The sequence below is a fragment of the Suricata suricatta genome, chromosome 6 (genome assembly GCF_006229205.1).
Source record: "Suricata suricatta isolate VVHF042 chromosome 6, meerkat_22Aug2017_6uvM2_HiC, whole genome shotgun sequence".
Taxonomy (NCBI): Eukaryota; Metazoa; Chordata; class Mammalia; order Carnivora; family Herpestidae; genus Suricata; species Suricata suricatta.
The window spans coordinates 63,676,065-63,921,158 of NC_043705.1; the positions used below are offsets into that span (position 1 = coordinate 63,676,065).

The 245,094-nt window shown below is 38.0% G+C and overlaps 1 protein-coding gene and 1 long non-coding RNA gene across 16 annotated transcripts; both read right to left on the reverse strand.

Moving 5' to 3' along the window:
* Window positions 1–33,537: 33,537 nt before the first annotated feature.
* On the reverse strand, window positions 33,538–54,357 carry LOC115294611. Its single transcript, XR_003909992.1, has 4 exons — window positions 54,092–54,357; window positions 42,106–42,243; window positions 40,198–40,246; window positions 33,538–36,681 (listed from the first exon to the last, which is right to left on the reverse strand). It is a non-coding gene; the product is annotated as an uncharacterized LOC115294611 (long non-coding RNA).
* Window positions 54,358–89,663: 35,306 nt separating this feature from the next.
* Window positions 89,664–238,719, reverse strand: MEF2C (myocyte enhancer factor 2C). 15 transcript variants are annotated; one of them, XM_029942578.1, is made up of 12 exons: window positions 187,897–188,058; window positions 186,585–186,659; window positions 184,579–184,771; window positions 165,457–165,660; window positions 130,845–130,988; window positions 121,531–121,717; window positions 119,409–119,456; window positions 103,165–103,337; window positions 101,614–101,637; window positions 100,589–100,718; window positions 99,846–99,981; window positions 89,664–94,381 (listed from the first exon to the last, which is right to left on the reverse strand). In XM_029942578.1, the coding sequence occupies exons 3-12, from the start codon at window positions 184,630–184,632 to the stop codon at window positions 94,060–94,062; spliced, it is 1,422 nt and encodes a 473-aa protein (XP_029798438.1). In that variant the 5' UTR covers window positions 184,633–184,771; window positions 186,585–186,659; window positions 187,897–188,058; the 3' UTR covers window positions 89,664–94,059. The 15 variants fall into 15 exon arrangements, with proteins under 15 accessions (XP_029798438.1, XP_029798440.1, XP_029798449.1 ...); XM_029942580.1 differs by having other exon boundaries at window positions 184,579–184,774; XM_029942589.1 differs by lacking the exons at window positions 101,614–101,637; window positions 186,585–186,659; window positions 187,897–188,058 and adding exons at window positions 130,648–130,785; window positions 238,498–238,719 and having other exon boundaries at window positions 130,929–130,988.
* Between the last annotated feature and the right edge of the window lie 6,375 nt (window positions 238,720–245,094).

Here is a 245,094-nt window from a genome sequence, read left to right on the forward strand (position 1 = left end):
GTGATGCTGAACATCGTTTCATGTGTCTGTAGGCCATCTGGATATCCTCTTTGGAGAAGTGTCTGTTCATGTCCTCTGCCCATTTCTTCACTGGATTATTCATTTTTTGGGTGTGGAGTTTGGTGAGTTTCTTGCAGATTTTGGATACTAGCCCTTTATCTGGTATGTCATTTGCAACTATCTTTTCCCATTCCTTCAGTTGCCTATTAGTTTTCTTGATTGTTTCCTTTGCAGTGCCGAAGCTTTTTATCTTGATGAGGTCCCAATCGCTCATTTTGGTTCTTGATTCCCTTGCCTTTGGGGATATGTCGAGTAGGAAATTGCTGCAGTTGAGGTTCAAAGCATTATACATTATCTGAAATTACCTTGTTCATTTTATCTGTTCCTTTTCATACTCTTTCACCTTCTCCCTGATTAGCTATAAATTCTATAAAAGCAAGAGACTTTCCTTTACAGCTCACTCTTGAATTCTCACTCATAGAAGGCATTCAAAATTACAAAATTTTGAAATCAAAAATTCAAAATTGAGGATGAATTATAGTAAATATGAAAGAGAAAACACATGTCTGCATTGAGCCCTTCCTAGTTTCCTTGTATTATTGCTATTACAGTTGACGCTTGAGGTTTCCAAAGATTACACCTCAGTTCTTCTGGAATCATTATGAATTTACAATCATATCAGAGCATACAATTTTATCAGTTTCCTTATCTATAAGAATGACATTAATATGCACTGACTTCAGAAGGTTATATTAAAATTAAATAAGAACCACAAATCCATACTGATACATGGATTCAGGAGGCTTAGTTTTCTCACTCACTAGCAAACTACATGATTTAAATGCATACCAAAAAAAAGGTATCAACTATTATTTCAAACTACATATATTTGGGGGTGGCTAGTAGAATCAAAACTGTGCTGGGCACCAAGAAGCATAAGGTTAAATAAAGTAAGCTTTCTTTAATTCATGATCTCTTGAATACACATCTGGCTTAGTGAGCAGCACAGGTTTTTTTTTTTTTAATAGTTTATTGTCAAATTGGTTCCCATATAACACCTAGTGCTCTTCCCCACAAGTGCCCTCCTCCATTACCACCACCTCCCTTCCCCCTCCCCCTTCAACCCTCAGTTCGTTTTCAGTATTCAATAGTCTCTCAGGTTTTGCATCCCTCTCTCTGCCCAACTCTCTTTCCCCCTTCCCCTCCCCATGGTCCTCTGTTAGGTTTCTCCTATTAGACCTATGAGTGAAAACATCGTATCTGTCCTTCTCCACCTGACTTATTTCACTTAGCATCACACCCTCGAGGTCCATCCTCTTTGCTACAAATGGCCAGATTTCATTCTTTTTCATTGCCATGTAGTACTCTGTTGTATGTATATGTGTGTGTGTGTGTGTGTGTGTGTGTATACATACACAACATCTTCTTGATCCATTCATCAGGTGATGGACATTTAGGCTCTTTCCATGATTTGGCTATTATTGACAGGGCCGCTATGAACAATGGGGTACATGTGCTCCTATGCATCAGCACTTCTATACCCCTTGGGTAAATCCCTAGCAGTGCTATTGCTGGGTCATAGGGGAGTTCTAGTGATAGTTTTTTGAGGAACCTCCACACTGTTTTCCAAAGTGGCTGTACCAGTTTACATTCCTACCAACAGTGTAGGAGGGTGTCCAGCATAGCTTTTAAGAAGAGCTGGAGATCTCCTCAGTCAGGAAAATAGAAGTGGCTCATAAAGGACAAGACTGAAGGCGCACCAAAATTACTTCAGTAATTCTACTTGCAACTATGAAAGCCCATTACCTATGTCAGAGACTAAGTTTCTACCAACAGAAGAAACAGTGAATATTGTCCCAATTCAAGATGATTCACCTTCTAAAAAACTACTTTTCTAGATAATTCAAATAAAAGGATAATAAGACAAGATATTATTTTATTTACATTATGTAGGCAAGTCTGTAACTTTATAGTTTAAAGAATATAAATCAGAAAAATATTTTGATCTTGTCAATGTCAAATGTGCCATCAAATCCAAGTGGCAATTGGGAATGATATGTAGAGGAAAATGGCAGACCAAGTTTAAGAGATGGTATCATATGCTCTGGACAAGATGAATGTCAAAATAGTATATCCTGGTAGTGTCCAACAGAAAAAAATTAATGCCCATGCTCTGAAGACGCCACAGCCAAAATGGAATAGTCCATTTTAATTTTCAGAGGAATTTGGTGAACAAATGACTAGATATCCACCAAACCTTGGTACTAATGAAAAATACAGTGCATTCTGAGAAAATCAATATATAGTTTGCCTGAAGGTATCCCAAAGGAAACATTCAGTTATTGAGGTTTAAACTACGTTAGCCCCGGAATAATAAAATTCTTGAATTGCAGGCGTTTGCAAGAACAGCAAAGGGGTTAAAGACATTTTATATTTTATCAAAGCTCTAAAACTGCTGTGCAGAGTTTTTATGCATTTCATATTTTTTCCTTGCTGCTTCTTCATGCAAAAGCCTTCACCAATTCCTCAGAGCACTGCTTCACTGTTTAGACCTACTTAATTTGCTCTTCAAATAACATATCCTCAGTCCCACTCGTACCTGGCCTCCTCAGGTTCACACAGCCACTGAAGATTGGGTTGGGAGGACTGGGAGCATATCTTGAGGAACCGGTATTTGTCACGATGTCTCAGCACTGTAGTTAGTTACCAAACTGTTGGGGTCATTTGTTCATTTCGGTTTCTTTTTGGAAACATAAGCACTTTTTTTTAGCCACACCAAATTTGTCTTTAATTTTAATTATGAATTTCATTTTGTTAATGACATACAGAAAATGGAGAATTCTTTATTTTAAAAAAAGCAATGAAAATGTTAAGATACAAGAATAAAGGGCTATGACAATCTCTGTAGGAAAAGAAAACAACTATGGGTTTGAACATCAGTAATTCAATTTGGAATTAATCATGAGGTTAATTCAGATAATAATCTATTTGGACCCTAGAAGTCCACATTTCTTAGATAATTCCTCAGTATTTGTTTAATAATTATGAACTGAAGTCCTTCCTAGGGGAAAAAAACAAACAATTTGGAAATAAATCTGACAAGGTAGTTCAGTACATGCCATATTTGCCTTCTTTTACCAAGTTGTAAAATTACCCAGGGTCAAATGGATGAGTGAAGACAAGTATTCATCAAAAAACTAATTTTTTAGAAGCAATGCTAAATATAGCACTGAAATATTTAAAAACAATATCAGTTTAGCAAAATAATTTTTCTTTTAATTAAAAAAGGTATTTGAGCATACGAACATTTTTGTCTTCTCCCACAAGTACAACTATACTTGCTCTCGTACTCGCCAAGAGAAAAACCATTTAAAAAGCATCTACAAACTTAGCTTATAACCATCTTTTAGTAATCATTTACACAATTTTAGGATCTATTGAGTCACAAACAGAAACAGAATTGTCACATTCAGAACCTATCACTAGGAAACAATTCATTATAATTTTTGTTGTCAGCATGACTCTAAGCTACTTATTCCAGTCTCTTATTTTTGAATTCCTTAAAATGTTCCAGTTAGATTGTATTATAAAAATTTCTTAGTTTCCAAACAAAATTTTAGTTCATATTAAGAAAAAACAGTCATGAACTGTGACCACAGAGATAGAATGTTTTAACTCTAAATAGAAAGAATAAAACTATTCCAAGTATTGTTTGCACTATTTCCAACTAGACAGATTGCGAATTCTGAATGTCAATCCTTTGTGTTGGTCATTTAGCTTTGACCCAAAGAATTGAAAACACATCTAATGACCTGTTCATCAAACTTCATGGAAAAAGAAATTCCTCTCTACCATGGTCCCATAATTAAGACACAGTTAAAGTAAACTATTCTATCCTCCCAGATGTCCATTACTACAAACATCCTCAGAGATTACAAAAAACTTTTTTTATATGCCACACATTCTTAGTGGAATGTCCTACAGCTGGGTAGAAATAGTCAGTCTCAGCAAGTGTTCTAAACCCAAAGGAATGGGAAACATTTTCTATCCCCTGGTGCTTTTGATCAGTAAATCACATTTAGATAATATAAAGAGTAAACTACTAAGACATATAGCCCTGATGTGAACTTTGTACTGCTCTATAGAAATTATTACAGTAAAAAATAACATAAGGTTCTCAATTTTACAAGTCACTATAATTCATTTGAAAATCATATTTCATATTGAATCCATCCACTGTCTTAGTTTATTAGTGAACAGAATGTAAAATTCTTTGGCATTTTCAAAAAAACTTCACTAATACTAAAGAGAATAAAAAGTTAATAAGAGACTAGAACTACCATCATCAGAATATGCAAGTTTTAACAGACTACCCACTTTCTGAATGATTTTTTTATTGCATAAGGACTTGTAATTTTACTTAGTCATTTGGGCTATATGAATCTATTTTATTCCAGAAAAAATATATGACAAGTTGAAGTTCATAAATCTTATAAAATATCAGCACTGAAAATTATAAATATGAAACCCAAAATAAACTTTACAACAGAGATTTGAACTTAAAAATATATACTACTACTATATTAAAAAACATAGCATGAAATCTACATGTTTTTATAGAGCATATAAAAGTTAGTACTAAAGAAAGATAACTTTTCATGAGTACTTAATACATTCCATAGTATTAGATGAGATGCCATTTGGTTATAAAGTTGTTGCTTCCCATCAAATTAATGAATGAATATTACCTGGTGTATATTTAAAGAGGAACTATGTGTAGTGGTGAGAAAGCAGGCTTTTAGAGTAAACCCCTCAGTTTTAGATGTGACATTTTCTGGCTGTATAATAACAGGTAAATTCTTTTATTCCTATAAGGTTGTGAGGATTAAATGAGATAATAAGTGCAAAAACCCTTGGTTCCGAGTTGGCTTTTAGTAATCAATAATGCCTCTCCTTCAATAGGTATTTGTTCCATTTTTTTAGAAATTCACAACCAACATAATTGGTGATGTTGATAGCCACCTAGTTTTTAGAACACTATCCTGAATTCCTCAATGAATATAACAATCTATGCATATATCTGGCTATATTATAAACATTTTTCTTCAGAGCACATATGTTTGTTCACCAGACAAATACAAAGATATGAAGACATACATGATAGTAGTTTTTTGAATCAATGCTTTGATTTCTGTCCTGTTCATTTTTTCCAAACTGTTAACTCATTTTTAAACTGCTATAACCAAAATTCAATGAATAACAATAAAATATTATGATTTTAATAATTTCTAGAAAATATCTTCATATAATTTAATTTTTTGGACTGTTATGAAAGAGTAAGTAAAATATATTGAAAAAACTCAGTCTAAATTAAAATCACTTTAGAATTCAATGTTTGACTTAAAATTCAAATATAAACAATACTATTATAGAAATGTAGGTAAAGTTTTGAGTAAATCAATCTAAAAGAAAATAACACTCAGATCCAAAAAACGGTGAACTCTAGGTCAGTCTTATTTATTTACTACAAAAGTCCCTGTCTAGAACACTGAATTCAGAATAACTCTGTAGATGAAGTTCTCAGTGTCTGCTTATTTTTTTTTTAAATGATAGATTTCTTCTGATCTTTCAGAGCCCCAATCATTTTTGCCCCAGCTATATTTTTCTAGTCTTTAAAATACTCTGTGGAATATAAAATAAGGTTAAAGGCAGCATTCTGTCTTTGAGGGCTTCCTTGGGCAAAAGAAGAAATATAAAAATGTTAGTTTTATATATTATGGCCTGAAGAAAGCCTAACAGCCAAAATATCACCTTTAACATGGTTGCTTTTTCTGAGTAGTTTATCAACCAACCCCTCCTTTATTCTTTGGTCTAAAAATTGGTATGGGATTCTCCTTCAATATTTTAAAAGTATTCTGGCTCTTTAGGCCTCTTTAGAAAGTCACTGAATACTACTAACACTTTTTCCTACTCATTGTACAACAGCAAACGAATGCTTAGTCAAGTTGCAAAAGAAACAGCACAATAGGCTACTTTATATATGTTTAAAATTTAAGGATTACTTTTAGGATATGTGTATTTTCAAACCATTAGCTTAGAGGTAGTCTTTCTCATCAAATAATAGGCTTGGTCATACTATATAGATACTCATTAATTCACAATATGCCCGATTGTTGTAGAAGAGAATGCACAGGATGCAGGTGGATTCAAAGTACAAACTTTATGCTTTATGATCTCCACATTCTGCTCCCTACCAAGATCTAAAATAAAATCTGGGTCAAGATTCTAATGATAAGGAACTTCACACCCTCATAGAATTCCAAATTGTTAACTCTTCACATTTATCATTATCTTATCTACATAATGACCTAAAAATAGTTGAAAAGAAAAAACAAAATGAGTAATTAAGTCACCATGAAAGTACAAAACATTTCATTTTGGACATGGCTTGCTTTACTGATTCTACTGTTTTGATTTTGGATTTATTTGTTAGTTGGTTGGTTAATTTCATCCAACCCAAATTACCCATCCATTGAGTCCAAATACCCAGAGATATTTCTCTTTTTTTTTTTAATCTTTTATTTATTTTTGAGAGAAACAGATGGCGTGAGCAGGGGCGGGTCAGAGACACAGAATCTGAAGACAGGCTCCAGGCTCTGAGCAAGCTGTCAGCACAGAGCCTCACCCAGGGCTCAAACCCAGGAACTGCAAGAGTCCAAGTAGGACGCTTAGCGACTCAGCTACCCAGGCGCCCGTGGATATTTCTTTTAAAATGTCTTAACGTTTATTTATTATTGAGAGACAGAGAGAGACATAGCATGAGCATGGGAGGGGCAGAGAGAGGGAAACACAGAATCTGAAGCTCCAGGCTCTGAACCATCAGCACAGAGCCAAACACGGGGCTCGAATTCACAAACCACGAGATCATGACCACGAAGTCAGACGCTTAACTGACTGAGTCCCCAAGGCCCCCCACCAGAGATATTTCTTATAGCTGTATTTTTATAAATATTTATTTATTTTTGAAGGAGGGAGAGAGTGAGAGAGAGACAGAGAGAGAGTGAGCATGGGCACAGGGAAGGGGCAGAAAGAGAGGGAGACAGAGAATCTGATGCATTCATAAGCACAGAGCCTAATGCAGGCTCAAACTCGCCAACCATGAGATCATGACCTGAGCCGAAGTTGGGCTTAATCAACTGAGCCACCTGGGCATCCCTAGCTATATTTTTTTAAGTGTATTTATTTATTTTGAAAGGGAGGGAGGGAGAGGGAGAGAGAGAGAGACAGAGAGAGAGAATGAGCCAGAGGAGGGCAGAGAGAAAGAAAGGAAGAGAAATCTCAAGCAGGCTCTATGCTGTTAGCACAGAACAGGGCTCAATCTCAGGAACATGGGATCAAGACCTGACCTAAAATTAATAGTCGGACACTTAACCAACTGAGCCACCCAGGTGCCCCTACCCATAGATATTTCTAAGAATAACAAATTGGTAGTCATTTTTAAGTATTGTATTAACAGTTAACACCCACCCCAATCCAAACTCTTGGATGTACTCAGACCCTAATGTTTAACTGTGGGAGTATTAACTGAGAAAATATTCATTTTCTTCTAAAATATTTTATCACTAGGTATTGGTAACCAGAACTTTTTAAACTTATTTACAACAAAAGGAATATTATTACCTACATGTTTATCTTGAGGATTCCATTTTAACACTATCTATGCATCAGACTGCAACAACCTAGATTAAAATGTTAGGTAAAGTTCTTTAGAAATCCAGATGACAATTCAAGAGATGGCCAGGTTGTGTCAGAGTCCAGTCAGGAAACAGAAACAGCAGTTATATGAAAAAGAGAAAATCTCATATGAAGAACTGTTAACTCTCAACACAAGGTCCTGATACAACTAGGTATCCATATGCAAAAAACAAAACAAAACAAAACAAAAAAACCAAAAACCATATATATTAAAAGAATATAGATCACGGACCTAAATATAAAACTAAAAATTCTAGAAAATAACATAGGAAAAAAATGTTTGTGACATTGGTTAAGCAAAGATTTCTCAGAAACCGAAACATGATCCATACATGCAAAATCTGATACATTGGACTTCCTTAAAGTTAGACTTTTACTCTCCGAAACACACACTGAGAGAATGCAAATAAAAGCTACAAAGTAGGAGAAATATTTGTAAATTATGTATCTGATAAAGGACTTGTATCCAGAGTATACAAGTCAAAAATCAAAACTCATTAATAATAAAAACCCAACGATCTAATAAAACAAATGGGCAAAAGATATGAAAAATCACCTTTACTGAAGAAGACGGACAAATGGTGAACAAGCACATGCTTAGGCGATGGCTGCATTCATTGTGTTGACTGTAATGATGGTTTCACCAATTGTTAGGAAAATGCAAATGAAGACCACAATGATACTATTACACACCTATTACAATGTCTAAAATTTAAAAGATTGGCCATATGAAGTGTTGTTGAGAATGTGGACCTAGAACTCTCATGTACCTGTGGTGGAAATAAATAATGGTACAACTATTTTTTTAAACGTTGGCAAGTTCCTTTAGAAGTTAAACACACAACTACCATCAATCCAGACATTCCACCCTTACACATTTACCTAAAAGAAATGAAAGCATATGTCCATTCCAAGAATTTTTTTTTCATTCCAAGAATTGATACAAATGTTCATAGTGGCTTTCTTTTCATTATCAAAAGTGGAAATAATCCAAATATCCATCAATAAGTGAATGAACAAATTGTGATATATCCACATACTGTAATACTACTTAGGAATAAAAAGGACTGATGCATTGATACACTCAACATGGATAAATCCCAAGATGATCATGCTGGGTGAAAGAAGCCAGCCCCTACTCACTAAAGAATATATACTGTGTGATCAAATTTATATATTATTCAAAGTAATCTTTGTTATGTGAGGGTGCAGAGAGACAGGAAGGCAGAAGAGGGAGAAATGAGGATGGAATATAAAGATATGGATATGTTCATTTTCTTGATTGTAATTACACTGACACCACCCAATAGGATTAGGAGACCATGTCTGAATTCAGGAGATTCTCTAAGCACTTCTTAGGACTTCCATGTTCAAAGACAAGAGTTAATTAAAAACTACAACAACTAAAACAAACAAACAAAGAGGATTCAGACCCATCACAGATGAAACTTTGGGGTCACCTTGACAGGTAATGAATGGACTTTTGACTAGCTAAGGTCCTGGGTGAGGGAAAGCAAAAGAAACAGGGGTTGGGTACTGGAAGAAGAAATTTATAAATATAAAAGACTAGTTATAGAAATTAAGACACTATCAGTTCCACAAATTTCTTTCCTTTCTTTGTGCACATGTGCATACACACCTGTCTCCAAAGGGTAATTTTACCTGTTGGTAATTTGAAATTAATCACTCTGCCCTTCTGGTTCAGTGGAATGAGAAGCCCAAAATATCCAGGTGAAATTCTAATTCAACAAACCATGTGGGTCTGTAGGTGGAAATAGTCCTTCCTTGGAGAGCAAGAATGACTGGTGTCCTTACAAGAAGAGATGAGGACACAGATAATGTTCAAAGGAAAGACCATGTGAAGACATAGTGAGAAGACAGGTAAGAAAAAGACCTCAGAAGAAACCAAACCTGCCAATGCCTTGATCTTCAACTCCAGGTTACATAACCGTAAGGAAATAAATTGCTGTCATTTTAGCCACCCAATCTGTGGTATGTGATGGCAGCCCTAGTAAACTAGTACAGTGTACTCCTACCTGTATCTCAAATCAAGTAAATTGGCAAACTGAAAATCTGCCCACTGGGAGGACTACCCTTTGTTAATATCCCTTTTGATCAAAACATACTAATTACCACTATGTCTCTGGTACACATTACAGTAAATGTGCTCAACTTGTTTTTGGAAATTAAGTGCTATTTGGCCTACAAAGAACAGTCACCACTGAGCTACTTACGAACACCAATACTCCTCTCCCTCATGTATTTCTCCAAGACTGTGTAAAGTGATTATCCTCTGGGATGTCTCAAGAGATGTAGTTAGATGTAGTCTATCATGACATCCATGATAAATTCACTCCAACTTTCCTATTTCCATTAGCCTTTGGCTTTTACTATTCCAAGGAATTTCTGGCATCTCTTCCTCATTATATATAGGCCATCATTGAGTCTAACTTTTAGTAAATCAGAAAATAAATTGTTAGAGTCACTTCCAGCTACACAAGCTAATGCACTGAATTCAAAATCTTTAGTAAGTGCACCCATATCCATAAATGTTATCCAACCCAATATTCTCTTGCACCCTTTTTGCTCCAAACCCCAGAATTCATTCCCTCAAATACTCATGCAAATTAGCAAAACATGGCAATGTTTTTGGCATATAAGCTATTTCTTCTTGAGTGAGACTTTGTGTTTTAGAACACACTAAGATATGACCCAATTAATGGGTTCAGGTAAGTCTCTAGGAGAATAGGCATCCCCTTTAAGGTAGTTGCCTTGGGTAAAGTTACTACAGGTGAGCACGTGGAGGCTAGCCTTATTGCAGAGGAGCTGCTTCCATTAGCAACGCATTCATTCCAGGTTTCAGAGTCCCACATCTTCCAACTGCTCTTTCACAATTTTGTGAGCCTGTGATGTTACCTTATGTTATAATTTTATAATCCTTACAATTAATTTTTTAGTCTTCAGCAATATCGATATTGTTGCTCTAAGAGATGAGAAATTATTTGAAGCTCTCAGGTTCTTCGACCATGCCTTAAACTAAGAATTAAAGTCTGTGCTTCTCAATTATTTTTTAAGTAAATGTTCCAGTTCATTCAGAAGAACCCATCACATACTGATGTTCTCCTGGATTACAGCCATCATGGTAAAATGTGGGATGATAACCAGTTAGGTACTTCCCAAGGTACTTTTTTTCCCAAAGGTATTTTATATCACAATCAACTACTAGTTGATAATTTGCTTATCGGTGATGCCACCAGATACCATGAATTACTAGCATTTCATTTTCTAGTGGCACAGAGCTCACTCAGCATTTCATTCGAGTCCAAGGACATGCTGCAAATCCCATATTGGTAAAGTATCTAAGCAGTTATTCCACTTTATTCAAACCTTATTTAGTATGTATCCAAGTTATTTTCTAATTCATAAAATGTAACTGGTACCAATAATTGTGTAGGAAAAGATGACCAATCATAAACTACACAAATATTTTGAAATATGATAAACTCATGTAACTCACTCAAAAAGTATCTTCCTTACAGTGTAGTAAATCTATTATAGTGGTTGAGAACATTTAGGTAATAAATCTAATAATTATTCAGACCAATAATTGAATGATGCATCTCAAGGAATTTGTATGTAGTGAAGCTACATACTGGCTCAGGTCTGATTTTAGATGTGTTAAGGCATATTATAGACACTGAACTAAATTCCCTAGCAAAAATGCAATGTTTTCATTTCAACTATGATTTTGCATGAATTTTTTTGAATGCCCTAAATTTACAGGTGTTTATGAAAAAAATAAAAGGACCTGTAATCTTTCCCTAGTTTTCACGTTACAGCAACTAGCTTTTATTTTTATTTTCCTTCACCATAATTCCTCACGGTAGGTGGGGAGATGAAATGGAATTATCTAGAACTCAATTATTATTAAATAATAAGTTTTCAAGCATCAATATAGCAAAAACTAGTTCTAGAACTATATCTCCTAAAGACAAAGTGAGGTTCCAAAACAGATAATTGCCTTTTTTTTTTTAATTTAAACAATGTCCACAAGGAAGGCTCAACTCTAAACAATGTGTACAGCTTATCATGTGACCTCTATATCACCTCTGTATCATGCGGAGGTTCGGTGGCCTAAGGGTTATGACTGTCACAGTACCAACAAAAGTTTTCATGGAGAATGACTTAACCATTTAAATGAGTAATGATAAGTTGAGATGCATTTTTTGGTCTGACTTAATTCTACCATTAATACAGTATAGGTTGAGAATTACTGTTATAGGCCTGTCTGTATTGACTTTACTCAAAATGTTGTCCTATTTCTTCAAAGACTTTTTTGAGAAACTATCAGTTGAGAAATTAAATGACAACTGGAATTACATAAATTATAAGTTTCAGAGTGGACAAATTTGCTATCAGTCAATTTATCATGTAAGATTTGAGAAACTTAAACAACAGTGGCAATTAAAATTGAAATTTGATACTTCTCAATTAAAATAAATTACTGTTGGGGTGCCTGGGGGGCTCACTCTGTTAACCATCTGATTTTTGGTTTCAGCTCAGGTCATGATCTCACAGTTCATGGGTTCAAGCCCCACCTTGGGGTCTGCACTGACAGTACAGAGACTGCTTGGGATTCTCTCGCTCTCGCTCTCTCTCTCTCTGTACCTCCCCTACTCATTTGCTCTCTCTCTCTCAAAATAAATAAATGTTTTTAAAAACTAAAAACATAAAATAAATATACCGTTGTCAGTACTTTTTCCACTTTGTTGTTTTCACTGTTTACATAATATTTCTTAGTGATTCTTCCATATACTCTAAAAAGGCAGAAATCCAAGTAAAATGAATACTGTGTGAATTATAATCCTTTAATTTTTTCCTAAATTTCAAAGGGGCTTTTAGAAATTCCTGATAGAGTACTATTATTCAGTAGTTAAAACAACAATGTATTTCACATTTAAATATTTTCACACATTAAACAGGGTTAAATAAGTAAAATGACAATTTATGATGTCCTTAAAACGTGTGTATACCTCTATATAGCACTGTTACAAAAAAAAGAATACAATTCATTCTTATTCTTAGAAAGAAGAGCTTCTCTAAGAAGATGTGTGTTTTTAAAAACTGAAAGCAACTATCGTTTATGGATAATTCGATACTCCAAAAGACAAAAATAAACTTCTTAACATTTTTAAACATCTGATATAAAAGGTCTGTGACATTACATATAACAAAAAAATTTACTTCTCAAATATTACAACAGAAAAATTTCAATTAGTAAATCTCTGTACAACTTCTTAAACTGAGATGTGACCATTTCTACTCGCAGTATGAGTCAACAAAACCCTTGTCATGAAGGTTCAACTGAATGCCATCATTGGCTCTATCATCACTGCCCCACAGAGAACAAGGCCAACCTTAAGATTTGTGCTTGATCTGCCTTACTTCATGATTACTATCATGGGAGTAACAAATGAGGCTAGCCACACAAACCGAATTTCATTTCGTGAAATGATTTCAAAGATAAAAGGATCAACGGCTTCCCCGGCTTTCCCTGACTGCTCACCTGACATGCCACAATTAAAAACCTGCCTAAGAGGTTACTGTGAAAATTAAACAAGTTCACATTTATAAAGCATACAGAACAGTGAATGAATGTTTGTTAAATAAAACAATTTTCATTCCTTTGATCTACACTGCGTTTTAAGAAACAAGATATTAAACCATATCAGCCATTTTCATCTCAGGAATTAGTTTCTTCCAGTCCGTCTCCAGAGCAAAAATTAATAGGATAAAGTTGGAGAAAACATGAAAGAATTGGCCATCTTTCTTTAAGAAAGAATAAGGGTATGGAAAGAGAAAACAACTGTGAAGAGAAGAGGCTCTGAACAAAGAAGATCTGTTACTAAAATACAAGGTACAAACGTCGCTTTACAATTTTTTTTTGTCCGGTATCAACTTGCCTTCCATGCAGTTTGGCAACGTTAAACCACTGCAATGCAGCCTGCCCAATTCTTCTGCAGAGCGTTCCGAACCCTGAATTTGTCTGTTGTTTAAATTCAGAAGCTTAGAGGGGAAAGAGCGTTAGTAGAGATTTGATTCAAGCAATGCCTGAGTGACAAATGTGGGTGATGTTCATTTTAACTTTCTTTTGATCATCAAAGACACCTCTCCTCACACACTTAGACATAAAGCAAAGCAAAACTGACACTTATTTAACATTACAGTTATTATGCTTGTACAGTCATAATATCATATATGATAAATATAATTCCAATGCATATTTTCTGTCCATGAAATTAAAGATGAAATCTCACACATACTCAGGCAACAAAAGGAAAAATAAACAAGAGGAACAACACCAAACTAAAAAGCATCTGTGTTGGTAATAACCAATAAAATGAAAGGTAATCTACACGATGGGAGAAAAATATTTGCAAACCATATATCTGATAAGGGGCTAATATCCAAACTATATAAGGAACGCATACAACTCAATAGCAGAAAACTAATAACACAATTTTTAAAAAGGCATAGGTCCTAAATAGACATTTTCCCCCAGAACACATATAAGCGACCAACAGGTACATGGAAAGGTACTCAACATCGCCAATCATCAGGGAAATGCAAATCAAAAGCACAAAAGCTATCATTTCACACCTGATAGGATGGCTATTATCAACAAGACAAGGGATACGTTTGGGCACAGATTTGGAGAAAAGGGAATGCTTGTGCACGTTCATGGGGATGTAAATTGGTACAGTCGCTATGGAAAACACTATGGAGGTTCCTCAAAACACTAAAAAGAGAACTACAGGGCACCTGGGTGGCTCAGTTAAGCATTGAACTTTGAGTCAGGTCATGATTTCACAGGTCGTGATGTGAGCCCTGCATGGGGCAGTCTGCTCTCAGCACAGAGCCTGCTTTGGTCCTCTGTCCTCTCTCTCTACCCCTCTCCCCTCGCACTTTCTTTCTCTCTCTCTCTCTCTCTCTCTCTCTTTCAAAAATAAATAAAACATTAAAAAATAAAAATAGAACTATGATATGGTCCCAGAATTCTACTTCTGTATGATCCAAAGGAAATAAAATCAGGATCTCAGAAAGATACCTGCCCTCCCAAGTCCACACAGCATCATTTACAACCAAGGGATGAAACAACCCAAGTGTCCGTTGACAGATAAATGGATAAAGAAAATATGATATATATATATATATATATATATATATATACATTCAATGGTGTATTATTCAGCATAAAAAAAGAAGAAAAGCCTACCAATTGTGACAATATGGATAAACCTCGAGGGCATTATGCTAAATGAAATAAGCCAGTTACAGGAAGACAAATACTGTATGACCTCACTTTTATGTGAAATCTAAAAAAGTTGAACTTCTTGAGCCAAAGGGTAGAACAGTGGTTGCCAGCGACTTGGGGTCAAGAAAATCAGGATATTGGTCAAAGGATAGAAATTATTGGGTTTAGATGAAAAAGTTCTTGGAATCTAGTGTATACCATGGTTAGTACAGATAATAATAGCAGACTATATACTTGGAAGTTTGCTAAGAGAGTAGATCTTAACTTCTTACCACACAGATATAAAAAAAAGGTTATGGATGTGTTAATTAACCTGATTGTTATAATTACTTCACAGTGTATATGTACATTAAACCATCATATAGTAGACATTAAATGTATACAATTTTTATTTGTCTATTATATCTCAATAAAGTTGGAAAAAACTTCACACAAAAATAGGTAATTTTTGTTAATAAATACAAGTGCTAAAATAATCACATAGATTTAATTACTAAATATGTAAAATTTGTATAATTTATAAATTTTACCTACATGATACCATAGCAACTGAACATAAAGTGAAATATTTGATTCCTTTGGTAGATACTAGGTTTTTCCCATCAAATGGGCTGTTTTTTCCCTTAAATTACCTGATAATTTATGAAATCAAAATGCTAAGGTTTCACTAACATGAGGCTTTTCTTAACTATTAAGATAGATAAATAAATGATAAAATTCCCTAACAAGTTTTTGTTTGTGTAAATATAAATATACCCAAACCCTCATTCTGTGTCTATTCATTCTTCCTTTTGTCCCTTCTTTCTTTACTTGCTTTAAGTAACCTCCCAATCCTCAGTTTCTGGCTCTGAAAAATGAGGCTAATATAAACTACAAAGTTTTCAGGAAGATTAAATAAGACAATGTATGTAAAGCACTCAGCACAGCGTCTAATACAATAAGGTTTCTTTTCTTCCCACCACTCTTTCCTTGTCAGTTCTAGAAGAGTCAGAATAATTGTAATGGATGAGAAAGAAATGTTTGCTTACATCCTTGGTTTCTTCCCCAATTTAGCCACTGGTTAACAATATGTTTGATGTTCAAAGTTTTCTTTATAATATACTATTGAGAAAACCAAGGACATTTATTTATTCACCTAACTACATAACTCTGCACCTCCTTTCTACCAGGAATGCTTCATGCTAGCACTGCTGTAACATTTCCTGTTGGCAGCCACAGTTGCTCCAAGATGAATCATCTCAACTGAAGGGCCAGCTTTAGGGACTACAGAGAAGAAGTTGACAGCTTCACAGAATACCTGAATATAACTTAAACTCTAATGAAGTTATTAAGGACATAGAGAATTCAGGAGATTTTGGCAGAACAGACACATCAACTACTAATCTGCTAATGGAAGGAGAGACTGACAAGACCTGAGGCCACTGCCCTTGCTGTTCTTGTGGTTGCAGGAGTCCACTGGGTGGAGGTTATAGGGATCAAGCAGCATGTTCCTCTGATTCCGTCCTGAAATGTTTAATGGATTCATAGGGTTTGGAAGGTGACAACAAACCTTGGCATTTTGAAAGTTGGTCAAGTATATGAGGTTGTGAGGCAAAGAGTTTATAAATTAAACCATAATTTGTGAACTCCCTGTATTCACAACAATGTTCATGAGATCTCTTAAGGCATAAATAAATACCTTTTGGAGCGAGGCTGCCCATAACTTTCCTTTAAGTCTCTGAAATATAAATTTCAAAAAGAATAAACAATATGAACTCACTGAAGCCTAGCTTTCACCAAAGATAACCTCAACAAGTGAGACCATTAATGATATATGTTTAAATCCAATCTTGAGACGCTTGGATGTCTCAGTCAGTTAAGCAACTGACTTCAGCTCAAGTCATGATCTCACAGTTAGTGGGTTCGAGCCCCGCATCAGGCTTCATAGCCTGAAGCCTGCTTCAGATTCTGTGTCACCCTCTGTCTGCGCCTCCCTTACTGATTCTCAGTCTCTCTCTGTCTCTCAAAAATAAATAAACATTAAAAAAAATTTTTTAATAAATAAATCCAATCTTTGCATACACGTGAGAGTATATTTGAGAGACAGTTGTGAAACAGTAGAAAAATGTTGCCAAGTCCAATATAACTTGAAGAACTTCCACATAAGCAAAGTAATGTCAATTTTAATTTTACAACGGTTTCAAACCTCAAGAAACTCCTCATTCCCTCTGGGTAGTGAAACTCAGGGGATTGGGAGCCTAGTTTTTAGCATTTTTCTCTATGCAACTTTTAACTTTTTATTTATTTTTTAATATATATTTTTGAGGTATAATTAACATACAGTGTTAGTTTCAGGTGTACCAATTAGTGATTCAACAATTCTCTCCATTACTCAGTGCTTCCTACAAGTATAGTCGCCATCTGTCTCCAAACCACATTATTATAATACTGACTATATTCCCTATGCTCTACTTTTCATCTCTGTGACTTAACTTTATAACTGAAAGTTTGTATCTCTTAATCCCCTTTTTCATCCATTTCCCCATCTTCCTCCTTTCTGACAACCACCAGTTTATTCTTTGCATTTAAGAGTCTGGTTTTTTCATTGTGTATTCATTTGTTTTGTTTCTGTAGACTCACATACAAGTGAAATCATATGGTATTTACATTTCTCTGGCTTATTTCACTTAGCATAATACCATCTAAGTCCATCCATATTGTGGCAAATGACAAGCTCTTGACATTTTATGGCTGAGTAATATTCCACTGTATATATACCATATCATCTTTATTCATTCATTTATTGATGGACTTTTGGGTTGTTTTCATATCTTAGCTATTATAAACAATGCTGCAATAAACAAAAGGGTGTGTTTCTCATTTCAAATTATAGTTTTTGTTTTCTTTAGGTATATACTCAGTAGTGGAATTGCTGGATCATAGGATATTTCTATTTTTAATCTTTTGAGGCAGAGGGCCTGAATAGACCTTTCCCAAAGACACACAGATGGCCAGCAGACATATAAAAACATGCTCAATGCCACTAATCATCAAGGAAATGCAAATCAAAAGCACAATGAGATGTCACCTTACACCTGTCAGAATGCCTGAAACTTTCATCTTTTTAAAAGCATTTATATATGTACCTGTTTTAAAAAATTGATTAAAATTAGTAAATAATAAACTCAAATCTAAACATGATTTCCAAAAAATACATTAAGCACATAAAATTAGAAAACAATATGTCTCACAATATGATGTAGGCAATTAAGAAATGTCTTGAAAAGAAAAATTGTACTTAATAACTTCAACAACTTAAAGACTTCATAGTACATTGAAATAGGAAAAGATTTTAATCTTTTTCTGGATCCCAAAAGAGATTATATCAAAGTCTTTGTTGCTATTAAACCCAAAGAGGTTCATTAACCTTATGTACATAGAGACAAGTATATGCACCTCTTCACAGACTTCAGTAGAGTATCATGCTTTCATGTACCATTTTGAACACCACTTGATGCTCTAGTAAGCCTCCGCTGACTATCACAGCACTTATAGCTATCTCATATTTTCTTTTATTTACTTGTTTATTGACTATCTCATCTCTTTAAAAATGTAGATTCCAGGGGCATCTTGCTGGCTCAATTGGTAGAGCATGCAACCCTGGACCTCAAGAGTTGTGAGTTCAAGTCCCTTGTTGGGCATAGAGGTTACTTTAAAAACGAAACGAAACGAAACTAATCTATAAAATGTAGCTTCCATAATCAGAAGTAAAATCAGTAGGAGCAGGAACAGTACCAAGCATGTAAGCTCTCAGTAAATATTTACTGAATAAAAGAATAAGCTAACATTTTTCTAAAACAAACGTCTACAAACTTGAGCATATACTGGATTACTTGGTAATCTTTTTAATTAAATGTTTATGAAGCATTAATTAAATGCCAATTACTTCTAAAATTATATGAATACTTTCCAACTAGTCTCTACTCCCTTTCTCTATTTCAAAGCAACATATTTTTATTTGTATTTTTTAAATTAGTTTAAGTTTATTCATTTATTTTTGAAGAGAGACAGGGAGAGCAAGCAGAGGAGGAGCAGAGAGGAAGAGAGAAAATCCCAAGCAGAATCTGCACCATCAGCACAGAGCCTGCTGCAGGGCTGGAATTCATGAACCACAAGAGGGTGACCTGAGCTGAAACCAACAGTAGGATGCTCAACTGACCAAGCCACCCAGGCACCCCTAAGGTAGCATATTTTTACATGTGGCAAATTGCAGGCATTTGGGGGAGGATTCTACTTATTTCAATAATGTAACACCCATTAAATAGTAAAATCTAAGTTGCCTTCAAAAGGGAATTACTGAGCATGACTGTGTTTCCAGACACAAGCTATCCCATGGGTGATACATGTTTATTTCTTCCACCAATGTTAGAATCGGTGCCTTGGTTTGCTACTCTCTACTCTCTACTCTGTCTTTGGCAAATTCGATATTCTTTATGACTTTAATCCAAACACAAATCTCTACTGATGCCTTCCCAAATAGAAGCATACTCCAAATCTGCCTATATAGCTATCTAATACCACAAACTCAATACTCTCCTCCCTGTCTTACTTCCTTCTTTTAGCTACCAAGGCCATTAAAATCACTAAGACTTAAAATTTTTGAGTTGAAAAATTTATATGTTGCTCTACAAGAATGTCTCTAAATATATCCTCTCTTCTTCATTCTCAGTTTAGGTTTCATTACCTTCTCAGATTATTGCAACAGTCTCCAAGTGGCTTCTCTATATCCATACTAGGTCCACTCTGGCCCATTGATGACGGTGAACCATTTTTTAAATACCACTTTCCTCACTGTGTGTGTCTGGCCAATTTTGACTCATAAACACCTCTTTAATCTATTTGCCTCCCTCTATTTTCACTACAACCACCATAGTCTAAACCATTATCATCTTTTAACTCAACTATTACTTCAGCTTCATAACTAGTTTCCCTCACCTACCCTTGCCTTCCTCCAATCCATATTGTAGTCAGAATCATCTTTTAAAAATAGAAATCCAAACATGCCATTCTCTTGCTTAAAATCCACACTTAGTTCAAAAAGCAGAACCCTACAAAGTCAGCATGATCTGGTCCTCCTACCTCTCTAACCTCATCTTAGATCATTCTGTCTTGTTCTCTGTGTATTTCTGTAGTCTAGTCACACTGATCTTGAAGGTCTTCAAACATGGCAGTCTTCCTCCTATCTATCAACCTTGACATGTATTGTCTCTTCTGACTATCAAGCTCTGCCTATCTTTCTTCCCCTTTGCTCAGTCATCTCTACTCCCTAATTCAGCTGAAACATTACTTCTTAAGGCAAGCTTCCAAAAACTGCCCAGTTTTAGACTAGTTACACTGTCATGATACTCTATTGTAGAACTAATTATAGCCATAATTAAATAGTCAACTGTATCATTCATTATTTAAAATCTAGCATTCCTGCTAGAATACAAGTTCATGAGGTTGGGCAAAAACTGAATTTGGTTCACCACTGTTCTCCCAGTGTTGGCTAGTATTTTTAACATAGTAGATGTTCAATAAATATTTGTTGAATATATCAAAGAAGAAATCCAGAATAACTCCACAATTTTCATCATCGTGTCTCTAATGGCTAAGTTTCAAGAATATAAATAATTTGGCCTTATCATACCTATCCATAAATGTTAATCACCATTACTGAGTATAAAGCTCTTCTCCTTTCTCACTCTCAAAAACATGCTTTGTTCTTTGATGCATTCAGGTCATAATAAATCATTTTGTTTTTCTGGGCCAGAATGTTTTCCCTTCTATCTGTCTTAATTCTACAACTCTTTCAAATCTCAAATACAAAGCTGCAAATATTACTTTCTTTACTAATCTCCTCTTAGCAATTCACAATGATTTATCTTTATGGTATATTCCTACAATATTATTAATGGGTATCCCAGAATCCAATAGTCTTACATTATTCACTAATTTTTCATATTTATTAATCTAATCTCTTCAACCAGATGTTAGGTTTCTTAAATTAACATCATTTCTTATACTTTTCCTAAGTCCTCATCCAAAGCTTTCCATCTCTACATCTCCCAACTCTATACTCCCAAAAATATAATTAGCCCTTAGCATTATATACTCTGATAAAGTATTCAATAAATACTTTCTGGTTAATAGACTTTATTTTGGCCAGAAATTCTTAATTGATTTCCTTATATTTAACTCTACCTTTAGTGTAATAAACAGTATGGCCACTTACACAGTGGAGACTTATTTTCTAATTAAAAGTCAGAAGCATGAAAATGATCCAGACAAAATATATAATTTGAATTTTCTGCTCTGCTTTCTGATAACGTCTCTTAACAACATCAGTTTGGATGCAGTTGTTACCAGATTCCAGAGTCAATAACAATATAAAAGGCAAAAGATTTGAGAAGTCTATTATATCTCCCAGGGAATGATTTGGTGCTTTTTGCACCAACATGACATCTACTGTTGCTTCCAAAAACGCATTCATAGACTAAAATAATACCTCAATAATGTGAAAAAGTTAATGGAGTCAATCAAATGCCTAACCCAGCTCCCAAACCAAGAACGTTTTTTCTTGGCAGTGCCCCTGCGGATCATTCTCTGGCTTCAACAGTGTTTGGAAAGAACAGACCCAGGAGCACCCTTTATTCCAGCCTCTAGTCACCCTCCAACCTCTTATCCAGCTCCAACTTTGGGATCCATCGTCTCAGCCATCCCCTGCCCCGGGAACAACCAACACAATTTTTTAAGGTATGCTCCTTATTGCCAGTCAACCATAAGCAGCTTCCAGACCTGACAGAATTATTCCAAGGCAGTGGAGACTGCCATCAAATGCCTGCTCAACATGCATCTACAGGTCTCCTATACCTACCTTTCTCTAGGCTTCTATTTCCACCACTACGATGTGGTTCCGTTGTTGGCTGAGGCGAAGCGGGAGGGCCTGAGTCTCTTAAAGATGTAAAACCAGCAAGCTCGCCTCTGCTGGGGCACCCTCTTCCAGGTCGCGCAGAAGTCGTCCCAAGATGAACGCGGTAAAATCCTGTACACCACAGAAGCCACAGTAGCTCTGCAGAGGAACCTGAACCGGGTCCTTGGGATGTGCGTGCCGTAGGTTCTGCCTGCGCAGATATCCTTCTCTGTGACTTCCTAGAGAACCACTTCCCAGGTCAGGAGGTAAGCCTCATCAAGAACTCGGAGACCACCTGGCTAGCCCCCCAGGCAGGCAGGCCGGCAGGCTGGGCTGGGCCAAAATGCCTTTGAAAGGCTCACTATCAGCTCTCAAGCTTGATTCGTAGACTGGGGAGCCCAACAGCCTTTGAGGGGCCCCCTGACGCCAGGGCTTCTGCCTAAGCCTGAGCCTCTCTCCCAGCAGCCACTGGGCCTCTTTTTAACCACCCTGGAGCCATTGCCCAAACTACGGAACGGAAACAATAAAACTTTTTGCAGAGATGCGGGGAAAGAGCATTCTTTCTCAATGGTACATAAATAGAAAAGGGCTGTGCTTTTTAGATGACTCACTTTTCTAACTACCAGGTCTTATGAATACATGTTTGTTGCTTATGAACTCGAGGATTCACTATTGGTTATTTTCTAAAAATGGTAGAATCTTATTGTGGGAATCTAAGAGTCCAATAAACATTTCATTGATTTCATTACATTTGTTATTTTGAACCCATGTTGTGTGAAAATGTGAAAAGACAAATTTTCACTGATTATATCACATGATAAATTCTAATATCTGCTCGAAATTATAGTCAATGATTTAAATTTGCTGTGTAACTATTGGATTGCAGTTTTGACACTCAAGAGAGGTTAGTTTTTAAGTCATAGGAACACTGTTTAGTAACAAACTATATCTTTATTCATAATTCCCTAGTATTCTAAGGAAATGAATGGAGCTTTCAAAAACGGTCCTAACTCTGTCAAGAAGAAGGTCAGGCCCCAGGAAGACACTGAATCACATCTATTTCTTCTATCATTAAAATTATAATCATTTCAGGCTATTTATAAAAGCATGCTTTTATGAATTCGGTATTTTAATCAAAGGAAAAATAAAAATATTAAAATTCCTGTAAAATATTACTGATTGTAATATGTTTTCAGTAATTCTCTGTCCTAGGTTTCAGTTCCCATGTGTCCAGTTAACTGGTCCTGTTCTTTAAAACATTTGATATTTTCCATATCAAAGATAAGATCTCAAATATATATGCAATTCTCCTACAAATGGACTTTGAAATCCAGCTTAGAAGTTGCTTCCAGTTATCACTTACCCCAAAACCAAACAATGGTCTCACTCTATCTGGGAAGGATAATCTCTTCATAGCTGGGCAGCTTCAAGAGGGCTTGCATGCTGGGCCACCAGTCTATCCAAGTCAATTCCTTAGATCCATAGGGCAACAGCTATCTCAGAAAGATCAATGTTATAATTAAATTTACTCGTTCTTTTATCAGCAAACAATCATTGAGCATCTACTATGGGTCCAACACTGTTCTAGGTGCTAGATATTCAGTAGTGAACAAGTAAGTTTTCTGCTTACAAACTTTAAGTTCTGAGTGTCTAAGCAGGAGGGAAGTAGGGTGAGTATAATTAATAAAGAAGAATACTGGTTACGAGGAGGATAAAATAAACTGAAATAAAAAAAATTTTAATTAAAGAAACATGCCATACAAAAGGCACATCAGGAATACACTTTTCGTACACAGTGGACTACGTCCATATACTACATTATGTGAATAGATAGGCTACACAGGTATAGAGTCATAGCTACATATTTAATCCACACAGTCTTTCTAAGACCAAACATCTCATGGTATTCACTGGTCCACAGTGAACAAAGGAAATAGTATCACATTTTCAAAATAATAGATTAGTCATAAATTAAATTTTTATATGCCTAATAAATAGGCAATTTTTATTATAGATGCTTTATAAGCCAATTACTGAAGATAATTAATAAATAGAATCAGTAAAATGTTGTGAATGAATTCTTAAAATATTTGTTCAATTTCACATATATATATATATATACACATACACACACACTACTCATCTGCCCTGAATTTTATGGAAATTTCAACTTAATTTCCTGTATAAATACATATGAAGCAAAATACTACAATGAGTATAATTACTTACGATAAACAGCAAATTTTACATAAGTGATCCATTCTTATTTTCTATATAGTTTATGCACTCTCCTAAATCTATTTAGAATCACCTATTTTTTGGCCAATTGTCTACTCACACAAATGTGGTAGATAATATAAACTTCTAAAAAATAATTTTTACTGTTAAATGAAATATCAATTCACAATACAAAAAAGAATGTTACATTTCAAAATGTACTACTCAGTCCACTTTTACTGTTAATTCATCCATATACATTTTGTATACATGACTTGATAAATACACCACTGTACTCAAAAAAATACCCTCTCAAAGACATTTAAATTGGCAGAAATGCTTTTTAAGAAGCATACAATTAATTTGTGATCATGACAGATATGTGTAGACTAGAGAATTAATGAAAAGCAAAGCATCTTAAACTAACAGGTTTTTAATATTATCAATTTGATTTTTCAAGAAATACATGTCATTTACTTTCAAAATGAAATGATAGCAATACTTTCTACAGCCTATCAATTGTATTTAGAATAAGATACTCATAACTTTCAAACACTGCTTTTACTAGCCATCACTTGTCATTAAATGTAACTGTATATTTGAGAGCTTTCTAATAATAGCCTTTAATTAAACCAAGGACTGTTAGAGGGTTTCCGTTGCCCTTTGAAGTTCTTAATTATTACTTGTATCCAGCCTTTTTTGGTACACTTAAGGTTAAATTAAATAATTTAAATATACCTTGAAGAGAAATATGAAGACTTTTGCCTGTTTTAATTAAATCTCTGAATTTCAGGATTTGAAAATAATAACATATGTTTTGATTTTTTTCATGGCCGATGGTAAAATGCTCGCTATATTAAACAACAAAAAAAAATGGTAGCTTTTTATGGGACTAATCGCTAAGCAGATGCATGTAAATGAGCTATTTTCTATGCATGGTTTCCAAAAGTGCTAATTAAATAGTTGGTATTCAAGGCTATGCTCGCTCATTGTTTAGTGACACACAAATCCAGCGATGTGTGCCAGCAGACATTTTAAGTTGAATGTTTTCTCCTCTACGGCCTTTGTCATGAAATGGTGGCACCATGATGAGAACACTAGTGTAAGCAAAACATTGAAATATGCTTTAATAATGTTTTAACCATGTAGTGACACTAGTCTAGTTTCCTAATGAATTTTTAATTTCTTTTTTCTTATAAGGGTGGTATGAGTTATCGCTGATGCATATTAAATCATATACATGAGTCATTTTCTCTAAATTTGCATAAAATGGCTAAATGCTAATGCACCAAATGGAGCTTACTATATGTGGTACAGCAAATATTCCCTTGAAGCTTTTCTGCAATCAATCTCCTGTATTTCATTAGCAACCAGATAAGGTGTGGTCTGCAGAATAAAAAAGAAAAGTGTGTAGCTCATGAACTTATGAGGCTTCAGATGATTTCTACATGGTGATTAGAGTGGATTCTGCAATTAGAATTTATGTAAGTAAAACACACACACACACACACTCACACATGCATCTTTTAAAGGCACAGTACAAGAATTCTGAATACAGCCTTGCAATGTTAAATAATGAAAAGGCATCATTTGATTATTGTGATTTTCTATAGCTATAATTAAATGAAGGAAAGCCATACTTTAAATTTAGTGTCATTTGATTGTATAACCCTTACTCAAATTTTGTAACTCAAGATTACAATTTCCCTACTATGATTATAAAAGAATCTTACAAAACACCCATCGGTGAAATTCTTTTTTTGCTAACTTTTCTCTTTTTCCTTGTCAAGTAATAGTAAAAAATTTTATACACTGATGTTTAACATTTAAACATGATTTCCTCTGTCACCAACTGACATTAAGATCACATGCCATAAAAATTACATCAGGGTGATAGAATTATTGGCCAAACCAGAGATGTTTCCTTGAGGAATAAACTTGTTGTTTACTCTACCCACCAACCTTTTTCTCATCTGTCCATATTTTCACCATCTGGAATATTTTTTAACCTGATGCATAAAAAATTGGGGAAGAGGATGGCTATTTAAAAATAAATGTATGCTTTACCCTACAGTTATTTTGAATTAGTCTTGATAAATAATTAAGGAATGCATAATATATTATTTAGATGCCATGGTCTTAAGAATTTGAGTGGTATTTCAAGTACAATTATAGTCATTTATTTATCAGTAGAAAATTTACATAATCACACTTCAAAATCCAGTGGACTGGAGAGATATCAGAAAGACACCCATGAATGTGGTAATGACTCTGAGCATTAGATTAAGTTAATAATATATTGATGCACATGATATTCTAATATCTAGCACTGCAGTATTTGATCACTTAAAGTGATAAAAGCATAAATATTTTTCTCTTTTTAAACATTTTATACAGAAGGGCTCCTTATAGTATAAAAAGCAACTTGAAAAATCAAAATTAGACAATCTCTAATAAAATGGAGCTAGTTAAGCTGAACTTAAATAAAGCCAAATTTCTATGTCTTTTGGCCAAGAAAATAATTATGTCTTAATACTATTTGTTAACACAAATTGCTGTTCATTTTATTTTGAATTGACAATATAGACCTTAAGGCTGAAGTCCAGAAAAATGACAGAAATTCAAGTCCTCTCTCTTGTCAGTGAGCACAGCTTGCCAATGGAGGGATTACCTATCGGAGAGGTAGCACACTTTCTGTTAGCTCAGTCATGCTATGGATTCTTCCTTAGTGGCTAGTCCATCTGAGACAAATTTGGCAGAAATATATGCAGTATTTGTACGATGCTGTTTGAATCACTAGACTCCCATGTCATATCTGCAAACTTAGATTTTAGACCATAACTGAGCATGAGTCATGAGTGTGAAAGTCTAAGCTACTCAGCAATTTTTAACTTTATTTGGGGACAACTAAACTTGCTATTATTTGTATTAATCTAGGTACCTACAAATTGTCATAGAGTTACTTTATTAAACAATGCAAATATAAACTCATCAATGAATCCCCATTTCCTTGCCATCTAGATATTTTCACTACAAAATAACTCAAGAGGCATGTACTACAGACCCTAAAGATAAAGACCTATCAAATTGTTTTTCTTCCTTTCTTTTCAAAGCCATTTGTCATGGTGATAACTTCATATTTAAAGCTACTAAACAGTTTTCAAACTACACCAAACTGTTCAACACTCTCAACTTCAGATTACTGTCAGCCAATGCTAACTTAACTTTATATATAGATCATAGATTTCAAGGTTAATTCAATACATTGCAATGATATCTATTGAGCAGCTACTAATACAAACTATGTGCTTTTTAAAAATAAGGCCTGAGGGGTGCCTGATGTCTCAGTCAGTTGACTGACTTCGGCTCAGGTCATGATCTCACAGCCTGTGGGTTCGAGCCCTGCATCAGGCTCTGCGCTGACACCTCAGAGCCTGGAGCCTGCTTTGGATTCTGTGTCCCTCTCTCACTGTGCCCCTCTCTTGCGCATGCTTTCTCTCTCTCTCTCTCTCTCTCTCTCTTAAGAATAAATGAAAAAAAATTAAAAAATAATAAGGCCTGAAATCCATTATTTGCACTTCTCTCAGAGACTGTTAAATTCCTACAATAATTTTCAGGTAACTTTGTAATTCTCACTGAATTAAAAATAAGCACACTTTTATTATTATTATACAAGAGATCTAGTCCTGACAGAAAGTAAATGCATAGATCCTGAATTTCAATGGGATTAAATCTATTATTGTCATCCAGAGGCATTACCTCCAAATAAATTATAGTAAAGTTGTTTTTTCAATAGACCAGGGTTGATAAATGCATAAATTAATTGTAATTGGGATATTTATCAGGGAAAATATTTCTTAATCATACTTATTAGAAATTCTTCAACTCCAGTAAATTTCACGTTTATTTATACATGCATGTGAATGATTATATATTTAGATTATATTTTTCTTCTAAAAGCACAAAGACAAAGATTTGAAATACATCCTGGATAATATCCTGTAAATCATTTTTGTGGACCTATTCAAAATGTTGTTGTTGATGATGATGATGATGATGATGATGATGATTTTACACATTCCTTTTCCCAAGTGGTTCATTTACAAGTTTTCACCACTTATTACAGTGATTAGCATCTACAGTTACTTCCAGTCTCCCACTAGCAGTTACATAAAACATAAACATTTTAACCTTGTTAAGTTTGAATTCAAAACTAAAATAAATAATAAATAAATAAATAATTTTTTAAAAATCAACTTTAAGGGCCAGGTTACAGTTAAAATTCTCCTGATAGCTTGTTTTCCCAGGCAGGGACTATTAAAAGAAACTCTGAGAACACAAGATATCCCTCCCACAGCTACTTAGTGACAGAACCAAATGAATATTGTTAGGTGAGTGTTTTAATAACGCAGCATTTTCGAAGCATTTTCCCAAGATTATTTCTAATTGGCCCTGTCATAAAGTAGTCGAAAACTGCCTTAAAACAGTAATCAGTTTGAAACCAGTTGAGCAAGGCTATGACAGGAAGTTTTTAATATGCTTCGAAATTTACCTGTGAAATACTGAGCCTGACTACTTTTGCAAGAGAACTGAAAGTAAACGGCCTTTGTAATGCAAATCGATCAGTAGCAAAAAGCCACCGCCTTTGGAATCTTACATTCTCACCTGAGCTTGCTAGAGACCTTGGTGCAACCCTTTGGTGAATGGAAATCAAACCTGCTTAACATGTAGGTAAGTGTCCTTTAGTGTCACTATAGCACACACCGTGGGCTGTAGCACGTACTTGTACACCAGGGAGCCTCTGCTCTCGTCTGCCTGCTCCTGCCTACCTAGCAGATGGACCGCCCGCAACCTCACTGAGTGACCATCACCTGAAGCGAGGACCAGAGTGGCTCCTCCTGCTTCTGCTCTCCTTGTTTTCTTCTAAGACTCTCCTCTTTCCCATCTTCACCGGAGGCCACAGAGCTGGACCTGCGGCGGGCGAGGTGGATTTAGCCCGGTTAGAGTTAAGATGGTATCATTAGCTGCGCACAGCGTGACTTCCCACTAATCCTCTCTGCAACTTACAACAAGTTTAAATGTCCATGCATGATGTTATTAACTGGCTTTAGTAAGTGCTTAAGACCCAGATCTCTTTTTAAAGTAATCTCTGAACAAGTTCTACAGTATCCACCCAACAGGGAGATTAATATTTCCCGCAAATCTGATAGGGGGAAGATGCGAGCTGAGTCCCGAAAAGGCAATGGGGCAAAACTGGAAGTTGATCCAGCAAAGGGCCCAGAGCGGAGGAAGCTCACCAAGCATGGTTCCCAATTCAGAAAACTTCCTTCTCCAAGTATGTGGGGGGGAAGGCGGGTGCTTTTTCCGTTAGCTTTTCACTAAGATAAAAAATGAGTGGAGGAGCACATAATATATTTATCAATGATATTGATCATATCCAGGGAAGACGCCTGGGCACAACTGAGAAACTTTCAGCAGGAGAAAACTCCTTAATCACAATTTGCCTGTTAGCTTGAGGAAGGGACCCCAGGTATGGGGTGGCTGCAGCGAGATGCCTGCTTTCAAACGAAGTCCTGGAGTGACTAAACTCCGACGCCACTCCCATCCACAAGCCCTAAGAAATTCCTAAGAAACCGCATTCCGGAGCTGGCGCTGAAGCAGGACCGAGGTCGCTGGTGAGGGGCCGGAGGACGGGCAAATAAAAAAGCATAATAGCCCTAGCGGATGCAACTCAGCATGCCAGGCAGAGGAAGGCTGCCGGCCCCCCTCTAAGGTTCTCAAACCTTGGAGGGCGGGCGCTAGAACTTGAGCTCGAGTGAACTTGGGAGGCCTCCCAGCCGGCTACCTGGGCCGCAGCGCGCTCCCTGTCGTCCTGCCGCGCACGAGCCGGGAGCGCGCGCCGGCGCCGGGAGCGCGCGCGCCGGCGCACCAGCTCCTGGAGCTCCGGCTGCTCAGGCAGCCCGTCTCCCGGGAAACACCAATCAGACGCCTGCTTCTGGAAAAGGCCGCAAGCAGCCGCAGCTGCAGGAGGACTCTGGCTGTTGGCGGTCACCGGGAGGCGTCGTGCTGCCCGGCGGCAACCCGGCCGCTTTCGCCGCTGCCACTGCCTAGCCCAGCCAGTTCCGCAGCCAGTCACAGAGTCGGCTCTCTCCTCTGTGCACCGCCCACGCCAAGCACCTTGCAATGGGGCTGCTAAGCCTGGCTATTTTTAGATCTCAAGAAAGCTTTAAGCCCGAGCTCAGCTAAACCCCAATCAAACCACCAAACACAGGGATGTGCTTCCCTTTGAACAAATCTGGCTCTGAACTCCATATTTCCCTGAATAAAGTCGATTATGTTCACTTTTTTAAAGTCCTACCCCCTGTGGGCTGGCAGTTGGCTGCAAAGAGGAAAGCCACATGCTCCCATCTCAAAGATGGTCATCACCTCTCTAAGGAAGTATACTAACCCTCGCGGCCCTGATTGAGGACAAACATTCTTTAGCAGCAAATATAACTATATACTTTTCATTTCCATTCACTATCTTTAGAATTAATTCCACAATAAAGTCAAACGATTCGCAAAAGGGGTGAAATGGGTTCTCCAAGCAGATGAGAATGGAGGTTCCTGCTGATTTCTGGGCTAGGTTTAACTTGTGCTAAGAAACCGATGAACACAAAAACAGGGTAACAAAGCCATCCTTAAAATCTGGAGACTCTGAAGAACTACCTTACATGCCCCATCACTGTAGGACCTGTTTAGTAGTCTCGAAGTACTGATGTTAAAACAATCTGCCCAATATTATAGATGTCTTTTTACTCACTAACTCCTAAAGGACACCTTGTCTCTGTTCCCCATCTCACCACCTCTCTACCGCAGCATCCATCCAAATGCAGCATCATATATACATATAGTATGTTTTACTTATCCTAACTTAAAAGCTAAAGCTAAGCTAAATTAAAGAAAAGCTAAATCATAGCAAGACAGAGGAAAAGGGTCAATATTCTTAAGTCACAGGAGTATTTCCAGAGGTACAAATCCATAGAGAAAGCTAGGTATACATACAGTTATATATGGTTTTCATGCATTTTTAACCACATAATAAAACCTTTGGCTTTACCTCTCCATTTCTAAAAACTGAAAATTCTTAAAATGTGAAACCACCTTGAACGGTTTATACATAGTCTATAAATAGGAAGAACTTTTATCAACCTGAAATGTACTTATCCTTATCTCTTATTCAAGTGGCTTCTTAATTTTCATTAAAGACCACACAACAAGAAAATCATTTTAATTTAAAAATTAAACAGAACACTAGTACGAATGCATTAAGACTTAAAGAAAAGCCACTTTGAAAAAATTCATTTTGAATGTAAATAATGCTTTTATCTCAGTACTATGCAGATTAATAGTAACTTCACTAGGGGGCTGACACTGGTGGATGTACCCACTCACATCTTGCAAGAATATTGCAGTTTTCCTAAATACCTTTTTTACCTCCATCCAATTTCCACTTGTGTTGTTGTTTGGATTTTTCTGTATGACTGTGTTTTTATGTTATATCCTTTATAATTCTATTATTGAGTGACTTTTCATTGTTAATTTTCTAGTATAAACTAGGGCAAGGAAAATCAGTTGGTTATATCCTTATATTTTCTTTTACAGGTGTCATTCTATTGGCCAATTTTTAAGTATTTCATGAAAAGATTCTAGATGTCAAAACCTGCAGTTAACGCTACTGTTTAGAAATACACAAAATAATACCTTTGACGTTGGCAACTCAGATGTATTATTCAGCAAAACAGCAATTACTCATTGTTTTGCACTTACATGTTAAGAACTATGAGACACTTGGTGACACAATAACAAAATTGCAAAGTCAATTATATTTAAAATAGACATCCTAATAAAACATACACAACCAACTCCTTTTACTCTTTTTGAACTGTTTTGCTTCTTTTTCTGACTGTTTACAGTTAAATAGATTGTGTGAATGTTAAATCTAAGTATAATAACTGATTCAGACACATCATGAGAAAAGAAAAGTTAAAAAATGGGGAGGCGTTATAATACAAAGGGAGGTGTATTCCTGAGGGTACCAGAATCCACCTAGGGAGGTGCCAGAGTGTTATGTATTTTTGGAAATTTACATCTATGATGTTCTTTTGCAATGTCAATCATAGTGGCAAACTCTGAAAGAGCAGTGTCTGCCAAAACTTAAAGCAAAATTTAGGCTAGATTCACAGTAATAATTCTAAGCAGAACTAAAGCCAATAAAACCCTAGTAGAGTCTCCTTATAGCTAGGAAGGGAGGGTTTCAGGTGGGAGTAGTTTTTTGTTTTATTCTACTTTAATTGCACAAGAAACATTTTTGTAACTTGAACTTCCCAGTAATGAATTCCGCTTCTCAACCCAGCCTGCAGCCTGAATTGAAGTTCCCATCAGAAAATTAAAATGTTTGTCTGGATAAAATAACTTCTAAATGAACTCTATTTCTTTTCGTTTCTTTTTGTATTTTCTGCAATGTAGCCCCTCGCAATGATATTAGTTCTAGTGTGGGAAAATATTATAATTGAGATCTGGTAAGTTATTTGCAGACTTCAAGTTTTTCTTTACACTGTGCTGACATTTAGTACAGCCCTGGTGAGGAAAACAATACTACCATTCATAGCTCTAGACGTAGATTTCAATCGACTTAAGCGGACACAATGAAACTTGGTCATTCACTGGTTACCCATATTGTGTTCTCAAATTTTCTCTCAGCAAAAGTATAATGACTCAGTATTGTATGGTTGCATAGACAAGGGCTCGGAACAAGAGACACTAGTTTTGTCTGACGGTGTGAGAAAGTCGTGAAGGGATCTTTTCTTCCAGATGGTGTTAAATTCAGCTGCCTTTTTAACATTGGCCTTGCACAGCAATCTGCTGCTCCCCTTTCACAAAGACTGCGCTTGGTTCCCACTAGTTAACATGCATACTCACGCAACCTGCAACTTCACTCCAACTGTTTTACAATGCAGTGGTATGCTAAATAAACTTGATCTGGTTTCTGCCAATGTTAAAACTAGCTTTCAAAGAACTACTTAACTGATATTTACACTTCTTTTGACTTATATGTACATGCCTTTGGAATATTTCAGATTTCAAAGAAATATCACCTGATTATAAGGTCATTGTAGAGATTACCTTGGACATCCTTCAGACCCATGCTCAGATATAGTACCTCTCTTAAACACACACAAATAAAACAAAATGTCAGAGTGATGTGCAATAGAAAAAAGAAAAATTGGGACATGTTGCATCAAGAATAGTGGAACAGCAAAAAATAAAATGAAAATAATAACATTGAAATGTATTTTTATTGATCGATAAGTCATGTAACATTAGTATGGTACAAAGCAAGTTTGATATGACAATGGCAAACATGTAATTATAATATTGTTTATTTTCCTTAGATGTTATATTTAACACATTTACATAAAAGACCAAGATGTAAGCAAAAGCTTCAGTAATTTGACTCCATTGAGTGCTTTCAGTAAACAATAGGTTTCCCTAGCAAACATCTTATTGCCTTAATTGAACCTCCTTGAGAAAGAAAACCACACACTTTGTAATGTAAATGTTAATTGTAGTAGACAATGGTTCTAGGTAAATAGCACCCCTGGACATGAAGTAAATGAAAGGAATACAGGCACTTAACAAGGAAAGGTTGTTTGCACAAACAGTGCTTCAAATGTAAATAAACAAGGGTCTTCTCAACGGTCACTACTGTAGTAAAACTTTGGCACGTGCTCAGCAGCCATAATGAGAATTTACGTAACTAAAGTCTTCCAGAGTTTCTAACTGAAACTAACAGTGGTTTTACAGGCTTCTCCAGTCTGAAGTCTTATAAGGTGCTGAAGCCATAAAGGAAAATGAATGCTTTTCAAGAAAACATGTGTATTTGGGATTTGGGATTATCAGTCATCTAGGCCACATGGAAGATAACAGGCCATTTTAGGCATTTTCTTACTGCAATGTTTGTATTTACGTTTCATGCCTATACAAATGTTTGCTTGTTGACACGTGGAAAAATATAAGAACTTTTATGAAAAGATTACAGCGGGGACCTCCATAGCCCCAAGGTTTCTGCTAAATATAGTCATTTTTAGAGTAAATAAAATTGGCTGTTTAGAATGCATCTCACTGGGACTATATCAAAAACAATCTTTTATCATACTATTATTGTAATTAACTTTCTATAGGCTGATGATTTTATAGTTTTACTTCCACTGTGTCTACTAGCATAATTAGGCCAAGTTCCTAGATAGATCATGTCAAGGGGTAACAGCCTGACGAAGCAATCATAATGTTTGTTACATAAAGTTGTATTTTTAAATATAATCCACCCCAAACAAAAGTCAAAAGGTGTTCACAAGGCCAAAAGTACAGACTGAGACTTAGACATGAAGGGCAGGCAGAAACTTTCTTGGAACTACTTTCTACTAGCTTTTCTTAAATATTGAAAATCTTAAAGACGAAAGTTGAACTAATTATGGCCAAATTAACCAGCAGTTACAGAATTAAGAGAGAGAGACAGCATGTATGCAGCAACTACAGACCAGTTGGTGCTACCCTTTGGGAGGCTGCAGATGGCTGTGGGTGGGAAATGCCTCTACTTTCTTAAGCGCTGGAGATGAGTATGGTGTGTGCACTTGATGTTTTTTTCATACCCCCACCCCCCAACAGGGCTGTCTGTCATAGGCTGCCGGCCCGCTTTACCACTTGCCCCCGAGCGTGGGAATCGGAGCGTCCTGCCGTTCACATCTCCTGCGTTCCGTTTATCGGAATCAATTAGGCAAGACAGACCCTCAGATTCCCCACCCCCTTTCCATTTTTGTCAGGTCTATATACGTCCTAATTATTTCAGTTTGGGATGCCAGAGCTGTTTCCTGGATAGACCTGATCATCCTTAAACAAAAAGAGAGGAGGCGCACACGTGGGTTGTGGCGTAAATGTCACTTTCATTTCCAATGCTAGGCGCAGAGTAAGACAGAACATTTTTTTAACACTTTGACAAGAGGGGAGGCGATCTCGTCTCCATCATGTCTTTCTGCTTCAGTAGCTTCCTCAAGGAAACCCTCTTGGAACAGAGAAGCATCTGTCCTTGTATTTTGAATAGAAGAATAAAAATCAGCCTTTGCTGGGTTTTTTTTTTTTTTTTTTGCATTTTCTCTGCTAGCTGTATGTCCTCAGCAGTTAAAAATTATTAACCTTCCATTATAAACTTTTCTGGAAGTCTAATTTAATATAATTTGACATACAACCCCAGTACATGTAGTTTTCAAGCACAATCTTCAAATTTTTCAGGGGAGGGAAACCTCAGAAAGAAATAGCCCAGTCTATGTATTATGAAATCATTCTTAAACTAGATACCAGACATCTCTACAACAGCTTTCTAAGTGGGGGGGGAGGGAACACCGACCCTTGTATAAACTTTTACCTTAAAAACTATACATGCATCTTTTCTTATTAGCACTATACAATTCTTTGCAGCTGTACCAACCCCTCTCAAAGTTTCTGGCACCTTTATATTTTGGCACCTGTGTGTCACTTAATTTTATCTAACCCCACCTTTAATCATAAGGAAAAAGAACAAAAGCAAAAGCAAAAGCAAAGTTAGATTCAATAAGTATTCCTGACCTTTCTGGTTTTTACTGTCTCTTGGTGGTAGTCTTTCATTCTCACACGCTCCCCGGCGATCTTGAAGGAGTTTTTACTTTCGGTTATCTAGCTTTATGAAGACCAATACACTCATACAGCTAGATAACCAAAGATAACAACTCGCTTCCCTCACACGCCTCTGTCTTCCTCTGGCCAGATTCCAGGTCCCGCTCTCTCTGGCAGCACCGAAGAGGAGTCCTCCAGGACACTTGCCGTGCACAAGATTCCTTCTGGTATGTAAATATGACCTGGTTTCTGTTTGTGTGTGCGGCTAAAACATCCAAACGAGATCTGTTGCTTTCAAAGTTTATTCCGAACTTTTTTTTTTCCTTTCAGCAAGTAATCTCCGGCAGCGTTAACCAACAATTCAGCTATTAATATCAGAAAATAAAACCAGCTATTAAGGTGCAGCGGGCGGTTACGAGCGTGCAGCAGCATCCATCCCTCCACAGGCCTCTATTTGCATTGTAAATTGCTTCATTCTCACGCAAGACTCTTTAGCCTCCCTCTATAGAGATGTATAAAGCCAACGGCAATTTCCAGCGCAGGTTAAGGAGGAAGGAAAAAAAAACATCCCATTCTATAGAAGAGGTGACAGCTGATTCAAGGATCTGCTCCTGATCCTTTTGGGTTAGGCACTGTGAGCTTTTTACCAAGCGGTGGCAGCTTGATTGCACATATCTTGTGTGTGTGTGTTTTAGGGGGAAGATCCTCGATTTCACAGGGCTTCTAGGCTGGGGAAGAGAAGATGCCGTCTTGCTGGTGTGCTGCTGCCCCCGGTCTGAAAGAAGGAGAAAAGGGCCATCATTGGAGGGGCTTTCACTGCCAAAATGTGGACCAGCCTGGCAAGGTCAAAGGTTCGAGACCGCTGGAGACCAAGGTAATGATGATGTCATGAGAAATCTCAAGTACATGGTTATTGATATGCATCAGTGATCAGCCAACTGCCCCACGCCTCCTGCCCGGGCAGCGGCAGCGGCAGCGGCAGCAGCAGCGGCAGCATCGCTACAAGCCCTATTTTCTCAATCAACATCTCTTCCGCTAGCACTACCAACTGCTCCAGGAAAAGCAACCCGCGGCCTTTTACCTCCTCGGTGCTACTGTAGATCGCTCTAATATCCAAAGACTGGAAGAAATCTCTCTCTAAGGACAGATAAAAGCATTTCAGATCTGGGGAACGTCTTTGCCTGCATTTCTCTTCTGGCAGATTGCATGGGCAGACAGATGGAAGGCACTTTGCTGTTGCTTAAAGCAGGGCCTTGCTTTCTGGGGCTGGGAATCAGATCTGTATTACGCAGTGAGTCGATGTGTGATTACATTGACAATTTGCTCTGGTGGTATGTTTTTAATGGCTTCACAGCTCAGTCATGTTTTGTATCTATGTACCATGGCGACAGGGCAGCATATTTTGCTCTATAAGTTCAAACGTAATACTCTACGCAGGCCAGGCTGACTTCACCCTGGTTTTTTTTTTTTTTTTTAATGACTATAGGGTGTGTGTCTTAGAATGTAGCACAGGTAAACACTGCAGCATTAGTTTCTACTGTTGTACACAACTCTGCTGTAATAAAAATGCTGAGCCTTTGTTTATAGCTTCAAACATCAATGGTCATATAGAAGGACAAAATGTACTAATCTTTCTTATGAAATTATGGAAAAAGTATTGTTACCTCATGAAAAAGACAAAACACCTGGGTGGTAAGAGCCTAACTCCACCCTTCCTTCCCTTTCCCCACCCCCACCTTTCTTCTATCTAGAGGTGACTATTGTTTTATTAATTAATTGGCCTCATTCCTTTCTTAGGACTTTTCAAAGTATAAATGCGGTCACTTTAAAAAAGCTCTTTTCTTCTCCTTCATAATGGGTTATCTATGTTTAATGCATCTATAATATGAACAGTTCTCACAGTCAGATGCCCCACAACAGAATATCTAAGGTGCAGTCCACATAAGGTGCATATCCACCATGGGTGAACTTCATTGATTGCTTTCCAAAATTAGGAGTCCTGTTTGGTGCTGTTACTGTTCTCTAAAATATATGCTACAAGCGAATGTTATAAATCTTCATATTCATTTCACACATCACTAGTTTATCACAATACTCATTTCTTTAGGTTGACTATTTCCCCCAATGACTAAAACACTTTCGGAATTAATACATACTCTTTCATTAATTCTGCAATTTATTCATGTAAGACATGAGTATGAATATGCTTACCAAATTACATACAGAGCACATATATGTAAATCCAGAGAAAAGACTGACAAGTAAAAAAAAAAAAACAAAATTGCTAAGAAAAGCCCCAATCTAGAATTCAAACAATAATATTACCCTAATTAAAGATACAATTTAGAAACATGGATGCCAACTTTCCCTTAGACTTTTATTTACCTTTTTTGTTGAGCATTCGTGTTCTGATTATCTAGAAAAGCCCAAGTTGTGGAAATAGTACATGAATCTTTCTTATCGAATCTTGGTACAAGATGTATGATCAGAAATGGCTGCATTGGGTTACATGTAAAATGTGCATGGAAACTACAAACTAATTCAGAGAAACACACTCCCATAGAGTTATTGTTCCTTCTTGAACTATGAGGTCACAACATAAACTAATGGATAGAATTGAACATATCACTGAAGCACATGTCACTTTGACATTATGTAAAACTATAATGAGCTTTGCTGCCTTGGAAGACAGAGTATTTTGGCCTTGCTTTCTGAGACCTAGAAGCAGAATCATTAGTGATTTAGCATGTACTACATAAAGCAAGCATATGATCAGATGAATTCAATTCTTTAAGTCAAAACCCTAAGGAATGCCAGATATTTTTAGAATATCTTTTTACTTTACATATGTCTCGGTGGGGGTTGGTGAAAGTTGAGATGTGATACATGTATGTCTCTGTGTGTCAGCCCATATTTGTGTGAATTCACAAATTAAGGTGGCTGCATTTCCACATTTAACAATTAAATGCATTTTTAGAATGAAGTAACTATCATGAAAGCCAAGACACTGAACATTTAAAGTGCCTCTACTCTTAGAAGCTATAGAAAATACTGTCTTAAAATAGCTTATTCAAAAGTAATGCCACATAGTCATATCAGCTGACTCCAGGACTGGCCCCCATTCATGCCACATATGCCATAGATTCATTGTGAGAGCTCCAAAAACTGAAAATGGCCAACATAAGGATTATAGGCAGTCTGTTCCTTAACCATATAGCCAATTAAATATTTTACCTCTCTATCTTCTTTCAAGGTATGGAGAAATAAAAGATACATAGCCAAGCTTACCACTGAACACCTGATTGTTTTGAATATTGCCAATGTTCATATCATGGTTTATCACATACATTTCCAGGACTTTATTATTACTTAGGACTTGAAATAGTTGAAACAATTGTGTTGATTCCCAGCAATGCCTGCCATACATTGTTATGAGCAATCATCAACACCTGCATGTTTGTAGTCCAGATATTTCTGTTTTTCATAAAGCTATTTATCTGAGCTACAGAATACCCTTTTTAAAATCTGCATATTGAAGGGTATACTGAATTCAAATGGCTTGCTTGCTCTTTCTCTAATAAATTCCCATTAATGGCCAGTAGATTAGGACATGATTGTCATGCTTGTTTTCTCATCTTTTTATAGGGCTCCAGATGGCTGAAACATGAATTGAAACATCCTGGTTTTCTTGGGAATAAACAATCTCTGCTTAAGTTAGAAGTGAAAAGTTACCATTTTCCAGGTATTTGGATCAGAATTATGCTATTCCATCACTGCAAATAATCAGGTTTACCACTAATATTTAGAACATCTCTCTGAATCCTATTCAGACTACTGAAGAGTATATAAAGAACAGGCCTATTACTGAAATCCCTTTTTAATATTGAGTTCGTAGATTATTATGTATGTAAACCACAGTCCACGAATACAGTCAAGTCTACCATTTTCTACATAAAAGCCATTTAATTTACAGCGATTTGTATAGTTCAGGCAAGGTACTTGCCTGGCTTACTTTCTAATAAAAGTATCCTATTATGCCTTCTGTATCCTGAATTTCATTTTTTATAGGTAGTTACAGGTTATGTTTGCATTATCCTTGATATATAGTATACAAAGACTACATACAGGGGAAAAAAACTGCACATATGGAAACTTAGATTTTTCTGGAACTGTAGCTATGGCATGAATTGGGACATATACAATATACTACAGGCCTACCACCCAGAAAATGATTTTCTATTTGGACTTTATACATCATTTTCATTTTATCAAAAGTAAAAATTTAAATTACCTTGGTTGGTTGTATAGTCTATTCATTTTATGCTTCTTTGTAGTCTCTTCTGAAAAATAGTCAAGAAAACAAATAGTCACAGTTTTAATATACACATATATATATAATCATGTTTAGATTTGGCTTCATTTTAAAGTATTGCAATTACCATGATCCCTTAAAATGCCAAGAGATTCCAAAAAACCCCAGTACAATGTATGCAGGGTTTCAGCACCCACAGGGTTAAATATGCTAATTTGCATTTAAATGGAGACATGCATGATAATGGAAATGCAAAATATGCAGAATCTGGAGGGGTTTAGGAAATTAATTTTTTCTTTCTTTCTTTTATTTTTAGCTTGGAAGAAGAGGGACTCTTAAAAAAAAACATTAGGGATTTGAACACTATAACCTGCCATACAAAAGACGAGAGAGAGAGAGTTCTTCCTTGTAAGAATTTCGAGACTGGAACAAAGTCGTATTTTCTAAATGTTTAAGGGACTAGATTCCCAGGCCTTTCAAACAATGGGAATCCCTAGATAAATATCTAACCCATTAGAAAGATGCAAATAGTTTACTGTAAGGCTACTGCACGGTGAGATGTGCATTCATATCTATGGCTCCTGATTGGCTATTCCCTTCAGTAAATCAATGAATAATGTAAAACCTGATTGCTGTAAAGTGGTGGATTTTTATATTCCCTTCCCCCATTCCTTCATGACTCAATATATTAAAGAAGTCTTACTCTCTCAAAAATAGGTTGCTTTTCTTTTATGATTTTTTTTTTTAATGCTTATTGTTATTTTGGAGTACTGGGGTGGGGCTACTGGTTTTGCAAAATGAAAGTACTCCACTGGTTCAATTATGCTGACTATGGGAGCTCCTTTCCGGAGACCCAGCCCTAATTACTGGTGGCAAGGTGGGGAAGGAGGGTGCTGGGAAGAGTTGGGCATAGGAGAGGGAGGAAACCGGATCCGACCCTGCCATTCTGGGCCCAAGGCAGCTACCTCTCCAAAAGAGCCTCCGGCCATGGCCGTGACTTGACAGGGCCTCCGGTCTAACTTCTGATCAATACCACAGCTGCCCTGACCCCCTAAGACAGTCCCCTATTCAAGCTTTGCCGGTACATTTGCAAGAGAAAACGCCACAGACACAAATGCAAATACAGTGCCTGGGTTCCCACCTCTCCGTGTTCCCTCAGACAATTCCGGGCCACCGAAGGAAGGTCTTGCCTCCCTGTGCGGGGTCTGGGCTCTAAGCAAACTGCAGAGACCGGGGTCCGCTCAGATACCAGAAGCATCTGAAGCTAAAATGCTCCAAGTCCCAATACTAACCGTGGTGGCTGTTATCTTGATGAATCTGAACTAAGGAGGACCCTGAAAAGCGGCTTCTCGGCTCCCAGAATCCAAAAGGCAGGAGAAAAAGAAAGTGGAAATCACCAGGTCTAGTTAGCTAGTGCACATAAGTTTCCACCAGAATCCGGTCAGAGCCTCACTTCGTTGCCAGGTGATTGCAACTTTGAGGTGGTTTAAAGACTTATTCAAAACGCAAATCCTGAATCCAGGAACGCAAAATACAATTGTACTGAGCTCTAGGTTTATAAGAAAAAATGTCCCCCCACCACCAACACAAAATTCCTCTTTCCCATGTGAAATTTTCCCGGCACCTCTCCGCAATCGGGGGTCACACCGCTGGATAATTAACAGTTCTGGCTCAGACAACTCAAGATATCAACAGGTTTAGCATCCGAGACTCACAATCAATTAGCTGAAGCAAAGCCCCGGACTGGCCCGCGGAGCGGCCCGCGGCGGGGCTCTGCGGTCACCGGCTCGAGGCCCGGGTGAGGCGCGCGGGCGCGGGGCTGCGTCGGTCAGTGCTGGCCCGGTGCCGCCGACCGAGTTGCCGCCTGCGGGCCGCCACGGTACTCACTTGCTCTCCTCCCTGCGCGAGGCAGCGTTGCCCCCCAAATCCGGCTGAGCAGGAATCGAGGAGCTGGCCAGAAGACAAGATCCAGAGTCAGTCACACACCGGGGCGGCCGCAGTGCACAAACAGGCTCCTTTCGGCGTCTCAAAAAAAGAAAAAAAAAATTCAGATCATTCCTCTCCTTAGCACATTTAAAACTGCCGCTCAGTTCCATACGGTCATTCTTGCTTGATTGCGTCTAAAATAGTTTAAACGGACCTTCCCTTCTGGGGAGAGAGAGAAGGACGCAAAAGACGAAGGAGGAAAAAAGGCAACTTTTCCCCCCCACGCCAGGCACTTGCTCCCTGAGCCTCGGAGTGGAGAGTGAAGTGGTGTGTGCGAGGCTCGGCAAGTTTTTGGGGGGGCTGTCCAAGGTCTAGTCCAGCCCCCTCTGCCGAGGAGGACGTGCTCTGAAACTCAACCAATTTCCCCACTGCTTTTGTTACTGATGAACTGAAGCCCTATTGTTCATCCATTGCCACGGTCTTTTTCAGTCCCCACACTACGTTCTGCGTTGCCAGAGATAATGAATTTGCACCCAAACCTCTCATAGTCCCCTCCTGACAGACGGAACAAATTAGAAATGTCTCGTCTGAAGGAGGGCAATGGCTACATTTTCCTATTGTAGGATGCAAAGCACACATTTCTTTGGAAACTTCTTTTGCCTTTTCTACCTTTTATTTTCTCCTCTTTCTTTCTTTTTTTCCCCCCCAGTTTTTTTCCTCTTGATTTCTTTAGACTTTCTCTCCCTCTCTCTCTTTTTAAAGAATAGGCCTGTCTTGTTTTTCCAATGCACCATTTTATGTAACTTGTGGATCTTTTCTACCTTCCTTCTTTCCTCTTTCTTTTTTTTTTTAAGGACTCCCTTTGCAATTTTATTTACAAACTTGGAGAATGACCTTTTGACTTGCAGACTTTTATTTATTTTTTTTTTTAAAAAAAAAGGTCTTTTGGTTCAAGTCCCCTTTCCTCACTCCTCCTCTTTTTGTTGTGGTCGTCAAATGTGTTTGGCTAAAGACAAGCAATACATTATAAGAATTTTTATTCTTTAAACTCCAAAGCTATTCAAAAGGTACCAGGGACGCGCCATAGGGGTTATCTATTTGAGGGGGAAGAAAAAGCGTGTGTCTGTGTGTGTGTGTCTGTGTGTGTGTGTGTGTGTTCCAGGGAAAGCAGCAGAGGGATGTGGGAGGGTGTGGGTGGGAGTGTGTGCAGGGAGAGAAGGGTGGGGGCCTTGAGGGAAAAGTGGGCTTCCTTGAACACGAGCCGGGAGGCTGTCAAGGGTGTAGGCACGAGAGGGAGGGCGCAGGAATCCGTCAGGCTGAGGGCGGCTTGCACCCCTGGGCCTGCTCGCGCTCCCAGCCGGCCGCAGCCTAGGCGCGGGTGTCTGCGCGCGCGGGCACTTGGTCCGAGCCTGCGCGCGTGCGACCGGGGGCGGAACGGGGGCTATAAAAATTCTGGCGAGTGGCCCGTATGTAAATGTGGCCCGAGGGGAGAAGGGAGGTGGTAATGAGAGCCGCCGGCGTAAAGACCCGCCGGCTGCCCCCAGCTTTCCCGCCAAGTGCAGCCGGAGGACAGACAGCCATGCGTGTCCTTGGCGGGAGGGCCCCCGCCCGCCGCGCGCGCCCGCCCCCCGCGCACACGCACACACTCCCCTGGCCGGCGTGGGGCCCGGTAGCCACGAGCGTGTCGGGAAAACAAAGCTAGGACTACGAGGTAAAACGAAGACACGGCAGCCTTGGCGGCCAAGGACAGGACAGGGAAGCCAACCCCGCGGCCTCCGGCGCCCCTTCCTTGCCAGCCAGCGGCTCTGTCCTCGGCCGGCGGCGCCACACAGCCCCGGCCCTGAAGAGGCCGAAGACCGTTTCTCAGCTGCCTAGGAGTGGGGAGCGAGCCGAAGCGGGGGCGGACGTGCGCGGGGAGGTGCCAGCGGCTCCCGCCCGGTGCGCAGGCACGCACACGCCGGCGCGCGGGGCTGGGTGAGGGCGGGGGGTGGGGAGTAGACCGAAGGCCTCCCTGCCGCGGGGCCGGGAGGCGCTACCTCGTCGCCGAGGCTGCCGAGCTCCAAGATAAAAACACACCAGGCTAAGTCCGGCGGGGCAGCGCCCCGGGCTGCGACCACGGAATGGCTTACACCTCAAAAGCCCTCCTCCCACACAATGTAATAGGAAAGGCCTGGGCTGTTCAGAGAGAGAGCCTTCTCTGACCAACACACCCCGCCTCCCCAAATGGGTGAAACTCGAACTCCACCCCAAGAGCTCTGGCCGAGATGGCCCCGCAGATAAGTCCCAGAGGTGGCCTCGGAGAAACACCGATCTCTCTCTCATCTCGCTCGCAGCGCCTGCCTTGGTTCTCACCAGCCCAAGCACCTCCTTCACACACACACACACACACACACACACACACACACACACACACACACACACACTTCCATCACATTACAACGCCGGCTAACAGCATGCCTGTTAACGAAGCAGACGCGCTTAATGAGGGCACAGGTAAATAGGTACCAAAAAGAAAAGCTCCCACCAGTCGGCTGGGCGATTTACCTCTCCCTACTGGAAACACGTGTAGCTTATCGTGTTTTAGGAATGATTTGCTGTTGTCTGAGGTCGCCCACTCTTCTTGTTGTGGAGAGAAGCCAAAAAAAAAAAAAAAAAAAAGAAAGAAAGAAACAAAAAATTATGTTCCACTGTTGCACTGTCAGAGTCTTCCTTCTGAGAAGCTACCCGAGCAGTGGTCTTATAACATTTGGGGATCTGATCTGGTTTGTTAGCTGTTGATTTTGGTTTGTTGTTTTTGAGTGTGCTGTTTTTCTGAGGGAAGCAAAAGAAGGTGTATTTGGTGGGGTTGGAGGCGCAAGACAAGAGCTCGTGTGTGCTGCCAGAAGGCTGGAGAGGCTGGAAGCCAGGCAGTGGCGAAAGAAGACGGCGGCTCGTTCTCCCCGGGTCGGTACGGGGCCCCTCGGCCTCCTCCGGCCTGGGCTTGGCCACTGCCGCTGCCGCCGCCCGCACTGGCGGGCTCCGCCGGCTGCCGCTCCGTGTTTTCCCCCATCCCGGCTTCACGTTCAAGGTTTAGCTGCGAGGTCACGTCCATTGACGTCAGCTCCCTGTCTCCCTCTACGTCCGGCTACATTTACATACATCAAGGAAATTAGGGCATTAAAAAAATATGCAAATCCTGCGCGGAGAGGAGCCGGTGCATTCCTGGCGCGATCGCCTTTTATTGAAGCTTTTAATTAAAGGGGCCAGTTGGCGAGCCCCTGAAACAACCGCCAAAACCCCCAAAAGAGAAAAATAAACGCTGTAGCCTTCGGGAACGGTTGTTTCGGCTCCTGTTCTGTGGGCGGCTGAGGACCGCCGGCTGCCGGGCTCGGAGAAGAACAGGTTAGAGGAGGCAGCTCCAGCCCATGCATAATCAGGGCTCCGCGGCGCCTCCATTCTTTCCTCCTCCTCCTCCTCCTCCTCCTCCTCCTCCTCCTCCTCCTCCTCCTCCTCCTCCTCGTCCTCCTCCTCCTCCTCTTCTCCTCCTCCTCGTCCTCCTCCTCCTCCTCTTCTCCTCCTCCACCTCTCCTCCTCCTCCTCCTGCTCCCGCTCCTGTTGGTTCCAGCGTGTATTATTTTTAATACTGATGCATATGTAAAGATATATTTGCATTTTTTAATTCGCGAAAAGTTCAGGTTGTATCGTTTTATTGATTCTCCCCCGCCTTCCTTTTTTTGCTATCTTACTATGTCTATCTGTCTCTCTTGTTCCTTTCTGTCTGTATTTTTTGGCGAGTGTCTGCTGCTGTCTCTTGCTAGATAATATGCACAGTTGTCTCCCTGCTTCTGTGTACTTAAGGCTCCAAATATGCACATCTGTCATGTATGTAATGCCAGCTGTATAACCTCCTGCTTTGGTCATAAAAGAAAAGACACATTTTTTGCTTTCCTGACATACCCCCTTGGTCGGCTGTAATGTCCATCGCTGAAGGCTCTAAGTTTGATTATCTAATTAACTTCATATTAGCAAAAACACAGTTGGGCCAGTGTATTTGTGATAATGTATGTAAAAAGGGAAGTGACTCCAAAGATTCTAAGGAATTTTTGTGCTGATTACCTGAGAGTTGCGGTATCCGCTACCCTATTGCCTTATAGCATTTCTTACTGTAAAAAAATTATTTTAAAATGTGTAGACACAGCAACGGACAGCCTTCTGCAAGGAAGACATTTTCAACCATGTTGTATGTTGTACCTTATCTGCTACACTCAAAATTTACTGAGTTTCATTTTTATCTCATATGACTGGAAACAGGCACGTTATCTCGATTGAAAAGCATCCTTAATTCCTGACTTTGACATGAAAACAAATAAACAAAACAATTATATTAAGTCAGTTGATTTACCCTAAAATATATAGGCCTTGAGTTAGATTTCAAGCAATGGAAATCTCGTTTATAGGGTCGGATTCTCCTTCCTGGCAACATATCTATTCAGCACAATAGATTTTGGAAAATATATATGTATGAAGTCCACTTTTAAGATTCCCCCAAAGCTATCACTTTTAAATGACTGAATCCATAATTGCATAGCCACAAAGAACAGCAAGTATGCACACATGCAGCTTATTCAATTAAACAAGTCCAAGTACATGCACAGGTAATTAGTTTTCTTATGAATAACTTACCTGCACAGATATTCAGGGCAAGACTCAGTCCTCCCCAATGGCTTTCATGTATAAATATTCAGATGTATTTTCTCCCATTTTAAACCTACAGCTGCATGCCATCTTTCATGCTAGACTATCCAGCATCCATTTTTAGCACCCTTAATTCTTGAGGCATTTCCAGCCTTACCTCTGGCTGTAGTTTTTCCAAGCCTACACCAAAGTGCTCTTATGATATGTCACCCAATAAAAAGTGGTCAGATGGCTACACGTAAAACACTAAAAAACGGAAACACGCTCATCCTTTAGGTTTGCCCTTACCTTGATATACATAGCAAGATAACCTTTCCTAAAGTATGTTTTTCAGCATATTTTATGAATAGTTGCAGGATATCACAACTGGTTGCAGAATTGCCGGTTTCTGGGGGGCACCTGGCTGAGCGAAACAATTCGGCAGGTTAAATGTCTCTTCCAGTTTGGCTACAATTCAGTCGTGCGTGGCGGTTTGTTCCTGCCTACACTCTCTAACATACCTGCCTGCCTTTATCCAGGGATCAGGACAAACACACCGCCACGTTCCAGGGGGTAGAGTGGCGCTGCATATATTTAGATGGTACTAGCAAGAATGTGTGCATGCACGGATGTCTGTGCATGCATGTGTGTACGGACCCGTGTGTGCGTGCGCGCGCGCGCTGTGTGACAAGGGACACAGAGAGGTACACCTCTTATCTCTGATCTCTCAGTAATCTCCTTTTCTGTTTCTAATCTCCCTTATTGGCTCATGGTAGTAACCTGAAGCATCTGAACCGTCACCGTCACCGCCGTGTGCGCGCTGTGGCTTACCCCGGGGGCCGCTGGCTCGCTGGCTCGCTGGCTCAGTGGGTGTTGTGGCGGAGGGTGGGTAGCGCCGCTGCCGCCGCCGCCGCGGGTCCGGGTGCTCTGTCCCAGCCCGACAGCGGAGCGCGCGGTGCCGGAGCCCCCTCCCACCCCGCCCTCACCCCCATCCTCCCCTCCTCTACCCTCTGCGCCTCCCCCCACTCCGCCCCGCATTACCATATGGAGGCCGAGTCCCTGCGAATCACAGCAGCAGCGGGCGGCATTTGAATAAGCCCCGCAACCTCGGGCAGACCCCAACTCCTCTACGAGCTGCGTGCCCTGCATCAAGGGCCACCGCTTCGTCCGGTAACCTGGCAGCGGCCGACACCTCCCCAAAGTGTCCAGGACGCTAGGGAGAGAGGTTCTGGGCTTCCCACTTTTATATTAACTTGACTGATAGGATCAGACAATAAATGGGGTGGGGGGGGGAATCGAGAGAGAGAAAGAGAGAGAGAGATACAGAGGAAAGGGAACGGAATGGTGGGGGCGGGGCGGGGGGGGAGAAAAGAAGGGAAGGGAGAGGAAAGAGGAAAGGAGCTATGGTAGGGGGGGACGACAAGGACAGAAATTAAGACAGAGGCAGAGGTAAGTGGGAGAAAACCGGAAAGGGAGCCCAAAGGGTTCGGTGAAGAAGACTAAAATGGGGAGGCAGTGGGGAAAAGATGGGAGGGGGAGAGATATCCAAATATCTGATTTTGGACTTTCCAAGCTAAAAATATCACCTCACTGAACTTCACAACCTCCAATTAGACACGTGTTACTCCCCCCTCCCACATCACCGAATGATTAATTTGCCCTCTCAGTATCAGAAATAATTATTTAGAATTGTATAACAGATACAGATTTAATGTAAAGGAGCCAATTTTGTGAAACATAGCAAAAGGCATGACATTTCAAGATGACGTTGGCCACCTCATGTTAAAAAACTAAGGCTTTCCTTGAATTCCTAGGTATCTGCCCAGCCTTGTCCTCCAAGATAGGGAGACAGACCAAGGCCCAGAGTCAGGAACAAGGTGTGTTCAAAAATATTTTGGACTTTAAGAAATTTTTCTGTCATCCTCTTTGATATTTGATTGATACATTTTTTCTTCTTCACCAACTGATCGTGTTTACCAAAAAATATAGATCAAGTGTGGGATTTTAAAAAATTTCTACTGCAAAATGTTCCCACCTTTTAAATGAAGATATGGCTTTTAAACGTTAAACACATAGCCAGTTTCATTTTGTATACTAACTCGATAACTCGAAGTTTTGAATTTGGCGTTTTCAGTGCGGCTCCTCCTTACTACCTATAAATCAGAACAGTGATTTTCCTGTATAAAACAATCAGAATCATAATAAAAACTCCAGTTACCTATAGGATGTACCCACTGTAAATATCCCTCTCAGTATTCATAAGCCAAACCTCCTTCTTTTGAGACACACACAAAAACAACGCTTCTGATTAATAATCTCTGACGGCACACCGAGACCAAGGCCGATGGCAGGGAACCGCAGGACGCCAGAGAAGGGCGCAGAATTCTCAATACCTAGAATTTCAATACAGAGTCCGAAGACGTGGTAACTGCTAGGTTTCCGAAGGGGAATATTTGGCAAGCGATGCTTTGGAAGAAGACAGCCACACACAAATACTGACTCCTTCCTGGGAGGGGAGGAGGGGCGGTCGCGATTACCCGGCATTTCTGCGTGCAGATGTGTGTACAAGACGGTATGTAGATCGCGCATGTGGCCAGGCCCAGGTTTCTTTTTCTTCTTTTTTTTGAGGCAAGAAGTTGAAACCAATCCACACTTTGTGTGACTAGCTCCCACGAGGCTGAGATTTCAACCTCTTATTTTTAAAACCACTGTAGAGCCCCGGCTGAATCCCCGGCTGGGGATTTTAGCAAGATGCTCCCTATGCCCGGTCGCTGCCCACAGCACGTGAGAAGAAAAAGGAGAGCTGTTGCTTCTAGCCGCTTCCGTCGGGGCCTCGCGTTGCACCCCAACAACCTCCCCCGCCCCCTCCTCTTTCTCTCCCCGAAGGCGCTCCCTTAGGCCAGCCAGTGTCGCCGCGGTCGTGGCCAGGTGAGCTAGGGGACGGTCCCAGGTGGGTAGCGGCCCTCTCCCGGGAGCTCTGGTGGGTCTGTGAACCTGCCGGGCGCCGAAGGCTGAGTGGCGCGGGGGGCCAGCGCGGGGCTCCTGGCTCAGGCCAGCAGGGGAACAGCGACACCTACTGGCTACGCGGGCACCGCGTCGTGGCCGTCGGGGCGACCCTGGGTTGGGGGTGCTCGGCTGCTTGGACTTGGGAGGCCACAGGAATCAGCGCCCAGGGCTCGTCTTGCCCCTCTCGGCCTCGCCTGCCCCCAGAAAGACAAAGCCTCAGCTTCTAGAAACTCCTCGGGGATTGTAGGATGAGACTGAACAATCACACGGGCACACACACTACCCAGCCCGAGATTCTTTCTTCTGAGTACCGAAGGGACCCGCAGTGCACTTGGGCACCGTCTCCTAGTTTTATGAGACTGAGGTTGGAACCCTGACTTCTTCGGGTTCATGACCCAGGCCTCTTCTCCGCCACTCCATTTCAGTGCTGACTAAAGACGATATCTTTGCAAATTAGGAACCTAGGAGAGTTCATTGTCCTCCCTTAAGAGGAGAAATGATCGAGTCTAGGACACAGACTCACAGTCAGTGGCTGGCGCCTGGCACGTAGACCAGACCAGCTTTCAGGCTTGCCAGCGTCGCGCCCCTTGAGCTCGCTCTCACCGCTGCCGGGGATAGAGACTAGGTGGTTTTTCTTTAAGGATTATGATCGTCTTAATTACTCCGGAAGTAAAGGCAAATTTGGGGTGATGGTGATATTTTGAGACCTAAGGGTATATACAGATCCTGCTAAATGTAAATGTAAAGGCTCCGATTGTTGGCTTTAGTTGGAAAAGGTGGGAGAGGGTGCCACGGGCTGGCAGGAGGCCTGAGGAAAACCTAGGAAGTGTGAGGCTAGAAAGAAAGCAATTCAAGTATTTCATACTTACTTTCTCTTATCAGTCTTTTCTGTTCAAGCAGAAAAGCCATTTCATGTGAAAAGGAGGTGGTCCCAGCAATGGGGGGAGGAAAGACAGATCTTAGTCTCCTTTTCTCCCTCAGAAACCTCCTATTTCCCGTGTTTGGTTCTGAGTCTCACCTGGGCCTAAGAAACTTGATTTAGTGTGATTTTGGTGTTAACTCGCTTAAGTATTAAAGTATATATTTCTTCTCTTAGAAAGATTGGAGTATTTGAATTAATATGAATCCCTGAGATTAAAATAATACTCATTAAAATCGCAGAATTAAAAAAAAAACTTTTCATAGAAAGTTTGAGTTCATCTTGGAAATTATTTTACTTAGCTTTAGATACTGATTGAAACTAGGGTCTAAAGTGATTTGAGGGTGGCTGGCTGGTTCAGTGAGTAGAGCATGGAACTCTTGAATATCAGGGTGTTGAGTTCAAACCCCATATTGGGTATGGAGCCTACTTTAATAAATAAATAAATAAATAAATAAATAAATAAATAAATAAGCAAAGTTGAATAAGGTGAAATTAAATTTCCTTTTGAGGAAAAGGGGGGAAAGGACTCTTGTTAGGGCTAAATTTTTTGTCTGTCTTCTCTACAATTGCAAAGTTTTGCTAATTCTGTTTTGTTTAAATAAGGTTGGAATCTCTTGGTACCCCTAAAGTCAAGAGTTTTAGAACCAATCCCTTCCTCTTTTTTGTTAAAAAGTATCTGAAATACTCTAGAATCCTGCTCCTCAACTATTTGCAAGCATTTTCTCCTTCTTTTTTTAATTATCCTGAAAGTCTATCTGAATGTATTCTGATAATATATGAATTCACATCTCAAAGCAGGCCCTTGGCAGTTTGTATGATGTATAATAAAACCTGTATTACTAATAATGAATAAAATAGAGCTATATCCTAATGACATTTCTTTCAATGAATCCTGCACCTCACTGCATATCAAAGTCAACTTTCTCATTGTAAAATGGAAACCTTCACCAAAAAAGAAAACGATTACAGAAAAATTAAACAGGCACACGACAAGCACCCATCAGCCAAACCCAGTTCAGAGGTCTCTGGCTGGGTATTGAAAGTACTTTGGAAAATGCAGAAGTTAAAATGTTTTCCTTTCTTGGGAAGCATTAGGTTTCTAGAATGTAGCTACCTTTGTGACTTGAAAATCTTAGCTAAATAATTTCTCACCATTGCTTGATATTCTTTGGTTTTATTGACATCTAAAAATTGTTGATTTATTATTAAAGAAAATAAAAGAAATAGACTTATGTGTCAAAATGGTGGAAATTCTCTGTATACCTAATCACCCCCAAAGCATAAGCATATTAAACCCTAATTAAGTTCAGGAGGAAATTAGGCCAGTGAAATTCTTATTCCACAAGAAATGTGAATATATACATACTATTATATCTGTGTGTGTATATATATGTGTATATATATATATAATTGTGCCCACATATATATATCCATCTATGGGTTTTATGGTGATGTGTGTGTGAACTAAAGGTGGAGAAGAGGCTCCTCATTCTATTTAGGTCTTTCTTCCTTAATATATTTCTTTTTTAATTCCTCTTTCTTAGCAAGAAAATCAAGGAGTGAAGACAGGCTAAGCTATCATTAGAGTGTATCTGTGTTCCTTTGTCACACCTGCCCTCCTCGGGGCTCGCCTGGAAGGAGGGGTGTGTGTGTGTGTGTGTGTGTGTGTGTGTGTGTGCGCGCGCGCGCGCGCGCGTGCGTGCACTTCCTTTCCTGCTTGTTGAGGAGCGTGAAGGAAGAAAGGGATGCAAGGAGAGCAATATTGCTCAGAAAGGCACATCATTGCATGTGAAAAAGAGATGGATACATTAGAAACCCCACTAAATCCCAGCTAGTCGGTTATTTGGGGAGGGGAAGCTTGTGTGTGGTAGCTGGCAGGCTGGTTGCAAAAATTGTTGGGGGAGAGAGGAGAGGCTCCCTGCCTCGGGGTGGCCTCCCTTTTAGCTTCAGTGAAATCCACAGGGGCTCAATGACGTTTGGTTTCAGGGAGTAGAGCTCCAAGGACACCTGTGTGCATCTGGTTGGAGACAGGTGTGTGTGGGTGTGGGTGTGGGTGTGTGTGTAAGGAAGTAGTAGGTGCTTCATCACAAATTCATTTGAAAATATATTGATTCTAAAATCTTGCCACATCATCAAGTGGTGTCAGGCACCAAGGTCAGTAACATGTCCCAGGTTCACTCATGGACCGCAACATTATTGCTTTTGATGGTGTGAATATGGCTCCTTTCATGTCTTTGGTTCTTTATGGTACTTCCTTAGAGTGGGGCGAGGCTCTAGCTTCCCCCTCCTCCCTTCTTCCCCGCAAACAAAACCATTCTACCACTTGAGCCATCTGCCGCAGGTGTAATGGATGGCAGGGTGCCGACCTAACCACACTTCAGTCTCTTCTAGGTCGTCACCGCTCTGCACCAAACAAATGAGTCCTGTTTCGCCACTAGGGTGCCGAGGTGGATGGTGGATGTCGGCCCCCGCCCCTGGCAGCGTTCAGCGCTTAGAAACCAGAGCCAGCTGACAACACACGAAACACACAGGCACAGAGAAAACGCCGAGCCAACGCGCGCTCCCTCTGCTCCCTCCCTTTGCTCTCTGTACACATGGAGGACAGTACACACTCTTTACACATTTAAAAGCCCTCGCGACTATGAATTCTTGTTACTTATGATGGCCTTCCCGACTGCACATAGCCCCTGGTGTGTGTGTGTGTGTGTGTGTGTGTGTGTGTGCGCGCACGAGCGCGAATGTGCGTGTGTGTTTAAAACGCTTATTGGTAGGTAATCAGCAGCTGATCAGACACAGTAATCCAATGATCTTTTTGAATACATACAATTTTTCGTTAAAGGTAATTTTTTTAAAGGAAAAAATAAAACTATCAATTCCTTGCGCAAATCTCTGGTTCCCAATTTAGGTTCCAGGGAACCGCAGAGCTGCGCAGTCCCCTCCTTGCCAAACTTTCCCTTTCCGAGGTCTGAACGAGGCGCAGATTGTCACTTCATGACCGAGTAGGATCTCATTTGCACGCAAATGTGTAAAAGAGGGGAGCTGTGGGAACGCGCAGCACAGAGTGGGAAATCGGGTAGCTGGAAACCTCCCATAGTCGCCTAGAACCCTGGCGGGACGCGCGGGGTGCCCCAGGGCAAGAACCCGGCGTCCGACCTCCCGAGCGCACCGCAGCCTCTTGGCTCCCGCCCTCGGGCTGGAACCCGGCCCGCCGCCCCCACCCTCGCCCGCCCGCCCGCCCTCACCCCACCTCCATTTTTATCATTATTTGAGTAGCCCTAGGTAATGGTGCCCACCTCTCGGGCCTGGGCTATGGGCGAAGGCTGGACCCTGCCTGGAATCGAACTCCGCTGTTCCCAGGGTACTTACCTCGAGCGAGGCCCTGGCAAATGGTGGCCCAGAAGCGTCAAGTTTCCTCTCCCAGCCGTTGTGCCGGATTCCCCTCCTGCCTGCCGCTCCTCTCAGCAGGCTGCTCGCTCGCGCTCTCTCTCTCTCTCTCTCTCTCTCTCTCTCTCTGTCTCTCTGTCTCTCTCTCTCTGTCACACACGGGGATTACTTGTGACTTTTAGAGGCAAAAGCTTGCTTATTCAGAAGAGAAAGGGAGGGGGGAGACGGAAGGGAGGCGGGAGGGAGGAGAGGGGGAGAGAGAAATAGGATGGAGGACGAAGAGGAGGTGGAGAATCAGAGGTACTGAAGGCGTAGGTAGAAGAGGAGGAGGAGGAAGAGGAGGTGGAGGGATGGGAGGGGTAGGGTGGAGTAACCGAAGATGGGCTGGGATGGGACGCGAGGAATAAATTGCTCCCCACCCAGCTGCAGTGCTACGCCCCCAGCGTCCCGGGGGAGCCGGTGCGTCAGATCGCGGCTGGCCGAGGCGGGGCAGTACAAAAGCGCCGCGGGACCCCCTTCGCAGGCGTCTACCCCAGCCGACTGAGCGCCGGAGGCCGCTCCACGCTTACGCTCGGACCGCGGAGGGCTCTCCTTCGCCCGGACAGGGTGGCTGTCTAGGGGCTCCAAGCTCCACGGAACTTTGATTTCATTCTCGGGCGCCTAGCCATCTTCGCCTGCGTCTCAGACAAGAAATAATGGAAGTCCGCGCAGTCCCCGCGCGTCCTCACCCTGCTCTCCGGCGCCCACCTTAGCCACAGCCCCTGGTGCTGCCGACGCGCACACGGGCGGCTCCCCCACCGCCCAGGCTCAGCCTCAGTCCAGCGTCTCTGTTCACAACTGGGGCATCCCCCTCAGCTTAATTTTACGGAGGGGCCTGTGTGTGTGCGGGCGTGTGTGTGTGTGTGTGTGTGTGTGTGTGTGTGTGTGTGTGTGTGTGTGTGTGTGTGTGTAGCGCGCGCACACTCCAGGCTAGAAAGAAGGTGAAATCCTGGCACGAAAAAGTAGCTTCGGTCTCCTGCAGCTTGGAGCCCACGACCAAGTCCGATCATATCCAGTATTTGAGAGTCAGCAGCAAGGACCAAGGCGGGAGCTCACCGGATCATTTCGACCGAGTTTCTATATAGCAAGGATTGTTTGTTATTATTATTTAGTACGAAAGTAGGCTTTAAAATAAAAAAAAATAGTTTCATAAAAGAAAGGGGGACATTTTAGCAATGATCAGGAACCAAAAGTTGTTGAAATGGTTTCCTCGGACAAGAGCATCTATAACGGATAAAGGTGGAAGGCTCAGACTGGTAGAAAACCGTTTTATTACGTGACGGGATTAAAAAATAGGAGCATGCTTTTTCGGCGCAGACGCCCCATTAGTTCTGTTAAATGCATTAAGCCAGCCCAATGGAATGATTACATGGCAGCCTTTAATGTACAAATATGGGGATAGTACAGAGGGTGCGCACAAGCGTTCCTAGAATTCTGTGTACACACACACACACACACACACACACACACACACACACTTCTAAGGAGAGAAGTTTAAACACCAGCTCCCTAAACTCATAAAAAAGTGTATTTTCTCAAACTATTCCTCAAATAAGGTAATTGTCCTCTGCAGTTCCTTGCTGACCTGTAGCTACGACGTTACAGTTATAGAATAGCTACCAGGGTCGACATAATTCTTACATTTATCGCGGGTGGCACGTCATAAAATGCCAGAGGGGGAGGGGAAACCTTGAGGGGCGGGGAGAAGAAGGCTTTTATTAACAATTATATTCTCCCATAGCAGTTTAATTTAAATAATAGCAATGATGTCACAGTAACCATCCTCCTTCTCCCATTGCAGTGAAACCCCTGGATGGTTTGGTGAACAATGCATTTGTATATTTAGTTAAGGGATTATTATTGCCATAGACTTGTAGACCTATCCTGGGACATAAATAAAATCTCTGAATGTTAAACTGCTCGACCTTTGGCATGCTTTAGAACCCATTTGCCTGCCAAATATTGTTCCAGAATAAGGATGGTAAAATATTGCTAGTTTGTGCCCACCACGGCTTTGAAGGAAAAGGGAACAAACGAAGTTGTTCTTTAAAAATCGTTCGTTGTAGGCAAATGAAATTACTTCCCCTCAGCAAAAGGAGCCGTGTGCAGTCTGTTAAATACGGACCCTATTTTACCAATCCAAGGTGGAGTTTAAAAAATTCTTTTGGGGTGCGGGGATAGGAGAGAAAGTAGGAAGCACGCAGACCCCAGCCCAGCCCGAGCAAGTGGGTCGCTATGCAGGGAGCGCACACCGCGCACATCCGCACCCCAGTCCTCCCGCGCCCGCGCGGTGTGGAGCTTGTTTTCTGAGAGTGAGAGTGCAGTCTCCGTGGATCAGTAACACATTTACAAGTGGGTATTTGTATAAAGGCAATATTCAGGCTATAGTACAATGGTCTGATGGAGAAAGAAGCCATTTTTTCATTATTTAACGATTGCTTAATAATTAAACTGCTCTGCTTATTGAATACACTTTTAGAGAAGGTGCTTCTTTCTTTGAAATTATTAGCCACTGTTTGCTTCCAATCCTGAGGCCTCAGGATTAGGGTCCCCAGAGACAGGGGGAGGGAGCTCAACAAGGTACAGCTCTGAAATACAGAACAATTAAGGTAAAAGAAACTAATGGATTATCAGATAGGTAGAAGATGACTAAAGAAATTTTGGTTATACTTTAAAAGGCTTAACATTGTGCAAAACTTTACTTGCTTATATTTTAAACAGTCATCTTTATGAATTGCATTCCTTTTTCACCCTACTCAATCGTCTACAACGACCTTGGAGATTTCATCTTCTTTACTACCAAAACTGCTCAAAAATGTCTGAATTTGATGCCCAATAGCCACTGAGGCCCCAACAATGTACTGCCTGCCCCTTTTGAAGGTTTGGGACCTTCTAGGAGGACTCAAGGAAAACCTCAAATGGAAAGTGGCCCACTCGTGACTGCACTGATGAGTTTGCTCTGTTTATCAGTTTTTTAAGCACCATGTGATTAGAGCGGCAAGGTAACTTGAAAACACAACCTGATTCTGGGCAAAATCATTTTGTCCTGTTGGCACGAAAATATAGCTCTATCTCCAAGTTCCTTTCAGGAACAGACGGCTGCATGTTAGGGCTGGTCCCTTCCCAGATCACTACAGGATCTTCATCTGGAAGATGAGATCCAGCAAACATAATTCGTGAAGAAACTCCTGTGCCGGTCAAAACAGGGTGGGGGTGGGGTGCTGCTTCCTGATTCAGTTTCCTAAGAACTCCTGTGATAATGATCAGTGGCTTCCGCAGCACCAAAAAATCGATAATTCACCACTAAACATTCTTGACCAGGGCATATCAATGGAGCTAGTCTAAACTTTGTTATAATTTTCCCCCCACAGATATAACTCTTCCCCCTGCTTATCTTCACAAGGTTTCTAAAAATTTTTTTTTCATTTATTGGTAACTATTGGTGCTACAATTAACATAAGGCTACAGGACACTTCCGGGTGATGAAAATATCAGTGCAAAGAGTTTGCCAGCTTTACCTCGGTATATGACAGCTACTCTAGAGAGAGAGTTTCATTTGTGTAGTTGCACCTCAAGTCTTTAAAAGTGTGAGTCTTCAGTTGAACTCATCAGTCCAAATTAAGAAGTTGGGATACATGCCCAAATGTCCTGTAAATAACCACTTGGACACCTAGCCGCCCATGGCCACTATCTCACAGTAAATGTCATAACTCTCCCAGCCTTTGTTTTAGCCTTCACTTCACCTTTAATGATATGACATTGGTGACTGAACACAGAGATTTAAGTTGAGCCTTTGAGTTGGTCATTTAAACATTATTTCCTATGTTATCAGTCCAAATTAAACCCACTACCCAAAATTGAGCATTTGGCTCTTTAAAGCGCAAACCCTTCCTTAGGTATTTAATAGTTCAAACCAGCCCTTGGCATTGAATTCAATGAAGACAACTATTTGGTGTCTACAACTGAAGGTTTGGAGAGAGAGATGCCCTCATTCCTAAATTTACTTTTGTTTGGGTCTAATAAAATGGGGGCTGACAGTTTATACAATATACTTCTACAGCATACCAGAATTGGTAAAATGTTTTAAAAATTGTAATTGAGCAAAGGTCTTGTAGTTTTGCATCTTATGAAGTCTCGACTGGCTCTTTCTGGTTGACTTCTAGAGACCTGCATCCGCCCCAGGTTGCTCTGGTGAAACTATCAAGATGAAGGCGGGGCTCCTTGTCACCTGCGAAGGTATTTTACCTAGACTCTCCTGATTTTGCGTCCTATCTTACACTCAACCACACTTGCAGGGGGATATGTAGGCTAGTAAAAGGCAAAGAGTTATAGGGTGGAACCCCACAATTTCTAACGAGAGGCTTTGGCCAGAAAACTGAGAGCAAGCAGGGGTGTGGGGGGGGAACTCCTCCAAGTCCCTCCGCCTGGGCTTCAGGCCACCCCTCGCTGAAGCTGCGGCTGGCCGGACATCCTCAGGTGAGCGGCTCCGGGAGGGGAGCCTGGAGGCTGGTCACAGGGCTCCCAGGCCTCTCTCTGGCCTTTCTCCGGGAGTGCTTTGACCCGAGCCGCCACTCCGCTTGGTCTTTTCCTGCAAAAAAACACCTGCTGCGGAAGATCAAGAACACCTGACACCAGATGTAGTCAAAAGAAAAAGGAAAAGAAAAGAGAAAACCCTACCCTTCTTAATTCCGTTTGGTAAGAGCCCGGGCTGCCAAATCCATTACATAATGTCAGCTCAAGCTGACACCTGTGTGGGTGCTAAGCTGGATCGGGTTCTGGCGGCGGCGAATCGGGCCTGGAAAGTTGGCTTGGCAGCGCCCGGGCCAAAGGCCAAGGAGAAGAGGAACGAATTTCGGGCTGGGGGGGCGGCGCCTCGTCCTGGGGAGGGAGGTGGGAACTGTATCTTGGAGAAGAAGCTTCAAGGGTGGCTCCCCAGTACTTCGCGGACAAAAAAAGAAAAGAAAAAGAAAAAGAAAATCGAAGCCGCAGTTTCTAGGTTCCAGAGTTCTCTCAAGGGACCCCCATTGTCCCTCGCTGCTCCAGGCGAGAGTGAACTCCCTGGGGCGCTCCCTCAGACCTCTGTAAGGGCGGGCTACTCACCTGCTGCGGGGCCTCCGGGAGCCCTCCCTACTGGCCAGCACCCGCCTCCTGGGTGCTATTGACGCTGACCTTGGCGGTACCTATGGCGTGGCCTAATGGGAGGTCCCTTCCCACTGAAGGCGTGCTAGTGGCTTTATTAATCGGTCATCATTAAACCAACCCAAGAGAAGCCCTATCTACAATGAGGGCACGGCAGGTATCTTTTGCCTGTCACTGAGCAGTTTAGATAAACGATGGCTAATGCACTGACTCTCGTTCTCCCAAAGACCTGAATGTCCAGATCTTTGGGGTCTGCACCCAGGAGTCTGTGAAAAGGGTCGGTCTCCAAACTGCTGGTATATCCACACTCCTCCTCCCCAAGCCTCTTGTTTCCCCGCTAAGGCGAAAGACCTCCGACCGCATAAACTCCTTTCAAAAACCGTATTAGTGTTTCAAAAAATTTTCTTCGAAAGAATTATGAGCGCCTCAGGTGACCCTTCCACCCGCCAGAACACCGTAACAAAGGCACTTGTCGTGGAGGTTTACAAATATCATAAACTTGGACAGCGCTACTGGAATAAACCTGGGCTTCGTTTCAGGCCGTTCTTAGGGATTTAACTGAGGCCCATGACTCAGTCTCCTCAGTCCATAGTGGGAAATATTCTGGGGGCTTTAATTGGGAAAGAAAAAAAAAGGTAGGTCTCAAGCTCTGTGTGTGTCTTTAAAACAAAACAAAACAACAACAACAAAACACCCACGAACACTCAGCAAGAGGCAGGGATCTTCCCTGGACATTTGCACATTTGCAGGCATCCCCCCCCCTCCCTCGCAGGATAAAATCACCGGGGTCACTTTCCTAGTGTCCCTCTCAACTACCCCACCCCACCGCTTCCCCCCAGACCGCGTCAATAGACATGAGAAACGGCGTCGTTTCCATTTCTTTGCTCTACTAATTTCAAAGACATCTGGGCATTTTTATGTACTCCGCATTCTAAATAAATATTCTTTTATATTCGTGTGCGCCTAGGACGGTGTGGACCTGGACTCCTTCCTCCCACCCCCGCCCAGCCCCAGGCTACCGAGTTGGAAAAATCCGCCCAGAGAACCTGTGTGCTAAAGGGGCCAGAACGCACGCTGCCCAGCCTCAGAAAGCTGGAGCGCTGAGCCGGCCCGCGGAACCTGCGCTAGCAGAGAATGTTATCTTTACAGCATTTTAGCAAGCCCCACAGAACAAAAGTTAAAGCGTGATGGCACTATACCTTGCCCCGGGTTACTCAGGCGCCTGTCTCCCATTTTGGACATGCTGGAAGTGTTGGGTTTGGGGAGGTTTGCTTTGGCTGGGTTTGGGTTGCCTATATAAGCCCTGACGGAGTACTGTACCGAAGAACGCGCCTTGATGGACTCGGGTGTTAATTAACGCGCGGCTAATTTGAGCTTAAGGAGCGGGGGGCGGCCGGCGGCGCTGCGAGCTGCGAGGGGCCAGTGACCTCTAGTGGACACGAGGGGATATGCAACTCGAGCGAGTCTGCACTTGGGACTCCGGAGCCGAGAAAACTTTGGCGTACGCGGATGCCTGGCGTCTCTTCTGAACCCAGCGACAGGGAGGTACACGAGCCTCCAGTTTAAGGAGAAGAGGACCCACTACAAATGATGTCGGTCAAGGGCTTTCCCCCTTCCGATGCATCTGAACTCTAAACTTAACGCATTTTTGTGTTTATTTTTAAACACAAGTCATGATTTACAGTTCTTTTCAGCGAGGGAGGGAGATCCTGCGGAAGGGGTTTGAGAAGTTAGCTTCAAGAACTTTAATTTCCGAACCTAAAGGAAATCAGAGCATGCGAAGCCCAGGGGGCTTTTATCCAGTCAGGGAGAAGAATCAGAATGTGTTTCTGTAAACAAAGTTCCTCAGTACTCCCATGACCTGTTTTTGCTATAAAAAATAAAGAAGATGCTTATTTGTCTAACAGGAGGAAAACACAAGAGCAAATGATGTGTTGAAAAGTCCAGATGCCTTTGAGTTCACACTCCTCAGGCAAATTAGAAGACAAACGCCACCCAAATACTAGTAACGGTAATACAAAAGAAATCTTAGAAATAAAGACAAAGGCCAGGAGAATAAAATGACCTGGTTTTGTCTCACTTCCAGTTACTTAATCAGTTAGCTGAACTAGTGTAGAAGTTTCGGAAAAGATCGCCACAGAACTGAGTCAAAGGCAAAGCATAGACCATAGTAATTTAGACCGAATGCTTATTTTGGCGGCGGTGGGGGGGAGTGATAAACATAATTCTGCATTTTAGCTTTCCCCATTTGCACACCGCAGCAGGACGCGGGAGCTGGCGAGGCCCCAATAAAATCCCACAACCTGCCTCTTCGGAGCTCAGGGTTCCGCCCTCTGGCAGTGACTGAGGGAACGTTGCGGACCCAAAGTACTGGCCTGGACCCTGTCTCCCAGGTCCTGGCTTCAGGGCATTTAATGATTTCGTAGTCTTCCTTCCTCATAGTCACTGTTCGCTGGACCGACGGCCGAAGCTCGAATGGTGAGCTTCTCCCAACAGGAACGTGACGGGGACCCCCACATCGGGGTCCCTTCCAGCCGGTCGCGGGCTCTTCTCCCTTTGTGCCAGGCTGGTCAGTAGGTGCCCGAGTCTGTCGTTAAGGGCTGGGGGGATGTGGGCTGATATGGGGAAGCGAGGCATTTCCTCGTCCACACCGTGAGCACAACCGGCTTGGAGCTGGCTTCACACCGCCCGGGACCCGGGATCCGTGCCCGGAGACAGTAGTCGGGTTGCGCCCGCACGTACCGCTAGAAGTGCGACTGGGGCCTTAGACCTGGGGACAGAACGTCTGGGAGGGACAGCAGGGTCAGGGAGTAGTCTTCTCTGGTGGCGGAATGAAGTTTGGACCGCAGGGGAAGGAAGGGCAGGACTGGGAGTTGCCCTGGGCAGGAAGGCGGGGTCATTTCGCCGAATTTCCCCCTGTCCCCTTGCGCGTTCGGAAATGTCCTGGAAGGAAGGCGCAGAGGCTGGAAGGCTGTGGAAGTAGCAAGGCCTCGCCTCCTGCCCCCGCGCCCCCGCCCCCCGACACCCTGGACGGCGGCCGAGGTTCCGAGCGGACCCTGGGCGTGGGGGATCCAGCACCGCCGAGAGAGGGAGCTCCCATCCCCTCCTTTCCCGGCCGGGACGTTGAGGGCCCCCTGTGCATTGATCCCTGTGAATGGGACCGTTCGGAGTCGGAAGGAAGCCACAGGGCGCGCAGTGCTACCCTCGGAACAAGGCTGTCGGGTTGCAGTGCGGGCGTGGGGTGCGGCGGAGTGGACGGTACCCCAGCAGGGCGAGGAATGCGCGGTGAACATGAACCCACGGCCCAAGGTTCCAAAGAGCTGTATTTCAGTGCAGGCTCAAGAGGCAGGATCGAGAGCTGCTTAAGTGAAATATGAGCGTTTTAAGTCCCAACCATAAAATGTCAGTTGCGACAAAAATGCAATAATAAAATCATAGATTTTAAAGGTAAAAGCGAGTTGTAATAGTTTTTCAAATGCTCTCATGAGTAAATTAACCAGGAAACAAAAAAAATTTTTTTTTCAAATTTAAAACGCCCGGTGGTAGGCATTTTCCTCGACCTCCCCTCACCTCACCGCCAGACTTCTCTCTATAACCAAGGGATGGAAAACCCCATCAACTTCGAAATAAAAAAACTAAGCTAAACTAAACTAAACTAAAAACTTGTAGCGCTCCAAGCAAGATCGACCGCGTCCCTGCCCTCCTCGCTTGAGCTCCACGCCCCCAAGAAGTGGCACAAATCATTCTTGACCCCACTTGGGGCGACTGTACACCGGGGGCCTGAGGTGGGGATCTATGCCTAGGGTCGAGCAGTTTCCAAACCGGAGTCTTGCCTGTTTGGGGCCCTTGGAAACTTGAGGACTTACCCTTGGCCGTGTAGCACCCTGTTTTGCCCTGTCATTAGAGGCAAACTGAGCGCTCTTCTCCCTGGGAATTACCAAGGGCAAACCTGAGCCCATCAGGTCCCCAGGGACCCGGTCCCAGGTCTTGCAGGCGGCGCTCACGGCCGCCTTCCTCAGCCAGCTTCCAAGTGGGCACCGGTGAGGAGTAGCCCCACACTGGTCCTGAAGAGTCAAAACAGCGAGCTTCCGCCGCTAGGCAGGCCCTGGCGCCCCAGGCCACTATCCCAGCTCTGTCACGTCTCCACCAGGGTAGCGGCGACAGACCTTGTTTCCCAATTTACAATAACCAGCAGCCTGGTATTGCTATCAAAGAGGTCGCCTCTTCTCAAATGGTTCACGTTTAGGACGTTTCCCCAGTAAGATTTAGGAAAGACTGGACTTGAAGAGTTGGCCCTTAGAACTTCTGAGAACTTGGCCCGCGAGTGGCTACCATCTTCCTCCTCACCTCGGGCCCACACGGGACCCCGGTCCCTACTGGGGGGGTAAAGACTCAAAGGTGGGAAATCCCCTCCCACACGACTCCCGGCCGTCCTCCGGCTGTCTCGCTGGGAGCTGGGGCGACACCGTTTCTCAAACAGTACATTTCGAAAATTTGCAAACATTAAAATAAATCTGGAGTTCGAGATGATTGGTGACGTGCTGTCCTGGAGTCGGTGTCGCAAGCTCGGGGCGCCCAAGGTCTAGTGAGAGCCGGGGCCAGCGCGGGTGGGCGCCCGGTGGCCCCCCGCCGGCAGCCGCGCGGGAGCTCAGCTCTAGGACCGCGCTGGGTCTGTCTCCGGCATCCAGGCTAGTTACAGATTTCACGTGTGCAGCAAATTGGAAAATAAATCTGAGCCATTGGAGCCATTCTAGATATTTTTAAAGAACCTGAAGAGCCTCGCGCTCTTTTTTCTCCTGTCTTTTTCCTCTTTTTCTTTTTTCTCAAATTGAAAAATGTTAGCGCTTGGGTGAAGAGTAGGCAAGCGCGAGGGAGATCAGCCGAGAGAATGAGGTGTGGGACCCGAGGTCCGCAGGGGAATTTTTCACTACCTATTTTGCCCTCGATAACTCATTGCACCTTAAATGACGACCACCACGATGATGATAATCTGAGCGGTAATAGAAGTCCATTTTGCTGGTCCTCCCTGCAGTTTGGGGAAATCTTGGAAATCAATCGGCACGAACTTGGATTCCGGTCCTGAAACTTTTGAATGAAGGAGGTGGATACCGGTGCCTCGCTCAGCCTTCGGGAATGGTACCCTTGGAACCCCTGTGAGCTGCCTCAGAAACCTCCAGAGAGCATCTCCCCCCTATTCTGGCGCTGCCACCCTCACTGACCCTCCAACCTCGTCGCCTTCCATCTCCCAGCCCGTCCCTGGAGTTGCTCAAGCAGGCGGACACGCGGGGTTGGAACCCCACCGCGCCATTCAAAGACGCGCCCGGGGGAGGCTGGGCTTTGGGCTGAGTCTCTGGGCATCTGAGCCTGGGGGGATGGGGGGAGCGGAGGACTCAGTCCTCCGGCGGACACCCGCACGGGGGTGGAGACAAGGATGGGGCAGGTCTCCAGCTGAGGCGACCTCCTGAAGATCGCTGCTCAACTGCCTTTGTGAACGTGGCCGAGGGATAATCTCCTCCTGGCCTCAGTTTCCCATCTACTTTAGAAGAACTTCAAGGAGCCTTACTCTTTTTCAAGTGATCCCCCTTACCCTCGCTATCTCTTGGACCCTTGCACGGTCCAAAACATGGGACATCTCTCTCTCTCTCTCTCTCTCTCTCTCTCTTTCAGGGTTAATTGAAAAGAACCACAAAACTATCGATAAGACAGAATTTACCTGCTCATATATTTCTTTTGATGGGAAAAAAATTATTTTTAACTTAATTTTTATTTCTGTTGATTTTTTAAAAAGCGTATCTGGAAAGTCTCTGGCTTGTGACCTAAGTACTGTAGTTACCATTTGTTTAATAATTTTAATTTAAAGTATTAGGATTTGAGCTAAATGCTTTACAGACTTTTCTCTCAAGGAGTCTTTCCAACAACCATATAAGGTGGTTTTGCTTCCCTCTCTTTGTGCTTTCCTTTCCTTCCACTTTGAAAACTGCTGTGCAGAGAAGGTTACATGATTTTCACAAAGATACAGAGCCAGCAAGTGGCAAAGGGGGTTTGAACACGTCTACTGGACCCTAGACAGAGGTCTTGGGTGAAGTCAGCAAGGTTTTCAGGTGAGCCACTCTCCTCCCAGTCCTCTCTAGGACTCTCCAACCTGTGGTTCTTGGCTGCTGACTGAAAGGGAAAGCTGTGGTTAAAAGCAGGACCAGAAGCTGTGGGTAGCTAAGGTGACTCGCCTTCTAGTAAAGAAAGCTTGAAACAGGCTTACATTCCCACTCCTTTCAGTGTTCCTCACCAGGGCAGCGTCAGATCTTGTGTGGTGTTCATTCTGGCACTCTGGATCTCTTCTTGGTCATTCCCACAGGCGTCAACCGGAAACTCACATGTTTTGCCATTTTCCTTGGTGGGTTAATTTTAAAATTTGAGGTTAGAACTGTGGAAGATGTGTTGGAATGATATAAAGAAGGAAAACAAATACCAGGAATAAAGATTAAAAGGAGTCAGTCCCTCGACGTTTGAGGTGATAATGCCAATATCTAGAGAAAGTTAAATGATAGTTTAATAAAATTTCATGGTTTTTAAGCAAGTTACTTTTAATTTTATTAGTTCTGATATGGGGAATCTTTGTATTCAAAAATGGTTTGGTATTAATGTATCTGTATTTTATGTATCTCATTTAAGACAAATGAGATAAAATTATGAAGAGATTATTCTCTATTCATTATGACCTGTAATAAAGTAAATTTTAAAATTTTTAAATAAATGTGTTAAAATATGCATGCAAATATTCATTTTGGGGAGATTATGGACTTATTTAAATAAAATCACTACCTACAATATATTTGGATTTGTTTTTTTTTTCCTTTTTCTTCTTCTCTTTTTCATCCTTATTTTTCTCTTCCTTCTTCTCTTCCCTTCTGCTTGTTTCCACCCATTTTGTTCCTGGAATCAACTTCTGAGACATACAAGGAAATGAGCTTTTTTATTTTTCCTTTCAATGATATTTAAAAAAAGAAAAAAGAGAGAAAAAAATTTCCCAATATGCCAGTTTGAACACCACTCCTGACTGTTGCAAATATTCCAAACATCATGTGCAATTCCAAAGAAGGTCTTCTGTGGTAGCTATTTTTTAAGATGTTGCTTTAGAGTTACAGTGGATTAACTATAGGGTAATGTTAAATTAAAATAGATACCGTAATATTAGAAATTAACACTTTAAAGCTACCATTGTGATGGATTTAGTGCTGCAGCCATTTAAAAAATTAAGGATAAAGCACAATGTCTCGTGAGACACAATCAGCGGTGGACACAACCATAGTGCACACACACACACAGATGACGCAATCCATCATGGCTCTAGGGAAAATGTTCATTTGCTTTGTTGTCTCATGTATTCTACTGCAGTAGGAAATGTTTATATTTTCATGTAAAATAATACTTTAAAACCACTATCTAGAAGCATAAAATAACTTTGTCTTCATGTATCAAGACTTTTCTGCCTTTCTCCTTCATCAACCAAACTTAGCTCTTCTAGTCTTTCAGGGTCCTGCTTTTTCCCTTCCAAGGCAATGATTAGATCAGGTGGAAAAATGAATCCATGCTCCTGTATGGATTCTTATACATGTGTTAATGCCCAAATTTTAGGCTACAGTCCCTTCACATGCCCTAGTTCACATGTGAATACTGATGAATATTTGAAGGCGATACACTTGTTTTTCTTTCCTAATTTCAAGTCATGGTTGCATAATCACACCACAAAGACTCAGTTTTTAAATTCTGGCCAGTCTTCATGCTTAAAACCATCAGTGCAATGATGAAGAAAGCTCGGGAAAGAACAGACCTCTCTGGAACATAAGACTTTTGGGTTAAAAACCGGTAAAGATCGAATTAGAATTTAAAAACTGGTTTAGAAGATCAGTTTCTAACTTTTATGCATTATTATTTTTGGGGGGGAAATTTTAATTAATTAATTAATTAATTAATTTATTTATTTATTTGTTGTCATGTTAGTTAACATACAGTGTAGTCATGGCTTCAGGAGTAGATTCCTGTGATTCATCACTTACATACAACACCCAGTGCTCATCCAACAATGTGTCCTGCTCAATGCCCATCACTCATTTTCTCCTCTCCCCCAACCCCCTAACCTTCAGTTTGTTCTCTGTAATTAAGAGTTTCTTATGGTTTGCCTCCCTCTCTGTTTGTAAATTATTTTTCTTTCCTTTCCCCTAGGGTTTTCTGTTAAGTTTCTCAAGTTCCGCTTATGAGTAAAATCATATATCTGTCTTTGACTGACTCATTTCACTTAGCATAATGCCCTCCAGTTCCATCCACCTTGTTTTACATGGCAAGATTTCATTGTTTTTCATTGCCAAGTATTGCACCGTATTGTGTATATACCACATTTCTTTAGCCATTCATCAGTTGATGAACAGTTGCGCTCTTTCCATAATTTGGCTGTTATTGAAAGTGCTGCTATTAACATCGGGAATGTGTGCGCCCCTATGAGTCAGTACCCCTATGTATCCTTTGGATACATTCCCAGTAGTGCTGCTGCTGGGTCATAGGGTAGTTCTATTTTTAATTAAAAAAATTTTTTTAATGTTTTTATTTATTTTTGAGAGAGAGACAGCATGAGCAGGGGAGGGTCAGAAGAGAGGGAGACACAGAATCCGATGACAGGCTCCAGGCTCTGAGCTAGCTGTCAGCACAGTGCCTGATGCTGGGCTCAAACCTATGAACCGTGAGATCACGACCTGAGCCGAAATCAGACATTTAATTGACTGAGCCACCCAGGAGCCCTTATTTTTAATTTTTTTGAGCAACCTCCACGCTGTTTTCCAGAGTGCCTCCACCAGTTTGCATTCCCAACAACGGTGAAAGAGGGCTCCTTTTTCTCCACATCCTCACCAGCATCTGTTGTTTCCTGAGTTGTTACTTTAGCCTCTCTAACCAGTGTGAGGTGGTATCTCAGTGTGGTTTTGGTTTCCCTGATGATGAGTGACGCTGAGCATCGTTTCATGTGTCTGTTGGCCATCTGAATGCCTTCTTTGGAGAAGTGTCTATTCATGTCTTCTGTCCATTTCTTCACTGGATTATTTGTATTGAGTTTAGTAAATTCTTTACAGATTTTGGATACTAACCCACGCTTTAATTTTTGAAGAGCATTCAATGACAATTTAAATGATTGGACTTGTGTTAATAAGATTCCTCTTTTCCTGTGTTAAAACCATACTCACCCTTCTACCCCTAGAGACTTTGCATTTGTTATTCTCTACCCTGGAGACTTCTTCCAGAGATTTACATGGAATGCATGCCTGAATGCATTCTCAGGCAGCATTTCCAGGACAAATCTACTACCCTATCAAACTTTCTCTGCCATATTCTCTTTTAAAATAGAACCTATAGCATTCCAAACAAAAACGTGTTTTATATTTGTTGACACCTTTTTTGGTCTGCTTCCCTTTACAGGATATAAACTCCAAGAGGTCAGAGATTTTGCTCCCCTTACTCACCACATGACAGGTAGTGACTCAGTAAATATTAAGTAAATTATTAAATACATCTCTTTGTAATATAGATCATCTTTTGGATGTCTCTATCATTATCCATCTTTCACTATAATATCTACAAGAAAGTACCTGCTCTGCTTTGCTTATCTAAAATGTAAGACATTTCCTCACCAGGAATTAAATGGTGTGGGGGTAAGCAGAACCTGGTTTAGAAATTCATGCAGAGGAGTAGGTACTTGGAAAAAATACTGCTATGTATGCCGTGTCTCCAGAGGCAACTTTCTAGAGGCTAGCAATCATGTGTCTAGATTATACAAAAACATCAAGAATATATTAACCATTAAATACTTGTATTCATTTATTCCTTAATTCAGAACACATCCATAGAATGGCTACTCTGTGGCTGGGGCTCTGCATATAAAGACAGTTGACATGGTTACTTCCTGACAGGTTAGAGCAACATGGTGATAGTCACCATCCTTTTAGGCAAAACTGCAAAGTCAGGGGAAACTAACTGAATTGCACCTAGTCCTTTCTTAATTTGCTTTCACTTCCTTTCCCTTCTTTGGACACCCTTTGTATCAGGCTCTCCCTGTTCTTTAATCATCTGTAGGAAAATATATGATAAAGTTTCATACTAAAGTGTAAAGGATTTACATAGCTGTCTCCTAGAGATATTTACATTGTATCCAATTACAAAGTAACCAAACCAAACCAAACCAAAACAAAACACCTGCGGACTTTATAAATCAGAAAAGAGAGAGAATTATTTTTAAAGACAGTGTCCTCAAAAATCACTCTGCCAAGGATACTGCTTACTTTGCTTATTTGTAAACTTGGAGAACTTGACATTGAAAAACAAAAGGATTTTTCTGCAAGATCTAACAGGTAAGACTGCATGGATATGGCTATAACCAAGTAAAAGTTTCCTCAATGCTTTTAACATGTGGAGGGAGCATATTTTTAGTATATTTTCTTATTTTTCTTCCCTTTTCCTCCTTTTCTTCCTCCCTTCCTCCTTTCTTCTCATCATTCTCTTCCTAATTCTTCTCTTCCTTCTCTCTCTCCTTCTTCATTCTTGATCTCTCTCTTCACCAGAAATACAGAAGATACAGGAAATGTAAATAAAGTTGCTTCTATTAAAACAACCCCACTGTGAAAACAGACATATAAAAAGTGAAATGCTTTCTGAATATTTCTATACCATGAGCAAAGATATATTATGAATTAATAGCTAGTTTTTACTAAATTAATTTGTGCTCACGTAATTAAAATATCATATAGACCCTTCATTGAGAACAATAAAAGGTATGGAAACACCACTGAAATATATTTAAAATGATAACTTTGAGCCTTGTTTTAGTCCCTTCAGCTTGCTATAAGAAAATACCATAGACTATGTGGTTTATAAATAATAGAAATTTACTTTTCACAGTTCCGGAGGATGAGAAGTCCAGGATCAAGGCAGACTCAGTGTCTTGTGAGAGCCCATTTCTTGGTTCATAGATTCTGGTCTTTTTGCTATAAGCCAGAAGAAGCAAGGCATCTCTCTGGGATCTCTTTCATATGAGCACTAACTTCATTCGTGAGAATTCTGCCTCATGACCTCTTCACCTCCGGCAGCCCGCAATTCCGTCCTTCTGAGGATTAGGTTTCACATGTGAAGTCTGGGAGGATACAAACATTAGGCTGTAGCAGGCCTATTCCCCTTCTCTTTAAAGAAGAGCTCTTTTCCTTTCAGGGTGATATCCTGACACCTCTCATTTGGAAGATTGGTGATAGTAACTTCTCTGTTCCATTAATGGCTTTGTCAATCTTTAAGTAGTATCTGTAACAGCACTCTTGATACATTATATTTTTGAGAACATGAGTTTGCGGAGAAACAGAATTTAAACATCTTTCTGAGCACTGGGGTCAATATTCAGACAATGTCTTCCTCTAATTTGCCAAATTTTCTTTGAAAGTCTTACATGTTATATACACAAAGCCTCTTAGGTGTCTGGAACCTTGGGGGTTATAAACTCTTTGTTTTCTTCAGACTTTGAAGATGAACAAGATGAACACGCTGGCGTGGGAGGAGGATGGAGAGAGAAGGAGAGAAAGATGTTCAGGCCTCAGCCAGCCTGACCGGGCAGTCAGAGGCGATGAAGGAATTGCTTGTGAGGGATAGGTAATTCTGGGGGTCTGTTCAGTGGCAGCCCCCTCCCCTTGGTCTGACTAGGAAACTAGTTAGTAACAACAGCAGGGCCTGTCCTAAGCCTAGGAACTTGAATTATTCATTAGTGAAACGTAAATTACCATTTAGAGGCAGGTGACACACATGTTTTCTCGAACAATTATTATCACTAATCATCATTTTCCACAGTAATTTGTGCGCTCTCATTATTAGCCCTTGATTTCTATGTAAATCCCTTTCATAAAACTGCCACAAGATGGAAGTTTTTTTTATTGGCTCTCTTTACCTCTTGATATGTTTCTTGGCATTTCTGCACCCCTCATCTGGCACTTGATGGTTGGGTTTTCAGATTAGGCTGACTGTTGACATGCCCAAATAAAACATTCTTTCATTGAGCATATTGCGTTTGTAGGGGAGGCCACCTTCCTTCACCTTCTGCCATATTGTACCCATATTTTTTTTATATAAATTGTCCAAACATTGACTCTCACATTTCCCCCTCTTTGATTTGCATTGTGCACCATATTTGACACTTTAACTACTTTTACTGGTTGTCCGTGCCTTGTCACAAAGACCGAAACTGACACAGGCTTTGCCTAAACAGTTGCCTTGCATTGGTACATTTGCCATACGGATTTCCCCTTCGAATCCTGTAAAGCATCTTGGATATTTTCCTGTTTCTCTCTTTTATTACAGTAATGTGGGTTTGAGACTTAACGACTTGCAAAGGATTATCATTCTCTGTAACATTTATTTCAAATCTCCTACATTCAATTGTTAAATGAACTTCAGAAACAGTTCTTGAATGAGCTAATTCATGGCAGCATTGCTTCTTGTCTGATGGAGATTTATAATTCCAGTGGCCGGTAAAGCGCCACGCTGATCTAATATAAGCGCTGAAATTCTTACTTTCGGATGACCCTCATTATACTGATGAGGGAGGGGCAGGCACTCCAGAAAGGGCTGGCGCACTAATTCTCAGCACTTACAGGTTAAGGGTGATAGACTCAGACTGTCTCATTCACGTCTGGCTTCCCGATTTACCCACTGGATGACTCTGACAATTTACTTAACTATTCTGTGCCTTAATTCTTTCTACCTGTAGAAAACGTTTAACAATTGTGCCTACCTCACGAGATTGTTATGAGGATTCAGTGGGTTTACACATGTAAGGCACTTAGTGTCAGGCATAAACAAACACTTGTAAAGTGTCAGCTGTCATTATAATAGGAATAACAGTTATTATTTTGGTGGCATGAACGTGTTTCTTGGAACATTAGAAGAAAATAGAGACTCATGCGTCGGTTTTATCCCCAGAGGTTGGGTAAGAACAGCCTGAAGCGCAGCAGTTCCTAAGGCCTGGGTAAGAATCTCCAAGAGAAAGTGCTGTGTGGCCTCAACCTCATGACGTCATCACTGCCAAGGGCTGTGTGCCTGCCCGTGGCGAGTGTTGAGGACGAGTGTTCTGATGAACTCTCTCAGGAAGCCTGCCTACTAAGGACTCCGAACACAGGAAGATTTGGTGAAGGTTTAGTGACTTTAAAGACATTTTGTGGCCTTAACAGAGATATGCTTTTCATTACTCCTTTCTGGAATCAATGCAATAATTCCACAATACGTATGGACATCTCCATTTGGCGTCCTACTCTAAAAAAGTACTGTCTCCTACTTTTGGCATTTACCTCAAGACTGGTCACCTCCAGCCTGCCACATTTTTCTTTTGATGCTTTAAGCCTGTATTCTGGCTTACTGTCGAGTCTCGTCGTTTTTGTCCGCAGATGTAACTGCAATGCTACTACATGGTCTTGGTGGTGTCTTTACACAGAATACAATTTTCTGCTGCAAGGAAGAGAAGTAGCTGCAAGATTAGTGATGCCAAGAATGTAAAGTGAGGGTTTTAACATCAAGACCTATCCAAACAGTTATCTATGTCACCACACAGTGAGTGTGCGCACACACACAGACTTCAGAAATACTGGCAGAGACAAACACAGCATAACATTCCACATTGTTATGGAGCTTCTGGAAACGCGAAGCCTAGGGACTCAGTATTACATCATTGTATGATAGTGTCACAATATCCAGCCTGCCCCTCCTCCTTTTGACATTTCTGAACAAGAAAGGAGCTCCTGCTGCTCACGCAGGCGCTGAATGAGAGGAACAGGCATGAGGTGTGCCCAGAGGGGTTCACAAGGCAGGGTTAAAATAACTCCTCCACTTGGCACATTCACACAGAGGAAACTGCAGTGTTTCCTAGAACCCCTAAAATCACCACCATCACAATTTAAAATTCACTTCTAGCATGCTGAACTGAAAAAAAAAAACTGCAAACAACTAGTTAGAAGAGGAATATAAGTACAATTCTAAACATGAAAAATAATGACAATCCAATCATTAATTTACAGCAGGTAAGTTTTCTTTAATCTGATGCCTTTGTTTTTAATTATTAATGTTTTTATTTATTTTTGAGAGGGAGAGAGACAGAGAGCATGAGCGGGGAAGGAGTAGAGAGAGAGCGAAACACAGAATCCGAAGCAGGCTCCAAGCTCTGAGCTGTAGGCACAGAGCCTGACACGGAGCTGGAACCCACGAACCGTGAGATCATGACCTGAGCTGACTCAGATGCTTAACCAACGCTTAATCCAGGCACCCCTGATGTCTTTGTTCTTGAGAAAAATGTTACTTATTTAATTGAAGCAAAAGAAAATAGATTGTAGTATTTTGCACTAAAAACCCTGTTTTTTAAAAAATATAATTTATTGTCAAGCTGACTAACATACAGTGTATACGCAGTGTGCTCTTAGTTTTGGGGGGTAAGTTCTCATGATTCATCAGTTACATACAACACCCAGTGCTCATCCAAAGTGCCCTCCTCAATGCACATCACCCATTTTCCCGTCTCCCCCACCCCCCTCCATGAACCCTCAATTTGTTCTCTGTAGTTAAGAGTCTCTTTTGGTATGCCTCCGTCCTTCTCTCTTTGTAACTATTTTTTCCCCTTCCCTTCCCCCATGGTATTCTGTTAAGTTTCTGAAGATCCACATAGAGTGAAAATATATATCTGTCTTTCTCTGATGACTTACTTCACTTAGCATAATACCATCCAGTTCCATCCGCATTGCTACAAATGGCCAGATTTCTTTCTTTCTCATTGCCATGTAATACTCCATTGTATATATAAACCACATCTTCTTTATCCATTCATAAATTGGTGGACATTTAGGCTCTTTCCATGATTTGGCTATTGTTGACAGTGCTGCTGTGAACATTGGGGTACATGTGTGCCTATGCATCAGCACTTCTGTATCCCTTGGATAAATTCCTAGTAGTGCTATTTCTGGGTCATAGGGTAGTTCTATTTTTAATTTTTTGAGGAGCCTCCACACTGTTTTACAGAGCAGCTGCACCAGTTTGCATTCCCACCAACAGTGCAAGAGGGTTCTCCTTTCTCCACATCCTTGCCAACGTCTGTAGTTTCCTGATTTGTTCATTTTAGCCACTCTGACCGGCGTGAGTTGGTATCTCAGTGTGGTTTTGATTTGTATTCCCTTGATGATGAGTTTTTTTGGTAGTTATGTTTCCTTTCTCATTTAGCTTTGTAGTACTATATATTTTATCTTTATCTAGAGATCCACTTTGATCACACTGCTTATGTTATAACCCACATTACCATTCCTGTCACCAAACCACTTGGTTCAGCTGGCAGAAGATGGGAGCTCACAAGCCAAGATATTTGGTTGGATTCCTGTCCATTCAAGAACGGTTGGCTTGGCTCTTTGCCACAACAACAGATGATATTTCTAACTCTTAAGGACAACCTAGTTTCAAAATACTTTGGTGACAGGGCTTATACTTTAGAAAAGCTATTTTATTTTCCAAAGCACCTAAAATACCAGTTGTCCACACCCAGGATTTAATAACTATTTGCTTAGTGAAGGAAAAAAACAAAGAGAACATCACAGCCATCTTTCAGTTATGTCCTTTGGTCACAAATGACTGAAAAGACCATCCCCCCTTGCTCAGTCACCATCTTCATCACATGCATGGTCAAAGTCTAAATGAATTTACATACGTGATTATTTGAGAACTGTGTACAAGTTTTGTCAAACTTGTCATTATGTTGGCCCTATTTCCTGAATATAAGTATTTAGGAATGAAAGATGAGAAGTTCATCAACCCACTACTCAAAATACGGTCAACTAATCTTTGACAAAGCAGGAATGAATATCCAAGGGAAAAAAGACAGTTTCTTCAGCAAATGGTATTGGGAAAAAAGGACAGCACCATACAGAAGAATGAAACTGGACCACTTTCTTACACCATACACAAAATTAAATTCAAAATAGATGAAAAACCTAAATGTGAGACAAAAAACCATCAAAATACTAGGGGAGAACACAGACAGCAACCTCTTTGAACTCAGCCATAGCGACTTCTTACTAGATGTGTCACCGGAGGCATGGAAAATGAAAGCAAACATGAACTATTGCGACATAATCAAGATAAAAAGCTTCTGCACAGTGAAGGAAACTAAAAGGAAACCTATAGAATGGGAGAAGATATTTGCAAATGATATATCTGATAATGGGTTAGTATCAAAAATCTGTAAAGTACTTATCAAACTCAATACACAAAAACAAGTAACCCAGTTAAGAAATGGGCAGAAGGCATGGACAGACACTTTTCCAAGGAAGACATACAGATGGCCTACAGTCACGTGAAAAGATGCTCAACATCACTCATCATCAGGGAAATACAAATCAAAACCACAATGAGATACCACCTCACACCTGTCAGAATGACTAAAATTAACAACACAAGAAACAACAGGTGTTGGCAAGAATGCAGAGAAAGAGGAACCCTTTTGCACTGTTGATGGGAATGAAAACTACTGATGCAGGCGTTCTGGAAAAGCGTGGACGTTTCTCAAAAAACTAAAAGTAGAACTGTCCTGTGACCCAGCAATTACATTTCGGTATTTACCCAAATGGTACAAAAATACAGATTTGAAAGGGTACAGGCACCCCAATGTTTACAGCAGACTATCAATACGAGCCAAACTATGGAAAAAATCCAAGTGACCATTGACTGATGAACAAATACAGAGGGTGTATACATATATATACATACACACATATATATGTATATATAAAAATATTACTCAGCCATCAAAAAGAACAAAATCTTGCCATTTGCAATGATGTGGATGGAGCTAGAATGTACTACGTGAAGTGAAATAAGTCAATCAGAGAAAGGCAAATACCATATGATTTCACTCAAGAAACATAACAGATGAACATATGGGAAGGGGAAGGAAAAAAGAGGAGAGAGGGAAACAAACCACAAGAGACTCTGAATAATAGAGAACATACTGAGAGGTGACGGAGGGAGGGAGGTTGGGCAATGGGCTAGATGCGTGATGGACATTAAAAAGGGCACTTGTGATGAGCACTGGGCGTTATATGTAAGTGATGAATCACTGAATTCTACTCCTGAAACTAATATTGCATTGTATGTTAACTAAAATTTAAAAAAAAAGAAAAAGAAAAAATAAGATTAAAAAAGTCCTTAAAATTCTTCATTGCAGGATGCTGAACTGTGGAAAAAAATGCAAATGGACACATGATGACATATAATTATTTCTTTCTGTTATTCTTATTTAATCTTCACATTTCTTTGGAGTAACAGTGTCAAAATTATAAACTATCTATATAGTACCTGTTTTTTCAATTTAAGACTATTAAAGATTTGAACTTGCTTTAAGTTTCTTTTTAGCCAACTTAAAGAACTCTGACTTCTTTCTACTTATAGATGTATGCTCTTGCTGGTATAGCAGACTTACATTATTAAATTAGCTAGAATTCTCTCAGATAAGTCAAGTCTCCAGAAGACTTTGGGTAAAACAAGATGCAACATACAGGAAACTCAGGGGTGCCTGGCTGGCTCAATTGGTAGAGCCTGAGACTCTTGATCCTGGGGATTGTGAGTTCCAGCCCACGCTGGGTGTGAGGATTACTTAAAGCACCCAAAGTCTTAAAAAAATGCCTACCGGATTTATAACTAAAAAAGAACCCCTGATATCTAAGTGATTTAGGTTATGAGTATGGTGTTAGTAAAGAATAAATTGTTTCTGTCGAATTATGAGTGTGGAAGTATGAGTGGAGAAACCAGATGTCACAAAGTCACAAAAATTATACATCCCTTAAATACCTCTGTATAATTAAGTTTATTTGGAAATTCTGCACAAATTAACTAGGAATGGGACACTATTAGCCACTTGAATAATGGATATGAGAAATTGTACTAACATAATGCATTTATAAGGATACAAGACTATAAATATAATGGGAAAATGTGATCATATTTCTCCTTAAAAATTAAAAAAATTTAAAAGTTTTATTTATGTATTTGTTTGTTTATTTGTTTATTTTTGAGAGAGACAGAGAGAACAGGGAGGGGCAGAGAGAGAGGAGAGAATCCCAAGCAGGATCCACACTGTCAGTACAGAACCAGACACTGGTTTTGAACTAACAAACCATGAGATCGTGACCTGAGCCAAAAGCAACAATCCAATGCTTAATGGACTGAGCCACCCAGGCTCCCCTCTCCTTAAAAATTTTAACTTAATTTAATTTTACTTCTATGCATATAAAAATAAAAACTATTTTATTAGAAATCATTCGTTTTGAGCATAAGTTATCTTAGTGTACTCTTTGGTTGAACTTAAGTCCTTGTTTCAAGGCGTTTGTTAGAGACAGAAAATATTATTATTTTTATTATTATTTATTTATTTTTTAATTTTTTTTAAAAGGAAGCTCGATGCCCAACGTGGGGCTTGAACTCCCAACTCAGGGACAAGAGTCTCCTGCTCCACTGATTGAGCCCAGTGCCCCATCATCTTTTTAAACATATTTTTTAGTTTTGAGTTTAAATCTTATAACCACAATCCAAATATGAAAGATCTTAACTTTTTGTTTAATCTTTTTTTAAGAAAAGAAAACTAAATTATAAATCAGCTGTCCCCCCATCTACTAATCCCTTTTTTCCTCTCCTTTCGCTCCAGAAGTAACCACTATTCAGAAATTAGTCTGAATATATCCAGAAATATGCCTTTTCTCCAAAAATTATGTTTTAAAGATTTTTCCATGATGATCCCCGGAAACTAACTATCCAATTTTTATCCAATAAAAATTGTCATTTATTCTTACAAGAAATGGTATTAGGAGTTAAAATGAATAAACTAGATCTACATGTATAAACATATTAAGTATTTTTAATTTAAATAACTAAAAAAGTGATGGAATAGTTTGTTACTCATATCACTCATTCCCTAATTCAATAATTATATGTTGAGTGTTGATTCTATTTCAAGCACCAGTTTAGCAGGTTACGATATCACAGTGAACAAAACAGAGACAGCTGCGATTTGGCTGGGTTGCCCCGTGGAGTACGTAGGAGCGGTTAGGCCAGCCTGGGGTTGATATTAGGGGAAAGAAAGAAATCTTATACCCAGTAATGTTCCAGGCGGAATTCTAAATCTCCCAAATAGGTATCCTATTTGGTACTAAATAGGTATCAAAACTTTCTGATCATTACCCAAGAGTCAGTGGGAGGAAGGTGAAGATTTTCTGTGATCAGCTCGATCCCTCTGTCTGACTAATGTATAAGGAGGTGAATGTGGCTGAGTTAGAAATCTTTTGGGGTTGACTTTCGAAAGCCTTTACAAACGAAATGTTTGTGGATGGTTAGGTACATGGACTATGCATTCAATACCTTGACCTTTGGCTCACTGGTGGGTGACCTTAAGTTTTTTTATGCCTTTATTTTATTTTGAGAGAGAGAAAAGAGAGAGAGAGAGAGAGAGTGAGAGAGAGCGGGAGAGGGGCAGAGAGAGAGAGAGAGTCACAGAATCTGAAGCAGGCTCTAGGCTCTGAGTTGTCAGCACAGAGCCTGATGTGGGGCTCAAACCCATGGACCGTGAGAGCATGACTTGAGCTGAAGTCAGACGCTTAACAAACTGAGCCACCCAGGAGCCCTTGGGTGACCTTAATTTTTTAAAAATGCACAATTAAATTGCATTTAAGAATGCTTTAATGTTTAGTTCATTACTTCTAGTTGTTGGTTCCAGATAAGGAAAATATTCATTTACTGTGTCCAGTTGCTTTCTGGAATCTTTCAGCTCAGTTGGAGGTATATTTATTTTTCACGAAGATGCTGTGAATATATATATTATATTGTGCACTAAATTAATCAAGTAAATACTGAGTGCCTGATTGATGTGTATATATTCACTCAAATACACATACATAACATATACACACACACATACATTTATACACTCACATACATAATATATACACATATAATTCTGTAAAGAAACAATATCGATGTGTGTATGTATATACAGTTAAATGTGTGAGGATTTTCCACAACCACAGAGTAATAACCACTATACGATCACGGCGAGGATTTTCCAAATTACACAAGGCCAATACTGGAGACTATTTTAATCTATATGATTAAAGATCACACAATAAGATAAAAGTCAGTGGCTTTGTGTTTCTGTGGCGCCCTTGCTGGCTCCCCTTTTTCCACATCCTCCTTTTCAGTATGAAGGAACGCTGGGAAGTGATACAAGAATCACTTTTTGATGCTTTACCCAGGAAAAACAGAGCAGGAAGCCAGTGACCTTATAACTTAGGTCCAAATACCTACTTTGCAGAATTCAGATTTCTTAACCTCCTCTTCTTGCCCTCCAGCAAGGACAGGCTGCCTGGGTGCGCGCAGCTGTGTGGTGGAGACAGAGGAGGGTGAGTAAAGACCTTGGTGGGGAGTATTTGCTCTCATAGAGTTTATACTCTTAGAAAGATATCCATGTAGATCAAATCAAGGCCCCTTTTCTGTTATTTTATTGTATCAGTCTGATTCATGTGCATGAACTATTTATACATTATTTATATGTGTATATATGCAGGTGTATGTGTGTGTGTGTGAAAATACTGAATGTTAATCAGAGTTATACATATGAATTTGGTTAAATGCATAAAAACAAATAGTCCCTAATACTTTATGAAAAATAGTCTATGTTTTCATGTTGTAGGATTTTTTCCCCCAGATGTTACTTTAAGCACTCTCTACATCCAGTGTGGGGCTTCAAGTTATAATTGCAAGCTCAAGAGTAGCATGCTCCGCTGACTGAGGCAGTCACGCACCCCAAAAATCTTTTTTTTAATAATTTAGAGAAGAAAGCAATGTCTTCCCCTCTATAGCTTCAGAGTACTTAAGCAGATAAGCCTTGAACTTGATTTCACTAAGTGCACCTGCAAATGCACCTGGGCCTTTTATTTTCATTTGTATTGTCCTTTATTTAACCCTCAAGGGATTGGTAGGTAGATGGATGATCAATTTTATGGAAAAGTGGTTTAATATTACTGGTTGCATTGACTATCAATTTTGGTTTCTACACATACTGCAGCTTCAAATAGTTTCCCTGGGGGAAAAACAAATAAAGTCTCTTTCTGGACAGTCCAGAGACAGAAGATAGATATCCTAGCTTTCTTACTCTCTTTTCTGAGGTTTAAGATTATACTGAACAAGACTTGGTAAGAAGGTGGCATGAAGACCCTGGACAGCAAAAGAGTCAAGTTGTTTAATATTCTGGAATACATAATGCCTTCATCCTTGAAGTAGTCAATTTATTTGATGTGCATTGTTGTATGACATCATCAGTCACAATGTAATCACATTAATTTCCCTTGACCACGTTAGTATTTGTGATCATTCGGTCAGGACTGAACTGCAGCTTATCTCCCTTTCTCTAGGAACATTGTGAATCTTGGTCAACGACTATCGTTGGGGGGAGTGTGCTCAAGGAACTTAAGAGAATAAACAAATTAAAATAAATTAATGTTTATTTTTGAGAGTGAGAGAGACAGAGTGTGAGTGGGGAGGGGCAGAGAGAGAGAGGGAGACACAGAATCCAAAGCAGGCTTAGGGCCTGATGTGGGGTTCCAACCCACAAACCATGAGATTGTGACCTAAGCCGAAGTCAGACACTCAACTGACTGAGCCACCCAGGCGCCCCAAGAATAAACAATTTTGACCAGCCCATCTTGATCTGGATTGAGGCTTGACGGAAGTATGAGGGTAATGTGTAGGGAAGGAGGCCCCAAATATACCTCAACAGGAAGCACCGTGGAGGGACATCTCTTATTACTCTTTCCCATGTAATATTCCAAATTGGAGATTTCTCTTCTCATGAGCAGTTTTTAAATGTTTATTGTATTTTTGAGAAAGAGAGCAACGGAGGGGCAGAGAGAGAGGGACACACAGGATCTGAAGTGGCTCTACACTGACAATAGAGAGGCCAATGCGGAGCTCAAACTCACGAACCATGGGATCACGACCTGAGCTAAAGTTGGACATGTAACCAACTGAGCCACCCAGGTAGCCCTCACATAAAGATTAAAAAAAATATTTTTATTCATTTTTGAGAGACAGAGTGGAAGCCGGGAAGGGGCAGAGAGAGATGGATATACAATCTGAGGCAGGCTCCAGGCTCTGAGCTGTCAGCACAGAGTCTGATGTGGGGCTTGAACTCGCAAATTGTGAGATCTTGACCTGAGCTGAAGTCAAACATTTAACCAACTGAGCCACCCAGGAGACCCAGCATTTTTAAAAAATTGCGGTAGGGGCGCCTGGGTGGCTCAGTTTGTTAAGCGTCCGGCTTCGGCTCAGGTCATGATCTCACGGTTCGTGGGTTCGAGCCCCACGTCGGGCTCTGTGCTGACAGTTAGCTCAGAGCCTGGAGCCTGTCTTCGGATTCTGTGTCTCCCCTTCTCGCTGACCCTCCCCTGCTCACGCTGTCTCTCTCTGTCTCTCAAAAATAAAAATAAAAAATAAAAAAATAAAAATTGTGGTAAAATTTACAGAATAGAATGCACAGATTTTTTTTTGCACAGATCTTAAATGTGCAAGCAGATGAATTTTGACAAAAGTATTTCAGTCAAGATATAGAACATTTCTATCACCCCAGAAAGTCCCTTGTGCCTCTTCCAGTCAATCTCTACCCCCACAGTCAACCGCTGTTCTGATTTCTGTTACTGTACGTGAGTTCTTTCTGTTCTCAGGCTGCAGTATAAATAGAATTATGCAACATGCTCTCTTTTTTGCTAACATAATTCTTGCACACAGTTTAATGAGTGATGTTTTAATAATTATTAACACAATTAGCACCGACATTGATTGCATTCTGGTTTTTCTCATAACTAGTCATATCAAATTTTCTAAATGCAGACATTCAGTACATTTGTCTCAGAGTTCTTGATTCTATATTTCACAGTAACTTTCTCTTCTATTCCTAGATTTTACAAAACACACTTTTTTCTTTTATAGTTTATTGTCAAGTTGGTTTCCATATAACACCCAGTGCTCATCCCCACAAGTGCCCTCCTCCATGCCCATCACCCCCCTTCCCTTCTCCCACTCCACCATCAGCCCTCAGTTTGTTCTCAGTGTTCAAGAGTCTCTCATGGTTTGCCCTTCTCCCTCTTCCCAACTATTTCCCCCTCCTTCCCCTCTCCTATGGTCCTCTGTTAAGCTTCTCCTATTCCACTTATGAGTGGAAACATATGGTATCTGTCTGCTGCCTGACTTATTTCACTTAGCATGACACCCTCGAGGTCCATCCACTTTGCTACAAATGGCCAGATTTCATTCTTCCTCATTGCCATGCTCCATCGTATATACAAACCACATCTTGATCCATTCATCAGTTTAGGCTCTTTCCATGTTTTGGCTATTGTTGACAGTGCCGCTATGAACATTGGGGTACATGTGCTCCTATGCATCAGCACTTCTGTATCCCTTGGGTAAATCCCTAGCAGGGCTATTGCTGGGTCATAAGGGAGTTCTATGGAGAGTTTTTTGAGGAACCTCCACACTGTTTTCCAGAGCGGCTGCACCAGTTTACATTCCCACCAACAGTGTAGAAGAGTGCTCGACAAAACACATTGTTAAAGGCAGAAGAAAACCGGTATTTATCAAAGTAGGTGAACTTAAAAGGACTGATGTATATATTCTCATATGGTTGTCAATATCTTTATAGGGAATTCTGGGGAGGATATACTATGTAGAAGAAGTAAATCATTTTTCTGAATCTTTTCTTAATAATTGAACTCAAAAGACTCAGAGTTAGGACATCGCTCACTGAGAGTTCGGGGGGAGAGGCAGTAGAGAATCTTATCCTTTATTGTCAGTAGAACTCTGAAGTAGGGAACATGGTTTTTGACTTGGCCAAATCATTTCTTTAACATCTTTTAATGGTAGAATTTTATTCATGCAATGAACATAAACCAAGATAGTAAATATACAGAAAAAGAAGGTATGGAATTGTGAAAAAGTTTTATTATTTTGAGCTTTCCAACTCTTACTTAGAAATCTAGCTGATGAATTAGAAAATGACACAATCTCCATGCTGTTTTGGCTGGTTGTTATGGACGCAGAAGTTGGTTAGGACGGTATTCGTTCTGTGTTCTAGTACTCGAGCTGAATTGTTTACATGTGGGAGACGCGTATGGTGACAATGAACTAGGCAGCTGTCAGTTCAATAGAAATCCAACCAAAGTCTCTCGACTTTTGCAGTCTTAAAATTAGCTGGCTTGATAGGATATACAGATTATGATTAGGCATAGTAAATTAAATATTATGGAATGAATTAAAAAAAGAGGTAGGTAATGTCTTGGAAAATGGAAAAGACCATAGAAATATTCCTAGAAAAGCATATTTGTGATTTAAGTGTGGGAAACTGCTTGCTTTAGTAAAGCTTTTTCCTGGCCAGTGTGGTCAGTTGGAGAAGTGAAGTCCTACCCCTAAGGTTTCATTCTTGTCACCCAGCTGACAGTGACAGCTGAAGAACCCTCAAGGCAAGCTCGCCAGTCCAGAGGTTTGTCTATGCGCTCGCATTTCCCGAAGACCTTTTTAGGAGAGATTTCTAAACGTCTTTTCTGTGTAGCATTTCTATTTGTTTGGAAGCCTTTTCTTCTAAACTAAAACTTTCTTCTTTTGAAAAAGTAAGCATAACCATATCGTTCAAGAAACAAAACAATATTAATAAGTATATTCTGTCAAGTCTTGCTTCCATCTTGTTTGTCCCCCTTCCCAACCCCTCGTTATTTTGGTATCTTTGTTGGTTTCTTTGCATATGCATCCAATGTTTCTTTCTTTTTCTTTAAATTTTTTAAAAAATTTATTTATTTTTCAGAGACATAGAGAGACAGATCATGAGCAGGGGAGGGGCAGAGCAAGAGGGACACACAGAATCAGAAGCAGGTTCCAGGCTCTGAGCTGTCAGCACAGAGCCCGACACAGGGCTTGAACCCATGAACTGTGAGATCATGACCTGGGCCAAAGCTGGACACTCAGTCGACTGAGTTACCCAGGAGCCCCTTGTCCAGTGTTTCTTTATGCAAATGTTTTTGCCTCCTATGTTTTTATCTGATAGGTAGCATACTATATACACTGTTCTATTGTTGCTTTTTAATCTCACAATGTATTTGGAAAATTTCCATATTAGTACGTAGAGGGTGTTGTGTTGTGCTGTGTTTTGTTTCCTTTAAACTATTGCATAGAATTTCAGTGTCGATGCATCACAAGATTTTTATGAATCCTTTATGAATGGGTACCTTCTCAATATTTTAATCATAAGTATTGCACATATAAACTTTTGCATAAAACAGGTTTGCACAACAGAGCAGGGCTCTTACTTATAAAAAGAAGCAAGTACATAATATACCAAATATTTACGGAACAAATGGTTGAGGATATGGTCTCTTACTGTAACTACTACTCCAAAACAAGTTTCTCTGTGTTGACATACTTAGCGCCCCTAGTGGGAAACTTTAGGATGAATACTGCAAAGCACAGCTTTCTCTGTAAGCAGAATATGTGTTTTGGGCATCAGCAAAGCAGGAGCACGCCACACTGCCTTTGAGGAAAGAAAGTGATAATTGCTAAGAAATAAAAAAGCACATTGTAGTCATCATACGAAAAATCAGAACTTTGTTGCCTTCTTTTATCATTATTTTAGACACCAGAGTCATGTTTATTTGGAGTAACTTGTGGGGGAGTAGGGATCTGATATTTTCAGTGATTAGCAACTATAAGCATCTTAATTGGGCTTCAGAGCAACCCTGTGAGTTTAGTGATAGGTGACAAATACTTCTTTGCTTGGAAGGGATAAAGTTGGTGTGATTAGCAACCAGGAAACTGGATGACCTCTGGAGAAACTGCATCCAGTGTCTTTGAGCAGGTAGATAATGTAGGCCGAGGCCATCACAGAGAGGAATGCAATGTATGTTAGCATCTTGCCTTCTCCAGAGTCAGCTTCTGTTTTCTCAGGTTTTCTAGGCTATTGCAACCTTACAGGAATTGGTGCTATCTTCATGGAGGGGAGGCGGGGCATGGGAACTCATAAGGACCCCACATTTCTAGTGGTAGACTGTTGGGTAAAGGTCTTTTTTAACTACTTTCTGCTCAGTGTGGAATTGCCCCACTGGCACTTCATGTTTCCCTCCTTCCAGCCTGGCCCTGGTGTGAGTTAGCAGAGCCAGAGGGTGATTGTCATCTCCATGTGGCCTGCTGTAGAAATGGCTGCTAGAGGTGAGTCGTTCAAGACTGCAGATTCTTCCCTAAATCTGAGCCAGTCAAGACTGAGTGTGATGGCACTGGCCCTCAAAAACCAGGAAATACTACTGTAGGGCCAGAAACTATGAACACTTCCCATGTGTTTTTCTAACTATAACCTCTGCCTGGGAGAGGAGAGGTTAAAGAAATGGCTTTATTTTTTGCTGAAAAAGACATTTTCTCTCAGGAAATAAGAACAGTGGGGATCTGAGGGAGACAACAGGAGGGGAGCAAACTTGGCTTTCCTCTTTCATCTGAATCTTGTTTAGTAGTTGATCCGTAAGGGTAATGTACAGGAAAGATGCCGTAGGAATATGCAAACAAAATGGAAAAGGGACTTAATTCACAAAATGAAAACTCAGATCCTGTCAGAATATTCCTTTACTAGATTGAAGAACTCTAATCAGACTCCCAAACATCACTGAAACAAAAGAACCACATAGGAACTGGGCCAAGGGGTACATAATGTAATCCTCTGGTGTTTAGTTAGGATGGTTCACATCTGTGTTCTGCTCCCTTAGGTCTTCCCTGACCCATAAATATGCCCAGGGACCACCTGGTCTTTTAACCACCTTTCCCTCTATCCTTGACTCTCTGTTGGCCCCTCACACCAGCCCTCTTTTTTTAATCACAAACATTGTGAGAGATTTGTTCACACTTGCTGACTGAAATTTCACATCTGCTAAACAACCTCTTCCTGCCACACCATTTTATTGAAATGATTCTCAGATAACACCCAAGGACAAAGTCCCTTCCTCCAATCTTCTCCTTTGTGACTTCCATAAAACATTTGAGGTTTTGTTTTTGTTTTTGTTTTTTTTTACCTTGAAACCTCTTCTTGCCTCGGCAGCACACTTTGGCTTTCTTTCTGTCTGAAAGCTCCTTGACTTCTTCACAGGTCCTTGCTTTCTCAGGTCTGCCCTCTTCAAAATTTCCTTCTAAATCTACTTCTTCCCTCACCCATGACCTTCCCCTTGACAAGTTCACCTCATGGTCACGGTATTCAGTATTACCTGCCTGTCAGGAACATCCAAAACCTTATCTTCAGCATCAACAAGTATCCTGAATTCAAGCCTACATTAGCAATATTCTCATATGCTACTTGGATAGAAGTCAAGCCCAACATACTGAAAAGTCAATTAATTACCTTCCTCACTCAGCAGTGATCTCTCCATTTCTTATTTGGACATTACTATGATCTTAATTATTTAAGCTCAAAACTAAATTTTAACAATTTATATCATCACTCCTACTGTTAATATAAACTTTTGCTGAATTTTGAAAGTCCCATCTCTTGTAAATCTTTCATTTAATTAAAACCCAGACGTCTTCACTTGCAATTTTATAATCAGATCCCAACCAACTTTTCCAGTTTTGTCTCTTATTGCTCTTCTGCTGTTAGTTTGAACCTTGGGAGCTTCCTGGGTGAAATCTGAAACTGGCTTCCACATACACAAGCAAGAAGAGACTGAAGAAAGAGGCAGATCCCTCCAGAGTGGTAGGTGGCAGGTTTAAGGAAGGGAACGTAAGTGTGAGGCTGGTGTTTGGTGGCTACAAGACTAGTAGATCACCACACCAGCCTTCCATATTTAAAAAAATCTATATAGAGGTTTTAACTGGGCTCAGTCATATATACCATCTAGCTGGTTTCAGTAACACATTGATTTCTCAAGGCTGTATCCTGGAAAGTGACTCCCACTGTGGGATTGGTTGGGGGAGGGAACTATACTTCTGAGGACGGGGTGAGGGTGAGGAGGCTCCAATTGCCTGGGCCCATCCTGAAGGTCAACTGGCAGTCCTGTCCTTTTGATGACCTCCTCCAACACCTATACATGGCTATACTTTATTTAAACGGGATAGGCCACCATTCTTGTAAATTTTTCTCTTGTTTTCCCATCTCTGTGCATTTATACCTATTTTCCTCCTTGTAGAATGCCCTCATCCAGAGTCATAATTTGTGGGGCTCAGTGTGACAAGAAAATGTCCTTTTCTTCTAAGGAGAAGGGAAAAAAATGCCCCTATAGTTACTAAAATCAAAGCTTTCCACTTTTTTTTTCTGTGTACATCCTGTGCACACACACAATCAAACCTCACTTACAAAACACAGGTTCAAAAATGAAATTATCAAGATGGCGGGGGCGTCTGGGGTAAGCGTCTCACTCTTAATTTCAGTTGAGATCATGATCTCAGAGTTCGTGTGTTTGAGCCCCATGTTGGGCTCTTCACTGACCGCATGGAGCCTGCTTGGAATGCCTTTCTCCTCCCCTCTCACTGCCCCAACCCCCTACTCCCACCTCCAAATAAATAAACATAAAAAAATTATCAAGAAGGTGACAGTAGAGCATGAACCTAAGTGTAGTGTCATATGTGACTGCAGAGGTCACATGTCCACAAGTCAGTCCTGCCCTCACCCATCTGGGCCTTTATCCTACCCACCCTCCAAAGACAAGTCCAACCCTGTCTCTGTTGGGCAAATTAAGAAGTGTTCATGCTCTACTCCAAAGATGACTGAAGTGAGAACTTCCCTTATGACCCAGCAATAGCCCTGCTAGGGATTTACCCAAGGGATACAGAAGTGCTGATGCATAGGAGCACATGAACCCCAATGTTCAGAGCAGCAGTGTCAACAATAGCCAAAACATGGAAAGAGCCTAAATGTCCATCCCCTGATGAGTGGATCAAGAAGATGTGGTATATATACACAGTGGAGTACTACATGGCAATGAGAGGGAATGACATATGGCCATTTGTAGGAAAGTGGATGGACCTCGAGGGTGTCATGTTAAGCGAAATAAGTCAGGTGGAGAAGGACAGATACCATATGTTTTCACTCATAGGTCTAACAGGAGAAACCTAACAGAGGACCCTGGGGAGCAGAAGGGGGAAAAAGAGTTAGGGAGACGGAGGGAAGCAAATCATGAGACTCTTGAAGACAGAAAATGGGACTGAGGGAGGAAGTGGGAGGGGGAAAGGAGAAAGGAGGGTGATGGTCATGGAGGGGGGGGCACTTGTCGGGAAGAGCACTGGGTGTTATATGGAAACCAATTTGACAATAAACTATATATATAACGTTAAAAAAAAAGGAAAAAACCCCAAAAAACAAAGATGACTGAAGTGGTTCCCTCCTAGCACTTTGTTAAAGTCTCTGAGAGCAGTTTCTACTTATTTCCCTTAATCTTTTAATCTCCTACTAGTTTGTAAGTTTCTTAAGAGCAAGGGCTACATCTTCATTCATCCTAGAAGCCACCACATGAATGACACACAATGAACATTTGCCAACAATGAAGAAAAAGAACAGAGAGAAAAGCACTGCGGTCTCGAAGCCACATGCAAGGCCTCCCCCAGCTGCGTTCCCTTTCCCAGCAGAGCAGGAATCACTGTGCGGTAGTCCAAGTTCTCCAGGTGGTGGCCAGAGCCTTCTTGTTTCTCTTTTCAGTTCCTAAATTAGTTTTTATGTTGGTCTAAGGACATTCCCTTTAGCAATTATTATTGAATTTTGTTAATAGATTTTTCAGTTTCTAAAAATGTATGAATTTACTAGTTTTTTCAAGTATTAGATAAAAGCCTATGCTTTCCTTTTTTGCTTTTTGTTTTGGTTAAAGAAAAGATTTCGATGAAGAAAAACAATCTGAAAATGCTTTCTACAGATTTTAGTTTAAAAACAATTTAACTTACTATCATGGTAGTGCTTTTCAGAATGACTTTTGGAAAATTCTCTGTGTGTAGACAACTCATCTAAGATCTTCATGGACCTGCTTTGATAAAGAAGTGGAACCACTTGATAAGAACTTTGAACTTCTCACACTGGCTGAGTACATGTATCACTCCAAGAAAGGTGATTCGGTTTATACCCCTCTTCCCTCCAAAACACAAATTTCCCTCCTTCTAAGTATTTTGAGCCGAAAGCTCAGAATGCTCAGTTGCACTTGTGGGAGAAGCTGCTTTTAACAAACATGACTAAGTGGAATAAATTTAAACAGCAAAACATTAATTAAAAAAATGCACCACGGACACTGCATCACTAAGAAAGCCAGTAACTTTACTGAATTGTCTGCAAAATACAAATTATACCTTATTTCCAGCAGGAGAAACTTTTGAAAATTCCCCACTTTTATTCACTACAGACAGCTGAATTAAGTCCCTTGAGATACACAGATGTGGTTTAACTTAGTTATAACATCTTGTCATCTAGTGGCGACAAAGTCCAGCTTATGCCGCTGTGAGCCTCTATTTGAATATTTGTTGCAAATGCTTGTATGCCCTCATTTACAAGCTATTTTAATTACTGTCATGTAATGGAAACAAGTCCCCAGAAAAAGAAAAAGAAGAAAAATGATACAGCAAACCATCTGAAGCAATCCAAGTCCTATGCCTACAGTGACCCAGGTCTACTTTGCTCCGCGAGAACACGGGTACTGCGTTCACACCACGACAGAATCCGTCACTTAGCCGACCTCTCTGAATTAAACTGAGGTATGAGTCAATTTGAGGTATAGGGAAGGCAAAATGCAATACCCGATTATGAAAATAACCCAAATGGACAAATTGAATGTAGAAGATCTGTGGCTTGGATTGCTCCACATCTTTGGTTAAAACATAGTAAGAAAAGCCTTTAATTACATCTGTAGTCTGAAGTGTTCTAACAGACACCAGTATTCCATCAATCTTCAAAAGATCTGTAGTGGCAGGAAATTAACGCCATGTAAGTGACATCACAGCAGATGGCACAAATGGGAACAGATGAAGTATGCCATGCTCAGGCAACAGCCTTTATTGAAGGTTCAAGTGGCTGCTTCTTTAAAAAAAAATTCTTTTTTTTTTAAAGAAAGAAAACACAAAGCATTACTTTCTGGAAAACGAAACAAAAGTTCATGATAAGGGGCAAGAAATGCAATCTCTAAATTAAGAGATGGGGATGTAAGAAAAACAAATACATCAAAGTGTGAGAGGGCAGACATTCTTTAAAAAGTGTATTGGAACTATTTTTTCCCCCTCACTTTTGTCACCCTTAAAATGATCTGAGAATGATAGGTATTTTCGTCATATTCATCATTACAAAATGCTAAATTCCACCTTTGGGAAAAAATAAGACATTTTACTAAAAAACACAATTTTAAAAAAGGTTGAAGTGAACAGCCTTGCACTCACCAATGCACACAATGTGCAGGTGGTGCAGCTTGCGTATATGCATCAGCGTCACCAGTATTTAAGCTTAGTATTACCAAAACTCTCGTAAAATAGGATTGGCTCTAACAGTACCTGTAGCTGTGTAAAACGCTATTGATGGTTCTTTTGCTTGCAGTGAAGAATGTTGCCTAAAACGTTACTCTAGGATGGGGTAAAATAACACTCCCTCAGGGCTCTGCCCTAGACTCCTGAATACAAAGGATTTACTATGATAAAAACCCAAAACTGTACTAGCTCTGCAAATACAATACATGGTCAAGTTACAGATAAGGTAGAAGGGCAAAGATAGACAGTGATTGTTTACAGAAAGTGACTCATCACAATCAAAATTGTGCTTCTTCTCATTAAGTCGTCCTAAAAAAATTCTCAGATTATCCCTTCGCTATCCTGCTACCACTTTATATGAATTCAGTAGTGGGAGCAAGAGATGACTGGCATCCATTTTCAAGTGATTCTGTTCTTTTCATGTTCTTATAAAACTATTGTCAGATCTGCTATAAATAGCCAAGGCTTCTGCTGGTACTTTAGCTTACTTTCTCTTCAGTATTATAAATTCACTTTTCCTTTGTTGCGGAGGCAAATTGCAGGTAAAAAATTAATATGGCTATTTTTTCATATTTTCACATAATGACCCTTTCCCACCCACTGGTAAATTTCTGATATTGATAAAGTGTTTTAAAATGACAAAGAACATTTGTGACATGTTTGCATATTTTATACAATCAAGTTAGAAGGATGTTAGTTGTAAGAATGGGATCAAGTCCATGGTGAGGAAAATGACTTTCTTAGTTTTTCCTTCCATGTGTGAACACGTGTGTGTGTGTGCGCATGTGTCGTATGTTCAGGGATGATCTTCTATTTTTCCTCTGCTAAGTGTTTTCCTTTCATGTTCCATGGATACCTTGAGTAGTGGGATATAGGAAAAGGTTGACAGATTTTTGTTTGTTTTCAGTATATAAAACGTTAGTACAAGGCAGGCTGGCATCCTACACAGATACCACCAAAGGTGCATTGTGATCTAATTGTGGATTTCGGATCAAGTTAAGAAAATACAGCCTAGTTAGTAAGGTCTCTTGGCTCTTGCCACCCAGCGGCAGCCTTTGATGGTGAGAAACACATAGCAACTCTGCAAGTGAAAGCGAAGCATGGATGAGGGCCGTCCTGCGCGAGCTGCCGCACCGCCGCTCTTCCTGTCTGGCCTCCGCTGCTGTGTATGTCAGTGCACATGACTGGAGATGAACTGACAGATCTTCACATTCCAAGAGAAGGAAAATCATTCCTGGATTGAAATCTCTTTTAAACAATATATATCAACTTTTGTTTTTTATGGCACTCACTTTTTAAAGGGTCTGAAAATTAATCCCTTCTAGACAAATATCAGACAAGAGTCATCATTATTTCTTGTAAAATTTAAAAAAAGGGACATAGAGAGGTTCTTTAATGGGATTTCTTGAAATGGCTATTAAATCTCTTTATTGAAGGAAAAAAATAGACGACATACATGCTTTATGCAGAAGTGACATTTGGGGGTCCTGACGCACCGGGATTGTTCAACAGTCCTATATTGCTGACAAGATTGTTGAGGGTCAGTTAAAGTAATTAAAAATGGATGGCGAAGCAACTATCCCTTTACCTGCTTCCTTCTTGTCTAGCACCCAGGCTTTCACATTTTTCTTCTGTGGGAATTTATAACTTATGCGTTGAGTAAACGCCATATCACTTGTTTTCAGGGCCATATTTGCAGGACATGTGCCCCAACACAGCTTCTCTATTCTGGGCATATCTCTAAAACGTGTATCAAATTCTAGGCTGAAAACCAACCAGATAATTTAGGATACGGGCAAGTTAAGGTATGCACTTACTGAATTCCAAGATGCATGGTGAAATGGTGAGATCAGAAAGGGGCCCTGCATTTGATAATAATGCAAAAACAAAACAAAAAATAGCATGAAAGAAACTCATTAGTATATACAATGGATGTCAGTTGACCCGAAAGATTGCTAATGTATTAAAAACAATTTAGGGTGTTGCAACGTGATATGTTCTAATCCCACAGGTTATCCTTTTGACAGCTGACCTTGAACTTATAAAATGTATGCAGAGTAAAAGAAAACAGAAAGAAAATAGTTACTCAAATGTGCAACTGCACAAATATACCCCCCTCCCGCTATTAAGATAACAAAACTTCTGCTATTACCATAATATTATATATATTAGAAAGCTATACACAAGCATGTTAATTTCACAGATTTTTTAAAAGATTCTTAATATTTTATATAATTAGAAATACACATTTCAAAAACAAAACTTCTACAAAGAGAAAACAGTTATCTTGGTTAGCAAAGCATGGAGTTCCTCATGGCTTAGGGTAGTGCTTTCTATACAAAAAGTCCTTTTTGGTTTTTTACAGGACTGTTTAAAATATTAGCGAAGCTATCAAGGGGGAAAAAAACACATTTTGGCTTAAGTAAACTACAAAAAGCCACAAATGCTTTGCAAACTCTGTCTTACCTTTTATATGAAAATAAGCAAAATGTAATGTACATATTTTTATATTTTTATTTAATAAGAGATGCAGACCCAGATTTATTTATTTATTTAATTAAATACGTTAGCCCTCAAACTCCACATTATTTTTTTTAAATAGGTATGGTCCTCTTGTAATGGTCGTTGATCCTTTTTAACGAGTGCCATACGCCAATGATATGCGTGCAGGTCTGTGAGCGCGTTCTCGGGATGTTAGGTGACCTGGTGTGTTCCTAACATTTACCAATGGCCACCCTTTGCCGGGTCTGTCCAAAACCTCTATACATTTTTCTATATGTTGCATAACAGCTGCTCTCTCTTTCAGTAAAGATCTGCCGCTTTTGGCAAATGTTTTCCTTTTGTCTATTTACATGTAAATAACGTTGAACCTGCAACATGACACTATCTATTGTAACATACATTTTGCAAAGGAGCACAACAGTGAAAAGAAGTTAGCCTTAAAATCTATTTTGTACAAGTGTTCTGTTGTACAACTCAAGTGCTAAGCTTATCTCAGCATTTCTGTTTATCTTTATACTGTATCACTGAGGCAATTTAAAAGTACTTTTACAAAACAGAGTACCTGACTTTTTTTTTTTTCCACACACAGCACATATAATGCATATCGACCCCCCTTCCCCATTAAGGTATAGCACACACACACACTGCAAGAAAAAAAAAACTATTAAGTAATAATCTGATCATGTTGCCCATCCTTCCGAGAGTCGCATGCGCTTGACTGAGGGACTTTCCCTTTCGTCCGGCGAAGGTCTGGTGAGTCCAATGGGGGAGTGGAATTCATTCCGGTGATCCTCTCGGTCGCTCCCGTCGTAGGAACTGCTACAGCTGCTCAAGCTGTCAACAGGAGATCTCCCCGCCTCGTGGCGCGTGTGTTGTGGGTATCTCGAAGGGGTGGTGGTACGGTCTCTAGGAGGAGAAACAGGTTCTGACTTGATGTTGAGGCTTTGAGTAGAAGGCAGGGAGAGATTTGAACTCTGAGATAAATGAGTGCTAGTGCAAGCTCTGTAGGAGGAAAGGAAACCCAGTTACAGATGGAGGAGGCCTGGAGCCCCCAGGAACTCACAATTACATAACACATCAGCTTCAAGCTTCAAGACTCGCATAGACACCAGAGCACGCCCAGAGGGAGGAGAGGTGCTCGAAGCACTGAGAGGCATTGCCTTCTCAGAGCGATTTAGGATGCGTGGTAGTAATTATAGCATTCAACTGGTCCGGGCCTCCTGAATCATATGCCTCTAGCCTCTGACAGGCTCCCTAAACACACAGGTGACTGGCTCAGGAAAGCTGAACATGACATGCTGCAAAATCCATTTTCTGTGTCCATGGAATTTCTCTCTAGACTTGTTCCAAAATATAAGCTAAGATTTGAGATACAGTGTTTAGCTTTTGAATTAGATGTGTTTGATTTACTACTGCGTGTGTGTGCGAAAATCATTGTAAAAAGCTGGTTACGGATATAAATGTTTCCCTCTGTATAATAAGCACATGCACGTTAAGTTGTATAGTCTTCAGAGAAAGTGAAGGGAGCTCAAATTTCAAAGGAGTAAATTCATAAAATGCTACATGTGTAACTGTACATGATGTAAATGTAAATTATAACTGTATCTGGTGAAAAGCTTGGAAGAGAAGAAGAAGGCAGGGAAAGATGTTGAAAATTATCTTCAGAAAAGTTTATTGGCTTAAAAAACACAGAGATTTCCTACCCTACTAAAACTGATCAGTAGTTTGACTTTCTTCATCTTTTCTCAGTTACATGGGATGAGACTGCTGTCTCTTTTCCACAATCACCTCAAGTTTATTATTGAGAATCTCTCCCTGCTGGGGTGCTCAGTAGGGTGTCACTTATCTTATATTTAAATTGGCATGAGTTAAGGAATCTGGATTTGTCTAAGGAAAGGTTGTTGTAAAGAAGGATCTAGTGTGATTTTATTGGGTTTATAAGTCTTAATCCTCATTTATTCCAGGAGAGTATAATTTTCCCTTCCTCCAAAATGTGGAAGAATTTAGATACTTGAAACTCTGGAGGGAAAAGCATTAAGCCCTTAAGGGTAGATTAGTGATCATAATGACTTTGATCAGGATAAACCAGAAGAACATTGCTGACATCAATTTTAAGATGTTCATACTGTTCTTGCATTCTGATTGCGCTGACATCCATGGCTAGAGTCAGCATTACTTGCCCAGATTGTCAGGAGAGTGCAGGTATCTCTTTTAGTGAGGAGAAGGAGCCGCAGGAAAGGATAATCTATCCAGATACACCCATTCTAAACAATACTCATACTCATGTATGTGATTAATTTACTTTCAAAGGGAGAGAATTAGTTCACATTAAAAAGTCATTATGAGCAGTGAGAAAATGGGTACATATTTCAGAGGAAAAAGTGGAATAACTAGGGGCTGGCTTTTTGGGAGATGTAATTCAGTCTCAAAATGTATAGAGATATAAAATTAGTCAAAAGGAATTTATCTTTGAGTGATGTTTTATACAAAAGCACCACCTACTGGCAAAGAACTACTTTTCTTCTCTTATTAATAGATGAGCTAATGTTGAGACTAACATAAAGGAGAATTATTTGTTTCCCTAATAAGCCTCTCTTTCTCTGGCTTTTATGTTTTAGAATGAAAACAGCCATAGCACTTATATCAAGTTACCAACATGGAGTGTGTGTGACTTTCAATCACCTGTTTGTACGTGTCATTATTTATTTGTAGTTTTACTTTTACAGTCTACATTAGCATATTAATTTTCTAAGAGTTTTAATTAAATAATCTTCAAATCAAGAAGATATTAAAACAGGGGGGTGACACCTGTATTTCAAAAGGATCTCTAACGATGGACTATTTTATCTTGGTTGAAAGTTACTTAATGATTCATTTTGATGTCAGAGGAAATCATCTTTTGATTTCTGGAAGAAAGAATTTTCCTGGCTCTGGATAAGAAAGACTATTTCACTAAAATTTAATTAAATGCTTCTACTATGAATCACACAACTCTTTAATAATGAATGTCAATTAGGAGTCTGAAAACAAAGTGGCATATCAATAAATGGGTGTGAGCACCCCTGACATTAGACAGCTTCTTCACAGGCAGAGACATGGACAATTAGAAAAAAACATTAGGTGAGTTGGACAAGTATAAGTGGTTAATCTGGAAAAATTAAGCAAAAAAACAGTGTAATCGAAATGCTGTTTCTTTAATACAGCTTTTAGAAGCTGCATTATCTATTTATTTAATGTATTTCCCATTGCAAACTGGCTTGGATAGGTTCTGCTACATCTTCCCAGGAGATGTACACACTTATTGTTTGTGCCTTCCGGTAGACAAATGGACTAGTCCCTCAGTTTACTTTTTGGTGGCATTTCATTTGACACGGAAAGCATATATGAAGCATTTTGAGTAGTTCTGGGGACACTCAGTCCACAGTAATGAATTATATACTGTGGTATAGGATTCCAAATAGCAGGGAATGTAATCTTGAAAAGCAAATGCATTAAGACATCACTTAGTGGTACACATGCTAGATTCAGATACAAGCATGTTGGTCTGCATGTTCTTGAGAACAAAATCTTTATCGGCCCAGATAATTGTGAAATGCTCTATGTGTGTGGGTGGGAGACAGAAGCCTGATGTGCAAGTTGCCCGAATCCAACCTGCTGCAAGCTTTCATCTACTGCAGATGCCTTCCAACTGGGAAAACACCTACCCTTCCCCACAATTGTTCAGAAGGGAAACATAAACGGATAGTTTTATTCAAATTTCTTACTGCCTCCGCCTGGAAATTAAACTATCAAACTATATTTAACCTAACCTTTTAAAAGTCGTCTCTAAACACCCACATCAACAAAGATGATGTAAAGAAATGTTTCCAGAAAATAGGCTGCCCTTTTTTAAAGATGATGTGAGAAAAGCACTTAAAAATTTGAGGGTCATTTTCTCAAATCTTCATATTCAAATGACGCTAACCCTTGAGGGCAAGTCCCTTCCGCCAGTCATCTCTGCTTCCTACGTCAAGTCAATGTACGCCATTAATCTGACTGGGCTAGATAAAATCAGATGCTAAGATAGTGTTAGAAGTACAGCTTCAGAGAGTTAGAGGTATTTCCATCAATAAAACAGAAGAGCCCTTTTATACTCCTAATTTTGGCAAAGAATTGGGGCCGTCTTGGGCTGCTGGGAATAGCCACTCTGGAGGCTGTATCTACTTTGAACACCGTATCTGTCCAAAGGAATGTGAACTCACCACACAAGAGCATGAGACTACTTTAACCTAAAAACATACTGATTTTTAAAATTAATTCACACTGCAAGGAATTAAGGCGTCTCATATAATTTATTTACATAAATATTGCAACTGGGGAGGATTTTTTTTTAACAGTTTAACATTTAACTGTGTGAACATGGGCTGGTCCATTTGAAGGGACCCCCTTTTAAAAAGCTACCCTGTGTGTGTGTATGTGTTTATGACAGAGAGAGATAGACAATAAAAGAGAGAGAGAGAGAGACAGAGGGAGAGAGAGAAAAGAAGGCAGGCAGGAAGGCAGGCAGGCAGGCAGGAAGGAAAGCTGGCCAAGACTAGAAGGACTAAAAGGGTACCCTATCTATTTGAGGGATAAGGGATGTGATTAAATGCAATAAAAACTCATAGACTAAATTCAGAGTGAAATTATGCACATGATAACTGTTGCTGAAAGAAACCAGAACTAAACAAAATGCTTCATCCTTGGCTGTTGTCATTTGATTCCTCCATAGGCCAGTCCTCTCCTTTCTCATTTACTGAAGACTTTATTAAGGGCAGCAGAGAATTAGACTCTTCACATGTAATAGAAGAGACTTTTAAAATTATAGCATGGTTAAAATGCTTACAAACAAATGTGTTTTGTATATAAAATGCAAATTGTCAGGTGTCACTAAAAACAAAAGAAAGCCACATTTAGAGTAAATCCTATGGCTTTTGACACTGATAATTTCTAAAGAAATCTAGTCCTCGAATGGATGAGTTTTGTGAAAACTGGGAAGTAAACAGCTACCCTGATTTCTATCAAAGTAGCATGTACGGTGGACTCCGGGCTTAGCCATAGCAGAGCAATCCCACATGTGTGTATTTTAAGATTGCCTGGATGATATGACGTACTTAGTGATAATCACCTTAAAAAGTTATTGCAAATGTCTACTTGCATAGTAACATTTCTGAGAAAACTTAAAATGTCCTAAAAAAAGAAACCCTGTTGCTGATCAATATTTAATATATCTTCAAAGTTAACAATCTTTTAGGAAACCACAGCAACGATGTCGTGTGAATTTATTTTACTGTTTACATAAAAGGTTAGATTTTCAACAATAAAGATTAGTGAGCAGAATGCAAATAGGCAGTGGATGGGGGAAGACTCCATCACCAGAGCGCTAAGCCATGTGAAATCAGTTCCACATGAAAGCTAGTGGGGCACCAAGGGGCAAGAGATGCAGTTGTGATGTCAATCAGTGGCTTTTATTCTAATCAGCGTTTTATACTCATTATTTCTTTAGGAACAGAAGTACGGAACTAGCTAACTCTTCTAACCAAATGGCTCAGCAGAAAAGTGAAAGTGAGGTAGACACACAGAATGTTTCTAAAATATAAAAATTTATCTTTCAATATTTTGTATCTTCCTAGTATTTTCTTCTGAAGATTAACTGCAGTTTTGGAGTTTTTAGGTAATCTTAAAGGCAGATCTTTGATTCATGTTTTAAACTTTAAAAAGCTATGTGTTTTACAAGAAGCGTGCATTATGAAGTCAGCGCTTTTTAAAGGTTTGCACATTTCCATGGATAAATGACAGGAGTCATTTCTATGATAAAGACATTTCTCAAAGTTACCACAAGGGGGCAGAAATATACATATTCTGATTTCAGAAAACAACAGAAATTATTTTTATACCCAAATTTAGGTAATTAGTATATGTATATATGTACCTATACATAGACATTTTATTTATACAATGTCTATAAATAAACAACCATACTATGAGTACATTATAACTACATGAAATCAGTATATCGATAGAACAACAGATCCTATGAGCACTAGGTTAACGCTAGCATGACTATATGGTTATGTGGAGCAATACGGATTCCCAAGTATCTCAAAAATGTGAAGAATTTTTAAGCACCTTCTTAGGTCCCACATGAGCTACATGAAAAGTTAACTAAGTGAAATTTTTTCACTGATCAAAGTGGAAACCAGTGTAGCCTAAAAAAATAATGAAATAATTTACCTCATTATAATGAGGGCTCCCCTCCTCTTAAAAAATAAGCAAAGTGATATTTAACCTGCTTGAAAGATACTGATCTGATCATTACCTTCCGATTTTGATAAAATAGAATTGAACATCCTTTAATGGGGCCATGGAGTGCAGTATTTAGAGACTGCCATTTGCCACTTAACAAGGTCGTCTAAGAGCGCTGGAGGAGAGAAGTGGAGCGGCTTACCCCAGCTGACTGAGGGCGGACGGCGGCATGTTGTGTAGGTGTTGCTGCTGCCAGCCAGTGACCGACCCAAGATGCAGGGCGCTGGCGGTGTTGAACCCAGACAGAGAGGACAGGTCGGCACTACTCAGGGAGTACTCTAGACGGACAAATAAAACAATAAGGGAATAGACTTAATTTGGAAATTATAAAATGGTAAATAACATTTCCAGTTAAGAATATATTCTATTAGTACTATTTACTGACTATTATAAATTCTCTCATTGTGGGGGGTGGGAGAAGGAGATAAAGCATCAGGAGCAATTTTAATTTTAAAGAGATACATACCATGTACCAACCCCCCCCCCCCAGTATTTCATGAAAGCTTTGAAGTAGTACAGCCTGCAATTTTAATTTATTGGAAGTACAATCTGGCATTACAACATATACATCTTTGATGGTCTAGAACTGTTTTTTAAACAATCCTGAGAAAGTAAGCTCTCTATTACATCAAGAAATAATGGATTGTTTTCCTTGAAATGGGTCTTTTACACTGAATTCTGGTTGGATTAATAAAACTTTCATTTCAGAAAGAAAAATAAGAATATTCATCTTGTCTTAGTAAGAAATAGGTAATGGAATAGCCTCTGGATGCCATAGGTACTGCATGAAGCTTCCTAACAGACTAAAAGGTAATAGCCTTTTTTCATCTTCTTTTTTAATAAAAAGTATTTCATGTACTATTTGAACACGGCAAAGCTACTCACCGGTACCATATGTTGTTGAGATGGCTGATGGATATCCTCCCATCCCTTGTCCTGGTAAAGTAGGAGTTGCTACGGAAACCACTGGGGTAGCCAATGACTGAGCAGACTGGGAGTTATTTATCCTTTGATTCTTTTAAAGTAAATAAAGAGACATTATTGATAGAGTTTTTTAAAAGTTAAAAATGTTAGATTTCAGCATTAGTTTTGCACATGAAGAGATAACGTGGTACAAATCTCCTGAAATTAATCATTTAACATGTGTCTCTATGAACTCTGCCAACCCTATCATTTACAATCCTTCAAGAGACCAGTTGTTGCCATAGTAACCCATTACATCAGTATCTCCTAGGCAACTGAACTAGTAACAAGTACCATAAGCTTTATTATGGGTAAAAACAGACTATGTTGAAAACTGATGAAATATGTATACTGTACTTCCATTGTTTCAATTTTTATTCAAATGCAAATTAAAAAAAAATTAAAATCAACCATGGTGGTTTTTATGTTCAATTCTATATACAGCAGAGCAGATGGGCAGATGTCACGCTCTACTATGACCAGCAGGTGGTGCTCTGACCACTTTTTTCAGATTCCTCTAAACTTCCCTCAGATCTAACTACATGGCAAAAGCAGCTAAGATGTATATTTAACTCCTTACAGCAAGAAGATTAAAGATTCACATATATTTAAAGATCATGAGACTTTAATTCTTAAAAAAATGAGTATCTTTGTGGTTTAAATAACTAAGGAAATTATTTTTGTTAGAATTTTACTCTAAACCAGGTCCTAAAATAAATGGAAAACATGGTCTTCACTTACAAAGGTTGAGACAGAAAAATAAATACCCTGATATTCTTTTCACCTGTGTGTAGTACTTAAAATTAATGGCACTGAAAATAGAATTAATGTTGACACGTTATGGTAACTTCTGATATCATCCCATTTTACTAGAGCTACTCCACCTAAAAGTCACCTTGGGTTTTCCTTGCATGTACCATTTAAGGGAAAGTTCTCTTACTACTTACCAAAAGCAGGTCGACATCCTCAGACTGAGAGCATGGGGAAGGAGTTTTATTAATTAGTGTCTGTAAATATTTATAATGGGGCAAAACCTTTTCAACAAAAGGCAAAGCATCTTCTGATAGACACAACAGTTTAAACAATTTTAAAACCCAGACTCTAAAGATAACTCCTCACAAAACCATTCTTTGTTTCCCTTAATGACTGGTTTGTCTCAAATGTGAAGACAATCTATCCAGTTTTCTGCACAGGTCAGTGTCTCAACCTTCATTATTTCAGTAGCACGTTTTGGAAAAGAAAAAAAAGAAGCTTGTACTTTGAAACACCACTCGAAGGAGGAGGGGAGAAACTGCACCTGGCTACCAGTGAGAGGCCATACCGACCACTCACAGGATCTCTGGAGAACATGGGTTTTAAGGAACTTGGAATAAATCTGCCGATAGAGACAGCCTGCCATGCACGGCCCACACTGCTTGGCTGTGGTCCTGTGGGAGGTTTTATTTATTAGACCCAGTCCTTTCCGAAGGGAACGTTGCATATTATGTGATTTTTTTCTGGGGGTTGATATTCAAAATTAATCTGCACTGTGCCATAATAAACTAATCAGCTTGCAGGACTGTTTTACCCTGAAGCCTGCCACAGAGCACAGAAAGAAAAAAAAAAAAAAAGAAATGTGTTTGCAGGATGGTCTAAATTTGTCTACCGAATCTTGGTTTTAAATATTCTTGCTCTTAAGCAAAGCTAATTTGGAGAACACTGCTGTAAGTCTCTTTGTTGTTGAATTTGGCCCCACAATCATTATCTTCATCTTAGCCTGCAGACCCAAGAGAAAGAAAAATATCAATAGAGTCTGGGGATGTTATTTATATTTCTTATTTATTTATTTCTTATTTTTCTTACAGTGCCAACTTTTTCTGTTGTTTTAAATATAACCTTTGTTCTCCTAATGTCTAGGATTTTAAGGCAATTTGCTTTTGAGAGGTAGCTATTTGCATGAAGCACATATATGGAAAGATGAATTGAGGTAGAGCACAGGCACATGATGTATTAAACACTATCACTGCAATATACCTAAGAAAAGAATGGCCAATTAACAGGAGAATGTTCGTTTAGAAATTATGGAGAAGATATTTGGTTGTCAGTTCCTTGAGGACATAACTATATCAACATTATAAAATCTGTTATGAAACTCCCTATTCTGTGAGTTTGATTCTACCACTGGTCAAATTGTATGCAACATAAGCAGAGTAATAAGCAATGATTTTTTTCTAATTATAAATTAGAGAGCTTAAAAGGAATGGTTTCTTTGCCTCAGAACACCAGTTTTATAGTGGAATTTATTGGATGTTGTTGTTTTTTTTTTTTTAACATGGAAAAGGGAAATGCGAACCAGTTACCAGAAATAATGGCTAAATACAAACAGGGCTCCAGCAATAGCATTGATATGTTAATTTTCTAGGAGCGCTTAAGTAATTCAAAATGTTAGACAAACACAAAGACAGCAAAACATATACAAAACATTATCAACATTTATTTAAAATGTAGTTTCGCATTACCACGGATGGCATCGTATTCTTGCTGCCTGGTGGAATAAGAACTCGGAGATCTGGTTTACGGTTATTCATCCCTAAATTCATGGGGGGAGGAGATTTTGCTTGCATATTCTTGTTCAAGTTACCAGGTGAGACCAGCAGACCTGGTGAGTTTCGGGGATTGCCATATCCGTTCCCTGTTAACACAAAACAATGAAAGTACTCAGGAAGAAATCTAGACTCAAGTATGCTTCTACAGGATGCACTATATGAGATTAAAAATAAAAGTTTAACAGGGTACGACATAAAACAAAGTCTGTAAAATGACCAACGTAGCCTCTAGGTGAAGAATAACCCAGTTAGTTTTTTAATATTCTCTAAAGGAAGATTAAAAATATTTAATGAGAAGACAGCTAATCTACACCAACTTGCTCAAAAATCAGCATATACTTTTTTCCATTAAAAAACTTGGGAAGAATGTCAGACCGTCGTTCAGGGTCTAAGAAAAGCACAGAATCGGTCCTTCACTGTAACTGACTAACTTGGCAAAGGCCTTGGCTGGCGTGACTCACTCAGTTCAATGGTTTGGGTTTTATTCTGTGTGTCTGTGGGTCCTTGAGTGAAGAAAGGGCATACCAGTAAGACTAGCATTTCTAGGATGTGAAGGAAGAGTAGCCTCTTCCACAGTTTGCTGCTGACTTCCTCTTTTCTTTGAGTGGTTTCTCCCTCTGTTCTCTTATGTCTGGTTTGCCCTCCTCACCAGTTCCGTGTACGACCCCAAAGGCTTGGTTTCCTGTTCACACAGAATTTCAAAATGCAGGACTCCAACTTAGGAGCTGACATGAAAGGATGATGCCTCCAAAAGTACTGATTCACCAAGGCACAGGGATGGTCATATGATGTGAACACTGAAGGCGTTTTCTTAGATCTCTGATGCTCAACGTTCTACTAACAGAGACGGTATCTGAAGGATGCCATTTCTCATAATTCAAACATACTGCTCCGTGACAGGAAGAGCTACGGAAGGAGTTGAGGCAACCTTAGCTGAGGCAGAACATCAACTGTGGGCTTCTTTCACTGCATCTGACTGGGAATAAAACAAACTCACTACCCGACTCTGCAAGCCTCGCTGGAAAACTAGATGGTTGTTTTCTGAAGCACTCTCAAGGAGACAGTCAAACCTCACTGTTATGGTCGATCATCATTATCATTATCCTAAAACACAAGTTTCTGTTACTCCAGGATGAATGATGCTGTGTGCTACCCCACGAGGAGGCAAGGACGTGGCCCCAGTCCTCAAAGGCCCTGCAATTCCTTTATGGGAATCCAATATACACACTTGTGAGATGTACAAACCGAGACAAGGCAGCCTAGGGAGAGGTGCCCACAGAATAATCCAGATTAAGTATTACTGAGTTCCCAGGAAGGAAGAGATTATCCAATAAAGATTCACCCAAGAGGCAGGAATTAATGTGAGCGTTGAAAAAAGAGAAGAGACAGTAGGACACACACTGGGCTTGTGAGTGGGTTCTGGGAAAGGGCTGAGGTGGGAGTTTACAGACCACAGTAGGAGGCATTGTGAGCAAACTGGCTAGAAGGGAACTCATAAAAAGAGAGGAGTGCCAAAGACCTTGGTGGGATTTGGAGATCTTGAATTCCAGCCTGATATACCTTGGGTTTAAATGGTGGCAACCCAGATCTGTGAAGGTCACAGGGCAGAAGTAGAACACAGGCCTCTGAGTGGACAGAGAGATCTACTGGCCTTGGGGTGTCCTGTCATTAGAAAGGCCTGGGAGTATGGGGCAGTGATGGCCTGAGTAGAGGTGAGGAGGGACTGGGAAGGCAAAGCACAGGTATACTTCAGGAAATATTTAGGGAAACATTTTTTGAATTAGAATACATTTGAAGCAAACTGTGTAAGCACATTTGTTCTGTATATCCCATTCATTTACCTGTCTCATTTTATGCATGAATAAACAGGCTGAATATATAACAAATAACTACAAAATTAAATCTGTCAATTGGATCAGCCGTAAAATTCTCTAAGTTACTGGGGGAGCATTAAAAATAAATGAACCCCCCTCAAAACATGTGTCAAGTACACAGTAGTTGCTTAGGAAATGTTGGCTGAATTTGAATATAAATTACTTCCATAATAAAACTTCACTGAAAGTAGATAAATCCTCTATAACCAGCTAAATTTGTCAAAAGCTAAAATCTTCTTTTCCAGTTAATTTGAACAGTTTTTGGTGGCAAAAGCTATCATATGAAACAAATACATTTACCTGGATTCAGCAGGAAAGACACAAAGAACATGCTGCCTCACAAAAATGCTTGATGAAACAGTTTATATTTAATTGTGTCTTAATTGAATCATTCTTGCAAATATATTAAGGCTCTAGTTTCAATTAATAGATTCTATTGGGTACAAAGAGACTAAGAAAACCAAGACAAAATTCGCACTATACTTCCCTGTCAGCTGAAGTTCAGCCTGGTACGCTCAGTACATATGTCACTTATCTGCTAAGTCTGCGTGAGATCTGGTTTAAATAAACAATTAAATGGAAAATTAGGTGGGTAATTTCAAAAGAAGGAGGGGGGAAGTCAGTTAAGCAGTGCAGTGAAGCTTGAATAGATCAGAAGATTCTAAAGCCCGGGTTTGGTAGATGCCGATACTGGTTTGCACGGAGGAGTTATTTTGCTAAAAGGAAGTAAAACCGCTTTGAGAAGTGTGTTGTCCTGTGATATGACAGGCACTGGGCCAGTGTGTGGAAATGGAAATGCTTCACGGAGGCTCTGAGGAAAGGTTTTTCTTTAAAACTAAAATTTTTTTTTTTCGACAGTAAACTCTGAGAAATTCCAACAAAGCCTACATCTTTCTGCCCACATTTTAAAACAATGATTTAGGGCAGCAGGGAAAAAAGTAAACGTATATGATAGTTTTTCATCCAATAAATGCCTCAAAACTAAAAGAAAAATGGATTTGAAGAGCAGTCTATTTTTCTCTTGGAATATTTCCTGTTATGTGGAAATTATGCCATTTTAAAAGATTAGTCACATATTTTAAGGTGTTTACATCTTGAATATAAAATATTTTGAACCATGATGACATTTCGTAAACCCATATTTTTAGAGCACAAAGTTATTTTTAAGAAAATAAATTCCGCCTTTTACCGGTGCATCTCTGCCGTTTTTAGCACATTGTGCCAGCTAGCATTCTGGGGCCGCATAATAACCATTTCTGTTTCCAGCCACCAAGTTGTTATTCTTTTGGCATAATATAGATTCAGGAATGCAGGACTGTGGGTCCTAAACCAGCGATATAGAAACCTATCATTTGAAAATCAATGATGAATACATGCGTGTGGTCTGCTGCTAAGAAGAGCCTGCGTTTAAACTGGCTTGGAAACCGGGGCCTCCTCCTCGTCAGGATGCCGGGGCCGCGCTGAGGCTGTTGTCCTCTCTTCAGATAAATTCACCAAGGAGAACGGTCTCTTTCAAAGTCAAGGGTCGGGGAGGTGGAAGCGTTACTTCTCAGTAATGGTCTAATATTCAGAGTCAACCTCTCCTCATGCCATGCTTTAAAACTACCTTCTGCCTGGACAATGACTGATTCATGCAGATGTCACATTCCCCTGACCACTTAAAAGCACAAAAATTATAAAGCGTGAGTGAATGGATTTCCTGATTATAAGAAAATGAAGAACAGACCGCCTTTAAAGTCCGTTCATTTTATAGATTGATTTGATTAGAATATTGTTTCACATAAAATAAAACAAGTTAAGCATTCACAATATAATTTGTATGAAGGATAACAGAATCTATCTCGATTGGTTACATGTTTCTAAATACTCATATTAAAACTAGTACAAATATACAAAACTTGAAATGTGGTGTTAGGAGAAAAATTTTTTTTCTCTCCAGTTAACTTGAAAACACTTGCTGGGTTTTTTTTTTTTTTTATTGACTTCTATTTTAAGAAGTTGTAAATTCAAAGAACATATTTCTGGCTCAAGATGTTGTGAGGAGGACATTTTGCCTTGTCTCACAAAGTTCTAAAACTTTCTCTTACTTGGATGTTTAGACTTGAATCTTTCCACCTTTTTCCTCCCAGGACTTTCAATTATAAATACAAGCATGTAAAACTAATAAGCACAAGACAGAAACTAGTCTTTATGGACCAAGGCTAACTTTTTCACTGGCAAAGTCTTTTTTTTTAGTTTCCCGAATTGTCATCTTTGACTATTTTGGCTTCCTCTCCCAGCTCTCTATCCAATCAGAAACCAAATCTTGTTAAATTTTTTCAGAAACGTCTCTCTCCATCTCTACTGCCACCATCCTTGGTAAGGCTTTCATCACCATTTCACTAGGACGTTTTATCAGGGTTCCTGGTCTTCAGTTGAAAGGTTCTTCAGCAGGACTTAAGATGAGCTTCATAAAGGTTGTAAGCTCCTCTAAAGCTGTATGCAAACGTTTGTGCACGTGTGATAATGAATCTAAAATTAAGAATTATTCAGGAATGGCACTAAAAGGTAAGTTACTGAGGGAATGTGAATGAGAACTGAAAATGTGATATATAACTTGCTAATTTCAAATATCGAGGTGTCTCCTCTCCACGCTACTTGGGAACATTTCTTATTTGAGGTAATGAGTATACAGTGAGGACCAAGTACACCATTGAGACAACTGCTTGTATCAACCATGTAATGCTGAAGTCACGAAATCATGCAAGTGCCCAACTACTCAATTTGTTTATAGAGAGTTAATTGAAAGCTGCTTCTTCACTTGTTGCACATGTTTATCATTTCACAGGACATTACCTTAGCTAACTGCAAATAAAGTAGGAATTTTCCCTGATGAAAAAGAAAACTGTGAGGCCCTGAATCTTTTCTTCTATACTGATGAGTGTTTATGCTTACTGCCATAGGCTGTCTCTTTAACTTTCAACAATAATTTATGAATATAGAGCTTCCCACCAAAAGACAGACTGCATGATATCCTAGGAAAGAGAATGATAGAAGGATGGTAAATAAGAGTAGGATTTTATTAGTTCACCCAGAGCAAGTTTCTGGAGAGAGAGAATGCATGACAGCTCTCCTAGTCACAACTGTATTGGAGAGAGATGAGCATTCCCACGAGGACGCAGTATTGGTGGTTTTAGAGTGTGCAGCCTTCAGAAGCTGGAAAAGTTGGCTTGACCAACACAAACCTCTCAGATCATGTTAACTTTATACTCTAGACTTTGCACTAAACTTTTACTAAACTTTATACTATAGAGAATGAACAAAGTTAGTGAGTGGTAAGTGACATCCTTAACTGTGTGACAAGGAAATAGTGTCTATGGAAGGGGCAGATTAGAGACTAGACTGCTACAGGGAAGCTAGTTAGGATGCATCTGCCATAGAACATATGAGGAGTAAGGCAGCTGAGATGGGAAGATCTGAAAGGCAGACAGGCGTCGAGGACAAAGGAGGATAAAGTATATAAATCCAGGTTCTAGATTTAGAGTTCCTTTGACTATATTGAGCCTTAGTTTTCTTAGCCCTGGGTAATGATTCCATTAGTGTGAGAGAAGCATAAAAGTAATCTGAATCAGAGACTCCCACGTTTTCCTGAGGCAGCCATTGCCAATATGACCATGCAATAATATTAACAATATAGTGTCAACAACATCAAGCATACAAATTGAGGACACAGAACAGTACCAGGCACCTAGTAACTGCTGTGTAATGGTTTGTTATCCTACATGGATACAAAACACCTTTAATCCTCGCAATGACACCCTCTCAGGTACTAATAGTATTCCTGTGTTACATAACGAGAACGCATGACAACAGAGAGGTCCAGCAACTTGCCCAGTGTCAAACAGCTATTAACTGGTGGAGCCATGATTGAAAAAGCAGTGTGTCCAGAGTCCAAGCTCTGAAGCACAGCAGTGCCCTGTTCCCTGAGAACTGGTCACCTCTGGGATTTTGAAAACCCTTCTGTGTCAAATCTTGCTCCAAAATTACAGGAATACAAAGGAAGAGAGGAAAAAAGTTAAGTGTGAGACCTGGGATGTGAGACCTAAAAGGTCTTCCTAAACCAGAGGTGATGTGAGAACTTCAGGAACATGGTCAAGTTGGCCATCATAAATGGCATTTCTGGTTCAGAAAATGCTGAACTTACACAAAGAAGCACAGAATGGCGTGTTTCAAACCGTATTTCTGGTCTCCTGGATAAATAAATATTTACAAATAGGAAATATTGGGTTTAGCAACATTAAATGCCAAAGCAACTATTTAACTTTCAGTGTGCTATTTTGAGTGGATGATTAAATACACTCTTAAAGGCAGATTCTGTAAGATTTTAGTCCATAATCTCCCCTGAAATGGAAGGTAGAGATACTTACGTCCCTACTGTCAGTTTAAGAGAGCAGCTCCCATCAGAACCACTGAACATGATAGTGAAATGCTCAGTATTTTATAGTATCTGTTATTAGTTGTTACCTGGAAAATAATCTCTAATACATAGATATATCAAACTGACTGTGTCTAGTAATTTGTTAATGGTATCTTATTTAAAAAATTTTTTAAAATATTTTTTGGAATTTGGGGCAAACCGCCATAGAAAAGCATTAAGCTGAACCTCTGATATTTTGATTTTCTGCTTTTACTTCAGCAAAAGGTTTTACCAACCTGGGTTTTTGTGTGTTTTTTGTTTGTTTGTTAGCATTAGAACAATTTAAAACCATTTTCAGCATATAATCTTTTTAAACTAAAAGTACCACATACATAATAATTCTCACTACCATCAATTACTTTTATACCAGAATTTTTAAAGGTTTTGAGGTAAGTTAGTTTAATTTCCAATATCAGGACACTGTTTTATATCTCACACATCTTTCTATTGTATATAATGACTTTAAATTGTATACAGTAAACTTGCTCATACAACCCACTGCTCCACTCCTCTGCACACTTAAAATAGTTTAGTAGAAAAATATTATGACCTTTTAGACTTCAGTCTTACACTCACTGTGTCCTGAATGCCTGAAACCCTGTTAAAAGCACTAGAAACTATGTTATTCAGCTATTGTGAATCACAATCTTTTTTTTTTTTTTAAGGGAAAAGGAGATCTTTTTCATGGGATGGCTCTAAGGCAAAAGGCAACCGCAAAACATTTGGAGGTCAGAAATCTGGGAACGATGATAAAAATTTCAATATGCCTCCTGTGGAATAGGGGCAAAGCAAATGTTCTGATCCTTATCCTGGTAAAGATTCCTGATTACAGATTCTTAAACATAAAATCAAGTCTCCGCTCTATCTGAGGGTTTCTTAGGGAAATAATATAATAATGCATAATGTTAGACTATGAAGAAACTCCTGTAAAACCTCAGTGTCTTTTGTGGTGTATTCTTAGAAAAATATTCCAAGAATACACAAAAGCCAAAACTATTCTTGGCTGTACCAGTTAGAGGGCAGTAGACATTCTAAAAAGAGCTTGCTTACCTCTTCTGCTTGATTATGTCACCCTGATGCTGAGCCAGACCTTCACGGATTTCATACCCACCCAACTTGTCCTTGATGTTTCTTGGATGTGTATCGTTTAGTATCTTTTGTAAAATTAAAAGTCTATCTGCCAACTAGATACTGAGCACTGAACACTTAGCACATACAATAGGCTGTGGATTGTGAGACAGAAGTAAAGAAATTTTACTCCTCACGAAATTGTTTTTCCAAGGATCCAGAGTCTGTTGTCAGAAAGCAGGTTTGTTTTGGCAAACCATTCTCTCCTTTGTCCTAACAGTCATGTTGGTCAGGCATTTCATCCCAATTTTTGACAGATACGGAAACCGAGGTTCAGGGAGCTTCCGTGTCTTGTCAGTAAGTGGGACAGTTTTTATTTGAATCCAAAACACAAGCTGCTTCTACCACATTATTACAAAAGCCAGATGTTTCAGATTTAGAATGCATCCTTGTATTTCTCGGGATAAAAGCTCCATTTGCAAATAAGGAAGAATCTGACAACCTGATGTTTTCAATGCACAAAGGCACTCAAAATATCATTCTACTTTGACTACTGATTTATTGAAGGGATAGTTTTTAATTGCATCATAAAAATGATACTGAACCTTGCTATCTTAAAAAAATTGCACTTAACAATGAATGATAGATTTATGACTCACTTAATTGTTCACTTCTTGAGATTTTGGGGCTGTCTCTTTGCTAAAAATGAAGGGGTGTCTTCATTATTGACACAATCGCTCACTCTTTCAGTCATTATTATAAACAAAAATATTGAGACAGTACAAATTAGAGAGAATGTGACAGAAGAGAAAGAATAATTACTTGTGGTTTTAACATTTACACAACTGCTGCAAACACATCAGAAGATGATAATGTTCGAAGTGAAGTTGGAATCACTCTGATTCTGCCTCGGGTTTATGAATGTATTTTATTTATTCCCACCCTTGAGGGCAGGGGCTGCAGCAGACATCTCTGTGAAGTCTAGTGCACTACTCACTTACTGCACACTTACTGTTACTGCGAATGCATTAAACTAAGCTTTACTTTTTGCTCAGGAAATCTAGAATATAGATAATTATAATACTGACAATGCTCACACTTATTAACAAGCACTTACTTTGGTGCAGAAACTGTGCTAGGTGCTGCCTTTGCATCATTACCTCATTTAATTTCTACAACAATCCTATAAAGCGGAGTTCACAGACTTTCCAAGGACAATAACATCAGCCCTAAGCATATTGTTTATTTTCACTGGTTGTTTTATTTTCCAGAATATCTGCCTCTGGAATAGTTCCCTAATTATTGCTTGGGCAAGAATTCGCTCCACCATCCTATAGATTTCTCTGAGTTGCTTAATGTTTAACTAATGGGTCCTTTTTCATGATTGTTATGTAAATTAATGTTATGATCTTTGAATATGGAAATTGACCACAGATTTAGATTTGCCATTATTACTACATTATAATAACCTATAATAGTATCACAGGCTCTCCCCGCGCCGCCCCCCCCCCCACTACAAATACAGCATAATCAGTTCTTTGCCATGACTGGAGGTTGTAAATGCAGGGCAAGGTCAAGAAATTGTGACAGGAAGGCACAGTGTTTAGTAAATAGTTAACAAATAAAAAATTCAGTTAAAACAATTAAAATGGAACAATAATAAAATAAACCCAGTGAATACTAAAGCATCTTGTGGACACATCCATGGATGTAAATTTAAATTGTCTATCCAAGTTTTGGTACAATACAGTTTCCTTTAGTTTAAAATAAACTAAAGGAATGTATTTGATTTACTTGTTTCAATACAAGACTGTATCATCACTATAATACTCTTTGAATTGAGAGTCTAGTGAACAACACTTGAATTTTAAACTGTAAAATTTAAGTGACTGGCAAAAGTTTGTCTAAAAACAGCAAATTACACTGTTGGCTAACAGCCTTGAAGCCCCAGAAAGTCCCTGGTAGGTAAAAAATTGATTTCCAAAAGAGGGGCTTTTTTAACCACATCCCTTCTTCAGCATCTCCTGTCTATTGATGCACAATTTCATATCACTAATGATTTTGAAAAGAGCTTTTCTGTCTGTATTATCCCCAAATAAAATCTTACGATGATGCCAAGAACAAGGAGAAGAGAAACCAACAGTGTATGAGGAAAAAGAACTGCTAAAAGAAAGAAAGACAAATGCTGAGTAAAAGTAGTATTTTAGAAGGAAATATTAAACCACTTGTACTAATATTACAAATGACCAAAGTCTTATTATTAGTCACACTCTCAGGATAAATCAATGGGATATTAGTGAAGAGACAAATTTTCATATTGCTTTACAACAGAAAGATGGGGATAAAAAAGATACAAATTGAAAAGAAAGAAATCATGATACACAAAGGGCTCTAAAATCTGCTAAACACTCACCTAGGAAGCTATAATTTGAAATTTTGTTTTTCTATGCAGAAATGAAATGCCTTAAGAATTAAGTTAAACTAGGGGTGCCTGAGTGGCTCAGTCAGTTGGGTCCAACATTGGCTCAGGTCATGATCTCACAATTTGTGGGTTCGACCCCTGCACTGGGCTCTGTGCTGACAGCTCAGAGCCTAGGTCCTGTCTCGAATTCTGTGTTTCCCTTTCTCCTCTGCCCCTCCTTCCTCTCAATAATAAACATTAAAAAAAATTTTTTTAAAGACTTAAGTTAAACTAAAGGGATTGAAGGCAGATTTTATGATATCCTAACCTTGTATTCATTTGTCTTCTCTTTGACTTGCCTCTCCCACTTCAACAATGGCCCCTAGAGAATGGTGTCAAGAGAATGGTTATAATTTTCCAGGTCCTGTGTCTGGAAAGTGGCTACCAATTTTCTTGGTGATGGCTAAGTATCACATGCTGTAGATTATCCAACTAGGGAATTAAATATTTTTTTCCTTTAATAATTCTAGATAACCTTGGTTTGGATTAAAAATATCATTGTCAGTTAATTTCACAGATAATAATAAAGCAATGCTGTTGGATCTTTTGTTTTGGGTGAATTCCGTAAAACTGCAAGAGACTTTAAAATTGTCATTAAGAATAATTCAAACTAACAGAATAATACTTTCAAAACAAGAATCCAACTATCAATTTGGATTTTTTTCACATGCTGCTTAACAGTATTTTAAAAAAGTAATATAAAGTTATATTTTATACTAAAAAAATAGTTTTGTTTGAAAGCAACTAATGGGATTCATTTTTCTTTCTTGAATATTACAGTCTGAATTTGTGCATTGGTAGGTTACAAAAATGTAAACTTGTTAAAGCCAATTCTTTTAGACAGAATTTTTAACTACTTTACTGATATTTTAAATCACTGAGTCAGAACTGCAGAAGTCTTTCTGGCTGATAAGGTCAGCCAAGAAATTTTTGATAAGTATTCTCAAAAAACAAATGCTTACAAAACAATGGTACTGGTACAGAATGATTAAAACATTGTATGATCTTTTTCCTCTTCTGAGTTCTATTTTATAATATGCTAAGATTTTCTTTTTCAATACTAAATGAATTATAAAAATGTCATGTAAGTGAAGTTCTATGATCATATAATCATAAAACCTGGAGCGTAAAAAGACTCTGAAGGTGTCTGTGTCTTATGCCCAGTATGTGTGCGAACTTCAGAGGTTCAAAGTCACAGCCTAGGTTGGGCTAGATGGCGACTCTGCAGAACCTAGAATCCTAGGCTCCTCATTCACTGCTCAGTGCTTCATTCACAGCAGTACACTGCCACCATCGAGTCTCCATGTATTTAGCTGATATAAATTAAGCATTCCAGAAGTGACAATGCTTGACAACCAAATGCATAAAATAGTAAACAATTAACAATCAAAATAAGGAAACAGCTGTTAGTTTCTTTTTTATAAAATTATATCTAATTTACAATAAATGCCAATTAAAATTATTAACCAATATACATAAATCTCCTTTGCCTTATTGTCAAATAGCTATGTAAATTGTAAAATTCTTCTAAATTTTCAAAGAGATTCCTAAAGGGCTCTCCTTTCTTTCTCTCCTTATCTTTCCCCTTTTCTCTTTCTTTCTTTTGTCTCAGTCATAAATCCTTGAGCATGCTGGTACTTCCTACACAATAAAAAGCAACTGTGTTATCAAAGTAAAAACAAAGGATACTAATAGGATAGTGAGTAATCCAACACAAGGCATTGTTGTGCACGTACCACATCAGTCAGTACATGCACAAGAGGACCTGAGGCAGAGCCAACACACCGCACAGCTCAGAGACTGAGCAGGGAAGATGCCATACTTTATCATCTAGTTGAGCTGAAAAAGAGAATGCCTACCTCTTATTCCTCTTAAATATAATGATTATAAAACCGCAACTGAACTCGATCTTAAAACCCTCAATAACTACTAGGATTAGAATGTTAAAGGCTTCAATATATAGAAATATGAAAAAATATAATTTGAAAAGCAGTGACTTCCAGGTGGTTGTTGAGAGGAAAGGACTAAGTAGTGGATGAATAACTGAACTGAAACCTAGAAATGTCACTACTACTAATGTTGTATATAATGACTTGCTGTATACTTCCCTTATACCAAGAGTGCAAACCTTCCCTGTTACCTCTTTATTATCATTTGCCTTCATCTTTGAAACTGCTTCAATTTAAGTGATAAGAAGTTAATTATTTTAAGAGGTGACTTGTGATGGTCTGAGGTACCAACACATCTCATTTACTGCTATATCTAATGTCTTTACGATTTCTATTAAGCATTACAGAAAAGTTAGTAAAACTTTATTGGCCAATGTTGCTCATACATTTAATCAAATAATTCACTATTCACTGTATAAGTATCAGAAGAATACATTATTTTTGGGAATTACAGATCAAGGGTCTATTTTTTTTGTATTTAAAATTAATATTATTTCTTTGAAGTATTCTTTCATTTTTTGGCATCATCATTTTTAAAAATTTATAATCAGTAGATCAATTTTTCCTTTATTCACATTAACGTAGCATCTGCCATGTGCTACCTCTTATGTGTTGAGTTGGGAATCCAAATTGAGTAAGAAAGACAGTTTGCACTTGAGGGCTGAGTATCCAGGAGAAAGATGTGTGCTCAGGGGCATGTGGGTGGCTTAGTCTGTTAAGCATCAGACTTCAGCTCACGTCATGATCTTGTGGTTTTGGGGTTTGAGCCCCAGGTCAGTTTCTGTGCTGACAGCTCAGAGTCTGGAACCTGTTTCAGATTCTGTGTTTCCCTCTCTCTCTGCCCCTCCCCAACTCGCACTCTGTGTCTCTCTCTCTCAAAAATTAACACTAAAACAAACAAAAAGAAGATGTGTGCCCAGACATTGCAACTGCAATGCAATGAGGTAAGTGATGTGGTTGCAGTTTGCCATTGGAGAAAAGAGATGCATAATTCCTTCTGGAAGAAAACATTTCCTGAATGGTTGAACTAAATTCTGAGGGATGACAAGGAAGGCTCAGGATCAAGAGGAAGTTGAGGGGAAGGAGCACTAGGAATGCATACATGAAGTCAAGTCGCCTTAACACTATTAGGAAAGCAGCACCACAACAAAGTGGTTAAGAGTATGGACTCTGTTGTCACTCATAGGTCTAGCAGGAGAAACCTAATAGGGGGCCATGGGAAGGGGGAAGGGAGGGAAAAGAGTTGGGGAGAGGGAGGGAGGCAAATCATGAGAGACTTTTGAATGCTAAGAACAAATTGAGAGCTGAGGTGGAAGGGATGGGGGTGACTGTCGTGGAGGGGGGCACTGTCGTGCAAGGAGAAGCACTGGGTGTTATATGAAAACCAACTTGGTAATAAACCATTTAAATAAAAAAAATAAAAATAAAAAAATAAAAAATAAAAATAATGAAATATAAAATATAAAAAATAAAAAAAGAGCAAGGGTGTAATATACATATCTGCTCTATAGAACCATAATGAGAAAAAATGAATTACTTTTTGTAAAGCAAATAGTAAGAGCAATTTAAATGTCTGCTATTATTAGAGTGCAGGGCTCTTGCTGGCAGCAGCAGAAAGAAAAGTTTAAGAAAGGAGAAGATGGCTTGGCCAGAGATAAGAGGTTCATGGTTAATTCTGAAAAAGATGGGGAGCGACTGCTGGATTTTAGGCACATGAATGATGAGAAAGGCTAATCAGTCACGGGGAGACAGTAGCGGGATAGAATGTCAAGTGGAGACACAAATTAGGGGGCTCTAGAAACAGTCCTCGAATGTTGCTACGAATCTGAACCAAGGCATTGGGACAAGAATGGAGATAAAAGAGTAGACTTTGGAAACACGCTGGAGGCAGAGTTGGTAAGACTTGATGGATGATTCACTAGAAGATGGAATGAGGGAGAGGTATAGCTCAGGGCCTGGATGGGAAAGAGGCTATACTTTACTATCAAGCTGAGCTGAAAAAGAGAATGCTTATCTCTTTGGTCACTTCCTGTTTATAAGCACACACTAAATGTTAAATTTACTTCCTTCATGCATGGTATTTTCTCCTTTTTACAAGTTGAGATGATTTGCTTTTGAAAAAAAAATTACAAAGACTGAAAAGTATTTAATTATGTACCGTTGGCCTCAGAGTTTCTAACTTTATCTGAGACCTTGAATTTCAATGACAATATTCAAAATTTGGAAGATATTTTTTGGGCTTTTTGCTTTAGTTTTCTTTTCTCAAAATGCAGAGGCATTCTGGCTGGCCTTGCTTTCTCTGGTGTTATGTGACTCTCTGACATGAGCACAGATATATTCAGCTTTGACACATGATACTGGAGGTTTGAGACAGAAGGGACGATGGCTGAGCCTGCAGCAGGACACAGCAGCTAGGCTGAGGCCCAGTAAATGGCATCGGCAGCAAGTGTTTGTGGAGCCAGAGCTACAAGGGGTTTCTTCCTCTATTTTTAAAAAGTGGGGAAGTAACTCTTTCAGCAAGCAGTCTATAGTAGCCGGGAAAGTTACATGCTCACGGCTATGAGATACACTCATCCATGTATAATGTTTATTATATCAGGGTGGAGCAATTCTTTTTGTTTCCATTTTTGAAGTAGAAGATTGTCCTGTCTGTGGCAGAGGTCCTGAAGTAGGAAGATAAATCTACTTAGTTCGTAAGATTTTTTTCTAGTTCAATGACGCTATAGCCACATATGTGGCTAACTTTTACACGTAGAAGAGTGTCTTCTCTCTCCCTGGAGGGTCGTTAAACTTAGTGTGCTGTCAGAGAATTGACAATGACAGCATAATTGAACAACCAAACACTTCTTATTTTCAATAGAGAATCCTAAAGCATTTTAGCTATTAAGCAGAAACAAGAGTCTATTTCCATTAAGGCAAAGTAACCCATCCCCCTCATATATTTTTTACTACTTCTAATCACTTTCATCACCACTATTGGCTGTTCCTATAAAAGCACCAAGATACTGGATAAAATATCATAATAACATCTAAGCCATTTTTTTAAATTTATCTTTTTCTTGGTCTTTGTGACAACCCCAATTCTTAGTCCCCAACATTTTCTCTAACCACAGTTTTGGCAGAGATTTGAATCCAAGAAACACTGGTCTGGCTTTGATCTGGTTTTGTAATTTTGAGGCTACAAACCTCAAAGTATTTTTCGGGGGAAAAAACAAGCACTTCATTTCACTATTCAGCAAGATAGTATATTGAGTTTACTCATTAATTTGCACCTAATTTTAAAAAGATAGATAAAATAGGAGCCTAGTGCCATTGATTCTGTTTATTAATTCACTGTGTAGTTCTAGTACCTTTTCTTCATTACTCACTGAATTAATGAAGAGTCAATATCATAAGCAAGAAACATTACCCCCAAGTGTATATATTTATGAAAATGTTTTTGTATGCTGATTTTACCTTCTTTCTTAAAATTAGCAGGCTAGTGTATTTGACCCTGGCAAAATATTTTAATTAGGTTGTCCATGGATATTTCAATAAGCGTGGATTTTTTTTGATATTTCAAACATAACCTTGTGTCGTTCATGCCTGTCTGGTACTATTTTAAATGTACAGCATGTTACAGCTGCCGGAATTACCATGGTTACTTGTAATGCCAATGGTGAACTGCAGTGAGCATTAAAAACTACTGTATTTCTTCCCTCTGCACTGAAAATAACATCAATCTCGATAATTGCAATAATATGAATTAATATGGAACCATGGAGAAGTGTGACTATAAGATAACTGGCCATAGTGAAATAAGTTCTTAAGAGCTAAAATATATTTAAAGAGCTTTTAGGGGGGTATACTATATTCATATTCTCTAAGAGCTCATTTTAATACCAAAATTGGCATTATTTTATTAACAATATTGTTGAATGGTTATTACCTTCCTTTTAAAAATGTACTCTCCTTTATAAATAAATGTACAAGAGTTCAGTATTTCTTTGGGTGGAGAGAGATTCACATTTAAGGTGACATGATTAACCGAGAACTCAATTGGCAAGGCTTGCTGAAGGTACTTCTGCCTCCAGAGATGGTATCCAGGATTAAACTGGTTTGATCAGAGCTTTTGATTCTGATTATGTTGACCCGCTGAAGCTTGATTAAGAAAAGTTCTGGTTAAGAGTCTTTTAAGTCACTATCCATCCCCTCCTGCTTCATAAAAACGCTTTAGAAATTTTTGGGGCCATTTTCCCATGCATCTCACAGATCTCTCTACATTGTTCAAAAGACTTACGTCCTGCACATCACCCAGTAAAGGAACCGTGAACACTGACGCATGCTGTAGTACAGAAGTCTCCACTCACCTGCACTGGTGCCCGCACCGGATGTGAGGTCTCCACCCATCAGACCACCTATGGATTAAAGGGGAAGATCAAAAGGAGAAAAGGCTAAAGGCCCACAAAACAACACACTTTACTTTTAGCAACCACAGAATTTGGGCTCTCCCAGAGTCCTAAATTTGTAAAATAAGTCGGAAGGTTGACATTTGTTTTATTATGACATGCTGTGCTCAAACATTAAACCTACATTCAATCACTGACATTTTACAGAATCTTTCTTTCTAACAAAGGTTACATTTTAAAAAATCCAGTGTTTAAATCGTCTCTGAATTTTTATTTTTGGATGTTGTACAGAAAGTGAAAAAAAGAGTAAGGCTTACTATATTTTTAAATAACCATATATTTGATGTTTAATTCTTTGTAAATACATTTTCTATAATTAATTTTTTCAAATGTTAATTGTCCAGAACTTTGATCATTTCATGACCCAACCCACAGTCAATGACCTCATTTACTACCTGAATTTTCCTTACTGATACCATAGAACAGATTTCAGGGGCTAAAAATTTGCAAAGGTATGCTTATTCACTGCTAACTTAAAAAAGTATATTAAAATTTGGTAGTGTTAAATTACAAGAGCTGGGTGTTTCAGTAAGATGTTGAATATAATAATTACTGTTAGTATTTAAGGAACAAGATTTAGCCAAAAGAATAGAGTATTGGCTAGGTTATTTTCTAGTGGGTTTTAAGAGATCATTTTGATTATTTGTTGGTTCTGTTTTTGGAATTTGAATAAAATGTTCATTATATTTTAAGAAATTTTTGTTATTTCCAATCAAATAATATTTTGGAAATAAAGTATGAAATTTTTTAAAATAAATGAGCATGAGTTTATCAAACAGGACATTCAACTGCATTTGAGTATGTTGTGAAAGGAAAAAATACAGTTACTGAAAATTCTTATGAAAAATTTCAATTGTAGTCAAAAGTAGAAAGAATGGCATACATAATGAAGTCTTTTATACATAATGAAGTCCTTTATACATATCTCTCAGACTCAAGATTTACCTAGGTTTTATTAGTTGGCTATTTTGATTATATTTTCTATATAAAGTTTCCATACTAAATAGTAATACATGTTTAGTTTTAGTTATAGAGCAGATATTGAAATATTCTCAAGGAAAAAGTCTTCTGTGAATAAACTGCTTTTAATAGTTATGTGTGCCTAAGACATATTAAAATTGTTCTATGGAGTGCTTTTTAAAAAATAAAATGCAATGTTAAATGGTTTGTTATATATGATTTAGAAGTACAATTATTCTTGGTGCTTCTTTTGGAAATATGAAGAAATTGTTTGGTTGTATTTAATATGCATCTACTTAGTTCCATCTGTGAAGCTGGCAAATCAGGAAGACTTTCTTCCCTTCACGGTTCTTTAAATCCGGTGGAGAAACAGACCCATTGAACCCAGCACATCATATTGTGTTTGGCTTGATCTGAGTATGAGAATGGTTGAACTTTTCCTGAGCATTAATTTTTTTTTCTTGGGAACACTGTGAACCGTACAACAGTAGATATTTCTTAAAAGTGTTGAGACAAATTTGTGGCAGGTGTATATGTTCTCATGATGGGCTCTTAATTTCATTTAGTTTTGTTTTTATTTCACACTTCTTATAAGTTATGTTATTTTATCACATTTCTTTTCTGCTTTAAACCCTTTGTGGTATAAATTTCTGTTTAAGTAAATAAAAATTGACCAAAATAATAAATAATTAAATGGTGAAAACGCTATCAGAGGACAGAGGGGAAGGTTTCACAGAATGGGGTGATATCTGGCTACAAGGGAAAGGGAAAATGGCATTTTAGGAGGGAGAAGAGCAGAAGCAAAAGAATGGAGACAGGATATTCTACTTTCTGAGAAAGCATGTGGTCAAAATATCGCCACATGAGAGATGGGGGATAAATAGCCTGAAGAGATAAACAGCAGATTATGAAAGATCTCACAAGACAGGCTAATGAGGTTAAAGGCCGAAAATAGGGCTATTAAGCAATGAAGGAACATAACAAACGGAAAACTGAAAAAGTCAACATCTTGCCAAGAGTGACTTCTAATGGTTTGCTAACGTGTGTCCTTATGAGGACGTACCTGTGTTACCTGCACTTGGAGGTCGATGTGTTACACCAGGAGACATACTATTTCTCTGCAGAGAAGGGTGGGCCAGTGGCAAAAGGTTGGGGTTTCCCAGTGAGCTGACGGGGTTGCTGTACACCAAACTGTTGTGGCTGGACACTGGGATGGAGACTGGCATCTCAAAGTTGGGAGGTGGAACAGCCTGTAGGAGCAGAAAAAAATATATGGGTAAAAGGAAAGAAGAGAAACAGAAGCCCACAGGACAGACAGCCTTTACTTTTCCAAGAAAAATTTCAAATTTCAAGCTGCTTGGTGTCTAGAAGACCATTAAGAAGAGCTCTCAACATGTTCAGATTATAAATTGATTTCTTTAATGGGCTTAGAACTCTTTCTTTGCAACTATTAGAAAACGTTTCACTTTTGTTTAAAACAAAGCCCCATTTCATTAGACTCCATTGTCTTTGAATTCCATTCTATTAAGTAATAATTGTTCATTTGTGATGTCTGAATCTGGTGCCAGAAATGACTGCAAGATCAAAGGTACATGATTGTGATGACTTCACAGAGAAAAAGGAGGATTAAAATGCAAACCAGAGTCTTCAGTTTAATTGCTTATTGAAGCATATTTATGCAGAAGTTTAATGATATAAAATCACTTCCAGGCATGTGAATAGCACATATACTTTAGTTATTATTTTTAAAAGTCTGTCTTTTGAGATTAACTCTGAAGATAATAGACATTTTAAGATCCAGAATTCAACAGAGCATGTATCATTCAATAATTCATATTTAAAAATGATAGTTCAGAATGTATGTTACACTTCACATTTTGGGATATATGGACACTGACAAATGGCAAGACCTCTATCTCAAATGAGAAATTGGGCAAATATTTAGGGAACTGAACTTGTGTGGATGTCTAATTAAGAGTAAACCGGTCCTAATTATTGATATTTGGTATTATTTTAGCAATTTAAGCAAAATCTTGCTTATTTTTCTGCTTGCACTAACTAGATGATCATACTTATAACTCTCTCCCTCCTTTAAAAAAATTTAACATTATAAATGAAAACACTGTTTGAATATATTGCCAGAGGACTCATGGTGTCAGAGCATATAGCATTCTTACTAAAAATGGATTTATGAGTGTTTATGTGCATCTAACATATATATTAGAAACAGGGTTTATATAGAACATTCCCTCAGGATTCTCAAATAAGCCTCTGTGTAAGTTTAAATCTATATGTGCATGTGAGTGGAAGGTTTTTATTTTTATTTATTTTTTTACCATTTTTTTCAGTAATCTTAACATCAACTTTCCTTTACTGGTTCATTGGTTGGCTTGCATCATATGTCATACTCTGCAGAAGCTGTTTATCCTGATGGTGGATTCAACACTACTTTCTATTTATGCTTATGCTCTCGTATACTTTATTTGATCTAATTTTTTTCCATGATCTAGTCATGTTGACATTGACAGAAGCAAATTTTTCATAACTTTCACATCTTTGATTCCTCATTGTTTTAGAGGAAAATATAATTATATTGTGCTTTATTAAAACAGTCATTCTTTATTAAGACGTTATCTTAAAGACAGTAACAAAAAATAGTTTTGGATAAACACTGTCATATAACGAAATATAAACGTTTGATAAGATGTCAAGGAATGAATATATCCCCAAATTTCCAGAGCCTTTTAAGCAACAAAAAGTATTGGTGTATGCTGTAAAATAAATGTCTGTAAAATGAATGAAATACTGCATTCCTATAGTAAAAGGCCAAATAGGAATTACTTGGAATACCTAGGGAAGCAAAGGTAAGTACTATGCTTGGTCTTCTCTGCCCCTCCAGACCCACTCTCCACCCTCGTCAGTGCTGTGGGCCCAGGAGGCTGACTGTCCAGACTGCCTGCCTGGCTCCTCTTGCCCTCTGGCTTCAGCTGGATCAAGAGAGGCACTGGCAGAAGTGCGGAGAGTAGGAGAGTGGTCAGGGTGTGTTCCTACTACCATTCTGCCGGCTGAGCCTTCAGTGGGCCAGTGAAGGTCACGCCTCTTTTTGGGTCCTATCTTCACAGACTTAGGTCTTGCTTTGTGTGCTCTGGTATCTTTTCTGACCTCTTGCTCCTTCAGGCCTAGATGTGGTAACAGCTTCCAGGGTGGAAGCCCAAATATACTTCACTATTCCTTGTGGTTTCACAGAATGCTATCTATCTACAAACAATTCTTTTACTAAACTCCTTTCAATTATCATGTTTCCCACCAGAGCCATAATAGTGACTCTCTAGATCTAGAATAGTGGTCCTCTGCAGGGGTGGACTATCTCCCTAGGGAGCACTTTGGAAATCTGTGAGACGATTTCTGGGTGTCACAATGCTTGAGGGGTGTGGCTGGTATTTTCTGGGTAGGTAGTCAGATATGCTGTATACCCTATTATATGTGGGATGGTTCCATACAGCAAAGAATCATCTCTTATACCATTCAGCCTTCCAAAGCCTGTCTGCACATTCATGTGTGAAAAACCCCATTTCCAATAATGTGAGTCAGAAGTAACTTTATTCTACAAACACAAGGTATTTTTATACATTGAAACAGATTTTATTATACACTGAAATTTCCAGAAATGCAATTACTGTGTGCACTGAGGGAATATTCAGCTTTGTTTTATAAGGAACTTTATTAAAAATGGTTCACCATCTTGAAAACTCATGTCACCAATGGCAATTCTGCTTTCGTAATTTGGGTTGTAAATGTAGCATAGTGTTTCCTCTCAGATCATTCCATTAAAATGTTTGCCCCTGTCCTTTCACTGAAAATTCTCTTGTTATTATTGACTTTATAATGGTAACTCCTTGGGCCTCAACTTGGGACACAGCTGGTCACTCCTTCTTGATTAACTTCCTTTCCTGTCAAGACCCTGAACTTCCCTTCCTACTAACCTCAATGGCCCTCCTTCTCTGTATTTGTTGCTGGTTCTTTCTCTTCTCCCTGCTCTCTGAATTTAAGAGTAGCATGGTCCTTTTTCTATCTGCAGTTCAGCTCTCTCTCCTGATTCAGCCTTGCATATCCAACAACAACTCAGTATTTCTACTTGTTTCACGTGTAGTCTAACAGACATCTCAAAAACTCCAACCTAGCTCCTCTCATACCTTTCTTCATCTCCAGCCAATGACAGCTCAATGCTCCCAATGCCACAGAATAAAATCCTTGGAGTTACCCTTGAATCTTCATTTTCTCCCACACCTGACATCCAGTTCATCTGGAAATCCTATTGGCTTAACTTCCAAATGTATCCACTTTCCCAACACTTCTCATTCTAAAGCTTCCAGTACCATCACCTGTCGCCTTGATCACTGCAGTCACTTCCTAAGAATTGCCAGCTTCTATCCCTTGACCTCCTTCGTTTTATTTTCAATCTAGCAATCGAATAGATCCCTTAAAAGCACAAATAAGATGATAACACCTCTCTATTTCAAACCCTGTGGGAAGCTCCCACCTTATTTGTAGTAAAGCCTAACTTCTTCTGATGTTCCATAAGACCCCATAAATTCCCGCTTTCACTAGGCTTCATTATCTGATTCCCTATCATCTTCTTCCTCACTCGCTCATTCTTGCCTCATGTCCATGGCTAACTTCATCACTTCCTTCAGTTTTCTGCTCAAAATCTGGCTGTTTCAGGGAAGCCCACCTTGACCACCTTATTTAATTGTACAGCTTGCCCTACCAACCAACCTCCTGATCTCTTTCTCTTACTTTTTCTGCCCTTGTAACATTACATATGATGTTCGCCAAATAATGTCACCTTTCATCAAGCTGCTAAAGCTCTTTTGCTGCAAGGTACTGCCGAGCCTAGTCTACTATTTATTATATGAATTGACTATTTTTCATCAAAGGAGGATTTTTAGGAAGACATTGTACTAATATGAAAACACAAGCTTACAGTTTCTGTACATGTTACCGAGGAGGCACTGCACTATATAGTTCATACACATTATATGCTCCAACACTTTCAACAGCCCTTCACTATAAGACATCATCCTTTCCTTTTTAAAATCGGTGAGATTAAGTGGCCCAAGATCATCTAACTAGTAAGTGACTGAGCCTCTTGCTTTTCTATTAAATCACTGTGTAACACAGTGATAGTTTTTGGATAGAAATAAAATATTAAGTCAGAAATTATATTCTGAAGTGAGTATGGGATTCACGTTAATGGCCTATTTGTGTACTATGAAAATAATGAGCTAAAATGGGGTTCTCATGAAATGTGGGTAAGCATCCCTGTTGGAGTGGGCTCTGTGCTCACTACCAGGGTGTGATTGAGGTCTTAGGAAAAAAATAAACCTTAAAGACTCCTCTCTTCCATGCTTACTCAGGTTTGATATTTATTATTTTTATTTCAGAGAAAGAGAGAGTGAATGTGTAAGCAGGGAAGAGGGGCAGAAGGACAGAGAGAGAATCTTAAGCAGGATCCAGGCTCAGGGCAGAGTCTAATGTGGGGTTTTATCTTGAGACTCTGGGATCATGATTTCAGTGGAAATCAAGAGTTGGATGTTCAATTGACTGAGCCACTGAGGAGCCCCACAGGTTTGGTATTTTAAAGCTATCTTTTAGTTACAAATGTTTTAATTTGTATTCACTATTAGTGTTTATAAATGTTTAACTCTTACTGGGTACTTAAGGATCTGCTATAAAACTACTTCTTCCCTGGTCATTCTACAGGGTGCTGACTGTGTCTCTGCAAAGAGCAAAGCCCATTTCCCCTGGCTACATGTACATCCAGAATAAAAAGGATTATTAATAATTATTGAATAAATTCTGAACCACCCTAATAACCAGTTTAGTGAAAATCTCTCTATTCCTCTCCTCCTCTGACCATCATCCCAAAGAATTATTCGGCTTCCAGCATTCTGGACTGTAAACAGTTTTGATGATTAGTATAAAATTCTCTTGTGATTGGCTAAACAGTGGTCAGGTCGAACTCTGATGTCAAAGCATACTTCAAAAAAAGCACAGTTCTTAAGTATATGCTAACACCTTTTGCATTCTATCTTTTGCTTCATTTCTTTTGTTTCTTTATCTGTATTAGGAACTGGCTCCATAGTTTTAAAGTTGAATTATAAGCTTAAAAATGACCACACTGCAGAGACAGTGCAGAGATTCAGGAAGTACAGCAGATCTTATATCAGAAATCTCACTTGTGGTCCAGTTGTGTAATAAATTGCCACTTAGCCAGGCAAGTCACTTAATCTCCCTTGACCTGAGCGGAGACATGAAGTGTTTGCAAACATAAAGAGACTAACCAGCTCTAAAAGTTTTAGGGAATGCGAAGGCTACAATAATGTATAAATGTTTATAGGAATTTGGCATTACTTGTTTTTTTCTTGACTTTTCAAGATTAGGGAACTTAGAAGCATCTATTTAAAATATTTTTGTCTAAAAATTGAAAGCCAGAATGTAGTTAAAAACTCCAAATTTACAAATATCTTAGGGCCAGGCTCCAAATTTTAGAATACTCAAGACAGGAAGGAAGAGGGAATTTGGGGTAATTAAATAAAATGCTGTAGGCAGGACTGTTATGTAATTTTCAGGGCTCAGGGCAAAATGAAAATGTGGTACCCCTGTTAAAAAACTGTGAAGAATTTCAAGATAGTGATGCCGAAGCCTATTAGGGCAGGGCCCTGTGTAACTGCACAGGTCACACGCCCACAATGCCAGCCCTGCATAAGAGACACAGGCATGACAGCAGAAAACCTTTTAGTGTCTATCCCTGAGCAAACTGATCATGGTTACTGAAGTGAGTCATCGTGGTCAGAAAGGTATCTGAACTCTTACCCAAAACCCACTATTTTCCCAAACTTCCCACAAGGAAAAGTCCAATAAAAAGTCAAATAAAATATTTTTAATAAAATATTTTTAGTTCATAGGCCCTCTTTTATTTAATGTGAATGACTAAAGTGAATGGCTTTTCTGGGCCACGAATGATATTCCCTTACCTTTCGATCAACCATTACCAAGCTGCTGAGAACTGGCGGAGACAAAGAAATCACACAACTCTGCTGACTACTAATTGCTGATATCCAAATCTCCTCAAGGCTGCCTGATGACTTTGGCCTGTACCTCCTCATTCCCTCCTCATCCTCACTTTCTCACAATGTCTACACCTTCATCACTCTTGGTCCTCTTCTCAGCACACACTCCCCCACTTCGGTGTCTACAGAAGCCAAATGTAATACAAAACACAGAAGTCACGAGGTGGTCGTCGGCTCAACTTCCCTCTACCCGTCTACTGCCTTTACAAGGTCATGGGTCTACTACAACTCTGGCTCTCTCTGTTCCAACCCCATCCTCCTTCCCTTCCTGGAGTAGCTTTGCCATTTTATCTCCGTTTGCACCAATACCTTTGATCTTTTCCTTCCCTCAAGCATTCCTCCTCTGCAGATCATCTGCAGGGCTTTACCTCTTTCCTTGCTCCTTACAGCAGTGCTTCCCGCTCTTCACAGTCTGTTAGTTGAAGAAAACACATACTACTTCCACTTACTCCCTTCCTGTTCACTCTCAACCAATCTTGCAACCGCCTCTCCTTCCTTCAGCCCATTTCCTAACTCCTGGTTCCTCAAACGGTACTGTTGTTACTTGCTGTGATGCCCAGCGTGAACCGTGGCAAACCCTGCATGAGGAAATGCTGGTCAACAAGACTCCAAATCATCCATGAATTATGTCATGTAATTGAGGAATATGGGCATAAATTATATTGTAACAGGCGACTGCAATATTAAATTTTCTATTTTAAAAGGGAAACTCTTCAAACTGGGGCTTTGAAATAGAAAAACAGTCTTGTAATGTTTTTAAAGAGGTGGAGACAGTCTCTACATACAAAGGGCAGAGTGTCCTTGCCCTGCTGTAAATGTTTTAGCAGCTGTGGAAACTTTCAACAAAATTTACTTCCAGCAACTGAAAGCGATGTGCGAAAACTGCGCTTTTCATCGTGGAGGCCGAAGCACTTACTAAAGAGAGGAAGACCCAGAGGCACAGCGAGGAGCTGTGTAGTCCTTCTCACAGCCCAGCCTCGACACTCTCATGTGGTTTTTCTCCCCTGCCACACACCACTACACCTCTTAAGAAATCATGTATCCTGATTCTGCACTCTTTACAGGACAGGATGAAATACTGTGAGGGAGTTCAGGTATGCATCACACCTCTTTCTCCTGAAGTATGGGAAAAAGGATCCAGTGTGCAAATATGGGCATTTTCCCAGAGCTTCGGGGGTTAAAGCCTCACACTCATTTAGGAACATGGCATGGAGAGTGATCCGCAGTATTACACATCCTACTGCCTCTTCCTAACTGTACGGGGGACCTCCCACCGGAGACACTGGCAATCTAATACTCACAAACCTTTGTGCTGGCAGCTCTCAACAGTGTATTGTATAGCTGGAGAAACTCAGCCTGTAAGAACTAAAAATTGGCCCAAAGAAGGGGTGCTCAGTCGGTTGAGTGTCTAACTTCGGCTCAGGTCATGACCTCACGGTTCGTGGATTCGGTCCCCGTGTCGGGCTCTGAGCTGGCAGATGGGAACCTGGAGCCTCCTTCAGATTCCGTGTTTCCCTCTTCCCTCTGCCCCGCCCTTGCCTGTGCTCTCTCTCACAAATAAACATTAAAAAAAATGGGCCCAGGGGAGCTGCTTCTTTCCTTTGTTAGGAAAAATAAAATCTCAATGAGTATTTTGTCATTTAAGAATTCTGGGTATAACAGGTATGCACTGCTGCATCTGATGGAAAATATGTTATTTTTGATAAAGTGCCCACAGTAGTAGGTGTGTTGTATACAGTACTCGGTTCCATGAAACCTTTAAGCATTTAAGGCACTTAGCTTTCTTTCATGATGCAATGTCTTAATAATTCTGATTCAACAAAAGCTCTTCTGCTGACACTATTTCACTTAACAAAAGAAGCAGACATATTGATGAGGACGGAAAGTTTAACACTCATACATTTTATAAATAACTTTTAAAGTGTTCATTTTAATTCAACACAGGTTGGTTGTACACCTACTATGTGTGAGGCATTAATTTACTCTGTGAGTGCAGTTGTGGACTTAGCCTAGAGCTTCTGTCCCCAGATAGCTGCATTTGTCATTGCTGAGGCATATTTTCACCTCTGAGTCTTTCCCAAACCTCAAGTTTAGGGTGTCTCGCTAACTTACAAAATATGTTCTTTTTTTGAGAAACGAATTAATTACCTACTGAAGAGCTTGTATACAAAGAGGGTTTCAGACTCTAACATTAGTTATTCAGAAAGCACGTGAGCCTCTGAGTTTCATCACTTTTATGTCATAAAATTAACATCATTTGATTGATGACAGAATATAATAAAAGGTATGTGTACTTTTCCCGTCTGTGGGCAAACAAAATAATACATGCAGAGTTATTTCTCTTAAATATCTGGCAAGGCATATGATTGATTGTTAGAAATTTTCTGACTTGGTTAAGACAAAATTTAGCCGAATGTTAAAGCATGGAAAATGTTGGTGTAGGCAAAGCGAATATTTTGATAAAGCTTTACAATCACCCCAGCACACAAACATGTTGAAATCTTACCATTAGGTTTTCATGCAGTCTGTTTCCCTGCAGCGAGCATTAGCTTTAACCCTTCAGTGCTGTGGCTGAGTCTCATGTGTGGGGAGAGGGGCTGGAGCTTTGTTCGGACACGAGCTTCAGTTTACGTGAGAGAACTGGGGTTCCCCTCGTGTATCTGGTCTGAGTACAAATATCCGTATGTTCTATAGTAAATCTTCAGGCTTGTTCAGAAGGAGATTGCTGTATTTTACTAGTGCATTGTGATCTGTGTGAGCTGTGTGTTTAAATGATTGTGTAAATTCAGGGCGTGTTGCATAGATCTTTCTCTTCTTCCTGTAAATTTTCTAACTCTGAATGAACTTCTGGATGGCAACTCTTTTAGATTACATAATTTCAGCATCCCTCGGGGTCTGCTTTCTAAACACACTGCCCCGTGGGATGAGATGGCTATTTCGTGGGTTTGACTTTCCAATGCTTTCTTAGAGAAAGTCATCACTGAAAGGGTTAAGGTATGTTACTGCAGCGGTTATCAGCAGACTGGCCATCTACCTTCGGTACTTACAGGAATTTTATGACTCTTGATCATATTATCAAATTCTTCATTAATTTTTTTGTATTTTTCTTCAGTGCGTGGGGTGAGTGCATAAGAGGAGTCGGGATCGGGGCTTTCACAGCCTTTGTTCTCTTTCTTGTTCAAGGCCTGCCAGGTTCAGAGAAATATCAAGAGTAAAAAAAATGAAGGGCGTTCCGAGTACTTACACACAATCTTTGCCTGCTGATCATTAGATCAATATCTTCGTTAATTTTCCTGTACTTGTCCTCAGACTCAGGGCTGTGACCTACTGAATCGTCTGCATCGGGATCTGGGCTGTCACAGCCATTAAGGCCCTTCTTTCTCAACGTCTGAAATACACAATTTGGAAAGTTCAAACCTAGACAGAGGCTGTAAGAGACATGCAGGAGCGCTACAGAAGTTCGAGCGGCCCAGTATTTCGGGTTGTTATTACATATGCTTTTTTACATTAGGGTAAAGACCATAGAGAGAACCCATGAGTGACTGCAATAGTGCACTCATTTCTAGCTACAAAAAAAATAAAAGGGCACTCTTGCGTTTACAACCGATTCAGTCAATCAACAAAGACAGTATGAGGGCTGCAATTTCATGGTACAGAATTCATACGTGCTTCAAATACCTAGTGAGAGACAATTACAGAAGAATACAAGTGAGGTGGCAAATTGCAACACTATCTTCCCACAGAAAAACTAGAAATTAGGGCATTACACAATGATCTCAGAATTTGTGATCACGACAAAAGCAGAAATGTCAGAAACAGAGCTCTAGTTTGGGTTTAGCATAATGGATGGTACTCATGGTGTCCCACCACCCCATTTGGATATGCACTTGACAGCAAAATGCCGTAAGAGAACCCAGCTCACAGTCTCACAAAGCACCCAGTGAGACTGTTTAGATGCTGCGATCATGAGAATCACCTCTGTTTCCTCTGGTTAGAGCTCTATACTGGTGAAACTCTCTACTGAGACTGGTGATGCTGAGAAGTTATCTGCCTAAACACAGACTGAAAGAAAAGTCACAACACCTGAGCTTAGCTTACCATGCGCTGGCTAAGGAAGCCAAAGAAGGCTGAAAATAGGTAACCAAGTCAATAACTACCAAACTAGCAAAAGTTCTTCCTGGTTTCAGCTGAGCAAGGTCACCCTGAAACTGTCTCCTGACACATGAAAGTGAAAAGACAGTGCCTTATCCTGAACCTCCTGTCTCCTAAAGGTAGGTCTGGTCTAGTCTCAGCTGTCACAGAAGGATAAATATGAACGTAACAAGGAAAAAGTCTGAGTCAGGAGTCCTGAGTTTTACTTTCTCTCTCTCTCTCTTTTTGCCTTTTAACTGATGATTGTCAAGTTAATTGTACACCATCTGATTTACAGAGATAATGTTATGTTTTTAGAGACTATAAAACTTCTGATTAATCACACAGCTTGCCATGTCAATTATTAATAGACTGGGATCATTTCTGAATTTTCCTGGTACTACCAAAATCGTTTATAAAGTCTGGGTACCTAAGTGTCTCTCATTAATGGAAAGTTCAGCGGAGCTCATCTTTATTAAAGACAGAATTCACATACAAATAAAGCAAAAGCTGTGACATCAAGCTAAGGAATTCAAAGCTGAGATAACACTCCATCTTTAATTCATGCAATTGGGGAAAATAAATAAAACAACATGAGTTAAAAAGGGGGTGTCAGTCTTAACAATTTAAACTCCTTGGCTCTTATCAACGTGTAACAAATGTAACATTTAAAATTAGTTTTTTTCTGAGACATTAAAGATTTTCACTTAAAATCAAACTAAGAGAGCTACCATTTCTAATACATCTACGATACACTGCAGTTCTGTAAATATTTATTAGTGTTATTGCGGTTTAATATAGCAAATAAACATATGGTTACAGCTTATTATGTGGTATAATGTTTGAATATTAAAATGAGTATTTTGACACAAGATGATTATATATATATATATGTATACATTTACAGTCTTGGGGAATTTACAATTGGTGGGGCCACCTGTCCCCCTACGATGGATCTACAGCCATCATTTTTATTCAGAATAAATAATTCTGGAGGGTTCTTAGATTAATATTACAAAGAATGTTATGATACATTACAATAATAGTTTTATTCACTAACTTAATTTCCTGTTTTAGGCTGTTTTGTTACCATTATCTCAACCACAAGCATAATCTTCCGAGTGATAACTATTTGTTGTATTATGATGTTTCTGCTTTGATCTCCATATATCCTTGAGCTTTTAAGAATAATTTCTGAGTGTCTTGCATCATACTTCACATATTTTTCATAAAAATTCACTTTTGTAGAGAAAGATGCCAGATCAAGAAAATATTATCTGAGAATTTTCAAAATCTACCTGCCTATATTTCTATAAGGCATAATAGGAATATTTTTATATAAACCTTCATTTTGAAGTCTTATATATTAATTTATAGACTTATCTAGACAGTAGATTCTTCAATGTGTACCCAAATCTTTTCCCCAATAAATCTCATTGTAAAAATTATAGTTGTTTTGACGTGCAGATTTTTGACAACAGAACGCAAGGGCTAGGAGAGGCCTATCAACTGTCATTACTATCCATCTGGCACATACATGTGTGCTAAATATTCTTATGAAGCTTTTGAGGGGAGATACTCTGTTCAGTTTATAAAAATTCTAACATCAATTACACTTTATTGAAAGATCTCCACAAATGTTAACTCATTATCTCTCACAAGTGTTCCATGAAGAGTTTAGGGAAGCCTCACGCCAGATCTCAAATCAGCCTGGCCAAGCATGACTGGCCTTCTAGCCTCCTCCCGGGGGCAACATGGGGCCATCTTTCCCCTGCCCAGACTTTCCCACACTTGTAAAGTGAGGGATGTGGAATATCTCTCTCCCACTAACATGTGACTATAGCAGTAGAGCGAACACTGAAATAAATTAGGAAGAAACATTTAGAAATTAGGCTGTGAGAAAACTTAAAGAATGAAAATATGGCTAAAATATTGAGATTTCTTAGATGTTAAATTTTAGAGTGGGGATGCATGCTACTCAATAAAGCACTTATCAGTTTTTGGATTAAGAAATCAATTAGATCAAGAGCTCATTTTGTATCTAAAGAATTACATAAACTGTTAAGCAAACAGAGCTAGTGGCATGAAGTCACAAAGGAAACAGCAGTGAGGGGGCGGGTAGCAGTGGCTCATTTTCTCCTAATAAATTCAGGTGTCTAATTACATTATCTGTCAATGAATATCACCAGTTCTTAAGTAATGAAATATCTTTAACAGTGAAGGTGTATTGCAATCTTATTTCAAGTCAAATTGCATTATTTACAAAGGGGGGCATTTTGAAATCTACAAATATAAACTCCAAGAGTAAATTAATAGTGAGTTCCAAGTTCCCATAATCACGTAACTAGAACAATGAAAAAAATTGTTCAAAGATTTTAGCCTCAACTGAGAGCTTGTAGAACACATTTCTGCCAAGAACAGATGATTATGGTAGAATTATAAAGCTCTGAAAATGGATGTGATGGCACAAACTTAAATACTATCATGTGAATGTGGAAGTATACAGCAGTCTTATCTTAGTTATATTAAAAATCTACAGCTGTTTAAGGATGGCAAAAGCATTACTGTTAGATCCAGCCAAGTCTGTCTTATCACAGCAATAAACCGTATAAACTAAAGGGACTGCTAACTGGACAAATAAGCATTATTCCTTCAGACCTCTTTTTTTTTTTTTAAAGAAAAATAAAAATCTCTGCCTCTGGCCTTTGAAAGCTTCTCTGATGTTTACAAATGTTATTGGTCAGGTAAAGTAGGCACTTAAATCATCATCATCATCATTATTATTACAGGAGTTTGAAGTCTAGGCTGTATATATTCTAAGTGTCTCTCAGCTGACTACGTTTTGAAAAGATTTATTCCATATGTCAAGATAAGGCAAGAGATCTACTGAAACCAGCTTCTCTGGCTACGTATCTAAAGAAAGTCTTCCTTCAGAGAGCTCTGTAGATCTTGAGTGAGTCTGTATACTGAATTCAACTTTCTATGTGAGAGTGACACTTTTGAGGTAGATCAATTGACTGCAGAGGCTTCTGGGATGTTTTCACAAGGCAGCGATTGTCATGCAGCGAGCTGAGAACAGCCGTTTCTTAGAGAAGTAATTAGATTGACAGAAGGTGACATACTCCAAACAATAAATGGGAAAAGGAGTCCAGACAGGTAATCCAAAAACCACGTGGAATATCCCCTCCCAGACATGTGGACATATGGACCCTGCATTAGTACATTTGTTCATCAAGAAAACTTGAAATACATATAAACTGATGATGATAGGTGACAGGTGCTTCAAAAATTCTAATGAAATAGATGTAGAGAACAGATTCTATTTCGTTACTGAAAGGAATATAAATGAAAGAGAATGCCACATGGAGCTCTCATTTCTCGTCTGAGGCATTATGTTATCAAATCTCTTCCGTATACAATGGTTAAAACTGGTTTCTCTTTCTTCAGTTTCTTGTTAGTAATAAAGAAATAAATAAATTATTGGCCTGTTTCAATTAAATTAAGGTATATATTTTATATTATTGCCATCTACATAAAATTAAGTTTCTTTTAGAGAGCCACCATCACAGATTAAAGCTTCCAATCATTCAACTTCTTTCCATGTGTGCAATCTTAGTGCTCAAAAATATATATCTTCATCATCTTCCTTTCTTTGTAGCTACCCACTCTACAGCAGCAATTTCAAATCCTTTTGCTAAAAGCCCAAAAATACTCATTAATTTTCTTAACAGCCAAATAATCAACCTTTCTTATATAGCTAGCATTGCCCTTACTTCAGAGGGTTGATGTGTCAGGAATTATCTGTTAGTTGCATGAATGTCATGTTCACACAAAAGCCATGAAAAAAAAAAGCATTAACTTAGAAAAGGTAGTTTCTTTTTCTTCGATACTAAGTCATTTTCACACTTGTCTTTCATAGTTTTATGAAAATAAACGTCCGCTCTTAGCAAGCTGAATAATCTTTAGAAAGGAGTAAATCCATATAGGAAAAGGAGGGGCGGTTGAAGTGGACACTGCCTGTAAGTGAAGTTTCTGAGGGTATTTCATAAACCCCCTCCCACAGCTGTGTGCCGCCATCACGTGCTGCGTTAGTCCCGGAAGCCCCCAGCTCCCGGGGGAGTGGCTGCTCTGAGGACGGGTCTGTGCACAAGGACTTCCTTCACTTAAAATATCGTCAGCAATCAATTAATGAAAACGTATTACACACAGATACCATTCGGTACACTTAAGTTTTAGAGAAGCAGGCCATACAAGTTTAAATTAAAAATCTCTGAACTGCCCTATAATATGTGCTGTGTGTGTGTGTGTGTGCATGTGTGCATGATTTCCAGCACAGATTACTTAGACTGGGGAAAGATCAGGTGGCAAGAAATTTCTCCATAGGTTTTAATTATCAAAACTGTAAGCAGTGTCTGCACTATCTTTCCTGTTCCATAGTTCTTCTTTGTTCTTAATATAGAAATGAAAAGACACGTTAAAATACTGCAAATTTACTACAATCACTAGGTAGACTTTAATTAGACAAGCAAATCATATCTAGTACAGACTATAAAAAACTAAAATTTATCCCAACTTATTCGTTAGTGGTGAAAATATTAATAAAAAATTGAAAATATAAACCTTAACACTATATTTCCTCTAGGTAATTAATGCTCATTCTAACCAGATATTAACTCCTACCGAGGAACGGCTGGGAAGAGCTAGAGATTTTCATTGCTTTGTTTTATTCCTTTCCTCAAAAGATAATCATAATACTGGACTTGAAATTTTTTTCACTGAACAATTCTTCATCTTTAAATAATGGAAATAAAAGGCACTAATTAAAGATTTGAAGACTTTTAATGTATAGAACATAAAAACCCACCCATGCCTTTAAATAACTACGAATTGTTTCTTCTAAATAATCAGATGTGACAGTTTCTAAAACTACTGGCACTCTAATCCTGGACTAGATCACCAAGGATCATCTGGCTCTTGTGTCTTCCAGGGGGAGAAATAAGGTGCCTAAGCAACTGGCTTTTCACATCTTGTGTCCTTGCTCAAGCTGGGCTTCTAGAATGAGCCCACCAGTATGTTCCTTGGATTTGGATAGTCCTCCTTCAAGGCAGAGCTAACACATTAGTTCCTCTTTGTAGACTTCAAATCCTTTTGCTAAAAGCCCAAAAATACTCATTAATTTTCTTAACAGCCAAATAATCAACCTTTCTTATATAGCTCTGATCACCAGGGTGGAATTAATTTCTCCCTCATTCATGTACTCACTCACTCATTGTATACATTTTTCTATTAGAGCCTTTATCACATATTATTACTTATGTTTTGTCTCCCTTACTAGCTCACGAGGCAATTAACAAATCACCTCCCTTTATTCACATTTGGAGTTTCAATACAGAGCAGAGACTGACACACTTGAAGGTGCTTAAGAAATGCTTGCCGAATGAACAGAACACACATTTCCACTTTAATGCTAGTGTATGCAGATGTTTCAAGACTGGACCAAAGTTGTCTGGCTGGTTGGAGGCAGAAATGGAAGTGGGATTCAGACCTCTTGATATGTATTTACTAAGTGCTACTATGTGTCCAGTGTTGTCTTTGGTCTTCTGGACACAAAGATGCATTCCTGGATTTCTGTTTACATGGTTTTCTTTCCATAAGTGGAGTCCTGGAGTTTAGGGATTTGTAAAACCAGGACTTAGCACAGGCCTGGCACATGGGAGAAGCTTAATAAATGTTTGCAGCATTAAAGAGAGACTGAATAGATGGGTGAACACAAGAGGAAAGAATGCTCAGATACTAGAGGCAGAAGAGTCTCAGTGGAGTATTTTTTCAATGGTCATATCTCCCCCCATCTTATATTATTATTTCACATCATGCTAAAACTCCATTATTATTTTGCTCTTTCTAAGTAACTTTTATAAATTGGCTACTTTTTGAAATGTCTAATTTTTGTTAAATATTTTTTAATGTTTACTTAGTTTTGAGAGAGAGACAGACAAAATGTGAGTGGGGGAGGAGCAGAAAGAGACACACAGAATCTGAAGCAGCCTCCAGGCTCTGAGCTGGGGCTCTGTCAGCACAAAGCCCAACCTGGGGCTCAAATCCACAAACCGGGAGATCATGACCTGAGCTGAAGTCGGATGCTTAACCACCACGTGCCACCTGAAATGTATCATTTTTAAGTAAGAAAACAATGCATTATGAAATCAGGAGATTTATGTCATTAAACACTTAAAAATTAGGGTACTGGTCTGAATATGGCATGTCAGAAATAACTAGGCAGTCACTAAATCTTTAAGGTCAAAAAGCCATAATTATAAAATCTCAGCCCTGAAACAAGTAGCAGGAAAGAGGGCACAGAATTCAGCATGGAAGAAAGAAAAAAAAAAGGGAGTGGTATTCTAGGTAGAATAAGTAAGGGCAGAAAAGGAAAAACAGAAACTTTATAGTAAAGAGCATGGGGAAACTTTTGTGAATGTGAGTCAGATACTATAAATTTGAAAAAGCATGTTTTAAAGTTCTTGGGCAAAGTTCATCTTTTTTTCCCCATTTTTGGATGCTAGTATACTGCTTCACTATTCTCCCGGGCTTTGACATTGGTCTTATTCTGGGCCAACCTTAGCCTGGAGGATTCATGGAAAATCAGGGTGATTTTAGGGCCAATCAGATGATTCAGGCTGCCTCAGGATAGGTCAGTGGGTTGATGTTTTTGTTAGGAATTCTTCCACCACACCTCTTCTGGAACCTGGACAAGGCATGCATCATGAGGTTGGCTTGGAACAGGACTGAGATGGGGAAGTTTGGCACACTTAGCTATGAAATGCTCCCTGACATTCTGAATCCAAGAGAGATCTGAAGTAAAGTACTAAGCGGGAACATTTAATATATCATGATTGAAATTCATGCTAAAATATGCAGTTAATCCTAATAGTCTCTCTAAAGCAAGCTAAGAAAATAAAAGATGGGATAAGAAATAAAAGGCTCGCATCTGAAGGATCAAATTGGAAGGGGGCTTGAAGAATGAATGATGTTACTGACTTCTTAAATAAGGAAGGAAAAGGTAGGACAGAACTAACAAATTAAACAAAGGTTGAGAAAGAGAGGAGAGAGGTAAATTAACAAAGATTGGGAAGGAGGATTTTTGAAATCTAAAATGCACAAATGTAACTTCACCTACTAACCTTTTTCAACTACTGTATTTTACTTGCAAGTAGGTTACAGGGACAAAAATGGCAGAATATTGGGAGCACTGATTCTTTAAAACTAACACACTGAAGCATCTTTTTAAAACCATTAAAGACGTATTTTAACAAAAGAAGATGTATATGTATAGGTTAAATCATTATTTTTCTTTCCAAGTTGGCTCTTATCTAGCTGTAAATGTCTTCTTATTCAAGTTGGGTCAGTGCATGATTAGTCATGATGTGGGAGTAGCCCACACTGCCTATATTTATCATCAGCTCAGGACTGCCATTTTCAGTCACCATACTTCCTCATTTCTGCAGGATTCCCACGATCTCTTCTTCTCATTTCTTTCCCCATTTATGTTGTTGAGTGTAACCTATCCCTCCATCCACTCCCCTCCCGTCTTCCTTTTCTAGCAAACATCACAACCTAGTTTTCAAGCTGGAAACGCAGAAGTCACCCTTGACTCCACCATCTCTTGACTCAGCTACTATTTTTCTATTTGGTCGTCCACCCTCAGTCTGTCCTCTGATCACACTTTCCAGTCAATCATTCATCCTACTTTTGGCAGGGTCTCCTGACAATGCCATCTAATTGTATCACTGCTCTCCTTAAAAACCACGGTGGCTTTCAATGGGCCCCAACAACTAGTTTTCACAGCAAGCCGCCCCTTCCCCTCCAGCCTCACTCCCTCTTCTCCCTCAGCACTCTGGGTTTCATCAAGGGGGGACTTCCTACCCTTTCTCATTTCCCAAGTCAGGTAGGTCTTGGAATAAGACTGTGTTGATATGTCATTCATTCCTGTCCAGAGTATGTTTACTTCTGCTCTCTGCTATACGAACCTTAGTCATCCTCGGCTACCTAATACCTACTGCCATCACTTGCTCCATGAAACTCCTTTAGGCACTTGGGGACCCCATTCTCACGTTATCTCCTAACATGTCTGCTTCACTCACTAGACAGTAAGTTCTGTAAGCAGTTCCTGCTAGAGGGCCGGGTTAATACATGTGGGTTCAATAAAGGTTCTCATAACTATTCACTGGATAAATGAACAAGCAAACAAGCTTGACAGTCATACCTTCTAATGCTGACAGACTAACTGAAATGAGTTGGGTGGTCTCCTAAGGTGACAGAGTTATTTATTTGTTTTCATAACGTTAAGTGAAAAATGCAAGGAACACAGGTTCTGTTAGGTTAAAGCAAGTTCTACAATCACTTCATGATTGTGGCAATAGACTATCATTGTGGGAGTGCAAACAGTGGAGGTGACACAGAGATTATTTTATAGGAGGCACGTGTGTGTGTGTGTGTGTGTGTGTGTGTGTGTGTGTGTGCAATTGCTCGAGGTCCTGTGTATGACAGGCTGTTCCTTTCCAGCTCCCGAGCTTTCTGTGGCTACCGGTGCTCTCAGTTACCACCAGAAAGACATACACATATTGAGAAAGCACTGCAAGAGGTGCTTGCTTTTGTGCATGCTCTTCTCTATTTCTAAGTTTTCCTTCAGGAGGAAGGGCGTTACCTTTGATGTGATTTGAAGAATCTCTGTTAGTTGGGATCTACAGCTCCTCACTAGTTTATGTGAAAAGCAGAGTGTACACAGAGCATTCAATAAGGTAACACAAAAGAAGACGTGAGGTTCACAACTGATTGACATGTGTCATGACAATTTTGTTCATACCTGGAGGTACCCAAGTCCTCATTTCTGAGAGAGCCAGGGACTCCCAGATGAAGGTTAAAGTGCTTCTTTTCCTAACACCAATCTCCTACCCTGGGCCTCTGCCTAGGAGTGCCAGCAGGCTGGATGCTGGCCCACTTCTCTCTTGGGCTGGCCCTTGGACTGATGAGGAAAACCGCTGCTCGCCAATAACTCCTGCTGTTGTAGTGTCTGTGTCTTATACACACCAATAATAGATTTCCGCCTGGGATATGGCTGAAAAGACTTCCCCATGTGCTGTCCCTCCATTTATTAAATGGCAGAGAGATTTTTAGGGACCAATTCTAGATTGTGAACACAGATTTTATTTATGGAATCTTCAACTGCTTCCCCACAGTACCAGACATTCAAACCATTTTTTTCTAATTGATTTAACTCTCTCCTGGTAAACCAGCCGGTTCTCCAATGAGTGGCTCTAAGCCATTCTATATAGAAACTTTCTGATGGAAAAGGTTTGATTTTGGTCATTCCATAGTGATTGGACAGTAATGATGGGAAAGAGCCTGTTATCCTTTGCTCCTTCCGAGCTACTCCACCCTGTGAGTGTGCCTACACGCCCATTCTGAAGGCTGAGCCATCCGAGAGAGCGGTATCCACAACTGTGTTCGCACACGCTGCTCGATCCCCCGCTGCTCGGACGTGTGATCGTGAGGCACCAGGCCCAGCGCGCCGCAGGGCTTGTGTGACAGCAGTATGGACGTCAGGGGCACCGTGGCTACCAGAGGAAGGAAGAGTCTCGGTGCATTAGAATAAACCTTCACAAGAGCAGAAACATTGTCTTTTTCCTTTGTACCTGCACAACTTGAAAGTGTCCAGCCCATGGATGACACCCAACCAAAATTGCTGTTGCTAATAAAAGAGTAAAAGAGGGGCACCTGGGTGGCTCAGTTGGTTCGGTGTCCAATGTGGGCTCAGCTCATGATCTCACTGCTTGTGAGTTCGAGCCCTGTTTTGGGCTCTGTGCTGACAGCTCGAAGCCTGGAGCCTGCTTCAGCTTCTGTCTCTGTCTCTCTGTCCCTCCCTGTTCATGTTCTGTCTCTGTCTCTCAAATATGAAATAAAACATAAAAAAAACTATTTAAAAGAAGGAAAGAACAACCCACAGCTGCAGTGACAGTGGTTCTTTTTAAAGGTGGAATCACAATGGAGGCTGAAAAGATGGAGTAGCTGCTGGACTTGTGCTCAGAGTATAGGCAGCTTTTGCCCACCACCCACTCTCTAACCCACTTCTCCGAGCCTCACACATAAATTTAAATTATAAAAGGAAAGAATCCTGTGGACTACAGAGTTAAGAAAATTAATGTGTCTCTCTTTTGTGTTTCTACAGAGTTTTGTAATTCACGTTTATTTAGTAATGTTGATCTCTGTATTCTTGCTTTTGTCTCACTTTCTAGATGTAAGTTCCCTGTAGACAAGAAGTATCTCTTGACAGCTTCCTGTCCTTAGCAACTAGTGCAGTATCTTATGGTAGAATGTTGTAACAAATCGGTTGGCTCTTCTGAACAGCCAAGGAGAGCCTGATGACATATAAAAAGGAGGCTCAGAAATATTAAACTAGAGTTAGTGGGGAACCAAGCTTTCCCTTTTCCTTTAACCCTGCATTAGTAATGTTTGCTAGGTCTGCCAAAGCCTAGCAGCCTTGGTTTCTAGCCTTATTTCTTGTCTTTTTTGATGTAAAATCTCCTGGGATTTTCATCTTATTGGTTGTACACTGGAAAACTTTTTTAAAAAGACAGTTTAATTTTTTAAAATGTTTTTTTGGGGAGAGAGAGAGAGGGAGAGAGTGTGCAAGAGCATGGGGGAGGGACAGAGGAGGACAGAGGATGGAAGCAGGCTCTGCACTGACAGCAGAGGCCCCAGTGCAGGGCTTGAACTCGCTAACCGTGAGATCATGACCTGAGCCAAAGTCAGATGCTTAACCAACTGAACTGTCCAGGTGCCACCACTGGAAAACCATTTTTTTCTAATTTTTTTTTCTGTTTAATAAAGAGTGCCCAAGATATAATGAATGAGATGGTCACCGGTCAGAAGCTAATCTGAAAGAATATTACTTAGCCATAAAAAAAAAAGAGATTTTGCCATTTGCCACAACATGGATGGATATAGAGGGTATAATGTTACGAGAAATAAGTCAATCAGAGAAAGACAAATACCATGTGATTTCACTCATATGTGGAATTTGAGAAACGAAACAAAGAAAAAAGAGATAAACCAAAAAACAGACTCTTAACTATATAGAACTTATGGTTCCCAGAGATAAGGTAGGTGGAGGGATAAGTGAAATAGATGGAGATTGAGAGTACACTTATGATGAGCACTCAGTAATGTACAGAACTGCTGAGTTCCTATACACGTGACCCTAACATAACACTGTATGTTAACTATGCTGGAGTTAAAAGGAATAAAGGGTCCTTTCTCATTAGCACAGGCAATACTGAATGGAGTAGAATCATTAAAAATAAATAGGACACAAACTATCTACAAAACAGATTCTGAAAACACCTAGCAGTCCATTATGGCAAACTGAGATCTTGCCTCTTAGATTACTTTATTTTTTTATTTTTTATTGTTTTTATGTCTTTATTTTGAAAGAGATGGAGAGCAAGTGGGGAAGGGCAGAGAGAGAGGGAGGCACAGAATTTGAAGCAGGCTCTGGGTTCTGAGCTGTCAGCACAGAGCCCGATGTGGGGATCGAACCAATGGACTGTGAGATCATGACCTGAGCTGAAGTCAGATGCTCAACTGACTGAGCCACCCAGGTGCCCCTTAGATGAAATACTTTCAAATAAAATGTAATTATTAGAAGTGTTTTGTAAAGGCTAGTATTATCAATATCAAATGTTGATGAAAGCCTACAAAAGGTAAGCTACCTTATTATTTTATGCATAGGCTTAATTTCTTCTAAATTTATGTTTCCAAATTAATAATTAAAATCAAATTCATTTTACGTTGTTTTCCTTGTACTGTGAATGTTATCCATATATGATTCCATGGTCCCTGAATCTTGGAGCAACTCATTCACAAAATCACATTTCCCATGACTTCATACGTTACACAGATAAGTAACATTCTTAAGGTTTTGCGTTCAGTCACTTTGGATTTCATACGATACTACAAAACCTAGAGAGCACTGAAAAAAGAAAAACAGAAAGGTATGGAGAGTATATGTTTGAGAAAAGGAAGGACAAGAAGGAGAGGATTCAGACAGTGATAAATGATAGATAGATAGAACATACATAGATAGATGGATGAATGGATGGGGAGGGAGGAAGGGAATAATAATGAGAGAGAAGTTGAGAGTTTTATGAAGGAGAGAGGGAAAAATAATCCAGCGAGCATATCCACTGTTCCCCAAGCAGGTAAGATGGCCTTTCTTCGTGTCTGGGCTCAGCACGTCACGATCTTACATAAAGCTTTCTCAAGAGCCATTGGCAAACTTGCTCATCCTGATGTCCAACTCTGGCAGTGGCTGGGTACCCGCTGTCTAACTCAGTGAGGCCAAGTGGTGGCTTCCAGTCTCACAGACGGCTCTGTCCTCTAGCCCCATTCAGCCTTCTCGGAGGAGCTTCTGTGGCCTTGGCCTCATGGTCTCCATGGCATTAGCTATCAGCTTCTGTAGTCAGGAGGGCTTTAATAATTTCAGGCATTATCACTGAAAATGTACTGCAATCTGACGTTTGAGTTTGGTATTTCAATTTCCATACCTTATGAATTCTCAGTGATTTTGTTAGTTCAGTGGCAAACTTAGATTTTTCATTTGCACAATAATTTCTTCCATATTATTCATTAGGTAATTATAAAAACAACATTTCCTCTTTATGGCATGAAAAGGAAATTAAACCAGTCTTCCCGCACTATCAAAATATTAATTTTCCCCTTAACTGAATCTGTTCCTCAGCAGTAACACCTCCCATTAATCGAGCATTTCCTATGTGCCAGGGACTGAGTCTGCAGCTTTGCATGGATTTTTTTTTTTAAACTCTTATAACTACTCTGCCCCCTGACTGCAATTCTACAGATGAAGAAAAGGAGGTGCAAGGTGGTCCGAGCACTTGCTGAGGTCTACAGAGTTGGTAGAGCCAAGTTAATGAACCCATGTAGGAGTTCCAGTGTTTACTCTGTCACAGCTATTTCACTCTTCTGCCTCTGCAATCGTCCAATTATAAAGATTGCCTAAATTAAGCCAACGTTTTCTTTGAATACTTACTCCCAGCTGAAACTGGTGAAATGTTTGACAAATCTTACTTTTTTCATAAAGGGATATATTTGTAATAGAATTCACTTTCTGATGAATAATTTGATCTACAATGTTTTTCTATTGTATTCTTGTACTATCCACTGAAGAGAGGGGAAGGCCTCTTTAATAATATTTAGTTTGTAGCTACTGAGTTAAAATGAGGTGTAGGTTGTTGAAAAGAAAGGCTGCTTAATTTTTTCCACTCCTACGTTTTTAGGACTAGGAAGGAAGTCCTTTGCAATAACATTTGTATCTATCTGGGTAAAATGAAGTGTAGATTTGTCACAGTTATTAAAATAATACTAGCAAGAATTGAAGTCTCTGTTAATAACAGAAAATGTCTGCTTTATATTTTTCAGTGCCTATATGCTTCAGATTCACAAGCTAACTGTTCAGCTCTTCAGTTTGCTTGGGCAGATAAGGGATACCTATGCTGGTAACATTTTTGCTGGGGTTGTGGGGGTAGGTGCAGTAAAAGAGAAGAAACATACACTTTGATGGAGAAACTATTGCTTCTCTTTGACCAGTACCGTGGGATCATGGAGAAATCGTGTATGAACTATAAAATTTATGCTTCAAAACATGGGTACAGAGCTCTTCCCTTTTTTCTTTCATTTTCAAAATGAGAGGGATAATACTGTATTACTTTACAGGCCCAAGGGAGGGAAGGGAAGGAAATGACTGCGAAAGTTCCCAAGTTTTTCAACAGCTACACAGAAGACCTAGCAGGATGGGAATCTTCTAAAGGGAACATTTCCCAGAGTCCCAAGGAAAAGGGGAGAACTGTAGGAGAGCTTCAAGAGCCACAAGACGTGGGTTTTTGCATCTTGTCAGAAAATCTGCACTGTTGGTAAAAACGGAGGGAAGGCCTGGCACAAACGTGACTCAGCAGAGAAATGCCACCCACAGTCACCAACGCGGCTTCCGCAGTGGCTGAGCTGCCCTGTTTTCTCTGGAGGCTTCCCCAGCCTGGCCAATATATGAGTCTCTCAGATGGGAAACTGAAGTTTTTGAAAATGAAAATTAAACAAAGTTGTATAACATTTAAAAGAAGTTTACAGTTATGATTTTGGCTTTTTACATGGGTTTAAAGTCAATTTTCTGTTGAATAAATAATATGAACCACACATTAACCACCTAATAGTTTTAAAATGCCTCAAACAGCCATCACCATCATTCTGAATAGAATCCCACTTCTTTTTAAAGACTACGGTTAAAAGATGAGGGGAAACAGTACCATTAAAAGAGGAAGCAAAACATGGTTCAGAGTCTGTTTCCATGAGGTAATGCATACTGTTGACTAATGGCAGAGGAATCCAATCTATACCGAGATGAAATATGAAGTTAAAGCAGTGGCTGGGAGAAGTTAGAATCCCTCCATCCACAACTCCCCCTCCTCCACCTTCTTGCATTATTTTATTGCTGAAGCCAAAGGGACAGAAAGCAAAGAAAGTTTTGCTGGTTTGACACAAGAACTTCTTGTGCACAGTGAGATGGAAGTTATATATTTGAGTTCGTCTGCTGGAAACTGTCAGTCTCACATTAACTACATGTGTATGTGTATATGTCTGTATGTGTGTGAGCATGTGTGTGTGTGTGTGTGTGTACAAGCACGGGCACAGCATGAAGCTAATTGTGAAAGGATCTTCAGAATTATTTCTGGGTAGATATGTTTCTGCATAGCTATTTTTATCTTTTTTTTTTTCATCCAAAAGGAAATATTTCACTTTTGTAATTTAGACCCCAGAAAAGTCAGGTTGTTTTATTGTGGTTTGTCTGCAAACTGAATCATGGCTTCTAATGGAAAACAAATGTCTTCCCCTAATCAAAGTATAACACATAATTTCTATCATATAATTTATTGTATTTCTCTCTAATATGAATAAAATCTCATGTTTGTAGGAACTCAGTTGTAGAGCACACTTAAGTATTTCCTTTCTTCTAATGTTGATCAGCAAGTGCTTTCACCGCTATAGTCAGACATCAGGTGCAGAGTTCAGAATTATAAATTTGCTGCACTTACTATCAGTAAAAGTAGGGCTCTGATGGTCGTCTTTTCTCAAACCACAGTTCACCTTTGCTAAATCTTCAGAGTGTAAAACAAGTGTGGTTCAGAACAGAGTCAAACAAATACTAGTGGTTCAGAAATGATATCCTTTCCCTAGTAGCAATATACATTGTGGGTATGTGACTGGAATATTTAAAACACCTGTTCACTTGGAACCAAGCCAAATGTATAATGCGTTAGAGTGTGCTTGGCTCTTTTCCAAGAGCATGTATCCTTACTGCCATCAAAATACTGAAGGAGCTAGGGCAAAGATACAAGTTAGAAGCAATGTACGATAGATCTATTTTACTGTTAATAATATCATACTAGACATTGTTGGCTGGCTAGTATTTTAATAAAATCAATTATTTGTTTTTGCATCAGAGAAGAAACTGGCAGTGTAGGGACACTCTTAGCTTTGCTAATTACTTTCACTGCTTTAAAATCTTAATCAACTTCCCCTCCCCACTCCCTCCTTCTCCCAAGCTCTCCCTTTCATCGTCTAACTGTGCTCTTCCCTGGATACAGAGTAGTTCAAAGGGAACACCGGGGAATAAATTATATCCTGACTATATACCAGAGTTCACCAAAAGAACTTGGGCAAGCTCCTCTATCTCATAGCGTTCTGCCTATTTTTATCAATTCTGTTTTGACTTTACTAAACAGAGTCCAAATTTTTACCTCTCTCTACCTTTTCTGTAGTTTTAAAATCTGTATAGTGAAGATCTTACCTTTAAAGAATTTCATAACCTCATTATGCAAGATATAGTTACACATACATGTAACAGTGTATAAAATGTAATGCTTTGTTTGAATGTGATCACAAAATAAGCCAAAGACTTCAATGTCCAAGGCGTGTATGTATGTATGTGTGTGTGTGTGTGTGTGTGTGTGTGTGAGAGTAAAAAATGAAAATTTTGCCCAAATTTACACTTGTAGGAAGAAGAAGCAGAGAAGGAAATAACATGTTAATGAGCAGATGTGCCCAGCATGTGCTGATGGTTATATATACATACATGATAAAGTTAATTTTTATAAAAAGATCAAAAATGGTATTTATTATCCCTCCTTTACTGCTTAGAAAGCTGAGATTTTGTGGAGGTTTAGAAACTTGTCCCAAAGCAGGGAGGTTATGAAAGTTGTAGAAAGAAGGTTTGGCAGAGTCTAAAACTTGTCTGCCCCTTTCTCATACCATGCCGCCTTACAATGAAAAGGCTGGAATTTTAGATTATAGACCTGAAAGTGTGAAGGTAGATATTTCATAATTGGAAGTACTGTATCCAGAATCCTGGCCATTTATGTGGTCTTTGAAAACACACAGACTTCATTAGGAACTTCTAAATTTATAGATTTTGATTTCTTCTTCAATTTAATCTGGAGAAGATTATATAGTTTATATATATATATATACCTCCCCAGGTTCCCATAATTTGTTCCTTTAACACACTATATATGACAAATAGTCCTTAGCCAGAGAAATTGTATGAATATTTCTTTCTTTATTTCTTTTTTTTAAAACATTTTAAAAGTTTATTTAGTGTGTGTGTGAGAGAGAGAGAGAGAAAGAGAGAGAGAGAGCGAGCGAGCAGGGGAGGAGCAGAGAGACAGAAAAAGAGGGAGAAGCCCAAGCAGGCTCTGTGCTGTCACTGTAGAGTCCCATGTGGGGCTCCATGTCACGAACTGTGAGCTCATGGCCTGAGCCGAAATCCAGAGTTGAGTGCTTAACCGACTGAGCCACCCAGATTCCCCTGTATGCAGTATTTCAAAAACAACTTGTTTTATAATATAATCCCAGATGTTTATAGAACAATGTAAATGGTTTAAAAATATAATGAAAGGTTTTAGGCTTTTTAGCATGCACACGTAGACATATGTTACTTATAAAAATTAAATATCTTGGCATTTCCACTTTTTACAACTAAATTGCTTCTATCTAGAGAGTTATATTTTCCACTAGAATTTTTCTCAGGAATTATCATTTGCTATTCTACTGCTTGAGGCCATATGCAGTATCTTTCTCTTACCTATTGTATTGCATCTAATTCCACACCCAATAGTTAGGCACTTGATTTGTTTGTCTCCCTTTTCTCCATTTACCTTGCCATCTTTGTTAAAGCTCCTTCTGTATGTGAATATTCTATTCACATCAAGCTAATATTTTTCGTGTCCTTGCTCACTTTTGTGGACCTTTGCATAACTGGTCTTTTGAAAGATTTGCCCACATTCTCTTCATCAATTTATAACCATCTTTCTGAACTTCATTTGTATGAACCTAAAAATGACTACTCAACATTCACCTCTCCTGAATTTTTAAACATTAATTAATTCATTCATATTTTTATAAAGTTTACTTATTTGTGTGTGTGTGTGTGTGTGAGAGAGAGAGAGAGACAGAGAGAGAGAGAGAGAGAGAGAGAGAGAGAGAGAGAGAGAGAGAGAAGGGGAGAGAGAGAGAGAGGCAGAGACAGGGAGGGGGAGAGAGAGAATCCCAAACAGGCTCTGCACTGCCAGCATGGAGCCTAATGTGGGACTCACCAACTGTGAGATCATGACCTGAGCCGAAATCAAGAGTTGGACTATTAACTGAGTCAGTCAGGGGCTGCTGCTTGTTTTTTTTTTTTTTTTTTGGTTTTTTTTTTTTTTTACTATTTTTTAAAGTTTATTTATTTTTAGAGAGAGAGAGAGAGAGTGAGAGAGTGAGAGTGAGCATGCACATCAGCATGGAAGGGACAGAACCCCAAGCAGGCTACATGCTGTCAGCACAGAGCCCACCATGGGGCTTGACATCATGAACAAACCATGAGATGATGACCTGAGCTGAATCCAAGAGTCAGCCACCCGGATGCCCCAGTCCTGACTTTTTAAATTCTACTTCCTAGAGGATATTACTTGATTACAAGTATCAGGGTGTCATCGTTGTCGTCGTCATCATTATCACTGTCACCACCAAGAAGCTTACTAGGCACCAGACCCTGTTCCGAGCATTTTATAAAAGTTCACTTAATCTAATTCTCATAATAACTAGATACTAGGTGCTATTATTAGCTCCATTTACAAACGAAGATGTAAGAAACAGAGAGCCTAAGTAACTTGTCTGGAAACACACAACCAAGAAGCGGGGAGATGGGAGAAAAACTCACACAGTCCCGTTCCAGACTGATGTTCTCACTATGCTAAGCTCGTCCCTCAAGTATCTTACAGGGCCTCTTATGTTGTTTTGTCTGTTTGATTCACATGCATATTTTCTATCTTAGCTAGACTGTTAAGTTTTGTGATGCCACTGACTGTGTCCTTCACACCTCTCTCTCTCCTAGAATCATTATAAAGTTTTGTACTTCCTAGAAATCTAATAATTATTGCTAGAATAAAACTATCCATTAGATAAAAGTGGAAGGAAATTTGTAAAATATACATATTGGCAGGTCACTTTTGAATCTGAAGGTAAAAATGGAATAAAAATTTTACATATTTTAATTAATGATTCACAAAATAAATCTAATGTCACTTGCTATTGCTAATGAAATGGCCATATTCATTTCTTTATAATTGCATTTAATAGTTTTTAGCTGTCATTATAAGCATTTGATGTTATTTGAAAATAAACATACTTTCTCTTGTTTAAACCAACCTGCTTGCATTATTTTCGCTTCTATTATAGATAAATAATACTATAAACATTTCAAATCCCCAATGATTAGGACGTAGTCAAATCAATATTAGCTACATAATACATAAAGGATAGATGCAAATTTTATAGCAAAGAAATTAATTATTAATTTATATCTGTTTACTGTAACAAAAATTCATGGTCAGCTTTTTCTGAAGTTTAAGAATGTTTCAGCCAAAATCAATAAATTATATATGAAAATATCCATTTGATGTTAAAATGTTGCCAAAACAATTATATTATTTAATTTAATGAATGCTATACAATGTTATATGTAGTGGTCCATGCATTATTCTCTGTGCAAGATAGTCTAGAATAATTATTACATCTCTTATCACTAATTTATCTAGCAATATTAAGAGGATTTTTAAGCAATGAAAAACAGCAAATATTTTTCATATTACAAAGGTTTTGCTAAAGAGTCAGAAGTGAATATATCAGAGGTAATTATTTCCAAAACTGAATTTATCCTGAATAGCATGAATGACTCAACAATGAAAATTTTGTTCAGAAAGTGTGCATGTAAAAGGCTTTGTCCCTGGAATGTAGCTCTAAGTGGTTCACTATCTAGGTTGAAATGTCTATGCAGGGTTGTATGTCCTATTTTTCCATGCCTGCAGTAAAGATACAATATGGGAATTCAGCTTGGTAATTACTAATACACCACACAGACACAATTACACCCTGTATGCTGCATGAAGGAATCACTTGTGGTCTGCATCTATTACAAAGAGCAGTAGGGGGCCACCATGCAAGACGACAAAATGCTTTACAAGACGGAAGGAGACCAGAGAGTCGACATACACAGATACAAGGACCCTGATTCTTCTAGCAATGATTTAAGGCTCTTTCCATCAAATTATAGTCCTTTGTCTCAAGAGTCTTATCACCAGCATCATTACAGGAACTGAACATAACAATGCTCAGTCCCGTACAACCCCGTGAACTGTGCTGACATTTCCACACCCTGTTGCTATGTTTGACCTGATTATTCAGATTACTTAAGCAAAACAAAATGGAAAAAAAAGGCGTTGCTATTGCAAAAGTGGCCTTTTTTTATGACTTACTCAAAATTCCATTTCTCTAAACTTCAAGCCATCCTACTCTTGAAATGTTATGTTTCAAAGTAGTTTCTACCCCATATTAAAAAATTAAAAGAGAAAATCTGCCTGAGTGAAAATTATAACTGTGGGAAAGAGACTACTGGTACATCAAGGGGATATACACTTAAGAAATTTTTTTATCTAATGGAGTTAAACTAAGTCAACTGTTCTCTAGCTACAGTGAGTCACAGGAATAGCTTTCTGCAACACTTTAAAGTTCTGAGTTTAACTGCAAGCAGTAAGCAGTTTTTTGTAACAGGTTTCTCCTAATTATTACATGATGTACATTATCTTACAATACTTTCACTTAAGATGCTCTTTTAAAATATCTCTTACAATTATGAATTTTTAAGACCTTAGGAAAGTTAGTTATGGCAGTTTGTTAGGCCCCATGAAACAAAGCCTTGTCTTTCAGAAAATGTTTACAACCTTTGAGAAAAAAAATGTATCCTGGGGCCAGAATGTTTATTGGCACCTAGAAGTCTGAAGAGAGAGTCAAGCTTGTGGTTTTTTGAGGGCACTTTATCATCGCCCACATTCTCAAAGGTTTCTCTGAATGAATAGAACTGGATTACTCAGCCTTCTATTCCACGCCTATTCCTCTCCATTTTCCTTGGCACGACTGAGAGCCTGGCTATTTTTAGTTAGGCAGTGTTCTATTTTTAGACAACTACCAGTTAGAAGACATTTGTTAGGAAAAAATTTAAACACACACACACACACACACACACACACAAAGGGAGGAGGGAAAGAAGCTTCCCTTCACATATTGTAAAGCAGCCTTCAACCTGTAACTCCAGGCATTTCAGCTGCTTTCAATCTTGGAAAAATAAAGAAAAATTCAGAGTTCAGGGTTTTAAAAATAAACCTACCCTCTGGCAAACAGACCAAAATACAACAAGCTGTTACTATGTGAAACAGTGACTACAAAAACAAAGAACATTCTCCAAAGATTAAACTGGGAGAAGAGAAAAGTTGTAGAACAATTAGGTTATAAGAATGTTACACAGGCATGTAACAATTTTCCAGCCTCTCAGCCAGCTGTATCATGTTTTCGAATTCAGAGAGAGGAGGGGAAACCTCATTGTAAAGTTACACCAGGGATGTGGGATGTAACCCTAAGGTTTCCATTCTTAGCACCAGAGAACCTTTTATCAAACTTAAAGGCAATTATGGTCACTGCATTTTTCTAACATTTGCATTCTACAGACTTTCTCTAAAAATCATAACCACATGTTTACAGAGAAACCACATATTAAAAAATCCAAAGCCAACCAGAAACCAGAATCAAGGCTGCTACATTGTATACATATACACACAAATGTGTGTATATGTGTGTGTATCATATATATATATATATGTATATATATATATATATGCATTTATATGTCTATACACCATTACCTTTATTAGCCTTGCTTTTATTTTAAATGGGAATAAACGACTTGCAGATTAGCTTAGTCTATCAGCTTTTTAACTTATCATTCAAAGTCATGCTTTCATCTATAATCACTATGAAAGGTTTTCAGGTGCTCACAGTTACAATTACTTCCTTTTGCCTCAGATATTCCACTGCACTCTACGTCTTATGGTTTGGACCACTGGGTAGGACTGTCACAGATATGTCTCCAATAACTAGCACCATATTTGGCGTGTGGCCTTCGTGTTCATCAGTATCTGTGGAATGAAGCAACAATTCCTGTGTAAGTTTCATTTACACTGGACTTGCAGCCCTGGAGGGTGGTGGACATGTCATCATCATTGTCCCACTCACCTTGCATGTAGCGACTATTTCACAAACGCTTGGGGAAAAGAAAACTTGATGGCTTTTGCAGATCTTAATTTATATAAAATATTACAATTATTTATGTAAGAATAGTATACTTCTATACATATTAGTATAAAATATTATAGATTTACTTCCAAATTAAGAATTTGCTTCTCTCTCCTTTGGTTAAAAAACTTTTATTACCTAAACTTTCCCCTTGATGTTGAAAATAAAAATACCTTATATAACTTAACAGTTTACAATGAACTCTGACATCTTTTATAGCCTGTAATCCTCGTAACTGTGAGGAAGGTCAATGTCGATGATACCTGACTCAGAGCAGGAACCTGAAGCCAAGATGGTGAAATAACTTGCCTCAGGTTAGAGAGCTAGTGCGTGATGTTGCTAGGGCTAGAGCTTAATTTCTCTCCAAATCTGTGCGGCTTTTGAAGTTCTATTTCCTACACGTGAAATTTTAAGTGTGAACTCTCCTGATAATGCTTCAATAACATTCTCTGGGAAAATCACTCTGTCACTCCCCCCACCCCTCAACATGGTATTAATTCAGAACCACTACATTTGAGGAGATCACAGTCACAAAGCCTGGATGAAGACAGAATTCTCACATTTCCAATGAGGAAAAATCAGAAACTGTGTGCACATGTGCTCTTCCTTTCCTTGTGGGAACGTCCATAATTGACCTACCTTGTGTCTGTTTCCCTAGGACTCTTCTTTCCTATCCCTTCCTCCATTTTCTCTTCTTCCTCAGGGCAATTCCAGGCTTGGTGTTCCCTCTATCCTCTCACTGCACTGCACCAATCACATATATTTTAACAAATATTCTACTCCTGGGAGGAAACACTGACTGAGTGGCTCAGCTTTCCTGATGTGGTCTCTCAGTCCTGACCTAGACTCTGACACTCAATGCACATGGAGTAGATGTCTGCTCAGGAGCAAAAGATAGCACGGCCGCATGCATCCTCTCCAGCTGAGAAGCCCTTTATTAGGTGTATCCATCAACCGTCCTGCTAGTTACTTCATGAACAAGAGCACTGGATTTGCCAGTTTCACTACACACATCAGCACTGCCCAACACAAGTTTTCTAGGGTGATGAATTTTTCTCTACCGGTCTCGACCAATAAGGGATTCATGAGTCACCTGTAGTGACCAAGTACTTGCCATGTGGCTAGTGAGAGCAGAAGCTCATTTCAATTTTATTTTAACTTAAATTTCAATAGCCACATAGAGCTAGGGGCTATCTTATTGATTAATCACCCATATTGATTAAAACACCTATATCATTTCATTCTGAAATCTGGTTCTATTATCCAAAGAGAATTCACACTGAATGAATTCAGAAATGATTGAGTTTGTAATTGTTAGGCTATAGGCACTAAACCTATCACTTATTTACAAATGCATCTGGCAACTTCCAAAGGAGTTTGGTGTTTGAAACCACAGAGAGTGCATATTCTCAGGGTAACTCTGACCTTAGTTTTTCCTTTGAAACAGTTTTCTCAAGGTCACAGTGATGGTATTGGTTTATGACTGAGGCATCATTTGTATACAATTTTGAAAAATAAATTACCTAATACAGAAATTCTAGAACAGGAGATACTACCATTAATTCATATATCAGTTTATTTTGTAATGATTTCTTAGATGTGAGAAAAAAATAACCAAATACAATTGTACAGTTTGCTGTTTACAGTTGTTTCTTATCTTAAAACAGTAGCTCTAAATAGTTACTCAGTTTATTTACTAAAACATAAAGATAAGACATTTAATTGATATGAAGAGGCTTTTAGAATCTAATTAACCTCCCAGCTAGTCATTAACTCTATGACCTTTAGAAATAATTGACAGGAAATTTTTTCCCTTATTCAGAAACTTCCATTGGGTGGCTAAATTTCAGGGTAACAGAGAATACACTAAATGCCATTGAAACATGACTGGATAGTATGCATAACAGCTATTAATAAAATGAGATATATTTCCAATAATATAATCCACCCACCCTATCTGTTGTGCACATATGCAGCACTTGCCTAATTCCAGTCCTTTTAGTGATCAAGTCTGAAGTCTTCTCCCAGAATGTCCTATGCATTATTTGACCAGGAAGATCAGGAGGAAAGCATAGCCACCACTTCTCTCTGCACCCTGGCACATGTGCCTAACCAATCACATCACATGTGCCTGCCAAGTCTTCTTCAGACTCAGAATCTTCCTCAACATGTGCTAAAGGCAGCCATTGCCAACTGACAGGCACTCACGAGAGTAGAGACCAGGTCAAGGAGACGCAGTGTTCACAACAGACAGGGGCACTCACCTTACTGAGTAGTCACAGCCTTTTTACATCATACTTCTGAAAACCTAACACACTTGCTTTCAAGAATTAGTTTTTACCAAATATAATTAAAAAATCTATTTTATGGTATGATTCTAGACCTCAGTTAAGCTGCAAAGAGAAGTGTTTAAAAGTACATTTTTGGGGCATCTGGATGGCTTAGTTGGTTAAGTGTCTGACTCTTGATTTCAGCTCAGGTCACAATTTCAGTCATGATACCAAGCCCTGCTTTACTCTGCACTGAGCCTGAAGCCTGCATGGGATTCTCTCTCCCTCTCTCTCAATAAACAAACAAACAAACAAACAAACAAATAAACATTAAAAAATGTATTTTCAAACTGTATCTGGAAAAAACAGGTGTTTAGAGAAGGAAGTCTAGATCTTTGCTACTCAAAGATTAGTCCACAGACTAGTAGCATTAGCAGCCCCTTTGACTGTTTAGAAACTGACTCTTGGGCTCTGCCCCATACCAGTGAGTCCGAACCAGCCTTTCAGCAAGAGCCCCAGGGACTCAGACTGGATCGGAATCTGAAATCTGGCTCCATTATCCTAAGAGAAGTCATATGACAGACATGATTGAGTTTGAGACCCACTGATCCCTACTGTCACATCCTGGCCAAACTACCAGCAGGTTGCTTCTCTCCTCCCTAGGAAGTCTACATGTATGGTTCTTTGACTTTCCACTAGTATTACTACAGGTAATATTTCTATGTGGCCTGCTGTCCCTAGTTTTTTCTTCCACAGCAACAACTTTATTCATCTCAGGTTCACTTGAAAGATTCTCACTTTCATTATTATTAGATCATATCTGACTTCAACGAAGAAAACTTGATAAAGTTTAATTTTATTTATACTGTAATGATCATCAGTAAGTTCTTTTATATATGTATGTATATACACATAGGCATATACTCATAAATATGTATGTCTGTCTGTGTATATATATATATACTATTTATTGAATGTCTACAATGTGCCATTCATTGAGATAGCATTTGGAGTTAAAGCTATAAATAAACCATCATTACATCTTTCAGGAAGGGAAACAGATTTATAATAACTTTTTAAAAATTCAGTTAGGTAACTGAAATAATAAATATCATTTGATTAAAAGACTTATCATTTTTTATTCTACTCTAGGCAGGACTCTGGAATTGCTCCTAAAACTTCATTTCTGAACTTTCCACAGCGCTATTCAGTAACCAGTCCTGCAGATGTAAAGATGTTCTACTCTTTGGTATTTGATTTGATACTTTAAAGCTGAACAATTCTACTTTCACTGAGGTGTTATTAGCGGCCAGAATGGTTCAAGTATGCTATCCAACACCAAGTTCTATATGCCACAAAACCTGTAAATATCATTAAGAAGGAACTGTAATGATACAGGCTAAATATTTTCCCTCTTTCACTTTCAGATAGTGGGGGGGAGGGGGAAACAAAAATATGAAGACTTGGGTTTATTCTGGATCAAGAATGATCATGCAAAATGATGATGATGATAAAAAAGTGGTTGTAATTAATAATGACAAAGCAGTCACATTAGTGAGAAAAGGCTGTATTTTGAAACCTCTTGTCTTTTCTACTATTATTAAATAATTTTCTGTCGACTCTGGGTTAGTGCTGTCTACAAGCCCTTAGAGCTGTGTAGTAAGTAACAGATGAGAGGGAATTTTGTTTTATTGCCTTGTGAGTATAACTTTAGTAATCTAACGTGCACTTTATTTGTTCAAGGATGATCTCTTAATAAATGAGATGTGAAGCATCTTTTCATGTTTACACAATACATGTAAATTAAGCAAGAGCATTATTTTTAAAGATAAATGATTCTTCAAATTCGATATATAAAAATCCACTGTGGTATTTATGACAAACATGAATAAATTTTTAGTCCCATTTCTTCTTTTAGACTTTGGGAAACTGGGGTGCCTGGATGGCTCAGTCAGTTAGGCGTCCGACTTCGGCTCAGGTCATGATCTAATGGCTCGTGGGTTCAAGCTCCACGTCAGGCTCTGTGCTGACAGATAGCTCAGAGGCTGGAGCCTGTCTTTGGATTCCGTGTCTCCCTCTCTCTCTCTGACCCTCCCCTGCTCCCATGTCTCTCTCTCTCTCTCTCTTAAAGATAAGTAAAACATTAAAAAAATAGACTTTGGGAAATAAATATAAGTATGATTTATATGGACTAGTAAGTCTTTTAAAGACATAAGCAAAAATTAACATTATAATTTAGCAGAAATTTGCAAAACCTTTTTTTCACAAAATCATTTTTCCTCTTTTCCCTGGAAGCCTTAACACTGAAAGTTTCAATCTTTATGGAATATATTAATTCTTTCTTCATTTTTCAGCACTATGTGAAAAGCAATTATATACTTGGTTTAACAGAGGACTGGGCAGAGTTACCGAGCTAATCACAGTAAGAACTGTTTTAATTATTTTTTTAGTAACCTAAGAAGAATTTTTAATGTACTTCAAGAATATTATTTTTCTAAGCTCCTTCATAAAGAAAAAACCCTGCTTTTCTGAAGAAACAAAATTGCTAATTATAAAGTTAACTACTGGTTCATGTTGCTTCAAGTAAATTTAAAATAGTAACAAGAAAGATCTACCCTCTTTCCGTTCACAAGCTTTGCACTTAAAACAACAGCACACATTGCCTAGCTGCCCGTCAGTCTGGACGACTTGCAAGTGCTTTCTGACCAGGCAGTAAGTTTACTGATTGACTCTGTGGTTATTGGTTAAGGGTTAAATATGTTCTCAGTTTTAGGCTGAATGTTTAGTTCCAAACTGGTGTCTCTCATAGTGAACATTTATGCTTTGGATTCTAAAATCTCACAGTTACTTGGTTCTTTACTTTTGAAATGCACTCCTCAGATTTTATATTGAGGAACTAAATTTGGTGTTAATGTGAGAACACAATTCGATTAAATGCCTCCACTGTCCCATTTCAGCCTCCACCAGCATGGTTGCATGGAACTTTCCATGATGGTCAGTGTATTTTACATCTTGTGGGTCCCCTTCAGCGGTCACCAGTTGCATGTGGCTACTGAGCTCTAGTGCCAGTGGGGAACAGAAATGGACATCTTACCCAGCTTTTAATTCATTTAAATGTGGATAGTCATGGGGGGCCTTGAGGGCTCAGTTGGTTAAGCATCTGACTCCTAATTTCGGCTCAGGACATGATCTCATGTCTCATGAGACTGAGCCCCACATCAGGCTCTGTGCTGACAGCATGGAGCCTGCTTGGGATTCTCTCTCTCTCTCTCTCTCTCTCTCTCTATTCCTCTGCCCCTTCCCTGCTCATGTGTACTCCCTCCAAAAAATTTAAAAAAATGTGAAGAGTCATATGTGGCCAATGGTTACTGTACTAGCACAGATTTGGATTATTTTAGTTTCTTGATTGTGCTTTGTTAAAATTAACCAATTGTTTTTTAAACTTAGGTTTTTTTAAAAAAATTTTTTTTTTTTTTATTTATTTTTGATACTGAGAGAGACAGAGCATGAGAGGGGGAGGGGCAGAGAGAGAAGGAGACACAGAACCAGAAGCAGGCTCCAGGCTCTGAGCTAGCTGTCAGCACAGAGCCCGATGCGGGGCTCGAACCCACGAACGTGAGATCTGACCTGAGCCGAAGCCGGAGGCTTAACTGACTGAGCCACCCAGGCGCCCCAAAATTAACCAAATTTTAACAAACTGTTTCATTGGAGCTATAAAAACATTTTTTATACTTTAAGTGAGTAATACTATGCTATCTGATAATCATTTGGATCTATCTTGTTTTAACTCTCTCTCGCCTGTTTATTTATTCTACAAATATATTTTGAGGGCAAAATATTCTGTAGGTAAACAAGAGAGATAGGATAGTTCTGGTAAACAACATATGCACAGTTCCTTCCCTCCAGGAGTTTAAAACCCAGTGTGGAACAGGTAATTGGATAACATGGTGCTTTGGTGGAGAAAATATAATTCTAACTCTAATATAGAAAAAACACAAAGATGGCTTTCCAAAAGTATAAATTGGGACCTGATTAGAACGAAGGATAAATAAAGACCAAGAAAAGGCCTAGTAAGGCGAAGCTGAGGAATATAAACATGTTTTGGTGGTTCGAATACGGGATGGCAGTGGTGAGGGGAGGGAAACTGCAAAGGGGTCTGGCTGGAGAGGAACATATAAACAGGGGCCAGATCACGCACGGCCTTGTGAGCAATCTCAAAGACCAACTGTCCTTGAGGGCCTTGTTTATGTCCATATCTCTAGGCATTCCAGGGCACATGCAACATGGTAAGAATTCAACCAATCTTTGTTCAGTGAATGCATGAAAAAATAAAAATACAACAAATGACTAATCAGACAAAAGAATGTTCTTTTACTCTTAAGAAAGAAGAAAGGTACCTATGATGGATATTAAGGAATGTTCTTGTTGTGAGCACTGGGTGTTATATGCACTAAATTCTACTCCTGAAAATAATATTACACTATATGTAAACTAACTGGAATTTTAATTAATTACATTTGTTTATTTATTTTAACTAACTGGAATTTAAATAAAGACTTGAAACAAACAAAAAGAAGCCTATAGAAAGAACCATCCAAAATCTCATTGCAAAAAATGTAAAAAGTAATAATAAAAAAGTACCCCTGTATAATAGACATCTATAAAGTATGCATAAAAATAACTTTATATTTTGTAAGTATAAAATTGGAACCTATTTAATCATGAAAGCTCAAGTAGAAAAAAACCATATTTTTATTTTATATCTATTCCTGAATTTGATCATGCAGTTTGTAAAAAAGTCCAATTCCACTATTTGCTGCATTTTTTGGCAAAAATTATGCTCAAGAATTTTTACCATAATATGTAAAGGTAGTTAGTTTATTGATAGCCTCCAGGAACATTTTGAAACAATAAAACTTATAAGCTGTGTTAACATCTTTCCAGTCATAATTCAGCCATTAATTATTACTGTGCAAGCAAACATTTTGGTGGAATAAGTGTTCTTAGACATCTTTAAATCCAAACAAGATTCAGATAACAAAAATAAAAGTTTATGCAAATATTATCTCTAAATCTACTTTCTTTCTCTCTTACACACACACACACACACACACACACAATCTTGCCCATTTGTGTAGCTAAGAAAAAGCCAGTAACGCTCCTCTGAGTCAGTTGTGAGTCACATGTTTCTTCTGTAGGAGTTAAGTCCATCTTTTTGATTTCCGAGGTAGCAGCAGAGGGCACCATGTTCCAGTCCCCTTCCACACTTAGTCATTTGACTATTGTCCCAGACTGGATGAGCAGCTCAAGAGAATCACTGAATCACTGAAGGGTGACACATTCCCTCCTGGCCAGGTGCTAAGTGACACTCTCATGGGTTTTGTGATTAGAAAACATGTGTTGGATACGGAGGTAACCTGTCCGGGACTTCTGTCACTCAAAGGCCACCTGCAATGGTCTGGTGATCAATGACCTTTTTGAATGAGTTTTGTTAAACTGTTCAGCTTATGTCTTCCTTTCAGTAGCTTTGTATTACATTAATGAGGTTATTGTTCCTTTGCCCTCCAATTGTTCCCACACTGATTTTTCTGTATGTTCTACATCCTTAACAAGAACGTCTGTCTTCTGCTGTCTCAGAATCCCTTGTACAATGCTGACTGTAAGCTGACACATGCTAAATCTCTGCTAACAGAAGGATGGCCTGTAAGCATGCCCTCTGGGACTTGCATTCTTCAGGTCACCTTGAAGTGCTCAACACCACATCTTCTTCCAGGAACAGAGCCCAGTATCAACTGGGAGGGTAGGATGGCAGCTAAGAGAGCCAGGAGTGGAGCTAAGACTGTTGGAAGAGATGAAGGGGACTGTTTCTGAATATCATCAGAATCCCTACTGAATTTCAACGACCTCATAAGCTAGTATTTTGAGTAAATATCCAGTATACTTGTCACATAGTTAAATAAAATGCACTTTCTTCAAAGGAAGCACTTTTAATACAATAACTGTTTTTGTTGTTTTAAACCAATGGATTACAAATTTAACACATTTACTAAATCTGGCATATTTACATATTGTATCTAAACAGATAGTCAAGCTGCATTATAATATAACAATAAGAAAACCTATCTCAGTCTGTCTATTAAGTCTTTGTAAGTCTTTGTGCCATTGTAACTGTAGGGCTAATTACCAAGCAAAGACATGATAATTATGTAGAGCTTTTTTTGCTAAAAGAAGAAATCTTTTCCAGCACCCACGCACTGCACAATTTCCTATGACCCTGTAACACTATTCTGGTGTGGGACAAAATTTGTATTTTTGGTCTAAATGCTGGGAATCCTATTATTTCTCTCGGTCACAATCTTTTTTTCTTGTGAGTAAACTGTTTTTTTGGAGGGTTATGGGAGAGGAGTAATAGTCCAAATGGGAAATATAAAACTAATGACCCTTCATGAAACATATTATGCTCCTCATTAAACTTACTCAGTTAAATGTAATCCATTAAATTAAAATAAATAGGATTTAAAACTTTACCAAGGAGTAGTAGACTACCTTAACTCTCAACTTTGTGTTAGATTCATTCTAAGAACGGATTCCTCAAGTCCCGGATGTATCCCAGGTTCTTAACTTCCAACACAATTTATGTCTTAGTGCTGCAGACGTTTTCAAACTTAGTGTGTACAAGAACTACTCGTGAAACTGGTTATAAATGCAGCTCTCTATCCAGATTTCCTCTTCCCCACCAAGTATATCAAGAATTGTATTTCAGTGAGCTGTTCTTCCAGAAATACTCTATCTGGAGGTAATGTAAATTTTATCAAGCTTATTTCTTCTTCCATTATCTGTTATTACTAAACTAGAAAAGCCAAATAGGTGAAGATTGTGTGATTCAGTTCTGTTGAGCAGGACTGACTTAAAACACATTCTCTTCATTCAAAGAATCAAGCCATCCCTAGTTTTGGACTAAGAGCCCCAGAATGGTCTTTTGAGAGACTCAGAGCTTTAATTTATTGATATTAAATACAAGATAATGGAGCTTCTGCTTCACTGTCTTTAAAAAGTATTGCTTTCTTAAAAGTTTACTTTTTGGGGGGAAGGGCAGAAGGAGAAGAAGGAGAGAAATAATCCCAGGCAGGTTCTGCACTGTCAGCATGGAGCCCGAGGTGTGGCTCGAACTCATGAGCCATGAGATCATGATTGACCTGAGCAAAAATCAAGAGTCAGACGCTTAACAGACTGAGTTACCCAGGTGCCCCTAAAAGTATTTATTTATTTTTTCACGTTTCATTTATTTTTGAGAGACAGAGAGACAGTGTGAGCAGAGGAGGGTCAGAGAAAGAGGGACACACAGAATGAGAAGACAGGCTCCAGGCTCTGAGCTAGCTGTTGGCACAGAGCCTGATGCGGGGCTTGAACCCATGAACCGTATGATCATGACCTGAGCTGAAGTTGGACACTCAACCAACTGAGCCACCTAGGTGCCCTTTAAAGGATTTCTTTTTAAAGGACTGTGTTGCAAATGACTTTTAAATTCACTGCTTTTCATTTTTAAGATGAGAAAACTTCAGAGAAGTAGCTAACTTGTCACATAGCAAGACTGTGCAAGATAAGGGTTCAAATGCAAGCCCTCTGACTTCCAAGCCAGTGCTCTTCTCATGGTCTTTAAAGACATCTGGCTCATGGGGTGCCTGGGTGGCTCAGTTAGTTAGGCATCCGACTTCTGTTCGGGCAGTGATCTTGCGGTTCATGAGTTCAAGCTCCACGACAGGTTCTGTGCTGCTGGCTCAGAGCCTAGAGCATGCTTCAGACTCTGTCTCCTCTCTCTGTGTGTCCCTTCCCTGCTCATGTTGTGTCTCTCTCTCTCTCTTTCTAAAAAATAAACATTAAGAAAAGAAGTCTGGCTCAGATACCCATCTGTCCAAGAATATGAAAGTCTTGAGAATGTAAAGTTCTCAGTCACCATTAAATCATCCTAATGCTCTCAGAGGACGAATTTTCTAGATTTTTAACCTCCTTAAAGAAAACAAACCTTAAAAGTCGTCAAATTTTTCAACGGCTTTACTATGTTTCTACTGCATTTCACAGCATGTTAAGGATTGGAGCAGTTTAGATCTAAAGACAAATTCCAACTCAACTCTGTGTTATCCTGAAATGTCTGTTGTAATGGTTTTGGTAATGAGATGGAGTCTTGAGTATAGAGTTATTTTGTGTTTGGGGTTTATGTTAAATGTGTGTGAATACACACACACAAAACACACACACACACAAAAGCATCTATGAGATTTGACAGTTAACTAGTTCTGTTCATATTAATGTTTGTGTATTTTCATAGTTACATGTTTACATGGATAAAAACACTATCTTTAATAGTAGGTAAGTTTTATAAATGACTTAAATTTCAAAATCAAGGCAAGCACACAATGAAAATCATGTTAATGAGAAACTGAAGTGACATTCAGTAAAGCAAATCTGCAAGTATTTTAAACATATACCACATGAAGTCTACTTATTCACTTTTGCTTCTCTGAAATTATTTGCTTGACCTTATTAGGCAAAACATTTAAAAAAATTGATCAGCTCAATACTTTAAAAAAACTTCCAAATAAAGGCAAAGAAACAAGAATCAGTCTCAGGCTAACATAACAGGTAAAGAGAAGACGGCAGTGAGAGGTTGATTAATTTGATCAAGATTAGTTCTAGATTTTTTCATAACTGCCAAGTAATGGTAAGAATAACTTGTACTCTGGCAAACGGACTCTGAATATATATTTTTGAAACATTTATTAACTTTCTCTGAATTCTGGAAAAGCAATAACAATTGCAGTCTAGGAAACCACGGGGAGACAGGCGAGGAAAAGAGACGGGAACAGTCCTCGTTATCCGTCCTTTTTGGTACAGGATTCAGTGCTTATGAAGAGTACCTTAAGGCGATTTAAATAGGATTCATGCAGGAAATAATTAAAAGTGTATGGCAATGCTATTCACACTCATGAATCAAAAACATCAAAAACATTTTTGAGTTTTAATGTGATGCTTATTTACTTCTGCCACAATAAAACATTTTAAATCTGATTTTGATAAAACACCAAGTGAACATTTAGAAATTAATTTCACCAGATGTCTGATTCCTTGTATATGAACAATGCTACACTAAATCATATAATTGGGGGAAACTTTCTAGCAGAATAACTGTCTTAATTCTTTCAGTAAGAATGCATCAGGAAGAATGAATTAGGAGGAAGAGACAAAGTTAAACACTTCCAAGTGTAAGTCTGGGGCGACTTCACTTTTTTGTTTTGACTATCTTGTGAAACTAGTCTATACCTAAAAGAAATTATCAAAAGTAATCTAAAGCCCTCTGTTGGCCCCAGTTCCCAAGTCTGGTGTTCTGACACGGCCGCGGGCAATGACGACTCATGGAGGATGAGGTCAGTACACCGTCACTGGTGCCTGATTTCTAGTAGGGACCAGACTTACATGGTCCCTATCCCCATATCACTCTAACTTCCGTTTTGTGGGGATAAAAAGGGTGGAGTAATGTTGGGATGATAACCTTGCGGACATCTGTGGAGATACAAACAGCTTAGGAAAAGGAAAGGGTGTGCGTACACGGGCGAGGTTCAAGTACCACGCGACCCGCCATTGCTGGGGGGTCGCCCACCACGCATGCGCGCTCACCTCCACGATGTCTGAGTTTGTCCGGCTCTCGTGCGGCTCGTTGTACTCCGTGTACTTGAGCAGCACCTTGTCCATGTCGGTGCTGGCATACTGGAACAGCTTGTTGGTGCTGTTGAAGATGATCAGCGCGATCTCACAGTCACAGAGCACGCTCAGCTCGTACGCCTTCTTCATCAATCCAAATTTCCTCTTTGTAAATGTCACCTGAAAAAAAGAAAGCAGGCAGGGATTTTTTTTTTAAGGAAAAGAATATGCATAGTTGTTTTTTTTTTAACAGTACCTCTTTTCCTTTGTGAAACAAAGTGTGTCATTGTCAGAGCCCTTGGGCACTAACGCATTTGGAAAGGAAGCAAATAAATCTAAAACTAAGTTCTGCTTAGAATTTGAAATGTGTGATTTCTAGCTTGTTGCTGAATGTGAACTGTAAATGCCAGATTTAACGTCGGGCATTTTAATGAAAGTGACCAGAGAACTATTCATGTTTTCTGGAACAATTTAAGATTTAAGAAAATTAATTTCAGCATGGTTAGCATCATTCCCAATTATAAGTTTGGAACTTATTTTTGACCACTTAAAGAATGAACATAGCATTTTAGATGTGTGTTCAGAAATTCTTTGTGTGTGTGTGTTCAAAAATTCTTAAAATTGTTTAGTTTCTTGCCATTTAATTGAAAACACTCGAAAGGATAGGGCTGTGCTTTCAGACAGTATTGTATTCTGTTTTCTAGAACTGCGGCAGAAAGTTGGGAAGTACATTAGCCATAATACTATTAGGGTTCTGTTTTCAATCTGTGTATCTTTCTTCCTCTCTCAGGCCAGAAACTGTATTGTTATCTTTGCCTTTTTCTTCTTTTAATCTAATCTATTACCAAGTCCCTTAATTCCTTCCCTTGAAATGTTTCTCAGGTTCACACTTTCTTGTCTATTTCCCAGGCGGCTCTATCATTCCCGTCCTTATCAATTTCCTGTCCTAGATGATCTCCTGTCTGAAATCATTCCCTCCTCAATTCATCCCCAGTCTTTAAAACCTCACTCTTCACAATGCCTTTCTCCTGATGTGCTGTCTGCAAAAGCTCCCTTTCTCGGACTTCAAATATTTCCTACCTGGCAGGGCTACCAAATGCAAATAAAAAATTCAGTATTCCGAATTTCATTCCTCTCTTGATTACACTCCAGTCTGCCCACCAAAAACCATGGACATACTTAATTGTAAGCCTTTATATGGCCCAGCATTTCCCAGTAAGTCTTCTGTGGAATATAATTTCTATAAAGTACTCAATAAAACAAAAAGTTTAGCAGCCCAATGCACTTGGGAAATGAAGCACACTGACAGAATAAAGGCTGAAAATATCTTTTAAACTATTTAACCTGCTGCCCAAACCTACTGCTAAGAGAATGTTTGTTTCTTTGCTTATTTATTTTAGAGGAGCACTTAATATCATTTTTTCAAAGCTAGGTTTTTGAGGCATATGCTCCAGGAAATGCTAACTTAATTTAGCTTATTTTTTTTTGTATGTATATGTGTATGTATTTATGCTCCATGCCTACTATGGAGCCCAACACGGAGCTGGAACTCATGGCTCTGAGATCAAGGCCTGAGCTGATGGAGATTTGAACACTTAACTGAGTCACCCAGGAATACCTAATTTAGCTGATTTTTAAAGGAACCATTTAAGTTTTTTCTAGCTTTCTAATCCAACCCATCTTGGAGAGGCCAGCTCAGTTTTACTTAATACCTATTTGTGTGTAATTCCCAAATTTAGATTCCTGGTCCTCATCTTTTTTTTCCATCTCCAGACACCCAATGGATCTCCTCCAGTCCTATGTCTATCTGAACGTCAGTGATCTCTCAAACCTCCAAAGCTTAAGCTCATTATCTTCATCCTCGAATCTGCTCCCCCTTCTGGATTGGCCATCTCACAATAAACTCAGTCACCCAAACTAGAGACCTCACAGTGAACTCTGAATCCTACTCCATCCCACACACCTAAATAAATGTGTTGACAGGAACTGAGGGTGAGCAGACCTCCTGGTCTCCTCAATCCTTTACACTTTGTTAATACTAAACTGTTTTACCTATCACCTTTTATTTTTCCTTAATAGCATTTACCACATTTTATAATGTGTATATTTTTGTGTGTGATCATTTGTTTAATGTCTGTCTCCTCTACAGTGCATGTTCCACAAAGCCATGTGCCATTTGTCTTTTGCTCACTGTTGTATGCTCGGTGCTTGGAACAGCAGGCACATATGGGCATGTGGTAAAAATTAAGTATAAAAATGAAACAGGGAGAAGTATTATGTGAAGTTTTAAAAAATATCAAATTGATGGATGCTATCGAAAATTATGTGACAGCTTTTCCCATAAAATATTTTTAGCAACTCATAAGTAGAATTTTAAAAAGATAAATCTATAGGTAATTATGATTATATTGTTTTATTACATTTGCATTAAAGGCAGCACAGGAGACAGGGAAGAACATGGGGATTCAGAGGACCCTGGATTTGAATGCAGAGCATGCTATTTACTAGTCATGAGAAATTCTCTTAATTTCTTTCAGTTGGATTTTTCTCTGAGTTTGATTTTTCATCTGTAAAGCAGAGATAACACCTACTCTAAAGAGTTGCTGTGAGGACTGTATAAAATAAACATATGTATAGTATTTAGCATAGTACCTAAAACTAAGCTCTTAACACTAAGCTCAAAAACCCTAGTTCTAATTCCTCACTTGGTTGATTTATAGAAGAAGAACTTAAAAAATATGTCTATGTTGGTGACCTGAAGAGTCTACTGATTTGAGGATCTTAGTATTCCTAATATAAAGATTAAGCTGAACTATGGAAACCCCACTGATCATTCTTTGGAAAATATGGCATTTATCAGCACACATCAGCTAGTCAATATCTATTCAGGTATGTTACTTACATTTCAACTTTTCTTTGTAATAATTGCCAATGTTTCACCTTTTGCTTTATGTTTACTGTCTTTCTAAAGTGCTTCTAATGAAATATGGCTAGTTTTTTATTTTCATATCTAATTATCATACAGTTCTAGAAACTTTTATTTGAGTACATTCAGATGAATCATGATTTGTTTTAATAATGAAGTAAATAAAAACTATTTCTTTGAGGGTGGCTCAGTCCGTTAGGTGTTGGACTTTTGATTTTGGCTCAGGTCGTGATCTCACAGTTTGTGAGTTTGAGGCCTGCCATGGGCTCTGCACTGACAGTGTGGAGTCTGCTTGGGATTTTCTCTTTCTCCCTCCCTCTCTCTCTGCACCTCCCTCGCTTTCGCTCTCTCTCTCTCTAAAAAAAAAGACTGGATCTCTTTGAAATGGATAAAGAATCATAATAAGTAACTACATAGACCTATACCAAATGTCTTTAACATTTATTTTAGATGAAATTCAGTTTTGCAAATATACTTGCACATTGGTATTTTATTTAGTGAAACAGTGTACAGAGTAGGTTCAATGCAGAAGGCACTGGCCCAGAATACTTTCATATATCTAAACCACTTTTAATCAGACTTTCATAACCACAAACTGTAGGTGGAATGTCTCAATACAGTATGGTTTCTGTTGTACTCAGACCTCAGAATTTAGCACGTTACAACACTCACCATCAAAGTACATTTCAGCTCAGAAATATCATTAAAGCTACTATTTGTGTTTACTTTTAGGTACTCCTCAACTTTTGTGTCACCAAATAGGCTACTGGATAATGCATGCTTATTTAATAATACCTGTCAAAAAAGTCAGTGCATATAGCTTCTTTTCATTAAAACTGCAAACTGAAATGGTGCTGACTGTATTAAGCATTTAAGAAAATATCTTCAAAATCTACTCTTAATTGCTCTAAATTTAATTCTGTATTATGTTCATGTTCTTCATAGCATACTCAAAATGTATTTTATAATGCTTTTTCTCATTGTGCATAGTTAGATAAAACTGTTTTTTAAGCATTAAGCTTTCTAAAGAGACCTGGAATATTACTCTTCGTTTATAATATGCCACTCAGTGACAAAGATTGCAATTCAGAGCTTTTATACTTAAATATAATAACGTATCTTAATGATTACATTTTTATAACTCTACAATAATTTGTAACAGTGACAAGTCCATTTCTATTTAAATAACATATTTTAAAACTTAGGTGAGATGGAGAACTGTTTTCATAGTGGTTAGGCAAAGAGATGCTCTTTTCCAGTGTTTTACATCAATCAAAGTGCACTGACCAGAGAATAAAGCCAGTATTGTTTAGTGGACACTGTAACTCAACATTTACTTTTTAGAATTAAAGACACTTAATATGTAATATATGCATGGAAAGCAAAATTAGTCTGTAAACAATGACTATTTTATATTTTTTCTTTACTTCTTGAAATAGTCCCAAATATAATGATAATGTTGCAGTAATAGGTTTCAGTACTAAGTTTTATAGTAACCTTGAGTTTTAAATCCTAGCATGTGGGCAAGCATTACACATCTTATATTTACAATTACTTTAGCACTTACTAAGTATGAATCAGGAAGTGAAATTAGAATTTTAAATTGAGAAAAGTCACATTCATTAATCATATAGCTCCATACAACTCAGTTATAAAGAAATTTGGTAAATCTATTCACAGAAATAAAAATAAGTTAAGCAATTTTGAATGAGCATTTTTTACATGCCAGATGCTAAGCAATATTTATTGACCATTCTCTAAGTTAGACACTTGTGCTAGGTGCTGGGGCTTCTATTACATATATATCTTCCTGAAGCATTCATGTCTCTTCCTCATGGCTGGAGAAAAATAGTCATTTACTTCATTAATGCTTAAAAGCAATTTTTTTTATTTGAAACAAAATGCATTATTTAGTTAATAGCATTATACTTTCAGTCACAGGTAATGATTTGAAATTTTCATGTAGAGTTGGGTGAATTCAGTTTTTGTTTTCTGACTAACCTTTTTTCTAGACCGAACAAGAAAAATAACAGTAGATGTTAACCCAATCAAGATTAATATGAAATGAAGCCTACCATATTGGTTATTTCTTATCTTGTTCTCAGTGAAAGATGACTGTGGCATTATGCCCCTCCCCATTTCCATCTGGTTGCTGGCAGGCTCCCATCAAGCTGCAAGGCTTCAATTAGTGTAAATGCCAATTTCCCCTACGAAGCTTTCATTGTTACATTGAGATAGAACTCATTCCTCCCTCATTGTGGTCCTCTAAAACATTTTACAAACCCTTACTATGAGACTTATTCTAATATTACAGAATTCATTGTATAGGAGTCTGCTTTTCTGGTTGGCTTTTAAATTCCCCAGAGACTCCATCTTGGGCTTCATACAAACTAACCAGTGGACACTCAAAGAACATTTCCTGAACTGTTGGATTATGGAATGGAAATAGTCTATTTTAAATTCTGAATGTTTGGTGTGTGACCAAATTTGATGAAAAAGATGAGGTTCTAAAGAAACGGTGGCATGAACTCAAAGATCCTCTCCATTTTTTGTAGAAGTAAGATAATTTTGACTTTACAGTTTTAGAGCTAAAGTAACTTTTGTGAAGATTAAGCTCATTTATATTTAAAAAAAAAGTATTTCAACAGGATCTGCTACAGGGGTTTTATTGTTTTGTTTGCTACCTTTCAAATTAAACGTTTCAAGGTTTGAACATTTAAGGTTTTAGAGGGAGAAACCAATTTTCAATTATGTTGGTTTTTAATAAAGCTTGAGTTATAGAAGATTTTAATAAAAATTTGCTCCCGAGAGAAAAATAATAAAGTCTAAATGTCTCAATATAATTTTCTGCTAAAAGTAGATACCTTTTTTTTACTTGGCTTTTTGACAATTTAACCTCTTAAAAATAAGAGATTTTGGGTTTATGTATTTATTTTAGTAAAACGTTCACCTGTTAGTGATAGGAATCTTGAGACAAAGAATTACACCACTTTGGAGTCTGTAATAGAGAAGCTACAGAGTGTCTAAAGAGAAATACATGTGTACACATGCTCTAGATTTCAAGAAAAAAGGTATCCAAAGTTCAGAAAAAAATGGTCTTTATCCCTTGCCTAGATGATTCATCATGAAGGATGGAAAAGTGTGGAGATAAAAATTTAATTTTATAGTCACAAGATATAGAGATAAAGGGAAAGGATCTGCAAAATGCATTCTTTGAGCAAAAATATATTGAACTTTGCAATGAGTTAAGATTTTCAAAAAACATGTACTTGGCAAAGTATTCAATGATGTCCTCCTCATGGTATTATAGAATTGAGACTGGCTGGTAGTAATTTTTATCGTTGGTTTAGATGAAGATATATAAGGCATGCTTATCAGATCTGCATGTTAAAATAAATCTGGTACAATGTCTATCCATGGCTCCCTCTACAGACAGAAAGCTGGTCACAAATAATACGATGAAACAGGTAATTTTAAAGTCTTTGTTCATATTTTTAAAAAGCAATTCTATAAGCTCACATTGGAGGAAAATTAATGTGGTGGCTGATTTTGGGAAAAAGGATCTAAAGTTGTAGTGTTCCAGAGTGGGAATTAATTATTCTAATGATCTTTTTGTTAGTCAGTACTAATTAATCTTTGGCACCATATTCAGTTCTGAGAATTATATTTTATGATAACATTGACAAAATCAGAATGCCTGTAGGATGGCAAATAGGTTGATGCAGGAACTGAAGATAATTTTGCATTAGAAATCATTGAGGGGATCTGGAAGGTTTAATCCAGAGACATACAGTTAAAGTGATATGCTGAACACTTTCCAAGATCTGAAAACTTCTGGCCATGTAAAGAGGCAGATGAGTTATTCTGTTTTACTCTACATATTAGAAAATATTGCTGAAAGTCTCTTAAAGAGGTTCAGAATAGGAGAACATCTAGTGAGGCGAACCATCAAAGAGTGGATCTAGTCTCACAAAGTAGGAAGCAGTTCATTCCTAAGGATGTGTAAGTAGAGCTGCATATCAAGGAAGGTGTAGAAGGAGTTCCTGAAGTAAGCAGGAAGCTGGACTAGAGACCTTTAAAATATTTATTTCAGATTTTAGATGTACAGATCCTATGCTTAGGTAGCACACATTTCCTGGTCAAGGGAAAGATCTGAGTGAGTGGTGATACGGCTCAAAACATGATTCTATTTCTGAAATTTTGTTCTATAAAATGTCTTGTTTTGGTTACTCAATCTCATCAGTATATTATCATAATCACCTCTAATTTCCATATTTCAAGAAATAAAACAGGGTCACTTTCTTTTTATAGTGAGTGGAGATACAAAGACTGTAAAGAATTTGAGTTACAATATTATATTACAGACAAGGCTGAAAATGCACAGAAAAATAATTGTCCAGATTCACAAAGCTGAAAATTCACATTATTAGGATATTTTTAAAGAAGTAATATATATGCATCATTCCTGGGGCAGTGTGGTATAGAAGCAAAAACATGGGAATTGAAAATCAAGTCTGATATCTGCCATTTATGAGCTGTGTGCTCTTGGGTAAATTGTTTAACTTATCTGAACCCTGGTTTCTTCAACTGTAAAGTGAGGGTTGTAACAGACATCTTACAGAGTCATCAGAGTTCATCTAGGGCCATAATAAAAGTGTAAGTAACTTGTTGTCTCTGAAACACTATACAAGGCAGGTAGTATTTTTTCTCTGATGCATCAGGCTCAGTTATTTATTATATACTGTAAAAGTCTGCCATCCTAGAACCTGCCAATTTGTCTTAATGTTATCATGTCGAGGCTAAAGTTTCTTTCTCAACTAGATCTTGAACTTTCCTTGAAGCTCAGAACATCTCTTTTCCAATCGTGTGACCTGAAGTCCCAGAACGATACTTGGCTGAATATTTGTTGAATGAATGAAAGGATAGATGGATGGAGGAATTAACATGTTTTTTTAAAATTCGAAATGAATGGCTAAAAATTAATTTCAGTGCCTTCTCAAACTATGTTAATAGGAAACTTGCCACTGAGAGGAAAATTTCACATAGTTCTTTTTTCTTTATTGTCATATTAACTTATGGGGAAAATATGCATTTGGTAAAACTGAATAGGAGAGAAATTGGAATGAGTCAAATGTTGTATATGGGTTTGTTGGTGATTATCAGATTTCTTATAATTGCTTTTTGATTAAGTGTTGACTTCATTTGGTGCCTTTTTTTAAAAAGAAGTTCAAAAACTATAATGTTATCTCACTACCATTTGACAGTATTTCTTTGAAGTTATCATATGGCACAGCTTAACATCCCCATTTCTTAGATGATACTTAGTGGTTCAACATATTTCAAAAGAAATGCAAGTGTAACAAAACTAGTCCCTGGATGAGCTAGAAATAGAACCCTTTTCACACAAAATTCATCCTGTCCTCTAGTTGGTTTTCCCTCTTCTAACTCGCTATGCATTTCAGGGGCTGATGTTTGGCACAATGTGAATCCTGCCAACTGTTCACTGAGCAGTGTATAGGCACATTAAGAATTGTCAGCAATTCTGATGAGTATAAGCAGAATAGTGCATAACCTATTAATTTATGTAAGGATAGCTTTCTAAGTTAAAGTAAAAAAAATTAATACAAAAATTGAGAAGAAGTCGGCTTCTACGTTCTCACAGCAAACCAAAGCTCCTTTTGTGTGGGTGCTACGGCCAATTCTGCCCTCAAGATCTCCAGCCATTCCCACTAAATCCAGTCAGAACCACATGCATGCACCAGTGGGCACACACTAGTTCTATATTTATGGATGTTTATTTAAATTTCACAAAATGAGAAACATTTTGGTTGGTAGCAAATACAGGTCTGTTTACAGCCCAGAATAAAAAAGGTAGGACTCTGCTTTACACACAGGCAATGTAAATATCAAGTTCTAAAAACAGAGGACAAGTCCTGTATCATTTCCTACAGGGTAGGGATATTAGTTTAACTACTGTGTAATGGAAGGTTATTAAATAATGAGTCTCCATACCACATGTGTGCCTGGTCCATCACCCTCCCAATCTGCACTCTGCTCAAATAAAGTTACCTCAGGAGAACTTTCCTCCCATATTAACTGTGAGAGTCCTCATATCTTACAGGAATTCTGAAAAATTGAAAGAAAACACCTTTGGAAACAGCAGCTGCTCACATCTCTGAGAATAACTGAGTCCCTAAACTCTAGAACCTCCAATGTATTACTAAGGAAAGCAACAATAATTTCATCTATGGGTCCCTGATTCTTCTTTCCACCACTCAGAATACTGTCAGCTGAATCTTAATTGAACTGCTCAACGAATGGAGAACTTTTTATTCAGTTCTTTAATTCATAAAGTGATACTAGTTTCTTTGTTTTAGCATGTACTTGGGATTAATATACTCAACTAATTCTTCTTTCAAAGTTTTGAGGTTATATCTTTTCATTGTTGCTGTTGTCCAACTAGAGTCATGATAAATTTCACTGTATGAAAATATTTTAGATTTAGATCCATTCCTCCTTACTCCCAGCATAGATAATTTCTCAGTTTCCTCCTGGTGAAGGAAATGGAGTGACTAATGAAGAACACGATGGACAGTTCATAGACACAATGTGCTCTCTAATCCAGAGCCACGAAGTCTTCCTATGTGTTTAATGGGTTAGGGACGGAGTCAAGAGTCTGCAACGACAATCTCTAATTGAAAAAAAGGGAAATGCCCTCTTAAATGCTCTTTTTCTTCCCCTGGCTTGTTCTGACAGTAAGTAATGGTACAGCTGTTCTAAACTATTCCTCTTCAATTTTATTTTGTTTAATTCAGTCTGTCATTAGAAAGGCTTGCGAGCTTTAGGCTTGATGATTACTCTCGGTGGGAGGAAGTAATGCCGCTGCAGACTTGTGTTCTAGACAAGCGCTCCTTTATACAATGACGGGGCCTGCCATCGTAAATGAAAGGCTCTTTAAAGAGCAGTGAGGGACTCTTTTAAGCAGACTGCTACCATGTGCTTGTAACCCTCCAGCATAACTTGCGAGGATGAGACAGCAGTGTGTTCTGCTGCAAAGAGGACTATTGTCCTCGTTAGCCTCAAGCAAATTGAGCCCTGTTTCACCGCAGTGTAGCAGGATTTCCACAGCGTTTTCAAGGAGTAGTTCCTAAAATTCTGAACAAAATAAAAGGATGAAAAGAGGGGGCTGAGAATGTGGAATTTCGAACTCTACCAACCCCTCACCCTAAGTCAACCCCAAAGCCCTAAAATAAAACTTTAAATTTTGTGCACTGTACACTGTTTTGAGGAAAAAATAATACACAATGGGTTAGATTAAATAATTGAATGTATATGAATAAACTCGAGTGTTTAGTCACAAACTCACAGGGTCTGGGTTTTAAAACTTGTGAGAGCTGATTTCTGACGTATCTGTCTCCAGGATGAAGACAATCTACAATCACTAAACTGATCAGGATTTAGAGGATTTTGTTGTAGTCCATTTTTAAGCCTAAGAATGTTCTGGATTTTAAAGAGATGACTATCACACAGTGTGTTTTTAATTTTTTATATGTGCTATCCAGGCCTGCTTGGTTCATTAAAAGGCTGATTTGTGTTCTAAGTTCAATCGGTAGATGCAGCCATAAAATAAACACCTCTATTTCTCTATACCTCATATATGTAAAATATATTTGAAACTGAGAAGAATCAAATAACCAGATTAATACTTTGGGGGCAAAAACATGTTTACTAGTTTAACAAAGCCAAAATGTACCTAAGGTAAAGGTCAAAGACTACTTCATTCCCTGCCGAGCAAATGCTCAGGAAGCACATTTGTCTACGTTTCCTGTCATAACAGGAAGAGTGTAACTTCTTCCTTTCCACGATGGCTTCAGTGTTACCTCCTAACTCCAGTATTTTCTCCCTCAGGGCCTTCCAAATCAATCCTCGCAAGACAGAAGGCAGGAGGCTGCCTCGGCTGTAGTTTCCAAACAGTTGCATTTGTTGAAATGTTATTTAAATGTTAGTGATTTCTTAGGCTAAACTGTTCCAACTTAAAATTAAAAGTCAAATTTCCAAACATTTAGAGTGGATCTCATATTCCTATTAGTGGTTCAACATATTTCAAAAGAAATGCAAATATATATACCATACTATGCAATTTGCTTCAATTTAATAATGTTATTTTCCTTTTTAAACCAAAGCTATTATTCTGGGGGTGCGGGGGGAGAGTTGCCATATTGTCTTCAATAAGAATATGTGGGGATATAAACTTTAAAAATACTTGCATCATAATAATTTTTGAAAGAGCTTATTTTAAGCGAATAAATTACAATGTTAGAGAAGTCTAGACTGCAAAGGACAGAGCGTTTGAGAAAATTAGCAACATGTTCTTTAATCTACAGTTTGGAAGAAACCTCTGGGTTTATGTGGTCTATTTATAATGTTAATATTTTTAGGGTTGGTTTCTTAGCAATACAATTTCACACACTTTGGTTTGTGCATTTGCAAAACAAAAGGTGACTTGTAGCAAACAGCATGGAGTGTGAGTGTATTCACAGAGGTGGAAGGTGCCATTCAGTGCCAACTTTCTACATAAACTGATGGAGATACAATGAACACAAGCATTGGAATTTCTCTAAATTATACTTTTAAATGGAAATTAAATGAGATCTACAAATTAGAACTAAAACAACAAGACATCGTGAAGCCCTCAAGTTCATGGAGATCCTTATCGTACTCCTTGTGAAAATTTTGGCACCTTTTGGATTCCCTATCAAAGGAAACCTAATGAATGAGTTTGATGGCACTTGAAACAACACTTCTCTGATAGTCAAGGAATAGAATTATTGGATATAAATATAAAGCATCTCACATGTATGGGATGTACAGTAAATGTGCGGTGCACTATTTCTATGTTTCAGCCATAGAGTGGGGAGACCATTTGAGAACTATTTTTAAATTGCTAGGAGTAGAAATGAATGGCGTGGTGGCACAGCTGCCCAATGTACATCTGAGCGCTCTAGCTACCTCTTTGATTTGCAGACTCTTAAAAGTTATGTATTTTTTTCCTTCTGGTTTCCCTTTTCAGTCTCTTCAAGTAATTCCAGCTCTCTGAACAAAAACTTTTCCCCCTGGTGATTTTAAGATTAACGAAAGAATGATTTAACTTATGTGCATGGGGAACCTTTAAGTAGGCACCCACAGGATGCATCAATATACCTATAATTCAATTCTGAAATGTACTATGTCCTAATATATTACCATGATACACTCTGATTTTATTTATTAATACAAGTTTGGGGGTGGCAGTTAGCTGTTAAGAAATGATACTAAGAGTAAAACAGGCTTAATAATCATCATTATTAGGTATCTGTGGATTTATTTCAGATCTACATCAACACTTGTGATTTTTTTGAACTTTTAAAAAATATTTTTATTTATTTTTGAGAGAGAGAGCGCGGGTGAGTGGCAGAGAGAGGACAGTTGATCTGAAGCGGGAGATCATGACCTGCACTGAAGTTAGATGCTCAACGACTGAGCCATCCAGACACCCCTATCTGAACTTTTTATTCACGTGATTTAAAACAAGGTCCCAGAAATTCATTGACTACCACAGATAACTCTTTGATAGTATTTTAAGTATAATTACCTCTCAAATAATACATACTTGCTTGGTATGCGTATAGGCAATGCATAAATCTGGAAGTTCTGTCTGTGCAGATGACAAAAGAAAAAGTATGACTGGAATAATCCGTTCACTTCATGGTTCACAATTAACTACAAAGTTACCTTCCTGACGCCACTTACTTGTCTTTCTAAATTATCAAGTTCCTCACATTTAAAGAGTAGGTTAGTAGGTTTTTACCTTCAGGTTTAGAACTGTAATTAGCTTTTTATTTACTGGCATTCTGGATATCACCTTGAAGGAACATTACAGTAAAAATTCCACTGAAATTTTAGCTAAAATTCTAAGAACAGCCTAAGGTAGTGGAAAGTCACAGAAAGTAAGGAGTAATATTTGTTTCTTTTCAAAAGAGTCATTTGATGAGATCAATAAATCTTTTATTCACTTTAAAAAAGATCAGATTTTGTTTAAAAGCATCCTTATGTAGAAACTGGTCATAGGTTGCATCTACACTGAACATACTTCTCCAGTTTTTTTTCTGAACCTGTTTAAAATAATTTATAAATTATATAAAGAAGCTGACATGGGGGTTGCCCCTGGGTGGCTCAGATGGTTAAGCATCAGACTCCTGATTTCAGCTCAGGTCATGATCTCACATTTGTGGGACAGAGACCCTCGTCAGGCTCTGTGCTGACAGCATGGACCCTGCTTGGGATTCTCTCTCTCTCTCTCTGATCCTCCCCTGCTCACACTCACTCTTTCTCTCTCTCTCATAAAATAGATAAATAAACATTAAAACATAAAAAAAGGAAACTGACATAGGTACCTAAAAAAAGAGAAAAAGTTAGAAAATTTAACAGCTATGATATCTGAATTCTTTTTAGTCCTAAGGGAATTCACTTGTTCTATTAAGAGGAGAATGTTGCTAATTGTCTTTAATTTGTGCTCCAGTTATGGCACTGATAATTACATGAAATTTTGTTCGCTGGCAAAAACTATTAGTGTGCCAGACCTGGTGGAAGAGAACTTAAGACTTCAAAAATCTTTTTCCCTTAGCTTACTATATTAGGCTCTAACTGTGTTTTTGGCAAATATTTTCCCTTACAGTTATTCAAATATTTAAATGTCTTTTTATAACAAGTCACAAATACATTTGAATTTACCTCTCCTATCGTTTCAAAGTGGGGACACTCAAAATTTAAAATACGAACATACAAGTATAAATAGGTTTAGGTTAAACAAGCTTATTTTTTATATATCTTTCCTCTTGATACAACAGATATAACAGATTTCTAAGTATATTCTGCTGTTGTTAAAAGAGTCAGACAAGGGTAAAACTCCCTTAAAAATCTGTTTTTTTCCAGGTGGATATTTACTGGTACCATATGAAGTAGGGTAAGATTATGGCCTGATTACTGAAGGCACCAGGGTAAAAATACAGAATGCAGATGGAGACACTGAAATTGTAGTGTTAGAATTAACTGGAAGCTGGAAGTGACAACAATGGTGATAAGCAGTTCAGAGTAACTTGGTCAGTAACGTACATTTGAAAATAAGTCCCAAAAGCATAGAACTTAGAAAACGACTCCTTCCCATCCTTGAAACAAGCCCTGATCTGCAAATGTCTGTCATTTTCCTTCCTGTCCACAAGCCATCCTCTGCCATCAGCCACTCGTGCTCTGAAAGGATTCTCTCACCCCTCATGAGCTTCCAAAGGCTCCTTTTGTGCTCCTGCTCTGCTCTATTCTGCACTTTTCCTTCCAGCTCGCTGATAGCCTTTTAAAGGTAGAACCCTCTTGAAATGAAGGTTCAGGTACCACTCCTTCATGTGCTACACAGAGCAGGAGTTGTTTTGATGGAAGTCACATTCACTTATAAAAGCTAATGGTTTAAAAAACGGAAGAGCTAATAGGTACATTCACTGGGCATTTATTATATGTTAGATGCTTTACATTTATCCCCTAATTTAATTATCTCAATGACTTAATGAGGTAGGTACTATTTTTTAAACCTCAGTCTATTGATGAGGAAACGGATAAGGCTCAGAGGGGCTGGCAGGTGGCAGAACTGGGACCACAGCTAGGTTCATGAGTGTCGAAAACCCATGCTTTTCACCATTTTGTTATACTGGATGCAGTATGATGTAACTGGGAAAAGCAAAGACATAAAACCATGCTCTTAGCCACTATATTATACAGGATGTAGCATGACATGGTTGAGAAAAGCATGTTTTGTTTTGCTTTTTTAATCTGAAAGATGTGGGCTCCAAGTTTTGGCCACCTCCTAGTATTAACTATCTGACTTCAAAGCTTTGCATGATCTGGTCCCTGTCTAGTATCTAATCTTTTTTCTCATCTCTCTAATGTCATACATTCCAGACTAAAGTTCCACAAGCTTTCCCTTGGCTCCTTAGCAAGCTCTTTCCGTTCTTAAGGAGCTTTGCAAATATTGTTCCATCTGGAATGTTGTCACCTACCTAACTCTGACTCATGTTTTAGTTCTCATCTTTTAGCATTTCCTCAGAGAGCCCTTTCATCCAATCCGCAATCTAAATAAAGCACCTCTTGTTATACACTGATAGCGCTTTGATAATTTCATTCATAGCACATATATACATCATTTTTATTACATATTTGCAAATTTCATATCTGCTTAATCCTACTAAGCCAGGGATCCACAGACTCTGGCCCACAGGCCATACACAGACCACCTCATTTTTGTCAGTAAAGTTTTATTCATAGACACCTTCATTCATTTACACATTTGTCCAAGGTTGTTTTCATAAGTAGGGCAGAGCTGAGTTGTTGAGATGAAGACTGTATGGCTCCCAAGGCCAAATATACTTGTTATCTGACCCTTTACAGAAAAAGTTTGCTGACTTGTGTGGCAGATGATAAGCTGTATGAGATTCATCTGGTTTACCACTGAATATTGAAGCACACTGCGACCTAATAATATTTGTTGATTTAAAAAATAAGTGAATTATTCCCATTAGTGTGTTAATAAGAATTAAACAAAATAACACATATGTTAATTCTTGGTACACGCTACTTTTAGTAAGTTATCTAGAAATTTCTTTTAAGACAAATTAACAATTCATGATTTTATTTATTTTTACATACTAGCTTAAGAAATACATCTAGTTTAAGTTAGAAATTGAGAAATAAGTAGTTTTCATAAACTCAGAAACTCCGGACAAATTTTTAAATATAAAATGAGCTGTTCACTTGTTTGGTTTCTCCAAACCATTTTATGTATACAACTGGAGTTTCTGAGTGTTAGCTGTTCTCCTTACTTCCTTTATGGAAGGTAGACTAAGGGCAAAATTAAATTTAAACAGTTAGCTGCTATGTTTTATAGCGTGTTAGTTCTTAATGATATTCAACTTATATATCAGCTTTGTAACATTTCATTTCACACTTTTAAGTCTCTATTTCTTTTTCTGTAAAAACACCCTGTTCTCTGTATGGCCAAATAAACACCTGCAATGGCAGAATGGGCTTTTACTACTTTTAAGAAAAGATGACAGTGAACCATTGTGTGAGGTTCTATTATGGAGTCTGCAGTGGGGTAAGCTTCAAAAAGGGCAAAGCAGTTAACATTTTTCTTTTCCACATGTGAACACAAAGTTTAAAGGAAGCCCAGGCTAGGGGAGCCTCCGCACTTGGGATGATTGGCTCCTGCGGATTTGCTAGTGGTGATTATTAGAAGTGACCTACATCTTGTAAGCTTTCATGTCCACTCTCCTAGTAGGTGAGTGGTGCACATAACAAACACTTATAAATAAGATGGATGTCTGAGATTGTCACTAGCCACCTAAAATAAACACTGAAATGTACATTAAAACATGGCAGTTTTCACTTTTACCAACTGAATTTAAGAGTACGAGTGAAGGGCTTGCTGTACCTAAAGACTGGAGAAGACTACACAGATCTTAAATACTATAGAATCAAAAGAAGGGGTTGGTCTTCAGGATTAAAAAAGTAATCTAAATTGAAGTTAACTTAAGCAATTTTTCTTCTCCTACAATTTTCATGACTTCTAACATGGATGAGAGTAACAGCAACTGCAGACATAGCAAATATAAGTTAAGATGTTTGATTATTAGCTCACAAGTATGTGTTAAATTCTTGCATCCCTGCGTGAGTTTTATGTTCCTGTATAAAGCATAATGAAAGCTCATGAATTCAACCTGCAAAACTTTTCTTTCTTTGTAGGCAAAAGGAAGATACAATGAATTTCATGAACCTAAAAATTACCTGATTAATAATGAAATTAGGTGCTAATTCATATAGTTTTTGTCAGCACTCAAAACAGATTCTAGTCCAAATAACAGGATCTAAACAATCAATGTACATAGTGTTCAATATTTCAGTCTTAATTTCAATTTCAAGCTATAAGCCAACTAAAAAATACCATGGTTTTATATCGGCAGAATTATTACTTTTTGGTTTGACCGATAGCAATAAACAATGTGTAGGAAAACAATGAAGAAATCCATCAAAAATCTTTATTTACCCTTTATCTCAATTTTCAGCCCCAAATAGTTCAAGTCATATGTACCTTAAAAATAATAATTTAAGGGAGTATAAACTTGAAAACCCAAAAAGTTTCCTTATCTCTTAATGGCTTAACAGCTTCTATTCACTACAATTTATACAGTTAACAACTAAAGTGTCCATCAATGGGTGAATGAATAAATAAGTTGTTACACACACACACACACACACACACACACACAATGGAACATTATTCAGCCATAAAAAAGAGGAAATCCTACTATTTGCAACACCATGGATGGTCCCTGAGGGCATTATGCTGGGTGAAATAGTTCAGACAGAGAAAGCCAAAAACTGTATGATCTCATTTATGTGTAGAATCTAAAAAACAAACAAACTCACCAAAAGAGATCAGTCTTGCCATTACCAGAGGTGGAGGGTGGGGGAAAGGGGAAATGGAGGAAGGTGGTCAAAAGGGACAAACTTCCACTTAAAAGATAAATAAGTATTAGGGATGTAATGTACAACATGATGATTATAGCTACCACTAATGTGTAATACACAGAAAGGTTGCTAAGAGTAAATCCATTTTTTCCTTTTTCTTTTCTTTTTATTATATCTATATGAGATGACGGATGTTAGCTGAACCTATTGTAATCATTTCACAATACATGTAAATTAAACCAACACACTGGATGCCTTAAAATTATACAGTGATGTATGTCAATTACTTCTCAAAAAATGGTAAAAAAAAAAAAAACCCATAAAAAACCCACTTTAAACCACAAATCAGTTCTAGTCTCACCTGTAGTTCCAAGAAGACAAACAGGGACAACAGGGGACAGAGAGTATCTTTATTTGGAGGAAATTAGTTTGGTGAGGGCATCTCCAAAGGCTATCCTCTCAACATTGGCCAGAATAAATGAGCAATAGGCAAAACATTCCTCTCTCCCATGGTCAAGGAATGAATGCCAGTTTTGCAAGTTCCGTTATCCATCTATGATGGTTGGGATCTGGCAGTACTGCAATCTGTCCCAGGAACCCCTATCTGTCATTTAACATTAGAATGCATACAAACCGACCAGCTATCCTTATACCACCTAAGTAAATGCACTCTCCCCAAGTGTGAAGCAAAATAATCAAATCACAGATACTCACGATATACAAATCTTTGTCAAATAGAGCATTTGGATGTATAAAATCTTTAAGAACAGATTAATGGTATCATACAGTATTATCATTGGACTTGCAGAAGAAAATGGTAACATTATCTGCCTCTTTGTTTATAAAATTCATGGTTTAAAGAAAATGGTATGAATTAACGAATAGTTCTTGCCTACATGTTTTTAAGTTACTAATATTTTGTGAGGATGTTGTCAGCACAATGCTAAATATTTTGGAGACATTTTAAAGTCTCCTTTACTGTGAATACAATGAAAGCCATTTTTATGACTATATTCTAAATCTTTAAGTGCATGACCACAGGGGTGCTTGGGTGGCTCAGTTAGTTAAGCGTCCGGCTTTGGCTCAGGTCATGATATCATGGTTCATGGGTTCAAGCCCCGTGTCGGGCTCTGTGCTGACCGCTAGCTCAGAGCCTGGAGCCTACTTCAGATTCTGTGTCTCCCTCTCTCTGTGACCTCCCCTGCTCATGCTGTCTCTCTCTCTCAAAAATAATTAAAACATTAAAAAAATTAAAAAAAAATAAGTGCATGACCACAAAAGGCCTAGTTCCCATGAATATAAGGATATCTTTGTTTGATGATGCGTGCAGTGCAGCAATGTTATGCTTATTAACTCTTAATTATTAAGCTATTCATGTTATACAAGAATAGCTTTCGTTCAAAATTTATGTTGAAATAAAAAGTGAATATGTGTGAACGTGTAAGCTACTTGTCTAACAGATAAGGTGACATATGATCGAATATTAGCATTTAAACTGGCCAGATTTAATTCACTAAGACTTCTCTTAATACCTGGAACTGTAATAAATAGTAAATGTAATACCTGGAAATGTAATAAATAGTAAATAAATAATGATACAAGAAAAAGTTTACCCCACTCACCTGTCTGTTACGTTCATCCATAATCCTCGTAATCTGAATCTTTTTTCTCCCCATAGTCCCCGTTTTTCTTCTCTCTCTCGTCCCTGAAATTATGTATTTTTTCCTTCCTTTTCTTTCTCTTTCCTGTTTCCTCCAAACAAATCTCCTTCTTCAGCACTTGCACTGCTCAGTTCCCAAATCCCTGCATTCGGTCCTGCTGGACAGAAAAGAAAAATTAAATGCCACTTTAACAGAAAGGCAGTTTCATAAGAACTATCATATTCTAATTCTTTAAAAAAGAAAACTATATGGAAGTAAGCCAATCAAATGAATGAAAATAAGTACTCAAAGCACATGGTATGCCCCACGCAGGAGCATATCAAATAGGAACAGTGTGTTTTTACTGTTAAAATAATCTCATAAGTAATATAACAAGTCACTTAAATGACAAAAACTGTACTTTAAAGCCTAACACTTGAAATGTATCTTTTGCAATGAGTTTCTTAATATTTTTTAATGAAATTAGGTGACTATTTTCACCCTTCTATTATGAAAAATTACCTAAATCAGAGAGTTAATGAACCTCTATGTACCTGTGTATGCTAAGTAGGGCAGCTAATTCATTTCTGAAGGGAAAACAATCTCGTGTTTTGACAGCAGAGGTGATAATGTCCCTCGTTATGCAAATAGGATGGACTATTATGAAAGTGCTATTTGATATATGTAAATGTCAACTAATTTAAATCTAAATCCTTTAATCTTATTTTAAAAAAGTCACTGCTATGAGAACACTGTAAAAATAATATGGGATATTTAATCTTACATAATAAGCAGCTATCAGCAGTAAGATCTCCTTTTCCTCTTGAAAGCCCTTAAGCTATTCTTGAACACAAGAATCAAAAATGATAATCATTCATAGAAAAGAAATGGTGGAAAAAATTAGAGTATTAGTCCATTTATAATGATACTTTTTTTTATAACTACACTTTTTATAATAAGCCATCAGTTCTCAATATTTAAATATCTTAAAAAGACATATCATATGTCTTTGGGGAGTAAGATACAAAATCACAGAAGCTTGATACTCTATATATTAGATATCTTTAGGTCATGAATTAAAATTAGAGAAATGATCATCAATAATATAAAATAAACCCAGAGAATCACTCGAGTATTAAAAGTATATATTTTACTTTGTTTCAGATTATATCTGAAAATATTTGAACGTAATGAAAATGAATTGCCATGAAATGTGGAAGTTAACTAGAAAGCATTCCACAATGGATTCTTCATTTGCAAGCAACAGCTCCAATTATTCTATCCAGCAGTATGTCAAAGAATGCAACTACTTTACACATGGCTCAGAATTTCCCTGTTTTAGTTGGTGTCTGACAAGGGACCTGAAAAATTCCCACATGTATTATGTAATGCTAAGCCAACGTCCTGGCTATTTAATAGATTATTTGGCTCCAATTCAAAGTTATTGGAACAGGAAAGCTGTTATACACTTGGTCTGATCATCAGCTGTCTTTTGATTTCTTTAATTTAATTTCTAAATTCTTTATCACCTTGAGTAAATTTCTTTAAATTAAAATTTTCTGTGGTTATCTAATTGCAGAAGCTATTATGATATAATTAGTTCTGGTGGATTAAGCGCTACTTAAATACTAAGACCATCCATTCTCTTTTGCCCAATGCCTTTCTATGAAACTGCGGCTCAGTTGTGCCTCTGTATATGTTGAGTAACATCATGACCACACAGTGCTCATCAGCAACTCCAGTGGTAATTTTAAATGTTGGAAGTAGTTCAAAAGTTTTAAGGAGTTATATAAATAACACACATTTGACAAATACACATGAAAAAATTAGCTATAAGACATTAAAATCACATTATAATATGAAACATTCACGAAGCACAATTGTATTATATATTCACTGTTGCCAAACACTGTCCATCTATCTATTTTTAGAAACAGTCTTAAATATCACTCAACTGGGCAACTTTCCTGTGTTTCCTAAAGTCTTACCTTAGAAGCACGCGGCACCTTAGAATGATATTTCCCTTGAATGTGCAAGACCCCAAAGAGACAAACAGGCGTCCTCTGTCACAGAAAAGCCAACCCATGAATCGACAGCAAATGCATAAGGGACAATTTCCTTTCTTTTCATTTAGCTGAGGCCGGTGGCACTATCGGCTTACAGGACTCTGCCTGCCTAAGCGCTTACTCACTCTAAGGTGGAAGGTCAGGGTGAACAGATTAGAGTGTGGTGACAAGGCGGGGAAGACGAGAACTTCCACAGGTCCTGGTTTCAAAATACAAATAACCAAACAAGCAGAGAAACCTCCCTGGAGAAAAGTGTCTTCAGAAAGGCAGACGGAGCGCTCCTCCAGAGCCAAACTTAGAAGAGTTCCTACATATCACCACCCCATATTTCACAACTTTGAAACGAGAGACACTTTTTAAAAAGAGTAGGGCAGGGATTTTAATTTGTCAAAATGGATGGGAAATATTTTGCCAGAGAAAATACATATGCATATATCAAACATGTATATAAAATAGTTGATAAAAATACCATTGGATGTTTTTTCGTTTTGAAATATGCAAGGTAAAGAGAAACAAGGTTAAATTTCAGTAAAATTAAAATATTTTCTTGCTTTCCATAAAAGTGAATATTTCTTGAAGTCTTGCCTTCTGAACATTTTTAAAATGCAAAATCTGATATTATTATGTACACATGCAGACTACTACAGGGTAAGGAGGCGATGTTTTCATGAAGTAAAATACATCCTGAAACGTGGCTTAGCACATTTGATTATGGATCACCACATTTCAGGGGCTGTCGGTAAAAATGCAGAGTTAGGAAGGTCGACAACAGCTCAGGAGTTGTTTTCTTAGCATAATTATTTCTCTAAGCTGATTTTTATGTAAACATTATTTTGTAAAGTCAGTTTCCAGTCTTAATTTGTAGGAGGCCTCAAGAGGCTGAAAAAGAGATTCTGTAACTTTAGTAGATTTTAAAACTGTTTCTGTATGGATATGAAGAAAATAATCGCTAAACCCCATGTAGTAGAATTTCAAGTTATGCTGAGAACTTTCATTACATACCGTCAACCATAAGCCTAAAATAATTCCAGCAGCCTTTTGCCGCTAACTCCTCTCCACATGAAAGAAGCATTCTTGGAAAATGACAGAGCCACAGAGAAACAATCAGTAATTAAAAAAAGAAAAAGAAAAAGAAACGCTCTACCACAGTTACACTCTAAGGAGATACAGTCTTCTGCATTTTCTTTTCTTTTTGTCAACCTAAATATAAGAAAAATAAAATCAAGCTGCTTACTAAAAAGGGGAACTTCATTATGGCAGGCTTCTGTTCACTTTGAGTTTGGCATAAGCAGACAGATGAAGGCAAAGTAGTTTTGAGACCCAAGTAGAGAAGAATTTCTGTGGACAGATGCTAAAGATCCTTCTCCCACCCCAGCTCTCTCATTTACAAACAGTTCCCTTGAGTGACACACACCTCCTCCCCCCTTCCCTGCCTCACTCTTTTTTGCTCTCTTCCTCCCTCTCTCCCTCCCTCCCACAAATCCCTCCCTGTAACACAGAAGAGTCTTGACAGAATGGCAGGAAACACGCACAGACTGGTCGGGGAAGGATATGATGTCAGCAACCACGAACAATAAAAGGTGTAAAGGTGCTTCCTTCCCTAAACTGTTCCAGAAGTGTAAAATGGGAACCAAAACTCTTCACTTCCTTCTCTGAGCAGAACTGTCTGAGTGTGCTGTGCAGCACGCCACACACAGAGAGGCCTTTGAGAGGTTCAGATAAGGGACAATGACAGAAATCCAGACATGGGGACACAATTTTTTATTTCTATTTTTAAAACATCTAAGAAAAATCCATTACAGTTCTAGTTTAGTATTTTGTATGATTGCTTTAAGAAATAAAAACAAGAAAACAAACCAGTTCACTTTGGTGAAGCAGGAGATACATCACAATTACCATTCACTATGCCTCACAGAGGTCGTCTGACACAGCTAATGCAGCCATATAATCTTAATTTACCCTTCAAGGCAAATAAAGGACTCTATACAGGCAAGGAGCCAATTGGATAAATCATATTTTTGGTAAAAAAAAAATAGAATCACAAAAACTGTCCACCCCTCCTCCCCCCAATGTTGGTTATAGGAAAACACATTACTTCTTTGCACCCAGTTTAAAAAAAAAAAAGATAAAGTGAGTTGGGAGAATAGGTTACTATGTTATTGCAGCTCTCAAAGTTGATCAAAAAATTCAGAGTAAGAACCAAAGAAACTAACATAAACTTTCAGTATTTAACGAAACTATTTAATCTCGTCACTATTAGGTTCCTTCTAACATGGAAATGGCAGTCTACCATAAGGTTTCTGTAGGAAGAAAACCACATATCAAGTGGATCTGAGTCATCTTGAGATTTCAATCATCTTCCCACATTACTTTGATTTACAAATTAAACACGACCTTCATTTATGTGTTTTGATCGTAGAGTGAGAGTGCCATGCCACATTAAAAGATGTGGGAAGAAATTAATTCTCTTCTGCTAAACTTATCTTTGCAAAGCATGTATTTTGCTACGATAAGCACAGTCACTTAAAAAAAACCTATTTATAATGATCAGACATTAAAATATGTAATGTCAACCTGCAAAGAAAGAATTCTAGTTTTCTTTTATTCATATTAGTAGTAACTTCTTTATTGTCTCACATTTTCACTAACACTAGCATCTTCATACAGTGTTGTATAAAAACTCAAATCTGAAAACCACGCACACTATGTCCAACAAAAAATTATACTGTTATATAAAAACAAACTGGATGCTTAGTAGGGGATGAAAATGATCTTAAGCCCAGTTGCTGCAAGCCTGGTATTAGTAATTCAAATAATTAAATGAATCATTATTATATGAAGTGGAAAACTTTGCTTATTATGGTACATATAGATACTTTTAACTTTCTCCTTCATGACATATTTGAAAGACATATGAGACATGTAATTATATTTTGGTTAAAACAAACAAGTAGAACTTTTACTTTTTTTCTGCTTAAGAGGTATTTTGAACTTCCAAAGATACAACAGTTATTGTTATTATTATTGTTACTCAACTATTTGATGTCTTATGAGTTGGGGAATATTTCCTTGGTCCTGAAAGTCATTCTGCATCTCTTAAAGTGTATGATGTTATATTATCCTAGCTATGAATACCAGTTGATTTCATTTTAAAGACACATAGTCAAAGCTTACCTTCCTAAGAGTAATAAAAAAAACCACCATTATTTACCTCTGGATAGATACCATCATGCCAAACAAAGTTATTTTCTCAATTTATTCCAATTTAGTGTCAATATAATGGAATTTGGAGTCGTCTTCAAGTCTCAGTAACATAGTATCACATACAAATAATAGTCATCTGTCAGGTCCTCACACATGTCACACTCCTTCCTACCACAGGGCCTTTGAATATGTAATTCCCTCTGTGCTTCTTTAACGTCTTCCTTTCCTTTCTGTCTTATCTCTAATTTTACCTCTTCAGGAAGCACTCCATCCTTTCATGATCACAACAAATCCCCGGTAAGGACTCACAGCACCATGCTTTTCTTTGTAGCACTTGCCACAGTTGAAATTGCCTGTCTTCTTCAACATCTGTGGGCCAGCTCTGCTTTGTCTCACTTTCGTATTCACATTATCTATCCCACTGCCAGGCACATCCTCCTAGCATCGTAGGAGCTAATAACTTAGTTGATTAATGAATTTAAGATTTTCATCTGTCAGGTGTGTATTTTCTTCAGTTGCTATTTTTAATGACTATTCCTGAGAACATTTTCGTATTTTTGCTTACACAAAAGCAGGCTGATAACCTCACTTCATCCTTTGTCATATTTATATAGCATCTCTTATACGGAATAGGAGTGATCTATACTGAGAAGTGGAAGTGGAAAGAATTTTGGAGTCAGGAGGCTTAGGTCTGAACCTCAGCTTGTTATTCTTCCCTACAAAGTTGGGAAGAAACTTCTTGACGTGCAGGATGGCTATGGGCATTAAATGTGGTACTGTAGGCGAAGTGGGTGCACAGCAGTACTGCAAACGTGACCTACCACCTGTAAGACTGCTTCAGTTTTGAGGCACAGAATGAAAGTCATATTATACAATGAGGCTACCAAGTGAATCACAGTCCATGCATACACCATGAAGACCTCACTTTGGAAGGCTAGTGATGAGCAAGTTCCAATGCTTCATTTATTCCTTAACAATAATCATTATTGAAGAAAAAAATTTACAGTGTTATAAAAATTAAGAAGTTTCTCTTAAGTATCAGTCATGGAAGAGCTTCAGGCTGCAAAAGTAGAAATAACTAGGGAAATATATCAATTTTCCCAATGACCACGGCTGCCGAAAACTCTACATTAATGCTGCTAGTCCTACTTTAATATCTTTCCCCAAGGACAAGAGGAGATGAAATGTATGTCAGAAATATAATAAGGCTAAAAAGGAACTCGTTTTGAAAACCTCTGCAATTAATTTAGTAAGTGGGCCTAACCTGCCATTATCACCGACATAAATCATTTTATTTACACAGTTCTAGAATTTAGGAGACACACATACCTTTAAACAACCGTGTTGCATTATAAACAATTTAGTAAACACGAGGCAAGCGTAGCTTCCCCGTCATGGTTTCTCTGGTATATTTTGTCTTGAACATTGTTTTCACACTGCAGCTTAAACAGCCTTCTCCATTCCCCATGCCAAAATAGACTCCAAATGGTCTAAATATGTCAAGAGCCTCGTGCGATTGAACCACGCCACAGTTTTTTTGCCTTTCCACATCATATGACGTAATTAATTCAGGGATCTATCATGTCTTTGTTTTCCTGATTTCTCACAACAGTACAGCCACCACTGTGTCTTTCAAAGGCCACTTAGAGATACGCCAGGGCTTACCACAAAGGTAAACCCGGACTGCCTCGTCAGAAAGCCAGAGCTCCTATTTGGCCTCACAGACTGTGCTCTGTTCCCCAGCTGTAACCTCTCAGTAAGAACCCGCAGCTGGACTGCTTGTCGCTCCTAGTGAACAAAGCCAGTGAAGCGCTATACAACACCAGCATCAGTGAAACAAAATTGTCAGCCTTCAAAGCACGCTAGGATTGAATGGGGGAGATGTCCTTATACATTTTCGTATTATTATAACAAATTCTGAATTTCAGGCATCTCACAGCCCTGTCAGAAAAAAAATTTATGTTCACTTTTTTGTAATCATTTATATATCATATTTTATATTAAAATGGAAATACTCCATAAATTTATTTCTCAAAAGCCTGTATGTATTGGACACAATTTTCAGCCTTGCTGATACATAGGTGTGTGTGTGGCTGGGTGGGTGCAGAGAAAACATTTTCCTGCAAAACTGCAGCAAACGAAAAAGCCACATTTTAAACTTTCATACTGTGAAGATAAAACAGTAAGAGTACATTTTAAGGCACCTGAGTAGTCCTGAGTGTTATTACCACTAACTAATCACAATATTACTAAGACTAGGATATAAATGGTTAAAAGGCATTCTACGTAAAGGCTTTGTTTTATTCTGTATTAAAATATTATGTTAAACAATTGAAAATTATGTCCTTAAAAGTAATTTGCTTCTGTTGTTATTTTCCTAATTTATTTAATATTTAAAGGTGACCCTGAAGTAGAAAGAAAATAACTACTGTCCTTCTGCCAATGTTTTGTTATCCATTAAGGAGAATAAGCTTGATAAATCACCCACTATTTACACTGAATGTCATTTACTTTTGTCTCTAGCTGAACTTTGGAAATTTAGAAAGTTTACACAGAAGCCTTCCATCTAATATACATAATGGCCAAAATACCCTAATAATGTCTCTCAAAATACAGATATTTAATATTGCTGTTCTATGTGGCTCAACATGGAAACCAGTGATTCACCAATTTTTCTGTTCTCTTCATCTCTTTTACAGCATCCTAATCAACCTAATTAAGGCTTTGTTCATCTGAAACCTCCGATGACAATTTGTTTAACTCTATCCCACTGTGGTCTTCTTATAAGGAGAATTAAATCTGATCTTCTGACAGCAATCATTAAATGATCCCAACTGGCCCCAATTAAGCCACATGGCTCACGGGCTTCCATACAGTCAAGTGCCAAGTTCTCTGTTTCATTTGCACATCATTCTTTACCTTGGTTTATTTTCTTAAAGCCAATTAAGTATGTGTCTTATCGAGTGGAACTAAATTTCCTTGTGTACACTAGCTTAAGATACAGTGCATCAATTGACTTTGCAGTCACACTGAAGTATCACACAGGGCTCCTAAAGCCACTCTCTCTAGCTGTAGTGCTATTAATGAAAAAAAAACCCACTTTAAATTTACTTACCCATGCTGAAAGTGATACATGTACCTTTTCAAAATAATATATATATATTCAAACACTTCTGGCTAACATAAATCAATAACAACTTTCTATTTGGCTTATTTACAATGATCTTTTAATAGAGCAGTATCCACATTTAGTAGAGTTTAATACTCTTTTTTTAAAGCATTTAAATTATCTCTTTAAGACCTGCTAAAAGAGTAGTACCAAAGTAAGACTTCTGAAGTTAACCTTTCTTACCCTTAATTTCTGCTCTAATTTTTTCACATATGCTCAATTGTAAGTTCTGTAATGATGTTCGTAGGCCTTCCCATGAATGCAGGTAGCCTCAGGATTTAGAGCTCATTGATTGTGTGCTACTCCAGGGAGATGGCTGATTAAAAACAGCCTCATGAGGAGGAGTAGCTCCTATTCACATCTGGCTCATCATATTCTAAACTCTAATACCTGTATGGAAATTTGACCCCTGGCTCTGGCTTTGGAGCCCCGCACTTTTCAGAGCCCTTTACCTTCGATGTCAGGGCAGAAACATAGTTAGATTAATCTCAGTATGACTGGTGTTTGACACAGTTTCTGAAGGCCTTAATCAATTATCCTGACTACTTTTCTGAGAATATAAACAAATGTGCTGTATTTTTACATCTATTCTAATTATAGCTATCACTGATCATCTGTTGGTATCTGATGCAGGCTATCTGTCACAGTTCTCAGAGCAGATGGATTAGAACATATCTGTTCATCCTAATCATACATTAAAAACTGACATGAGGATAGAAAACTGAAATGGATGCTATGCATCTTATTGGACATTAACCTTGATGGAGCATGGGAATTCTTTTTATTCCTTGGCCAACAGATGTAACTACACAGAAAAAAGAAAATATAATAGAATCTTTAACATATTGACATTTGGAAACCCCTAGAAAAGTAGTTATGTATGTTTTCTTTATGATACCTAAATAGATAATCATCTACTCAATAAATAACTCTTCTCAGAAGAGGAAAATTTTAAATATTTACTACAAAATCCTGATGATTTAGAAAATACTAACAACTTAACAGCTGATTGACCTTAAAAATGTATAATAAATATACTAAAATTTTGGCAAAGCAAAACAAGACGCTGGGGTGTTGTATTATGAAATATTTCTCACTGTATTATAGTAATCTCCAATAAGGTTTGATGTTAATTTTAGAGCACGCTTCTGCTAAAAAGGGCAAACCCTGCAACAGATTTAGTACAAAGAAGCTGAAAATATCCTGTGGAAAAAAAAAGTCTGTAGTGAAATCAGCCAGCCCAAATCCTGCCATTACTCAGCACTGCAGTGACGTGCGGATGTTTGTAGTGGCTTGAGGAGCCAGCAGGGGTGGAAACTCTGCGTACTCGACTTCAACATGATTGCAATTGAACCTCATCAAAGTAAGAGCTCATAATTTGTCACAGAAAACAGCCAATTAACATATGTTAGAAAAAGGCTTCATAAAGATAATATATGATTAAAGACCCAGTGCAGCTGTTGAAAATCAAAACTATGCATTTAAAAAAGAAATCTCAGCCTGAGCTTCCGTGTGGTTAAACTGATAATGGCTACTATGATTTTTTTTTTTAAAGTAGAAAAATATAATTACAGTGCTTCTCATAAGTTTGGGGTTATGGCAAGGGAGAACTGGATACTGTGGTATTATTTACTATGCCTTACTTAGTTCTATAAATAGTTGAAGCCCTTGCCAAAACTCTGTAGTTACTTTGTTATAGTGCTATTTTAAAACACAGACCTTCATTGTGAGCTAAATGGCCTTCAGGATGCACTTTGTAGTTATAGCATTCCTCTCAAAACTATATCCTCCCTTTATCTGTGCAGAACTCCAGGACAAGAGGACTCGACATGATGACCCTGCTCGCCTTAGAACGCACTGGGGCTGTGTGACACAAGGTTTCAACACTTCAGAACTTTTGTCAGGGCTGGTGGTCAGGAAGACGACGAGTCAATGTGAGAAATGAGACTGTGGGGCCTGTGTGTGGTACAGATCCTCTAACGCGATGCAGTGAGGGCCACCTGCCACAGCTTTGGAGCAGACGACCTACACATAACTGAATGTATGGGAGGCACTCTCCTTAGAGATTTAAAGGAAACTTTAGCTTGGACCATGTGAACAAATCAAATCCTGGCTAAACTGATGTCATCGAAGACTGTGAACCAAATTCATGATGCTTAATATTACAGATATCAGTGAAAAAGTTTGACCTTTACTTACAGGGACATAAATGTGTCAGGCATGATGCTAGGTCCTAGGTCCCACTGTAAGCAGAAGAAATAAGGTCCTGGTGTTCACGAAACTTACATTTTATAGGGAGAGAGAGGCAATCACCAAGCACCCTAGTATGATGATTTTAGATAGAGAAGTGCTAAAAAAAAATACCACAGTAGGACAGGCGAGGGGGTGACTGAACAGGAAAGGGCAGAGATGGACAGTGCTCTCAGGGAAGATGATATTTGAGAAGATGACATCTGAAGACAGATCTAAAATACAGACGGAGCCAGGCAGTATTTGGAGGATGACTCCTCCAGCCTGAATACTCCATGAATACTCTGCCTGTCACTGTTGCTACAAACTTGGCTAATCCACAGTTTCTCAAACTTCAGTTTCCTCATCTATAGATATGAGAATAATAATATATATATATTCTATGATAAGGCTGTGAGGCTCAAATAAAAAACAGTACCACATCCATTTGTAAAATTTCAGTTGGATGAAACTCAATTTCATAAGTTCATTGTGTCAACTTGTTTTCTTCACTTCACCATTGTATAATTTCATAAAAACTGTGAAGACTTGGGAGCACTGACAATATACTATAATGCAAAACATTTCTAAACTGATATGAACTGAATCCAAAGGTGTGTTTTCCTTTGAAATGTGGATATTTCATTAAATCAGTGTCCACTGATTGAACTAGTTCTTGAGCAAAGAAGTTCCTTTTGCCATGTTAAATATGCACATCACGAGCTATCTGACAAATTGAATGCAAAACTTCTGCAAATTGAAATACAGAATTATGTTTTTAAAATCATACCTCTTTTCTTCTAGAAATAAACAATCTTACAACATTACTAATGTACCTGAGTCACTAGGGTAGGTTGATTTATTTCCTCTCTCACAGGACCCAACTCCCAAGCAATCAGCACAGTTTTGATTAAGATATCAGTGATATTTGAAAATCCCAGTGTCTCACTGTATGGGAAATGTTCACATATCTTTGGACATACCCATCTAATGAGAGTAAGCTATGTAGCCTCAAGCCAAACAGATTAATTTCCAACTTGGAATGAACAGACAAATTGAATCATCTACTATTTTTTAAATTAAAGCATTTTAAGAGGAAACAATACAAAATATAAGGATTATGAATTTTAATAAATAAATTAGAGTAAAAGGCAACAGACACTTTAATTTAAAAATTTCTTAAACAGAAACGTCTAATGAAACTAGTATTTTAAGTAAGGAGGGGGTCAAAATTTCCTGTGCAACAAAACTTTATTTAAGAAAGAATGGGTATACAATTTCAATTCTCCCTACCCTGCCACTTTCTGGGGGATTAGTATAAATTTGATCCTTTATTATACTAACTTCTTTTTTATTTCCTATTTGGTGAACATAATTTACCAATTTTAAAATAGGGTAAGCTGCATAATTTACCATGAAGCCTAAATTAATAAAAATCTATTTTCATTTATAATTGATCTAGTCACCGAAAAAAGAATAAGCTGGAAAAGTGTTTTTTTTTTAAATCAAAAGTCTTCTTTCCTCTCCTATGTGAATCATGATATAGATATTTATTCTAATAAGAATCAGCATAGTGTTTGATTCTATTCTCAATGCTAAGCAATATTTCACTTGGAAACTCCTCACCCTCCCTGCCTATACTGTAACGTGACCTTCAGAGGACACTTACCTCCACCTCTAAAACCCAGCCATAATTGCATGCAAAGCAGGCATGTAAATCTGAGTCTCTTCTCTCTTTGCAGCCTCCCCTCTCCATTTTTTCCTTTCATCACCTTTCTTTATCTCTTTTTCCACATGTTTAGAACTGAGGGGATATGGAAAGTGAAACTGTCAAAGAGCTAGGAATAGAGGTGTTCTCAGACGAACAGAAGGTTTCCTCCATATACCCGGGCAGGGCAAGTGTGTCGCAAAGGGCCGGCCGTGGGCCTGGGGTAAACTAAGTTGGTTCCTATAAGGAAGGCCCGGCAGGAGGCTCCTTATCTCAGCTTGTCTACACATTTTGTCCCAGGCTATTTTCAAGGATAGCCCAAGTCATCCTTGGCAGATACTAATACATGGAAAGTATTACAGTGCTTCCCCTGTAAAAAAGATCATGCCATTGCAGATCAGAAATTTACTGAAATAAAGTTTTTTTAATCCCCATTCTCTTAAAGATCTAAAAGAAAGCACCCACTGGTGGAAGAAAGTCCATGACTCTCATCAGAAACCTCAGAGTGGATTCCAAAGATCAGTAGTTCCTAAGGATTATGACAAGCTATGCCAAAAAACAAAACAAAACAAAACAAAACAAAAGATAAAAAGTCAGGAAATAACACAAAATTAGGGAAACAAATTTCTTTGCTGCAGGACTTTTCATATTCTCCAGTATGCTAGATGCCAGAATCTGGAGTATTTCCAAATATATCCAGAATATGTTTTGGAAATGCTAGTTTTAGAAAAAGGAATAAGCCTTTTCTCTCTGACTGCTGGATACATTGCACGGTTGAAATGCCCTTAACCAACACTTTGCTCAGTGCGTGGCTCATAGAAAACATAATAGTACCGTTGAATAATTGACAAAACAATGGAAAACTCTTCTTCAGCTTTACAAAGAAGTATAAATATATTAAGGGCAGAAAACTGCTGTTCTTTTAAAGCAAAAACAATAATAAAACATTTAGCAATTAGTGCAATATAGTTCTAAAGCACCAAGAAGAGGTGGAGTGGAGGGAAAAGAAAGCTGTATTTGTAACCAGACTCTGGTTCGGGCTCTGCTACCCCATGAGCTGCACATCTCTAGGCCAGTCAACTGCTTTGAGTCTCATTGTCCTTAGATACATTGCTTTTTTCCACACTTCTTGCTTTGAAAAGTTGGTTCACCACAGCTTCAATTAATGTAAGCAGTTAAGACTAAGGTTACGTTATGCACTTTGGACCATTAATCATATTTAGAAATTTAATAAATAACAGCTATGGATTATAAAATACTATAGCACTAAAAGCTTTACATATATTAACTCCAATCCTCACAACAGCTTATGAGAAAGACTATTTTATTACTTCCATTTTATAGAAAAAAAGCTGCAGGACAAGAAGGTTAAGTTACTTGCCCAAGGTCACAAAGCTAGTGTTAGAGTATATAAATCTAGTCCTAGACTCAGTACTTGAACTGCACATTCTGCTACTTCTCCATGCAGCAAGGTACTTTCCAAGAGAGTGCTTCCAAGTTAAAATTCTCTCCAGAAAATGTGATATTCAGAAGGTTTTACTGAAACCTAAGAAGTACTATTTTTTAAGGTTTATTTTGAGAGAGCATGTGCAAACATGAGCAGGGGAGGGACAGAAAGAGAGAGAGAGAGAGAGAGAGAGAGAGAGAGAGAGAGAGAGAGAATCCCAAGCCAGCTCCATGCTGTCAGCAGAGCCTGATGAGGGCTTGATCCCATGAACCGTGAGTGTGAGATCATGACTGGAGCTGAAATCAAGTGTCAGATGCTTAACCAAGTGAGTCACCCAGGCACCCTGTAATCTAAGAAGTACCATTAAAAATCAGCATTCTTTAATTCATCTAACATTCTCTTATTCTTGATGGCAAAAAAGAACTTACTTCACTGTGCCAAGTAGGGGAAAAGAATGAAACTTGAGTTAGATATTTGTTATTAGAATATCAGGATTTACTGGCTCATCAACATCAGTGCGTTTCCTCCCCTTTTCTATAAATGAACTGGTTGCTCACGAGGGAAATCGGGTGAATGTCTATGAATCAGCACATATTCACCATGAACTCCTGGGGGAAAATGTGAAAACAGGTGTCTTACTGAGGATGGGTCAGGAGAGTCAGCTTCATTGATTATTAAGATGATAATTACAAAGAGTATTACAGTTTTGTTTTGTTTTGTCTCCAGGTTTGAGGCAGTCATCTTGCTCAAAGTACATTGGGTTATGTTTGTAACCCAGATCTAATTAACTGGTATTACCTGGATAATTACCCCAAACCTTTTTCTGCTCCTTCTCTTGTTCTTCCTTCTCTTTGTGCTTCTCCTTCATCTCCTCAAATTGTACACCCTCCCACAATACTCTTTATGCAGTGGAGTTCCCACTTCAGAATTTTATACATTTACCTACTTCTTTAGAATTCTTTGTGTTGAGACTCCTGGCTATAACTATGCAATTCACACTCTTTAAATATATTATTTTAGAAGTAGTTTTATGTAGATCAGCTTTATAAGTCACACACCTAATAAAATTTACTATTAATTGTATAAAAACAGTTGACATAATTGGCAATATATTTATAATTGTTGAAGAAAAAGAATATACTTTGGTGTATTACAGAAGTCCACATCAGTTTTCCCATGATGCATCATATATCCTTGTTTTGTCACAGCATACAGAGCATGAGAAAGTAATAGTTTGTATATTTTCAGCATGCATCAGACTCTTCTACTTTCATAGGCAAAGCAAAGTGGTACGAACATAGGTACATATATATTCATTTATACTTTACGTATGTTATTGTACCAGTTGATGAGGAAACCGGGTCAGAGCCATTCAAAAATTCCACAATTGACAATGACCTATTATTTCAAGCCCAAATTCAATTGAAGATGCTGAGCCGCTGATTAGGCAAAGTGAAAGCTCAACATGGCTGCTTCTACAGCCCATGCACTTAAAGACGGTAAACAGGAAATTTCTGAAATTTCTAATCTGGTAAGAAAGGGGCTGTTGGCAAATACTGCCTTTCACAGTGAAGAGATGTTTGGAATAAATTTTATATCAGGGTCACTCATGCCTGTAGGTGGATCTGGTAATAAAAGAGTTCTGCTAAGTGTAGAGGTGACAGCACTTTTAGATGCTAGAAAAGTGAATATTACCACCAAGTAACTAGTTAACATACCAAATCATTATTTGTCTACTCTTCTGAGGAGTCTAAAATTCAAAATTGTACAACAATGCTTATCTTTTGTATATTATGAATTGAAAAATAATGAATATAGCAATTTCTATCCAGTTCCTTTAAAAAGGGTGGGATAAATATTTATTAAATGTTTCTCTAAACGTATAATGGAAAATTTCAGGATGGGATTACAAATTTTAATTGCCTAAAATGGATCTTTAGGAGATCTGCTTTAAAATTTATCTAAATTTTGCCATGTTAGAAAAGTACAAAATAATCTATTTTTTTGCTTAAAATATGTATCTATGTTTCCATTCAACTAAGGCAAGAGTAGAAATCCCAGATATTAATGCTGGCAGAGGCCATGCAAGGTCATGCCGTTTTCTCCTCCTTAGGATAATACCATCCCCAAATTATTTCACAGAGATTCCACCTCTCCTATTTTTAAGACCTTCCGGAAAAGGAGCAACATAACCTTCCTCAGTAACCTATTTTGATATTTCACAACTCTCACTCAGGAAATTCTGACTTATAGCTAATCCCTCACAGAATACTTTATGCCCACTCCTCCTGTTCTATCCTCTGGACAGAGAACAACATGTGACAATCGGGTCTTCATTTCACACACTTCAAGGGTACATACGGAATTATACCTGTTTTTGTTATCCTTTCCTTTCATCCCCTCTTCCCCCCCCACCCCATATTTGCAGCTCTTCATTTTAAGTCATATCTGTCTTTAACTTGGTAGTCTAAAAATATACATAGTACTCAAAAATAGGCTTTTGTATATTCCTATCAAATACATATTTTTAATTATCCACACACAGCATAAAATTTAAAGCCAACGTTTATCTTTGCATTTATGTCAATTGTGCATTGTTTTCCCTTGCCAGATTTGTTTCTAGCCAACTTTTCTACATTTTGTGTGTGAAAAGGTTATTTGTTTCTCCTTAGCTTCATTATTTCTGACCCACTTCTTCAGTTCATCAAGGACATGCTGACTTCCGATCCTATCTTTCAAGGGCCAGACTCTACACTGTTTACACAGGACTCATTAATGTTTAAATTTTTTTAACGTTTAAGACAGACAGAGAGAGAGAGAGAGAGAGAGAGAGAGAGAGAGAAACATGTGCTTGTGGGGGGAGAGTGGGGGGAAGGGGGAGAGGAGGAGAGGAGGGAGAGTGTCAAGCCGACTCTGCAAAGTCAGAGCAGAGCCCAACAAGGGGCTCCATCACACAAAACTTGAGATCATGATCTGAGCCAAAATCAAGAGTCAGATGCTTAATCAACTAAGGCACCCAGGTGCCCCTAATGTTTTTAAATTTAGTGAATAAAATATTTCACTATTCCTTCAGCTACCATTCAAATCTGTGTGGTTCAGAGGGTATTTTTCCGATATCCTCACACCCAAGGTGTTATAGAACGTATACTAAATGTACAACAAATCTTTGTGATTTTTCCTCATGTATTTTAAGTTTGCAAATAAGAGAGTCTGGGTCATCCTATGCTTTCTTTTAAAAAATATTATCACTGATAGTTACCTTATAGTCTACATTTAAAAATTCATACAGGGGCACCTGGGTGGCTCTGTTGGTTGAGTGTCAGACTCCTGATTTTGACTCGGGTCATGATCTCCTGATTTGTGAGATGGAGACCCGCATCTAACCCCATGCTGTCAGCATGGAGCCTGCTTGGATTCTTTCGCTCCCTCCCACCCATTCCATCTCTTTCCTGCTGTGCTTTCTCTCTCTTCTCCCCCCACAAATATTAAAAATTCTTAGCACTAGTACCTTGTAGCCTTGCAATCACATTATTTTATACGAATTCCTGCTATGAAAGTTATCTTAGCTTTATGTTAGACATGTCTAGGCATTCCATGGTATTTTCTTTGTTCCTTAGTATCACTTGATTCCAGAGGTCATAGGTATCTATGTTACATTTCACATGTATGTGACCACAAGCATAGCTCATTTTGCTGCAAATCAAAGAAATATTTCGTACATTCCTTCATTCAATAAGTTTTGTTTGTTGTTGTTGTTGTGTGTGTGGTTTTTGTTTTGTTTTTAGTACTTGTGTGTTTTAGGCACGATTTTAAGGAATATATCAAAGAATAAAACAGACAAAAATTCACACCTTTGTGGAGCTTACAATATTCCTGGTATTATCTATATTTACTTTTGCCTCCACATGAAAAAACAGGCTACCCTTTATTTTATCCTTTGCTATTGTTGTTCTTATTGTTAAACTCGAGAATTTGTAAATACCATACTTTGTGATTCTCCTTATCAAATTTTAAGACTTCACTATTTCTTAGAACTTTCACTTCCATACTGTTTTTAATTTCTTCTTTTCTCATAAAATTTTTATAATTTCCATTCTTTATGTGGGTCTTTCGTCAGCCAATCAGATACTCTCCTTCCTCTTTAATGTTTGTGATACAAGATGAAGCGGTGTTTGATCACTTGTACAATCCCTCATTTAAAATTTTCTAAGAATACTTTAAAAGTATTTCCAAGTACTTTGACATATGCTCCATTAATAATCGCCTTTTTCCATTGAAGAATTCTTCCAATCTTTAATTCCTGCTTGTGACTAGATCCTAAGAGATTATGAGTTTTTGGCTAATCACCAGGTTTGATAAAGAATTAATTAATGAATAATATTGTCTTAGCTTTATTGAAAGAGAAACAAATTCTAGTAAATCAAGACAGCCAACTCAGTTTCCTGTTTCCTGACTATATGTCTGGGTAATCTGTGAGTGTAGTATTTAGATAGTTCTATTATACTAGGATGAAAGCAAGTGATCCATGATTCCCTATTGCACAATAAAAGATAACAGATTAGAATAGGGTGCAATTACAAAAATCAGCCACAGGGAAAATATAAAGATACACAGTGAGGAAAATCTTTTCCTGAGAATTTATGAATATAACATCAGGCATCAAAATTATAGTAAATAAAGAAGTGGGAGATACGGTGATGATTTATTTGTCACTGTTTTAGTTTTCATTAAATATGCGGAAAAAGTTCTCAGGAGGAGAAAACAGTGAGATAAAAAAGAAAACAGCTTTGATATGCAGCTGAATATATGCCTATATGTCAGTTTCTAGGTAAATTTTACACGTATTCATGAGAACCTATATAATAGTAATATTTTTAAAGGTGATATACTGGCTTAGGATCTCAATGGCTTTGAAAAAGGCAACTTTTCCTTTTCTAGAAGCCATCCAGTTAGGGATGGGTGTCATCCTACAGTGTAATGTTTGAACTGGAAAGGCACAAGAGAGTGGTCAGTGGTCAGCCATCTCCCATAGAGACTTTTCTCACTCTCCTAACCCTGCCCTAGACTCTGGAAAAGGTATGGAGCAGAGAGAGGCACATCACTGCAAGTGGCTAAGAGATACAACAGAAGGGGTTATTTTAGAAGATTTTAATATATTGGGCAGTTGTGCCCAATGTTTACCTTAATGTCTTCCCCATCTCATTTCTTTTTTGAATTCAGGACTTCGTAAAATGTCCCTTTATTGCTTTTGGTGTGTTTTTGTTAAGTTTTTTTTTTTTTAAAGTCATTACATGAAAAGCATTCCCTTTTTGGGTCTGATTGTTCCATTATCCATTTGCCTTTCCCCAAAACTGTATTTGAAGCGTAAACACTGAAACGTAGGCATGTTCCATCACTTAAAATATTGTGTGTATGTGCGTGTGTTATTTAAATTCAATTTGAAAAATCAATGGTGAACCACAAATTGTAATTAAAATTAAGTTTTAAAAAATGAAAGTTTAGAAATCTACTGAGACATTATATAAAAATGATACCAATTTCTAGGTATCACATTTAAATAATTTTAGTATTTCTGCAATTCAATTTTTGTATTTCATTAAATTTTTTCTAAGACTCCTTTTCTACCTAGTAAGATGTATTAACTAGGCAATATACATCTTTCTTCTATGTCTAATAACAGATTTTATGATCTATGATCTATTGAAACTAATATCTATGATTTTCTTTAATCCAGAAAACTATCATGTTGGGAGAGTCTATTTCAGATTGGAAACATGGAGAAAAAAAGATTTGTATAATAAAATTTGGAATTTTGGTAAAAGATTCTTAATTTATGTTTGCTATTTTTTATTTATTTTTTTAAATGTTTATTTTAAAAACAGAGAGAGAGAAATAGTGAGAGAGAGAGAGAAAGAGAACAAGCAGGGGAGGGGCAGAGAGAGAGAGAGAGAGAGAGAGAGAGCGTGCGCACACAAGAGAGAGAGAGAAAGGGAGACACAGAATCCAAAGCAGATTCCAGGCTCTGAGTGGTCAGCACAGAGCCCAACCTGGGGCTCAAACTCAGACCGTGAGATCACGACCTGAGACAAAGTGGGACACTTAACCGACTGAGCCACCTAGGTGCCCCTGATATATCTGTGAAATAATTTTTAATCATCCTAGTGAGAGTGTTAACATTGAATGAACATGTCCTAGGAATATTATTTATATCATTTCAATTGGATGTTATACTTGGATAAGTTTGTAATATTGTGTCATATTACATTTCAGTTCAGGAAAAAAATCAAGGCAGAGAAGATATATGAAACTTACCCAACTTTCTACTACATGTAAATAGCAAAACAAATTTTGAGACAAGAAAGCCTGACTCCAGATTCCAGGTTCTTATTTCTGTGTTATACTGACACATGTGTTAGGAGGCTTTATGAAATTTAAGGAACTATTTTCACCATCTAACTTTCAAATTTTATGTTAAAGTTCTAAATCAGCTGACAATAAATATATCTAATTCAATGCACTGATGATCTGAGATTTTGCTAAAAATAAAACTCAAATTTTGATTCTTACTAGATTAGAGCAGGGTGTTTCATTTTGTTTCTTTTGGCTTTCCCACTATATTCTTAAAAGTCTGGCTTAAAATACATTGCTATTTGTAGTTTGAAAATAATAAACCATAAATACTGAGTTTTTCTCTGATTTAAATTATATTTCTTAATGTGCTTCTATTTACAGTTATTTCAAGGATAACTTCAATAGTGGTATAGGCTACTAGCAACAATTTATACTTATAATTTATAGCCAGAGATAAGATACCTCTCATTTGTTTGGTGTAATGTTTTTAGTAATGTAATCTATTTAATAACCTAAACATAATGAGCGATTCTGATTATATAGATCAACTTGACAATAAATTGGAAATAGGCACTGGTAAAAATTAAATTTATAGATGAATTGATGAAAAATACAGTATGCTATAATTTACTGAACATGCCTTATCTCATAAATTTCTGTTTCCTTCTTATCAAATGATTCTTGAGGTTCTATCTATGAAAATAATTGATCTTGTACACTTAAAATGACCCATTAATTGGAAGTAGCTTTCTAATACTCTACATACTTGTGATACTAAAAAATGTTAATGACCAGTAATTTGCTTAAATCCAGAAATTAACTAATTTGTACTGTTTGTAAAAGTTTAAACTAGAATGAACATCATACATAATGAACACTGAATGGAAACCACCATAAACTCCAGTGTCAATAGCTCCTATAAATGCCGCTGTCAACAGCTGGTTTAAATTGCAAAAAACACCCCAGAACCAACTCAGGAAGGAACAGTTTTTAAAAATGGGTCCCAATTATGGAAAAAATGCTCTTCCTTTATAGTCACTGTTCATTTCCTGTATTGAAATATGATGTTGAAGCAAATGTAGAAAATTATGACCTTCTTAGAGGCTTTGTAGTAAGCCTGAACTCCATTATGTGAAACTTCTTTATTATAGGCATTTCAGTAAAGATTACGACTAAATATGAGATTACAATAGGCAGTAGAATGTTTTAATAATGTAACAAATTAACTATTTGTCATGATCTTCTCCATTAATTTACCTGAATCTTCTATGCACCATAGATTCCTTCTTGTGTGACAAAGTCATCTGAAGTAGGAAATAAGCAATGATGCACTTGAATCTTCTACCGCAAAATCTAAGAAGCTGTGGCAAAAATATATGTTTTATCTTATATAATCTAAATAAATACTAAATGGTAATAATAATAATTGCTGAGAGTTTTTATAAAATATATAATAAAGAATTTTCTTCAACATCAAGTTTTCAACCTATTATCTTCTCCACATATACTTTCTGCCTTTTAGAACTTTGGTTATGAGCAGTGTAATAAAATTTGACTACAGATTTATACCTATAATAAAAAATAAAGCAGACTTCAACTCTTTATGAAAGTGCTACCAAATATATAGCAGTCTCAATGATGACAGAAAAATGATAGCAACAATGCCTTGGAGTAAACCGCCATTTGAGAAAGCAAAGGTAAAAAGAAAATCATTAAGGGATCAGTTAAAAAATATTTTGTTAGGATATAAGAAAATTAAGTGGTAAAGTTCCAAAGAGAACTCTCTTTGTGCTTAACCTGGTGGAAATATCATTCAAATAGTTTATCCCTGCAAGGAGATTACCTGTAATGCTGCCAAGGTCACTGCCAAGTTGTATTAATGGCCATGTTCAGTATATGTCAGTCACATGAGTTAGAGCTGCCTTCTTCTTCTTTTTCAACTGCATAATGACCTACCTCTTAATGCACACTGACAAATTGAGGTGAGTGAATATGTTTTTCCAAAATATAGATGGAAGAGTTCCATTCCACCACTCTCCCATTTTAATTGTACCAAACATGTGGAATGTAAAGTCTGGCAAGAAAGAGGTTTTAAATATTCTATTCTGAAAATGAACCATTTTTGAAAATGACACTTTGAGTCTCACAGGGAATTATTTGTGGCTGCATCGTGAATTTTCTTTCAAATGCACATTTGCTTACTTTGCTGTAAAAGCACAAAATATTTTTTAAATGTAGGAATGACATCTTTTTAATCTAGAAAATGTCACTGGAACACAGAGTTAGTAACAGAATGATTTAGTATTCAATAGTTAAGCTCTATTGCAGATTTGTAATTTTCATTTATCAATATTATTCATCATTTACAGAAGAAATGTGAGAGTGTAGGCATATTGGCTTCTGAATACATCTACTGACTAGAGTGTAGCAGACATATTTATGTACTTAGAGTAAAAATAGATTAACACATCTCCTTTACAGGGCTTATATTTAAATAGAATAAGTCATATCCTCAAAGAATAAATGATATTCTAGTATGTTATAATAAGACTTGCTCGTAAGAGACATCTCTATTAAAAATTTACCACTTTCGTCCTGGAATACCAATTTAGTCCTGGTCTTGAGATTAGCAATATATTAAAAATATCTGGGGAATTAGCAATTTCAATTCTCAATTTGATATTAGAACTTGGTGCTGATTTCCTTGTTTCACTTATATATTTTAATTCATCAAAACATTATTGAAATAATTGGGAAAGAAGATATGAAGAAGCACTCCAGTGCTTACACCAACTGACTTGAGCAATATTTTATAACTATATTTAGAAAAAGATAAAAAGAGCTGAATACAGCTACAGTTCTCCATGTCATCTTCCTCTATTACTACTTTTCTTTTTTCATTTAGTAACTCATCTATAAAACAATGACATTAAAAAAAAGAGAGAGGGGGAATGATTCCAGGACCTCTAGATAGAATTTTAATAGGCTGGTTAGATGCATAATTAGTTAGAAGACCAGATCGGACACCAATCTTGCTTTCACTTAAGATCACTATTTCTATTTTATTTGTCTCATTTATATTTTTGGTAGTGACTTGTATCATAAATGCATTACAAGGGAGTTACTCAAACCTGAAGTTGAATACAAATATTATCTAAATCAGAAAAATTAGGTTCAAATAAATATATTGCATTTATAAGGTATATGAGTAAGAACGGCAATATACAAAATGCAAATAAATTCTATTTTCAAACTTAAATTATAACCAGTAATCTGGCAAAGGGTGATGTAACTAAAATTCACATATAATACTTTACCTGAGGTTTATAATCTTATTATTAAAACTTTTACAAAGATGATGTAGAATAATTTGCTCTTTAAAAAAATTCCCCAAAGGCAAATAGCAGAAGGTGGTGGAAAGAATCTGCATGATTTAAAACCTAATAATGACTTGCATTTGCAAATACAAAGTGATAGTGGCCAAAAACAGCTCAGTAGAAAATAATAAATCTACTTCCAAAAGTGTGATTGAATGGATACCACTTTCCAGTTATGTAGTATCTCTTACTCTGCTGAATACTGGGTAGCCTTATGTGGATGACAACCATCTCATTAAGATAAAAATTTACACACATTTACCTCTTTCTACATAGAAATAATAATATAGCAATATGCGAAGTGCTTTACATTTATTATTTAATTTTGTAATTATTTTAGTCGCAATAGGGTAGATAAACTGAAACTTATTTTAAAAGCATAAGCAGTGTAACTTACTCCATGCTGTTAAGTAGTTATTTCCCCCTTGGGTAAGCTCAATAAAAAAAAAGGCTATAAGTTCATCCCCTACACTGATGATTGAGGCAGATGAGAAAAAATAAAGTTCACATTTTGGTCCAAACCGGAAATACTTGGTGATAAAAATTCTGTTTACTAATGTCACTGTTCTCTATGAAGGAGCGGGGTAAAAGATTCCCTATATGAATGGACTGGTTATTTAGAATTCTAGGTGGACCATGCAAGTATATTTTGTTTCCTCAGATGGATAAAAAAAATTCTTCAGTGTAGTAAAGTATGGTATTTCTTAAAAGAATGATTGTTCCAAGCACTTTAAATGCCTTTAGTTTACTTGTTTCTAAATCAGTTAATTTGAAAATAAAAGGCATTCATAAATTCACATGCTCCAACTGCCCAAACCTATCTAAGAGCCAGCCCCACATGATTTTTGGCTATTCTATTGACTTCTATGGAGAACCTCTCATTTATTCTACAAGGATTGTGAGGCTTGTTTGTTCAAAAAAAGGTTATCCGCACATGTAAAATACATTAAAAACAGGTGTGATATTTGGCTAGTGCAAAGCTGTCTAAGGCTTAATTTAAAAATCTACAATAGGAGTTTGATCACATTTTTCCATTAAATTTGTGTCTAAATGTTTAACTTTATATCAGTGGGATAAGTGGTTGACTACTATTAATATTCAGTTTTCTCTGATGTTTCAGGGAGATGAACCTGCAAATTCCTTCAGGAAATGATCTATTGTTAATCAATATTTCAAAAGTTAGAGAATTCCATAATTTGGTAAATCTGACATTTTCTAGTTCTATTTTTAATTTACTATGAATTGGAACTATTAAAATTCCATCACAAGAATTTTTTTAATGCTGCAAAGATACAATCACATAGTGAAGTCACCTTAATGACTTTAGTTTGAGGGTAACATGAATGATCATAAAATTTATATCCTAGCCTTTCCCACCAAAAGGCTTTTGCATTTTTTGTTTTTTACCAAAAACCTTTGTTTTTCAAATTATATTTTTAAATTTTTTTTATTTATTTATTTTTGAGACAGCACAGCAGGGAAGACGCAGAGAGAGAGGGGAACGAAGGATCTGAAGCAGGCTCTGTGCTGACAGCCTAATCTGGGGCTTGAATTCCCAAACCTTGAGATCTGGCCTGAGGAGAAACTGGACGCTCAACCAACAGAGCCACCCAGGTGCCCAACCAAAAACCTTCCAATGTAAAATGTCTTGATTGTGAAAGTTGAAAAAGGCTAATTATTGTTAATCCTTGTTCTGTGTCAGCAGTGTTCTATTTACTTTATATATATTAACTTGATTTTCATAACAACCTTATTATAGCATTATTACACACATTTTGTATGTGGGAAGAAATTTAGACAAAGAAGACTTCTCTTGTCCATGGTAAATGGTGGTTTTAGGAGAAACCTATACAATCTGACTCCAATGTGTACCCTTCACATCACAGTAAGAAGAATGCCAGCATTTTAATAAAAAAAATGATGGCTACTTTGATTGCTTTAAGAACACAACTGCTGAACGGTAATGGCCAAAGTAGATGAGAGAATGAAAGAGTAAGAGTTGACACAGACCTTAGAAGGCCACTGTTCTTTAGAACTATAATGTACAGGATGCCCTTCATCTTAACACGGAGCAGCAAATAATACTTCCAGACCTCAAGCACTCTCTCTGACTTTGTTGCTCCCTCTGACATACATTGATACATACACACACACATATGTCCATATATACATATATATACACACACACAAATACCATTAAGAACTTATACATAATGAATTTTTAAACGAAGACTATATATTTTTTAATGAAAAACTTTGCTTTATCTTATTATTAAAATAATGTCAAGACTTGGGACTTTGTCTTCTAGTAACAGTCACACATTTTGATAAAATTACCTGTCTTAACAAGTATTGGATATAGATTTAGTGAATACCAATCTGCTAAGATTTGGCTAATTCTTCTACTAAATTTTAGCTTCTACATAGTAACATTCTATGAACTACCAATATTAATTATTTCACATTCTGACTGACCAGCTAGTTAACTTAAGTTGTAAACATTCAATATTTAGTGGGGCGCCTGGGTGGCTCAGTCTGGTAAACGTCTGACTTTGGCTCAGGTCATGATCTCTCGATTTGCGGGTCTGAGCGCCATGCTGGACTCTGTGCCTGGAGCCTGCTGCGGATTCTGTATCTCCCTCTTTATCTGCCCCTCCCCCGCTTGTGCTCTGTCTCTCAAAATAAATAAACAGCAAAAAAATTTAAAATTTCAATATTTAGTAATGTATACTTCTCTATTTTATATTATTATACTAAAATAATTTATACATTTACAGTAGTATTTATTCGAAGTTCTTGACTTATAAAATTTATTTTCAGCATTTCAAAAAGATTTAAACATTCTAATTATATTAAAATGTACTGGAATGATTATTACTTGAAGCTTTATAATGTAACCAATACAATCAGACTCAGTCCATAAGTATTTCAGATATATAAAATATAAGCAAACTATCAAACTGCATTTTAGGTTGCAACATCTCCACAGTGACAAACAAATTTAAATGACTAAAAGTGTATAGGTAAGTGATTTATACAGAATTCCCTACATTCTTTAGTATGACAGTGGCAAACAAAAGGTTACTGGTACATTCTTAGGTATAATAACACAATTAAAACAATTTTAGAACTACGCTTGTGTGTTCAGTATCCTCTAAAAAAAGTCAAAAAATGTATTTACAAAAGTATATTTTTTTGCTATGTATTCTATTTATTTTTAGATTTATTGTTAAGTTAGCTAACATCTGTGTATACAGTGTGCTCTTGGCTTCAAGAGTAGATTCCTATAATGCATTGCTAACATACATTATTATGTATTCTAAATATGTGTAACTGAAAAGCTAATATTGTCTATTTCTATTTCTTTAACAAATATAGAGAAGAATATATATCTAAAAGTACCCAGGGTAGAGATGAAAGTTGAATTGAAGAAGCACATCAAATACAATGAGAGAAGGTAGTCAGGAGTATATTCTAAAGTTAACTGATATAGAAGAACATCCAAGGCAACATTTAATTTGTTTAAGCACTGGCTTCTGGTTGTATTAATCATCATTTGAAGTAAGTGTTTTGTACAACAATAAAACAATTTTAACAAAGATTTTTATCATTAATTATTATATTTTCCAAGTGACAATTAAAATATGTGGCTCTTAAGAATGTAGTGTTAAAAATGTAGCTCTAGCTGAAATGGGTACGTAAGGGATAGGGGGGTTGAAGCTGGACTGGTATATCCTTGAAAAAGAGTCAATCATCAAACAGCTGGGTACACTTGGTAACCAATATCTTCCACTAGGACCACTGACAAGAAACGTTCTGTTAGCTACATAATGCCTAGACATTCAATAAGTTAAAAACAGTATTAAATCACTATACTTAAAAGGATATAGGTAATCAGAAACTGCCTGATTAAATGAAATTATGCAAAATAAAAGGACTATCATTTTATTTTATTTTATTTCATTTTATTTTTTTAAGGACTATCATTTTAGATAATATTATTGAAACAAATACACTATCGAGATTGGCTAGTGAACAGTAAAACATCATGATTAAACTACCATATTGTTTTTCTTATTCCCATTATATACTTATACTCACTGTGGAATAGATAAAAGATGAGAGTTAGTTTTTGTTAGATGTCTGCACAATGGATTTCTAAAAGATATAAACCCTTCTGAATGTACTTTATTCTTCATATATTTAAAGGAATAAGAGGTCAACCTAGTCAGATGCTTATCACAAAACCAAAAATTTCAAATTACACCAACAGATTAAATAAAACCTAAACTCCAAACAGGGCTAAGAAGATGCATTATGACTTTTAATGGATCAAAAATGTGTCTTTCAACATTGTTTTGTCAGTTACAGCAGTATTATCTCATGACTTTCACTTATGACATAAAAAAGAACCACAAAAGTCATTATTTTACATGGGGGGGGATCTGAGAAAGAATGATATATAATATTCTGAATTAAGAAAGATACAAAATCATTACTCACCTATTACTGGCAAATGAAATGAAATAGATGCCACTGATAGTAACGGTTGTAGCTATAAGAACCATATTTTCTAATCAAAGAGTTAAGTTTTAATCTATGTGACTTCTAAACTTCAGTTTTCCCACCTGTAAAATGTGTATAGTATACAATAAATAGATATTATTACCATGGGATCACAGAATAGTGGGCAATAGCTTCTTACAACAGGAACTGAATGCCTACCCAAAGGAAAGATCTCTAGTAAAGATCAACATTGCTTAGTTAGTGGTATAGCAAATTTGGTGCAAAAAGTAATTTCTTAACTGAGAGATTATAAATCCATTAGGGAGAATTATCTTGAATAAAAAAGTCAGTAAAACCTAAATTCTGCCTCCCAAAGAACTTAAAATTAGCCAAACTTCATTTAACTTCATTTAAATATTAGCTTTAGCACAAGATAGGAATTAATAAATACCATAAAATAGGTATACGTAAAGTCCTCCAAAAGTCAGATTTGGCAAGGTAACTCTCAACAGGAAAGGTCTCATGGTGGAAGTACTTAATGAAGAGTTTTTACTTCTCTAAGTCGTTCTCACTTGACAATTATTATGCTTCTTTCACTTGTTCCAATTTAATTTGACCAATATTTATAGGACATAGTGTAACAGACTCACGTAGACAAAAGAGAAAGCAATGATATTTGAATATGGTGGAACCCCCAAGCTCAGAGTTTATAATCCATTGTGGGAGAAGGGTAAGTTACAGTTGTATAGTATTTCCATTTTATGATGCCGCTGTACATACCTCATTTCACAAACCTTTGAGAACCATGGTTACTGACGACAAAAAAGTTGACATTCTTTCTATTTTGATAAGAATAAAGGACTGCAACGAACCATAATTGTCTTCAGCAGAGTATTCAGGGTTTCACTTTTCTGTTTCTGGGAACACATTCTAATTCTAGTATTTATGTAAATGGAATGACCCATTTTAGAACAGTTTATGTATGGTTTACTTTCCAAAGTGGCTCTAAGTGTAGGAAGGGAGATGAGCAAGCAGGGTGGGAGCACCCTGGAAGGTGAGAAACCTGAAGAACAGACAAAACTTTATAAAGGAGTTTATATTTATAAAGGACTTTTATTTTATTTTGTTTTAATTTTTTTTAAATATTCATTTATTTTTAAGAGAGAGAGAGAAAGAGACATAGCATGAGTGGGAGAGGGGCAGAGAGAGAGGGAGACAAAGAATGTGAAGCAGGCTCCAGGCTCTGAGCTGTCAGCACAGAGTCCGAAGCAGGGCTCAAACTCAAGAACCGTGAGATCATGACCTGAGCTGAAATCAGATGCTTAACCGACTGAGCCATGCAGGCACTCCTATTTTTTGATTGCCATTATTAAAATTTTGGGATTTGAAAGAGTCTTACTAAATGCTATATAAAATACCTGGAGAAACATTTAAAAATTTCATTAAACAATCTGACCATATTTTTAGCCTCAAAACAAATTACTTCATTTTTTACAAAAGCACCATTAAAATTTGAAGGATGGTACTACATATAGAAATGAGATGACACATTTCTTTTTAATAATGTTGGATTTTTTCCTTAGCTCTTCACAGACTCTTTTTCTTTTTTTCTTTAATGTTTACTTATTTTTCAGACAGAAGGAGAGAAAGTGAGAGACAGAGAGAGAGAGCGCACAAGTGGGGGAAGGGGCAGAGAGAGAGAGCGGGAGACACAGAATCTGAAGCAGACTCCAGGCTCTGAGCTGTCAGCACAGAGCCCGACATAGGATTTGAACTCATGAGCTGTGAGATCATAACGTGAGCTGAAGTTGCTTAACTGAATGAGCCACTCAGGCGCCCTTCAGACTCTTCTAGTACAGAAGAATAAAATACCTAGTTGAGTTGATAAATCTTAAAAGGAAGTGAATAAAATAATGCACTTCAGGTCGTATGAATTTTCATTTCATTCCCTTCCTTCATATTTCCTATAAAGTAGTTGAATGTGTATACAAATCATGGTCCAAGTCTAGATAATGCTCAGAAAAATCCAAAGGATAATTTTAAAAACAACAAAGTCAATTAAGTACCACCAACAAAAACTCTTTCTGTTAAATACATGAAGTATTGCTTTTTGACTCATAAAACTATTTAGCAAAGTACTTTCTATTAATGCAATTTCAAACAACTTAAGCATTTCCTGATCATGAAATCCATCTTGTCTAATTCAAATAAGTTCAATGCATACATTTCCATTTGCCTAGACACGCAAATCACCTCATGACCAAGGATTTAAAGAGATTCTAAATTCAAGTTCTACTACTTTTCCCCTCAATTCAAGTCAATTCATGTGTAGTGCCCACCTACAATATATTGGAGACATTCTCCCAGTCATATCAGGGGACCCTAAAATGAACAAGACTCCACAGAGATTATAATTCAGAAGGAAATGAGTGGCAGAATTCACTTGCTCATTCATTTAACAAGTGTCTATTAACTATGTGCCTGGCAGAGTCTAGATTATGGACATATGGGCAATAAAACTCAAAGTGAGCCTGAGGCATTCCTGGAAGAGGTAGCCCAGTAAGAGTTTATCCAAGGACACGCCAGGCAGCATAGTGCAGCAGATAAGGTATGGAGTCTGAGCCCAACTGAGTGCCTGCGTCCTAAGGCTTGTTCAGTCAAATCCTCCTCAGTCACTCTCATGGACGTGTACATCCTTGTTAATCCCCTGCGGTCCTCTTCCTTAGTTTTTTCAGTCACCCTTGGGAAATTCTCTTTCTTATATGTTCCACATGTTAACTAAACATAACTAATAAGCATTTAGAATGATGTTTATTATATATCGGCACTAAGGAACAGAAAAAGTTATTTTAAAAAGAAATTTTAAACTAAGAATACTTGCAATCCTTATGCAGTAATCTTCAAACAGCAATGGATATTCTAATCATCCAAATAGCATGTTGAAAGGTCTCCCTAGGAAAGAGGTGGTGGGAAATCTGCATTTTGAAGGAACACTGCATACGATTCTGAGGTCTGTATACAGCCAACTACGTTTTAAAACCTAGAAATTGTTTTCATTATTTCCATAGTGCTTTGGCTAAGCATTACTGGTTAAGGACAACATAAAGAATATAATTTAGTTATTTGTATTACAACACCTGTATGATTCTTATTATTTTTACAAATTTTATTATAACTGTACAGGATTTTTTTGTGGGCTCATGAGAGAAGCTAATAATCATTAAAAAAACATTTCTATGAAAACTACTTCTGGGTTTCTCAATATTAAAGCAGATTTCTGGGATGCAAATTTTTCATAAGTTGGGAAGTGACTATAATTGGGTCCATAGTATGCTAGAGTCTGTACTCAAAAGGCAAGACATTAGCGACAGGACATGACATAGTCAAGCTCTTCCTTTAAGATCCAGCTCAAGTGTTTTCTCCTCTGTGAATTTCCAGAATCCTTATGCAGTAACAATTGAGCTTTTTATTCCTCTGTTATCAAAAAATGTAAAACCAGCATACAGAAGAAATCAAGGACAATGTTGTTTAACGCATGAAAGTTCCTGTATTAATGCAAATCCTATAGAAGAAAACGTTTGTTTTTTCACTCTCCTGAATAATATAGCAGTTCAGTTCAGAGAGGATAGAATATTACATATCCACTGCTTCATCCTAAAAGATACCAGTAATTTGGAAACTAGGCTGATACAATTAATTATACACATTGCAAAGCTAGGCTAGAAAAGGAAGACTTCTTTTTGCAGATAGATATGACATAGATGTAAAACTCATGGTTAGAAAGGCCTCAGCTGGAAATGGTATTCAGGAACAAGACCACAAATTTGATGATTATTTTGGGTGGCAATAAATTTAGTAGTGTTCAAAAAAGATATACCTCAGGTTTTTTTGAGAACAGAACAAATAAGTGGGATACTATAACAGACATTAATACTTTCCTAACACAACTTGATGAAGTTTTCAAGTACATTCCACAATAAAGTTTTTTTAACCTCACAGGTATTCATTAAATACTTTCTCCAAGAAGGAAAAAGTACAAATTTCCTTTATGTAATGGAAATAAGTTACATTTTATGGCCAATTCAACATTCAAATAATGAATAGAAACACCAATGAAATGCTGTTCTGAAAGTAGGAAAAAAGCAGCAGTTTCTTCTACATAGTGGAAATACATTTCATTTTACAGTATATTCAACATTCTAATAATAAGTACCAATGAAATGAATGAAGTGCCTTCTAATTTTCTTCCACATTCCTCAAGGCTAGAAAAAGAAGAATCCTGACACTTCTAATGTGAACAGGTGAATAAATGAATGAAACTATTACTTTGTAGGATTTTTCCTTTCTTCTTTTTATTTATTTATTTTTACATTTATTTATTATTGAGAGATAGAGCACGAACAGGGTAGGGGCAAAGAGAGAGGGGGATACAGAATCCTAAGACAGGCTCCAGGCTCTGAGCAAGCTGTCAGCACAGAGCCTGACATGGGGCCTGAATCCACATATTGTGAGATCTTGACCTGAACCAAAGTCAACCGACTGAGCCCCCAGGTGCCCCTCCTTTCTGCCTTTAAAGGTAAGGTAGTTTATTGGCAACCTTCTCCTAATTACTGGGCAGCCATGCCTGTTGGCCACTATGTGGGATTGGTCCATTCCTTGTTTCCTTAACATTTTCCCTCTCTAGAATCATAAAGCAAAATAAACTGTGATTCATTGTTCTTAGGAAGTGTAAGCTTTTTTCATATTAAAAAAAAAGCCACATTGGGGTTTTGATTTTTTACTTTGCTTTTCTGTTTGGAGTGTAATTGTAACTACTGTAGTGTAAATGATGGAAAATAATTGCATATGTTAAAAAACATAAATAAATAAATAAACAGAAAAAAAGAAAAAAAAAGTCCATATTCCAGAGCACATCTTTCAGACATACCATCGGTCATGTCTGTAGGCCAATGGCAGCCTGGATGGGGTGGTCAGGCTCAGTCAGCAGAGCTGGCTTGCTCAGCAGAGCCTCGCAGCCATGATCTGGAAGCGTCAGCCCAACCACATGCGTGACATTAAGATGATCCACAGCAATCCTGAAAGACTACATTTTAAGTAGAGCTTTCAATTTGCTGTGGTTGGCATGACCTAATTTTGGCTTGAAAGGTACATTTTTCCCCCTCTGGGTTTTACTGACTACACATTGGAGAAAAAAGTAGTTATGTTCTTAAAGGTATTCTTACTCTTCACTTTCTTAAGAAAATTTAGGGAATTCAGTAACTGTTGGCCTCTGGCTGATAGACACACTATAGTCTTTTTTCCCACTTCGCCTACATCTTGACCCCTCCTGCCAAATAGTTTAGACAGTCTATTTTTAGAGTTGATCACTTCCCCTGTTACTTCATCTTCAGAAATGCCAATAATTTAGAAACTGGAATGATACAACTGGTCTTATAAACTGGGAAAGGGAATGTTCTATGGAAGAGATCATTTTCCTGCTGTAACTTAAGTAATCAATTTATTCTCTTCTCAATTTTGAGCGAGTAATGCTAATGCTCTGTATTTACTCCACCTTACGTTTAATGATGATTCAAAGCTCTAAAGATTTTGAATGTTAACAGTAGTCCTTAATCCTCACTGCACATTCAAATTCACTTGAGGTATTTTTTAAAAAGCCTGATACCTAGGTTCCCCACCCCAGACCAATGAAATCATAATCATGGGAGCAGTTTCCCCAGTATGTTTTCTTAAAGTCCTCTAAGAAGTCAAATGTGAAGCCAGATCTGAAATCCACCATGTTAAATTCTTTTAGAAATGTAACACCACAGTACAGACATGTTGCAGTATTCTCTTATTTGAATGAAGTATGTTCTTGAAGTTGACTAGTTTATCCATTTATGAGCTTCTTAGCTGTATCATGGTAGGAGAGAAAAACTCATCTGGACAACCTCGCTGATTCTCAGCAGGTTTATAAGTTGCAATCACAGAACACTCTGCCCTTCTGAGATAAGAGTTCTGATAAACATGCCCTTCTTGCAAAACCAACATTGGAGACTTTCAATAGCTTAAAATCACTCCTATTCGCCAAGATCCTGCTGAGTCTTCGGAGGGTTTCCAACTGCATTAAAAAAATTAATCTCACCTTTTGATATTTACTGACTTGTAAATCTCTAATAAGATGCAAACTGAACTCAATGCTGTATGCTTAATGTACTCAAGGTGATAATTTTCTAATTGTATATGTGATGTTAATGTATTATCTATTTGAGCTCAAATTCAGTACACTTTATGACTTTCAAAAAGTCAAGTCCTTAGATCAAAGTTCTCAGTTTGCACAACTGATTTAATTCTCTCCTCCAGTCAATGGGAAATCACATAATCAAGCAGTGCAGCCCCTTCCCTCTCATTCCTCCCAATATGAAATGGTGCTTATTTCATGAAGAATCTGGTTTGCAGAGGTAATGTGGTCTTGGTAGCTGGAAGGAGAAGGTTGTTTATAGATTTGGAATTTTATTCCATTATATAACCAAGACCACCATCCAACCTTCTTTACATAAAATTGCATGTGGCTTACTTTACAGTAAGGCTTCTTATGATAATAATGCAACATTTTTCTATGTTAACTTATGAAACCAGTGTATTTCGTTTCTTATCCTGTCTTCCCTTAGTTCTGTCTTCTGACATACACAGAGAAAGTGGTGTATGTGTATGTGCGCATGCATGTGTGCGTGTTTGTGTGTGCATCTGTGTTACGTCTGTTTGGCAATATAGAAAAAAACCAAGTCAAATTTCTGGGGATCTATGTTTCCTCAAAGGCCATGGTTTGCTATGTTTCACAGACTTATTCCCTTCTATTAGGACACCTTTAATAGAAGTACTTTTAAAATACATAAGATTTTTTTCCTAGGGATATGACATCCCTGAAGTACTTTTATTTATCTATTTTTGCTTTTTTTAGAATAAGGGGAAATAAAGATAAATACCACTTGAAGTTTTTTTAAAAATTACTTTTTGTAAAGATAAAAGTTGAGTCTCCACTATACCAAGTAGCCTTATGGTGGTACCTCACTGTTGGTGCTCTTTTTCTCTCATTCATAACTTGTTTTAATATCCTTTGTCAAAACAGTGAATTGCAGGGGAGGACGTGGATCAGGCCATCCTTCCTTTCAGCTGTGTCTAGGAAATAGGGCATGAGTGGGAGTAGAGGAGGAGAAGGTCCTCCAAGTTACCTCGAGATCCATAACAGTAAGGTTTTTCTGTCATGCCAGAGAATGGAAAGGGGATTAGCAAGGTTCTTCCTATATCTGGTACTATCCTCAGAGCTTCATCAGCTGCTCCGAATATCAACTGAACCTAAATTCCTGGACATAATCTGGGCAGCTTCTCCCAATGGGGAGGCAAAACTAAAAATCTGTCGGGCTATATAAAAGACTCATAAAAATCTGTTACACTTTGAAAGGGAGATGAATCAAGAAAATTCCATTTTTCAGGATGTTGCCAGGACCTAACTCATCATTTAAGATTCATATTAGGTGTCCTCTCCTCTACTGAAGAGGGGCCTGACCAGAGATCTCCCCAAAAAGTTGAATATTCCATTACTTAAGCATCCACTTTAGTGTCAACATACTGGCAGTGTAGTGTTTATCACCTTACATTCATAATTGCAAGTTGGCAAGTTCATCTCCCTCATCAGACTGAATTTCTGAGGGGCAAGGACTTCATCTTTTGCTTTTGTATCCTTAACACCTAGCAACCCACCTCCCATTAAGCACTTGCTGAATGCACCAGTGGATTAATACATTTATATTATATATAATTAAATTATATTATATTATGATGTCCAAGGGGAAATGCTGGCAAATAGCAGTAGCCATTTTATAGGCAGAGTTATATGCTTATTTGTTTCTTTAACTTTCAGAATGCATGGAGTTTTATGACTAAGTTCAAGAGTCACATTTATCTTCTTCTAAATAGTGGTTCTTACCAGGCCTCACATTAAAATCACTCAGGGGCACCTGGATGGCATAGTCAGTTAAGTGTCCAACTCTTGGTTTCAGCTCAGGTCATGATCTCATGGTTCGTTGGTTCAAACTCAGAGCAGGGCTCCGAGCTGGCAGTGCAGAGTCAGATTCTCTCTCTCTCTCGCTCTCTTGCTCCTTCTCTGACTCTCCACCACTTACTCTCTCAAAATAAATAAACTTAAAAAAAATAATAAAAATAAAATCACCCAAGCAGCTTTGAAAAACAGCAATGACCAAACAGCACCCCAATGTAATCTAAATCTGGAGGTGGGACCCTGGCATTAGTATTTAAAAAAAAAATCTCCTCTACAGCTCACAGGATTGAGAACCTCTGCTCTAATTTAACTGTACAAGGGACATCCAATGTTTTACACCTATGACTCTGTCACTTAACATATACCCAAGATCAACTACAGCCCTGTTTTTGAATGGATTCTGTTTGTAAGAATCTATTAGTTGATTTTAGTCCCCGGTTGATCAAAAAAATTTTAAAGGCTTTTGAAATGCAATATTAGTTATATCATAATCTTTTTCCGGAAATATCGCTAATAACCTTATGTAATTATCTTTTATAGAATTAGCCAACAGCTATGATTTCCTCCTCAGTGTTTGGGTAATGCAGGCCTTTATAGCGAATACTTGTTTCCTGTATATTTAGAACTCAAATGGATACTAAATATAAATCTGGTGTTTCATGAAGTCTTAAGAGTGTGCTTTACAGTTAGAAGGTTCCAAAGAGGGAATTCAAACAACTGTAGTCAAAATAACATTAAGAAGTTAGGCATAACTAGCCTCCATGGTTTCATTAGGAAGGCAGGAATGAACACTGAGCGTTAGCAGTGGCACTTAATATTGCATAAAGCTTGCAAACCTCACCCTATCAGTGGGCACCGTAAAAGACATGGAGGCTATGTATCACTGTAACCAATTAATTCCAAATTACACATCTAATTCCCAAATCTTCAAGTCACATTTCTAATAAAAGCATTTTAAATACAGAAAACACAAGTTATTTTGGTGTTTGTACTGTACTCCAAATAAGCATTTGATTCTTTTTAACACTGAGATAAAGCAGTACAAAATGTAGTTACTAAAATTTACTTGGAAATTTGGCAAGGAATCTATGTCTGTGAAGCTATGGTAGCTATTAAGTTTGAAGTCTAAAGCATATGCGTTTGGTAATTCGGAAATGTGAATCCAGTCTGACCTCTGAAAAGCCTCTATGTCCTCACATCTAGTCAAGAACATGGTAATATTTTTATGAAAAAAATAAGAAAACTTCTTTTAAAAAGTTCATAGAATTCTTCATAGTAAAAATTCTAAGAGTGATCCCTTTACTGTTTTCAAAATGCTTTTTACTGAACACAGAAATATTCAGTTAAAAACTCAAAGCCATGCATTAAATAAATAAACTTGGTATAACATTTCTTAGTTTTTGAATATAATGGAAGTTGTTCTAACTTGTCAGTATTTATTTCACATCTATCTCTGGTTTTAAGGTATTGTTGTTGTTTTCTTTTTTAACTACAAAGAAGAAATTAAACGATGTGCTTTAATTCAAATTCCCCATAATACCTATCTGCACTAATGGATAACTCCTAAATCCATTTAATATCTATTTATAGACCCTGTCATATAGCTCACATTCTTAAATTAAAACTATAGAAATTACTATGGTTCCTGAAAGTAAAGATTAAAAATTAAAACAGCTTAAAAAGTGAGAGGCAAACTGGAGGTTGATAACGTAAAATTAGATGTCCACATTTCAATTCAAAGCTATTATTGTAACTGGAAAAATAGATTTTCACAAATAGGAATAAGACATTGTTTGTCAAAAGAAGACCTCTCAAATAGTAGATAAAAGACATTATTTTTCTCCTCCAAGATAACAATACAGAACTATACCACAGACCAAGAATTAATTCACTTCTTTTTAAAAACAGTACTAACATACCATATAAACGTAGCTTATGAACATTTCATTCTGCGATTACTGAAACCTTTTCCCCAAGATGCCATGCAAAATTCATTTTCCATAGTTGAGTCATATCCTTTTTCTTATCTAACTGCTGAGACCATGTATGTGACATTTTGGCTTAGTAGGTAAAAGAGTGGAGGCTTTTTGGGGGAGGTTCTAGCTCGGCCATTAACAAAGTGGTAACTTGAGGTAAGTTAGTTAGTTTTTTGGGGTTTTTTTTGTCTCAGTTTCTTCATCTATAAAACAAAATAACAGTGCCTACTTCATAAATGAATTAATGTATCTAAAGCCTCAAACTCTCAAAAACAGTGCCCAAATATACAATAAACTCTCAAGACATGATAGCTGTTATCATTACTCCCTAAAAATAGTTGTAATTAGTATAACTTTCAAATTAATAATACAGCTTTTCACACATATCATAAAAGTTATTAGAATTATTAGTGATTCCTTTAGTAGTGATGTTGGCTGAAAGTGGAATTCCTAAGTCATAGTTGAAAGTATCAATTATATTTATAGAAGATCAATCTTACTTCCAACCACCAAGCCAACAGGAATTGAAAACCAACTGGTCAACATATGTTGATGCAGATGGAAAAAGGATACAACTGTTTTTAACTCCCTAAAGAAAGCGGAGTGGAGAGCCTTCTGGTCACTGCAGTCCAACCTATCATTACCCGTGCAGTGAAACTCTTTGATGGGTTTCTTAGTCTATGAATAATACATATTTTGGGGACAACTTCACAAAAATAATCTGTCTTTGCTCCAAAAAGACTATGACTAAGCAAATGCAAAGAAAGCATTACCTCCCAACCACAAAGGAGGGTGGCACCCATGTCAGAAATTGAGGCAACTGGTAAAATTAAAAAAAAATTTTTTTGAGATAAATTGGCCCATAGTTCATATCCTAGAGAACTAGGGAAATTTTAAGTTTCAAACCCATTTTTCCCTTAAAGAAAAAAAATCAGGTTCTTTCTTTCTTTTTTCAGATTTTATTTTCAAGTAATTTTTACACCCAACGTGGGGCTCGAACCCACAACCCTGAGAACAAGAGTCTCATGTTCCACTGACTAAATCAGCCAGGTGCCCCGAGATTATTTCTTTATAAGCCATCATTCAGTAAAAGAGCCTATCTTTTTAGAAGACCTGGTATTTAAAATATTTCACAAGACAAACCATATTTCCAGTCTTTAAGTTCTGTGATTCTCACTAAGAGGAGCAAGCTTTTTTCATTCCCAATGAAATTAGGATTATATTTACACTTTGAGTGATAAATAAAAGATTTTAAAATTTAGTCATTCAGGATAAGTACAGTTGAGTTTGCCCATGGGGTTTTGTCTCAAACGATCTTACATATAATCAAATAGTAGCAAAAGAAAAGATTCTGGTTGTTCTCTAATCACTGTGACTTCTCTGGTAATACTGCCAGTAAGTAGACAGTTATCACCATTACACCATTACACCATTCTGTAATATGCAAGAACAGTTCTTCCCCAGCCCCACTGCTAATGGCTCTGGGAAGAGAAGAAGCTCTGACATCGCACAGAAATTGACCAAACATTCTTTTAGTTCACCACCTGTGATTCTTGGGGTAGACAGAGTACCATTTTTATCTTAAGGGAAAATACTCAGAATTACCAAAAACAAAAACCATTCAAGTACCTAGACTACGTTAAAAGTAAAATTATCTGACACAGAAAGTCATGGATAAGTTAAAGTGTTGGCAAGAAAAAGTGAACTGCAGAACTGTCCTTTATCTCTCATCTTAAATACATGTGCCCTGTTCACATCTCAAAAACATTACAAGATCAACTTATGATAGATATGTATATATCACTATATTTGGAACATAATGAACAAGGATTCCTCTTTCTTTAGGTATTATGAAAATTTCCTATAACAATCATTTAATACAACTCTAAAAAGACAATTTATTTAGCAATTAATCAAGAGGATGTTACAAGAGCCGATGAGTTCCAAGTAAATTATTTTCTTGCTAAATGTGTAAAGTGTTTGCAAAAAAGTCTCTTAATTTATGTTGCTTGAGTTGTCCATGTGACAATGTATCAGTTTCATACTCAGAAAATCTTCTGAAATTATGACTTAAAGTGTATTTCATATATTTCTTTGTGTAGAAATCTAAAAACTAGTTTTCCTATATAAATACATATAATTAATGCTTAATTTGTATAAGCAATCACTCATTAATATAGCTTCTGTATTTTCATTTGTAGCTCAAGTGAACTAATACTTTGATTAAAAAATGTTTCATTCTCATGAACTCTGAGTTGCTTTTCATATCAAAAATTGTTTAAAAATCTAAAATTATCGTGTAAGTCATTTAAAAAATATTCAATTCTGGGAAGATATTTAAATACAACGATCTGTATACAAAAAGTAAATGTGTCCATTTATCTACCTGTACATAAATATAAACACATGGTATCTACTTACTACACATGTATACTTAAAACGTTAAATTCTGTTAACTTATTGAGCTCATTATATCAGGAATAAATGCAGGTTTCCATTGCTCAGATTTTTTTATTTGTATAAAAGGAGAGAGATTGTTTTCTATGAACAATAAAAAATGAATTTTTATTTCAAATACTTGATAGTAGAGGACACTTTAATAAATAAAAATCAAGTTCAGAAATATTTACCGTCCATGCTTTTAGAATGATGTGAACGTCTACAAAGCCAAAATGTCACATTATTTTGAGGTAATACACTTTAATGTGTCTCTATACAGAATAAGAATTATTTGATAGTTTAACTCCTTTTGGTCTAATTTAATGATTTCAAAAACTTTGGAAACCAGTATCTATCAAGTCAAATAATTACTATTTATGACCATACCTAAATAATGTGTCACAATATTTTAAAAATAAAGCTTGATTAGAGTAGGGAAGTAGGTTTGTTTTTAGTATAAGGTATGTATGTAATAATTTATGAAGTAAATTTGGTAATTGGAAATTTGATTTTTGTAAAAATCTTTGTTTTATTTTACACATTCCTAAAAAAATCTACTCTTTAATTTAAATACAATATATTTTGTTCATCATTAAAGATGTTTGTGAACTTTAGAAATTTTATTTTTTTAAAAAAGTAAATATGTGATCAAAAATATGTTTGCAAGAAAGCTTTTGGTCTATGAGTATTATAAAAAGTTTCTTAGAAATCTCTTAAAGGCTGAGTACAATAAAACTAGGGCAATGCATATATTCTCAGTTACTCTTAAAAAAAAACCTGTAAAAGTGACTATAGTGGCATGTTCTGACACATTCTTTTCATAAACCGAACCCTGTTAGTGACAGCAGAACAGATTGTGTGCATCTGCTGGGAGTGAGCCAGATGACAGTGGAAAAACGCACATGGATACCTTGGCACAGCAAATAAAAAACGGAGAAAAAAAGACCTGGAAGAGAAAGTGCTCAACTTTAATTGAAACATTCTTTCCAACATGATGAACTTCATCCAACCACCTCTTGTAGCTTGTCAATTTTACACAGAAGTATGTGTTTTGAAAGGGTCCTTTGTAAGTTAGAGTTGTTTTGTCCTTTTTTTTAGCACTAAATATTGACTCAGGTTTTAGATTATTTCTTCAAATTATGGCAAATGTAATAAGCATTAGGGTAGAAAAAGAGGCCAAACCACTCTACCACAGTCTGGTACAAGAATGTTAAACTTCTAAAAACACTTTCAGGTTGAAGTCAAATTTTAAATATCTAGGTTAAGTTTTGAATTATGTGGGTATTACACTGCCAAGTGCTAGAGATGCCACAATTCAAATTTCTGCAAATGTGACTACTGTAAATGCTGCTGATACTCACTTGTGCTATAGTATTTTATTTTATGCTGATCAACCACAGTATTGTTTAAACAGTTGGTTCAATGGCACTAGAGACCCATCCATAAAAACAAATGTGCTTCTATAAATCATATCAGGAAGTTCTCTTGGATGCTCTGATTACAATGAAAATTTATTCTATACAGTATACAATGCACATTTTAAACTGGAGACAAAGTTGTTTAATAGATTAGTAGTCTGACTGAAGCAGCTGCAGTCAAAAAAAAAATCTGGTGATTAACAGCCATTTTCCAGTAATCATAACCCTGGAAAGGGCTACTAAGCAGGGGGAGGGGGTTGCAGATGGGAATAATTCTCTAAGCCCATGTGCCTTAGAGGGCTCCATCATCTTCATGCAGACTTATTATTATTATTATTATTTTTAAATTAAAGCTTTTAGAGGCATCCTTGATTGCAGTGTTGGGAGCTGTCCATGCTGTTTTACCATAGGGAAGTCCACTCTGTAAGTATTCCTTGCACTGAGCACTCTTTAGCCGTACATTAAAACGGGGCTAGAAAAGAAAGCTGAAATGCAAGGTGTACACTAGAGGGGGATTATTCAAGAGCGTGAAAATAATTCCAAGTGGTTGCAACTCCACAGGGTCTCTGAACTGGGTAGGCCTCATTGACATTACTTGTCATCCAAAATACGAATTTTTTTGAGAAGTTAAGTAAATATAAAAGCTAAACAAAAAGGTGGTAGACAGACTCAGAGACCAGAAACAGTTCCATTTTCACCCACACCCAAACAAAATCTGTTTACTTGTGTTATCGAAAGGTGTAATCCTCAGGTAAAATTCTGCATTTTCTGCACTACTTTATATTTCTTCTCACATGTAGAAAATCATGCCAATTATGAAAAGTTCATTTGTTCATCATCTCAAAGTTTATAAACTGTAATTAAAATAAATGGTCCCTTAAATCTGGAACAAAAAAGCATGGAGGGAATGTCATTCACTTATTTTTTTAGCTATTCAAATAAAAATGCATTTTATTTTTACAAATAAATCCAGTTCATCATTTTATTTCAACAAATGTGTATAAAACACCTATCATAGGCAAGAGTCACTGTGAAGGAATAGAAAGATCAGTAAAATGACCTTCATAAATTAATTCTATCTTCACTTGCGATCAAAAATGGTTAGTAAAAAAAAAAATAAAGAATACTAATGTATCCTCCAAAAGTAGAGATAATACTAATAATGCTAAAACAAAAACAAAAACCTTTAGAATTCTTGGTAAGAGTGTCTGTACAATTAAAACCACCTAACAAACACTTCCTCTAACTGAACTTCTATCAAAACCAAGCCATGATCTATCTGGAATTCAGAACTTTCAATAAATGACTTTTAAAATTCACAGATTAATTATTTTGTTTCTTTGGTCCCATTTCTGGTTCTAAAAATAATATGATATTTATTGAACATAAATATCTGTGATCTGTGAAGGGTTCTGGATTTCTTGGAGAAAAAGTATATTCTTCTTAGCAGTCATTAGCATTGACCTAACAAAGCACATGAATGTGCTTTACCCTGAAAGTGACCCAATTATAGTGGTATGAAAGTATTCTTGAAGAAAAAGAAAGTTCAAAATAATGATCCCATTAAGCATTTCTAAGTGCTCATCATTGGGAGGAAAATAAAATGATTAAAATCTAGTGTAGTGCTTGATACTTTATTAATTACTGATCACTGACACTGTGCTTTTATACGTATTCTCTGGTTTAATTCTTACAACTCTAAGAAGTGGGTGGTATTATCCCCATTTTACAGATGCTGAAACTGAGGATTTTGGGTAGTTAAATAACCTGCCTAAAGCCATGAAGCAGTAAATGGGAGGCTGGATTTTGAACCCCGTTTGGTCTTTCCTCTTAACCATTACTCTCTATTGCTTACGGACCCGTTTACCTAAGAGCACACATGTGTAAAGCGAAAACAAATGATATGAATATGGTGCTGGGTCTTCAAACTTTTAGGCTTGCAAATCAAGAGAACCGATTTTCTCTTTCTCTTGCATTCATCCTCACTCTCCAATGCTTTTTGTCTCTCACGCTCTGCTCTCTCCCATATACCACTTCCTTTACACACACGCTCACATCTTAGGGTTTTGGGCCAACACTTCACAAACATCAAGAAAGCCATAATTTGGTTCAACTAGTCCGATAACTGTACCACCTCCTAAGACTTCACAATGTTGTGCATTTTTGCTGTGGATACACCATCCACTGGCTCTACGGCTGTCGGTGGCTCCTTACAGACACACCATTCTGTGGCCTTCACTATTTCAGGATCTGAGTCTAGAGATCTTTCATGATACGGCATTGGGCTTGATGAACCACATCAATCTCTCAAGTGTAAGAAAATGTTCTACGACCTCACATGTGCAGGCAAGTCCTGTTGAACGTATACTTTATCACAATACCAAATGTTTTGAAGTAAGAAGGGATCTCAGGAGAGGATTCAAAACCAAAAACAAATAAAAATTGAGGGGGGAAAAAGGGTGAAGTCAAGAATTCTTTAAGTTTTGAAGCTATGAAATGAGAGAAGGGAAAAAAAAATCACATAGACATCACACTAACTCAGGAAAGATTGAACAGTCCTAAAGGGGACACTGACCATTTCTTTCAACCAAAGGGCCGTAGGAAAACAAGCAATGGGACTGAGTATCTTGCCTGGCCCTTTTCAATGATATTAATGTCATCGATTTCTTTTTGGTTTATGTAAGAGGAGAAAATCTCAAATGTGATAGAAAAGAAAAAAGTAGCCAAAAATTTTTCCTTATCCTATATCCTATATAACACTGAGTGGTCTTCTGAGAAATACTAGAAGTAATTAAATGGGCGCACAAAAAAAAAAAAAAAGACAGGTTGTTAGTCTTCACTTAGACTATCCTGATGGAGTTAGGACTGGACTTACAACTTTTTAACATATTTTAACATATGTTACAAAAGAAGGGCGAAAAAACCTACTTTCTGAACCATCAAACCTTTACTCACAGACCATCCAAAAATTAATGAGGCTCTTCAATGTGAATGGAAATCAAAGTACTTGGTTATTTACTGGTTGGCAGTTTAAAATTTTAAAAAATCTTGCTCAAAGAATTACCTATTACAGAAACCTCCAAGAGATTCATGTTTTAATCAGGCATAGTTGTATTATTTAAAGACCAGAATAATTAATATTCTATTTTAAAAAATTTATTCAGTACACATATTAAACAACTGAAACTTTACAATGTGTCTAACAATATTTATCGAGTGGTGATTTATCCTATGGTTTGGGATAATTCTAAGGAGATAAAGAAGTCTCATAGCACATCCTAAATTGGACTGAAACTGGATTTTTAAATAGAATGCCTAACTCTGTAAGAAACAAATGTCAGAAAATTACTGACTCCTATCTATACTACTATATGCAAAAAAAAGTTTAACATTTTCCCCCTTGCCAAGGGGCCTTGAAAGTGTGCCAGGTACAGGACCTTTGCTCATAATACCTTTGGCAAGAATAGGGCATTGTCATCATGCTCCTATGAGCTACGTTTTACACTTGAAGATAATTTTTCGCTACTTGTTAAGGAAACACTTGCAGGTACAGAAAAAATAGTTTCTAGGTATTTAAACATAATTAAAATGATCTCTTATCTACTTTAAAGAGAAATAAAATTAAATTATATTTAACTGTTGGTCTGATGTGGTAAATGTTATATAGGCAATTAATAATTGGTTAAGTGGGTTAATGACCAAAGTAACATTTATGCACTATCTGTATACTGTTAAATCAATAATTTAGTTTAAAAATAGAGTTGGAACAAATATTTTTACATAGTTACATTTTCTACTGAAACTCGCAGTTAATACATTTCTACAAGAGGAAGATAGTTTTAGGAGCTGTTCTGGCAATAATTTGTCTGCTTTACACAAATGAGAATTCTGCTACTAACTGAAAGGAGCCATTACTGCTAGAAATGATCTTTTAATAAGATTTTTAAAAATTACATTGGTATCAGTTGAAAATGTGACTGGTAATCAAAGACTGGTTTTAACAGATTGTTTATTTTACAAGGAGACGTGAGTTTTGAGACTGAAGTCTCAAATGCAGAGAATATTCTTGCAGATATTTGGGGGCTGATTTATGTTGTATGGTAACAAGCACATTACTTACATTGTACTTTTCAAATGAAGGACAATAACCAAATCTGAAAACTAAAGCTCGTATTTTCTCTCTGGGTACTTTGTATTTTGACCTAGTAATCATTAAAAGTGTGAATATTTATCAATAAAAACTACTGTAGTGCCATGTATTGTGGCAGAACATGGCTATTTCCTGAGGTAAGTACAAAAAACACCACTCAATATTAATTTGCATCACAAAATGACCTAACATATCTGGAATATAATGCACAGGCCTTACAGAAAAGAAGCCATTATATTTTTCGCTGCAAAACAAAAAAATACAGGTCTCTGACTGGGCCTACATGTGCTGGAGGAGGGGATTGGGGAAGAGGTCTCACTTTCTATCTCGCACCTATTGTTTTGTGCATTCTAACCTGCTATATGGGAAGAAAAAGGGAACATCCTGAATCGACTTTGCAGTTAATGCCTTAGTGATTTAAGAGGCAGAATTTTCAAGTTAAAGAGGGGAAACATTATGCTTTTCCTTTCCTAAAGCGACTGCCCAGGAAGAAGGCCCTCTGCTCCTTAGCCTACGCAAGGGGAAAAAAGGACATGACTTCGGGCTGAAATCACTCCGAGACAGAAGAGGGGAAGTTTATGATGTGGCACTGTGCACTGTATCTGGTCTGCAGCCAGGAAGTTTTCATTTTGTATCTCTGCTGCCAGTACCTGCCTGCATATTCAGAAATAAAAATACACCAGGGCTCTGCCTCAGAACTGGGGATGTTACAAAGAATTAAAAGAGTTTATTTTTCTTTCTTTATCCTGAGTGTAATTACTGTTTTTAAAAAGAAAGAGCTGAAACTATAGTAACTGGAGGGTTTTTTTTTTCCTTTTTAAACTCCTCAAACTACCTTCCCACAAACCCATTTAAGTTAAATGGTACATTACAGACTCACCTACATGAAGGATATAACTTAAAACATCTGCTTAGACATGTACATTCTGTTCAGTTATAAAGAATGTGGCAAAATAACTGAAAAATATGGGGCCATTATTTTCTTAAAATGTGTGTTCTTCTGGTGTGTGTATGTGTGTGTGTGTTCATTCATTAAAGAGATTTTTGACTGCAATTAGGTAGTCGGTCCTATAAAGGCTTCCTTGTGTGACCATGATTTCTAAAAATAAAATGCTCTGGTGAATATTTCTGCTAAATAATCACATCTTCAAAATTACTTTAAAGAAATCCCAATGCCTCATGTTACATTAAGCAATAATACCAGCCTTCCATATTAAGCCTTGGTTGCACACCTTATGCATGGTCAACAATTAATTAGGAGGTTAAAAGAAGTCATGTTTACTCTATTAAGTAGTAGACTAATTTTCTTGTCTGTCCCCACTTATTTACATTAGTAAATCTACTTTCTAATTTTGCAGATAAATAAGCATAATCTAAGCCAGAGCTGCCTCTCTGGAGTTCGGAGAAAGATGCATTCTCTTGCTATCATTCTAACTTGCTAAAAGAATCACAGATGTGAGAAAAAAAAAGAGAGGTAGTTGTTAGCTGTTTTAAAGGACACTTCTCAGTGATAGAATTCGACCATATCCATCGCTTTTTAAATCCAGTATGCTACAGATCCATAGTATCTGAGAACAATTTTTATGAATTCTTCATGGATATCTTATCTATGACAACAAGATACCAGAGGAAAACCAGACCACGCTCAGGATGCTCTTTGGAAAAAACAGGTTCTCACCAGGAGCTGCCTCGGAGATCAGCTTCTACAGCTTCTCTAAAAACAAGTTCAAGGTACTTCATTTAAATCATTACGAGAAGATTTGCACTGTCATTCTACATGAATCGCAACCACTTGCCGGATGAACAACATTGCTCCATTCATTTAAAATTTACAGCATTAAGAATTAATAAAGTTTCTATAACGTCTGCATTATTAAAGAGTAATGATTCCTGCAAAAATCTGCCGGTAATAGGTTTACTGTTTTTATTGCTTGTAGTATCACCAATTTTCTTTATAATGTTCTCAACAGATTCTCTTCATGTGTACTTTGAATTTTGTTTACATTGGCTATATTTAAAAAATAAATACAAAGATTTAACTTGGGTAATATAATGACAATGTACAAAAAATGCATATGGTAATGACAAATGAATGTTATTGATATTATCTTCTGAAACCAAAAACACGCATTTATATAAAAGGTATGTAACTTCCATGCTTAATAGTAACATGACTTTTCTTTTTGCAGTTAATGTTAAAATATCAAAGAAATAAGAGGTAATATCATACTGAATAATCTTTTTATAATCTTATTTTTACAACAGTACTTTGTTACAGAATTTTAATAATTTTTCTTGCACAGACAAAAACAACTAACATAAGAACACTGATGTTATCTACTTATTCTTGAAAGAAAGAGGTAGGTAGTTTTAGCTCCTTTTATTTCTTTATGCTTCAATATATCTGTGCAATAGTTACTACTGAATTCTTGTTTGAGCAAAATTCATTCTAGTGCACTCTACAGAAGTTATTTAATATTAAAATTACAAAACTTTCATAAACTGTTTTTAGCATCCAGTATGAGAAAGGGTATCAATAAGAATTGCCTTAAAAAAACCTAACAGTTTCTTTGCTCACTAACTATAGCAGACCATTAGAAATTATTTTCTTTCTCATGCTGTTATTCACTTACACACTGCATATTTGCTTCAATTCTCCAAGGGAAGAAATCTGGCTTTTGTGGGAAAAGTCCACCCCTTTCTACATGTTTGCTTCCTTAAACGAGAGGAACACACCCCCTTACATTCTTTGAAATGTGTCCAACATGCAAAGAATTGTAATAGCATTCTATTATTGACCAAATTAGAAAATCTTAAATGTCAGTCAAATACTGTTAAAAGGCTATGTGTTTTGAATCATGAGAACTAAATGACACATACATAGGTAATAGAAATGAACTATGTTCACTCTAGTATCTACATCTGGATGCTCAAAACACTCGTGTCAGTGGAAGAATCTGTCGATGTTTTTGTGCACATGTATGTTGTATGATAACTCAGGAAGAGGCCCATAAATGTTACAGGTTTTTGAGTGTGCCTTTTGAATTTCAGACCCATTCGGGGACTGCTTCCTCCCTTTCATAAATATTTTAAAGAAAAAATATTCAGAAATTAATGTATCCATCTTAGAGAGTACAATCAGAAAACTATTTGAAATCACAGGAGTATAAAGGTATCAAAAGTCTACGCTCATCATCGTAGTGACAGAAAACTCACACCAAAGTTGGTATCCACTAACTTTGACCTCCCTAAGACAATCTACTGATCATGAGAAGTTATGTTCTAATAAGTCTTCCTTCTATTACGTAGAATACTACACTCCCCAGGCATGTTTTTTGTTACTTCCTAATAAAGTGATATATTCCAGACTTGTGGGAAATCTGTGCATTTATCTTTTTTTTTCTTTATTCCATTTCACATAGAAATTTCAAGTATAAAGACACAAGGTAGGCAAAATTTTCTAATTTTCAAATATTTCAATGTTTAAATAAAATGGTCAGTCCCTTTGCAATCTGTTCATCAGGCACTCCCTGATAAACTTAACTTTCCAGTTTCGAGGCCTAGAAAATGGAAGCTTTCCTATTATGCCTCTGATTTTTACTTGGACTAAGAGTGAATATATAAACTGGAACTGAAGATAATAAACTTATTAAAACTTAGTAAGATATTGTTATGGTCAAAGAAAAGCTGCAAGTGTGTGCCACAAATCCACTCGGATGAAACATCTCATTCAGTAGAATTTCCTATCTTATAATAATGCACAGAAAATTAAACACATAAATATTAATTTTATGTATCACAGAAAATGTAGGCAATGAAAATGCAATGTTTACATTTATGGGTGACTCATTAGTGTTTTATTGTGTGAAACACTAGGAGGCATCAGTTGGGTAAAAAAGGACTTCAATTTTTAAAGAAGCAAGAAATTACTGTAGAGTGGATGTGTAAGAAGTTGGGGTTTTCAAAATGTTATTATGTAAACCAAAACTTTATTCTCTGAAATAAACTCCCCAAACATCATATTTTGTTGTAAAGAATAATCTGTATATAACATTCATGAAATACATGTAATTTGACCAATAAACACCTATCAAGATATATTTCAAATGTATAGATCCATAACTATGTAATTACACATTTTTATGAGGAATATATTTGGTAACAGAATAACATAATGGCTATTGACTACTCTGCATTTTCTGCTCAGTTATTCAATACCATGAGTGTATGTTTTATTTCTGGCAGATTCTGTTTTGTGCTGTCTACAACGCCTCTGAAAATGTCTCCTGCAATTAAGTCTTATGATAACTGCCTCACATAAGCAGCCAGAACTTGATGTCTGCTTATAAAGAAGTGATGGAACTTAACATTTAAGCAATGAAGGTAGATAAGTGAAGGCTGTTTTCTCTTACTTCACCACTGAAAGCCTGTCATTTGAAAACTGAGTTTTCTATTGTTTGAATGGTTGTTCATAATGGTGAAGCAACAGGGTTGTGGTATACTTATCTAGCAATCACTGGAAATTGGAGTGTCTTGCCATTCCTCAACAATCAGCTTTTATCTTTGACCTATCAAAATAACATGTGAACTGCGTAATCCGCCTTTTGTAAGGTGCACAGACTCTGTTGTTGCTCCTGGTTTTGTGAATCGCCTCTGTAATCTGGTTTGATTTCCTAAAGATGACAGATCTCAGTGAACAGTCAGGCTTTACTGAGTGCAGGGCAGTCCACGCGCCGGTGAGATTAAGGTACAGTGCTGAGGTCGGGGATCTTAATCACCTGTGCTTCCACAGGCAGCACACAGAGTGAACATCAGTGATTAAATGTTTTCATTGTGGCCAGGCAATCACTATATTCATAAAATGAGTATGTGCATTTTTGTAAATTTTAGATATTAATCTGTCTGGTGTGTTCTCTGAGGATGTGCTTTTGAAACAAGTAGAACTTTAACAATAATCTCTTCAAAGTCCACTCTGTAACCCGTAATTGCACATGAAATTCTCCCATGTTGTGTTGAATCATGTCCCTGAAGCCAAGGTTCTCTGTTTAATAACAATTTTTTTTGTCATTATGTAGCACAAGTGTTGCTGCACAGATATTTCCCCATTTTTGTCACTTTCTGAGATTTCATAGACTCAAAACATACCACACGTAGTGTTGGGAAATAAAACCACAAAACATACTACAATAAACAGAAGAAAGTTTTGAAATTTAATGTTAACATATGTCAAGGAAGTATTTAGCTCAGCTTTTATAATAGAAATTTAATATAATATGTCATTTATTAGAAAGATATGGTATAGTGTTATTCAATTTATTGATTCGGTATAAGAATGAGGGCCAAGGAAGAAATACACAGAAATCTGAAAAATATAAAACATGATGCTTTTTCAGGATTCAACTTTGAATCATTAGACAGTCTTTTTCACTATTGGAATAAACCATTTCCATCAAATCTTTAAAACTGAGTATATATAAAAAGAAGAAAAGAGTCAAGGTACAGTGGAGTCCTAGTTATTTAAATTTCATGTGTTTAATGGTATGTGTTCCTGGTCTGAAAAGTTATTATATGTGACTGCATACTTTTAAAGTGTTAACAGCTCAGAAAAGGTGGAAAATTGACTTTTTATTATAAAGTGTTTATTTGTTATTTAAACCTAAGAAACATGAATATTTAATAAAAGTTAAGTCATTAATATTGTTTTTGATGTGATACACAGCAATCAGAATGTAAATAGCGTAATTTATGAGTGAAGGAAAATACTGTCTTTAGTAAGAAGTCTGGAAACTATGCCACATGTACGCCAAAGCTTTGTGAATTACAGTAGCAAATAACAGTAGATTTTTATAAAGTTGAGCAAAACTGAAAGATAACTGCATATTGTCTCCTTAATGTGACTGGGGAACCACACTTTAAAGAATGAGTTTAAAGCGTGCTTTGATGAAAACTTTTAGAATTGTTTGTAGTCTGCTATATAGCCAAATGCAGTTTCCTACAAATAGATAGAGATTTTTGATTTTAGAGATATTCTTCCTCTTGAGATAGGATGTTAGATAGGCATATCTCATTTTACCTGTCAAGTTTTGAATCCACTTGCTTTAGAACTACTACTTTTAACTTAATAATTTTATGCATACACTGGGAGAGAATAATATGGTTTACTAATTGCATTATATTTAATTCAAACTGATGGAAAAACAAAAATACCGCTCGTGTCTTATTGGTATATGCTGAACATTTTCAAAGACTAGCCAAAACTGGTATTATTTAAAAAATTAAATAAGATGTCTTACTTTCAAGCTGGAGAATTGGAGATTGTGAATCTATTTAAAGCTAAACTTAGTAGGCAATACAGAGGTTAAATGGGGTTCACAGGTGGTCACATTTCCATGTCCTTCCAAGTCTCTAGGGATTGGAGTTATTATACTCTACATAAACATCTTTACTCTGCAACCACAATTCCCCTGCAAGGTGCCAGTGAAAAAGAGGCTGGTCACTTTTTTGCCTGGTGTAATGAGGTGGCTAAAGTTCCCTTTACAGCCCTTAGTAAATATATGCAGTAACTATGCATTTCACAAGACAGTGACTATTAGACTTAGTATCAGATTCACAATAGTAAAATGCACTTTATGTCAAAGCAATTCTCTACTGAGGACCAGTTAAAGAACTGGCAGAGAGCCTGATTCTACCTATTATACTGTCAGCATTTACATATAAAGGTATTTTATACAAAAGACACACATTCCTACAATGTGAATAAAAGAGCTTTTTCTAAAAAATGGTAACTACTGGACCTAGATTAGGCAGAAATGTTACAGACATAAAATTTCCTTTAAGAATTAATAGCCATATTCTGGTAAGAAGATAACATTAGTATTAAATTTAAATCCTTGCGTAGTATTTAATAATACAATAAACAGTGTGTTGTGCCTTTATATATACTGCTTTCGTGCCAAACTTTATCACTGAGTTTGGTAACTTTCATCCAAAGTCCAAACAGAAGACAATTAAAGTGACTTAACCTTGTTTGTTTTTTAAATAGCTATGCATTTGACTTGACCAGAGTAGCAATGCATATACTTGAAACCCCAATACAAATGGTGAAATGTATAGACTACCGTGGCCAGGGTATTACTTTTTGTCCACACCAACTGAGAAAACCTCTATCATGCCAGCACTTTGGTAAGGGAAGGAGATGCACAAAGGTATACTCTGACAGACAGCCATGCTTTAGCTCAAACTAATCCCAAGAATTAGTGGCTCAGAAGCATAACCCAAAGCAAATCAGAGTCTTTGGGGGGGACTCACGGGAGCATCTTTTCACAGTAAACTAGCGGCTAAATCTTAAGGCATGTACTTCAAGGTCACAGAACATTCTGTGAAATATTGAAATCCACCAGGCTCCACAAGCTCCACCATATCAAACATGCTAATGACGTGAACTAACTTCATGAAACTTTAAACACACTGGTGTGACAAGAACGAGTCAGGAGAGATTTCAATAACTGATGGCAAAAGGATAAGACTATCTAAAAAGTTACTTGTAGCAACAGACAAGGAAATCACAGAATCTAAAAAAAAAGAATGCCCAACAAGCCTCAACTTCAGCCTTCAAAGAGACACAGGAACAGACCCAGTGCCGTGGAATACACTGATGTGGATCTGAGAGACAATACCCAGGCTATTTCTATTTCCTCGAGAAATGTCAGAGGTACTTACATGAAGGAAGCCCCGATCAGATTAGTCCTTGGGATATTTTCCTTTCTTAAGAGAGAGAAAGAGAGAAAAAAAAAAAAAAACAAAAAACGAAAAACAATAATCTTTACTTCGTCCAGCCTTGAAGTGTTTCTCCACCTGATTCAAACATGCAGCCACGGCGACCCACACAGAACCTTCAAAGTCAATCCAATAGCAGCCTGAAGATGTCTGGGTGTACGCGTGTGCTCAAGTGTCTGTGACTGCGAGCAGAGCGAGCAGAGAGCTGGAGACGAAGTGTGTGCGCGCGCGGGGGGAGCGCGCGCGGGGGAGGCGCGCGCGGGGTCGCGCATTCGCGCGCGCCGAGGCCGCTCGGAAGAGGAGGAGGAGGAGAAGGAGGTGGAGGAAGAGGAGGAGGAAAAGAAGGAGGAAGAGGAGGAGGAGGAAGAGGAGGAGGAGGAGAAAGTAGCTCTCAGCAGCCCGCCGGATTAAAAGTAACCAGACTCGTCCAGAAAACTGCGTCCAGGAAGGAAGTGACAGAAGACGAATGGGAAAAGGAGAGCCGCTCGCAGCCTTTGAAACATCGCGTAAAAAAGGCGGAGGGGGGGGAGTGGTGGAAGGATATTGGGAGGGGAGACGGAGGTGGCAGGGAAAACAGCGCAGAGGGGCTTGGGGTTCTAAGCTGCACGTCCTAAGAAGTGCTTCTTGCCTTCTTTTCCCCCCTTTATTATTTTGTCCTTGCCCTTGCCTTTGCTTCGCGCTGCCTTTTCCTCTCCGTCTCTCTCTCCCTCACAATCCCGAACCGTTGACTCTCTCCTCGCGAGCTAGAGAAATCATCAGTTTCACTCTCGCAAAAGGGGGGCGGGACTAGACCTCGGAGCATTTTAATAAAACAAACATACAGCAGTTCCCTCGTCACCCCTCCAGTCTCAACTAGATTGATAAATTACTCCACTACACTACTTTAATTATGTATATGGTATGCAGAATAAATCACTGAACATCAGTACCTCAATCAAGCACTTTTAAATGATAATTGCATCTTGGTGAATCAATCTTTCCATTCCTGACATTTTGCTAATTTTAGTTTTACGGTGGGGTAATGGCACATGCCATACGCAAACCTAATGACAATTCTTTATTGCACAAAATGAAGACAACACCGCGAGCGGAGCCTCCCCGCTCTCCCCACGCTGCCGCTGAGAACGCTCGGAGAGCCGTCTCCGGCTGCCGCGCGCTCGCTCCCCGGGGACTCTGCGAGCCAGCCGGCAGGAAAGTCCTTCTAAAGTCGGAATCTTTCCTCTGACCAATAGGAGCGCGACCCTAATAGTTGCTCCCATGACTTTCCCCCGGTTTGGAGCTGTGTTAACCACTTCTTTCTTCCACCGGTCCGAGCGCTTCTGTTACTCACGCGTAGAAGCCACCGTCCAGGATGTCTGCAGCACTCGATTCCAGCGCGCTTTTCCTGCACGCCCAGAACAGGCGGTTTTCGGCCCTGAAAGGCTAGAGGCTAGGCTAGAAAGCGTGCCGAAATGCTTCTCATGTGTTAGTAATGTACAAAGTAATAAAATAATTACCAGTATTTGAAATCTCGACTTCATCGCGGGGCCATCAACTTTCTAATCAGTTTGGAAATATTTACCGAGGCGGCAGCTTCCTCGGAGATTTCCCCCCTCCCAACGCCTGATTCTATCTCTTCCACACCTTACTGGATTTTATCCAGAGCATTAGCATGTAAACCAAACCAACTTCCCAAATGCATTAGGCTTCCCTATCCGATAGCTGATGACTTCACTTATCCTGAAGAGTTTCAGCTGCACAGGAAACACAAATACAGACTGATAAGGAAGATACTTATGTTAAGGTTGAAGCACAGTGAACACTTGACCTTACCCCCCCCCCCCAAAAGTTAATATTCCAGATTTAGGAAAGGCTACTAGGGGGTGGGCACTTCACACTAGCCAATTACACCACACCCAAAAAGTCAAAGATAAAATACACCAACTAGTACACAAACCGTAAAAATACAAGATCATATAAAATGTTTAAACCAAATTAAAATCTTTTAATGTTGTGAAAGGAAGAAGAGAAAATATATTGGGGAAATAAAAACATTGAATGTACACGGGTAGATAATAGGAGTATACTGAAATATCTAGCTAATTAAAGATATTTCCTCACTTTAAAAAATTCCTTTTAGCGCTGTGTGTTTAACCCAATGACTAGTTGCATTTCCTGTTAAGTTCTGCACTATGCCTCTAGACTATTTTAATGCATGAGGACAGTGTGACTCAAAAAGCCTCCTGCTTCATTGTAGGGGCTATTTGATGTCAGTAGCTTTCCTCAGAAGAGCAGGCTCAACATTCAGGTATCTGCCCCAAGGCTTCATTTGAAAGGAGAAGGTTGATTTTACAGGCGAGTACAACCAAATCTGAACAATCTTCAGGCTTCTGGCTCATCAGCATTGTGACTATCAGTACAGCTAAGATGCGTCTCTTGCTTTTATGATAGAAAAGCATGGCACAGTTACAGAGCCAAAGCCATTTGAAATAGTATTATTTCTTGCAGATTAGTATCTACAGTATATTTATTTGCCTGTTTTTCATCTAGTGAGTTTGCTTGCTACTACCATGGATTCATTTTAATAATATGGCAGAGATAATTATATCAGATTTCCAGCTAAGGTACAATTTCTCAAAAAAGAATCCCAAAATTTAAAGGGCATAGTCATTATGAATAATAAGATAGGTCTCTATATGGTGGTAAAAATGAAATTAATTTAATTTTTCCAGATTCACAAATGCAAAACATTTGTAGGAACATCTAAGTGTATTGTCATAATGCCTGAAATTAATGTAATGATTTGCAACAGCCTATTTTACATGTGCAAATAGACATAGGTTATACATGACTTTCAACCATACTATTTTTGATGAGTTATAGATTATTTCTATTTACCACAGTACCCTTCAGATTTCGATGGTTTTCCTTCAAAAAGAAACTATTTTACCTTTTAACATCCTAAGGAATTATTTAATAATAAACATTCTAATAAACCCATGGTTATCAATGGTAGTACAAGCATTGGAAAATATGTATAACCCCACACTGTGGATAATTTGGAAATAATTTGGATCTGGAATGTATCACAGTTGGCCTTTTACAATATAAGATATTCCCCTCAGCAGATTTAGCTTCTTAATTATGTGTGACCTAAGTTAATATTAGCATTAGTTTCCTTCCCATGAGCCTTTATAGTTGTAGCAGAACAAAAGGGGTTGTGCAGAAATATACAATAGAAAGTCACTGAGATTTAAAATTATTCATTGGTAATCCACAAAGTGGTTAATCCAAAATGTGCTTTGTATTCTTTAATACTCTGGTTTTGTTTGTTTGTTACCAAAATCACCCTGATCTTTGCCACCTAATGGTACTGGGCTAGTATCATAGTGTTTTTAATAGTATTTTTTTGGTGTAGGGAGGAGCTTTGCTAGGTTTCAGGAGGCCTATATTCTCTGGTTCAAGATTTCTGCCTAACTAATGAGTGTGTCCTTTATGGGCTTCAGTTTGCTTATTCATTAAGTGAGCTAAGTGAATTCTCTGATCTATTCCAGTTATGTGATTGGTGAGTTAAAAATTCTCATACACTTTAAGTCAGTTGCACACTAGTAGCCTATCATGTTAAATAAAAGGTGACAAATCATGTCTGGGATTGATGTACTATTTAAATAAGGGCTTTTCCCTAATCATCAACTATTTCCTTCATTAAATCGTTACCGTGTTTAATTATATATGAAAATATATGTTAACTTGTTCCCTGTCCCCTCCCACCAAAGAATTGTTTAGCAATATATTTCATTAAGTGTCACAGAAGTTCCAGAGAGCATAGTCCTAAGGTCTTGAATCTGACGAAAGCTAATTTCTAATTTCTGTTCAAGGTTGTGTACCATCTTACTCCACCCTCCTCTCTCTACTACTTCCCTACATTAAATCAGCAGTCTACCAAAACCTTGTTCACTGAGTATGCCTGCTTTTAAGCTTGGCCCACGCTGGGTGTAGCTCTTGAAGTGAGCTTTAAAAAATTATTTTAAAGTAAGCTGGGGCGGTCGCCATGGCAACCCACCCTAAGATGAAGAGAGGCTATAGATTAATCTACCCCTCAAGATTATTCAACTGTATAGTATTTGTTCTTCAGCCAGAATGCTTTCAACACAAACATAATTGAACATAGAAGTTCAGAAAAATGTAAAAAGTACTAAGATACAAATTCCAATAGCATTAAAAATGTTACATCTTTTTATAGTTACAGTACAGATGACATACATAACTTCCCCTGAAATGGATTAATTGTAAAAAAGACTTCCAAAGGTAGGCCCTGAAAGGTGACACGTGAGCCTTAAGCAAAATGGCATGGTATTGCTTTTAATGTAAAGCATATAATGGTTATTTTACTCTTTATCACTTTTATAGTTGTCTACATTACAAATACCTAATGGCAAAGAGTCTGGCAGTTTTACCTTTATGAATTAACTTGGTGGTAAGTGATATAATAAATGTTAAGCACTCACCACATACACATACAGTCATTTGCCTTCCATTCTTTACTTCATCTCTTCATAGAAGTTACTTCACAGTTTGCAACTCTTCTTTGGCACCTTAAAATGTGTAAGTACAACAAGGTACATAATTAAAAAAAATCTTTTTAAGAGTGTTCATATTGAAGCACGTTCAAATAAATTTATTTTTAAAACTTCGAATCTGGAGCAACACTAGTATTAATTCTGATTTTAAACCACATGAATGTATATTAAATACAGAATTATTAAAATTATCATTAATTGTGAAAATACTTATAGCCTTTAACATAAATAGTGCCAAATATCTAAATTTCAGAAATTCTTTAGGTACAGCTTTAGCCTATGCACAGTATACACACCATATGGACCGCTTGTGATTGAGAATCTGCAATGTGCAAAGGATTTGTTATTCCAAGCCAAGGTTTAATCATATCCTTTATCTCATATCTAAAGAGCCTATATTTATCTTTATTTTTGTACCTTTAATTTTGTATCTGATTAAGAATTACAAAGGAGAAAGTCACATCTTTCGTACGTATCTCAAGCTAACCAAATTTGTCAAGTTGGGATAATTAAGTTGCAGCTGACGTTGCTGAAAGGGCTTATTGTATATGTTGCCTAAAGGCCAATTTTAAATACTTTGCGAATAGTGGTGTGGATTCAGTCCCCTTTATGAATCCTATTACCAAGAATACCTTTTTCCTTCCCAGCAGTGTTTGACTATATATTCAGCGCAGACAAATGCTCCTGTGTTCTAATCTCTGCCTGAAACCAGCTTTCTATGACTTTGAGCACACAAATGAACTTTTCCTTGGCTCCAGAGTGGGTCTACTCCTTCCAACCTTGAGTCCTATCAGACCGCGATGGTCAATATCCATTTACCCATTTGTATTAGTAAGAAGACTTTTCATAGTGAAGCATCATTAAGATATATAAAACCGCTATATTTGGGTCGACATCCCCAAGATTTATTTTTATTTTTAAATTTGCTTCAGTCAAGGAAAAATGAATTTCGGCTACTTTTATTTTAGGGGTGTTAGCTGAGTTTAGTCTTTTAGGCTCAGGGCCACAGTGAGTTCATCTAAATTTAGTGACTGGTAGTGAGTATCTGGTGACCTGGCGAATACCCTTTCTCCCAGCTCTGCTTGGTTTTACAGTCTGCTAAGTGGGAATCATAATACACATCTCCCAGGGCCTTTTCGTCTTACAGAAATGCAATCTTCATGTAATAATGTCTGAAAGATATGCTAAGGCTTTTAACAATGCCACTACAAAGTATGATACATTTCTTCCTTTTCCTGGCTCAGTATGCCCAAATAAGGCTAGATCAGTAATTTCCTTGCAAATGTGTGGCAGATTAAAAAGTATCCATATGCATGGCTAAATTTAATGGACTTTACCTTCACTTACCAAATCGTTAAACGTTCATCGGAACATTGATTCTATCCCATTTCTCGAAATATCACAGAAACCTTCAAAGCATGGATTGTCACACTTCCCCTTTTAACTATTTTTTCTAGATACCTTTGTGAGTGTGTGTGTGTGTGTGTGTGTGTGTGTGTGTGCGCGCGCGCCCTTTAATTTTTAAAGATTTTTACCCAGGCTCGGGGTGGGGGTGGGGGTTAAAAATCTCGTCTAGCGTTTTGGTGCCCCCTTCTTTGTCTGGGAAGCAGAGGGCTGGAATTCAGTTCGGACGGCCCCTTAAAGACCCAGACTGGGGACGCCTCTGGTTTCAGCAGCTCACTCCGCTGAGTTATTGATTGCAGGCAGCAACAATCCCTCCGGGTGATTTGTGTGGAAAGTGAATCCGCGCTGGCTGGGCGTTCACAGGGGCGCAACAGCCGCAACGCCATCCAATTATTGCCGGTCGTCCCCTCCAACACCGCTCTCCACCTATATACTCCTTCCTCTGCCCACTGCCGCTTCCCCCCACCCACTTTTCTCTGAGCGGACCGACCTACCTACTCCTTCTCAGCCCGTCTCCGCTTCCCCCCACCCACTTTCCTCCGAGCGGACGGAGCCGAGGGGGCGGGGGCTCCCTCCCGGGAGTGTTTCTAGAGCTCCGAGGCAGCTAGTAGGGGGTGAGTGCGCCACGTGCGTGCGCCACGGGCGAGGAGGAGGCGGGCGCCGGGCCCTCCGGGGGCCTGCGGG

Coding starts and splice junctions, on each gene's coding strand:
- MEF2C (XM_029942589.1), bottom strand. CDS start 184,632: ATGGGGAGAAAAAAGATTCAGATTACGAGGATTATGGATGAACGTAAC. Junction 130,989..165,456: donor CAAACTCAGACATCGTGGAG/GTGAGCGCGCAT, acceptor TGTGTATTTCAG/ACGTTGAGAAAGAAGGGCCT. Junction 94,382..99,845: donor TCCGCCCTCAGTCAGCTGGG/GTAAGCCGCTCC, acceptor TTCCTCCTACAG/AGCTTGCACTAGCACTCATT.